The following is a 284800-nucleotide window of genomic DNA, read 5'->3' on the forward strand; positions in this document are numbered from 1 at the left end:
TTTTGGGTCAAAGAAGGACAGTGTCACACAAGTTGTAGAACTCCTTTTGCTATAACTTGACAGCCATAACTCTAGGCCAACTAAATATTCTCATGAAAACGCATTTGCAAACAAAATTAAACATAAAGAATTATATGTTTACTGCACATCACTTCAGTTTTATTAGTAATTTGAATTATTCATGCCTCCAACAACAAGCTTTGAAATGCAATTCTGCTCATTTACATGCTCAAACAGTGGATGTCTCCGTCGCCAGTATAGAAAATGGAAAAACATTGTGCGCAGCCCCTACAATGACTAATGTGCTTAACAGCTGAATATGCACCAGCATGTATAAGTTATGTGTTCGACACGTGCACGCTCCTACTTCTCATGCACATATTAAACACGATTATGAGGGGTGTCTGCTTTTAAAACAGCCGTGGCCCCTGCAAAGTGTGCCGGGAGCGGGGAGAACAACGGGGCAGATTAGCGAGTGAAAGAGACGCACTTCTCCCCTCCCCTTTCCACCCTGACCCGTGAAGGAGAGCGACAGATGGGGCTATTCTCTCTGACCAGGTCCCCATTCACAGCTGTCCAGGATATGGGGAGCTGAGGTGGCCTGTGATTCAGGCCATGGGATGGGGATGGTGGGGGAGGCAAGCAGGAGGCATCCCAGAGGTCAGACATTCCCTGGAAGAAAGAATGGTCCATGGGTTTATACAGACAGGAGGGAGACAGAGACTCTTTTACAAGTTACACATTTAAATAAGCAACTGTTCTGTTCTTATAATAAAGAGGGAAACTAAAACTGAAAACATAGACAAATTTAATTACATTTCACACGTACATGCTAAATTTAGATGACCCAGAATTTGGTGTTACATTGGTTGAATGGCATCTATCAGTCTTGGAAATAATACATTTAGCAATTTCATTTACCTTAGAACTGATAATGCTATGCTTATCAGTTCTATGGTATATGCTTGAAATTAGCCTTAAAGCATTGACACAAGGGAGAGAAGGGGGAGTCCAACAAGTTAAACTTTGTATACTTTTATTCTGTTTAGCCTACAGCAGAGCTCCTACTAGACGCATCTGAAGTTACATCCAGTCATGAACTCTACTATACCCTGTTTGTTTGTCCATCTGCTTCACCCAGCCTAACCCCTCATCATGTCGTCTCTAATCAGGCTTTTGTTTTGGTCCACATCAGCCCGGGGCCTGTCTTGCTCAAAGGCACGAAAAGAAACAGTGCCACTAGTGCTGAGCTTTCATGTGGTTTCCTTATGCATTCAGGTCATTCCAGTCAGCCGGGATCAGGAAGTGCGGGCCCTCTTCTCAATGCAGGGATTTCCCTCGTGGCCCCGCCGGACAAGTCCCGGCATGTTGGAGAGGTAACACTCGCACATGAGCACCAAAAGCCATTCCCAGGTTGGATGTCAGGAAAATTCCTTGCAAGGATGTGGAATAGAGTTACTGTGGCTCTTTTGTTTAGCCTTCCAGAGGGGGTGGAATTAGTACTTCATGACTTTATGATGAACAATAAGTATTAAGACTATGAACACAATTCTGTGGATAAACAAACTGAGAGCAGGCAAAACATATTGTCTGCAGTCAAATGAAAGTTTTAAAATAAATTGTAATGATAGATCTCCATAAATCTGTCTAATGCCCCTTGTCTGCATTTGCACACAGTTTGTACAAAGCTCTACTTAAAAGAAATATGTAGCTAATCCAAAATGATACTGCCCTGCTAAATCACTTAACTTTAGCATTTGTTGCTTTCTTTGTTCGTCTCTCTTCGTTACAATGCTGAATAATATATCAAAAAATCTCTCTTTTTTCTGGTTATTTGTGGGGACTACAGCAGCTGCTACAAGCAACATCATTTATAAAACCTGTGCAAGCTCACTACTGCAGGGACCGGTGATTCAGTGACCTGGATTCTCCAAGGTAACCCAGCATCTCAAAAATAATACAGAACACACATTTTATTTGTGAGAAGAAGTCACCTCTTCTCACAGAGGCTACACCTCCTACACTTCCTTATTTCACATTCTGAACAATCTCATGTCTTGAGTTATCTTGGACTGTTGTTAAACTTTAAAGACCATCAAGAGGGACAAGAGATTGTAGACATTAGAAACAGCAGGAAAACAGTCGGCTCAGTGAAAGAATTTGATTGTAACAGTGGAGTCTGTGAGCTAATCCTTTTAGACCTAAGTTGGCCCATGTGGTTTCACAGAATTTGGCAGTCTTAGCTATGGCTATTGTCCCATGAAATAAATGACACCAATAGATTTCTGCCAAAGTTGTAGTCACTTCCAGTAGGTCCCAAGAAGACTGTCCACCGAACGCTACATACTGTACCCTTTACTTTTACTTGAGACATTTTGGAGCTTTCCAGAGAAGCATATCTTGCTAAGGGAAAAATTGGAGCTTTGAAAGTAATGCATTTTTATATGTTTAATGTTGCCAATGGTGATAAAGTCAAGGAAGGAACATGTAGGAGCAGACCTTTTGTTCTTTATCCTTCTTGATGAGTTAAACTAGCATCAAACAGACACGCTCCTCTTATCGATTGGCCCTTGATCCTGTAAAACTCCTTGAAGCCTGGCTTCTTTCCCATCCAGAGCACCATTTGTAGTCTGTCCAATGATAACATAGATCCATGACTTGTTAAAACTCACTTGTTAATATTGAGGAGTCCCTCAATGCATCACAAAAACTATCTCTTTCCCTGGGAAAGCAGGGAAACTTCCAGTGCTCCAGAAAGTAATTTATGCATCGCAAAGTCCAGCGATGGGAATTACCTGCAACTGGGATTCTGCAACTCGGCAAAAACAAGTTATTTTAGTCAGAGAGATACTCAGCTATTGCATATGCAGGCTCTCAAAACTCGGGGAGAAGGCAGTTACACATTCTTCCAGAGAACACTAGTCCAGAAACAGGCACTTGTCTGTTTCGCTGTTTCTAGTGCAACATTTTACAATTGAAGCTTTATACTTACTATACGTACTAAGATACATAATGTTGTTCATATTGTCATTGAAACCACTACTTATTACTGTCCCTTTTTATAATATTTCTTCTGCAATTATTACAACTACTATGACCCACCGCTGCATTGTCTAAAATGAAAAAGCTTTGTTGCTGTGTGAGACAAACTATGCACATTTTTACGCTTTTTTTCCTCCACAAAAATTCTTTCGGCAAAAGTACATTGCCTTGAAAGAAATTCTTTAAAGATAGCATTCTGTCTCACTTAGCACTAATCCTGTTTTGTTCTGACTAAAACAGCTGGTTCCTGGAGCACATTCCACCGCCATCTTTCCCCTTCTATCTTGTCTCCTGGGTCAGGCATGCGTGGAGGACAGGTGTGGGTCTGCACTGCCTGGACGCAAGCACACACACAGACGGGATGGGGCTCTCTATAATGCCATTCACAATGTCTCAAAGGGAGTCAGTAGGGGCCCCTGCTCTGGCCTGCTCCCCTCCCTGATAGACAAGCAGCCGTGTCTTTGTGCAACACTCGGGGCCCCCGGATCGTTCAGAGCAGAGGAGGAGGCTGAGCGGAGGTTTATGGGGGTCTTAGCTGCGGCGATCAGTGCGGCCTGTCACCACTTAGCAAAGACGCGAGTAGCAGGAGGGGCAGGAAACGTGGTGAGGACTTGTGAGATACTACTACTGCAAAGGACAAGTTACTGTCCTATTTGTGTCAGGCCCCAGTTTGGATTTTAAAGTTTTGTGAGAAAAGGCATTCAACTTAACATGAAAGATTTAGAGACCAACTGATAGGGCTCGTTCACTCCAGGTCGATGTTATTAAACACCCCAGCAGTTGACAGGCGATAAACTGACTTGATAGGGCTGACTTGAATAATTATTTGCCAAACAATATGATGTGAATGATTATGCTTCAAAGCTAAAAGCCAATGCAGTTAAAATGTACAAATGACGACTGATGTATTGGTTTATCGCTGTTGATAATCAATATATGAATCACACAATTAGGATGGCAGATAATGTAATTTGAATAATTCCGCTGAAATTCAGAATCTCTTTTTCGGGAGTGTTTTTGAACAAAACCACATTTGGTGATAAAAATGAATACAAATAAATCACGCATACAACAATCCCATTGATAAGAGTAACTTCTGCTTTTATCCTTAATCATAAATTCTTTTTGGAAGTGTGTGCATTTGAGGGAGGTTTGTTGTGGATCCCACCTGCTAAGGATCATACAAAGCATTTCAGCGTTAGCTCGTCACAATAGCCCAAAGCTGCTGCTCCTGCTGTTGCCCTGCCTGCTGCTGCTACTGCTACTCTGAAAAGTCTTTTCAGATTCACAGCCAAATTAAATACACACTTCTCAATGAGAAACGCAGTCTGCCAGGGGTCAGATGAATATAAGCACATATGGTAACTGTGGGTGAGCAGTTTTTACCTAAAAAGGTCATTTCATTACTTTTTACACTGCTGCAATAAGCTGGCAGAGCTGAGATAGCAGTAACCCATTACCCCCCAAAAGACTAGACAAAATAAAAAAGGAGGAGTATTTTTTATAGCTTACGGAAATAAATGTCATTGTTGGTGATGTAAATATAACCAAGATTTTCACTGTACACGTTTTCCCTTACATATAAACCATCAAATATTCACATAATAATTTAATAAAGAATTTTATGTTTATTATGAAAAATCCACAAGCATGTTCTGGATGTGATTCTTTCTTTTAGCACTTAATTCTCAATTCTTTCAAATGTTAATGCCCCATAACTTTTCTCATATGTGCCCTGACACAAGTGTGGATTTTAGACATGATTTTAAATAACAAATCTCAATAGATATTCTTTCCTAAAACTGTTCAGCCCTTAAATGAACACATTTGAGGCTTTCAGATTCTGATAACCCCCTCATTCATTGCAGCCCATGCCAAGTCTCCGTTTATCCCGTCATCATGCGCACTCAGGATCACCAGTCAGCACACCAAATGCCTTTTTATAAACATAATTAAACCATCATGTTCCCAACCACGGACTTGGATGAGTCACTGCATCTGAGGAGCAGGCTAAAAGCATTGAACCACCGCTGTAGATCTCCCACTTGGAAGCTTTTGTTTTATTAAAGAGGTGAAATATTTAGATGCCTCGCTTGTGTCTAAGGCTGCTGCAGCGCCAAAAATCGGTGGATCCGGTTCGATCCATAGGAGAAGAGGCACCGGGCATGTTTGTTCTGGAGAAACCTGTTTAAAGAAGAGAGCACTTGTGACGCACATACTTTCTAAATGTTACTATTACACATTCAGGCTATGCTTTATTTCTCCGCGGTAAGGATGTAATTTGCAAAAAGCTTAGGTACTGTACTACAGATGCATCCGTCGCATCAACAGCAAAAAAAAAGCCATTGTGTAAAGGCTAAGACAGGTGTGTTGTAACCTATGTTATGTAGTCGCGTCACGTCTGAGCCGTGACATCACTGCACTGCTAAGCCCCACCCCTCCACTGCTCTCTCTCTCTCTCTCTCTCTCTCTCTCTCTCTCTCTCTCTCTCTCTCTCTCTCTCTCTCTCTCTCTCTCTGTCTCTCTCTCTCTCTCTCACTGTCTGCCCTCTTCTACTTGGTATTCTGCAGTTCACAGTGACACTGCTCTATTCCCAGAACCACTACGTGCTGGAGAGGGCATGACAGAGGAAGAAAATTTGACATAATTAGATAAAACGTCATGTAAGGTTGTTGAGAATGTTCAGAGCCCTTAGAAACAGCTTGTAGGAACTGATGCCTGTTTGTGCACTTGGACTGTCAGCTGACTTGCTTGTAAAGAAAGCTATTATACACTTATTGTATCTGTCCTGCTCTGTCGCCACGAGGCTTGGCACAGCAGAGCCAGTGTGCCAGAAGAAATGATGCACACTCCATCACTGTCCTCTTCTGTACTCTGTTTTCTGTCTTCCACGTAGCTTCTGCTTGGCGTCATATGATGGCACTGTACATTGTTCAGAAAGCTAGGCCTGAAAGCCTAACCGAGGCACAAAACTGAGTGATGAATTTTTAAATGCGTTGTCCTTGAGGATGACAGCTAAGTAAAACTGGAAGAAGTTATTTTCAAAATGGGGTGAATTTCAGTTTAACTCCTGGATGACTCTTAAAAAAACTCCTTTTTTACTGTCACGCTGTTTTCAAACAAGCAGTAATGTGTATAGTCATATTAGTTATACTTGTAGAGGTCATTGTTTTACACTCATAACTTTGGAGTGAAAGTGGCTCAGTATGGCATTTGCCATGGATCTAAATGTCAGCAGCATACTGTTGTTGTGTCCTTGAGCAAGGCACTTTACCTCTTATGTTGAGTAAACAAGTGATTGGTGGTTGAAGGTGCCAAATACAGTAATTAAGACCGATTACTACCAGAAATATTTTCATGTATATCTTGATCTTTCTTATAAATTCTACCCCTTATCTATTTTAATTACATTAAGCTTCCAATTGACTCTCTGCATAACGTCGCCCAAGAAGTGACTTCCTGTTTCGATTCAGCACACCAAAATAAAAGCACCTCTTATTCATTAGTTCAACTTTCTTTCTGCCTAACTATTAACAGACAAAACACTTAAAATGTGTGTATTTAATTATATTCTTATAATGTTGCAAGTACCTGCTGAAATGAGCTGTATGCTTTTATTTTGGCATGCTGGGTCGAAACAGGAAGTCACTTCTTGAGTCACTTCTTATGATTTGAAGTTATGCACAGAGTCAATTATGACTATAGGATTAAGACGTGCTGGTGCTTTGTTTCCAGTAAAAAACAACAACAAATGCATATCGGACGACATGAATCATCCTAACCCAATTTCTATTCTGCGCAGATCCGCTTTGACAACCCATACATGACGTACTTCACCCAGAGCTCGTATTGATTATCTGCCTGTTATTTTCTGAGCCCACTCATGCAGCAGAGAAAATATCGGTCTGGCTTGTTTTCTGTGATTTCATTTTCTAATTTTAACGCTAGCTTTTGCTGTACTTAAATTGCTTTATGTATGAGCGGGGTCAGACAATTAAAAGGCATAATACGGGCACAGTTGAAAGAATGGTTTGGTCATTGGAGCATAGTTGACAAATTGGTGGGTTATTAAACATGGTGATGTGTTAGCCTTCACAAATGGCAAAGTGTTTCAAGAGGGCTCGGGCACATTTCCTTCCCCAGTGTTGTGGGTTCGAGTCTTGGCTCCAACAGTTTGCAGACAATCTCTCCCTGCGCTACATTCCCTTTCGCGCTAAACTGTCTAGTCCACTAAAGCCTATGTGCCAAAAATATAAATTCACCATTCAAGAAACCAACCGGATCCTTTGTACATTTGCCAAAATCAATAAATTGATAGCATTAGAGTGCACTTTTTGTACTATTTGAGGTGGTCATCGGCGGGGAGAAGCATATACATACATATACTGTACATCTGTGGCCATATTAGCTTCCAATTCCTTGCTTCAGACTGGGCCTTACTTTGAAGCTGCTGCTTGTTGCTTTGCATAAGCTGAGTGCAGGGTATTGGAGCTCAAATTGATTTGATTTCAAGCACTAGGCATCTTACCGACATACAGTATACGTAAAAAGCCTTGCTCAGATATATGTGAAGTCATGTTAGCCACTCACGTCCCACTGACTAATGTGCAGCTGCTGCTATGGCAACGTTCTCGCACAGGAGGACTTTTTGTCTTTAGCACAAAGCCTTTTAAAAAGTCTGAAACAGCAGATTCATGTGCATTCTTCTCCAATGTCTGTACAATCCCATTTCAAAACATAACATTTAAACACGGAAAAATAGGTGTTGCACTAACAAGTACTACTTATACTAGAAATGTACTTTATGAATGATTGTTGATTTCATTGTTCATGAATAAATGTATTTATTTGATCAGGACATGACATTCTAATGACTTAAATGCACTTTTTTGTTTCACACTTTGTTGTAGTCTAAGGAATAATCAATTTACTCCTTGAAGACCTCAGGGATTTTGCTATTTATTTTCGCTTCTTCCAATATGGATATTGCGTCCGCATTGCGATAACAATTATTTGGTCATATGTTGTGCTGCCTTAAGGTGGAATCCTATATTTAATTTAGGATTGTAGTGTCTGGTCTCGTACTGTGAGAAACTGTTTAAGTTTCACTCAAAGTTGTAACAGACCCCACTCTTACATAATTTCTAAGAATTATTTCCCAACCCTCTTTGTGCCACAGAGGAACAAGCCAGCCTGCTAAGATCCTTGAAAACACAAGGCCCCTGTGCATAAAAAATAAATAGGATGAAAGTCATTGCAGAGAAGTGGAGAAGTGAAACAGTGCATTCATACTTCTGCATTGTAGGATACTCTATGCCAAGACTGGGATCTGTTCCAGCATATTCTGTACAAATCAAAATGATGAAATGGGTTTTGTCGCTGAGAGACATTTACTATAACAGGGGCACTCAACAAATTGCATGCTAGGTAATTTGTTCAAAGGTATCTGTTGAAACAATTAGTACAGTAGCAGCCTCTGGTGCATCCCCCAGATTTGAAGCTGAGAATTCCATTATAAAGCTGGATGTCTTTTTCAGATTGGGGTTGCAATAGTCTCCCACCAGACAAAATAGTTTTGTAAATGTAGTACTGTGGCAGTGGTGGTTGTTGTGTTGCAATTATAGATAAATACTGTATGTTGCTGCACTACTACATAACAGTAGCATTAGTTCTCATGTACTTAACGCTTCAATCTCATCCATTAGCTCCAAAGTTCATTCACTAATATCTAAAAACTCTCCCTCATTCCCGCATGTGTCTGCTGAGGTGTTGTGAAATCATTAAAAGTGTTTCCTTGCACACGTTGCTTCATGACCTTATAGTTGTCTGAGAGAGAAGCTGTCAGGAGTTCACACCATCCGCGAGAATATATCATCCAGCCTGCATGGGGCCGGTGGCGGGATGAGCTCCTGAGGTGCAAAACCCAAACACACGGATAACACAGACCCCTACAACAACAGGCCCATGTGTCGTCTCCTCAGTAATAAAACAACATGGGGTCTAGGGAGCTATTTATGCTCCAGAGGACGCATCTCAAGGGAAAACAGTCACTCGTTTCCTGCCACGAGGGCTGCGAGTGGGATTTTTGTGCCAGTTGCAAACAGACAAAGATACAGGACATGTATATTCTATGAAATGCATTATATGGCCCCCATGATTTGCGTTTGGCAGAATTGACTAGTCAATTGTTTTCGATCTCAACACATTACAGGTCCCAGGTCCCAAGCTTGTACTAACTGAGAGGGTTGTGTAAGCAATGATAATTTATAAAATTTTTGCCAAAACTAATCTGCGTGTTATACAATGGAGATGATTTGCTCTGATGACTCAACAGGGAAAGCATTAATGTTCAGAGAGAAATCTGTAAATATAGTTCATTCTGCCTTCGCTTTTATCTATGGTCTTATCGTATAAACACATTTCCACTGCTACTTTGTGAACATTGCTTGGTAAGGAGGGGGAGGAGGATGAAAAAGCATAGACCTAGTTTTCTGGAAAACACATCTGAGACACAGAGGAGGGTGGGTGCTCAGGGAGGAGGCAGCCAAGCAGCTGTGAGATGAAGAGAACAGTAGGTGGACACTTATCCACATTATCTACAAGTAACGCTGCACGTGCCTGAGTGCACCACGCAGGACATGATTCTTACTTTTTTTTTACATTTTTAAGTCCTAATCAGTTTGATATGTTGTCACTGATAATGGGAAAGGGATGTTATGGGCATATGCTGTATAGTGCAACGACTTGTTCTTTGAGGAGTACCAGCAGGTTCCCATCTAAGAACAGAGATTTTATGATATGGGTTGTAAAGCAAACACTCTGATCTCATTTTAGCTGAAAATCATAGAGCAGCCCTTACCCACGTGGGGATATGCATATGGATTGACTGTGGGTGACTCACCGACACACTCTTATGAGGAGCAAGATTAGGGGTTGTTGCGTCGCCAAGGCAACACTTCCTGTGCAACTGTAAACCTCGTTCCTGCCCCGCGTGTCTGTGTGACTGCAAGTGGGTGGAAGGTGGCAGTAATGTCACCGTGGCCCGTAATCGGGAGACGGCACGGATATTTAAAATGGGGGCAGAGTGGTGAGAGGTCTGCAAGAAATAGCAGCAAACATGATAGACATTTGGTGTGGGTTACTAATTTTGACAGATCATGCTGAACGTAATTGGAGTCAGTGTGTTCCAGCTCCTTATGGTGTTTGCTGTAAATCAACAGTTGGCTTTGGGTTGATTCATGTGATGAACAGTGAGACCATGTCACACACGACTCAGACCAACTGCTGTCTTGATCAATATATTTTGTACATTATACTGATCTTGTGGAAGGACATAGAAAACAAGAAAGGGATTATTTAATATCTGATCCTACAGCCTTGTATCTCACTGTGCTTTGTTGCAGTAAATGAGAGGATGCAGTATATGCTTGTGTCAACCAATAGTATAAACAGCAAACACTTCAACGACTAAACATGACAGATATTTGCTTGACACTACCCTCAACTTGTAGTAAATTCATCCTGAGAGGCTCAAGCTTAGTCACTTGCTGTGCTGTTCTGTCGTGAATGGACAAGTGTTATGTTTCCATGAAGTCAACTCTGAGTGTGGAAATGCCTCCACTTTGCGAATATATTCATGACACATTTCAGACGGATGTGTACAAAATATCTAGTGCAGCGTGTCTTGTTGTCAGTGTACCGACTTTAATGTAATCTGCGTTTTGCCTTAAGCCATTTCATGTGGTGCCGTATACAGTGTCTTTGTTTATCAGTCTAAGTAGCCTCAGTTTGTGTACACAGATCTACACCGATACAAGCAGGAGACATGTGATTTATCCATGTGTGATTAAACCAGCTGAGTCGACACTACGCAGGGCAGTAAATTCCACGGCAGCCACTCCTAACGATCGCTGTGGCAGGAACACATTAATTAATGACAAGGCTTTACAACCCCACACACAAACACCACACACACAAATCTTGAGATAAACTTGGTACTGAAGAAGATTTGACAGACGTTTCTGTAGCCTGTCATGGTGAGTGTAGCTTATAGAGAAAAGCGTAGGCCGGTCGTAAATGGTTGAATATCTGTATTCATAAGAAATGTCATAGTTTTTTTTATTGGATCATGTCACCACTAACACATCAGTCATACACACTCAGACACACTTACTTAAGTCTCGCTCGAACAATTATACGAATGATTACTTTTTCATTTCCACTTGAATCGGATAACTTAAAGTAGCGTTCCTCACCCACCTCGAGGAATAAAGTGCCTGAGAATATTTTGGAGCTTACCGCAGGCAGACACAGACCGAGCAAAATCCCACACACACTCACTCAGTCTCTCGTATCTCACTTTTATGGAGCGACTTATCGGAATTGTTAGAAGAGCAAATATGCTTTGTAGTTGCGCTGTAATAAACGATCATAAAGGCAGGAATGTAAACTCGAAACAGGAACAGACGCAGGAGGACATTGTGATTTCACTAAAGGGTTACCATGACTTGGTTGGTGGGTGGGCGATTATGTAATGCTTTGTGACAAGTGTTGCATTCAAAATTAGCCCTTTTTTTTGTTGTGACATATAAAATGAGTGCATGGTATCAGCAAGGAGACTAGATTTCTCCTCATCTTTGTTTGATTAAAAAAAAAAAAGAATTGTTAGTAATAGTGATATTTGTGTGGTGCTATTAGTAAACTGGATTACTTGTCATTAGCAGGTTTATCTGTTTACGCCAGTGATTCAGATCAAATGACATTCATTTTTCACAGTCACATTTTCTGACTGCCCTTTCACTTCCTGTTTGTCATTCCTCCTGATTCTAACATCGACATGTTCCCCTCTATGTTTCATAGGGAATTTCTATTTGTGTATGATTGTCATGAAATTCACAAGAGAAATCAGGTGATATGACTCACCACAAACACCCAGCTTGTGTGCTTGCTTGTGGGTCTGGGTCATCCATATATCTTAATAGTCTATTGTACTCACATGTGATAAAGCTATGTTTGCCAATGGGTTTTGTTTTTATTGCTCTCTGACCCCATTGTAAAAAGTAAACAGTACTTTACTGTTGTTCTTGTTTAACTTTTGGCAGAGCACTCATCCATTAGTAAACATTCGAGCAAAAACATTGTTAGGAGCGCTCCTTTTAGTAGAAGTGTATTGTCGTAGAAGTAGGGCATGTAGTACACGTTTAGGATTCAGTAGGAGAAGCAGTATTAGAGGATTATGAGCAGTTGATTTTGCTATACAAGTAATATTCAAAGTAACATTGGTACTTTTTGAAGAAATTGCTTATTCTCAACATAAATTGAATTGAATTTGTTACATTGTTGAACTCTCCTCTCTTCGAGTGTGTGCATACTATTTCTATTTACAGTAACTATACATTTTGTTCTTGAGATGCTTTGAATCTCGTTCTCGTTGTATTTGTTCTTTCTACTCAGACCAGATTACAGGAAGAAAGGAAAACAGTTCCATAGAGCTTTGGGTCTTTCCAGAGTGAATACTTCCAGCCACAGGCAACCCACACACACACACACACACACACATACACGCCTCCATAAAGTACTTTTACTTGAGCACACATGGCCCTGATAAAAGAGCGTTTGAGCGCTGAGGGAGAGAGAGCATAAGGGCTGGTTCACAGAAGGTGACACCTGGGACAGCCCCACATCAAAGAATGTCATCAAAAACACACAAAGGCTCTTGCACATGGAGAGGGAAGGCCCGGTTAGTTGCTGAAAAGAGCTGTTGTGGTGCTTCCCCCCACTGCTTTCTAATCTGACAACTTCCTGTCTAACTTGGATTGTATTATTCACAAACATAAAGTTGCATTCAGTGAGACTTCCATGGAAAATTGAGGCAACTGTAACTCAGTTGTGCGGTCGTCTCATAACTTAATCAAACACAATCAGAGGTTCATTACTTTCACTAATATCGTTACCACAACTATAGACCGTAGCCGGAGTGCAGTTTAGTTAGTTGCAGTTGTTATTGTGCTACAAAGACATACACTGACAGGACAGCCAATTGGAACAGACCCAATGTCCCTTACAGAGTGACTTTTTTAATGTAATTGATCCAAAAAAAAGTATTTTTTGCTTCCTATCTATGTTCTCTTGTTTTCTGTACTTTGCCCCGAGGTCAAACCACAATCTACGTATTCAAAGCCAGCAGTATAAGGTTTTTGGAAAGGTTGGTGTGTCCTAGAACAAAACGACCTTGGTGTCAATGAAGTAAGACGCAGTAGTCTGGAGACACTTTTGGCCATTGTGTGGTTTTGCCAATCCAAATGTCCCTGCTCCAAGGCCTCAGTTTACAATCCATGAAAATGTTGTGTTGCGATGGTGTGTTCCTGAGCACAATAATCCATTATCCTCTCGTCTTGCAGTCAGTGCTGTTGTGGATTTCCCCTTTTTCTAGCCTTCCATTATTCTACTTTTATCTGTTGTTATGAGCTTGGAAAGGGAGACAGACGAGTCTTAAGACCTGGCAGCTAGTAATTGTCAATAACATACCACCATGAGTTTTTATGTTTGCAGTTTTAAGATTTGAATCAGATTTCCTTACTTAAAGTCGCTGTCTCATCATGTTAGGGAATTTATTAGTATTATTATCTCATTCTGCTTATCAGTCGTTTTTTTTTTAACCAGGGGCATCTCATGGCAGGTACTTTCCATGTTGTAAATCAGTATAAGAAAATAAAAAAATCAAAGTCCATTTACCAACAAAATGTTCAGGACTTTCCTTTGAGAGGATTTCTGTAGATTTTTAGTTTTTGTTAGACTTTGTGCTTGCATGTTGAATGATCTACAATGTGGGAATCCCCCTGCCATCAGTCAGTCTGCGCTGGAATCTCTTTCAAACCTGCTGCGTTTGTTTGGGTTAGACCGCAAGAGAAGAGAAGAGAAACAAGACATCGGTCAGAACGAGAAGCGTGTGCGAATGTGTGGATGTATGGTTCTCGAATCGGTTTTGACTGCATTCAGACATACTTGACTGGGAATTGGCAGATAATAAGTTGTGCGTGGCCTTTCCCAAACAAGCTTCCCATACAGATGCACAGAGGACAAAGTGTTGCATTGAAATGTGTGCGCGCTGCTGTGTGCCCCGTCCCATAACAGGCTCTCATTCTGCTCCAGATGACAGAGTGGAGTCGGAACATACTTAGGAGAATGTGGGGGGCCTTTCAGTGTTTGCCTTGTGGACTTTGACGAGTTGTAATGAACAAAAAAAACAAATTCGTTACAGTCACATGTCAAAAATAAAATAGTGATAATAAAAAAATATTGTGATGTCACTAAACAAACTGTTCTCATAAAAATACTAACAAATTCAAGTAAGTTTAATTGCATTAGATTAAATACGTTGCCGATGCACAGAGACCAAAACATTATCAGCAATTCTCTCTCATATTTACATTCCATTCACCAAATGTGTATCTTTCCGACCTATAGGCTCCACTAACAAATGATCCTTGATGAAATCCCAAGCTTCAAAAGGCTTTCTTAATGCATAGTGCTTTTGTTGATGAAGAATACTGACCCTATACACAGCTATTTTTACACCAGCTAATTATGATCACTGTTAGCCCTCCAATCAACACTCGACTGAGATGATTAGTCACTGTGGGTCATGTGACCACTGGCCTGTTGGCTTGATGAGTGGTCGTGAGTGTATCTTCTTGTCAAAGATCTCATTGAGTGGAAAGCCATAATCTTATCACATGAGTGGATGACACAGTTTTGCTGTAATTCCTGATTGGTTATTCGGCTCAGACAACAATGTGCCAATTTCCCAACAGTCATTCAAATCTTTAATGGATGCCTAATAATTAAATCAATAAATCATTTCTAGCTGTTTTTGTTAGCAGATAAGTATTGTATATACTTAGTACATACTTACTTGTAACACTCTTTACACTGTGCGATTCTCATTGAAGACATTATGTCTATGACTATGAATGAGCGCATGGGATTACCGTATGTAGGAAACAAAAAAGAGGGAAGTAACTCAAAATATGTTTCATATTTTAAATTCCTCAAAATCACCGCCCTTTATTCGTGGCATTGGCTCTCGATGACTGTCAAAAGGTCGTCATCTTTCACCAGTCTGTGAAGTCAAAACCATTCCTGGTGACTATATCGTGAAGCCCATAAAGAAAACGTGCAAAGCAGTAAACAAAGCAAAGGAGAATGTATCTAACTTAAAACATAATTCTATACATGTGTTTATTCAGAAATAAATGCCTACAGTGAGAATGTACAACGGTCTTGAAAGAAAAGAAAAACATTAAAAAAAGCTTTTCCAAAAAAAAAAAACTATGATAAAACAAGGTTATTAATTCACACAAAGTTAGCACAACAAAACAGTTTTAATTTTTATTCTTATAGCTCTCATATTACAGCTTTAGATTTTTAATAAATAGATTTCCCCAAGATATGGACACTGTAACAGCATGCTCTCTTTGCCGAGGTTCTATGGCTAGTGCGTGATGACCGTTTAATTTGGTTGTACTGAGCCCCATTTGTTGTCATTGCCATGCAAAATATGTGTATAATAGTTAATCTGGGGCTGGAGTGCCTCGTCTGCATCACTGTCTGCAGGCCATCTGTTTCCAGGCCCAGGCTGTTTTTTTTTGTCCTGTCAGCACAGTTTCCCTTGTACTGAAGACATTAGTGGATTAACGCACAAGGTGTCTCCACATAATTCAAGGGTGTGGACAGCGGCTGCACCCAAAATGAAAACAATGCTGCATCATGGGAAATTGTGTCTCAGAGAATGGATAAGCTAGCATAAACAATGGGTGACTGTTCTTATTTCCTTATATGTAGTATTTAGTGAGTAAAAAACAGACAGATTCAAATAGAAGAATCATCTTTCTCTTGTGTTTCTTTTGTTTTTCTTCAGATTTTGATCCTCTGATGTAACTTTACAGCAACATAATACACCAATATGTCGTCAAAAGTGACAATAGGAAAATGTATGTGTTAAAAGTAGTAGTAGTAGCATTTGGCTAGTTGACTAGTGTTAATGTGAAGCCCAGTCTACACTCATTTACAGTGGTGAGAAAAAGTGAGTACTCCGTTCGGAATTTCTCACATTTCTGTCTAAATTGGTCTTCTTGATCTTCATCAAAATCACAGGAATGATTAAACAGTGTCTGATTAAACTTATACCACCCAAACATTTACATTTTTTTGGGCCATAACATGTAAACATTCACAGGAGAGAGTGGATAAAAGTAAGAGGAATGGTCCAAGATGGGGCGGCACGGTAGCGCAGCGGTTAGCGCCTCCGCTTCACAGCTAGAAGGTCCCTGGTTCGATTCCCACCAGGACGGGGCCTTTCTGTGTGGAGTTTGCATGTTCTCCCCGTGTCTGCGTAGGTTTCCTCCGGGTACTCCGGTTTCCCCTACCACTAAAAACATGTGCAATAGGTGAATCCTCCAGCCAGGTGATTCTGACCATCAGCCTGGCTCCACATCATGGAGATGGGTCCCCGGGCGCGGCACGGCCGTCGACCACTGCTCCTTACGGGTTGCCCCAGTGGCATCGAAGGATGGGTTAAATGCAGAGGACAAATTTCCCTACGGGGACAATAAAGTATACAAACAAACAAACAAAACAAACAAAACAAAACAAACAAGATTCATCGTGATCGTTGTTGCTCCAAAAGAAGAGTCAGCCAGCTATTTAATGCAAGGGTGTACTTACTTATGCCATGCATGTTGTGAATGTTTACATGTTTTGACCAATAAAAATATGATAAAATGTAAATGTTTGGGTGGTATTAGTTTAAGTAGACACTGTTTAATCATTCCTGTGATTTTGATGAAGATCAGACATCACATTTAGTGACCAATTTAGGCAGAAATGTGAGAAATTCCAAACGGTGTACTTACTTTTTCTCGCCACTGTACATGCTATGGCAACTGTATAGCAATAATATTGGCTGTAATATAGTATTTTCATTTTTGTTTTGGGCATTTCAGCAGGTCTTTTTTGACTGTTCTTTTCTGTGATTCAAGCAGACTTCTAACGCAGCCAGTTGACATTAAGCAATCAATCAAAAGGAGAACTGTATGTTATGCCACTGTATAAATTTCCATTTTACAGCATGGAAACATCTCACCGTGGAGGCGTTGTTGTGTCCTGTTTGCAGCTGTGTAGGCTCTGTAACCGGCTTCCTCAACACCTGACAAACAGGAAGTTTGTTTGTAGAGTTATTCTTTCCACGAATGTCAGCCCCCCACCCCTGCCCCCCGTGACTTTTGAGAACTATTAATAGATGTGTTTAATCGGCGCGTTTGCATATTGTTTATCTGCCCGCATTGTGAAGCAAGTGAAGGACAGTGACGGCTCCCGGTGCCAAGTTGGGTCGGACTAGGATCAGTGTTGCCGATATCACATTACACTTTTCCAGCTGATTACAATCGAATGCGTGCGTTCGTCACTACTCATGTGCACGCAAACGGTCCTTCATGCGATGGCAGTGGAGGCATCTGTGGTGCTGCTGCTTCTCTTCTTCAACAGGATGTGGTTGAAATAATATCATTCGTGGTGTAGATTGAATTAGCAAACGTCAAAAGGTGAGAAGGTCTAAAACTCACCATGATTGATGTGGTGGAAAGTTGGAGGAGAGCAGTGAAAAAAGGCTGTGTGTCTAGTCTATACACAATATTGTCGTGAATTATATATAGAGATTTTAAGCCATTATTTTTGGTTAACTTTCTAGTCAAGATGAATTTACAGATTGCTGGTGTTCTGTCTTCAGGATGAAAATTCTCTGTGTCTGATCAAAAAGAAGATACATTTTCAATCAGAGTTAGCACAATAACAGGACGTTCTGCACTCCTGCTTTCACTGACTATAGGGAGGTTCTTTTCTCATATGCAGTAGTTGTAGATTCAATTATAGCTCCTCTGTTCTGGCCTGAACCTTTTGGACTAAAATCTCCATTCAGATTCAATTTATTCAGACATTAATATCAACTGCATTCATTATCGACATCAACTACATTCACTATTGATCATAATCCCAAATTACTTAAAGGCACACTGCGTAACATTTTGGACTTTATTGTTGTCATCAGTACAAAACATGCTCCTAATGAACAGCTCGACACAGGTAATCAAGAATGGATTTGGATGAGGACCTAACCTAATCCAATCTCAAATTCTGTTGACTTTAGTCACATCTCCGAGACTAGTTGGAGACGTACCCACTCCCAGTAAAGCTACAGTCATATCTTAGGAGAGCTGAACCGTTCACAGCAAAGGCACATGCTTGTTTGTACATTTATGAGGTATTTTTCAATGAGGAAAAATATCTGTCATAATATGAATGCTTGTATGTCAATTTGATTTATTGGGTAAAATTCTACACGGTGTGGCTTTAATACAACCGTCTTCTTTGTCAATTCGCAGACTCGTCGTATCAACTAGGAAGCTGTTTGAAGACGACACCATTATAGATCAATGGCCTGGGTGTATTTTTGTGTCGTCTCCTGAGGGTCAGGGTTTAAGAGGTCAAAGGGAAACTGCAAAATGTCAAAAACGCAGGAAGTGAAATGTGCCGCCCTGAACAATGCCCTGGGATGGGCCTGCCGTGGCAACTTATCATGGGAAAGGAAAGAGCCCGGTCCGACTGTGGCAAATGAGTCAGATAACTGCTCCCTCTAAAGAAATATTGACAATAAAGTCATAAAGCGTTTCGAGTTCATTTTGAAAGATAGGAACTCACTTGGCAGCTTGGGTAAACAAAAGATGTAGTTTACAAACTCAAAGATATAAGACAGAATTATGGCTTCTTTATAAGGTTATTCAAGTCAACTTCTCTCCCATGCAGGGTTGGCGAGTTTTTACTATACAGTGGACTATCTATATGCACACGGGGGGGCTGGGGGATACTAAAAGAGCTCTTGAGAAAACAGCAGTTACTAATTAAGTGAAATCGTGTGACAGCAGTTTAAGATGTCTGCATTCCTCTCCGTCTCTCCCCTCTCTCCACCCTCGTGTGTGTCCCTCCAGATGTTCGACTTCCGGATGTGGCGCTGATGTTTGAGACGTTTTATGTTGGTATCTGTCACAGCGGGAGAGATTGTGGTTGATCATTAGCGACGATGAATAATGAGTGTGGCAGCTAACACACACACACACACCAAAGACGGCGAAGGGTGGATCAAAAGACATAAAAAAAAAAAAGAATGTAAATTAGCAGGGAATGGGCATGTTTCAGCTTGGGATAGTCTGGGAATAGGATAAGAAGTCGGTTGAGTCAGAAACCTCCCTCTGATTAAATGTTTAATGTGTATTTAGATAGTAGTTTGTGTCTAATAGTATATGTTCTATTTAGCCTCCATCGTGGCAATCCAAACACTTCTGTTTCTTAGTCATGTGGATATGAAACCGCTCCTGGTCTGTTTACTCTGCTTATGCTTACTTCTCTTGCACATATTGGTCTTATCTTTGCATACTGATTGTTTAAACATATTGTAATGTCTGGTCAGGATAGAAGGACTTAGTAAGAGCATCCTGTGAATGATTAATTATACATCCTGTCTGTCTATGATTATAGGAGGTCGAGAAACAGGGATATCAAAGTACAAATGGTACACGTTGTAACATACAGTCGTGCATATTTTTAGATTTGTTGCTTGTTTTATACATGTCACCGATGCCTCTTGGCCAGGTCTCCCTCGGAAAAGAGAATTATCTCAAGGGACTTCCTGGTTAAATAAAAGAAATAAATACATAGAATATCTGGCCGTGTAATCACTTAAAAGTAGACAGCAGATTTTGTCATAGATGGCAGAGATTGTTATGATGGCAGCAGTGATTGTTAAAGCCACACTGTGTAACGTTTCACCCAATGTAGAATAAAATACAAGCATTTATTTTATTACAAATATTGTTACAATACCTAAAAAATGAACAAACAATCCTGTGTGTTTGCTGTGAGCAGCTCAGCCCTCCTCAGACCTGACTTTAACTTGGAGCGGGTACGTCTCCAGATCGTCTCCATGGAGATGTTGACTAAAAGCAGCCAAATGTGCACTTTAAACAGGTTATGTCCTCATCCAAATCCAATCTTTGTATCCCCACTGCAAACAATAGACCTTTCTGTGTATAGCTGCTCATTTGGGGCATGTTTGTGGAATCCAAAATGTTGCACAGTGTGCCATTAAAATACTACTGACATTAGTTTTGGTGCTGCTATTCATAAATTTGGAGAAGTACTGAGGGTAGTACCAGTGGAAGCAGTAGTTTACGCAGAAGTACAGCAGTTTATATGAACTTGTACCTTTTTCATTACTTGGTTCAAAAACGTAGGTACTTTTTCCCATAATATTCTTACAAACCCTATGCATGACTTTACTCTGTTTTACCAGTTTAACCGACAACAAGCTTTTTCTTTCTTCTCCGGTTCATAGCAGCCCCTCAATCACTTAAAAGCAGATCGAAGGCCTGTGTCGGGGAATGAGAATCTCCTTTGTGCTCCTAATGGGAAGCAGAGGTCAAGCCTTAACAAGGAAGCACACACACACACACACACACACACTTCCTGTCGAATCGGAGCGGCGGCTGACGTAAGTAGCAGCGTGGATTCTCCCTCTACCCAGAACTGTGACATCAGCTTTGATTCCCACATCCAGGACAGGCCAGAGCCAAGACAAACACACAGTTAGACGCTACAGTAGCCGCAAACCGATCAGGCTGGCCGGGTTCTCCTCGCTTTCTCCAGCCTGCGTCACTTCTCCCTTCGTTGGCGATGGAGGAGTCACCACTGTGTTATTGTGTTTAGGGCTGCTATCTGACACACAAGATGCAACAACACAAGGACATTTATTTTTATGCTACGACAGTGGCTATCTTGTGATTGGAAACTGAGAAAATGGGTCTGACCAACCTTATATAAACCATACATACATCATCCACTTTCATTACCAAGTGGTTCTTCAGCAAAAAAAAGCATTCTGTATTATCTCCGTCATTACATATGGACAAAATATCATTGGAAACACTATTGTGGGAATCTGGAGAGTCCCAAATGTTTAGCGCACAGATGTGTCCTTCCACAGGAAACCGTGAGAGCGCTGGCTGAGGTTATATGACATCAGGCTGCAGTTGTGCTCATAAATTCACCCTGTTCATGCCCAATCCAATTAAAATCTTACTCCAGCAGCTATAAATCTACTCAGCGTGGCAAATTTAAACGCTGAAACAATGCACAACATGATTGTATAATTAAAAACAATATTTTTATTCAGTTGCAGGCCTACAATTAACAACAATTATTATAGCAAAATACACGCTTAGATGAAATAACAGGACATCTGGAAAATAGTCAAATCGTAGTAGTTATAGTAGTAGTGGTAGTAGTGGGGTTATGTTAAGGCCTTTTTCCATGTGACCTCATGTATGCAGTATATGGTTACAGTCTCCCTTCCGCCTGATGATCAATGAGCGTTGAACCCTACCTCGTACCTCATCATTGGGTTAACCATGCTTCTTTTGTGATGCACTAGGAGCTCATATGAATTGAAATAGCAAAGAGAGAGACTGAGAGAGTGTTAAGAAGATGATGACTGTGCTAACGGCAGCTGAAAAAGCAATCACCGCCTAACTGCTGAGTGGAGCTGGCATGTGGCCACGAGGTACACAGGCCTGGATATGATGCTGCCTCTAAAGACCGACTCATTTTCTGCGCTTCTGAAGCAATGTTGCATATTTCAATGGCGCTATCAGCAATCTCCATGTCGAGTTTGCTCTAAAAAACACCCTTGTCATATAACTCTTAATTCTTTAAGTCTTTTCACAGAAATTCCCAACAGATGCTGTAGTGTTTTTGTTACATAAACACAGGCTTTCATTAGAAGCATTTGATGAAAGTCAAAATTAAGTCTGTGTGGGCAGCCTTCATGCACCAAAATTAGGGCTTCACAATATATCGCAAAATATATTGTATTGTGATATTAGATGATGATCGGACTGAGATCGACACATTTTTGCAAACTCAGCCAAAAAATGCACTGAATTTATAAATGTGTAAAAGTTGTTGTTAAACAGTGTCAAAGTTCTAGTCCTAACTGCATTAGGATTTTTTTTTTGTTAAAAATGTCCTAATTTTGATCTTTCACCAGAAAAAAAAAAGAGTGGTGCGCACTGAATGGGTGCTGCTGCCGGATGCTCTCTCATCGAATGCAATTTCTCCATCTGTGAGATCAATAAAGTACCATCTTATCTTATCTTATCTTATTTACTGTAAGTCAATTTTGGGCGGGACGGTGGTGCAGCTGTTAGCACTCGTATATGTACAATAGGCCAGAATGAATGTACTGTAGTGAGTGGCTGGTGGTCAGAGGGGCCGATGGCACTGACTGGTAGCCTCGCTTCCATCAGTCTACCCCAAGGGGCAGCTGCGGCTACAACAGTAGCTTACCACCACCACTGAGTATGGAGTGAATGAATAATGACGATAGTGTAGCGCTTTGAGAAACTTGGTGATACAGGTGTGTAAAGCGCAATACAAGTGTAAGCCATTGTTATTATTGGTAGTAGTAGTATCATTAAATATAGGCTTGTTGTGGTGCTGGTGTAGTGCTTTTTAAGTCTTGTTGTGGCACTATTTGTGGAAAAATTTGTTTCTTACAATTTTGTTTGTGTTTATTTAGAATGGAACAATTAATTTACTGTAAAATCACACATTCAGCTTCCCACTTACACCTGGGAGGCATGACCTGTCTCTGAGATGCAGCCAAGTGAACACTGCAGTTAAACTTGAAGCCTCTGCACTTTTTGGCTTGAGTATTCCACTCTTACACCCCAGCCTGATCTGAATCAAGCAATGAGAAGAAGTTTGACGACATCTCTCCCCCTCTTGCTCTGCTCTCTGCGGGGGGGCAAACTAGGACTGCCAACTCAGCCCTGTCACTGTCAGTGTGCTTCATGTGGGGGTTAGTACATTATACAGTTTGAATGGGCTCACACATTCGCACAATGATGAGAATAGCTGCACACAGCTAATGCATGCTTCATTTGTATGCTCTGTCATTTCCTTCCTGATTCATTTTTTTCTCTGTGACTCATTTGCATGCCTGATCTTTTGTTACCAAGAGCCAGTGAAGCGCAGATGCAGTAGCGCGTACTTTCAGAGATTTTACTTTTCCAACAAAAATGGTGGCCCCGATGGGGAAAGCAGTAGCAGTGGATTTCACTCTAGTAATTGAAGTTGTTGCAGTAATGTAATGATACTTTCAATTGTCATAATAATAGTTTATGTTCCTCTCAAACCTACTCTTCAAATGTTTTGGAGTTATTTTACCACAGTGTGTGCCACATTTTTAAATCAATCTGCTGTTTCAATGCGTGTTTTCAATGGATGCGCTGCTGACCAGTTGAATAGTGATGAAATAGATACAAGTCCCTTATAGACATTGATTTGAACTTGTTAAACAGGTGTCATTGTGACATTTGTTCACAATGCCACAATGACAAGATTTGAAATGCCAAAGGAGTAGGAGTAGTCACTTGTCCATAAATGGTAATCGAGAAAGTAATGAACAGGTTAGCCTACTTTACATGTCATAAGGAGAATGGAATGACAAACAAATCTAGGTTAGTTTTTGGGTTGGACTCCAAGACCACATGGGGCCTTTTCTGTGTGTGGTTGGGATGTTCTCCTTTTCTGCATAGGTTTCCTCCTTGTGCTAGTTTCCCCCGATCTCTTAATACACATACAATAGTGTTCCCTCTGCAGCCAGTTCTCTTAAGAAAAGATTATGACTCCCCTGGTTAAAAGGTCACATAAAATAAAACCTACAGCTTGGCGTTATTGTTCCTTGAGGAGAAATTGTCCACTGCATTTGACTGGTTCAGTATTTTAGCCCATCTGTCCGTTTGTTTTTTTGTATGCCATGGTAATTTACATAAGTTACTCATGCTAATCAGGTTTCAGGGCCACCGTGTCCCGTCTTAAGATCAAAACAGCTTTAGAAAAAAAAAAAAAAAATGTTATATAATTATTTGGTTTTCAATAAACTTTATTTGATCCCATCTTCCCCGAATACATTACATACAAAAGGTGATCGGAATTGAACATTTCCTTGTGTCAAGACCGTTTTTAAACATTTGCACAATAAATTAAAAAAAACAAACATGTATAAATAAAAAAATAAATAACACGACAATATGTGCCAAAAATAAAGACTCTTCTGAAATTGGCAGATGGCTTTTTGAAAACACAATACTTGTACATAATACTTGCATTCCAGGTCACAGTTTTAAGGATACAACTCTGGGTCAAGAAAAGCAATGTAAACCAATAAGGATTACAGTACAGTACAGTACAACAGAGTACAATGTTTTCTCTTTTCCATTATAGATATTACTGGGATATACATTTAGGATACCAGTCGATCTAAAAAGCTTATACCGGGTATGAGTGTAGTGCTATGGGGGGGGAGGAAGTACTTCTTTATAGTACAAGAAGTGAGCCCCGCTTGTAAATCCCCATCTACAATGTCGTTTGTATCCAGCTTGACATTCACAGAGAGTTGTTATTGCACTATACAGACATCCCTCCGAAAGGCACTTTATATCTCGCCCCCTCCCTCCTTTGTCGTTCCCGACAGACGGCACACGTGGCACACACATTTGGAACTGCGAGTTTAGAACTGAAGCTTTTAAAAACACAATGATTATCGGGCTAAAACATAATAAAAATTTGTAGTAGAAAAAAAACAAATGTATAGCCATCTAAATGAAAAATAAAAAAAGTGCACAATTGTGTTGATCCCAATTTTTGACCGTTTGTTGTGTACCGCTAGTGAAAATTGAGTTTGACTACCATCTACTCAATGATTAAAACGTGATGGGGCTGAGCAAGACGTTTCACTACAAAGAATGGGAATGCTATTCTGCATGTGAGGCTGTAGTGTAAGAATTTAGTTGGCTTTTAAAATAAAGAACAAAAATGTGTGTGCGTCCAACCGGCTAGAATCCAACTGAGGGTAGGAGGGTCTCTTCTCTCACACCACTGCCCTTTTCCAAAGCATCTGCTCAATAAGACAACTTTTCCAGATCCGCGCTGTAATTATGTCCCTGTGAGGAAAAGCCGTCCCGCTGAAAGGATATCCCACATCTGATGCAAGCGATGGGAGAGTCTTAGTGTTTGATGCCTCAGGAAAACCATGCTTTAAATACTGGGTAAAGCTGGGAGCTACATGACGGGTTGGTTGCCTTTGACGCATCCATCCGAGAAGCAGTGGTTTTGAGTGAGAGAAGTTTCATTCAGACATCTGTCAGCGAGGGATCCACCATTTTAGGCCAGTTTAGGTATTAAGATCTCAGAGGCAAATGCTGGCCAGGCACAAACCTTTTAAGGAAACTTCCCCAAAGTTTGGTTGACCCTTCACATGTCAATGCAATAATGAGCTGCCCAAGCATCAGTCCTGGTGAAGATATTGCTCACAGTCCAAAGTCCTGCCCTGAGGTAGAGGTCCTCAGGCATCCATGTGATGCTGCAGCAGCTGCACCACATACCTCAGTCTGTGCCGGAGCTCGGAGGTGCAGCCCAGCTCACTCAGCATGCTCAACAGGTATGTGTAAGACACCCGCTCCCGGCTGATGTAGGTTAGCAGGTATGAGTCGTCTGATGACTTGCACAGGATAATTTTGGTGTGGTCTGTGTAGAAGTTCACCTGTAATTGGGAGAATAGTTGTTAAATAGTATCGATGTATAAAATATTATAACCAAAGATTATTTTCTGGCTAAATAAAAAAAGTTATAAATTGTTACCTGTAGAGTGCCATTGTTGAAGAGCATCACAAGTGCGTGGTCGGTCTTGACCCACTGGAGCAGTAGAGGAGGTGGACCAGAGACTTGGTCCTCACAGTGTAGATCGCCACCCTAAAGCATTAGCAACATCATTAGTGAACATTATCAACAAGATTTCTCTTAATTCAGAGATGCATTTCACTAAATAGAAAGCCTACCTCCATGAGGTTCTGCTCCATGTAGTTGGCCATAAGTTCTACTATTTGTTTCTGGTTGCGGAGCTGCTCCGGTAAAGAGTTGGCAGCGAAGGTGAAGTGTTTGTTGTTGGTCAAGCAGTAATGGACCGTTCTGTTTAGAGGAGGAAAGCAAATGTCAGAAATGGAGGAGGAAGCAAGGTGTGGAATACATCAGAGTATATGCAGTAGAAGACACATACTTTCGTTGGTCACAGAGGCTGAGGTGTGTTCCTTCATTGAACAGCACACCAATGTTTTGGTTGGACAGTTGGTAGCCAAAACCATATTTGTTGGAGTAGTCGACCCATTTGGTTACCCATAGGAATGACTGCGGCCTCGACAGGCAGGGTGGATTTCTAGTAGCTGTAGAAAGGACAAATAATTTGGAAAATGAGCAAAAATAAATGGCACATGTCTAAATCTAAGAATTTACACAATAGTTCATATAAAAATAATTTAAGTGGTTAGTGGTGTCTGTTTATTACCTGCTGGCATGTTGGCCAAGCAGCTGTTGAGAACTTTCATGGCTGCTTCAGAAACAGCTGCAGGAGTCAACGCATCCTCACATGCTGGAGAGACAAAGATACTTTGTTAGCATGAGTAAAGTCTACAACTGTTCAATTCAAGAAGGAATGTATCTTACGTTCAGAGCTGCTGGCCATGGTGCCTTTAAAGGAGCGGGAGATGGACTTCCGGGATTCTTCCTCCGCAGGGGTTTGTTCTAAAGGCACAGAGCTGACCAGTTGACCAGCAGGACAGGGGGCCTGGAGAGCAAGAAAAAACATTTAATCCATGCATTTTACTAAATAATTCAATCATAATGCATTAATTCCATAACAATAACCCCAATGTACGAAGAAAAGGCAAGTCAATGTTTCCCTTTTGTGACCAATTTGTATTCACATTTTCTAGTTTGGTACTCTGTGCTAAAGGATGTCTGTGATGTATCTTCGTGTATGATCAAGCTCTAATCTGAATGACAAACATTCATGATGACTTCACATAAAAGGCATCTAGGTACTTTTGATTACCACACAGTTTTTACAATCCTCTCCTTTACTTCCTTCTACAGCTTATCCTATTCTAACAACAACAAAAGCCTTTTAAGTGATGAGTCAGTTTTGAACAATTCCATTTCTAAATGCTTATTATCTTCATTTAGAACTGTACCTCATGGGGTCCCACTGTTTTGTAGCTGATCTGCCGACTGATGGAACATTTAACAATGCCCGAGACCAGCTTTGAAATGTCTTTGTCATCCTTGTCCTCACAAGGCATCTTCTCCACTGCAACACAATAAAATCATTGCAGTTTAGTCAGACCAGTTTCAATGATCCAGATACTCAAGGCAGTTTCTCTCACAAACAGGACTTTATGATAAGAACTTCCTTAAATCTTCCAAAACATGAATATGTAGCTAACCTGGTGTCATTTTTAGATTTGTGACTTCATCCTTCAATGGTCAGTGCTTACCTTTTGCCTTCTTCTTGCCAAAGAGGCTCTTGGCCATTTTTGTGAAGAATTTCTTGGCAGGGCTCGGCGGGTGGAGCTCTGGCACCATCACACAGCTGCTGGGAGGGAGCTTATCTGGAGTGAAGCCCTGGAGAGAGAGAACAAACGTAGACGTGAGGCCAAGGAAGAGTCAGGAAACATTTGAAACAACCATCAAAGTGAAGTGTACAATTTATCAATACAAAATGAGAGTTTACTCACTTTGGTGAAGAATTCGTGATTGAGAATTTGATCAAGGGTTAGTCTGTCACTTGGGTTCTTCTGTAGGACGTTGGAGATGAGCTTTTGAGCAGCAGGGGACAGTGTGGAGGGAAGGTTGTAGCGCACTTCTTTAATGCATTTGTAAGTCTCTTTGAGGTCTAGGGTCTCAAATGGAGGGTTACCACACATGAGCGTATACCTATGGGCAATATGGAAAAACAATGGTCAATTCAAGAATTCACAACTTTTCCCCAGATAGCAGGAAAAAAGAAAAGCAGCCTACATTACACATCCAAGTGACCATACGTCCGATTCTGTGCCGTGACCCTGCCTGTTGAGAACCTCAGGCGCCAGATAATTAGGAGTACCACAGATAGTTCTATAGAGAAAAGCAAACACAAGAACTTAATTTTTGCATATCCATTCTCATTACATTGCATGTACATGACTCGAACATTCCACTGACAGTAATCATTTGTCCTGCAAGTTTCAAGTTCAACTGTCACTTTAAAACCAGTTTAGTGAGGTGTTCAGCGAAGAAGACCGGTAGGACAAAGAATGTACTCAATGACGTAATTTGAGCTACAGCCTGGGACACTATTCCTAGCAATGTTCTTTTTCTGTTTAAAACCCTTACTTTTTTCTGTGCTCCACGGCTTCTAGTTTTGCGGCAAGTCCGAAGTCGCCTAACCGCAGATCCATGTTCTCGTTAACAAAGAAGTTGCCTGAAAAAAAAAAAAAAAAACATTCAGGTCAGCATTCCGCATATTGGCCGAAAGTCACTGTGGATTCCAGGGATGCTTTCATGTGTTAACGCATCACACTGCTATGCCACACGTTCCATACGCACCAAGTTTGAGATCTCTGTGCAAGATGTTTCGGCTGTGGAGGTATTTGAGGCCAGATATGATTTGTCTGAGGTAATAGCGCACTTCGGGTTCGGTCAGTGTATGTCTCGCCTTCCAGATGTGAGCCAGGGACTGCGGGAGACAGGTCAATGGGGAAACTGTCAGATCTACATCCATCAACGGGACTGTACTACGCTCTGTGCATGCCAAGTGCTTTGGTTTTAACATGCTGCCAATACAGAGCTTACTTGAATGAGATTAGGCATGGTTACATGTGTGCACAGTACAGTGCCTTGCGGTGACTCACCTTCCGACTGCATAGCTCCAGAAAAATGTAGATATTTTCTTGGTCTTCAAAATGATGGGAGAACTTGACAATATGCTTGTGTGACAGGGTTCTGTGCAGCTCAATTTCATTTGTGATCTGTTAAAATGTCAATATGTTAGTCTTGTTGCTTTTTACAGAACATTTTACACAAGATGCACCATTGACATTACGATTCTGTGTACCTTGTCTCTTTGATGTGGCTTGGACACCCTGCTCTGTGGAATCACCTTTACTGCGTACATTTTGTTGTTGGAGAGGTCTGTCATTTCGTAGCATCGTGCAAATCCACCCTTTAGAAGATACAAACTGGTTAACAATGCATGCAGCAGGTAGAAAACTACATAAATCAGCCTCCACTGAAACAGTGCCCTGTGCATTAAACCCTTCTTCTAGGAGGGGTGCACAGAAAGGTCTGGAAGCAACACATCACAAACCGTATCCCACCAAAATGGTCGAAAATATTCTAACCATCACCATTCAGGAAAAGCACACGGTGCTCAGTCACCTTGGGGAGTATCTGTACCCTCCAAATGGGCACATATGACCACCATTGCGTTTATGGTCTGCGATTACTGAATATCCTCTGCCCATCTTGTTGCTCGAGATGCCATAAACGCTTGCGGACATGGGGATAAAGCAGACTGGGCTACTGCATTCATTAACCGTGAAATTGACTGAGACGTTCCCAGCTCTGCGGCAGCAGCACAGGAAAAGCTTGGCTGAGTGCCCGATGCACTATGTCGATGTAAAAGCAACATGTTGATGTTGCCCTATTCATGGATGCAATTGGCATACCAAGCCATGTTATGTTATAGCTGGGAACCATCCTTTGTGCGCGATGGCATGTCGACAAACGCCGCCGTACATAAGCTACATAAGATGACAAAAGTCTTTCATTGATGAAAATATGAATCGTGTGGTCTCGAGGTGGTGCCAATCATGGGCACACCTTGCGTCTGATTCATTCAGCAGTGACGCGTACACAGCATGGAGAAATTGGCCAGTTCCAACACGAGGTCATTTCCCGCATTGGCTACACACCTGTGTACCGACTGATAATTTACTTTAACCCCACAAAGCTTCTCAAAAAAAATCTGACATGATAAACGCACGACACAATAAAAAGCTAACAAGCAAGATGCGTGCGTAAAAAATAAATAAATAAATAAATACAAAAGATAGACGTACCTTCCCCAAAAGCTTCCCTTTGCTGTAACATCTTCCCGATTTAGGGTCCGTGATCACTTGAGCTACCTCGGGTTTGTTCTGTTCGCCTTTATTCCTGCTCGTTTTCGCCGCGGCTGAGGACTGTGGGGGTCCGCGCTCCGGAACAGGCTTCAATAAATCCGCATTCATGTTGTGGCAAGAAAAACGCTGCGCCGCAGAAAAACAGCCGGTGTCCATGGAGCGCAGCAGTGCTCTTTGTAAGTCAGTCAACTGTTGTATTTATCCCTTTGGCGTCAATTGTCACTAGTTGGTTTGGTTCGCTCTGCTTCGACCACTTCAACCAACTGTATCCATCTGGTGCGCTGTGGAGCGGATCTCAATGGCTATATAGCTGCGACGTCACGAGGGGGGCGGGTTCAGTTTGCGCACTGGTGGAGAAAGTCCAGACGTGTTCCTCCCGCATTACCATCATCACACATAAATTGAAAGCAATGTGTCAATGGAAATACGGGGTTCTGGTTAAACAAATCAAAGCAGTTTATTTTAAGTCATTTGAACATGTACCTACTTAACTACCTTGTGGAATTGTACTGATAAATAAACTCAAAACACCAACTAAACACAAAATGGTGCATAAAATAGACAACTGTGATAAGGTCTGGTATATCAAATCCGAACATTTTAAAGAGTCCAGATTGGGTGAGACTGCGTTTCAAACTTGAAAGGCAAAAATAACAATTGCCCAATGGGTGTTCCTTGATCACTGACCTTCTGTTGTCAAAGAGCAAAAATGAAGAGCAACCTGTCTGGCCATTTCTATGTGAGCAAAATTGTTATACAATAGTCTGCCCAGTTTTATTTGAACAGGCGAAAATGTATTCCCTAAATTTGAACAAGGCTGCCCCCTGCTGCCGTTTTCACACTTGTGCGCAAATGACCGTTCGTCAGATATGAAGAGTCAGAGATTAATTACCTCCATTCATTCTTATGTTATTATACTTGATGAGACCTCATAAATAGATGGACAAGGGTACTGAAATGACCAGTTAAAACAAGGAAATAATAAATAAAGAATAAAAAACGTAGTGCAAAAAGTCAATCTGACGTTTGTTGTTTGTATAGGCAAATGTAGGCACAGGCCTGCCACCTGCTGACATCAGCCTTACTTTATACACAATAAAAGTAGAACAAAAACACTTTTGTCAATCACATTTTATTAGTCCACATTGTTTTGATGCAGCTATTTCTGTAAAAAACAAAAAACAAATATTCAATATTTCATTATTCATAACAGCATAAGTCATTATTATTATTATGATACAAGTTGCGTTCACATTCCAGAATGAGGTCCTAATCTCAGATAAAGGGCACGGGCCAATATAGCCGTCAGGGGACACCATTTTTGCTCCTACTCACTGTACATAAGATACCTCCTTTTTACTATTTAACCTTGTGCACATGTGTCTATTTTGCACACCCAGAGTGATCGTATTAAGTGCTGAATGTGACAAGTTCATTTCTCGATTGTGAGATCAATAAAGGATCAAACTCTCCATAAAATTATCCATAAAATTCTCAAATGCACCTGCCATACGAATATTTTGGTTAGGCCCTTTTTATCGACCATCACACCCACATTTTGAATATTGTCACCAATTTTGGACACTAAAAAAACTGATCAGACCATAGTTCATTAGAGAAATTAACTTTAAGCTATTCGGTTCATGTGGATGGCTTATTCCAGATATTAACCATAAAAGACTGCATTGTACAGTTATCATCGTTACCAGAACAAACTAGTCGAGAGTGCATCAGGCTTTCAAAAGGGTGCAAATAGAGATCCTTATCATTACAATCCATAGTGAGGCAACTCAAACATTTTAAATGAGGTTGTTGCAATGCACCCTTTTCCATCCCATAGACACAGGCCTGAATATAGGCTCCTTGAAATGTCATGTGAACGCAACCAATTAGAATGGGCATAACATGTTCCACTGACACTATACCTGTAAATCTTGTATCATGTTATATCCCCACGTGGCTTGGCACTTTACTACAAAATGCAGAACTTCTGTGCAGACCCAACCAACAAGCAGACAATATTTATAAGATTGGATATTTTTGGAATGATGCTTGTGTAGCGGTTTTTGCAGGAGGGCCTTGAACTATTTAAGGAATGACACAGACACTGAACAAAAATAGCATACTTGTAGTGAGTGCAGTGATGACAAATACGTTACTGTACACTCTGTTTCAAATTATTTAGCTAAGATAGGCTCTTCATTGCAACCCATATTTAGAGGTTTTCTTCATATGTAATATCTGTGTGGAAAATGCAGTATATTCTTCATATGAAATATTTACACAACGTTCAACCCTCTGTCTCACTTGGTGCAATGAAAGAGGTGGGATTCCAGCTCAAAGGTCCATCATGTCTCCTCCCTTCATCTTCTTCTCCTGGGACTCAGACCAGGCTTTGTTAATAGTTCTCTTCATCTCATCGTCTCCATCATCATATATCTTCTTCAGCATGTTCATCAGGCCATCGCTTGGTTCGGGATTGTCATCCGTTTTTGGTTTGCTGTTGAAGAGCAACAAAAATGTGAAGTTCTGCTTTGGAATGTGAAGGCCATAATAATCACACTGGTCATATTGCAAAGGACTTTCACTCACTCTTTGTCTTTAGACTGCTTTTCCGCTTTAGTTAGACACTCCCACTTTTGTGTTGACAGTTTTTTGCACATGATCAGAAGCATGTCATTTTTTATCTGTTGAGAGAAGAGCAGACCATTCTTTATCCTCTAGTCATGTCATGAACTTTTTAAAATTCATTTGGTGATACTGTGATCTAATTTGGCGATACAGTACTGTTATCTAACTATACCTTTTTATAACTGTCTTTTTCATTGATTGGTTGCAAGAAGTTTAGAATGTTCATCTGGTGGTTCTTTCCATCAAGTTCCTTTACCAGCACAGAAAATGATCTGAACAGAAACAAAAATGTAATTATTGACATAAAGTATCATGCTATCGTTTAGCAATTGGCATTTCATAACATACACAAAGCGCTTAGAATGTTACAAACAATATGAAAGCTCGTGTTGACTTCAAAATGACTAAAATTACTGTTGCAATCATTTTACCTTTCAGTAAAAGTGACTTCCACATTTTCTGATGGAATCTTGTGCACATCCTTCAGTGTAAGGTATATTTTAACAAATTTATCAGACTGGTCCCATGCTGCAATAAAGAGAAAATGATTATTGTAGTTTTTGAACTCTTGTGCTAAAATGTAAAATGTGCTATACCATAGTTTGTGATTTTGACTGTGTATGCAGCTTTAGTTGCTGCTGAAGGATCCAGCTCTCTTTTGGCAAGGTGCTCCTTCTGTTGTTTTTTGACTGAGAGTTCCTTCTCCACTTTCTTTCTCTCTTGTGTCAACACATCTTTTACTCGGTTTCTCTCAGCCTTTTCCAGAAGAGACCCAAGTTCCGCCAAGTCAGCCTCCAGCTGACTGATCTGAAGACAGAGATGTAATAGCAATATTTCAGAAGGGTTTTTTTTAACGCTGGGATATGGATTAGCTAGCTTTTATGTTTGGCAAATACAAAGTATGTTGAAACCTAATAAATAATACAATTATCTTGTTATATCTACTATGGCCTATACGCTTCTGGCAATACATACACAAGGAAAGAAAGCTCCACCTATTTTCCTACACACAGAATGCAGAGTTGTTCTTGTTGTTTGTTTGTTTGTTTTGTGTGCGCGTATTCATAACTTCTCCCTTTACTTTTATCTTTTTTTTTTCACGTGACGTAATATGAAACCTAGCGTCATCGAGCTATGATGAGTTTGCTTTGCATTGTTGCTAGAATATTCCAGCTAACCCCTGCAGAGGACATGGCGATGCCGCAGCAAAAAGTTTATTTCGAAATGTAAACGAAGAGAACAAAATGTACGTACAATATGTATACAAATATGCGTGGGCTACTGCATAACTGAATACTGCATACAAGCCCTGGAGTATTCTGAAAAACTATGAATGAATCAGTGGCTAACCGGACAGAGGACAGTAATATGTACACACACAGATCTGCAGCTTGATAGGCGGCGTATTCTAACTTCTTTGATCTAAAGTGCAGTTGAGTTGATAGAAATTCGTGTTACCTGTTCAGTTACATCCATTATAATGTATTTTAGTGAAAGAGTAGAGGCTCTTGTTTCCTGTGTCTCTGGGCAATGCACGCGCTGCACTGACGCACAATTTCTTCTTCGATTTGCTTGCAGCGGAACCAGTTACTATAATGGCTACTGCCCCCTACTGGACACACTGTGAACATAGGCCTAAAAGATAATCTATTCTTCCTCATTTAACTTTTGTTATGGGAACTTTTAAAATCATGTGATATGAAACTATTGAAATTATGGATTTGAATGATAAAGTCAAGCATTTTCTACCGTTGTTTCCCACAGTAGCTGAAGGGGAACTATGACAAAGAAAACATATCCAATGTTTTTTTTTTTATACATATTTATTTATTTATTTATATACAGTTTAATTTTGTTATGGGCAATACTCGTTAGCTATTTCATTACTGATGTTTGAATGTGCAACAACCCCTTTAGTCTTCAAGAGTCTAGCAAGAAGTCTGTGTTGAAAATGTGTCACCATCTTGCTCTGAAAATACCAGACATCTGGTTGTGATCAGCTAAGTGGCGGAAAACAATTCGACTGAGTCGCCACCTCCGCTTCACTCCTCTTGGTCTTGAGGTCATTATACACCTATTACGTATCCGCACAGGGCAGCTGTCTCTGGGTAAAGCAGCTATTTCCTTATCTGCCACCTCCTGTAAAACACAACAAAACAGTATTAGGCTATTGACTTTCAGGTAAAATCATTCCATTTTGAATTTCATTGTCGTGCTTTGTACCTGAAGTGTCTTAGGCAGGATGATGTTTTTTCTAATAGAATTGATCCGTAGCCTCTCATCGGCATAATCAAAGGCCATTTGTCTCCTCTTCACGTCTCGGAGCATCCTCCAGTCAACATAGTATCCTCTCACCTGCTCTACGGCGCCCCAGCAACTCCTCAACACCTGCAAAAAAGACAACTTATATTAAGGAAAAAAGCTCTCAATGAGAAAACAGTAGTTCGTTTGTCACACTGTTTGTACAGCACCTCCACCACCATCATCGCATTAGCTCATGATCATAGCTAAATGCTAACTTAGCTCGAGCTAGGGACAGCTAAAACGCACATTTAGTAACTGCATTAATTGTACAAAACAATTCTGTATAAAGAACAGAAATAATGTTGAAATACCTGCTTGGGAGCACATACAGATGAATAAAGGGCATTTAACCCTAAACACGCAATGCTGCGCGACGCCATGTTTTGGTCTCGCTTTACTTCTTCTGCGTTTGCCTGTCTGACCTGGGATGTGGTGGCGACCCCAACTGTTCAAGGGCATTACAACAACCAATTCTATGCCTTATGCACGACTAATAAGAACATTTTTATTATTTTTATTTATTTATTTTTAATCTATTTTTTAACATATGTTTGCCCTAGCTAAATCATCCAAATAAAAAACGTTTTTTTTAACTTATTTTTTTATGTTGGTGACATTGATTTACTGGTAATTACTTTTCAGAAGACAATAAATATAATTGGATACCTATTAGTGGAAGTGGGCTGAATCAGTTTGTAAATTGGTTTCTCTCGAGCATTGACACATTACCTGCAGTAAACTTCAAATCCCACAGAGGGCGACAGTGTACCACAAAACGAGAAGGGGCATAGCTTTACTTGACAAAATTAAGTGCTTTTAGGCACTATGACAAAAGCTCCCTTTGTCTCCTGTAACTACTCCCTTCAGCAGTAGTCGTTTAAAACCACAATACACATGATAAATGTAAACACAGACTCCATGTGTTTGCTGTATATTAGACCTCCCCTAATCAAGTCTAATCCATGACATGAATTATCTGTTTCCCCTTTGTCTTGTTTAGTCCAGGCCCAACTTGTCTGAAGTTTCTGCCTGCAAGCATTACCTTTAACAGAAGGTCTCGGGTTCCTTTCTGTGTGGAGTTTGCATGGTCTCCCCATGTCTGCGTAGGTTTGAGTGTGCGCGTGCGTGCGTGAATGAATGGTGGTGGTGGTCAGAGGGACCACTGGCGCAGATGTGTGCAGTCGTGCTTCTGTCAGTCTACCCCAGGGGAAACTGTAGCTGCATACAGTATGTAGCTTACCAGCGCTGTATGTGGAATGTATGAAGTACAAAATCTCTTAAACTGGTGAAGGGCTTTTGGTGGCTTGTGTCATGTTAAAAGCGCGCTGCAAATAAGTTTAGTCATTCCATCATGTAGAAAAACAGATCATAATGTGAATTTAGAACCAAGGAAAGGTCTTCTATGTGCATTTAAAGGAATTGTTCACTCTTTTTGCATACTGAAATATGTTCTAACTGAGCTTAGACGAGTTGGTGTGTACCTGTCTGGTCTTTATATGCAGCCTCCGTCACGCAAAAAGACCAAAGGTCAGCATTTGGCCTCTCCCAATGTATTCCTATGGCTCCAAACAGGGTGAAGTTGGAAGCTACCACGGTCCTCCACAGGCACGCACAAAGACCAGACAGGTTTGTATCAACTCGTCTAACCTCAGGTAAGAACAACTCACAGTATGGAAGAACTGTGTGCCCTCAGTCATGCAAAAAGACCAAAGATGTTGTTATAATTGGCCTCTCCAAGTATTTTCCTATAGCTCCAAACGGGGTGAAGTTAGAAGCGTTGTACTTTAAGTGATTTTCATCAGAACTTACTTGTTACATACAAACCCCATGAATCAAATTATATTAAAAGAACAGGCCACCGTTTTTCCATTCTGAGATATGTTCTTACCTGAGCTTAGACGAGTTGATACGTACCTGTCTGGTCTTTGTGTATGCCCGTGGAAGAGCTTGAATGCTTCTAACTTCACCCCGTTTGGAGCTATTGGAATATACAGGGAGAGGCCAAATGCTAACAACATCTTTGGTCTTTTTGCATGACTGAGGGCACACAGTTCATCCATACTGAGAGATGTTCTTTCCTGAGCTTAGATGAGTTGATACGTACCTGTCTGTTTTTTATGCGTGCCCGTGGAAGAGTGTGGTCGCTTCCAACTTCACACCCTATATAGCTATAGGAATATGCTGGGAGAGGCCAAATGCTAACAACATCTTGTGGTTGTTTTGCGTGACTGAGCGCACGCATAAAGACCAGGCAGGTACGTATCAACTCGTCTAAGCTCAGGTAAGAACATATCTCAGTATGTAAAAACGGTGGCCTGTTCTTTAAAAGACAATCATTTGGTGCGGTGATAGTGTGGTATAAAAGCATTTATCACTGTATCTGTTTGCAGGCCCTGGTGTGAGGGAGAAATGGATGCCTGATGCCTTCTCTTTGATGGAATGGAGACACATATGTCTTTGAAGAGTGATTCCTTACAGCCATGTGAGTACATATGAGCCAGTTCTGCCAGCAGTGTTAACAGCGGTGAAATATAAGTTCATAAAATTTAACAGTTTGGCCTTGGCACCTTGAGCTTAATGCATTTCTATGGGGACTATCGCAGTTCATATGAAGGATATAATCACACAGAAGTATTCCTTCGGCCACACAAAAATGTTCCTGCATTTTTCATGTCTTTTCCTTTCCAGCTGCCTAAACAGAATCAGTCGATATGTTGAATTAGCCATTTGAACTACATCTTGGTATTCCTAAAGATATTATATAACATGCTTTATGATGGGGTAAAGCTGATGTGAGGGTATGTCTCTGTTCTGGGGCTATCAATCATATCCAGACACATTCATGAAGATGTGAGTCACATACTGTGGCATTCACACCAGACATCTAGAGACAAGGTATACTAAACATTACAGTATTGATCTCATGAATGCATCGATTATGATATTGTGTTGAGATGCAGAGAAGTCCAGACAGTTTTGATGCAATTTGGATTTTTATTGCAATAGAAAACTGCACTGAAATGAAGCAATGTATCATGGTCCATGCTCTTCCCCAGGCAATACTATCTGGGTGCTTCTTGCTGTAGATTAATCACAGCCTAATTGAAATCACAATTTGAATGTCTTCTAGAAACACATGCTACATTTGAGCCAGAAGAAGAATAAAGGCAGTGACAAATTATTTCTTTACATTTGTGGCTCTTTACGACTGTCATTAGGTTTGAAAAGAAGAAAATGTCTCTTTTGATGAAGCAGACCCCTGCCCTTACCTACTCAATAGAGATTGAGCAAGTTTGTCTCTCCAATAGAGATCAGAATTGTGTTGCCATATGTGTGTCGACGTCTCAGTTTGTACAATAGTTACTGTTATAGACTTAAAATGTGGTTCATCACATGTTCGAGAAAACTATTCAAGGCTAAAATGTCTCAGCACTCTGTTCTGCACATACCTCTTTACTAACTCATTGTAATAAGACAGTTATCTCTGCCTAGTGCCTACATAAATGCATTGAGCAATCTTTGAGGAACATATTCTTTCTTTTTGGGGTCATAGAATGTGAAGAAAGAGAAGAAATTGCAAGATAGTGTAATATGGGAAGAAGCTATTAAAAAAAATACACAATATATATATATATATATATATATATATATATATGGAAACGCAAATGTGGAAAATAAACCACGGGCAGTTTATATACTTCTACTGCATGTTCCTCCCGGTTAGCGAGTACAATGGTAGCCTGTACTGACAGATTTTTACAAACACTACACAATATTGCAGTGAAGGTGGTAAAGTAATTATGTGTGCCTTTAAATCCCCAGCTTCTTTCCTGAAACCACACTGAAATGCATACAGGTACAACGTAACCATGAGACGTTTCCTGGACTCTGTCATGGACTAAAATAAATAGGGCTCCTGTACATGTTGTAAAGCTCACAGGCTGAAGTCACCGCGGTTCGGACATGGCATTAGCAGGAATATGAAAGATACTGCCACATGTGCTACAGTATATAAAATCTATGTCATATAGACAGAGCCAACCATTCAACCATTCACAGCCAACCACGTCACGGTTTCACTGTGGAAAATTTGAGTGTATTTCAACATCTTTGGTCAAGAGAAAAAACTGAAAAATCTTACTCAAATAAAAGTTAGAAAACATGATATCACTTTCTGAACTGAAGTGTACTCTCGCCAACTCCTTATTCAGTGTAATATACTGGTTACTGTTACCTCTGCTACAACTGCTACTGCCACCAGTACACTGAACATTGCAATACTTCCTTCACTTCTGCAATTACTCCTATTATACTGGTGAGTAATCTGACTTTCAGAGGAAAAATGTCAACGTGAAAATAAATGCATCTAATCCTCAAACCCTGACCAAACAAATAATCAAATGACCATATTGTATTGCGAGATTTATTTCGTGTGGCCTTGTCTTCATGAGATAATCAATTAAATTCCTTCATCCAAAGTAATCACCCTGATGCAGCCCGCTTAGAAAGAGATCATGAGCTGAAGAGCGTGGGTAACAGAGGAACAAGTTTAATGTCAGGAGGGGGATGGAATACAGCGTTGCTATTTGCCCTTACGTTGTGGAGACTCACCTCGAAACCTGTCATACCATATCCTTCAAAAGCATGGGTTTTACATGCAGTTTTTTGGTCAGTGCATGCAAATCAACATACATGAGAAACATTCATGCAAAGAGCGGATTGTAGATATAGCAGATTGTAGTTCATTTTTCATTCATACTCACAAATACTTCATCCACACAGGTGAAGTGTTTTGCCTAAAAACACAACTAAAGCATCCACTGACCGGTACGAGTATTGAGCCAGGAACAATTAGATTAGTGGAGGTCCAGCCGCCCTGCCCAATTTCAGATCCTGTTTTGACTATTCTTAATACTGTTTTGAAGTTCCATTTGTTCCATCTTTTGGTTAAAATATATCAGATACTGACTAATGAAGCCTCTGGTATCACGGGAAGTGCATACGCTAACGAGAGTTTTAAAATGTTGATCACCTCATCATAAGGCAGTGCACATTGAAATTTGCGATATAGGAAACACATAAGAAAAATATATTAAATATACATAGGGGATGCCGGAACAATGGTTGTGTAAACGGAAATAGATTAAAAAGGGAGAAAGATAAAGAGGGGAACAGACACATCTGGGATTACACTCAGTAAGGAGACCACCAAGGCATTAGGAAACAGTGCACACATTGAAAACAAACCCGTGTGACCCTGGAGAATCTGCCAGTGGGTAACTCCGGGTGCTGCTTTACAGAGACCAAATCATGTCCCTCTAACCACTGATTTACTACGTGTTGAGTCATACAGCCACTCCTCTTCCTAATGTTACAAACAGAAACCTTACATGTTACATGATACGCCATTAGTCTCCATCTAAACAGGCACACAACACTTCTGGGATCAGGGACTGACGGTCGCTCTAATGAGGTTTCAGTAAACTTTGTTCAAAGTGATCACTTTGCATATTTGCTTGCCTTGCAATTTCTATATAAAAATAGACACGTTTGAAAAGTTATTTCGAGAAAGATAATTGTGTGTATGAACTGAACTTCAAATCACCTATTGTTTTAATAAAGACTTTGTAGTTGTAGTTTGTCCCCAGTTGTCCCAAGTAGTTATTGCCTGAGATACTGTAACAGCAGTAGTATGTGACGTCAGACCATGAGCGAGAGGTCATGACCTCTGGTGGTGAGGTCAAATGACCCAAAGACTGGTGTCTGCATCAGAGTTCTGCTGCTCATAACACGACTACGTCTTTGAGCTTTTAACCATGTTGTTCCTTCATCATAAAACATACCTGGAATAGTATTTGGCCTCATTCTCACAGTTTTGAGTAATTGTTAATTTCTTCTTCTTCTGTCAAATGCATTGATTACATTTCCTGGATTTTGTTGTGTAATAGAACATGAAAGTGTTTTTTTAAAACCATCATCAGTCCTGTTCTGTGTTCTGTGCACTCTTACAAACCGATTTGTAAGTTTCCTATTGGGATAGTACAATCTGTCATTGATATATAAATAAACTTGACCTTGACTTTGGCCTAATCTTTTAAATATCAATCATTTCCATTGCTGACAAAAAAGAAGACCAACACAGTCCTTGCTGCTAAGCAATTTATCTTACAATCAAATGAATTAATTGATACATTTTGTTAACAAACTCACCTTTTGAAATTATTTAGGTCCTATTATATCTCACATTTACGACCACGTGGATTGTAAAACCTGGCGGTCCACCCGAGGGGCAGGAGACGGCTTCAACTTCCCACGTCACAACTTTACCCACAAGAGCACTCCTGTGTGCACAATGTGGCAAAGGCATCAAAGACACACCGGGTTCTTGAAAGCAGCATACATCATCAGACTCCACATGGCACGAGTTTATTTTCCCTTAACTGGGTTAGACTTTATCTGCAGTGTGTCCCACTAATCTGATTCAGCGTCCACCAAAGTCACACATGGGAGAAAAACAAAACAATCTCCAGACATCTTTACTATGATGCAAAATGCTGCACAGAGGCGAGCGCCGGCTAATCAGATTTGTCTATTCTTGTAAGCACTGCATCCTTAATCTTGGTGGTATTTTAACCACAGTGATGCGAGGACGACAGGTCTGCGTTAGCCATGTTAATGTAACCTAACGACCTGCAGACTGTACGTGCCTTAAACTTATTTCCTACGCTAAATGTGCGGGTGCTGTTTGGATAGTCCTGTCACTTCTCATTCTGTGCCAGACTGTGTAGCTCCTGTTCACGTCAAATCAGCTTTTAAAATCAACAGGTCCCAGATTTACAAGGAAGCGTGCAATCAGGGGAGTTTGGCCTCTCCCCTAAAGCCACTTTGTAAAGATTAAATTTACCATATGCTTCAAAGTCAACGCGCTCTTTGGGTTGAGCCCTAATTGACGTAATGTGGCTCCGGGGCATAGTGAGCGTATGTAGTCATGAATGGCTTATTTTATTTTCTAACTTTTCCACTGCTTCTTAGTAATACATAGTGATTAAAGTATTATAAGTAGAAATTATTACTTGCAGTTATTATTAGAGGTGTTAGTGGTGAAATTGTAGCTTGTCGGGGTTTCCAAACATTTCTTATTCTTTGAGGATACTCCGGGAGAGCACACCTTGGACAGTAAGCCAAGAGAATATTTTAACCACAAAGGGGGAAGGGGGGGTAAAGTCACAACAAATGTATTTTCCTCTTAACATTTTACTTTCTTTACTTAAATGTTTGCAGATTGTGTCCCACAACTGAATCGTTTTAGGCGCACAAAGAGGATTAAGCACAGCCAATAGCTTGATTCACCAAGACGCTAATCAAATTTGGTTCAGCCTATCAAACCACAAAGAACAGTCGCTCCTGAGATGCATCAAAGTGAACGCATTCTTTGGGTTTAGTTTTAATTGACGCAATGTGGCTCCGGCACATAGTGAATGTAGTCATGAATGGCTTGTTTTTTTTGTTTTTTTTTCACTTTTTTACTGCTTCTTCTTCTTAGTAATACATAGTGTGTTGGAGAACCTGTATCAGAAGTAGTAGATGTGATTCTAGAAGCAGCACAAACAAGTGATACTTATAGTTTACAGTTTTATTGTACCTTTACACATACTTTACACATATTTTGAGGAAGTACCTTTGCTCACGGCACTATTGATGGCCCTTTTTCCACATATTTTTAATTATCAGCTATGAGAAAATCCAGATCACGCAGAATTCTTCTGTAGGAGCACACTCTGCAGACATTTCGTGGTTGTTTTAACTAGAAATATACGAGCCTCGGGACGCAGAGTATTTATCTTGGCTAGGTGTAAAAACAAGATAATAAGAAAGAGTTGTAGCTCGAGTGAGAAAGACTACAATAAATTACTTTTTTTTTAACTTGAGCGTGTAGTAAAAGTGAAATGCGAAGTATACCGGAGGGGCGAATAAGAAGGAAAATGTGATGAATGAAGTGGTCACAAGAATATATTTGCTGTACGCGGGACGCATGTCGAGGCTGAGACAGTTGCACAGAATAGTCTGGTGAAGCACAATTCGAACTGAAATGTAGATAGTTCATTAGCAAAATGTAACTTTTCATATTTTGATTTATTTAGTGTTGCAAATTTCCACTTTTTGGTGTAGTTTGGTGGATCCATATAAATCTAAATCTGATACTGTATTAATCTCTGTAGAGAAATCTCTGTAGAGAAATTAGTTTTGACCCATCCTCAGTAAAGCATGGGGCGACCTGTAGGAGCAGTGAGCTGCCAGCAGTCGCCGGCGCTCAGGGACCCATCTCCATGATGTGGAGCCAGGCTGGTGGTCAGAAACACCTGGCTGGAGGATTAACCTATTGCAAATGTTTTTTATAACCTACCACTAACCTACGCAGACACGGGGAGAACATGCGAACTCCACACAGAAAGGCCCCGTTCCAGGTGAGAATCGAACCCGGGACCTTCGAGCTGTGAGGCACTAACCGCTGCGCCACCGTGTCCTATAATGTGATATACTGTATTTTCCGGACTATAAAAGTCGCACTTTTTTTCATAGTTTGGCTGGGGGTGCGACTTATACTCATGTGCGACTTATATATCAATATATATATTCACATGTTTATTGTTTTCACACTGACAGACACTAGAGGGCGCTCGAGGCTTGTGTACCAGTATCTGCTACCCAAAACCCAAAGCCCTCAAAAAGAAAAAGCATATTCTGTGGTGAAATATGCAGCCGAAAACGGCAATCAAGCAGCAGAATGAAACTTTTGAGTGAACGAGAAACTTGTGAGGGACTGGTGAAAAGTGGAGGTTGCTGCAATGAAGAAAACAAAAAAAAAGCTAAACGCGGAAAAACAGCTAGAGGAATAACTCTGCAAATGGGTGCTTGAACAACGTGCTGTCAATAGAAGCTTGTCAACGGTCCACCAGGGTGGCTGGTGCGACTTATACTCCGGAGCGACTTGTATATGTTATTTTCTTCTTCATTATGCTTTTTTTGCTGGTGCGACTTATACTCCGGAGCAACTTATAGTCCAGAAAATTGGATACAAACAATAATACAACAGAAATTCTAACTCTGTCCACCAGTTTTGCTAATCCTTTCCAGTCCTTCTTTCTCTTCTAGACGCCTCAGTCCCTCTCACATTTAGAACAACATGGACCAAATTTGCGCCACTCGAGCCATGTCTATCCAATTATTTTCCATAAAAGAGAATAATCCCGCTGGTGTCCGACCGAACTGCCATCCGCTGTGAGCTAAGCAATAGCACACACTGTGTCATTGATCATGTTCCCGTAAACTTAAGTCAAAGAAGAGTCATGAATATTATTTCTATGAAGGGAGCAAGGGAGACGTTATAAAACTCTACCTGCTGTGACTTGTCCAGGTCGCTCTGTTTCGCTTGAGGCTCAAACAAAAAAGGGAGGCACAGTCCAGTTACAGGGTTGATATATATTTTCACTGTCCCATGAAGAGCTGTAACTGTCATTGGGTCCGACTCGGCACTCCTGTCCAATACATCTGCAAAATCCAGACTTAGTACGGCTTTGTATGGAAGGTGACAAGACTCTATAAGGCATTAGGTCAGTCGTCCCCAAACTATAAGACTTGTAATTGATGCACGAGCCCTAATCAAGGAATAAAATTGGTCATAAAATTGGTTTGAGATCATATCTGTTTTTCCACTCGACAAAACGTCTGTTCAATATCATCTCCTGTTAAACCACCGCTGGTGAAGTGAGGTGATGGGGATTATTTTTACATTATTCGACTGATTTTTGCCTGACCCACTTTCAAATCACCTTGGCTTTGAACTCTCAAGAATCCAGCCGTAGAGGTTGGGCCCAGGGTTTATTAATCTGGCTGGCTGTTCAGTGGGTACGCCGTAATTGAGTGTGCCAGTTCCTGTTCTCTGTGATAATGGAAATGACTGGGCTCGAGTGACTCTGAAATCAGAAATTGGAGTTTTGCAAACGGGTCGCATTGATAACACTTTGTAGATTGTAATATGCTCTATTCGGTCTCAGTGTGATAGTTTTCCTCCATAGAGAGGTATTAAAGCACACTGTACTGTGTAGTATAAATGCAGAAAAACATTATCAGTGTATCATTGTCCTATAATGCAGGTGGGTTCTTTACATTTTGAGTCCCTGACTGTCGCACAAGAAGTGGGCAGTTACTCATGTGTTGTTGTTATTCGCGAACTGATAACCTTGTGCAAATTTGCCTCAGCTAGGGGGTATTTTATAACTAATCAAATCTCGCCTGCCCCAGTTCATACCCTCAATGTGTCCTTGGGCAAAACACATCCATCCAGTGTGCCTTTATATCCTCTTTGGATCTCCGATGGCCATACTCCAAACTCTGCACTGTGTTAATTCAGTTCAACAAAAGTAGTTTCAAAAAAACTATTTAGAGAATGTCAGTGTAAGTCATGAAGATCAAACTGGGGTTCATCTTTAGGGTCACCTCAGATTTCACCTGAACAATCCTGCCTCCTGCTGTCCTGCCGAAATGCGACACCACAGTTATATATTTAGACAGACGCAGTTGAAAACTAGCCGCTGACCTTGACACCTGCATTCTCACTGCGACCCTGGATGATGGATGCTCTGTTATCTGCGTATTTATACATGAAACCAAAGTGCTTTGCCAAAACAAAGGCAAAATATCGTGTGTTTTTACCGAGGCTTATCCGTTTGAATGAGTTACTTTTAAAAGCGGTGTTTTATGACAGGTCTTTGACAGAAGTGAGGATATTTCTGAAGAGAAGGAGAGTGCATTTTCAATCAATACTCAAGTTTTAACTGCCGCCTATTTGGACAGAATGGATTAAAACACTCACAGAACTTCCAAAAATGCTTCTAGCACTAGTAAAAGTACAAGCAAGCAGATTCCTCATCTCTTAATCACTGTTATTTGTTATTGTTACATGTTAAAGAAAGAGCAGATATGCATTTCTGAAGTTGCTTTGTTGCTTTTTAAAGGCTTTGTGTCTCTCTTGATGGAACATTTGCCCCAGACTTGACTGATTTGGTTTAATTATAAGACTTGTGTCATTATTATTGAAAAGTAGAGTCAGAGACCATCTACTGTAAAGCTTATTACTTTACTTACACATGAGTAATTATCTCCATTGAGAGAAAGTGCCTCTCATTATAGCCTCACCTCTCCTTTCAGCGCCGGAGTGCAGAGGGGCGGGGGAAGGAGACGGGGCCCTCCCAGTCGACCTGCCCATGGCCCATAGGCAGCGGGAAAGCTCCTCTCACCCAGGCACTCAGAGTGTGGCAGGGAGCAGGCGCGAGGAGGTCAACAGGTGGTCCAGTGTCCAGTCCTGCACAGCAACTCCGTTTGACCAGGCTCAAGGGTAAGAGCTTTTTTTTTTTTTAGGTTTTCTGTCAGATTTGATCTTTGGAAATTTAAATAGTGGGAGAAAAATCATTATTACAGGCCTCAAAAGTATATATATTTTTTTGTCTTAATATAGTTTAATACCGTGCCACAGTTTCAGGCTGAATATTCACAACAACAAAATCTAAAATTGAGAAGATCATTATTTTTGTCTCACAAAGGAGAATTTTGTCCGTTCACCTTTACTGCAGTCAACACATTGTCCATCAACAGGCTAATATTAGTAATAAATAACACATAGAAAAAAACAATTAATTCCACAAATAGTTATGATTTAGATCCTTTACTATTGTATTATAAAGTCTGTTGGACTTCATGAAGCGTTCACCTCTGTAGAAAGTTGGAGATAATCTTGATTGTTGCGTTAAAAGTTTTTATTTATGCATTTACTTTAAATCAGTGCTGTCTCTTGCGCTTTCCTTTGCCTATTCCTCTCCTCATCACCTTCTCCGTCTATCACCATCTGTAGTATATCACTCCTACTTGACACATGGAATTGATCAAATGTCGCGCCATTGTAGCCGGTGTAAGTTTGTATTGTATGGCAAATGAAAAACCAGCAGGAGTCCCCAGGTTCAGACTGCAGTCGATGAATATGGCAGATTTTATTATTACCATTATTCGAGAGGGTTTGATATGACGGGAGGGAAAAAAAGACGTGGAAATGGCTGTCAACTGTGAATGATGTGCTGAACAGAGGAGGCTCGATATCACATGCTGTTCTGCCGTCGCAAAACCGCACTGTTTTCTTTGTGAACTGCTAAAATATACCAGGAATCTGAGGTAGGAAGTAGACCTTTGCCCTAAAAGTGGCAAAAACAGTCTTCAAAGTCATTTCTTTTGTCAAGTAGCCGTTATATTGACTTTTTCTAAATGAATATATTTTAATTTGACACTTTTTATGTTTAATCTCAGCAGATACAATAGACAAATAGAACAGAGTCATAATTTTTTACTTGTCAACAAAGCTGCCAATAATAATTTCCCCAAAGAGACCCTAACACTGCTCATAAATATTGACGCTAAGTGTCTTGTGAGGTGACGGATATTCAGGCGGGACTCCTGATCCACTAGATTTACCTTTAATGCTACTGTGCTGGCAAGAGGGACTCCACAGAAGCCCGGGCGAAATGAGCTGCAGATGTGGGCCCGTCGCCATGCCAAATAACACATGCACAAAGGGAGAGAGAGGTGCGAGTGGGTGGCTGTGATTGCATAAAGGGACGGCTCCGGTGATGGAAATTTTACAAATCAGATATGAGCAGAGGTTAATATCAAGATTTTAGTGAATTATGTGGCGATGTCAAACTATGGGCAGTACAGATTGCAAAACACCACAAAGCACTGTAAGATAATTTGCATTTCTAGCCCTGTATCAGTTAAGATGTTCTTAGTCCAGTTGAATTGGGTAAATCCAGATTTAGTCACTTACACCTGGAGCCTCACTGATTTTTAAAAGTGGGACTAGCATATGGCTGTTTAACGCAATATTGTTGTTTACTTACCTGGAATATACATTTCTCTTCTCTATTCTTTCTCACAAAAAAGATCAAAACATTTCCAGGTGACGAGATCGGCTATGTGTTGCAAAGTGTGATTCTGTTGTAGTGACTTAAAGCAACACCGTGGAACATGCAGATTATGTTATTTTATACCATGGTCTGGGTGAATACTCAGTTGGCTCACTGGTGTGCCTTAAAACTGTAAACGTTTCACAGCTCTTCTTCCGGGGTCGCAGATGTGCGAGACACTACAAAAAATCTTTAATACCACAATCAGTATTTCTTAAACTCAATAGAGAGTTACTGAACATACCTATTTATCAGGCCCATTAGCCAAAAATGCTATACCTACTGCTATAAAAGTAATATTTACCAAAATCGGTACTTCCGGGATAGTGGAGGAAAAACGGCACAGCAGCTACGCTAAGTACCGACTTTTGTAAATAATACTTTTTTAGCAGTAGGTGCGGCATTTTTGGCTAATGAGTCTGAGAAATAAGTAGGTTCAATAACTCTCCATTGAGTTTCAGAAATATTGATGGTTGTTTTTAAGAGTTTATAAGTTTTTTTCTCACACATTAGCCTGTATGCTCGGACCAAGTGGAAGTCGTGACGTCACACTTAACAAACGTATAACGCACAGTTACATAAACAACGGAGAATGCTAACATGACACTAACACATCGCTTCTACTGAACAATCTGCTGTGAATAAACATCCATATGGACCCGATTTAGACTTGACTTCATTTGTATGTGATAAATAAGTTTATATTTCAACAGAAAATGGATAAAAAGAGTGACAAATTGTGTTTCCCAAAATATTCTGTTTTCCCCCTCAGCGAAGCCACGCCCCTTTCTATGACGCGATGCCGTCTGTATCTATATACATGTATATATACATATATATTAACCGTTTCTGCTTGTGGGATCATGGTATAAGCGTATTAAACATTATACAGTTTTAATGCACTGATGCAATGATCTCATTCATTCATGTTCCATTGTACGTTATTTTAGATATAAAACAATTTACTTTGAAGACTTTCACAAACATGCTCAGGATGTTATATCGGCTTCTAAACGAGTCTGAACGCTGCAACATGGCAAACAGCTCACGTCAGCTGGCTTTGCCGTCTTCATCAGTGTGGAAGGGTCAACCGCAATGCAAATTTACTACCGCGCATAAACTCACCGTCATACGGGCTATGTCATCTTTGTTGTCTTTACTGACTCCTTTTCCTGTCCTCTGCTTTGTTGCCGTGGTCCACCGAGATTTGCCTTGAGATGAAACTTGCCGAAAACAGCCGGCCGCTTGTTTGAAGCCTAATAGCCCTCTGGAGACAAGCTGATAGATGGACACAATCTGACAGCGTTACATTTATTCTTATATAAAGAGTTTCTTGCATCTGCCACAGCTGTCTAGTGAAAGCTGATTATAGCTTCCACTAATTGTGGCAACATTCCTTCCATAAACAAGACACAAGTTAGTGTTCCTTTAAGGCACTACACGCACATGGGTACAATGTGCCCCTGCCCCCTTAAAAAGCAGCGTACAGTAGTTACAAGACATCTACAAGTGTTTCACAGCCCCATTGACATAGCTGGGCCCAGACACACAGGAGTTATTGTTGAGAAGGAATTTTTAGCAGTATTTATGGACATACTGGATTTTACTCAAGTGCCTTAGGATGCCGAGTTGAAATGCTATCTGCATGTGGGGATCCTGAGATGATGTGTTTTCCTGCTTTATGCTTTGGTCAATTCAAAGCAGATTCCAAAATCAACTCGGCTTATCTGCCAACAGTAAAAGTGTCAAGTTTTGCAGTGGGTGTAGACGGTGAACTTTGTCGAGGTAAAGGCTGGTGTATGAGAACAAAATTGCGAAAGGACTGAAACCTACCCCCAAAATACATTGATGCTCTGAATGTCTATATCTCAACTCCACTTTCTATAGACAACCTAGTCTACAAGCCTTGTTCAATTTGCAATTGTCTTACAAATCAGTAAAAAGTGCATGTTGTGGGGAATTGTCTCTAAAACCCATTCTACTTGTAGTAAGGTGAGAACCAATTACAGCTATATATTCAAAGTAGAGTGTGCATTATACTGTGTGTGTGTTTCTACCTTTGGTATAAGCTGGCGGAGGATAATTATCCGTCTAAATTATAAAAGGTTAAAACAGGGATCTCATGTGAGAAGTTGCCCTCATTGTTGGAGACCGAGTTTAAGTCTGGATTCTGAATGTCCAAGTAAATAAAGTCCTGGTCCAAGTCGAGTCACTGTCATGTTTAACCGAGCCCAAGTCAATGTCCAAGTCAAGGCAAGACACTTCATCCACCTTGTTTCTAGCGTCTTGGAGTAGGAATGAGTGGGAATGGGTGAGTGGTTCCTTGCTGTAAAGCGCTTTGGGCCTGAGAAAAGTGCTATTTAAGTTGAGACCACTTGCCATTTTACCATTTATAAAAGCGTACATTCAGATGTCAGTAGTTCCAACGACTTGAGAGCGAAATCGTTCAAGTCGAGTTCAAGTTCGAGTCAGGCCCCAAGTCCTTAATTTGATGTTTGAGTCCAATCACAAGTCCCGGCAATGACTTGGGTAAAAGTCCGAGTCCAGAACTTGAGTGATACATCTCTGGATCTCGCCAAATGATGTCCATCAATTTGATCAACTCGGACCTTTTATCTAATTTGTCTAAATGCGTGTGCCGCTACATTCATTAGAAGTGTCATAATTGCGCATGATTGCTTAAAGATTTATTTCTCCTCAATTCACTTTGATTCTATTCCTCTTTCCATACATCCCCGTCTGCACACGTGTTATTATCCATACATTTCTCTCCCTGTTCTGCTCTCGCCGTTCCCCTCCATAGCCCGCTCCCTCTGCCCATTAATCCCGCCATCTGTCCGGCGTATCCCACGCTGGGACGGTAGCAGCGGCGTTCCTGATATGCTTGGAAGATCTTGGCCCGACCCCCTCCAAGAGAAATACGGAATTGCTTCTCCAAACAGTGAGTGTTGAATAAAACCTTGACAGGGAGCAATAAACATACTTGTTGAGCATCTCTCTGCGCCAACTATGGGCACCATTCTCCGCTGCTAATGGTACATCCAATTCATCTGTCACCCATATACACAGACTCCATCATTCTGCTGCCCAATAAGCCACATCTGTTCATTTTTATATCTGTTGCATCGTCTCTGAATCATCACTTCTGGACATTGATGAAACAGTCTCTTAAGTCGTGCTCACCACTTCAAGACAAATGATTTTGGTGACATCATAGCTCGGATTTCTTAAGTTCATCTTATTAGGGGTCTGCTGAGCTCAAAGTCTAGTCATTGCCTGCAAGGTCAGACATATTTGGGTTTGGACCACTGAAACATGGCAGGCTAATTGCGGGTTTTCAAGCAGGATCATTTGTAAAGGCAAAGATTCTTGAGTTGCAGGGACAGCAAATCATTCCTCTCCACGCTTAAAAGCGATTTATTCTCTCCCTGCTGATTTTATAGTGTTATTGTTGATAGGTTGGAAGTATTGGCAGATTTAAAAGCCACCTGTTAATGTTGTGATTACGGATCGGACTCATGTGGGATATAGGTGTTTGTTTCTCGTTTCGTTTCGGTCTCCGATCGGCATCTTTCTCGCTTGGATGCAAATTGATGAATACTGGCAGTGCTTTTGTACTAAGTCCAGCCACTAACGGTCAGAAAAGCATCAAATGAAAGGTTTATGGAAGAGTCCCAAGATAATTTACTTCAGTGTTATAAGACTGAAGTCAGAAGGAAGAGAAGAAAGGCTCCTACAGCGTCCGGAAACACAGATGCTTCATACATATGTCCCAGCTGCAACAAGACATGTGGATCCAGCCATTCGAAGATGTATTGGTAAAAGGAAGGAGAGGGGGGAGTCATCACCGGCTACAACGGCCAACTACAAGCAAGCAAGCAGCAAGATAGAAGTGCATGTCCTGTCCAGTATATGGTCAAAGATTTACCTAACTATACCGTAACAGCTGAACAGAATTGGCTGGTAGATTATTACACATGAAAAAAGATTATGCACTCAATTAGTGTAGTTGGAAAGAAAGATGATGATGAGAAATTTTATTTTTGTTTCTTTTTAGTACACCATTACAAAACAACATGAAAATACTTGAATTAGCTGATGGAATCCTTTAGTCAAGTACTGAAACGTTATTAGCATGGCTTTAAATTGAAGCCTGGACAGAAACAGCAGGTTGTAATGTACATTCACACATGTGAGTCTTTATAATGCTAATAAATTCCTATGTGCAGCCATTCTCAGCTGTCTCCTCTTACAGCTTCAGTCCACTTTTGTTACTCTTTTTGCTGCATGTGCGTTTATTGTACATATGTTTTATAGCTGGGGAGTTTTCCAGTTGTCAAACATCGCGGCAGGACGCCCCACACTCCACTCCCTCAGACGCTTTGTCTTTCCATAGACCACACAAGAGCTGCTCACTAGAGACTGCTTCTGCTTGCTTCTATTTAAACCTTTATGCTAGAATGCTCTGCGCAACAGTGTGGTTTTAGGAAGTCATTTGGTTTCCAGGGAAGTTGTGGCTTAAGTTCACATGACATCACAATCCTTGGGCTGCTGAGTTGTTTGAAGAAGTCATAATTATAATGTATGGGTTGTTATTACTCACTTCTGCTGCACCTTAGTGTCATTATGGTCTAAGTTTCCGTAGATACCACATACATGGCCCTGTATGGACAATGTAGATTGTAAGCAGCTATAATTAATCTGACTTTTTTTTTTCTGCCTGCAATGAACCCATGCGGTCCTCCGTCAAATACAAAACCAAAAAAATAGAGCTGTTTTTGAAGAACATAGCAACAACAATTTTATTTTTCGACATTTTATTTTTCCACCTCGTGTTCATTGAATTTGCTCATTTCTTGACATGTATGCTTAGTTTCTTGTTTATCTATACAGGATGTGCAACACCTCTGTTTTCTCTCTTTAGCCATGATCACCAGGTGGAGGGCCCAATGTTTGCTGGTCCTGCTCTGCACCTTCTCAGGGTGCTGTCTGGGGGATGAGGACCTAGAGGCCCCCGCTCCGGAGCAGGGAGTCACCTTCAGCCATGTCTATAAAATTGACATCCCTGCCTCGGGGTCTTCTTGTAAACTCGAGCCTCTTTCCACAGATGATAAAACAGGTCATTAAAGCGCGTGTGAAGACACACTGTGAAAAGTAGCAAACTAATATAATTTGACATTGTGCTGTACTGTATATGTAGATCTGCAAACAGGAACGACTACAACCGGAGAGAATGACATCATTTTTAGACATAACATTAAGCTGCAGACGCCCAAGTGTGACTGTGATGAGTCGGAGAGCTTCAAATCGCTCCTCTACCGGGTCAACGGGCTCGAAGAGGAGGTCAACTATCTGAAGACGCAGTGTGATAAGGGCTGCTGTGGAAAAGCTACAGGTGGGATCTCATTAACTTTCACACATTTATTTTTACAATCATAGATTTCAAAATGACCCTCAAGCAAAATTACTGCTTTTCACATAAACATAAACACCTCTTTCTGGTTCTCAAGGTGTGGACACAAGTTGCAGTGGCCACGGCACATACCAGCACGACTCCTGCAGCTGCCTGTGTGACCCGGGCTGGGAGGGACCAGACTGCTCCGTGTCAACCTGTCCTGACGACTGTAATGACAATGGCCGGTGCGTCGATGGGAAGTGCGTGTGCATGGAGGGCTACACGGGGCACGACTGCAACCAGCTGGCCTGTCCTGACAATTGCAACGACAAGGGCCAATGTGTGAACGGCAAGTGCGTGTGCTTCCCCCACTTCAGCGGAGAGGACTGTAGTGTCCAGAGGTGTCCCAACGACTGCATTGGCAACGGGAAGTGTGTGGACGGCAAGTGTGTCTGTGATGAAGGCTTCTTTGGGGACGACTGCTCTCTCGGTAAGCACGATGCACACTCGTTTTTTATGCAAAATAAAAAATTCTGCTTTAATGGAGTGAAGGGGGCAGTCTGTGTAGCGCAGATGGTAGAGCAGGTTGTCTCATGATCGGAAGGTCAGCGGTTCGATTCCCACCTCCTGAAAGTGTACACTGTCGTTGTGTCCTTGGGCAAGACACTTCACCCACATTGCCCCCAGTGTCTGCGTACATTGGTGTATGAATGAGAGTATGAATGGGTGAGTGGATCCTTGCTGTAAAGCGCTTTGAGTGCCTAATGTAGGTGGAAAAGCGCTATATAAGTTGAGACCATTTACCATTACCATCAAAAAATCACATATTGCAAAATTATGGATCAGCAATGTGGGATATTGGCCTAGACGCAGAACATGGAAAAGTTAGACTTGTACAATTTGCTGTCTCTTCCATCTCTTCGCTCTATTCAATAAAAGGGACACAAAAAATAATTATAAAAAAAAAAGCCAGAGCCGCTATTTTCCCTCATTCAGGAATGTCATACCCTGTCCATGTCTGTCCTGAACTGCACCAGTTCAAGCCACATACGATCATATGAATCATTTAATAGGTGGAAGTTCATTTGCTGGGATTCAAAGTCTATCATGAAATCTTATGTGGTTTTCCGTATTTTAGACAAAAATAGCAACACGGTGTAAACTAGTGCTCGATCTTTGAGGCAAATGCCTGAACAGATCTTGCACTACTTTACACTGATGCCTTAGGCTTCTCACGGGACCTTTTAGTGCTATGACTTGAAGCCTTTTGATACAGTCACCTCTAACAATAGTACACAGAAGATATTCACTCAACTCTCTCAAAATAGTTTTAGAACAAGCTCTGGGTCTGCATTTGTAATACTTTCTCAGGGAGAAAGTATTATTATCTTAGTTCTCGCAGGACAAACTACAAACAATTTATCCCACTGTGAGTGAAACACTGTCCATATCCAGAGAGTGAATATACTGATGGGCCCCACTCTAGGACTGAAGAGCACTGCAAACTCCATGTGTACCCCTCCACACCCACCGCTATCCACAATAGCAGCAAATATTCCAGTGTGGTCTGTAGGCGGTAAAGCTTGGGGAGGACCCACTGCTGTGCAAAACATCTCCATGGGGGTCTGTCCAGCCCACTTACTGCCCCAGGTATGAAGATTCCACATAGCGCCCCCGTCCTCACGCAAATGTCTAGTCTGCAGTCTGTGTTTAGAAACACAAGATCGGGCCCTCAAGATTGGTTGACAAAATTCAAGCTCCCTTTTCGAGATCCAATGACTTCAAGAGACATTAAAATGTCTGTAGCAAGAAAAGTCTAAGTCCATCTCGTCCACAATATCCTATGTTTTTTCTCTTCAAGTCGATGGTATTTTGATCCTACGTCTTGATAGATATAATAACCCGCCTTTTTGGTTAAATAATCTCCAAGACCTTCAATTTCCCTCTGACACATTCATCTCTCTGAAACATCTCACTCACTGCACCATATTACTCGACTTGCCTCAGGAGAAACTCAAAAATCACATTTTCCAGCAATTTGGTTCCAGACAAGCCGAAAGGTGAGAAGCAGCTCCCAGGCCCAGACACTTTATTTTGCTGAGTTCACAAAGAGATTGTGACCGTTATATATTTATATTCTTATTTTTATGTGGACCAGTCAACATCATGGTCAGAGCGAAGTTCACATTTGTCCAACATTGTGATGTGACTTTAATGATGGGATTTTTGGACAGCTCTTTGAAGGCACTGTACCAGATTTTTTGTGTTTGTTTGTTTGTTTGTTTGTTTGTTTGTTTGTTTGTTTGTTTGTTTGTTTGTTTGTTTGTTTGTTTGTTTGTTTGTTTGTTTGTTTTAAAGTTGTGCTAATAATTCTTAACTTTTGTAACACATTTCTTGTATCCTATTTCTGATTTAAGTTTATAAGCACATTAGAAAAAAAAATCAGATACAGGGACTTTAACATGAACGGTTCAAAGGGATCAGACATTTTTGGTTTTCTTTTTTTAATGTTATTTTCCACAGATGGACCCTGAACGAAAACATGAAACAGCATAACAGCAGAGTGGGCAACACAAGGGAAAGCTCTATAACTGATTTGGCACAGCAATTTTAGTCAATTAGTACATGTATTTCAAAAAGTAAAAAAACAGTCCCTCTGGAGACTTGATACATAGAGTTGGCTCCATAAATCCCATTACTAATCCACGGTTGTCAGGGAGATTTTGATCTGAAGAGGCCTACAGCACAGCTGGACTATTACAGTTGTAGGTCAGCCATGAAACCGCTCACGTCTGGTTGAGTCTGTTTGTTATGCATACTGCTCAGAGCGTAGGTGCTACTGAACACTTGCCAATGTCAACATCGGCAACGTGTGAAGGGGGAGGTAGGGAGATATGAAAATGATTTTAGTTATAATGATTATCAGCACCTGGTGGAGATGAGTAGCAAAGCAAACACCGAAGGCCGTATTTATTTCCCCGTGACCTGTCGCCGTTTCAACACCTGCATGATAGATGTCGATCCTCTCCACAGGTGACGACATGGAATAATATGAACGCGTTTGGTGTTCGCGATGCCGAACGTACTTCTCATAAGTCCCAGCATTAAAGGCAGATGGTGTGTGGGTGCAAGAAATCCCACTGAAAATACCAAAGTCAAATAAAGTAAACGCGGTCTGCATTGAAAAAGATAATCTGATCAAATGCAGGTTAGTAATTGAACGTGGTCACGGCAGCTTTGTACATGGAAAACTAACACATGACAGATGCAGTGGATTCAAAGGTCTTATTGATGCTTCACACATTCCCTTTTATGTGAGACTCCCTTGAAGTACAATACATCCATTCATAGTTGGTTAAACTTGTCAACAAAACAATATTTCACAAAATATATTTGCGAGATGCAACAATAATTTTATGTTTTAACATATAAGAGAAATGGAATTGGCAACAATGTGCACTTCTTCATCTCGAATCAAACCGAATAAGGTCATTTCAACGCCACAGTAAGTCAGCAATCCTGTTGGGCGATACTTTGTTGGGGGGGATCTATGCAAGATGCTTCTTGAGAGCCTTAAGTTTTCCAAAATTATGTGATTTCTTACATTCCAAATCCAGACCTGACTTCCATGAGCCACTACAGTGCTAGACTGCTTAAAGTGATAGAAAACAAAATATAAGTCATGAAGAATCTGATGTAATGTTAAAAGTCCTTTATTGAAAGAGGGAGGCCAATGCATTTCAGCCTGGCACGGTCTTCATCAGGGCAAAAATAATGATAATCATGAGTCATGAGTCATATTTAATGACTAGGGTGTTTTTTTGGATATTGATTCAGTCAATCAAATAAAAGGCAGCTATAATAAAAATGAGCACATTTACTGCTACTTTGTAATTATGATTCATGATCAGTACTAAGTGATGATTCTACTGCTGAGGCCCCATTTAGGCTGATGGGGTCCAATGCATTCATAGTGTTAAATCAGAAAACATTAGGCTACTGCATTTCTGATGTGGTAAATTTAGCAACATTCTTGGAATATTATTTTCCGTGTGATATATTTAATTTTTTTTTCCTTTTCCAAACAGTCATTTTGATCATTGCATGCACACCCCTCCTTCTTCGCCTTGTTATGCATTAATTTATTCTACACCGCGGCTCACAGCCACGGCTCACGAGTGGAGCTTGTTGATGCTCGTGTCTGGAGTGGCATCAGGGGGATATTAACAGTTAGCGGATGGAAAACTGCCCGCACTGCTTTGAGAGAAAAAACAGCAGACTTCCTGGACGGGCCTTGTGGATATAGCATCTAAAGCTGATGTGAATACCTTCCCTGGTCCTCCACTTTTACACACACGTTTCTCATGTTCCCCGGAGGCTTATGTTTAACCCTAAATCTAGCAGCGCCATCTCTCTCACAACGTCATGGCCACAATATGCTGTGGTTGTTTGTACGCTGCCCTGTCTCTTGGCTGATGTTGTGTTATCGTAAACCCCTGCTAGACTCCCCTTATATACTATAGCCGTGTTTTTCCATTGACTCAGTTAAAAGCCATCACTGTAGATGTCAAAAAGGTGACCGCAGAACAGCTTCTCTTTCTGTTTAGATTGCTACTGGAGTGAATATTACTGCGGATAATACACTATTTATCTTACACCAAATTGTTTTTGCTACCATTCAAGCTGCAATTTTCAGATCAAGCTTAAGCTGTACAGACAAACTTTCCTCTGGACTTGTAAATGTTCCTCCTTTACTGTAAGTGCAAGAAGATGACAAGAAATGTAGAGCTAGATATGTAACTTTATCTACTGCTTCCAAATACTAAATCCACCGCACACACCTCTATGTATTGTCAACTTTCAGATTCTATATTGTTATTGTGGAAGTTAATTTTTTGTAATGGTTTGTCTTTGACAGTGATGGGTCCACAAGGTCTGCAGGTGGTCACGGTGACTGATGTGTCTCTGCTGGTGGAGTGGGAGCACGTCCGAGGAGCAGAGTACTACATCCTGACACACCACCCCAAAGGCGACGAGGGTGCTCTGAAACGGGCATGTTTACTTCACACTTCTCTACTTTATTGTACTGCACTTTACTTTGTCAGTGATGGGCTCACAAGGTTTGCAAGCACTTGACTGTACATCACTTTACTTCCCTTTAGTTTCTTTACTTTACTCTACTCTAATTGATCCTACTCTAATAATTAATTTCCATACCTGTATCTTTTTGTAGGTCCAAATTCCCAACACCGAGAACTCCTACCTCATCACAGGCCTAACTTCTGGAGTCACCTACATTGTCCAGGTCTATGCCGCCATCAAAGAAGTGCAGAGTGAACCAGACAGGATCGAAGCCACTACCGGTTTGTATAAAGTTGAACTACATGTCTAAAGGAACTTAAGACATGTACTTTAGACATTTAAGACAAATACAGTATATGGTGGGAATATAAAGTAATGGGGACTTTGTACTGTAAGAACTGTAGGGCAATGATTGTTTGGTTACATGGAGCCTATGGGTGAAACGTACAGCACATGGCATGGTTTAACACATACAAAAAAGAAAGTTTAGCATCTTCACTATAAATACATGATGTAGGTAAGCTATAAATAACAAGCATAAGTCCGAAGAGCAGTTTATCATTAAGGCCTGCAACATTCTGATTAAATTACAAGGAAACGGCTCGAAAATGTGTTCAATTAAATTCAGTCTTGGCCATAGATGTGGTGGGAGGCAGATGTTAAGTGGCTAGATTAAAAGACAGAAAAACAGCGGGCATGAGGGACTTGCATAAACAAACAAAAACACATGAAGACCGGTCGCAGCGGTTTAGAGGGGCATTCCTTCGCAGCCGTAAGAAACTGTCATCTGGCACACACGGCGGGAGACAGTCCCCGTGCATAGTTTTGTAACCTTCAGAAGAGCTGCTTCAAAGGAGAGCCTCACTTAATGCTATTCTTTTGAGTTGTGACTAAAAGCTCAGTAAGTGAAACTGTATGCGTCCGCCTTTTGAATGTCAACATTTGGTAACATTTATTGATATTCTTTTTAGGCGTTTCTCGCTGAAGCAGTCATGGTGTAAAGTTAAAATGGTTGTATTATTGTCTTCTGCTATGTAGATGTATCGACCATCGATGACCTCCGCGTGGTTGCTCAAACTGATGTCACCATAGAAGTGGATTGGAAGAACCCGGCAGCGCAGGTGGATGCCTTCAGGCTGTCCCACACGAACCCCTCGGGACAGAGGGAGGAGCAGGACGTGCGGCGCAGCCAGGAGGCGCGCACCAAACACACCATTGTGGGTGAGTGAAAGCTGGACAATGCAAACAAAGACGGTGATGGTGTTTGGTTAAGAAGAAGAGGCTGAGGTTCTTTTCTTCTCCTCTTTCAGGTCTTTATCCAGGAACCGAGTATCAGATCTCTGTGAGTTCTGTGACAGGAGCCAACGAGGGAAAACCTTCGACTGCCACAGGAGTCACAGGTCAATCTCCCTGTAATATACAGCTACACAGAGATTTGCAATCCATAATGTTTTATGTCTTCATTGCGAGGCACTTCAAATGACTAAGTGCATCTAAGTGACATCAAAGTAATCGCCAAGTGATCTATATGTTCAGCCTCTTTACAGTAAATCTCCAGAAGTCATAGGCTAATATGGAAAACACAAACCTCAACCTGACTTTACCTTCTGCCCACACGATAACGTCATGATAAGTGCTTCAATAGCAATCCTCTGCAATTATGGTCAAAGGATTGACGATAGGAATTTCGAGCCTAATATTGCAGAGTGGGCGGCTGTGGTAAATGGGAACACGATATGTATAGTGTAATGGTCACCCGATGCTCCCTGATGACTTGAGGTCTGAGCTGGATTCTTGCTCGGTGGCGTTGGTTTTTTTGGTCTTACCCTGCAAGTTTGGAGACAAGCAGGTATTCGCTGATAGCTTGCACAGCTGCTTGACAAATAGTCCACAACGGCAGGTCGGCGTTGAGCTTCTTGCCATTGCTCCTTTTAGTTTGGCTCTCCTCTTTAGTTTGTTCAAATCATCTCTTATTCGTCGCTTATATCATCGCTTTTGACTTGGCTCTTCTGAAGTAGTTTTGAAAAAGTGCCAGCAATTCAGAGCGTGTGCTGCTGCAACGTGTGGAAGAATGAAGATACTGTAATCTCGCAGTTCACAGTTATGAAACACAAGGCCAGATATTGTGAAATTGAAAACGCTTTGCCTTCAGCCTGTATAATGTTTTCAAGCCTTTGGAGGTTAATGTATATTTCCAGCCCCACCCCTCTCTTGAAAGTCAGTCAGGTAGTCAGTCTGAAGCCCTCGTCAGTGCTAATCTCAGGGTGTGAGCGTCTGTCACTTTTCGTGCGGTAACTAATCTGGCCCAGACAGACAGCGACTTGTCTCCACTCCACTGGCCACAATCCTTCTTCGTAGGTGTTGTGTGAGGCAGCTTAGAGGTGATTGAAGAGGATACTTGTGAGCTTGGCTTGACACTGAGGCCAGCGCGGGTCTCACAATGACTGGCACCACCTATTATCTCTAAAGAACAAGCTGCTTGCCGCGGGACAGCGCTGTAATACTCAGGCAGGGATAAGGCCAATCCAAACGGGGAATTATTGCACGTTTTGGAGAATCTGCCGGCAGATGTTGTGACTTTAGGAAGTTGTTGAAGTTTGCTCTTGACTAATTTTTTTTTCTTTCTTTAAATCCCTGAATCCTTATTCCAAGATGTATCCTGCTGATCTAGTGCCTGAATAAACAGAGAGAGAGCTGCATCAAGAAGGGCAACTGCCTTTATAGCTATGCCATATTAAAATGCAAAATCACTACTCAAATAAGTTTATTATGTGCCCGCTACAAAAGTTCCCGTGTTTATTCTTTCGATGGCTTACTGACGTCTACATGCAATCGAATCACCTTTTTGTTGCATTGAGAATTAGAGGATATTAAACATCTGGCTATATTTATTTCGTCGTATGCTTTTATTTTAAAGTGTTGAAATCAAAAGAGAGAGAATATATTTGACCACACGCTCTACTATTCTCTATTCAATTCAATATCCTGACTGTGATTAAAGGACCCATAGTCCAGGTTTTTTTTCTTCCCCCTATTCGGTGCAGTCGCCCACAGGCTAAACGGGAGCAGATGTCCCACTGCAGGTCGGGGGGAATAATGTTATCAGAATATACTGTAGCACCTCATGTTGGTCCTCTGGGATTGCGCCGGGCTCTGAGGCCTGTCCATCACACTTTGCTTCATACTGTCCACGCCAGAAAAGTGACAAATGGGAACGTCAGAGTGGAGGTTTTATAATGGATCCATAATGGTCAAATTTAAACATCCGTCCTGTATCAGTGTCAGGGCCAGTGTGAGCATACGTGTCATTGGAGGGGCACGGCGATGATTTTAGTGGGAGATACGTACTAAATTACATACGCTAAATTTGATCTTTTGAACTTTTCTTTTCTGACATAGTCCTGGGTTTATCTGCTGAAATTACAATTATCAAACTGTTGCACGGGCACCACTAGTTACTGCAAGGTTCTTCTGGTTGTAATTCATGGGGGCCTCTATAGGGGGACAATTTTATTATACTGCATGCAAAGATTGTAATAATTTAATTATGGCTGCAACTGACGATTATTTTTTATGATTAATTGATTTATCGCTTGGCTGTGAAAGGAGCATTTTCATTTTTTTGAAGATTTGTTTATTGTTGGGGTAAAATGAAAGTAAATGTAGAAGGTTCTAAAAAGTCACTACAGCTGAACTTGGTTTGCTCAAAGCTGCACACGAAGACAAACACAAGTTTCTGTGAATAGGCCATTCCTCATTTTAAAGCTAAGAACCTCCAGAGTTCAAAGCTTTAATGACTGGAGACTGCACTGGCACTGACTGGGACTTTATCAGGGAGAGAACTGAGGAAGTTTATTTCCAAAGTGGTCTAAAACTATAGGATCTGGCAACAATAAGAGTGGCGCCAATTTTGCTTTCTGATTGGATAATTGTCCTGAGGCAAATCATTTAGGAGATTAATAATGTGCAAAACACTACACACCCAAAGTTTGAAATTAAAGCAGTTTTTCAGCAAAAATACTAAATCTTCACGCCATTTTTTCTGTATTTGAGTCTGCGTAAACCAGAAAATGATTGTGAGTTAACAACTATTTCAATAATCGATTAATTGTCGATTAATCGATTAATTGTTTCAGCCCTAAATTTCATGTTGGTTGGTTAGTCATGATATTTGCAATAGCCTCGTATAGCGATAAAGAAGGAATAAGCTCATTACCTCCTAGGTGAGAGGCAGAGGTGGATTTGATAGTTAAATAATATGAAACATTCATTCAAGTTGATACAATTGAGCTCAACAGTGACCACAGTCTATTGGTACATTTTTCTTGAATTACTAGAGAGGCTTTTCATCGTTGTTAATAGTATTTTAAGCCTCTGATCAAAATGAATGAGAACTTTCCTCCCAGGAATGAGGACTGATCGTTATGCCATATTGAAATCCTGCCATATGGACAATCAATCTTGTCATTAGAAAGCTGCACTTGGCATCGGTCAGTAGCAACCTTCAGAGTCAGAAGCCGTGACACCACGTGCCACAGCTGACAAATCATCCACAAAAATGCTCACATTCTGACACCTACAGTGATTTTCATTGGCTTCCTCGGCTGCACAGCGAGGCGTTCAGGCCGTGAGAGTATGAATGATGAAAGAAGGCCTGTCACACTGTACGCCTCGCGGTCAAAACCCAGGGCCGAACATGCCACCTGTAATGGATAAGCTATTTTCCAAATGGCTGTGTGCTGCTGCTGCTCCTGCTGCTGCTGCTGCTGCTGCCCTCTAGTCACCAAATCTGAAACACTGGTGAGACTTTTATAGGACAACTCAATCTTTCTGTACGTGGGATTTGGATGGACAAAAGTGTGGAGAAAATGGAATAAGGGCATGGAGGATTTGTTTTAAGGATTATAAGGATGAGCTATGAACCAAAAGTCAAATTAATAGCACGCTGTAAAGAGTATTGGAACAGGTGCAAATTCATGAGCAATATGAAATTTTGAATTTGTAGAAAGCAACACATTTCAGAACAGTTTGGCCATGGACAACTTCTAGATTAGTTTCCATTTTTGTAGATTACTTGAAGTTATTTGATAAGACATTACATTTTGGGCAAATGTCTCAGCTTTCTCTTCTGTGGATAACATCTGGCTTTGTAAAAAAAATAAAAAAATAATTGCTGTTTACTTTACTCGCATGTTGATTTACCATATGCAGTTCCTTCTTTCTTTTGGAATGTGTTTATAGACTCAAATGAACTGCTATAAATTCACAGTGTTATTTTATGTCTTGTATGAAATGTAGATACTGTAGATGGACAAACAGGAAAGAGACAGTGAAGGACAAAGACAACATTATGTTTCAAGTTTTGTCGTTGGCTGTTTCACTTTGTGAGGACGCTGTCGTGTGCACAGTGACACGAGACTGACCCGCCTCCTGGGTTTACACAAATGATGATTGCTTTTGCAGTTGGCTTCATTTCCTCTTTGCTGCTGTCGCATTATCACCAGCTACAAGGCCCATTTCTGTCATTTATGCATTTTTTTGGCAAACTGCTTTCAGACGCATGCTACTTCTTTGGTGTATAGTCATACCCACTGTTCTGCTATAGAAAAGAAGAGATCAGGACTTGACCATGTGCTGGTCACCATTTTTCAACCTCAACAATGAAGTTGGAAATTGCATGGTTTTCACATCAACCAAGTGTATACTTAACCTATTGATATACTGGTCTGAAGTGCTTATCAGGTTGGTCATGGTTTAGAGAGTTTTCCTTTATTTAGACCTTTGAACCGCGTGCACTCTCTGCCCAATGCTTATTGATACTCTTGTCCCCTTACATTTTGAATCTTTCTCTTCTTTTTTGGTTGATGAGAGAAAGAATTCTCTTTTTTTCTACATTTCTTCTTCCTCACCTTCAGACCTGGATGCTCCCATGAACCTCGTGACCACAGAGGTGACAGAGGACACGGCCACAGTCACATGGGAGCAGGTGAGGGCAGAGGTGGAAGGATACATGCTGAGCTATGAGACCAGTGAGGGAACCAGTCCGGAGTACGCTTTGGGACGGGACGACACTTCATACAAACTGATTGCTCTGAAGCCTGGAGTTCAGCACACCATCTCCCTCTGGGCCTTTAGAGGAGACAAGGTCAGCAAGAAGACGTCCACACAGGCGGAGACAGGTAAACTTTTCCAAGGACTTCTGAACCACACTGGTATTTGGACAAGTATGCTGAGCATGTGGACCGATCTGACTTATGTGGATTTTAACCAAACTTTTTGCAGGCATCCTTTTTTACCGCCTGATTTAACCTGGTAGTACAGTAGTCTGTTTGTTTGCGATATTTATCTATGATGTGAAAAAAAAAAAAGAAATTTGGCTCAGACAAATAACCCTGTTTTGTCAAATGCCCAGGGGCAAAGTAACTCCCTTTCTCAGAAATGTGTTTTTAACATAATTAGTCTGGACAACCCACTTAAGGGCTCTTAAATGTCGCTGTAGGCGCAATGTCCTTAAAACGTCCAGTTATTTTTGTAGTCAACAAAAAGTGTTTTTTCTGGTCGTCTCCTCAGTTTGGTAATGTGGTGTGAAGGTTGGCTGATGCTCCTGTCCACTTCTATCATAGTGACTAAGGTGAGGCCAGGCTGGCCCATATTCGCCTCAAAACTAAAAACATGGAGGATGCTTTAAATCACTCATGTCCATAGAAAAACATATTTACTAAAAGCAAGGGTTTCTCTGGAGAAGCTTTGATGAGAGTAACAGACACGTTCAGTGAGCCCCCTCATTCGTCAAACAGCAGGAGTGCACAATGTGGCCGTTATTATGAAAGGCTTGAGACTCTGTGGTTATGTAAGGTAAAATACTTTATTTATCCTTATTCTTACTATTTGTTAAACAGAATATTGTTGAGCGACCAAGGATTGGTCCTGAACTGCTGCAACAGCCACTATATCTAATCTTATCTACATATGTGTTGGAGGAAGGGGGAAACCAAAGAACCCAGAACAATCCTACACATTGTATCTGATATTTTTGTAGGATCATGACCACAAATACATCTGTTTTAATCATATCCATCTCTCAACACGTTTCATTGCATTGTTTACTGCTTGTTCACTTGGGTCTGACAAATAAATGATAAAAGTTAAATGAAATAAATAATACCACATCTTTGAAGACCATAATAAAAAAGCTAACAGAAAAAAACATGAAACTGTTTAAACAATAGCACGTCTCATGAACGCAAATGCAATCTAATACAATTTTAGATAAGATAAGGATAAATGTTATACTTTTGCAGTTTGCATTAACAAATTCCCTGTGCAGACCTGGATGCTCCCACCAACCTCTCCATACGCGACACCTCCGAGTCCAGTTTTGTCATGACATGGGTCCGCCCTCAGGCTGAAATAGATGGCTACATGCTAACCCACAGTTCCCCTGCGGGCACTAGTGAGGAAATCCCACTCAAGTCTGACCAAAGCTCTCACAAGCTGACTGAACTGAGGCCTGGAGTCCTGTACACGGTGCACCTATGGGCCGTGAGGGGGAGTAAAGCCAGCAGGAAGACCTCCACACAGGCTGAGACAGGTGCTCAACACTAGCTTTTAAATTATTGCTGCACAACACAAGAGACCTATCTGACTTTGCACTGCAAACATACATTGGGAACCAAATGTTCACGTACACATTAAAAAAAAAACACACATTTGCATTGACTTTGTATGACATGAAACCAGAATTAACTTCAATTAGAATTTAAAAAAAATATGTTTATTTGTAGATGTCAGAAGAATGAGAGATAGATAGTCAGAAGTTTACATACACTAAGATTACTTATTATACCTTTAAACAATTTGGGAAAGCCCAGATGCCTATGTCATGACCTTGGAAGCACAAGTCTGGATCATCCTTGGGGGCAATTTCAAGACACTTGAAGGTGCCAGGTACATTGGTTAAAACAATGATGGAAATGACCAGCCATCATACAGATCAGACAGAAGGCAGGTTCTGCGTCTCAGAGATGAACGTGCTTTGGTCTGAAATGGTCGTTCAACCCAAGAACAAATGCAAAAGACCGGCTGAAGATGCTGAAACTGGTTAGAGTTTGTCATTATCCAGCGTGAAACCAGTACTGTACCGACATGGGCTGAGAAAGTACTCTGCCAGGAAGAAGCCCTCACTCCAAAAGAAACATGAAAAAGCCAGATTGGAGTTTTCAAATAAAAAACATAGAGACATATTCTTAGGTCTGATGAAAAAAAATATATATATATTTGGCCATAATGATCATCGTCACATTTGGAGAAAAGAGGCGGAATCTTGCAAGCCTGAGAACACCATCCCAACTTTGAAATACAGGGGGGGGGGGGGGCAGCATCATGCTGTGGGGTTGTTGTGATGCAGGACAGACTGGTGCACTTCACAAAATAGATGACATCATGAAGAAAGAACATTATGTGAAAATACACACATCAGCCAGGAAGTGAAAGCTTGGGCGCAGATAAGCTTAAGGATAGCAAAGTAAATGTTTTGAAGTGGTCATCACAAAGTTCTGATCTCCAGTTGAAAATGTATAGGCGGAGCTGAAATGGCATGTGCATGCAAGGTGGCTAAGAAAATGTGGCTCAGTTAAACGAGTTATGAAGAAATGGACCAAAACTCCTGCCGCTATTGTTAGAAGCTTGTGGAAGGAAATCCAAAACGTTTGACCCAAAATATACAGTTTAAAGGCAATGTTACCAATGAAAAGTAGTATAAAACCGTGACAAATAGAAATATTTTTTTAAATTCTTATTGACTTTAAAAAAAAAAGAAAGTCAGATAGTGAGAAAAAATTGCAAATATACTTTTTATAAAGTGTATGTAAACATATGGTTCCTGCTGTAAATATCGCTTATTGTGCACAGTATCATAGACGCAACAACTTTTCACGGACAATGATGCTGTCATAGAAAGGTTTTTATTTTATTTATTCATTTATTTGACAGGGACACTGTACATTAATCAACATTTCTGTAAATGTACCGGAATTAGCCTAAAGGCTATTTTTCATCCGTAGTCCCTTGTTGTTCTCTAATTCAAAGAGAGAAAGTGGAAACATTTAAAATACTAATTTCTACTATTAAAAACAGACCAATGACAACATAACTTGGCTTTTGACTGACATTAGAGGTACTAAGAGTGAGTTCACTCTGGCTGTGTTTGAGGAGGATTGAAATGTATGAAAAGTGCTTTGTAAATAAAGTTTGATTTGATTTTATCTATGATGAATTTATTTGGTTTGAATTGCTTATGCAATACTTATGAAGAAGTAGACTTTCCAATGGTTTCCTCTTCAGTGAAATCTGATATAAATTCTGTCCAGAAGCCGATGTGAACACACTCTTAGAGACCTTAGGTGATTGCTTTGACAACGTTTTTGTGCTACAGTTGCAACTCTTTCAAAAGCATGCCACACTGCTACATTTTTCTCTTCTTTTCCAGAAAAGAAACGCATCATCTTGTAGTTTATAGCAATTAACCTGTACTAACCTCTGCATTTAGAACTGGACGCCCCGGCTAACCTTGTAGCCCGAGACACCACTGAGTCCAGCTTCACCGTGTCTTGGGATCAGGCCCGAGCAGAAATAGATGGCTACATGCTAACCCACAGCTCCTCTGAGGGCACTAGTGAGGAAATCTCTCTCAAGTCCGACCAAAGCGCTCACACGCTGACCGGTTTAAGGCCTGGAGTCCTGTACACGGTGCACCTATGGGCCGTGAAGGGGAGTAAAGCCAGCAGGAAGACCTCCACACAGGCTGAGACAGGTCAATGAGCTTTTTACACTGCAAGACTACAAGCATTTCTCTGGATAAGTATTTAAAATTGTTTGAGAAAGTTATTTTGGTGGTGAGAAAAATGGCATCAACCCTTTTGATTTATAGATTTATATTTTCTTGACATAACCTTGGTTTTTCACTACTGCAGTCCTGAGAAATTGTCAGTTGGTGTTTGCGTTTCAGACTTTAAGGCCATTTTATTGCAAAGTGTGTTTAGACTGTGGTCAAAAAGTAGCCTGTATATGTGACCCATGAAACGTCCAGGTCACGGGCGGAGGGCAGCTCACTCAGGGGTAAAAATAGCAAAGCGGCACATGGTAACTGACGTACAACTGTGGAGTCTTTGTGTGTGCTTCATCATCTGGAACATCACCTGAACAAGACTGTGTTTCTATGAGGCAGCTAATGGCCACAGCTCTGTGCGATAAACTTGTCGTAACTCATAAAGTCAGGGAGCAGCAGTGTGAGTGTGTATCACTAGTATGTGGCAGCATCAGTGCGTGTACTGTAGTGGCGCTGTAAAGTGTGTTCTATATTATATGTTTGAAAAATCTGTAACACACAAAAGGGTATGGAGATCAAAGGTACTATTATACACTTTGTAGCTGAAGAGACAAATGCACCAAATCCTTTTATATAGGCTTGGAGCCAGTGCCATTAACTGTTACGCACTGGGAATATACAGTGCCTGACCAAATAAAAAGGTGCGCTAATATTTTGTTGAATTGCCTTTATCTTTGATGACAGGGTTGGTCCAATAAGCTTCTGCAATGTCAAAAGATCCAGTGTTACATTGATGATGGTGAGAAGCCTTCACATTATGGTTAAAGTTACTTTATTTGTCATTATACACAACTGTACAACAAAGGTTGTCCCGTGCATTTGACCTGACCCCTTCGACGCTGCTGGGACAACCCGTAAGGAGCAGTGGGCGACGGCAGTACTGCGCCCGTGAACCCAGATGTGGCGTCAGGCTGGTGGTCAGAATCACCTGGCTGGAGGATTCACCTATTGCACATGTTTTTAGTGGTAGGAGAAACCAGAGTACTCGCAGGAAACCTACCCAGACACGGGGAGAGCATGCAAACGCCGCACAGAAAGGCCCCGTCCAGGTGGGAATCGAACCCGGGATCTTCTAGCTGTGAAGCACGGGCGCTAACCACAACATCCCAAAGATTCTCAATGGGGTTCAGATCGGGACTGTGTGACGGCCAATCCATGTGTGAAAATGATGTCTCGCGCTCCCTCATCAAGCTCAGATTGTGAAAGAGTGGTTCTTTCACAATCTGAGCTTGATGAATCCTGGCTTTGTCATCTTGGAATATGCCCGTGCCATCAGGGAAGAACAAATCCATTGCTGGAAAAACCTGGTCCTCCAGGATGTTCAGGTCGTCAGCTGGGCATAATGTTGCTGAATCTAGAGCTGACTAGCTGCAGAAAACCCAGATCATAAATTAGCCAAATTCTCGTGCTGACATTTTTGCTCTGGCAGTGTAAATGTGGGCTATGAAAAAGTCTGTCAACCTAATCTGAGCAGTACAACACACAAATATGCAATTCCAAGACCAGCCTGTGATGTAAAATCTTTTTATTCTTTCTCTAGATGTGCCAGTGTGGGACCAAAACTTGTATTACTGTAAAGCATCGGTACTCTTTCTCCAGACTATTTCACTCATTATTCACTCTCCATACTCAGTGGGGTTAAGCTATCACAGCTGCCCAGTGGGTGACGGACAATTTGCAAATTTGTAGCTTCAACTGCCACGAATCACTCTTTCACAAACCGCAAATGCTCTGCTACTGCCACCTCATTAGGATAATTGGTTTGCAGTAGAATATAGACATTATGTAAATTCTTCAATTGATTGATTATTGTGTATTTGAAGCTGCGCCAGGGACACGCTAATCGTTAGGTGGAACGCAATCAGGAAATGGATTGAGAAAAGGAGTTATTTGACACAAAATATTGATATCTACCAAAATAGCAGTCAAATTGCTCTTGTCCTATGTAAATCACTTCCTTCTTATTTCACAGTGGTGATATTTGTTGTTGTTACAGATATTGATGCACCCAGAGACCTAAGGGCGACAGATGTGACTACAGACACTGCTTTAGTGACCTGGGTCCCTCCTCTGGCTGACATCCAGGGTTATATCCTCACGTACAGGGACGAGGAGGGCACGATGGAGGTAGGAGCATCGCTTACATAAATATTACTCTGTGATTCACATCAATTAAACACTGGTGCATATTTTAAATTAAGCCTGCTGCTCGTCTTCTTCTCTCCTTGACACAATGACATACAATAGCTAAGCGTGCGTGCTTGCTTCATGCACTGTGGAACGCTGACCTCTTGTGGATGGTAAAAAGGAAGCGAAATTAGGCACTGGTGATAAAAAGTGAAGAATGTTTTACCTGCCCCGATACAATTTACAAAAGAGTTGCCCTTCACTGTGACTGCGTGCTCGGTACTGAAATGGTATGTTTTCTGCATTCTGCGCAGACTATTGAACGGAAGCTTGGAGCCAGACATAAAAAACTTGCGCTGTCTGGTTTGGCAATGGGCAAGAAATACATTGTGACCATCATCGCGTATAAGGGCAACAAGAGAAGCAAAGTGGTAGAGACTGACTTCAAAACAGGTCAGTCCCAAACAGTATGTCAAAACGTGCTTGCTCAATATCAAATGTAATCTCTCTTTTTTTTTTTATCATCATCTTTTTAGTTGGCATCATGTATCCGTTCCCCATGGACTGCACTCAGGTCATGAAGAACGGCAACATGAAGAGTGGCATCTACACCATTTATATCAGCAATGACCAGTCCAAAGCCATCCAAGTATACTGCGACATGGACACAGACGGGGGAGGCTGGGTGGTATGTATACGACAAGCTACAGTATAAACATTATTGATATACAGCATAAAGCAACCTACATCATAAAGCCCCTGATTCACAATTCACAGATAAGTTCCACAGTCTACTGGATAAATAGATACTGTAGGCACTGCTGAGATGACTAATGCTGATCTATGAGTGATACAGTCTATCAGTGCATTACGCCGGCTGTCAGGGAATCGTCTCTCGCTGCTTTCAGGTGCTGCAGAGGCGTAATACTGGCAAGCTGGACTTCATGAAGCGCTGGAAACAGTACATAGCCGGGTTTGGCAACATGACAGATGAGTTCTGGCTCGGTGAGCGGGCTTTTGTTGTCGGGGTATTTATTCTTGCACACACTGAATTTATGCTAATGCCGTAAGTCATACAACATCTTTTTTTCTCTCCCCCCCCCTCATCCCTCTAGGTTTGGAGAAGATATACGATCTCACCAATACTCCCACTCAATACGAGATTAGGTTCGACTTGGGCCATGGCTCGGAGAGGGCCTATGCCGTCTATGACAACTTTAAGATTGCACCAGTCAAGCAGAAGTTCAAACTCACCATCGGCAAATATAGAGGGACAGCAGGTGGGTCGTTCTCTCCTTGAATCTCTCAGTGTACAAGCGATAGGTTACTGTGAATCTGCCACGGTGCTACTCAGTGCTCTGTCTGCTACTGCAGGCTGTGAAACAATGAAAAGGGGAGAAAGTAGCAATGTAACTGACAACATGGGGATATAGGAGTTTTCAATAATAGGTTGCTGCTGAGAAAGCAAATATACAATGTCACTGACACTGAATTAGAAACCCATATTCAGTGAGTTACAGGCAGCGCCTCTATAGGGATGCTATCTAAAGAAAGGCCTTTGAAGTCAGACACATACCACAGTGTGCTGAAACAACATATACTGTGCCATGCTACTTTTAGACTTTTTTATGAAATTCCACCCATGAGGGAGAAGCAGATGGAGGTTGAGCAGAGGTTGAGCTTGCAGTGTGCTGGTTAAGACTGAGAGTGTCTGTTGCTGTGAACGGTGTCCAGGTGATGCGATGACCTACCACCAAGGCCGGCCCTGGACCACCGTGGACAATGACAACGACATCGCCCTGGGTAACTGCGCGCTGACTCACCGCGGCGCCTGGTGGTACAAGAACTGTCACCTGGCCAACCTCAATGGCAAGTGGGGCGACACCAGGCACAGCATGGTGAGTGGACATCAAGTCACTGTTCGACTGAAGGGATTTGGGGGATTTATGGTGCTCATTCACAGCCTCGACAGAAATTAGCAAAGAGAAAAGTGCCAATAAATTTGTAGCCCGAGATGAGCAGTAATAAGTCACATTAATTTAAGTACATGTGCTTAAGAAAAGTTTGAACAAAATGTACTTTTAACAGTAGTTTCTTGACATAATTTGACAACCTCTTCACATTGGGAGTAAATATATACTTGTGCCTTGTGGACTTACTTCTTACCTAATGGTTTTATTAATTTACCATTGTCGAGTGTCTGTGCTGTCTAGTGATCGGCAGAGTAACCATATAATACTTTTCCATATCAGTAAGTGGCCGCAGGTAACTAATTTCTTTGAGGCAAGAGAATTAGTGATGCATGGATGCAAGTGGACAATACGGTGTTCCTATTCAAGACACTTTGATGAGAACAACTTTATATTGTAAATATCGAGTTTCTTTTTTTTACATTTTCTCCTGGTGGTGTGCCTCGTGATTTTTTCAAGGAAAAAATGTCCCTTGGCTCAAAAAAGTTTGAAAAATACTGCTTTAGTGTTTGCAATTCCCACTGGACCTTTAATAAGTACATGTCACAACCAACATGGACATGACATGTGACGCAGTTGAAATGGCATAATCAATACCACAGTAAGTAGAATGACCTAGTGTGAGAGTTAGAGTTTACCTTTATTTACCTTATTGTTTTGTGTGTACATAAATATAACATTAATTTGTTACATATCGTCTTATCTTGCCATTTCACATTCATTTAGAGTTTCTAGCTAGACTCACCATAACTCACAAAATGTGAAATATCTTTTATTCATTTACCACAAAAAGCAAGCCTTTCATGAGAGTTCGTCCCCTGGTCTCCAGTCGCAGGCACATCTCTGTGGCACTTGAGTTTGTTTTGTGTTGAGTTGTCGGGTAAAGGAAAAATGTTCTGAATCCAATCGCAAAAATGATAAAACACATTTTTCACTGCAGCTGTTAAACATAAGTGGTTTTCTCATACATTGGCTACTAACACCAATGTATTATTGGTTCCCTGATATTGAACACGTATTTGAAGGTCTGCTTCTTTCCAGGTCCTATGCAGAAGGTTTTCTTTAAATTGGATTGTGGTATTATATTATATTATATTATATTATATTATATTATATTATATTATATTATATTATATTATATTATATTATATTATATTATATTATATTATATTATATAGAGTTGAATAGGCTGTGGTAAATTACATCATGTTGATGCCAAGCAAAAAGACAGTTTTAGGAAATGTTATGTGCAGAATAGACTGGAGAACTATATTATATTAAACAACTAAGCGTTCTTGCAAATTGGAAAGATATGTTTATCCTCTGGACTAGTTCAAGGTAAAATCATCATCCTTGTAGCAGAATCCCCAAATCATTTTTCTCTACCCAAACTGAGACTTTTGCTCACTCGACTCTTCAAACACTGTGTTTTTCGGTACCTCTGGCTATGTCTGCAGTCAATTAGAAGGCTCTTAAAAACCTTTCCCGAAAGCTTGAAAATATTTCTGTTCTTTCGAGCACTCCAGAATCCAAACAATGATCTAAAACATAAAAAACTGTACACATTATTAAAAGGATGTGACAAATGAATATGTGTAGATGAAAAACAATGCATCATGTTTCACTTGTTGTGCTCTGTGCTGCTGACAGGGAGTGAACTGGGAGCCCTGGAAAGGCCATCTAGATTCCCTGGACTTCACTGAGATAAAGATCCGACCTGCAGGAGCCATGGCCAGCAGGAAGAGGAGGTCACTGACGGCCACGAGCAGGAGCACAGCTATGGAGGTTTAGAAAGTAAACTTCAAATACCCTTCAGTCCACAGTCAGTACCCATTCATACAAGAGTTTTGTTTTGTTTTTTATTCAGATGTGACAATGAAGGAGTTCAGTTTGACTTGTTCCAGGGACACACAATGGATATAAACTGTTCTAGAAAGTGCAAAAACATTATAAATTATTAACTGTATAAAAAAAAAACAAGAGCCACTATTTTGTTTCTGCATCAGATGTTGCATGTTTTCTTGTAAATCTAGATAGGTTGCATTAAGAAATATTTACTTTTTCTACTCCACTTGTTGTTGAGGAGGAAAATACATTATTTTGTGTTGCTGTGTAGCAGAAATAAGCAATTCCCATTTAATTTGTTGTAGTTGTTACATTAAGCAAAAGAAATGTTCAAAATCAGAACTTATATCATCCTGTTAATGTTAGTGACGCTCACAAATAGTATCCAAACAAATGTGCTAAACGTCTACAGGTGGCCTTTACAGAGTTTGTGACTTGATTACATAACAAAACCACAAGGAGGAAGACGTGTTATGGAAAAGTTTTGTTGTCTCAAATCTCAGCCAAGGCACTGCAATTACACCCTGGAAAATGAACCCGGATCCAAGCCCAAAACTATTAATTTGTTCTTTACAATTTCCTAAAATGTGTTCAGCAAACAACACTTCCTTCTTGGCAGAGTTGCGTTTTCCCAATTGCACAAATATAGCCCACCATGGTAACTGTTAACACTGAGAAAACACTAAACACACAGTTGTTTTTCTGGGCCAAGCTAATTGTATTATACTGTCATTATATGATTATTGAAGTAGTTACTTTGTGTGTATAGTATGGTCATTATAACATAAATGCGAAAAGTGTAACAGCGTGTGTGTTTTTCTGTTAATTCTCTGTTCTGCTAATGAACCATCATTTCTCATAGGCAGAGGTGGTCAAAGTACTTGATTTTGTTACTTGAGTATAAGTATACCACTGGTCAAATATTACTCCAATAAAAGTAAAAGTTGTTCATTCAAATAAGTGTAAAAATATGCAGAATGACAATTGCACTTGATTTACCCTCTGTACATGGCAAGGACAAACCTTCTTCCTTGTTGACACATTACATTAAAGCACCACCTACTGTTCATAGAGTGTACACTTCAACACATGGATATCGGACAAATTTACTTATTACTTTGGAGCGTAGAATAATGTAGTAGTAAAAAGTGTTTCTCTAAAACACTACTTTTTTTAACTGACCACCTCTGTCCGTAGATTTTGGGGAACAGCAGTCCTTTCAGACTCCGATAAGAGCCGCTGTTCCTCAAATACTCACTGATCCCACACATAGATCCTGACCTTAACCAGCTGATGTTTCCCACGTATTCATCCAATAACAAATCCAACATCAAGCCCCCGAACAAGTCCTTGATTTCACACAACAGCAAGACGGAATTATAGTATGTCATGGATTAAAATAACATTATGGCTGCAGATTGTATACTTTTGTAGGATCAGGGAGGCCACTGAAATCAGGACTAAGGGGCTTACCAACTTTCTCATTCTTGGGATATAGTTCTAACAAGGCCAAATGGTGCTGGAAGACAGTGACAAAAATCAACTGATCGGACAGTCACAGCATTTATGACACCTGAAATGGAGAGCCAACAAAACATGTCAAAGAATGCCAAGGACACACGCACACACAATGTCTCGCCATGTGTGTTGAAACGTCGGCGGATCAAAGTGCCAAACAACATCAAACAGCAATATTGTGTCATCTTTCCCCAAATTTCAATCTATAAAGATGACACCGATAACAAATTTGGCCTTGGCTTCATGACTTCATTACTCTCCATTGTAAACTGTTGGGGGATGTGACATGGACAGACCTCATTCATCAACCGTCTGCTCATGTGTCACAACTCATTTGGGCTTTGCGCCTCTCTTCATCAATTCTGCATTTCCATTCGGGACCGTCTGGGCCCAGCAGCTTTTAACTAGGCCAGTCCCCCAATCCGTCTTCTTCTAAAGGTCACCAGAGACTGAGTAACAAGCTGTTTATGACCCTCCTAACTCTGGCAAATAGGACTTTGGGACGCCCATATAGCCTAATGTGCAGTTGGAACTGAATCGATTAATTGCGTGCATTTTTTTAAAGCACCCATAAAGCTCTAGCCTTTGTGTCCTGACCACTTGCATCGGGAATGTGGGGTAACTTTATGCTAGTACAAAGTTGCATGACACGTCCATTTACTGACGCCGTGTGGCTAATATTTATTGCAGGTGGACATCCCCAATATGGTTTCAGTTACAAGCCTATTGCTGAAGTTTATGACCATTGTGTTGCTAGCATGCTATCATAACAGCAAACACAATTAAATACATTAACAAATAAGAAGTATAGATAGTAATAAAAACCTGAGCAGGCTCTGATTTTGACTGGCAACAAAATCAAGAATGGACAGAGTTTGATTTCAATGTTGTGAATGTATTTTGTGCTTCTCATGATTGCTTATTACGGTCTTGAGTGTTTAAGCTGATGTTCTTCAAGGCAATAGGTGCAAAAACGTACTTTCTTCTTTTTTGCTGCACTAGATGTAGCATATAGTATGTGTGAGGTCGGCACTCCCTGTATGCCTTAGTCTTGGGTGATGTGTTCTTTCCGTGATGTAGAGGGGCTGTGGTTCACACTGTAATGAGCGCAGTTTGTTTGGAGAGGTGTTAGACTGGGAATGACACATGGAAGCAGTTGGAAGACGCTAAAGTTGCAGCATTAAAAAAGAGCCTCATCTGTGAGTGTGTGTGATTTTAAACCATTCTCCTTAGTACGATTATCATTGAAGTTATCAAACTATCAACAAGCATGAACACATGGAATTATGTAGGAAACAAAATACCGATAGGGTAAAATACCTCAAAGTATGTTATATATTTTGAATTCTGCAAAATTGCCACGTTTTATTCTTGGCATTTTCTCAATGAGATTCATAAGGTTGTCCCTGAAATGATTTTCAACATGATGTCACATTTCTGGTGTCTACACCGTGAAGAACATTGAAAAAATGTGTGCAAAGCATTTACTAATCAAAGCAATTTTGAAGAATTTGTCAACTTTTTTTAAAAACAAAATTCCATTTGTGTTCATTCATAAATTAAAGGGATTATAGGGTGTTTAAAAATGTTAAAATGTAGTATTTTTCTCTCCCCTTACATGTTCCAGCAATGTCTTAAATGTGTAGAATGAGCTCAAACCTTTTCACCACAACTGCCTGTAATATTTTGCACTGTCACTCAAAAAGGTGTTGATTCGGGTCCGAAGCTCAATATAGAACCTGCAGTTACGCATAAGACCTGAATAGTGAGTATGAAAATTACGAACTTGCATTTAGCCCCTTTAATAGCACTGTATACGCACAATATATAGTAGTGGTTATAGTGCTTGTACAGACTGGGACTATATGTATAATGTCGGCTTGTATGTACCTCATCTCACTTATGTTTGCCAAACTATATACACAGACTGGCCTATTGTTGAAAATGTTGACACATTTTAACGCACAGTACTTTCCATGCCTTTCATTACATTTCACAAATCTTAATAAACTAGGCTACATCACAAATCTCCCAAAATCTGTAATACCATTAGCCATATGGTAGCTCCATCTATAATTTATTCTGTTGTGCTTCAATTATCACTAAAGATATAAAAAGTTTGCCCTCTGAGGTCAACATAGCGCTTCAACACTTCACCAGGTGTATAATGCATAAAGTGAGCGTGATGAGAAGTGCTAAAGTATACTGTCACTTCATTAATTGCTTGTTTAATATTTCACACCCCTGCTAACCCCATTGGAGTGTCAGATATGGATACATTTCTCCTCATCAGCAGAGGAGGCTTTTCAAAGGCAGGTCCACAGCGACGCACGCATAGAAATAAAGTTGTTTACTCGGATTCAGTGGCGCTAAATGCTACGACAACAAACCTGTCAGGGAGGTTTGGACTCTTGATCCGTGAAAAGGAGTAAAATCACACATAAACACACTAATGGAGACAAATACCAGCACCTCCACTCAGAGGGATTAGAGATTTCACATTTAATAAGAGGTTTATGGATAGCCTAATCTATATTTACAGTGTATGCGTTTCCAATTACATCACACATAGTTCCGGCCGAGATTTTGAATACTGAAGTAGAATTATGCAGTACTACAACAATACAATATATACTCAGGATGAAAATGAAAGACAAATGATTGACAGTGGCATTTTTATGTACTCTTAATTATTGCTCAAGAAGAAGACATGGCCCCAGAGAGCACACGTTTATGTGGTAGGGGGAGACCGGGGTCGGTGGTAACAGCACCATTTCAACTACTTAGAGACCAGATATGTTTCACATGATCCTATCAGTCTGTAGCCCCTCTCTTTCACACACAGCAAATTTCAAGTCTGAAAGTCTTTTCTAGCAGATTTTATCTGCAAAAAAACAGTTTCTCAGACAAAGTGTGATGCATTTTCCTGTTTCTATTTTTATGCTAGCATGCTAATACAGTTAATTAAACAAAATAAACAGGGGCGGAGTCGGAGTCGGTAACACATCAGATTACATTAAGAACAATGTTGTTTTTAACCATTTCAAAACACATGCTCAATGCTTCATTTTAATCATCTATAGCATGTCCAGAGTGCAGAAAATAATGAAAAAAGAAAATAATGTTGTTTTCTTTGATATTTCTTTTTCTTTTTTTAGTTCTTGTTAAGTTAAAGTTCTTGTTCCAATGTTTTTAATGGTACATTGTATCAACTTATTTACAGCTTTTCCCCCAAAGCACTTTACATCAAAGAACCCATTCACTCACACACAGCCCTTTTTCAATCTTAAATTTGCTCTTTGTTCACATCGAAACACAAAATACACACAGACACATAATGCTATGAATTTCATAGTTTTTTGTTTGCTTGTTTTCTTTTCAATACAACCGTTTTGAGACTATTCTAATGTTTATCTCTGTTTTTCTGCCTTTAAAACATGCTGTTACAACTGAGCCTGTCTGTGTGACAACTGACCCCAGTACTAGGGTCAGTTGTAACACAGACAACAGTTTTGACTCCTTCTCATGGCATCTATGTTAATGTTTCAGGAATTATATTTGGTTCAGTCTGTAGCCGACATATGTGGGCATTTTGTGTAAAAGTTTGAGAGTCATAGCTCAAAAGATCAGTGATAACTCACTGATCTTTTGAGCTATGACTCTCAAACAGCAACAAAATGTTACAACTGACCCCGGTCTCCCCTATATCCAGCAAATGTGGCACAAACGTAGCAGCTCTGTCTGTCGAGCTACAGCAGGATTTACTAAAGATCTGTTTGTCATGTCAACAGAGTCTCAGTCTGAGTCGGTGTTTACGATCTTTCACCAAAGAAAAAAAAGAGTGGAAAAAGAGTGGTGCGCACTGAATGGGTGCTGCTGCCGGATGCTCTCTCATCGAATGCAATTTCTCCATCTGTGAGATCAATATAGTATCATCATCATCATCATAAGCTGCTCAAGACGTTAGCATGCTACCGGTTAGCAACTATCATCAATCAACTGCTAATGGCTTCTTCATGATAAACACATGTGTGGCTCACATCTATGAACACTGAGGAAATACTACAATATCAGCTCAGCTCTGACCTCTGTCACATGTAGTAACTGTGGCGAGATGTTTGGAGTCTGGTTCAGAGCTTTCTCTTGAAGAGGTCAGAGCTGAGCTGTTGAAGCTAAATGCAAACCAGTCACATGCTAACGTCTTGAGCAGGTTAAACACAGACTCCCTGGTTTCACATAAACGTGCATCTCTGGGGCCTTGTTTTTGCTTTTATCTTCTTAACTTTCTTAATGTTCTTAATATAACAACAAAGGTCACATGACTGAAAGGCATGTATTGCTTGGATTTGAGTGTTAGCAGTGTCTTTATTTCAGCAAATTAAAAACTGTTAATATAATGACAGCCGTTTTGTCATTGTGTAGAAAGTAACTGTTTTGGTCAGGCCTTTCCTCTACCAGTAACAGCATGTATGAATGAATGCGAGTGTGTTTGTTGAGGACAAAGAATGAAAATAAGCTAGAATCCAGCATGGTATGATTCATGCACCGTTCAGACAAATAAAGAACAAATAAATCATTGTGCATTGGACTATTTCCACTCTCATCTTGGGTGAATACAGAAAATCAAGTGCATTTTCAAATCAGAGTTATATGATGCACCCTGGGTATCTGCTGGAGCGGTAATGAAGTGAGAGCGGCCCCATTTTCCCATCAGCCCTTGAGAGAAGGAGCAGCTCATACCCGTGTAACCTAATGCATAAAGATGATGGACTGGTGAGCAGACATGCTTAATTGGGCTTTGGAGAACTTGGAAATCAAAACATACTCAAAGCTAGAACTTTACATAAGAGATTATCCACTTTTTACAGTCAATTAAAAATTATACGGATAAGTGGAGTTTCACTTTAGTCTCTTGCACGAGTTTAGTCAGGCATAGGAATAAAAAGCTTTATAAATGCAGGCATATGCAAATATTGTTGGTTTGAAATATGTCTTGCGTTCCAGCTCAGAGATTGGATTTTCAGATTTGCGTTGTGTAAATTTGGAAACTGAAACATCAGCAGTTGTCGGATAGATACTTTTTTTAAAGAAACTCTGAGTTAGAAAAGTTAAGGTTGGCGGTGCCCTGCGTTAGAAGAAATAGAAACACCAACAACAATATTTTTTACATTTCTCGCATAGGTTAAAAAATAAGGCCAGATCGTGTAATCTGTGTAATCCTGGCGACACACAGAATCAAATGCTTCAATAATCATTTGCAGAAAGGAAAGTTTGGACAAATCAATCTGTAATTGCAGCACCAGCGTAACATAACGTTTCAATACAGCTCATTTGTATCAAAGTGAACGTGTCCAGCTTTGTGATATTTCGCCTGAAAAAGTGAAATCCAAGTTGCTTGTTTCTTGTTTTTTGTTCTCAGCGTGAGCGGTGTGACTTGAATCCTTCTCAGTCCATCAGCAGAGATGCAGTGCACCCGTCTTACAGTCTTCTCACTTGTCCTTAAATAACAGTCCTCAAAACAAAGTGAGCTTCAAGAGCCCAGAGAACAAAGAACTCTCAAACTTTGTCCACGCAAACCCCACAGCAATGTAAATGTTGTATTGTTCTGCTCTGCTAGAAAACAGGGCGCTCATGAAGAAGAGAATCTCGTCCTCTCATTGGGCCTTCCTTAAAAAAATCAGGGCTCATAATGCATTGTCAAAATCAACTAATTAATGTTAATTAATTAACTGCCTCCTGGTTTTGTAATAGAACTTATACACTGGCTGTGTGGCTTGCCTCACCACAAGAAGGTCTCAAGTTTAATTCCCAGACCAGGTGGGGAATTTCTGCATGGAGTTCGCCCTTTGTCTGGGTGGGTTTCCTTCAGGAACTCCAGTTTCCCCCATCAAAACACGTTCAATTGGCTAGAAAACATCTTGCCCAACATCCTGGCTCAAAATCTGGAGATGTGTCCCCTGGGGCTGCACTGTGGACGCTAAAGACTCCTGACAGGGGCACTGCTTCACATAATTAGTAAATATTAGAAAAAGCTTCATGCTCTAGAGTTAATCATTTAAAAAATAGAAATACTTTTCATTTTACAGCAGTGATTCCCTTTAATAGAGGAGACTGTGAAAGCCCCCCCATTGTCACATTTTCTCCTCTAACGCCTATAGGCAAGTTGAATACAACAGCTTTATTACAAATTTGTAAAACTAAACTATTTCTAAATATGCAAATTGGAGACAAGAAGTAAAATCCTACGTCAAAATGTGTATAAAAATAAATAAATAAATATAGATATCTTTTGGAAAACTGTGGGTATCACTTATTTTACAGTACCTTGATAAATTGTACTTAACTAAATTTAGTACAATGTAATGTGCTCTGTAACAATCTGTACTAACTTGTACCTATGGGTTAGATAAACAATGGAATAACTTGTATTAGTACTTTGTAGGTACATAACGTAACATGGCACGAGACCCTTAGGGTTAGGGTTAGAGATATAGTTATGTCTTATTACATTATGTACCTACAAACTACAAGGTACAAGCTATTACAGATTGTTGCAGAGCACATTACATTGTATTAAATTTAGTTTGGTACAATGGTACTGTAAAATAAAGTGTTACCAAACTGTGACATAAATCAGTTTGAACTGAATGGAATGTTTTTTTTGTCGCACTTTTCACACGACACAAGTTTGAGCTGAACCTTAAGCTGTTGGGCTGATGTAACCTGGCATTTCCAAAGAATTAAAAAAACTGAATATGATCCCCTTTAATCGGGCAGGAGCGTCCATTTCAGCCCGTGACTGCAGCCCTGTCACAGTCACCATCACGCATTTGTCAGCCAATCTCTTCTGTACCACACGGTGAATTCACAACATTGTAAACATGGCCAGGAAACATACTACATCACGAATACAAATGAATTATTTCCACTGACAAATATGTGCCATAAACCCTTCTTATTCCAAAGTTCTCTTCCAATTATTTCAATTTTGTATTATGTAAAAGTCTGATACTGAAACCATACTCATTTCTTTTCTGTTGTTAGAAGAGATTAATCTATAATACTATCAAAACTGTAAGGTTTACATAGGCATTGCATTTCACACACTCAAGTGTGAGTGAGTGGTTGGTGGTGGTCAGAGGGTCCACTGGCACGAAGCTTTCCTCCACAGAGGATGGAGTGAATGAAAATCCCCTTCTCTTGTGTGAAGTGCTTTGGGTGGCACCCACCCACTCACACACACACTACATTCACACGTAGTGAGGGCATAGGTGAAGTGTGTTGCCCAGGGACACATCAGCAGGAGCCAGGAATTGCAAACGCTCTTTCCAACTGAACCACTTTCACCCAATGTGAATGAAGGAAAAACAAATACTTTCATAGTCACATAAGTGTTCAGATCGTTCCACGCCTCTCAATCTGTTTATAGACATGCATAGAAGGTTAGGTATGCACAAATGTTCTTTCATCATCCATGATTGAGGAAGGTCTGGATTTTTAATAAAAATAATATTTAGAGCATTTTCAGTATCAGATTTCCACATCATAACATAAGAATAAAACAGGGGTATGAATACTTCCTGAGCCAACTGTAATTCCTTCCAAAAGTCCACTATTTTTACAAAATTCCCAGCGCAACCCTATCCGCCGTCATTGCCCCGGGTTTGACCGAGATCCACAGGTCATCCGCGTTTGACGAATCTTTCTTCTTTTTTGTCTCTGACCTTGCCGTTGCCATGGAGTCCCGGCAACAGCAGCAGCAGCCGGCGGCATGACGGCGACAGCAGCAGCAGTGGCAGCACACGAGGAAGGTCGTGAGGATGACCAGGAGGGGCAGGGTCAGGAGGACCACCAGGCACACCGTGTTGAAGATACCTTGGTTGTGCTTGTCCGACACGAAACTCCACAACTGCCGGAAAAAGTCCTCAACTCTGTCCATTTTTGAGTCGTACGAGTCTGGAAAAGTTTATGCAAATCCTTCAAGGCTTAAGCGACCGCGAGTGCGAGTTTTCTGACACCAAAGTGATTAAGAAATAGCTAATTAACGCAGCCAGACATATCGGTGACTTTAGCTCGCTTTCATGTTCCTCCTTTCTGATGGCGCAGTTTGTTTATGCAAGACAGGAATTGCTGCGAGCCTTCCTTAAAATGTCTGTCAGACTGCAAGCCCAAAAGCACTTGTTTGTAACTTTGAAATCCGTTATGACAATTCTTATCTCAAGGCAGTCACGGAAAAGTTTGTCTATGCGGTTTATGCATTCCTCTCACATTTCTCACGCTTTGCCGTCTCTATGAGTTTTTTCTTCCGTTCTTGGCCTTTTGCTTTGGTTTATTCCTCTTCTCTCTTCAGATGTGTCACTGGAAAACAAAACAAAAAGCATTGAGAGGGGAATGAGAGAATTCCATTTATCAACTTATTTTGGCCCTTGCTGCTTCTGGTCCATCTGTCTGTTACTCTTTTTAATAAATAAATCATCATATATTATAACATACCTCCGGCAAGGTGTGTGACCCTTTAATGCGCCGGTAGAATAAAAAACAATTGTTCTAAGTAAAATAGGAATCTTCCAGCTTGGAGAATTTTGTCAGTTGCTTTGTTTGTTTTTTTCCTCCAAAACTCAGTGATTATACTGTACATACTACAAAGTCTCCAAGAAGCAGAAAAATAGTGTGTAAGTGTACTGCTGTTGTGCTGACCAGAAAGTAATGAGGTTTTTTAAGCAGATTTAATAGATTTCTATCAGCCTATGCTCAGAATTCAAAAACATTGATTCAAACCAGATCCAAAATACCAGCAATAAGATCAAATTATGTTAATCAAACGTTTGGTTTATTAGAGACTGTTTGTCAGGTCAAGCTGCCAAACTATATATTTTAAGTACATGATCCTCTCACATATCACATACTGTATCATGAGATGGTCCAACACACATGCCACAATCAGTACCATGAGATCATTATCTTATCTTATCATTATATAAACAAGCTCTGACTGGCTGGAGTTTGTAAACTTCAGATTGAGTGCAGCAGAGTAACTAGAGGGGCAGTGAGGGGAGACTGTGTCTTCCCCCGCAGAAAAACTGCATTTGCCCAGACCGTATTTTCTTATAACAGTGGAACACAGTGCCTGAAGCAAGAGAGTCTCCCTCATTCTAATCATTTTAAAAGAATGCCAAAAAGTGGCAAGTGGAGACACATACAGGTGTTAAACATTTATGCTTGGTACGTTTTCTGTACTTCTCCATGTATATCGTTGTGTGATTTTAATTCTTTTAAGTCTTTTTTTTTAGGCAGGCCTAAACACCTGCCAAAGGGAATACCATTGAAAATAAGCCTTTTCTGCTAACTCAGGCACATTTACATTGTATAATGTTGATTAATGTGCACTGTCCCTTTTCAAATGAATAAATAAATTAAAATTGCAAGTCCTTGTAAAAGCCCTTAGCTCGTCAATATGGCGCCGACTACTTAGCAGATGTCCTGTTGGGCTACATAGATGTCCGTATTCATTATCTCATTTGTATTTGTTATATTTTGGGTGAGGTCATAAATAAAGCTGAACTGAACTTGTTTTTGATCAGTGCTCTGTGGGGTGGAAATAATTCCAGGGGTGGCTGGTGCTACTCCAAGCCCCTCTTCAGACACGGCCCTGCATGTAAAGTGAACAAATATGAGAGCTTGTTGCAAATGCAAATTGGCTCCTTTACACTGTCCTGTCCAAATAAACTGAGAGTTTATTGGAGTTTATTGGCTGCGCCATTGCGATTGACTGCGGAATTGCGGGAAGCGAATGCAGAAATTGCATAAACTGTTCAAATTGCATAAATTGCTTAATTTGCATAATCTAATTTACATAAACTGGTAAAATGCATAAAATGTCATGTTGCATAAACTGTATAAAATGCATAAAGTGGTTAATTTGCATAAATTGTTAATATTGCATAAACTTTTTAAATTCCATAAACTGGTCAAACTGTTGAAATGGTGTCAGCCTCAGTGCTTGATTGGCAGAAGCTGCACAAATGGCTGAAAGGCCTGGAGTCTCCCCATTGGCTGGATTCGCACATGCACACCAATGCAAACATTTCAAACTCTCGTATAAAAAAACTGGAAATCTGCAGAAGGCCAATTTTTTCTCAAAACCCACAAGTTGCAGAAGCTGAACATGCACAAAGTGCAGAAATTGCATAAAATGCAGAAAAAAGTGCAGAAAAGCATGGATTTGCGGCAGCCCCATTATAAGTCAATGGGAAAAATCTCCGACATTTTGGCCGATTGCGGAAAAAATGTAAATTGCAGAAGTCCCAAAAGTAATAGCACCCTTCTCCTCAACATGCGGAACATTTTGATGCATAACTTGCATAAATTGCACAAAGCATGAAGGTGCTGAAAGCTGGAGAAAATCGGGAAAAAGATGGAAGAGGAATAATAATAAAGAACATGAAAACCAATAATTGACTGCGGAAGAATTCCGCAGTCAATCAATAACACTGTGCCTAACTCCTCTTATAACTCCGCTTATACTGCAGTAAAGTAAATCAATAACTTTCTTCTCTGACCAAAAAAATCCTGAAAAATCATATAGATCCAACTCTTTGAGCATTTAGCATAAAAGTCTGTCAATCTCCTCCCTCTCTGCCTTCTGTCCATCCATCTGCCAGAGCCTGTAACATGCTCATTCATCCTGGTTATATCAACTGCACGTTTTCAGTGTTTCCTCTCATTAATACTGCATGCTAGTCATTGATAATCCAGGGCAGATAGTGGAGGGGTCCCTCGGAGGAAGGAGGAGGAAAGGGCGAGGAAAAAAGGCAGGAGGAAGATGTCTCAGAGAGCGGTGGAAAAGGTTAGACAGTGATGGAGGTAGCGTCTTTCTAAAAGGCCTGAAGAGTGTCAGGGGGAGGAGGAGAAGGATTCATATGAATACAGAAGGATAATGGCTCCCATCGGGCACTGCCGATAAAGTCTGCAGCTCTTATGGAAGTTGAATTGCATTGCACTGGTAGACTTTTGACTATTTTTAAACTTTCAACTCTACCTTCTGCTTCTTCAGTTTTGATTTCTTTTGCACATTCATGCCTGTATAGCAGAGTTTAAAGCAATGTTGTTGCCTTGTCCCCAATCCTCATTAACGCATGTTTGAGTAATCCTGCTTGTGCAAACTGTCACCTCACTCCCACCCATCTACTGATACAGTTAAGGATGTGGCGAACCTCTGCGCTTCAACATTTCAGCACTCAAATTGTGTCTGCTACTTCTTCAAATTGTTTGGGAACTGTGCTAGTTAAGGAACATAACAGTGAATAGCTCTGTCCTGTTTTCCCTATGTACGAACGCATGATTTAACGTTTTAAGACATGAAATACCAATCCTGGTGCCCAAAATGTTCACAAACTTGAAACAAACTCTTGGTTATTTTGTCTCACGTTTATCAGTTCGGGTCTACAGATCTCACCATGAGCCGAGAGTGTATTTTGATCCTCTGTGGCTTCTTCTGCACTCAAAGGAACGTGCACCTGCACCTCGAGTGTGAAATGAGTTTACCCACAAACGATCTGCTCACACTTCTTTTTGCTCGACAGGAAACTGAGCGTCTCTAAACAAAGGCAATCAGGGACACGCCTAAAGATCCCCCGGCAAATGTGAGGTTCAGGAGGGTAAAGCTTTGCACTGACTCTGAAATGAAATGTTCACAATTTAAACTATGTTACAGTTTACATTATTCCGATTCTTCTGTTAAAACAATTTTATAAACTTACATTAATATTATGAACTAGTTTAATTTATCAAATTATTAGGCAGATCAGGTTACCAACTTGAGTCTTATGTTTTACATCAGCCCAATAGTTTTGCTTTTGCATTCTAGCTCAGTTTAACAAAGTAGATTTACTTATTGTTTAGCGTGTCTTCATATTTCACAGAAAGATTAATTTTACTGACACCTTTACTGGCCCCTCTGACTGACCACGTTTTATTTTTAAATGCCGGCCTTAAAGCTGATGCACAATAAGTGTTTATAGCAAGACGTGCATGTGGTTTGAGATGTGACCTGTACATGACTAAGGCCGAGGGAGAGACGGAAAAGTGTTTTCATAATTATAGCATTGGTCAAGAACAATGAAGTGACTGTGAGTCTGTCTCAAATAGACTCTAAATTTAAATGCTACTGTGACTAAAGCATTAGTGTATTAAACTTGAATAACTGCAGCCTCGGCCTCACCGGTGGTTACCACATTTGTAATCCGCTTGTCAATAGGCCAGTCACAGCAAAAAGATTAGAGCGAGGGAAGTTCATTACATTTTAGAATCAACTAAACCTTTTATATAGCCCCTAAACCCACACAGAAATGAACAGTAAAGATATGGGCGAAATACCCAAGATTATTAATAGCTCACTCTTCTTAAACTCACAAAAGCCAAGTGTAACTACAATCTAACTAACGTCCATACAATCTAACTAACTTGTCCATTCATCACTTGGCTCAATTACAATGCTCAGTTCCTTAGCATTATCCGTGTTGAGTAACATTCCACACTTTCTCAAGACACTGTGCTTTCCTGCAGCCCACACAGAACAGGAAGAGGTCATTGCTCTGGACGCACAAAGCCAGGAAAGGCCCGCATGAGAAATATGTTATGATTGCAACTGTCTCGGCCCCTTGATGCTTTTTAAGGAACGTATGTGACCTAAAAGGCTCAAAGTTGTGACAGAAGGCATGGCAGGAATTTTTTATGACCTGCCCCCCAAGCGTACAGTACAGAACATAGCCCGAATATCCCAGCATGCCCTGCAGGAGGATGCTTCATATGGCACGGCACATTTAAGTTATACTGCGCAGAAAGCATCTAGTTTCATTTAGACGTCCAAGAATTATTTCGAAAAATATAGTTTGTTTTTCTTGTTTCTTCACCTTCCACCCCTATCAACATGCCCAGAATTTTGATGCATACATGTCAGACAGGCTTGTAAACAACAAAAGGTTTTACAATGAGATGAGGCCTCATTGTTGCCTGCATCACAAGCCAAAATAATTAGATTCAATTTGAGTGATTTGGTAATTGCCACCATTCAAATTGTGTTTCTGATATGACTGTAATTAATCTGGCAGCTGTTCTATAAATTTATAACCATTTCTTTCTGAGATCGACACTAAATGACTCGATATGCAATATGCTTGTCAAATTGACAAAAATGATAATTGATAAAAAGACAGACGCCCTTCCTTACATAAACATTTATACCCACATTTATCCTAGCCAAAAAGTGCACTGGCCTTGTGACTCAATTTCATTTTCCATTGGTGTTAATAATGCTCTAAACTACAGATGGGGACACCAAAACGAAAAAGTGCAAGAGAAGTCAAGCCTTTTACTAAAAACTACCTGTAGTGAAGGTGCTGCCCGAATTGATCCCTGAGATGAGACTTTTTTGAGTGGTTTATCTAAAAAAAAATAAAAAAAAAAAAGAATCCCAGATGAAGGATTTGATTGGAGTGGGTCTCCAGCTCTCAAAGGCAGGAAAAGAAACTTATCTGCTTATCTTCTGCGCCTGTCAAACATCCTGTCAGACACAGCCACGGGAGCGCGGTGCCAAAACAACAACAACACAGGCAGTGTTCCTCTCGCTTCCCTTACAACTTCAACAACTTATAAATAAAACTTTCCCAGCATTTTCAGACTCCGATGTAAAGTGGCACCTTACCCTTTCGCTAGAAGGTCAGACGTCCCCCCACAGTTCAACCGCAGTCGTATAGTTTTGGGCGCCGGCTCTCCGCACCCTCCGTTCACAAAAGGCAAGATCTTGACACTAAAGTCTTCACTTTCTGTTCCTGTTTCCTTGTGTTGTCGGGCTGCCCCCACCTCCCCTCTCTGCTCTCTCTCCTCTCTGCCTTGGTCACAACGTCACCTCTCCCGGCCCACTGAGTCTAAGAATGGGCCCTCTGTGCTCCCAGCGTGGCGCGCCAGATTCTTGCGGTAGCTCACTCACACATGATGTCAGCCCCAAGGTACACAGCGAAGAGGCGAGGAAAAAGCAATGTCATGGGTTGTTTACGTAAAGCATGGCACCAAATTAAGAAGTTCGTGAGCGAGGTTGATGAATAAAATACGCACAAAAATCAGCGCAAATTGAAGATGAGAGGCTATTATCAATGGTAGACAACGGGGCCCGGGGCAAAACAGAGCGCAAAGTATTGTCAATTACAATTAGACGTCTCCATGGCAAGGACCGTTGCAACATACAGTATATATTTGCTCAATTACAAAAGAAAAAAGTTTCACTCAACTCGAATGACTGTGATGAGAGGCTACTTTCTGTTTGAGCGGGGAAAAAAGGTCAGAGTGAGGGCAGGTGAAAGCTCCAGAGATGCCCATGGCGTTGTTGTCCATCCACGCGCTTTTAGTTCACTCAACCCAAGACTTCGTTTGATTACAGTCAGAAAGAGAGCCCTGCACGTAAGCATGCTGCAGCTTCTCCTCCAGCAGCAGACAGTGTCGGCATGAAGTGAAGTGTTCGGGCTTGTTATGACTGAGGGACTCGTGTTTGGAGTGCGTAGTTAAAACATGGTGCACAGAAATGCATGGCTCTAAAACATCTGCAGGTAAGTACAGCAGTAAAAGGGAGTGCACATAACTTTTTGTTTTGCTGCGACTTACAACCAGAGGTGTGCAGGACTCATTATTTCATGTTTTATCTGCCATATTAAACGCTTATATATTCTCCATGCAATGTGGCACCACAATTTAAGTCACAGGATTATGTTGAGCTAAGATCCTGGAGCCATGACCAGAAAAGTCCATCCAACCAAGTTAATGATCTGGCCGGGTTGGATGGACTCTCCTGACCTCCTTGACTTCCAGTGAACCTGCTGCGTGTGTTTTTCTTAGCCGCGGGGCGAAGTTGCTTCAAAATTGATGAGACAAGCCTCACCACGTCGGCAGGTGTGTTGGAGGAGCTTTGGACAAATATTAAGCATCCGCCCCCTCCTCCGCCTCACACGCTCGCAGTAGGAGGCTGCTGCTAAACTGGCAGGGAGTGCGGAGCTGCAAATGTATCTATGGCTCACAGTGTCCAGTCAACTTAAGAGTGTGATTAACTACTCGGCAACGCTTTACTTTACACTCCCCTTGACACATTACGCCTGCCAAATTTAGAACAATGTAATGTGCTATGCAACTTGTACGGATGGGTTACATACATGATGGAATAATGTGTATTTGTAGTTTGGAGGTACATAATATAATAAGATGTAAGACCTCTAACCCTAACCTTAACAAACCCAAAGAACTAATGCACATTATTCCATTGTGCATGTAGGTGCAAGTTATTACATATTGCTACAAAGCAAACCCCAAACTAAAGGTAGATGATTGAACAACATGGTCACGCCATATTTATGTCTGCTGCTTTCTGATGAAAAAATAATTGGGTGTTATTTGCCACTTCCTCAGTGAGAATGGCTGTCATTGACACGGTACATAATAACTATCTATTATGTCTGCCCTCGACTCAGCCTGTTCTTTATGTCGAGCTTACACTGACCTAAGTGTACCCTATTTGCTCTAACTGCAACCTAACCCTCCATATGTACTCCGCTGGGCCATAATGAGCAGAGATTTCCATAGAGAGCTTATTGAGCCCGCCTCTGAGTGAGACAATGCAGCCCTTTCTTCAGCTCAGGCTCTGGAGTCTGGACAAATTGCAGGAAAGACCAACAGGCTCAATCTGCCTCACTGATCACACAATCACATTGGAAAAAGTGAGAGGGACATTACTTGTAGCATTAGTGGCAGAGTGTTTGTAAATTATCCGGATGTATTACAAACGCTTTTTCGCAATATTGAGCTATGGCAAATGTTAGAAAAAGTCATAAGATTTAAAAGAGACAAGTGGTTAGTTGATGATTATATCTGTGGTTCTTTTATTTGCAAACCACTGCGTTGCACAGGGCCCTTCAAAATAAGAAACAGTTCTGGGCGCAGTGTTTGAAAAGTGAGTGTGACATGAGGTGTGGCCTTGTCGAATGACTGTGTATGATCGTTTGAAATTGTCACAACCTCAGAGCCCTCACGGTTATGAGGCAATATGTGCTAATAAATGCCTATGAACAAGTGTGTCTGTGGCTTTTTGAATGGGGGCGATAATGAAAAGTGACTAAAGCTTTGCCGTACTGGAATCTGATAAGTGTCCAGAAATAGCCTGCTAATAAAACTCCAGTGGTCCCCCCCCCCCCGAGGCAGACCTTAACCGGGGTTCAGGCCTGTAAAATGCTTGGCCCTTGTAAGTACAGTTAAAACAGAGACGCATGATTAGTCCATATAAGGCAACGCTGCTCCGTTTGGCTCCGTAGACAAACCATCAATCTGCGAGAGCAATTGGCTGACATGTAAACTCAGGGCTGGTACTGCCGTGACGTAGCCGCTCAAAGCTGCTCTCAGTGATGGCAGATGTTTCTATTAGCTGAAAGCATGCCTTTAGGAGTGAGACAGGGATTGTTGGAGAAACACAAGATGGTGTACAGTAATGGACTCTGACGTCTTGTTTTATCACTAGGGACTTTTTTAAGTTCCTCTTTCCAAAGGAGCATTGCCACATACTGTACATAAGGGGAAGTCTTGATGGGGTCAACTCGTGTTCCTGCCCATTTGCTCTTTTCTTTTTAAAGTTCATTTGAATTCTAGTTTCATTCCACCCACATAGTGTTAGTTGGGATTTCGATTACTGTCCTACACGAGGCGCAACACTCAAGTTTTCATGCCATGTTTGTGCAACAAAAATTTTAAAAGTATCAGCAAATTACCCCTGGAAAACTTGTGTGTGCAGCCAAGAGTTTTGTGTATAGCTTTTCTGCCTTGCTGGGCTCAAACATAAATTCTCATCTTGACGTTACATTCCTGTTCCTTTATCTCTACGCAGACAGGCTTTGTTTGGTCTAAATAAACTTGTTCCACTAAACCACAGACAGTGATGTGACCCTCTGTGGTCATGAGATGCGCACCGCAGCACTTCCTTATTCCTCTGCCCTCTCTGTTGTTACTGAAATGACTTCATCTGCATGCAACACCCCAGCTATTTCGCTGTGAAGAATCACACTGAAGAAGAATATTAATTTCTAATTTGTAGCAACGGAGACATTTTGACACAGCAAGCAAGTTCAATTAAAATCTCCCCGCGTGTTGTGCAAAAACAACAGCCTTGTTTTAATGGAAGAATCGGGCCGAGGCTATATCGACAGGACAGTAATTGAAGTCCCGGAGTGTGTCGTGTTTTCCTTCTTTCATTATGTCACCTGTACAACAACACACAGATGCATAGGAATACATGAATAGAGAAGGAGCTCAATGGAGGTTTTTGTTTAGGGGGCAGGGGGAGCACTGGCACCATTTTCGGAGAGTTTTTCATGTCAAAAGCTATACATCTATTCAACTTTTCTTTCTTTTTTTTTTTACAATTTATGGATTGATTGTTTTTTGTATGTTGTATGTCACGCTGTACATGTTTTGTAGTACTCATGTATATGTAAAGTTTTTACCCCTGCGATGGAAATTAGAAGCTGAATCCGGCGTATTTACAGCATTGCGTGGTTATCTGTTCATTAATATGCATTGTCCTATTGAAATAAATGAATAAATGAAATGAAACAAGGTATGAGTAAAGTTTTTGACACAAGGCCCAGGGCCACATTGGATTTTTGAACTTGTCAAATTCTTGAATAAACATATGCAAAACAACAACAACAGCACAGCATAAGCGTTGAGTGCACCCATTGCAATCCCAGTGGCAGAAGGTTTGGACATGTTCTAGTAAACTGAAGTTAGTTAGTCCTGTTCATCATGCCAATTACCCCTTGTGTCTTGAGAACGTTATCGTGTTATTATTAATTTACCTTTATTCAACCAAAAAATCTGTGCAAATCTGCCAAACTCCACACAAATAGACCCCCCTCGGTCCAGAAACTGAACTCACACTGTCCAATTAATACATTAAATCGATGTGTAAATGTATCTTTTTTTCCCTCCTCAAATATTGGCAGTAACCGTCCTCTATAATGCCATCTGCTGTGGATAAATATAGGCTTTATCAACTGCAATGAAAATCTAAACTTACATACTATGCTTGAATATGCTAATAACAGCGGTCCCACTCTTATTTCGGTCAATCAAATCTACCACAAAATATGATGTCCTGAGTGACGTTATTCATCCTGTTGTTATTTCTGCGATACTGTATATTTGTGAACTTAAAAATGTGAGACTTCTCGAATAATGCTGAAGATGTCAGCGATCAGGGACCTCACACTAGACTGTTTAATGGAATGCAGTGAATGAAAAATGTAACAGATACATTAGCAACAGCTGAGATCAAGACATTTCAGTGCATGGTGTCTATATATAATCTGTCTTTTCATAAAATCATAAAAGTGTTGGTGCTGCATAACTATTGCCTGTAGGTACAACATGCCATTTTAGGAAAGTGCAAAAACATTCCAACAGGTACTTGGTTGAGCATTCAGTCTTATTTATGTCTCCTCTTGAAGTGCTCTTTCTAGTATAACTGAAGAAGCAGTGGGGCATTTAGCAGCCATGCCGCTGCAATAGCAACACTTTCAAGCAGTGAAACCGCTTTAGTGAAAAGGAAAGCTATTGAAAAGGGCACACATCGACAAAGAAATGCTGGTGATGAAATCGTCCAAAAACAGCACAGCCACTGTTTGCCTCGGCGTTGGGTTCAGTAGATCCACCCTCCCTCCAGAGCCGAGCTGTCAAAAAGACTGAGTTTCTGGGTTAGAACGCACCATCTCAGCCATGTCAACTCTCATCTGCATTTACAGGTCTGCACCGTGTTCAGGTTTTGTGTGGGTGGCAGTCTAGAGAGTTTTGGTGAACAACATGAATACCAAAATCATATTGAATAGCACAAAGAAACAAAAACAGAATGCATCTGTTTTGTAAAAATATCTAAAATCTTGGCAATAAAATCAATGAGTTCAGAATCAAGGGTCAAAAGGCTGGAGTGGGGCAAATCAAAGGTGCATTATGCAACTTTTTATGAGAAAAAAGAAAAAGTTGATATAGTATTTTTGCGCATTTGACCTTGTAGTGACCTAGCAGCTGTATGAGTTTTCTGGTGAGACGGTCCGTTAGTAGTGAAAACCTTCCAAACAATTGATCCTGGATCGTCCTAGAGACCTCTGTGATGATAAGTAAAGGTGCCATGCTGACCACTGATACGGCTGCTGGGTCACTACAAGGTCAAGTGGCACAAGCATCTACTTCTTTTTCCACATAAAAGGTGCATAATGCGTCTTTAAATATGAAGAATAAACTCCCACACACACAGCGGGAGTGCTTGTAAATAGATGATATTGCTATATTGTCTTTTACAGTAAGATGCCTGGGTATTAAAGGGATGTAATTCAGAGGATTCAACTACGTATTACAAGCGGCAGTGCATTAAAAGAGGCAATCAAAAAATATAACTGATTTAAATCACATCATGGCTCAGAAACTCAGTCCAGCCATTATATTATTCATATCTGTGATCAAAATGAGCTCAGAGTTGACCATATAATTCTATTATGACTTACTTTTATACTGAGAAGACATTCTCCTCACATAATTCTGTATGTTCTAATGTGATTAAGAGATACCATTTAGAGTTGAACGTTAAATAAAACCTTTGCTCATTGTTCTCTTGCTGAGAATGTCCAGATCAGTCTTAGTGTCAATATTAGTGCAATAAAAGTAATAGTTCACTCTAGTTTTACCCATAAAGCACAGCAGCAACAACAACGGCAAAGCAAACATTGTAGTTTTGAATGATTTCAAAAACAAAGATGTGCAAATGAACACAGTTTGCAGACCACATCCTGTGGCATAAAACCTTGTTGCTACTCCCAGAGCCCGGTTTGTCCTTTGTGCACCGCATACAGTAATTAGTGAACTTGTTTGATTGCCCAATCACTATTATTCACAAACCATCTCATTATCCAGTCCCCATGCCTGCAATTACCATTTAACAGCACCCCAAAATATGCAAAAACTCCCTGTCTTACCTTACTGTCCGCTGCCCGTGGCGACATCACGACTTCATTGAGGTTTTTGAGCCGGAGTTCAGTTGTTTTCCAGCTTTCCCCAATTAGTGCCGTGTGTTGACGAGGCAGTCCAGAGAGGGTCTAGTAGAGGAGGAGGAGGATGTGGGCTGCTCTGGCCTTTATTCCGATGCCTGCCAGGCCCTGTTAACTGAGAGCGAGCAGTCGGATGTGAAGAGAGGTGCACACTGCAGATGGAGAACGGCTGACACACCAGAGCAGGCTGGGGCTGGTATGAATGCCAAGAAGAAAACAATCAGGATTCTGGTTATGGATTAAACAGTTAAGTTGAACTTAGATGTACTTACATTGGGTAGTGCTGTAATGGCACAGGCAACTTTAGGATTAGTCCTTCACAGTCAAGTAGTTATTATACAGTATACTATGTGCCTGATTCGAACATTACTGTATGCAGAGATAGAAATGGTCTGATGTTCCTCAGCTACACTTGCTTGCATTTTATTCCTTTAGCACATCAATCCAATGTGTTTCCTTAATTAATGACACAAATCTACAGCCTAGAAAGAGTCTCACACCTTGAAAATATATTTGGACACCTTTGGGGGCAAGATTTGAGAATCCCTATGCAAACTTGGAGAATAATGAGAATGAATCCCCTGTGGCGTGGCGGCAGCTTGTATTTTGTGTATAATTTAGCAGAGTTGGGATCTCGCCAATGAACCACATCCACAAAAAGGTCACTTATTTCTACTAACTATCTCAGTCTGAGAAAAGAAATATGTAAATGTGTAAATCTGAGCTCATCATTAGAGGGTTTGAGAATTTTGGAGTCATGTTTAAATGAAATGAATTGACGTTAGAGGAGGAGCCTTAAAATATGTGATCTACGCGGTTTGTAGGTTTTATTGAAGACTCTTGAAGTGCATATGACACATTAGACATAATTTTTGCAAAAACATAGTTCACACACTTATATTTAAGATTTTGCCGTATTCAGCTTTCTTTAGTTTGGCCATTTTTGTGACTTTACAGTTTCACTTCCTCTTTGGACACTGACAGGAAGTGACAAAGAGGCAAACAATTTTAAACTGTTGCCATGCCAACCATGTTAAGCCAGTGGGAAATAAGTCAAACTGCAATGGAACTTTCCCTTTATCAATGTCCTGTCAGCAGCTTAAAAAAACCCAAAAACTTTTCTGCCCAACATTTTTTCATTAAAACAGAAATCTTATACCCCTACAGGCCATAAGCATCACTGCATGTTGCGTCTATTTTTAGAGGGATATTGTACATTGTGCCACAACTCAATTACACAATGGCGCTCAAACTTTGCCGTAAATACTGCTAAAGTGGAGCTAGCCCACAGTTAGCTTTGCCTGCACTGCAAAAAGTAATTAGATCAGTATAAACTCAATTTGAGCAAAATAATCCAGATTTTAGTTGTTTTGACTAGTTAAGAAGTTCTTGGGCATTTGTCCTAGAATATTTCACTTGTTTTGAGATGTTTCTGACTCGTTTCGATACATTTCGTCCTTATTTCAGGACATTTTCTCTGCCAATGGGGTAAGAAAATTGGTTTTATCTCATTGGCAATTTTACTTTCTTATTTCAAGCGAGATTTACCCTAGAACTGGTCTGAAATATGCTCAAACAAGCAAAGTAAACTTGGTCCGATCAGGAAAAGTGTCTAAATGAGTGAAAAACCGCTCAAAACAAGATACATTTCCTCAATTCAAGTCATTTAAGCCAATGCTTGATATTCACTTTTTGCAGTGTGTTAGCTTCTTCTTCGTGATTCTATTAGTGTGTATTGCGCCTCCGACCCGGAGACAGGAAAGTTGCAAGTGTGGTTTTCTGGGACACCGGGGGGAGATGAAAGACCTCCCAATCATCCCAAGAACACTTGTATTACCCCCAGAGGGACTACAAAAAGGATTTATAAAGGTAAACAAGTTACTTAGTACTGCTTTAGAATTGCTGCTTCACTGAAATAAAATAATTCTGCAACTGATGAACTTGAGGTTGCCCTTCTAAATAAGTAATATTTTCAAAAGCATTACAACCTGTCACACGCATTTCAAGTTTGTAGCTATTGCCTAAATAATTTCCACCTTTTATGAACCACTGAAATTGCCATAACCGATTATCTTTACGTAAAATTCTTTCCTATAACATGGCCGCTATTTGCATTCTTGTCCGACGCGCTCACAAACCTCCCATTGTTTACGTGAGCTTCATTCTGCTGACGGGACGGGTGCAGTGGATAATCGGCGCATAATTAAAACGTGCAGTAATTAGCGAACAAATGAAGGAACTGCTGAGGCAAACATCCACAACTGCACATGCGTGTTCTGAAGTCAACACAGGCAACACCAAACAGGACTATTAAATATTTTATTAATATGTAGAAAATGTATTAAAAAAGGAACTATACAGTACATGTCTGAGTCAAACTAGAGCTAAGGTTATCCAACAAGAAATCAGTAGTTTTAACATAGCTTTTCAACAGTCACCTTTTTTTTTTCACATTTACAGCATTGTGGCAAAAATGTAATCCAGTTTCAACAAATAACAAAAGTCATTTTTGTCATGAGCATTTGATTATTGTCAATAGGTGCCCATGGATTCATCAGATAAAGAGGAAAATAAACATATTAAATGGTCACAGGTAGGTAAGAAACTTTTTCTCAGTGCTTAGGACAAATCATATGCGACGAACAGAAACGATCAAAAATAGTGCAGGGAGCAATTAAATAGACAAATAAATAGTTAAGTACACAACTTAAAATACAAGTAAAGTGACATATTATGCTAATGAACAATGCAGCCTCCTACTTTGACTGCTAAGTGCTAAAATAATGTAGATCTGCAATGAATTGTGGAGAAAAAAAAAAAAAAAAAGGTGTCAACATCGCGCTCCATGAAGGTAATGAAATTTTACGAGACTCCAAAAACATGTTACAGTACGCCATAAGACACGCCTAACAAACAAGCTTCTGTTTCCCCCCCAGCGTTCCTCGAATAAAAATGCACAAACCTGGTACTTAATAATGAGAGAAAAGAACATGGAAAATTCCCTACTCTGCAATTAATCAGGACGGGAGATGGATTGCGGGAGAAGCTCGGAGACAGTCACTTTGACACCCAAACATTATTCATCCCCCGGGAAAGGTCGCCCAGCCCCAAACACATTTGCTCATTGTTTACTTTTTTTTCCTTCTTTTTTTAACTTGCATCTGTTTTGTTTTGCCTTTGTTTGCAATTTTACCCTTTTCTACATTGGCCCTGAGAACTCATTCATCAAAGTTAACGCCTCCGCTAAGTTCGCCATGTTTAACCTTAGGAGCCCATTTCAATAGCAACTCAGTCTGGCATATAAAATGTCTTATGTGACTCGTCAGAAAAGTTAACCAAGTGTGCTTCGTTGGTGGCTAATTATTCAAAAGTTTGGGGGAAGTTTCTCAAAATGATTAAGGGGCTGTTTACATATTTCTGTGTGTGAGGAAAGAAAACACCAAAAAGCTGCTGTTGGAGGGATTCTCACTTCCCCCCCAAAAAACAGTCGAGAAGGTTCTGCTGCTGCTTTGCTAACTATCAATCTCACAACTCCAGTCCAAATAAAAACCTTGCAACAAAGCTCTCTCTGGCAAACTGCTCTCAAGTTCCTATCATTAATAACCCAAATGAGCTGTTGTGTGGAGTGAACGGACCCCCCCCCCCCTCTCCAATCTCTGGGTGAAAGTATGAGAATTACCAACACAGTGTGTGTTTGAGTCTAGAGAGAAAACTGCCGATTTTGGTAAGCCAAACAAGTGGGAGGGGGAAGAAAACATTGCATGGACACATAAAACCAAATCAAAATTGATAGAGGATTTACAAGGGGAAAACAAAGACGTGGCTAAGTTCCCCATGAGCACAAAATGTGGAAATGTCTATTTATGGGTTGGACTGGACCCTTGCCTTGCTCACTGATTACTATAGATTCTTCACCTAGCAACACGTTAAGGTTCTTGTGTAAACAGCCCCTTAAGGACAACATCCAAGAGCAAAAAATGTAGCATATTATGTTAGAGAATTAGGGAAAAATAAAATAAATACAACCAGCATCACAGCCATAATACAATATTGGTTGCTGGAATCAACAAAAAGCTTCACAGTTTCAAAAGTTTGAAAAAAAGTCTTAATATTGCTTGCAGCCAAGGTGACACAAAAATGTAGGAATAATTAATTCACTTTTTTATATTATTTCAAAGCAAGAAAAAGGGTTTATTTTGATGTGTGTGCGGTTCATTGATAACAGAGGAAATTGGAAACATTTGACATTGAAATGGTGACTGGCACCAAACGCTGAAGCGAAACACTTCAAGGACACGCAGCAGATTATACCCGCCACAGTAAAAGAATACACGCTCCGCCATGTTTGCCCATTTTGTTGTTTTCCGCTAGGGAGCTTAAACAGAGGGGGAACGAGTTGGCTCTCTCCACGCATTGTTCTTGTTTCTTTGTTGAAAAGTAGGCTGACACTAGAAATAAACAGCAGGACTGTATTTGGGAGTTCTGAATACACCCACCCAGGGACATGATTAACTGGAAGTCCATAAAAAGCCAGACTTCATTAAAAGAGGAAAATGACCATATTTCAAACAGCAGGCCGAGTCTATGAAGCCGATTTTGCTTAAATGTCACCATAGCTGCACGCAACACATCATAAGTGGTCCCACACAGAGAGAGGGAGCAGGAGCAGTGGTTCATCGGTGGAGTTGAGGAAATAATCTCTTTATGAACAGTCGTAAAAGACACACAAGTGAAACAAAAATGGCTCGTAGCGTTTGAAATTTCAGTGCAAATAAGGAGACAAAGTAGCTTAATACTGACACTGGTATCTCAGTTATGTGCAGTTTTATCTGGCAGCTTTTCATTAGCCAACTTTTCCCAGATAAGTCAAAACAAAGGTACATTCATGGAGAGACAGAGCATAAATGTTTTATCCACAGCTTCAAAAGATGGAGATCCAACTTCTGAAAGCTGAATTCATTAAAACATGATGCTTTTTGCTCCCTACGTGTTTGTGTAAGCTCTCAGTCGTACAGGAGGCTTTCATCATAGCTTTCAATCTGTTGACTCTCTAATCTACATTGGGTTTTGATCAGCAAATGACAAACCACAGTATATAGTACATACAACATAACATCGTTAATTAATGCCCACGTGAACAAAGTTATTTAAATAACATAGACAGAACTAAAGTAATTCATGTGATTGTTGCTGGTGCACTGCTTGCTGGGAGATTTGGTTGTCGATTTAATTATATATTGTTTTAATAATGACATGAACTTAGACAGGTTTGAACATAGGGACTTAAATTAAATTAATTATAAATAAATTAAATAGGTGAATATTGTCACAATATCAGTTATAAAAATATAGATATCTTACAGTTAAGAGTTAAGGGCATGTACAGTATATTTTTGTTAAAAGTATTGTTCCAAAATAATGCGTCCTCAGTTTTGAGGGTATTTCAGAGCTTCCTCCTCTTTACACAGGGAAAGGCCATTCATGGACTTAGAAGGAGAGAAAAGCTCTGGGTTTGCCTTTCCTGTTTACAGCAAATTGAACCATTGTCATTGAAATTGTTCCTAAAATACATACATTGTCTTCTGGCAGAAGTACAGCAGGAGCAGCTAAAAGCTGGACTTAACGGAGGGTAACGGAGGTCGGACCTTGTCTCATGCTGCTAAAGAGGGGTTTGTTAGAAATGCTTTTCACGCGTTTTGTCATAGATGTTATTTTACAAATGTTAAAATATTAGTAGCAATCAGCTTGTTCACGTCGCGGAATGACTCGAATCCCGCGTTGAACATGGTCCGACCTCGCCGTGTGCGTCACCCGGCAGTGGGCGCGTTCACTCAGCCGACCGCCTCCTCTTGCTGCTGATGCTTCGGAAGTTGAACGGCCTCATCTTCATCTCCACAAAGGGAATAGAGAACTCGTGGCCTTTCCAGTGGTACCAGTTAATACCCTGCAAAGAACACAAGCTGCATAAACAAACAGAGGGAGCGCAAGACAGGCAGGCGTTTCAAATGAGAAGAAAATGTCAAATACTTATCAAGCAGAGAACTAAGTGGCTGTTTTATGAGTAATGCCTAGTTTATTTTTAAAGGCTATATGCTTGAAAAGCTGTAGGCAAATGTCTCAATTACAGAGACGCTCTCAGAATGCTAACGCTTTAATCCAGACTCTCTTCAGACAGACTTCTCTTTCTGTCAGATCGGAGTTTCTCCTTACAAGTCAATCCAGCGTCTCCTCTCACTTTCTGTCATCAAAAAGCCAGCGAGTGGTACAGAGTGGTGGGAGAGGCAGTGATGCTTGACAGGCTTTAAAGTTGAGCCAATCACAGCTTCACACAACACCTCTGCCTATCTGAGACCACTTCAAGAAGCGGTGCTCGGAGTTCCTCTCCAAACTGAGATACGCTGCCTGTCATTCTCAGTAGAGACCAGGTAGGCAATGTTGATTGATTTATTATAGGAGGACGATGGCTTTCCAACACAGTTTTATGTTGGAGCGCACATAGCAGTTAAGAGAAACCATGGTTGTTGTTGTAAAAGTTTTCTTAGTAGGATTCACTCGTAGTGGTTGAAGAAGGCGCTCCAAAAACAAATACGCTTGTGTCGCCCTAAGCTGCATTTCACAACTGTACAAAACATGCCTCCATAAAAACGTTGGTAATGTCAGTGGAATAAAAACTCAAAACCAAACAAACAGACTGACCTGGCTATGTCTGGACTCTCCGTATTTGCCGTTGAGGTTCGCTCGGTGGCAGTTCTTGTACCACCACGCCCCTTTGTAGGACAAGGCACAGTTCGTGACGGCGATATCGTTGTCTCGGTCTTTCGTGGAGAACGGCCGGCCCTGGTGGTAGCTCAGAGAGTCCCCTGCGGTCAAAGGCACAGTGTCACAGTGGGAGAAGTATCCCTTTTTAGGGCATTCATTGGCAGGAAAAGGCAATATTTATCTAAAACTGCTTAATAAAAGTTTAAATTTCAATGATTTCCATTGTATAAAACACAGCTCCAGGTATGATTTGATGAGGGAAACATTGTAATGTGATAAAAAGTTTTAAAAAAGTACATTTTGCATAATAGATCTCCCCTTTCAGTAAACATTTTTGAGAGGATTCAGTGAATAATAGCATGATGGGGGGATTTAAAGGGATGGGCGGGCAGGCGCGGAGACTGGGAGGCTGAGAATTAGGCCCTGAGAATTAGAATGATAAACATGAGCGGGTGACAGGTAATTCGGGCATATGGTCATGTTGACAGTGGAAATGCAGAGGAGCTTTAGGGAGAGCGAAGACGGAAAGGCTTGGCAGATGGCGCAGCGCGATGATGGGACACTATTTGCAGTGAGGGCTGAGAAATTCTGCCACATGAATACACAGCACGTTCTGACATAAAGCAACAGCAAAAAGTTTTTAAACACTGTCGGTTCGGGAAGTATTCATACTCCTCTTTAAAAAAAAAAACAGTTTTATAGTTAGAAATGTACTCATTATGCATGCTCAACAACAGCATAACTTTGACTGAGAGGTACCCGCAGTGCCGTTGTACTCTCCTATCCGCAGCTTGTAGAGGTTTCTGGCGTCTCCGATGGAGAATTTGTCGTAGTTAGCAAAGACTGATTCCTGCCCATCCTTCATGTCGATTCTCAGTTCATATCGACCCTGAGCGGCAATCTTCTGGATGTTGTCCAGACCTGCACATAAAGAGAGTGAAACAGGGCTTATAGAAAGCTTCCATAGAAACACATGAGCACACCATATCTGAACGAATTCAGAAAAAAGGACACTTTTTGGAAATATCTGAATGCGATTAGATTCCAATTTGAGTTTCAGTTCATGAAATGCATGTGAGGGAGTTTGTAGAGTTCTACACTACAAGGTTAACAGGTTTTACACACAATGAGACAGGTGGCTCAGCTGGTAAGAGCATTTGAATCTACAAATTCAAAGGTCAGTGCTTTGAATCCACCCTCTAACAAGTGTGTCCTTGGGCAAGACACTTCACCCACTGCCTTTGTGTGAATAAGTTGTGTAATGACTACTGTACAAACACTTTCAGAAGCAAAACCCTCAGACTTATAAGGTGTAATACAAATGTAAGGCATAATGAAAGACGGGATAATCTTCTGATCATATCTTATATATAATAATGCAGGATATTTTTGTGCTTTAACCTGTCATTGATTTTGCTTCTTGTAACTGGTTTTACACTAAAGCTGTGAAAATATCCACAATGGAAAAGTCCAAATGTAAAGGGGAACAAAACAGGCTGATAAATAAATCATTATTAGCCAAAACTATAAAAACCTAAGACTTAATGTGAACTTCATGTGAAATGATGTTGTGAAGAAGAAAAGCCAGGCCATTCCGTTCCATTACTCACTGCAGAATGGTCAGGGGAGTTTTAGACACAGCAGGAGAAAAGTGTGTTTCTACACTTATAAATACTCATTGATTGACTGCGGAATTCTTCCGCAGTCAATTATTGGTTTTCATGTTCTTTATTATTATTCCTCTTCCATCTTTTTCCCGATTTTCTAGAGCTTTCAGCACCTTCATGCTTTGTGCAATTTATGAAAGTTATGCATCAAAACGTTCCGCATGTTGAGGAGAAGGGTGCTATTACTTTTGGGACTTCTGCAACTTACGTTTTTTCCGCAATCGGCCAAAATGTCGGAGATTTTTCCCATTGACTTTTAATGGGGCAGCCGCAAATCCATGCTTTTCTGCACTTTTTTCTGCATTTTCTGCAATTTCTGCACTTTGTGCATGTTCAGCTTCTGCAACTTGTGGGTTTTGAGAAAAAATTGGCCTTCTGCAGTTTTCCAGTTTTTTTATACGAGAGTTTGAAATTTTTGCATTAGTGTGTATGTGGACCTGTCGCATTAGTGTGTATGGGGGAATCCAGCCAATGGGGAGACTCCAGGCCTTTCAGCCATTTGTGCAGCTTCTGCCAATCAAGCACTGAGGCCATTTCAACAGTTTGACCAGTTTATGGAATATAAAAGTTTATGCAATATTAACAATTTATGCAAATTAACCACTTTATGCATTTTAAACCGTTTATGCAACTTAAGAGTTTATGCCATTTAGGATTTATGAATTTTAAAGAGTTTATGCAATTTACATAATTTATGCAAATTGACCATTCATGCATTTTACCACTTTATGCAGTTTATACAGTTTATGCAACATGACATTTTATGCATTTTACCAGTTTATGCAAATTTGATTATGCAATTTGAAGAGTTTATGCAATTTCTGCATTCGCTTCCCGCATTTCCGCAGTCAATCGCAATGGCGCAGCCATTGCATTTCTAGTTTACTTTACTCTTGTTTTTATATTCACTGGAGCTTTAGGGCTCTGAACAAAATAGTATAATGTCCACGCTTACTTCCGACTGTTTCTTGCAGTTTTGAAAAATGCCAGTCATTCGCATTGCTGTTTTGAACAAATCCTTACAAACTATAGTCAGTTCTACCGTGTTTCTTGCAAATGTCACATACGGCGACTTCCTAAGAGATATGCACTTATACAGGTTATCTTTAAGGCAGCAGATGCAGGAATTATATGAGTACCAACAGCTGATAAGAAGCAGCTCCCTGACCGGAGCGAGTGGACCAGGACCACTGCTCGCTATCAGATTATAACAAGCACATATTTAAGGGGGAAAACTGTGTGTCTCCTTCCTGCTCAACGTTCTATAGAGATACAGCAGTACAGCAACTTTATACACCTCAGATATTTCAGAGATATCTGATAATGACGAGAGTGCACGCCACGGCAGGTGCTCTGCTGTAATTTGTCAGTGGGAATTGTGATAAAATCAAGAGAACTTATTCATGGGTTGCAGTTACATTCAAGGTAGGTATGCTGTTTTGAAGACTTTCACCATTTGGAAGTAATAGTCAGAATAGTTTATTACACTGATAATCAAATCAAAAGGTTGAAGCAGTGACGCATGCTACTGAAGTGTGCTTCAAAGAATACGTGCACTGTTTGGGAATTCTGCCAACGTGGACACATTTGTAAAGTAGTTCCACTGTGCCATTGCACCAAGCTGACATTGTGCTAGATGTGAAACAAGGCGGGGTCACTGAACAGGAAAAACACATTGCCCTGGAGCTGCAATAAAACCGGCCATTCCCTAAACTGCGACAGATAATTGTACAAGCTTAATTCCCATAGTCTTTACTGCTGCTGTCGGGTTAAGTGGCTCTACTTGTTCGTCTCCATAAGCGGAGATGATATTGATGTTTATGGTTTGTGCCGGCCGCCTGGATCGCTGTTCTGCGGGTGATTAGCTAAATGTCTAATAGTGCTCGGGGGCTATGACAGTGACCCCAGCGTAGACAGAGGAGTGAAGGTCAGAGGCAATAGATATCCACTGCCATCTGCCTGACATTCACTTGTTTTTTTCTTTTTGCTCTGTGAAGATAATTCACTGTACAGAGGCTTAAAACAGCTCCACCGCAGGCGATAAGGACATCACCACAGCAAAGTGGCTCACTGTCGATTATATGAGCCGGCTTTTCATGTCACTGATGCCTGCGTCTTACATAATGAAGAAGAGTGCATATAGAAAGTGTGATGTCACCCACTGACTATAAAAGAACCACACGTCCACACGTATTGCGTAATTTACTCAATTTTTCCACAATGAGAAGCCACAACAGCAGGGCAAAGATTCACCCTCAAACCATCTCGCTTTTGATCATCCACATATATATTTTTTTTTTACAGGCTTGGGACAGGCACCATTAGGAATGTAGCAATAAATTGCCTGGCCGCTAGATTATCGCCATTCACTGCCCCAGTAATTACAAAATTGAACTATTTCTTTGGGGACGAAAAAAGCATGTCTTAACCTTAACATTGGTAGAAAAAACAGATTAATGACAACTTTAACTTTTTGGTTTTCGGGGGGCTGTTTAAACTTTTAGGTAGTAGCTACAAAGTTGTTCTACATGTCAACGCTGCAGTATTATGTAAGAAAAAAACACCAAGCTAAAAAGGTTGCAGTTGCTTACAAGAGAGAAATTATGGGTCACTGACTTCACTTTTTGGATATCTAAAATTGTGTGTTGCTGACCTAGATAAGCAGGCTATTTGCCATTAAACTCATCCTGATCTCACAAGTAAAAATAGCAAAGCAAAATGTCTTAATGTTGAAAAAAGGAGTTTTGACAGTGACTCGCTCTGTTCATTATATTTGTTATTCAAGAACACTTCCTCCCTGCTGTGCCAGAAACAAGAGTCATGATTTAAAAAAAAAAAAAGCCACAACATGATTTGCCAAAATGTGTCTCATCCAAATGTGATTGATTAACATCGAGCTAGAGCAGTTCTTCCTGTGAATGCACGTGTGGTCGAGCAGGTCAACTGGATTTGTCGTGATATCTTCCGCCTCTTACTGTTTTCTTCTGTGCTCCCCGCTGACATGCTATCTGTAATCTGGCATCGCACAGAGAGGCTTTCACTGAAGTGCACCGGGTCTCCTTGATGCTCCACACCCTGAGGTTACATTAAGCTGCTTTTAAGCACTGAAAGGACAAAGTGCAGTGGAAAGAAGTGGAGGGAAGAAGGAGAAAAGTGCGGCCCACCAGGCAGACAGAGGTGCCCTGCTGTGGAGGGGCGCAAGTGCATCCAGGACATTTAGTCAAAAGAATATTGAGGCTAGTTGTATATTACACAGCCAAATAAAAGTCTTCAAGAAGTAGTGTAGGTCAGTTGGAGGACACACGAGCGGCTACAAGTGAAGAAAGTTTGTTTGAACTTGATGATCAATTCCGGTAATCTCCAATACATTTTGTAGTGTACTGAAAGGATGTTAGCGAGTTACAATATGTAGTAAATTTACTGCCGCACTGGAATTTGATTCAGTTCAGTTTTTTTTTGTATATTACTTTTCAAAACAAAGTTAAAAGTGCTTTCCAGTATACAGTGGGGATACAGTACATAAATATTAAACTAGGGATGCACCGATCCACCACTGGTATTGGATATCTGAGCCCATACTGGAAAAAATACGCCATCGGGTATCGGCTGCAAATATCCGATACTGAACCGGTGCCATGTCGTCGGTCCGACCGGCCATTAGTCCGACGCCTCATTTACGTCCAAAATGTTGTGGATTAGAGAGCCATATACAAACACTGGCCCTAACCTTAAGGTCAGTGGACTCTTGCCTGAACCTAATTTTGGGAATTACCATTTCAGTTTTACATATACGTTTTCGGAATAATGAGACGTCGGACGAATGGGTTGTCGGACTAATGGGCGGATCCCACTGAACCGATACTAGTTTTGGCTCTCGCCACTTTAAAAAACACAACTTCACCGACAAAATCTAAGTGAACATGCAGTATATCATTTTTAAGCTAAGAACCTGGAGAATGAAATCGCCGAGTAAGCTTTAACCTCCGCATATGTGTTTTTGATTGCCACAGGTAGCAACAGCATGCTAAAAATAGCGGAAACATGCTAATGCTAACGGCAACTAATGAAGGCTGAGGCGAAGCTATGATAGAAATATCTAAAGTGGCCAATTGTTAAAGAAAAGCTGAAACAATATTTGTTACTCCCTCAGAGTTAATCAACGCTCAAGTCATCCTCTGGTTTCCACAGACATTTATTTGGCTATCATGTCTTCACATGCCGTAATCATGCCAGTACAATGCCGTCAGAACTAAAAAGTTAAGACAATAAAACTTAAAATAATGTCACAGATAATCACACAAATCACACAGCTTCAATAAAATACCTCATTGGCCGCTTAAACTCCAAGGAAATAAAGTTCTAGTCTTAATTGGCTTCTCTCTCGGACTCTGCTTCATGTGGGTGCCGGTGGCCTCATGTTGCTCTGTGCCACGCCTATGCTGTCCCCGTAGCAACTCAAATTAAAGCGGAACCAAAAATACGTTCTCCCCATATTTTACATAATTTTTAAGAAATGAAAAACAATGAAATATTAAATATTAATTATGAACTGTATTGTCTTGTATGAATTATTTGTCCTTTTTAATAAACAATTAAATTATGAAATAAAATATTTAAATCTGCCTGGACTGCAGCTACACTCCCACCAAATCACTTGTGATTTCTACTATAATGAACTTAACATACTCTATGGGACTAGTTTGCTTCTAAAAGTGTAACAGTCTTGTGGATCGGTCTGTCCAAGTGTACTCGTTTACTGAGTCTCTTTCCATGAGCATCTAATGCTGAGTCACTGATTAGCAGCTGCACCTTACGAACACATCCGTCTTCACTTGGATACACTGCGGTGACTTTAGCGAGTTTCCAATCGTTTCTGGGTGCTGTGTCATCTTTTATGATCACTATGTCGTTGACTTGTGCATTTCTCCTTGTTTTCTGCCATTTTTGTCTTTGCTGTAGGCTCATTAAGTATTCTTTTCTCCATCTGTGCCAGAACTCATTGGCCAGGTATTGAACTCTACGCCATCTCTTGCGAAGGTACAGGTCCTCCTTTACAAAGTCTCCTGGTGGTGGTAGTATTACCGACGACTTCATGGTCAAAAGAAGATTAGGCGTAAGTGGTTGAGGTCCGGTAGGATCGTTGAGTAGGTGTGGGGTGATGGGTCTACTATTTACTATAGCCATCACTTCGTAAAGATAGGTCCTTAATGATGAACTGTCTAGTGTTCGAGAAGACTGATCCAGAATGGAGGTCAACACACTTCTGATTGTGCGGATTTGCCGCTCCCAGACTCCACCCATATGACTGGCAGAGGGAGGGTTCATGACAAACTCACAGCCTAATTGCTTCAGGCTTTCCTGGTCCATTTCTTTGACTGCTTCCAGGAACTCACGTCTTGCTCCAACAAAGTTGGTGCCCTGGTCTGACTGAAGCTGACGCACATTTCCGCGTAGGGCGATGAAAGCTCGGAGTGAGTTTAGAAAGGCGTCAGTTGACAGATCGTCGAGTAACTCGATATGTACTGCGCGTGAGCACAAGCACGTAAACAGCAGTCCATAGCGTTTCAACTCTTTCCTTCCTTCTTTAACATAAAACGGGCCGAAACAATCCATCCCACAATACGTGAAGGGAGGAGTTGTCTTCATTCTCTCGCTGGGCAGGTCTGCCATTTTCTGCTCTTCTGTTCCTCGTCTGAATTTCCTGCATTTGACACAGTTGTAGATATAGGATGCTACTGCTTGACTACATCCGAGTATCCAAATGCCGTTTGCTCTTAGTTCGTTTATCGTCATGCCACGCCCTTGATGTTGCACTTGCTGATGATAGTGACCAATCAGTAACCTTGTTATGTGGCAGGTCTTTGGTAAGATAGCTGGGTGCTTGACATGCGGATGCAATGTAGCTTGCTCTAATCTACCTCCCACTCTGAGGATACCCTTGTGGTCCAGGAAGGGATTGAGTCGATACAGCCTACTTGCCTTGTCTTTCGTCAAGTCTTGTCTGGATTGAAGTTCCTTGATTTCTTTGGAGAAGACTGATCTTTGTACAATGGCTAGGATTGTAAATTCAGCTTCTTGTCTTTCTTCTAGACTTGTGGCTTCATTGGTTCTCTTTTGTATGTTCTTAAACTCTTTCACAAATCTGGTGAGCCTTGCGATAGCTTTGACTAGTCTTGACCAGCTGGAGAATTTCAGAAAACGTTCTGCCAGAGAATCCATCTTTGTTAGTGTGTGGTGCACAACAGCTTTGCGTACTTCTGGGTCCTCTGCGTCAAGTTCTCCCACCTTGATCTCTCCGCTGGGAAGGTCTTCTTGCCAGAGAAAACTTGGTCCACTGAACCAGCTGGAAGCAATGAGGTCTTTGGCTTTCAGTCCACGAGACGCATGGTCAGCGGGATTGTCCTCTGATGCAACATACTTCCACTGTGTCCGTTGAGTACTCTCTTTGATACGTTGGATGCGGTTCGCTACGAAAACATGAAAGCGTCTTGCTTCATTCTTGATATATCCCAAGACTACTTGCGAATCCGTCCAAAAGAATTCTTCTGTGTTTTCCAACTCTAATTCTGCTTTAAGCATGTCACTTACACGTACTGCGACGACTGCTGCAGACAGCTCCAACCTTGGTACTGTAGTTACCTTGCTGGGTGCTACTCTGGACTTGGCGAATACAAGTGAGCAATGGACTTGTCCTGATTCACTGATGGCTCTTAAGTAGGTACAAACTCCATATCCTGAAACACTTGCGTCTGAGAAATGGTGGAGTTCATATTTCTGAACTGCTTGGAAATCCTTTGGAAGGTAACAACGGTCAATCTTGACTTCTGCAAGGTTCTTGAGATCCGACAACCAGGACTCCCACCGTGGCTTGAGTTCACTTGAGAGTGGTTCGTCCCAGTCTGCCTTGTCACGACACATTTGCTGTAGTATTTGCTTGCCAAGTAGAACGAAAGGCGCCAAAAAGCCGAGTGGGTCGTAGATGGAAGCTACAGTCGACAACACTCCTCTTCTGGAGAGTGGACGCTCATTCACAACTACTCGAAACTGGAAATGGTCTGAGGCGATACACCACTTCACGCCTAGAGCTCTTTCAATCTGTTGCTCGCCAAATGCAAGGTCTTGGTTTCTTACCGTCTCTACACAATCTTCTTTGGGAAGAGAGTCGAGTACTTGTTGGCTATTGGAAATGAACTTATGGAGTCGCAATTTCCCAGTGTAGCAGAGTTGCTTCGCTTCATTTACGAGACGGATTGCCTCTTCTTCAGAGTGGCAGCTGATCAGGCCATCGTCCACGTAAAAGTTTCTCTCAATGAACCTTATCGTCACTTCACTGAACTGTCCTTGACCTTGTGCCGCGATATACTTGAGACCAAAGTTTGCGCAGGCCGGTGATGAGGCGGCTCCAAACAGGTGGACACGCATGCGGTAGACAGACGGAGTAGAGTGGAAATCTCCATTGTCCCACCACAAGAAGCGAAAATAGTCTTGATCTTCAGCTCTGACTCTAAACTGATGAAACATGCGTTCTATGTCACATGTCACTGCCACTGGACCTTTCCGAAATCTGCACAGGACTCCTACCAGTCTGTTGGTTAACTCTGGTCCTGTCAACAGATGATTGTTCAACGAGACTCCTTCATACTTTGCCGAACAATCGAACACCACTCTTATTTTTCCGGGTTTCTGGGGATGATACACCCCATGGTGCGGTATGTACCATGCCGGGCTTTTGCACAGTTCTTCAGGAGGAACTCTTTCTGCATCTCCACGCTCTATTGTTTCATTCATGAACTTTGTGTAGTCGTTGTGATATTGTTTGTCTCTTTCAAACCTTTTCTTGAGGCATTTGAGTCGATGTTCTGCACAGCTCTTGTTGTTCGGTAGACTTGGTCTGTCTTCCTTGAACGGCAAAGGTAGCTCACAATGTCCATCTTCTTGTACTTTCACTCCTTCCTCCATGATTGAAATGAAGCGCAAATCTTCTTGGGAGAAATGAGAGTCTTCCACTTTCTTCTCATTGAAATCGGACTCTAGCACCTTGATGACATCTGATGGTGTGACTACTTCCTTGACTTGTGTGCGACAAATGTAGTGCACTTCCTTCGACAACTGCTCAGATGTTGGGCTGGGTGTCACTTCCTTGACAATAATCCTGTGGCTGCATCCAATAGCATCTCCATAGTCAACACATGGATCAACACCTCCAACTATTGTCCAGCCAAGATCTGTTCTTTGGGCGAAGGGCTCATTGTCTTGTCCTGACACAACTTCTCTCGGTACCAGTGCTTGTGAACAGTTGTAACCTATGAGCAGACCAACATCGCATTCAATCAGAGGGGCAATCTCTTCTGCGAGGTGCTCTAAGTGAGGCCATGCTCTTGCTGTCTTGGGTGTGGGAATATGACTTAGATTGGCAGGGATGAACTCTCTTGTGTAGGTCATGGGAAGAGGGATTCTCTTTGTCGAATAGAAGCCTCTAACTTGTAGCCCTAATAGCTTTTGACTTGGAACGACTGAATCTTTGGACGACAGTGTGGAGAGCTTTAACTGCACATCTTTCTTTTCTGTGTCCAGAACGTCTGCCTTTTCTTGCAGAACAAATGTCGTGTCACTTTGACTATCCAGAAGGGCGTATACCAGTGTTTCATGTTCCGGGTTGCTTGTTGTGGATAACCAAACTGGAACGATTGTGGACGTGAGGTCACTCTTATCACTTTGGATCACACGATTTGAGATAGCCTCGCTTGTTGTTTCTTTACTTTGTTCTTTAGTTTGTTTGGTGTCCTTCGATTCTTTCATCCCTTTAGTATCCCTTTGTTCTTTCTCACTGTCCTTAGTCTTTCTGGACTCTCTGTCTCTTTCTTCATGTAAACATGTTGGATGTCTTCCCTTGCATGTATTACAGATACTTCTCTTTTCACATTTCTTGGAAAGGTGTCCAAAGCTGAGACATCCAAAACACAGTCCTTTGGATTGTACGAACTTCACTCTTTCAGTTATCGCCGTTTCCATGAACTTTCGACATGTCTGAATGTTGTGATTGGATTTCTCACAGAAAACACACTTCTTTGTTTCCGTTTTCTCTTCTGCGCTGCTTACAAATGTCTTTGCTCCAACACTTCGAATCTTTGGAGTCTTCATCTTCTCGGAATCATTTGCTTTGAGTGCATGCAACGAGGTCACTGGATTGCATGCTATCTTGGCCTCTCTTGTGACAAAGTCAACAAAGTTGCTGAATGTTGGAAATGAACCACACTCTTCTTCAATCTGAATGACTTTCCTATTCCATCTTGCTGTAAGCCAATCAGGAAGCTTGCTGAGCATTCTCTGATTCTCACTGCAGTCGTTTAGGACTTCGAGACTCTTGATTTGGAACATTGCTGCTTCACAACCTCTGAGAAAGTCTGAGAACTCTCTTAGTTCAGCACTGTCCTTTGTTCCAATCTTCGGCCACAAGGAAATCTTATCTCTGAAGGCTTTGGCGATTACAAATGGACTTCCATATCTTTCCTCCAGAGTGTCCCAAGCTCCATGGTATGCCGTGTCTGTTCCCAACAGGAAGTAACTCTCAACAGCCTTTCTTGCCGGACCACCAACATACTTGCGTAGGTAGTAGATCTTTTCAATGACTGGGATGTTCTTTCTTTCAATAAGCATTTGAAACGACATTTTCCAATCCTTGTACTTGATAGGATCGCCATTGAAAACTGCGGGTTCTGGAACTGGTAAACGGCTTATGTTGATGGACTCTGCTAATGCTTTAGCCAGTGCTGTTGTTCCATCTTCCTGTGTGGCATCGCCTATAGGTCGCCCTCTCGTGGTGTCTTGTGGCATAGTAAATGGCTTAGCAATTGGATTGAGTACTGAAAGTGCAAACTTGGGTTCAGCATGACTCACTGATCTTGATGTGGTCTTTCTTAATTTGCTCTTGTCATGCAGAAGGTCAGATATTTCTTCATCCGAGTTGCCTTCTTGCTCATACACTTTCAGCCGTGCCTTAGCAGCGTTCATCTGTTTAACTGTCTCTAAGCGTTCAAGCTCTCTTTTCTTTTGCTCAAAAGCTCTTTGGTTTTCAGCGTTCTCTGCTTCTTGCCTTGCAAGCCTTTGTTTATTCTCCAATTCAAGATCTTCAAGTTTCTGTCTTTCACGTTCCATTTCTTCCATCACCTTGAGAGTAGCTTCTGTTGCAGCCACTTCTGCTGCTGCTTCTTGCCTTTTGACAGACAACTTGCTTGAGTGCTTGGATCTTTGGGAGGTTGCTGAAATGAACACTGAGCCAGCTTCACTCCACTGAGCGGATCTTTCTATATCCTTTCCACCTTCTTCTGCTGCAAGATTCTCTTGTGCTTGTCGTATGATCTTCTGAGAAACTGCATCACATGTGTCCACTCTGCGGCGGGTGTCTCCATCCGGAGTTTCATAACTGCGTAGGTCTTCATAGGCATCTTTCACCTCTCCACAGGTATATCGGACTTGAACGATGTGAGTTTGCAAACTTGCGCTAACAGGTGCATCAAGTGCTCTTTTGGCTTCTTTAGCAGCAGTTTTCCACTTGTCATAACTGTGAGTGAAGCGAGCTTGAAGCTTTTTCTGCTTTTCTTCACGCAGCGCTTGGCCTTTCTCAGTGAGTTTTCTCAGTCTCAAACTTTTCCTCAAGACCTCTTCTGCAGAAGCTTTACCAGTGCTTAACTTTGTTTGGCCTGTTGAGCTTGTGTCTGTAGTTTCTTCTTCAGGACTTACTTCTTGCAGCAACTCCACAGCTTCAGGGTCATAGTCCTTTTGGTCGGCCATGTCACTATTCTTCTTGTGTATGAACTTTGGGCTTAATTACTTGACTTTAACTTAAAATGTCTTTACTTTAGTTGTGAGTAGCTTTAACTCAACTTAAATACCATTCAAAGGGTGGTTACAAATAATCAACTTAAAAGATCTCTCTTTAAACGATGAACTTAAATGTGTATTACAACACTTACATCAAAATAATAAATCTTCTTCACTTGTTACAAAACAGAAAATAACTTCAAGTCAAAGAAAATGATATGACTTGCCCTTTAAGTACCTTGATGTACCCTTTAAAATGTTCAAAACACTTGTAATTCAACTTAAATATGCTTATTAACAGTCTCTTTGCTACAAAAGCAATTTCTTGAACTTAAACTTGTACTTAAGACTGCAGCAGGTTACCCCTTTAATGCACTTGTAGAGTCCCTTTAAAGTTAGCTAGGTTAATCCACTTCTTCACATTTAACTTGTTTTAAACGTGTTACTTGAGGGTAGGTTAACCACGCTGCACTCCTGGACCCTGGTTGCCTCTGGTTTGGGTTGTCCGTGCACGCAGTCCGCGCATGCAGTCGGCCTTTCCTTTGATGCTTAGAGCGCGACGTCACTCCTTAACGAGCTGCTCGTTGTCGGCTCCGCGGCTGCGTCTGGCCCCGGTCTCTCCTCTCTCTTCTCCAGCACGATGTAGGCTGAGTTCTGACTGTTACTCCCTCAGAGTTAATCAACGCTCAAGTCATCCTCTGGTTTCCACAGACATTTATTTGGCTATCATGTCTTCACATGCCGTAATCATGCCAGTACAATGCCGTCAGAACTAAAAAGTTAAGACAATAAAACTTAAAATAATGTCACAGATAATCACACAAATCACACAGCTTCAATAAAATACCTCATTGGCCGCTTAAACTCCAAGGAAATAAAGTTCTAGTCTTAATTGGCTTCTCTCTCGGACTCTGCTTCATGTGGGTGCCGGTGGCCTCATGTTGCTCTGTGCCACGCCTATGCTGTCCCCGTAGCAACTCAAATTAAAGCGGAACCAAAAATACGTTCTCCCCATATTTTACATAATTTTTAAGAAATGAAAAACAATGAAATATTAAATATTAATTATGAACTGTATTGTCTTGTATGAATTATTTGTCCTTTTTAATAAACAATTAAATTATGAAATAAAATATTTAAATCTGCCTGGACTGCAGCTACAATATTTGTAATGCACAAGTTGTAATGATCAGATGACTTTATACGAGCTGTTAATGTAAAATAGCCTGTCCGAAGGATAGTGTCAAAAATCCAGTGATCCTTGTTAAATGTTTTTCCATTTGTTTATTATCAGATAGAATTGATGATCTGTAATATAATGACAAGAAAATACTTTATTGATCTCACAATGAAAATAAGACGACCATTCACTTATTCACTCAGAGAAAGCCACTTTTAAGAAAGTCTCTTGGTGTCAGTTAATTTTGGCTGATACTCAAAGCCCAGTATCGGTATCGGAAGCAAAAAGCTGGATCGGTGCATCTCTATACAAAACATGATAAAAAAATCAGGTTAATTTACTCATACATCTGACTTTGTGCCTCAGAACCAGATCATATTTCTTTTTAACAGATTCAGATTTTTTGGTGTATGCAATGGATCATGATAGTACAAACTGTTTCGACAACAGTGTAAACAACTATAAACAACAAAGCAAGGTTACAGCCAGTCAAATTCAGTAGAAATGTTCCTTCTGCTCAAGCAACACTGCTATCACATGTTTCTGCAGTGTAATTTAATTTCTCTAAATCACTAAGTTCAAAACGGCCTTTTTTGCATTCTCATTTGTTTCTATGAAATATTCATGTAATATTTCCCTTTAATCATCTGCACCAAACAATAATAAACTGGCACATGAAAAAAACATGAGCCATTTGCACATTTTCTAATGAATACAATTATTGTTTCATAATGAGATTTGGGGAAGAAAGACTTTGCAGCAGTCCATCAAACGAAGTGTGATGTGTTTTGTTTTAGAATTGGAACGACACTAAAAACAATTACAGCTGAGGCGAGCTTTCACACAATCCAGTCATGAATCAGGGCAGCTTTGTGAAGTCAAGAAGAGGAGAGCCAAAAGAGCAACTGGAGGAGAAGGTTTGAAAAGCACGGCTCTCCATCTTAATCAAGAACTACTGATGTGGAATACGCTGAAAAAATACTGGTACGTTTCCCTTCTCCATAAAATAAATATATCAATTTAAACCATGTGAATGCTCTGACCTTCTGCTGACTGCACACAGTAAATCCACCTGAGTCATAGCAATGGATTTTGGATAGAAAAGAAAAAAAGGATACAGCCTTCAGGAAAGTGTCACATAGATAGAACAAAATGGGAGACAAACTGCATAGTCTTTCGTACAAGGCTGCATGTGAGGAGAGAGATGTGTCCTTAGCATTAAAATGTCCCCATGAAAGGACGGGTCAAATGGAGAGGTCAGATTTCCCAATGGGGACAGCAAAGTGTACAAATACAAAAACAATGAAATTAAAAACTACACTTTTTTGGAAAACGTGTCTATTGTAAACTAAAATATAGGAAAAACACATGATATGTTGAAAAGTTGAAACTTGACTTCGCACTTCGAATGTAAAGGTCTAAAAAGCAAATATTACCAAGCCAAAACTCATCCTCCAGATTTCCAAAGCCAGCGCGGTAATCGTTCCACTTTCTGGAGAAGTCGGTCAGCCCGTTCTGTCGGCGCTGGAACACCTTGAGACAAAATGAAGAAACAATTACATATTTGAGGACCATAACTCATAACACATTTCTTGTTTACTATTATGCTCCCATTAAAAGACAACCGTAGTATTAAATATAGCAGCGTTATATAAGTAAAAGTCTTACAATCCAACCCCCGTCGTCCGTGGTCATGTCGCAGTACACCTGCACGCCTTGGCTGGGGTCTCTGTTGATGTAGATGGTGTAGACTCCGCTCAGTGTCTCTCCGTTGAGCAGGTGCTGGGCGCAGTTCTGAGGTGTAGCAAACAAGCGGCTCCCTGGAGATGACAAGATGAGAAAAAGTTGACAGGACGTGCTTTGTGAAGCTTTTCCCTTGTACTCACCTGGGCCAAGTGGAGAACTGTGTCTGCGTAATAGAAACACATTCAGGATTCAGATGGCCGCTTGTTATTCCCACAGCGTATCTAGTGATCACCTTCAAAGGCAGTCTTAATGTTGTCATAACTACTTTTAAGTGGTGCTCGGAGCTGTGTGAGGAATTAACTCTCTCTTAAGTGCAAAGTTGTTTGAGGAGGATCTTAAGGATTTTTATGGCCAGAAACAATCTCCAGTCAAGTTCTCCTTAATGAATGGCTCCAGGCTGATGACATGTCTACTGTCATAATGAAGAGAAGATGGACTTGGGAACGGACAAATTATCCTGCTCTATCACCAAAACAGCCCTTTTCTGGCCTCCTGAAGGCAAACAGAAGAGAGGACGCCCCAAGACCACCTGGAGGCAGACAGTGGAGGCTGAGATTAAGGATTATGACCTCACCTTGAGCCTTCTTCAGAACGAGGCAAATAACTGGAGAAGAGACTTTTTTACTGTCCTACACACCCAAGGTTACTGTCCTATACACCCGAGGCCACAACCTATTCCCCCCCCTGTTGCATGAACAGGTGAAACAATCGCAAATACTTCCAGGTGGCCATATTGTTCACTAATGTATGTGTGAACACGCTCTTTAGCAATCAAACCTAAATTAATATAACTCAGCGCTCAACACTAAGGCCAACAAAACATTTCCACACTATTCCAGCCTCTATCTGCTATTAAGGTAAATTAATGGATACTGGTGTCAAAATGTGGCATGTTTATGTTGCTACCTGGTGATTAGCGACTTTGTTATGGTGCCTCTAACTCTTGTTTGACAAAATACAAACAGAAGACATTAAAGATTCAAGCCCATTGTTTAGTAAGTGCCACCCTGCAGCTGCGGCTTAATGGAAGTCTCTCTCAGTTGTCCGCAGGGAGGGGATGTACAAATCGTGCCTGGCTTTAGAGATATGTCATTATGCACCTTCCAGGGAAAAATGCTAAGTACAGTGTTTGGGTCCATTTATCATTGCGAGTGTATAAAAGTATGTGTTTTTTGCACCTGTAGTGAAGGTAGTGGACACAACAGCGCTTGTGTCTAGTCCCCTGGCAGCCTGAAGCTTTACGGTGTATTCTGTAGTCTCAGCCAGTCCCTCCAGGCGGATCCACGTGTCCTCGGAGTCCAGGATCAGCTCCTTTGGGGACAAGACAAACACACACAGGTGAAATCCTCTAACAGGTAATTATTTAAAGCTTGTTCAGCACAACCTCCAGCTACAACTGAATAATATTATAGCGATAGTATACAGTGAATAATGGGGTAATTTCATAAGAGACAAGACCAGAGGTGCCCAAAGAGCTGCCCGGGGACCAAATGTGGCCCTCAGACAAAAAATTTTTGGCAATTAAGCTTCTTGTGGAGATGGCACATACAGTATAGCCAGAGATGGCAAATATCTAAGGTGATTGCTACTGTGCTTCTCACTGTCTTTCACTGAACCCCAACTGTAACAAATGTTAATAATGTACACTGCATTATGTCCATAGATTTTTCTGATAAATGATCATGGATGTGTAACTGTTTGCTCTGTCTAGAAATGGCATCCTTTTAGCCCATTTCAAAGACAGAATCCGCACCGACCGTGCCTTTGTTAAGCCATAAAGAAGAAGGAGCAGACATTTTGGACAGCTATCAAAAGATAAAAGACTCCTGTGCGGCAGCTGGGCTAAAGAGCTGCTAAACACCCGCAAAAATCATCTTTCTATTTTTGGTGGTGTCACGGTGGTCTTTTGTTTCTCACAAATTCCTCTCGCTTCCTAAACCTGAAAAGTTTATCAACAGGATCAGAAGGAAGCTCGACTTTGTCTGCTCCTGTGTTTGTGAATGAGAGCACATGAGCATAAATATATTTAAATAATTATATTTGGCCTCAATACACATCAAATATGAACAAGTGCAATTAAATATTCATAAAGCTTGGAAAATAGCCACCAATTCCATGCAACGTGCCTGTGTGAATTATGCACAGGAGCAGCTGGTTAACGGTGTCTCTGCGTCTCAAAGGACCTGACCGTTTGAAATAATGTTGACATTTTTACCATTAGATAAACAAGTGGAAAGTGTGAGGCACACTGTCGCTGCAGACCCATACACTGGCTGTTCAGTAAGGCGTAGAGTTTTTGTCCTTTGAATTGAATAGAAGGCACTATCAGTCCAGGCACGGACACAGCTAGCCTTTACAAACTATTAGCGCTCTGTTAATCAGATAAGAAATATATCCCTCGGCCTAAGTGTTTTCGTATGAATGATAAAAGGCCATTATCTCATTGAGAAGAGGGGGTTGGCTACAGACCAATAAGTAGAAGGGACACACTTAACAGCACATTTATAACAGGACCAGATCTGCCATTAAAAAACAGAAAAAAATTGAGGTTTTCCGAGGAGCACTTCAATTTCTTCCGGCAGCCGACAATTTGCCACGAGCACAAGTGGTTTCAGTCATTTGTTGTTGAACTATTCAAATTGAAGGGGTGCAGGAGTTGCTGAGGTGACTATGAGGGCAAGCAATCCTCAAAAATACAAGGATATGTTGAAAAGCACTTTTTGACAGCTTTCCATGAATATAGAAACTTGTAAAACTGTGTTTATAGTTGCTGCTACAAAACACAACGGCCTAGTTTGAACCAACATCAACAAGCTACATTGTCCAATAGTAAGGATACGCCTCAGTCTCATGCAATCAACTTAATATATAGTTGTAGGGTGAGGCAGTTAGGACCCCTTTTTTGTAAATTGTGGCTATTTTATAGGCACAGTTTAGTCAGTCACTCCTGAGCTGTCTTGCACGGTGCAACCGGAACAACAATGTGACAGGGTAAAACATTTGGCAGACTGTAATGCAAATAAATGCCTCTCTGAGTATTGATCTGCCTCTAAAGGTCAAAACATCACTTGTTGTGGCTTCCCGAGCATCGCACGAGAAGCAGCGCATAGTCTCCAGGATGCAACATTTTGTGATGTGTATGAATTATTTTGCCATAATGATTTGCGTTTAGAGCCTGCTGAAATACAATTATTATTTATGCAGTGTTCTGTAAGTGTGAGTGACACTTAATGTAAACCTAATGTAACCTAATGTGAAAAAAAATATATCAAACCAAGTAAGCATTTAATATTAAAGTGTATCTATATCTAATTACTTTTTACTCCCACGAAGCTCTAAATTGATGACATTTTTTAGTCACAACCCACTTGCAGGACATACTGTCAATTAAATGACTCCTATTTTGCAGGGCCATAATCATAAATCCCATAATCCAGAACAATTGTCAGTGTGAACAAGCAGTCGCTCAAGGGCTTTGGTTTGAAAACAGGACATGTTATTCTTTAGTGTTACTTTAAACATGTACGCGCCGTCTGTACTTGCGTTGGTGCGACTGTGTGCCTTCGCAAAATGCCGGCGCTGGTGCCTCTGATAGCGCCTCTCACTTGATCTCGCACTGAGCCACTCTAAGCTCACACCAGCCTCCACTACAAAGGCCAGCGCGGTGGGCAGCGTGTGTGAAAGCCTAATGGCCGATTACAGTCTCCCGCAAAGCCTCATGGGAAGCATTTGCAGTCACTTCATTATGGCACGTAATATGTGCTCTGCTAATCAAACAGTTGTGCGTCAGTCTTCATTTTCCAGACCCTCAAAGTCGCTTATTATTCCTTCACTTTCCAAACGAGATCATGTGTCGCCACAGCTGCCCTGGGGTGGACTGGTGGAAACGTGGCACCCAGTTTGTGCCAATGCTCCTTCAAAATGCATTATTATTATTACTATGTTCCACTACTAAGCTTGATTCAAATAAACAACATCTCTACAGAGGCAATTTAATATAATATGTGTGTTATTGGCTATATTAAGGGACTTTGTGATTGAAAGATAAAATTAGAGCTCTGAAGGGCTTGCCATAAAGTTTTCATTAGGCGTTACATGTCTGGAGTGTTGTTCAGTTGGGTCTTTTTTAATTAGGTAATTTGATTGAGGACATTCTCTTCTTCACAAAATTGAAGGATAAGAACTTTCAGTACAAGAAGTTCTCAAAATAATTACACAATCCTTAACTATTTCATGTGGTAAGGTGATCTGTATCTTCCTGAAACAAGCTGTTCTAGTGTGAATGTTGTAATCATGTGTTATAAGAAAAAGAAAACTGTAGATAAGGGGCATCACGATGTATGAAGCAGGGACAACAGAAATGGCGTGAGCGCGTACTTTGCGGCTGCCGTCAGCAGACTTGTATGTCAGCATGTAGTTGTCGATTTCCGCGATGGGAGGTTGCCAGGAGATCAGGGCGCTGCGGTGGTTGACTTCACTGGCCGTCAGGTTCAGTGGGGCGTCCATCGCTACAAAAGGCAATGCAGACAGGCAGTTAACCATTAGAAATACCATTGTGAATGAGTGACAGAGTAACTGAAATGAAATACGTTAATAACCCATGATGTGACAGCTGACTACAGGGGTCTCCTAATAAATAACTTTTTGTTGCATAAAAGTATAAAACAGAGACAATATTGCATTAATGTTGTTGTTCTATTTTCAGACAACATAACAATAGTAATAATACATTTTATTTCTTTGGTTCATTTCTAAGCACTCAAGGTCACCTTACCTATCAAGGAAACATATTAAAAGTACAATATAAAACTGTAAGTTTGCAAAGTGAGGAGATAAAGTGAAAGTAAACAAAAATCCCTCCCCTCTTAAAACAGAAACCCCTTCTCAGTTTGCAAAATGAGGAGAGCAGGAACAGAATTTTCAAAAGTAAACAGTAAAAAGCTCGTCTCATTGGTCAATGTTGGAGGACACTAAACTCTGACTTGTTGCTGAGATTCGGGAAGGAGGGGCTTTACCAAAAATAATGTATTTGTATTGTTACTTCCTTTGCATCAAAATGCAAGAGCAGGAGGACAATTTTGCACATTTTATAAAATTTGTAAAACATTCAAAACAGACTTCCAGACTATCACTTTAAAGAACAATAAACAAGACCATATAAAGTTCAGGCAAATAAAGCATCCGGGTAAACATAATGTCCAAATAAACATCAGCAGCAGGTGGGGACAAGCCGCAAGGGTGTCCCGGCTCCAGAACATACAGACTGAGGCTACATTCGAGTTTCAAAAGGGTGCAAATAGAGTTTCTCACCATTATAATACATTGGTATGCCATTAAAACTGAGGGGGCAAACATTTCAAAATGAGGTTGCAATGCGCCCTTTTGCACCCCCGTAGATCTGGGCCTGGTGTCCCTGTCCCTGTCCTTAGACTCTCCGACATGGGAAGTTTTGACATTTGACCCAGAAGCCTCTGGCAAAAGATCATGAAAAGGCAAGAGTCTGGTGTGTTGTAACTTGTGTTCACTCTGTAAAGCTAAACGGCCGTCAGATACAACTCATGTCTCTAACATGTGGAGGCAGGTCTGAGCTGCTCAGTGAAGCCTTGTGACAGTTTACTGTACAAGTCCATATGATGAAGCTTAACAACATGCTCAAAATAGATAGGGCAGCAAGCCCGCACTCATTATTTCTGGGCAAGAAAGCAATTACTAATATTCAGTTTCTTTCTTTTCAGATTCACCAGTGCAAATAATCGGTGTGACTGTTTTTATACAAAGCTTTTAACACAAAGGCATTTTTAATACTTGTATTGCTGCTATTCCATGTCTGAATTCATAGTTTTGACAAATTAGGCAAGCACAAAGTCATTTGAGCTACAGCAATGGGCAAGGTTCACTTTTGAGGAATAATCTGCCAAAATTGAGGGTTATCAGTAACACTCAACAGACTGTGTGTTTGCTCGCTCATCCTGCATGTACAGTATGCACACTGATTGTAATGGGACTGCAGATTTCCCTCTGGCAAGTCTACTACTTCTGCTACTTGCCAGCCTTTTAACAAACCAAGATACTGCAAAAGTGAACACAGAAAGCATGACAGTATCTTTGGTAAAGTCGCCCAGAAAATATAAATAATACAAAATAAGGGAAACATGTCGTTTTTATGTTTTTTTATTGTTGCTTGAATCAGTGTGTGCATGCTTGCCTTAAACTGCCCAAAAGATATATAAGGCATAAACATTCCCATACATCGACTTTCAAGCATAAATTCATACTACAGTGATTTTCACAAAAGCTTAGCATAGTACAGCATATTATGTCAGATGTCCTTCCAAATTACACTTGTTTCTCAGTTGCTTTGGTATTTTTGCATTTGTATTCAGAAAATGGAAACACAACTTCATGAAAATGAAGAATGGAACGAGGATGTGATGAACACATCTATCCCCATTCACCAAACAAATCCCTCCAATTAAAGTGGACACCATGTGTCGCATCTGTAATAGCTTCAGGAAATGACAGCTTGCTCAGCCACAATTAGCCTATTAGATGCACTCGTTTGTTTGCATATGGTGAGATACCATCACAAGTGGTCATTTGGGAGCCTTCCGGTGCTGCATTCAAAGTGTGAAATGATACACTTGAGAGCCCACAGTGGCAGTAAGAGATGCAATCCTAAACCACTTGACATTTGGGTGAATTTAGTTTGAGAACAAAATAAAATATAAACTGAATACAAATTAGAACCCGAGATTAGGGCTGGACAATCCCTGAGACAATCTGCTTTTTTTGGAGATATTGTCAAATCATTATTCAGTGGTTTTAAAGTTTACTGCAGTGCTATGCTTAAATACAGCCACTTCTCCCACTCACTGATCATACTGGTCGGTCTCGTCAAGCTCTGAGTGAGTGACAAGGGCGATACAGATACTAAGAGCACATGAATCCTGATAGAATCCAAATCGTGATCGCCCAGCCCTACCCAAGATATTATTATTGACTTGTGTCATTCAGTAATTTTCTAATCGATTTGGTTTAGGTTTTATATCAGACACGGAATTTCTTTTCTTCATTTTTGAAGTGTGTAGTCTTGTATTTAATCAAGCGTTTGCAATATTACAGACCAAGATTAGAAACCCACCCAGATATTTCATCTTATACACTCTATGGATTTACAACACATTACATCATATTCTCGGGGAGTCGGTCCCCGCACAGGCCCTTTTGTTGACACTTAAAACCACTTCAGTCACTTTAGTTTCCTCACCTTACATCAGCTCTTTCCCCCCCTCTGATCTGCCTGCTGCTACCACAACTATTGACAAGTGCTAACCTTATTTAAGTGCATAATACAAAATGAATGACCTTCAGCTGTGGATCAGTTTCTTGCTGTTACATCACTGGCCCGTCACCGATCACAGCCCTAAGTGAGCTGTCTCCTCACTTCTGACACTCCGCCATACAAGTCTAACGGCGGGGCTTTGGCAGTGGCTATTTTTGCATGTCCGCCCGCCTAATGCTAATCTGACACAAGCCACACATCACTTTTTTACCCCTTTGTCAAAATGTGTGTGCGCACATGGAAATCCCTGTGACAGCACGGTAATTAACACCATGCTTCTGTCTCGAGAACGTTGTGCTGGATGTGTGGCTCACAGTGACAGGCAGCTCATGCTTGGCGCAATTGGGTTTGAAGAAAGAGAAGAGCAGAAAAAAATAAATGTGGGTGGTAATAACACTCTGCAAAGGAAATTCAATTGCCATTCAAACATTGCTTTAGCCAGAACAATGTTTTCACTCTTGCTAACTCTTTCAGCAAAATTGTGACGAATGTCTCTCACACAAAAATTCTAAATAAGTCTGCACCCATGAAAAAAATGCAATTGACAAGTATTGAATAATTTCCATTCATTCAGACATTTTCTGCCGCTTATTCAAATTGTGTGAAGCCTGGTCTTCAACTACAGGAGCTCTAAGTTAAAAGTTAAACAAAGGCAGTAAGTATTTGCTGTAAAAATACGTCAGTATTCAAAGTTGGAAGTACAAATTAGTTGAAGTGCTGTGAATAGTACGTTTCAGGCTTCAAAAACATGACAACTGCACCTGCATGGCAACACAATGGCCGTCAATTCTAAGTATGCAGTCTCTGTATTTGTGAACTCCGGGGAACAGACTTGCGGGTGCAGACTCGGGAGCATGGACTTGTTTTTCAGAGTTTGGAACGAGTAAACTTGATGTCATCACAGGAAGTAGCTTTTATAACATTAAATCACCTCACTTTTTTATTTATTTTTTTATTTTTTACTATTTAACTGTGTACGCATTTCCTGTCTATTTGGCACACCCTGAGTGATCTTATTGAATGCCGAATGTAACAAGTGAATTTCTCCATTGTGAGATCAATAAAGGATTATCTTACTTTATATTAAATTAAAAGGATGATACATGTGCTCAAAGCGAAATGGATTGTGGGAAATATATAAAACGGACGGAGCAAGTTCTCACCCAGGGAGCGGACTTGTAAAGAAGCGGACTTTGAATTGGAACAGGACTTGGGCCACGCGTGATGACGTTTCTCGAGTCCACGAGCACAAAGTCCGCACAAGTACACAGATTGACAAAGGCTGTATTGGTGAATATGCTGCTAAATAAATGGATGGGAAAAGTTATAGTAACTTGGTAAACTATTCCACAAACAGTACATGAGCTGACAGCTTGTTTATGTGCAAAGATTGGGAAATATATAATCAGTTTTCACTTTTAAATTCTGGATGACCAATTGAACTAATCACTTGCCTGTGTGCACAGTTAATGTTCAGTTTTGCGTTCTATATTTTGTCTCTTTTGTCTACCTTACCTCCAATCTGACAGGCTGCCAGTCTGTTTAGTTTCTCTTTTGCTTTTGCCATCACAAAATTTGGATTGTATTCCTCTCAAGCGGTGAGGAAATGAGGAGTGGATCTCATTTTACGGAAAGAAGGTCCGCAAATCGTTTCCCCCTTGATTCTGCAATTACATCTCTCTCTCTCTGTGTTTTCTCTTTCGTGTCTTTCTTGCTCGTCCCCACCAATTAAAGCTTGTGTGTGGAGCGTGCCCAAGCAGGTGGGCAGGAGTCATCCAAGATCCTGGCAGCTCCGAAGAGAGGAACAATACAATTGAGATGAATAGGTTTGGCTTTGTTTAATGTCTCATTAACAAAGGGTGTAAACAATGCCACACACAGAGTGAAGCAGATGGAACGGAGACAACAGGCAGCAGCCATTTGTAGCAGGAACGGCTCTTCATGATGTGGGCCTAATAATTCTACACTGCATGGGAAAAGTGATCAGTCTGTATTTGCATCAAGCTGGGATGGTAACTGTATGTAAGATTATAGAGTCTTATGTATGTGCTCTAAGAATGACCTCTGCTTTTTGTGTTCTGTATGTAGAAGTAATATCCAACACTTTCCGATGCCACATTCTTTTCAGGTACAAAGACTACCTTCCAAAACCAACCAGTTTCACAGAAGAAGATCGCAGCCAACAATAAAGTGAACAAAGGACAGTGGGAGTCTGTACTACTACACTGAACTGTCAAAATTCCACAATAGCTGTCCAAATCAAATTAAAACGGATGTTCTTATAATAGTGCCATACTCAGCACAGGGGGAAGAGCGAACAGCCATCATCCCAGAGCACAGCGGAGGATCTCTACTGCAGCTTCAAAAAAAAAACTTGCCAAGCACTATTCAGCAAATGCACTTCGACACATGTGAGCGAGGCAGACCTGGTGCTGCTGCCTGGAGGCTTAGAGAGACACTCGTAGAGAAAAAGCCCACGTTTTCCCGGTCTAAAATCTTAAATACCAGCCGTAGGGGATGTGCTGCTTTTGAGCTCTGGGGCTCAGGAAGGAGAACACAAAACAACTCTCGACTAGGGCTGGATACGGTTATAATGTATCAAGTTATGGTACCCCCGGTAAACAAAAATGTGTATTTGTTTTGAACATGTTTTGATATCTAGTGGGTCCTGTTACAGCCAGGACAGAAATGTACTTGGGACAAATGAAGCCTTTTCTCAGCTGCCGCGGCCTTGGAAAAGCCATTCATGCGTTCATCAGCTCACGATTGGACGACTGTAATGTTGTGTGCATCAGGCCTCCAGACACAGATTACAAATATGACCATATTGCAGCTGTTTGGCACAACCTGCACTGGCTCCCGGTCTCTTTCAGAATTCAGAATTCTGATCCATCCACAGCTTTGCACCTGTGCATGTATGTGAGACTCTGACCCCTCACCAGCGCAGCAGAGCCTTGCGTTCTGCCCAGCAACACCTGCTGGAGGTGCCCAGGTCAAAACACAAACGCTGTTTTGTGTAAAGCACTTTGGTCAACTTTGGTTGTTGTACAGCGCTTAAGAAATAAAAGTTGATGTATTTATTGAAATAAAGGGTAAAAACTGTTTTTGATCACACATATGGTGCTAGTATCTCCAAATTAATAATTTACTATATAAAACTTTCAGAAGGAAGCACTTTGTTTAGGCATATTATTGCATAATATTGCTTTGGTTGCACAATTCAAACTTGAATTATACAACCACCACATCCATCTTTCTGCTTTTAAAAATATTTAAAAATGGTTGAAAGAGTTGCATCGCGAAGACTTTCAGAAAACTATCAAACAAGTCGTCTGTGCTGAGAAAAGCAGAAGAACAAAGGACTCAACACTTTTCCGGAATCAAAAGAAAGTGGTTTTCCTCACTCAGAGTGAAGAGCTCTTGTTAATCACAATATGGCAATGCTTTCATCACGGACATGTTTTTGAGTTCTCCTTGTGATTCCACGTTGCACACTTTTGTTCTCTTCAAAAGATTTAAAGCGCCCAGGCACTTGATAAAAGTAGAGCATATGTTTTCCAAGTTTGAATTATCTAAAACTGCAGACAACACGCATTCATTTGTAGCAGACTTGAAGCTATGTTCCACTGCTAAGTACTTGGATTTGGGCAGACCCACTTTTGCTTTTGAAGTCTTTTGTATAAGTTCACAGCAGTTTGTCTATGCAGCAGAAGAATACAGGTAACTCCCACACTCCCCGGGGAATATAACGCATCTCTGCTGACTGTTTTTTTTTTTTTTTTTAACCCAGAAAGAACAAAGTTTACCCAGAGCGGCGCATCAGCTTTAGTGGAGCAGCCCCACTTTACCCTGGCTGCAGCAGCTGATGAATAGACCTCATAACAATTGGTAGAATGGTTTTAATGGCAATGTTATATTTTTTTACCTAAACACCTGCAGTGGCACATATGGCCTCTAGGGCATGGGAAACAAAATTACCATAAAATATCTTTCATCAAAATACCGTAAAACTTCCGGACTGGCACATATATAGCAGCACCAGCCACAAACAGCGATTAAGTTGAAGTGTTGAAGTGTGCTTATATTTAAGAGAAATTTTGTTTATTTTTGTGTGTTTTTGTGTGTTTATTCAATTATTCTCAACAAGACAATATAATTCTTTACATAGACATAATGGTGATTGCACAATCCACCATAAAAAGACGGTGATAATGAGATATATATAACATAAGGTCCATTGCAACATCAAACCTATATTTCCTACCCTGAGGACTCAGCGCCAACACTAGCTTTCACTTTTTATCCTTCACTACTTATTATTCCAAGAAGAGGGTACAAAGGAATATAAAGCTGTCAGGATGGGACCTGGAGAGGCAGATGAGGCCATTTGAATTCCACACAGAGAGTCAGGAGGCAGGCGACCCTGTTACCACTGCCTCCTACTGCGGCCCGGGCAGCTCACCCATGTCAGTACATACGTGTTTGGAGGTTAGTCATGACTGTCCCGCTGGTCAGGGGTCCCTTCGTGGCGTACAGGGCCACCGAGTAGGTGGTGCTGGGCTTCAGATTGGACAGCTGATGCTCCTGCTTGTTGCCTTCCACCAGGAACGTATCGGCGGTTACTGAAAGATAGAAGATGGATAGATATAAATATTGTATGTGTACAACTTTCACCCCCTCCCACACACTTAACACTGTTTTTCAAACCTCTCTTTGAAAAGAACATAAAAATCTCAACAGTACTATCTGTTGTAACTGTATCCACCTTTGGGCTAGTTTTCAGTTCAAACGACTCCTACACTAATTATGCTTCTGGTGAAATTTGCTCCAAGGCAGAAAAAAAAAGAAACCATCACATAATTAAATACAAGTATAAATGTTCACGACACACTTAAGAAGTAACCTCCACCAATAATTCCCACCAAAATCTGAAAAAACATTTGTTCAGAGTAGCCTGCCGCAGTCGAAGAACATGAATTTGTCCATAAGGGATTTGCGAGGAAAGTGATTGTGTCTATGGCTTAATGTCTTTGTCTTGTTGTGTTTTATTTCATTTGGATGGTAATGAGAGCGGCTGCAGATTGCTTTTGCGAATTGGCTGTGAGTGATTGCAGGATTTTGTGACCTGCCATCTGTCCTTTCCGAGCGCGTCTACTTCACAGCCACAGCGGCGCTTGTTAAATTCTGAGCACTACACTGGAGACACGGGCGAAACCATATTTTCGCCTCATAGGCCATTAATCTGTTTTATCTGACGCCTGATTGACTGATAATAACATCGTTTCGATTTTTACGCGGATGTTTCTTGATGCCCATCATGTCATTTGCGCAGCGGTCTGATATTTGCTGTAATGATGCTTACTGACCTTGGCTTACTCCAGTGGCATCTCAAGCTTTTATTCATGCTCCTATTGTTCTTTTCTTTTTACATATTTGCATTAGGAGATCAACGTTTCCGATCCCAGTGTCGCAGGTTTAAAGAAGAACTAAGTAACTTGTTTACCATAATAAATCCTTTCCGTAGTCCCTCTGGGGGTAATACAACTGTTGATGGGATGATTGTTTTTTTTTTTTTTCATCTCCCCTGGTGTCTCTGTCCAGAAAACCACCCTTGCGGTTCAATACACACTTGCGGAATCATGAAAAAGCTGACTTTAGCAGTATTAACAGCCATGTTTGAGTGAAAAAAATATCTCCATTGTGTAATTGGGTTGTGACACAATGTACAATATCCCTCTCTCTCCTTATCTTTTTTGTCAGCGTAGTATTTACTCTCACAGACAAATAATGAATAAAAAAAACATAAACGCAACATGCTACGACACCTGCAGTGGCGCTTATGGCCTCTAGGGGCAAGAGTTACTTAGTTCTGCTTTAAGCCTGGCCAAAGTGCTAAACATGTTGGATATTACTTTAAAAAAAAAACTTTGGGACGAGTTTGCATTTATAGAACGTCTTTTACAGTACAGCCGTTGTACATGTTAAGTGAAAAGAGATAGGTGCAGCTTCAATTGAATGAATTTACCAGATAACAGATTAAACCAATCAGAGATATGTGTAACTCTTCACTTTCTGCCTCGCGAGTGGACACAGCAGTAGATTATTTGGAGGTACTTTGGAGGTAGTCTGTTGCTTTGTTAAAAAACAGAAGTTGCAACAAATCGATCAGCCACCATTTGGGGTGTTGGTTTTGCTCCAGTGCCTTTTGTCCGAACAAGTGGAATCAAACCTCTTTGAAACAGTGCGAGTCTTTCTCATTACTCTGTATACAACACATGGAGTAGTTCAGGCAGCTCAGATCTAAACTATTGCCTTCTAGATCAGTGGTTCCATATGAGGTGGATTCAGGAACATAATAATAATAATAATAATAATAATAATAATGCATCAGTTTTATATAGCGCTTTTTTGGACACTCAAAGACGCTTTACATTGCACTATTCTTTCACTCCATACTTGGTGGTGATAAGCAACCAGTCTGCGCCATTGGCCCCTCGGACCACCACCAACCACTCACTCACACACTACATTCGCAAGGCTTCCAGGTGTTCCCAAACGGTCTCCCATCCAAGAACCGGCCAGGCCCTTACCTGCTTAGCTTCCAAGGTCTGACGGGATCGGGCATAGCAAAGGCGGTGTAATATTAACATGACGTGTAATAGTTGCTTGCGCTAAAAGATGATACATGAAATGATGCACTTATCTATAGAGTCGTCACTGAAAGAAAGTTTACCTTGGTTATGTGTGAGGGTCAGGACGTAGTTATCCACACTGGAGACCGGAGGATTCCACCTTAACACAGCGCCTTGAGGAGTGATGTTTATCGCAGTCAATTCCGAGGGCATGTCCATGGCTGAAGAAACAGAATTATTATTATTATTATTATTATTATTGTATGCACAAACACATAAAGGTTGTTGAGATGATGAGATTGAATAATTATGTTTTTCTGTAATGCATGGAGTGGCACAAAAAAAAAGACTGATTCAGGAGCAGAAGTCCTTGGACAATGTGCTTCACAATGTTTTTTGTTTCAGAGCACTTCATGTCAGGCTTCTTGTACAGGGTTAATGCTGTGTGAATACTATCAATGCTGTGTGAATACTATCAATGCCATCTTTAACGTGCATATGTTGTTAAAAATTAATTTCATATATGCAGTCTCACATCAGAAGACAAAGAAACATGGACAGTGTGCCCTTGATAAAATAAGTCTATCATAACAGAATTAACTCAATGATTCTCATTTGTGAAGGATTTATACAGAAACTTTTTGTAAGTTCCACTTTCAGAAGTTTGGGAAGAATTGAAGGTCGGATTCAAGAAGCGTTCACTCAGAAACGAAATGCCTTCTCAAAAGTGAAGCCCAAAATTTACCATCGTGCAACAAAGAACATCACCCCCGTCATTTTCATGGCATTTACATGATATTGACGATATAAATACAAAAGACACGCCCTCTTAAAGGAACAGGCCACCGTTTTTACATACTGAGATATATTCTTACCAAACCTTAGACGAGTTAATATATCCCCGTCTGGTCTTTGTCCGTGCGCTCTGTCATGCAAACGGAGCACATACGCAGCCTCTCCCACATGTCATATAGCTCCAAAAAAGCTCACGATAGAAGCTACCAAGCTCTTCCACGTGTTCCCTATTTAAATAAAGTTACGTGAAGTGTTTTCAAGCGAAGTATATTTACACAGAAATGTAACATGTCGATTTTATAAGCAGATAAAAAGGGGTACTATATTGTGAGGCGTAATGATACGAAGAGCACAACGTCCGCGCAGTAACTCCTAAAGGTTGTTGACGGAAGTGAGCGGGGGGAAGTCTTTAGGAGACAGGTATATATTAACTCGTCTAAGGTTAGGTAAGAACATATCTCAGTATGTAAAAACGGTGGCCTATTCCTTTAAAGAAATACAAAAAGTACGGATGGCACATCATAGGCCATTTCAGCAACTACTTGTTCAAATGACTGCTTCTGAAAGTGCAATTTTAAAGATGTGTGCGTTTAATGGGAGGTAGATCATGAATTCCAAGTCCGTACTTTATACCAGTGGAAGGGACAGAATAGTGGCGAGCTGGTTTAACACTCTCTGCACGGAAACTCGTCTTACAGTGATCAATCGGACAGCCACAGTAAACAGGCAAAAATATGCAGTGCCCAGACAAGGACATGCATATTTAACAACTCCCAAGTCCACAAATGTTGCTGCGGATGTACTTTTGACAAGTTTGGATCTGCTATGTACTTTGGCGGAATATATTTCAGGTATTTTAACAATATTTGTGTCCGAGAAATGCCAGTTAAAATACACAATATCACATTTGTTTGTTTATGGTTTGCACATTTCCAATAATTTATTTATAATTACGACAAGAGTGTTCCATTAAACATGTGGAGGGTATTGAAAAGAAGTCCTCCCTCGCTCAGTTTGGGTGGGTCTATAAATATACAGTATTTATAATTCATAAAGTTCAGGAGCCCCTTTCCAGCTCTACAGAAAGCGGCGGTGATTGTTTTAATGACGCACTATTGCCTATTCAAAACCAATCAAAGAATTCACCACCATCCAATTAGGAGAATCGGTTACACATTCAAGCCGATTAATTATGTCTGCAATATGATCAGTTTCCCTAATTCTGCCTCACGTCAAAGGACAATTACGCAGTCAAATACGCCAGAATACCTCTCTAGAGTCACTTTTTCTCCTCCCTCGTCCTTCTACCGTTTCCCCGCTGCTGGACATAGCAAAATTGAGTTTGAATATAATTATACCTTTAACCTCGGCGCTTCAACCTCAATTTCTCCTCTGGCGGGTGTGTTTTTGGCAGCCGGCAGGAGCGCACGGAATAAGCCATGTGTTTCCAAAGATGAGGTAATTAATACTGCCCCAGCCTCTCCACAACAAAGAAAGAATGGCACTCATTAGTAAACGGGAGCGGGGTCTGATCTCGAGGATAGATGAGGGAACCTGATTAAAATCATTACGGTAATTGCAAGAGGGTTTGGGTGAGTTTGTTCGCCAAGTCAATTAGAATTGCACTGAATATGCTAAAGAGGGGACACAAAGTTGAAAAACAAACAATTCTTTGTCTGCAAGTGATTTATCAAATTTCCTCCTGAGGAAACATTAAGCCATGTCACTGCATAGCTTTTGTGAAATTGCAATGTGAGAAGAATTCTATTGTTATTTGGGAAGAACATTTCTAGTGCTGGAGCTCCCAGTATCCAGCTCTGTCCAAGTCGCTCCCCAAAGTTCTTTCCCCATGTCTACATAAAATGTTTGGTAACAATGGCCTAATTTACATTCATCCTGGGCCCAGCGGGAACCCTGATGTACATGTTTTCAATGGGTTCACGAGTCAAACTTGATCATTGTCTTGGCGAAACTATATATAAGTACAAGTCCATTTTCCCACTTTCTCGTGCACCAAATAATAGAGTTAAAAACACTTTGAACACAATCAGCAAACATTAGTAATTATAGAAGCATTAACTGTAAACAGAATTCACCTTCTTTGTTCATGTTTCTTTTTTCTTTGTTTCTTGATTTTGGGTGATTTTTCAGGGTGTACTTTGCTAGCCTGGCACGAGCCAGACTGATCCTCGATGTTAAGAGATATTTGAATTTTGCTGACTCTGGCTAAACCAAAACGAGCCAATCACCACACAGGAGGTGGGAGTTAATGGTGAGTCATCTTCCGCGCTAGGATTTCCCATCAAACACCCGTGCTCCTTCGGGCCGTAACCAAAACAGTGAAGATGGAGCCGCGACGCAACGATCTTTTACCAATGCCCTTTCTTCTGATTTAAAGGAATAGGCCACCGTTTTTACATACTAAGATATGTTCTTACCTCACTTTAGACGTGTTAATATATCCCCGTCTGATCTTTGTCCGTGCGCTCTGCCAGGCAAACGGAGCACATACGCAGCCTCTCCCACATGTCACATAGCTCCGAAAAAGCTAACGATAGAAGCTACCAAGCTCTTCCACGTGTTCCCTATTTAAATAAAGTTACGTGAAGTGTTTTCATGCGAAGTATATTTACACAGAAATGTAACGTGTCGATTTTATAAGCAAATAAAAAGGGGGACTATATTGTGAGGCGTAATGATACGAGGAGTAAAACGTCCGCGCAGTAACTCCTAAAGACTTCCCCCGCTCACTTCCGTCAATATCCTTTAGGAGTTACTGCGCGGACGTTTTACTCCTCGTATCATTACGCCTCACAATATAGTTCCCCTCTTTATTTGCTTATAAAATCGACATGTTACATTTCTGTGTAAATATACTTCGCATGAAAACACTTCACGTAACTTTATTTAAATAGGGAACACGTGGAAGAGCTTGGTAGCTTCTATCGTGAGCTTTTTCGGAGCTATGTGACATGTGGGAGAGGCTGCGTATGTGCTCCGTTTGCGTGACAGAGCGCATGGACAAAGACCAGACGGGGATATATTAACTCGACTAAAGTGAGGTAAGAACATATTTTAGTATGTAAAAACGGTGGCCTATTCCTTTAAATGAGCTGGACTTGCCCTTAAAGTCACAGCAAGAAGCTGCTCTGAGGGCTTTCACCAGAACATTTACTCGACTGCACGTGTGGACTACAAACAATCATGGCGGAGGACGTAGACGCAAAGCATAGGTCGCTTTGTGTTTGATTGGTTCACTCTCGTTCTAACTGCAATCGTTAGCCCCGCCTAGAGTCTCGATTTGGAAATCACATCCTATTACCACAATTCCAAACTGTCTTTATGTATTTATAAATACATAAATAAAGTCAGTCTGGCTTTACAGTATGCCAGGCTAGCTCTTTGCATAAGATTCATTGTAACTCAAGAACAGCGAGACGGTCCCGGGTTCGATTCCTACTTAGACGGGGCCTCTCTGTGTGGAGTTCGCACGTTCTTCCCGTGTCTGCGTAGGTTTCCTCCAGGTTCTCCAGTTTCCCCTACCACTAAAAACATGTACAATAGGCCAGGATGAATGAGAGTGTGTTTTAGAGCGCGAGTAGAGGACGACGGATTGGAAATTAGCCCAAGGCTACAATCAGGTGTGGCTTGTTTATTAACATGCACTGTCCCTACCAAATAAACACAAAAACAAAAACAAGTACAAGTATGATCAAAGAATAAGTATGTCTATGCAGTTTTGTGAAAGCAGTTCAAGAATAAAAATGGACTGGAGCCCCCTGCTCTACTGCATCAATCTGTGAACAAAAGGTCCAAACAATGAAAACATAACAATGCCCTTGCCATTACCAGAGAACCGCAGTGGCATGAGGTAATGTGTTCTTTCCCTGCTGTTTCAACAGTGTTTAACATTTACAAGTTACACAAAACACAGGTTAATTTGGCAAACCATGTGCAAGGGCTCAATTAGCACTGTGCGCGCTCATCCTGCACAAGTGTTTAAAAGCTGATTTGAAAAAACAGTTTGAAAGGTAATGCGTGACCTATCATCAGGTGCAATCAAGGTTAATTATTGCTCTGTGGCTGTGCGCCGTTTAGTACTGACACTAAATGGTTGATTTGGAAAAAGCGCTGATTATGCACAGACAGGATCTCCTCATTAACATAGCACTATCATAGTATTACACTGTGCGATCTTCTGTGAAAGGTTCAAAGTATGACAATGACAAACTCAAACTAAACCGCTTGAATGCAGGTACAGGCTTACTGCATCCATGTGCACAGAAAAGTACTAGAAATGCAATTCTCAAAATAAATAATACACAATTTGGATATAAAAAAGCTTCGTACAAGTTTTCATCTTGCTTTTATATTTGAAACACTGACTGATTCAATATTTCAGCAGCACTTTCTTTTAGCTGCTTTTTGAAAAGGCCAATTTGTTTGTGAAATTATGTTGTTGCAAGTTGTAACAAACTGTTTTGAAATTGGCATATGTGAGATAGGTTTGTGATCCTAAAACATTTCTCGCCCTTGAAACAACTTTCTGCTAGATTCGGCATTCATTTGTAGCGATCTTTCTGAGAACAGCCCTGCAGCCTTCTGAACTGTGTTAAAAGGAGATTGTGCATTCAAACCTCCAGTTTTGTTCGGTGGCAGTTGCAATAAAGGCTTTGCTGGAAGTAGATTGAACAAGAGCTGCACAGTGCTCATTGGGCTGTTCTAAAGTTCTGCCACAACCTCTGATTTGGCCCGCATTACGCCCGCGAATGCTGAAGTTACAGATTCTCTGGGCTGAGTAGCTTAGCGTGTGGCACCGAGCCACTGTGACAAGTGTTTGTTCTGACTTCCAAAGATCTCTCAACCGATGGCACTGTGGTTTCCAACAGCGATGGGAATTTAGATTTTCACATTACCGTTAACATTATAATGAAAGCCACGTCTTTTTTTTATTTTTTATGTCAGCTCATCAAAAGGCCAGACCCTCGGCTGTGGCGCAGCAAAGCCCCATTCCCCTTCTCTCGCTCCACTTGTACACAGAGCAAAGGTCTAATCAATAGAAAACAAGGCGGTCCAAGCTGCTGCAGACGACCTGGTTCTCTACACCGCAGGATAGAAATGGCTTGACACAGATAAGCTGGCTTTTTGGATTGACTGGTTCACACATTGTTAGCCATAAAGACCCTCGAAAATTGAAGTCTGGCATGAAGCTAAAGAAAGAACAGAAGGCTAAATCCTTACCCTAATGAACCAAAAGTATACAGAGTAAACACTGTACACAAACACATCTTAGGATTGAGAGTGTTCAATACATCGACCCATACTCACAAAAATAATCAGAAAACATGTGATTTAGTTGGAACGTTGACCTGAAGATTAGTGTCTAGGGGGGAATTCACATCCAAGAGCCTCGAGCTACTACTGCAAGTGAGCAGTTAAGTAATAGTGCTTTTCTAAATAATTGATCGTAAAACTAATATTGTTGTCTCTGTTTTTTTAAGCCACTACATCCTTTGCCAGCAATTGGATTACTTTTCTAAATCCCCTATTTGTGTAATGTTCAAAATGTTATTTAAATGTCCCTAGCTCTGCTGTGTGTATTATGATGAAAAGGCTATTTACCATTTCTAACAAGGCTGATATTGGGGTAATGTTCTTTTCAGGCTATGATAGTCCCAGTGGCACTGCTCTTAGTAAGTACATTGGGGTTGTTAGAGGAGCAGAAGACATTTTCAGAGGAAGAGCAACGTAAAAGTGAGAGAAAGGGACTTTTACTGTATCTTATTCCCTGAGCTGGATTGTTGAACCTCGCCGCTCCTCATTGGCATGCAAACGCTTTCTTTCTCCTACTCCCTCCTGTTCTGTCCTCTCCAAAGCTCTGCCGCTCTCTCCTCCAATAGACTATCTCCAACACGCTGGAGATTATGCATACAGTGCCAGGAGAGTGTGTTAATCTCAGGTAGTGCAGTGCTTCTGCAAAGGCAACAGCTATCAGAAATTGATATGCGCGTGTGAGAGTGAGGGCAGTTTTAGAACTTTTTATTACAAGGCTAACTTAAAAGTTCAGAAACCAATAACAGCGAGCGCTAATGATGTGCAGTGGAGTCTAAACAAGGACAAAGGGTTTCAGAAGAGGACAGCATACAGAATATATGAGGGGCTATAGGTAATCAATTACCTGCTTATACTATACTTTTCAGTCAGCTTCAAAGTTTATCTGACTTTTTTTTAACCAGGAAAGTCCCGCTGAGATTAAGAATCTCCTTTTCATCCTGCGACCTGCATCATGATCGGCCCAGGCGCACTTAGCCCCTGGGATGAGCAGCTCACCTGTGAACACAGAGGTGCTGACCACTTTGTTCTCCTGGTTGTCCCTGACAGCGGTCAGACTGATCTCGTACTCAGTGGCCGGGAACAGACTGGACAAGGTGTAGTTGTTCACATCACTGTCAATCACCATACTGTCCTCGCGACCTGTGCCACGCAACAACACACAGGAGGATACGCTTAGAGAGGGATAGTATTCTCAGTATCCAGTGGGTTTTCCCATGTTATCATAGTCTGATCATTAAAATTCTGAAAACATTTCTATTTTACCAATTCATTTTGAACATATTATCATAGGGTTATAATCAGAGCAGATTTTTTACCAGTAGAAAATACTAACTGAAAACTTTCTACAGTGTGTGGGCTTAGGTTGAATAAACATGTAAGAAACTACGTAATTGAAGAATGAGTGTACCTCGAGCCGACTGATAGGACAGTTTGTAGTGTTTAAATGGAGCCAGTGGTTTCATCCAGGAAAGGTTCACGGAGTCCTCTGTCACGTCAGACACCAGCAGCTCCTTCGGCGGGTCTGTACCTGGAAGAGGACGACAGATGAAGTCCAGACTGTTGCATATGAAGTATACTAAGCTTGATAGGTAAGTGTATAAACCTAATATGACAATACACTGCTATATAATCGGTGTGCTGGTAATGTGAATGGAAATATGGTCCCATGTTTTATCTCCAGACAAACCACTTTTTCTCATCCGCAGACATTATGCTCTTGAAGGCTGAGGCAACTTTATCCTAACTATATACTATTTTATGCGCCTCTAATCCTCCTTTCATCCCATTTACATAAACAAACCTCAACGCTTCGTGTAAGCAAGAGCGTGCAAATGTATTTCAGGAAGTAGCACATTTTGTGAAGGAAAATCCTGCTCATCCAGCCGTAAGAACACAATGAGAGGCATTAGCTCTGTGACGGAGCCAGGTCTGCTCTGAGTATTCCCCCGCTGCTCCCATTTTGTCTTATGTGGCTCGAGGGACAGCAGAGCGGCGACAGAGAGGTTACGGCCAAAACAATGTGGGCAAATGCTGTAATTAAAAGATATCAGGTGCTACGTGCTCAATTGAAAATGAAAGATAGGAGAAAAGCGGGATGTCTACTTCCTTGCTCCAGTTATTCAAAAGCAAAAATGATTATTCTTCATGAGCAGATGTCCTATTTATAATTCAAAGCTTTGATCTAATTCAATGTTTCTTGAAAGTTCAGCAGAAGTTACATAACACTGAATTTTCCATGGTTTTCTTTCATACACCAGGCTTATATTAACTTTATGCTCACTAGGCACTGTTTCTAGTCATTTTCAAAAGGAACTAGCCTCTTAGGGCTTTTACTATAGTTACAATGTAGTTGTACAATAAAATAAATAAAGTTATAGAAGAAATGTTGACTTTTATAGGAATTGCATCAAAATATGGTTGATTTTTACTTAGTTGCGTGTGAAATATATACCAAACACTCACGCAGAAAATCTGAAATTTGTGACGACCTTCAAAATAAAAGAGCCACTTGCCAAAAATAAAGTTCTAACAGTGTTTTGCTTGTTGGCCCTGGCAATACACTGCAATAATGCACATCTGGCTGTGGAAGTGTACACTGCATATATGATAATTCAGTCAGATAGTATTGACTATTACATTTACATTACATTACAGAACATGACCCTGGGGTTGGAATACATTCATGCGAAAATGCAAATGCTCCGATAAGCACATCTATCTTCCACAGGTCTTTTAAGCCAGAGGCCGTGTTGGTAAATTATAGTCACTGACTTTGTAATGAAGAGTAGGCTGAAAGACACTCAAATATTTATCGCAAGCAACTATTACTACTACTACAACTAAAGTGAGAAATAAAAGCTGTGCCTCGCCGTTTAACCGTGAGTGGCAACACTAGCGTACACTAAAATGGCAGAAATTGGAATGGAAACAGAAAAAAAAAATGTTTAAGCTACAGTTTATTATTATTAGTAGTAGTAGTTTAATCTTCGGTCATTACTAATATTACTAACATGCCACATATTTTCAGTGATCTAGTACAATAACTACAATAAGACATACATGTATTTTAAAAATAATAGTGCATTAGTCTGATATAGCGGTTTTCCAGACGCTCAAAGTCGCTTATAATTTTCCTGCATTGTAACCACAGCAACTAGTCTGTACCAACGGCCCCTCCGACCACCACTAACCACTCACACACTACATTCACACAGGCTTCCTGGTGTTACCAAACAGTCCCCATCCAAGTACTGGCAAGCCCTTCCCTGATTAGCTTCTGAGATCTGACGGGATCGGGGAGAGCAAAGGCAGTATGGCAATTTTACGTGCGAGCAGAAGTGTTTAGGTCCACTCAAACTCCCTGGGAGTCTAAGTAACGGGCCTATAGATATGCTTACAGTGCTTCAAGAACTCCTATTAGGTCTGCCACTACTATTGCTACCACAGTACCGGACCAAATAAAAAAAGCCACCATCCAAAACATACATTTGTTAATGCAACACTATGTTGAGTGTCCTTAACCCAGTGTTGCTACTTTCTGCAATTTCCTTGGATGTTTTCTCTGTTCAATGTCTCTTTTCATGACTATGGGATATGTCTTTTGACAGGGTTGTTTAGGAAAGAAAATGATGATGTCCATTGCATCCGTTGGGGTTAAATGACTTGCTGCCAACGAGATAATCACCCATGCAGTAACTATCCAAAAAGATGCTGTTACCAATACAGCGCTATACCTTACCTGAACAACCTGTTCATAAAGAAAGAGGTCGTGAGGTAACCATGAAAATCTTGCTGTCAACTGATATCTCAAAATTTCTAAAAATATGATTTAATAGATACATGGCACATTGTAGAGACAGGTGCAGCGCTGGGGCTGAAATCCCCTCTCCAATCCAAACTAGTCCACCTGCTTATCACAATGTGTGGGAGAATGAGAGGAGACAGCAGTGTGGCTGAAGGCTGCCAGTCCTCTTATATAGAAAGAGCAGAGTAATCAGATATCAGGTGCACAGGTGTCTCTGGCTCAGGCACCGCTAATATATCCATCGATGGTGACGTCTTTGTCTCCAGAGCTTTACTTTCCATTAGCCAAAATCCTGAGTCATTCAGTCATTCAGAGGAGATATGAAAAGAAAACTCGGAGTCTAAAGGGAGATATCGTGAGCCCGCGTCCACCATAAAGCCCATTAAGATGTGACATAACTGGGCCATTGTCTGTTTACAATGAAGGTGTAATGCATTGGGCAGATAATGTTTGCATCAAAGGAAACAGGGAAGATGAAACAAGTCAAAAACGCACTTTACTTGCACAACCTATTGAGGCAAGAAAGCACCTAAATATGAATAATAAGACTATTCTTTAGGCGGGACTACATAACAAATCTCAGCAAGAACAGCACAAATAATCAAATAATTATTTGTTATCACTCTTTTTCTTTTTGTATGAATGCCGTTGCATGAAATGACAGATTTGTGCTTGCCAGAGTAATTAGATTTTCAAACAAAACATTATTAAGTCACTTTGGCTAACAACCAGAAAAGATAAGCTTTTAAATTGCAGTCCCTAAATTGTGTTTTTATAATAATATAAATGGGACAGAGAGAGATGGAGGACAATCTGAAACTACACAAAATGAAATAATAACAATCCTTGGCAATGTTATTTTTCTTAGCTTTGTAAAAAGAATGACATGATTTAACTCACAGTAAGATGCCGCAGTAAAATTTCAAAAGCCTCATTTCGTTAATTGTCGGATGCTATGAAACGATCCGGCCCATTTTGGTCAAACTGAATTGTACAGTAACTGATTTGTTTTAGATATCCAAAGATTTTAACCAAATATTACCATAAATAGATATGCTTTGTGGGTAGATATGCAAAGAATATCATCAAAACATTTCCCTGAAGTAACTTTGCTGTGATCTATGACTAAAGTAATTCTAAACAAGTGCTATCCCCAACGAGAAGTTAAATTGGGTCATGAACATGTGATTATTCCACGCCTGCTTGCGCTCACCTGTTGTGAGTGAGGCGGTAATGGGCTCTGAGGTGGAGTCTCCCTGTATTGTGATCAAACGGAGCGTGTACTGTGTGGCCGGCAGCAGGCCCTGCACCAGCGACCTGGTCTTGGATCCCTCCAGGGTGACCTTGGAGGTGTCCGTCCCGTCGGCCGAGCTGTAGCTGAGTATGAAGAGGTCAGCGGGCGGCGCCGGCGAGCTCCACGCCACGGCCACCGAGTCCGAAGTCACCTCGGACAGGTAGAGGTCGGTTACGGGGCGGATTCCTGGAGGAGGGGGCGGAGGTTTCAATGTCAGCGCGACCAAAAGGGCTGAGCAAGAGCGGCAGATGAAAAAGAAATATGCTGCAGTTATGGAGATGACAGAGCGGGAAGTCAGTGATGGATGGAGGCGGTCCGGACGGCAATGATGGGTCGTTTATTACACAGTTGAGACAATCGGCCGCGGGTGAAATCTTGATGAGGTAGGTGAGAGTCGAAACACAACGGAGCGCCAGTAATCATTTAATTGGTTATAAAAGACGAAAATGATGAGGTTATGTGGCATTAAAAGAAGAAAATCTTTGAATTATGGAAGTGATGAAAAAAAAGCAAAAGCAGAGTCGTATTTGAGACTGAGAGGGAGAGCAATGAATATTAATGATGATGGTTGTAAGAAATATGAACACATTTGGAAAGATTGACGACAAGCCATAATTTCAATTTCAATCATGTTTGTAGTTAAATAGTTTTACTAAACTTTTATAATGTATTGAACTGCCAGTGACGAAACATGACCAGTTTTTCCTCAGGGATAACCTTAATAATAATGACAATGATAATGATAATGATAATAATGATAATGACAATGATAATAATAATAGCAAAAATAATAACAGTAATAATAATTCAAATAATAATAATACTAATTATTATTATTATTATATTTTTTTTAATTAAAATAGGTCTGGGAGAATTTATGGAGTTGCAATTAAAATCTTTAATGTTTGTCCGTGTTACAACTTAATTTCAACTCATTTAAAAAACAAAATTATTCACAGATTCCTTTTTACTTCACTGCATGCTAAAATCCCAGTCTGAAGAGCTGCTGGTGAAGATGGTTCTTGTGCAGATGAAGGTCAGACCTGTTTTAATGAATTGCGCTGCTCAAGTTGTTCAAAACACTTTGGGTGAGGAGACATTTAAAGTATGTTAATAACCGAGAAGGAGGCAAGAGCATTTCAATTAGCTGACTTAGCTTCAGATGTTCGTTTTTAGCACTCTGTCCCTTAAGTGGTTTAGTAATTTACACATTTGAGGCGCAGACAGAAGAGCCTTCAAGTCGGTCTGAGACAGACTATTTGATCTTAAAGGAAGAGTTCATGTGGCTGACAGATGTTGCCAATTTGGCCAAGTGGCAAGTTGACGTTGAGCTTGACAGGCAATTACTTTTCCTTTCTTCTTATTCTTCAAAAATCTGTCACTTTATAATTCTTTCTGCTCAGACCACTCCAGATGGTTAAAGAGGTAGAGACTCCATAGGCGTTATGAGACAGATGAGGAGATGAGGATGATTTCAGTGATGGTCAAAGACAAGAGGAGTTACGATGTCGTCCACAGACATGACAGATCTGATGGCAGGTTAGCACATGTCCATCCTCATGTACAAAGCAGAATTACATCACGCCAACAGGCCCGCAGTATGGATTAGCGCTACTTAAGCACAGAAATGAATTGTCAGTGGTGGCGGATTTCTTGTTGGAAAAAGAATTACAGCCAAACACAAATACCTTCAGATGCGGAACAGAGGCGCAATTAGAAAACACTTGTTTAGGCCTCATTAGCTGACTTGAATAATTTACCGTGGATAATTACTTCTTCAAAGTCCTTTAAGGTCTTGATTTTCCTTTGGTATGACTCGCCTTACTTCCGCACACCACCTCATTACACAGTCCAATCAAGTTTATTACAGGAGAAATTAGGAGAAATACACTTTTTTGAACAAATAAATCAGCCTTATTTACTCTAGAGAAACGCACAAGAATTCAAATGTGCTTGTACTGTTTTGTACCTGTGCAAAAAAGTCTATTCTATGTCAAAAAAGCTTTTAAACAGTGTTAAATGTGATAAAAATGAAATAGTTCCTTTGTAGTTATGTTTTCAAAAATGTTTGCAATTTTCTTTGTCCTCCTTACCTGTAAAAGCATCTATTGTAGCAGCGGTGCTCTGTTGTCTGCCTCGCCTTGCTGCCACAGTGATTGTGTACTCAGTTCCGGGCTCAAGGTCTACTAGTGTTACCGTGGTGACATCTTTGGGCACAGTGAGCTAGGAGGAAACAAAAATGTTCATTTCCTTTTAACCTGAGTAATATCCTTGGAGTTTTTGGTAACCTTTACATATACAACCCATAATGTATATCTATATTTTTACCTCAGTAGTGACCCCAGAGGATGATATGTAGGTAACCTTGTAGTGGTCAATGGGGCCCTGGACAACCCCCCACACAAGAGTGATCGTGTTATCAGTGGACGCTGTGACAGTGAGATCCAACGGCACATCCAGACCTATAATGGAAAACAGCAAGTGCAGGGTTGGTAACAAGAATAATAGACACAAAGGGGAAGAAATAAATAAACAAAACAATAAAAACGGGGAAGGTATTCAGAATAACAACAACTGTGCTTCAGTAGCATAATTAAAGCATATATGCAACTTTCCAGGAAGTACTTTTCATGAATTAAAATATGCTAACATTAATGTGAAGTGAATGGTCAGAGAGTTTGGCAGTGTAGAACAAATCATTCTGAATTGTACTCACAAGTCGATGTTTGGAGTGATACGATTGTTATACAGTGCAATACAGTGGTCAGCAATTATCCTAGTCACTATCACATAAATGAATTAAATTAAACTAAATATTCAGCAATATTCCAAACGTATAGTATGGGAAAGACACAAGAAGGTACTGTGACTTCTGCACTGTGAGCTCCAAATATATAGTATGTAGATAAACCACACTCTTAGCATAGCAAGAACACCTCAAAAATGATTCAAACTGATTGATATCACTATGATGTATTGATAAACATAATCAGCCCTACAGAACAGTGACAGATGTTTTGCACATGTGTTGGCCCTGTTCTAGGATGCAGTGTTTATGGCATGCTGGCATTATACACCTCTGCATGAACAAGTAGTTCATATTTAGTCTGTATGTTGATGGATGAATGCTGCCATGAGCAAAGTATTGTTGGCTTGTCCATCATTAGCCTACCTAAATTGCACACACCAAAATGCAGCATTTCAGAAGGCCAGACACACCACTAAAGTTTGCATTAAAAGAACCTTAAGTGAACTCTGCCTGGCTGCTGAAATTGATGCTTTGCAACCTAAGCCCTGCTGTGCGTTGCGCCTGGAAGAACCAAGTGTTTTCAAATTATTTAGGTTGTTTGAGAAAAATACATGTTCCATATAGTGCACATTGAAAGTTCAGAGAGCGAAAAGAAACCGGGCTGAAAAGAGCAGTCGAATTGAGGCAATTTCAAAACACCTTTAGCCATTTAAATGAGCACGACTCGCAATCGTTTTTTTCAGTAATGATACGCCTCACAGTCAGTGCAAGAAGTTTGGAGCTTGAATTTAATGAGTATTACTAAAGAAATACTTACTATTACAAAAGGAACACTGAAGCATATGTAAAGACTAAAACAACAACATCGCTACACCTAGACATTTGATATTAAACAAAACATAATCAGTCAAACTGCCTTTGGCCTTTAAACACAAATAATGCGGGCTGCAGCGAAACAAAGAGTTGGGTGACATACCAGTCCTGGCATTCATCGTTGAAGGTGCACTCTGGTTGCTCCCTCTCATTGCCGAAATGCCAATCCCATACTCCGTACCCGGGAGAAGGTCTGTGATAGAATATAAAAAACATGTGATAGTTAGAAAGTATTACAAAGCCTGTCCTTATGCAAAAGTGTGGTCTGACAACCCACTTAGCGGCACTTTGGTGACCCAGCAAAAATTAGCATCATTCAAATTCTGATGATGCGGGCATTTTTACTAACAGCATGACTGATTAAATGGGAATCAATTTCACAGAATTTTCCCACGCTCCCGAGATAATATATGAGACCAACGAGAAAAGTGAAAATGACAGATATACGCAGATAGGCTGAAGACACAAAGCAAGTGAGGGTGTTGGAGAGGGGATGAAGGTGGAACGCTTTGATCGCACTGGACCGACTGAATAACACAGGGACCTTTTGCTTCTATTCTTATGCCAACTGTGCCCTTTCAGCACTACAGCCTTTTTCAGAAAACTCCCAGCTGACCCCTCCTTCCTGACAGGCTTTCAATATGGCCGCAGGACAACAAGCATTTGTGCAGACACAATCAGGAGCCTGTCAGCCGAGTTTTAGCTGAGGAGATTATCCTAGCTGGCAAAGCATGCAGGCAGATTCTAGCCTCTCCTAATGTGCCCTTTGCTGATACTAAATGCAACGGGCAAAGTCAACCATAGACTGTAAATAAAAAAGGGAATATGAAAAACTTTAGACTCACTGGTCAAAACTGTAACTAAGTCAGAGTTGATGATAGGACTTACCTGTCAGTGTGGTCTTAGAGGTGGATCCCTCGTTGCGGGGAACAATGACTTTATCATAAAGGTCACCTGCCAGAGTGCTGTACACCACCTGGTATCCATCCACCTGCACATATAGATGAAAAATGACATGATGTACACAGCCATCGTCAGAAACATTTCACATGGGTGTTAACATGTCAACTGCCACCTTGGGGTTAACATTAAGACAGTAAGACTTAAGGTGCCAGACCTTGCACCTGGCGCAAGGACAACAATGCTCCAAACGCGACGTTGAACACGCGTCATCTTGGATGTGGCACAGCATTTGCGCTATGTGCCAGCGCCACTGGGGAGAGGGCGTTGCTTATAAAAAATAAGGATGTCGACTGAGGTGTGGTTTATTACAAGCAGCACTATGCACTGCTCTTCTATTCCCATTCTTTCTTCGTTTACATCGCACTGCCTTGTACTCATCCTAAAGCATTACGGGCTTTTATAAACTCCATCAGCTAAAACTGAAACCGTTATTTATCCCTCTGTGTATGTTCGTGTCCCCAGCTGTAGTGTTGGTCAATGTCTATAGTTTGCCCTCAGCAGAAACGTGGAAACAAACAAAAGCACGTTCACCCCTACCCCCCACCACCTCTCGCCGGTCGCTTGAGTCTGGTTGGAGGAAAAAGGGTTGTTCTACATAACTTCGCCATTGGCCATGGGTTGACTGTCTTGCCCACTAATGTCTGGGGTGCAGCAAGATCTCGCATTGCACCCCTCCTAGGCGGAAAAAGGTTACACGATAGTCTGCATTTAGAAGCACAAGCTAAGGCTAGAGCGTTTACAGCCCATATGCCAGTGTGATACCTCGTTTTGAAGCCAACACCAACTAGCTTCTAAAAATACTGCACTTGTAAGATTTGTGCGAGTGAAACATAACTTACATCTCATTTGCCGTCCCTAACCATATTCCCTAATCTTCTGTGGATTAACTTGTTACCTGGTGTCAGGAAATAAATTAACTATTGTGAAACATAAAAATCACGTTCCAAGACAAGCACAGTAATATAGTCTTAAATCTCCTGTTGGAAAACTTCTGTGATTTTGATGTATTGCAACCAATTCTACCTGTATAACACAATTCAAGAGCAGTGTTACAGTTGAACCTTTAGTAAAAATATTCCAAATGTATTAAGTAACATCAAAATAAAAAACAACAAAAAGATTGAAACTCATAGTAACTGCTTATGTGGTGTTACCTCAGCCTCACTGTTGTCCCACTCCAGCTCCAGGCTGGTTGAGCTCTTGGACACGAGGCGCAGGTTCTTGGGGGCATCGATCTCTGAGAAAAACGATAAAGCTGACAATGTTGGGGACACTGAGACCAGTTCTCAGGGAGGGTGAAAAAGCAAACATCAGCAGTTTACACACACACACAACTTGTGCTGAAGTCAAATCGAAGTAAGTTGATGGCGAAAAAGGCTAAACATGTCTACTTATCTTACGATACCACATAGTCAGGATAGTGTCTATATCCTGTTTCTGAAACTATTACAGTCTTTTTTATTTCAGCGGAGCCAAATAAACAAAATATGTCTGGCAGAGTAAGGTAGCATACTTATATTAAATTCAAATGAATAATTGAAACATTACATTGCGTACAAAATATCTTATTAATTGTGCTATAACAAGCTTTATGTATATTGTTTAACTCATGTTGCTGTATACTGTCACTACCACCAGAAAACTCATCATTACTACATCTGCTGCTGTCGGTTCTCACCAGTGGAAAACTCAGTGGAAATAGCTCCACTCTCATTTCCTTTCCTCACACCGCTCACGGACACATTGTAACGTGATCCGGGCCGCAGAACCTGCACAAGGCAAAAACAGAGAGAGGCACTTTATCTCAGCACACAGACAGCGGCAATGCATCAGATCATTTAACCAAGAAAAGCACACATGCACACGATACGTGGTTCAGCCGCGCCCTGCATCGTCACTGTTAACGGTCAGGTGCGCCTTGACAAGATAAATAGCACTGACATACACACAGATATTGGGCTGACCTGGAGGGAATACTGGCTGAGAGTGGGCTGTAGGCGGAAGGTGGTGCGTGGACCCTCTCCTCCCACCAGGCCGTAGCGGAGCACAATCTGATCAATTTTAGCTTTGGGTGGGGTCCACTCCACAAACGCCACCGTGTCTGACACATCCCGAACGATCAGCTGAGTGGGGCCATCTATCACTGCGCAGGAGGCAAAATAAAGACGTTATTTATAATGGGCTTTTGCCACAAGCACCTTTTGACTCACACTATTGATTTTACAGATACATAATGTGTCTGATTTATGTTATGTTACAAAGACACATATGCTACTTTAGGGGCCACGGTTGCTCAGATGGCAGAGTGTCATTGTGTCTTTGGGTTATACACTTCACCCACCACGTCTGTGTGAATGCAGTGAGTGAGTGGATGGTGGTGGTCAAAGGGGCTGACAGCGGAGATTAACAGTCTTGTTTCCATCAGTCGACCCCAGGACAGCTGTGGCAATGATAGATGCTTACCACCACTTTGAGAGTCCAAAGTGTTAAAATAATATAATAAAACTATATAAAAGTACTATAAATTATTTAGATTATCACTATCTTGTATCATAAAAGATGTTACCAAAAAACATGATTATGATTAGTTGTCTGAAACGTTGAAGATCTATAACATTTTTTATTTTGACTACAGTATTATTTTGCATTTATAGTATCTGCAAGCTAAAATACAATGTTGTTTTTCCTGCATCTACCAAAAACTTAATGGCCAAGTGTAAATCTCAGTGACAGCCAATCTGTACTATGTTTACAAACTATAATAAAAGTTGATATAAAATGTTCCACGCTGTTGACATTTTTACAGCCATCAAAAAGTTTTATAGCTGAAGGTATATTTTTGACTGCTGTGGCTGAAAGCCTTATCTATTAGAAAAACTCATGGGACTTTTTTTTTTATGTCAGTGTCCGTTGCTGGAAGCTCTCGCAGCGGTAGATTTTGTTATCTGGAAATGCGTTTCTCCGACAGCCAGGCATGTACAAGCTATCGGGCCTGACACAGCAGATACCAGCGGCTCTATCTGAGAGGTGTAAAACACAGCTCACGATTAGAGTCTTTCACTGTGATCGCTGGAAGACAACTCTTATTAGAGCAGGAGAATAGAAAACACATCAGGGTTACTGAAGCAAACACACACAGTGCTTGACACACAATGAGCTCTGCGGCTTTGCGCTGAGGAAACAGTGCTAATACAAAAGGTTTACAGCTAATGAGGTGTTAAGGAACACGATAATTAAAACCTTTGTCATTAATCAGTTGATTTGCTAAACCTTTAGTTTCGTTATATGTTGTGATTCAAGGGGATTTCTAGTAAATAAAACTGTGTTTAAAAAAAAGAGAACAAATAATCCAGTCAGATGAGTGTTAAGAGAAGGTACAGGCAACAACTTCACAATGTTGCACACATGAACCTGATAAATACAGTACCTTTTATGATATATTGCATTGAAATGGGCTCTATGTAAAAATAATTCCACATGTATTTCACATCTGTCTTATCTAAAAGGGCCCAGAAAGCGTACAGTTTTTTCGTAGAGTGAGGATGTACTACACACACTGACCAAGACCTACACACAGCAGTGAACAAGTCTTTCCTGAAACACTGCGTCCTTGAGTCAGACCTGACATACTACAGGTTTGTCTCAATCCGTGCTGCATTAGAAATCAGTCTCCAGGGTCTTGTCCTGGAAAGCTCCTGAGTAAAATGGTTGCACCCACATCGGCTGTCCGCTCCCACTAGCCTCCTCATCAGTCTGCTTTCTTTCTCTACAATAGATTAAATCTTACATCTAAATAATTGAGTAACTTCAAATTTGTCTTCTGCCTCTTTTCTTTATCCAATAAGGGTCCTGCAATGGGCTTCAACGGGAAAAATTAATGTAAAAAATGCCATGAATTATTAATCTCTACTTAATTACGAGGAAGGAGAGAACAAAGGCTTGACAGGAAATGGATGATGTTTTGACTGCGGACACCACAGTCTGAATTTGTTATGGACACAATATGAATGGAATATATTACAGCTGTCCCACTGGTGTCATATGGGTGAGGAGTGGGGCTATACTTCTCTGAGGGACCTTAGCGCCATTTCATATGTATGATTTCATCAATTAATAAAGTTGTACAAAGACGAAAGACATTGTACATGTCTAGTATGACTAACATGGACTCAAAGGGAACAAATTACAAAGAAGCATATTCTATTATGACATAAATATGACATTAAAGACAAGCAAGCATTTTAAATCTTGAAACATAGCACTAGACTCGGGACGTACGGGTTGTGACAGTGCCACTGATGGGCTGGCTCCTCCCCTGCTCCCTCAGGGCCACCAGGTTTACGGTGTACTCCTCTCCCGGCCTCAAACCATTTTGCACAAAGGATGTGATGGTGCTGGGAAGCTGTGCCGTCATCCCTCCATCGTTGTCCTGGTGAAAAGAAACATAGACCCACCGGTTGAGAAGCACTGTTCAACACTGTACACCTCTCTGCACATTCTCTGAGACCTGCCAGTCACCCATACGGAGCTGCTGCTATTCCCAGCTGTTGTCAGGCAGCCAGCACTTCCTGTAGATAGACAGATGTTTCTCTAATGCTGCTACACAGACCCCACTCAGGGAAGATTTGCACAAACACGAAGGAGCTTGATATTCCCAACAACTCAAAGACGTTGTAATCCGTGAAATAGCATCTACTGAAGTATCGGGCAGGGTATTATGCTGCAGCACCACTCGTATTACCAGTGGCGTTCAATTTCAATGTAATGAAATTGTGCTTAGTTATACAAAATGAATCACCTCAACAATTTGCTACTGCACCCTGGTGTCCTTTGCACCTGTAATTAGCCACAAATCACTTTGAGCGCAAGGTTAAATATGCACAAAGAATGATCTTGAACAGGCTAAAATAATTCCCATTTTAAAACTAGATTGGGTTGAGGAAAGGGGTAAAAAGAATGTGGGAAATTGTATGGTCATTATAAAAATAAACCTTGTATTTCAGTGGTAGCAGTTCTACTCACTTTCCCAACCCTTACATCAAAAATCATAAATATTAAGTAAGTAAGTAAATAAATAAAGATAACAACAAACAACTTGTGTGCGTGCATATCATAAATATGTGATGTAAACCACAGCTGCCCCCGAATGTGCCTACAGTTAACACATCACTAAACATAATGAATCCCTCATTGGTTTCTCGAACACTCATGTCTGAGCGGTCAATGTACCATAATGATTGCGCCTGTTACATTTCCATGACTGTCTAATACTGAGCAATTGACAGTCATCATTCTAGTGGCTGAGTGGTGCAGAAATGATTAGCATCGAGCCCTCTGAATAGAGTTGTAGCTTCAGGCGTCGTTTAACATCATTTCAAGTTCAAGCAGACATTATACAGCCAAAATTCACGGTGAAATGGACAGATTTGCATTTCCTTGTGCTCCAACCGCTGAGCTCTGACCTCCTGCGTGTCTGCTCCTTGTGAATTTTAATGCCGTGGTGAGGCACTTCAGGGACGCTGGAGGAGCAGGCAGGAATTCTCATTGTCAAATTTTGTATGAACTTCACAGCCTATGGCTCAATGGCTCAAAGTGTCTGTGTGGGGTTTCCCTGATTTCCACCACAATCACAAAAAGACCATAACACTAGAATTAATGCAACCTCTGCCTGTCTTAGCTTGGAAACACTGACTGGGCGACAGATTCTTCACTCATTATTGACTCCATAATGTAAGCATGCCATGGATTCTCTCAATCTTTTATCAGCCATATTAATGCCGATGTTAATTTAGTGTAGAAAGGCCCAACCAGGGACTGGAGTTGAAAATTAGCACGAGCTATAAACTCTTTTTGCATCGCATCAGTAACAGGCTTGTTTTGTACTATGTTGACTTGCAATGTCCCTGTCAAATAAATAAAAAAATAAAAACAAAAACATAGAGTTTTTCTAATAACACATCTGGCTTCTTCTTTACAGGGCAGCAAGTGCTTTGTTAGAACACTCAGGCCAATCTATTCATGCCTTCTTCCATTAAGAGATTGTCAAAACTCACAATCCTCATTGCTGGGGCGGGACAGGCAACTCTTAATAAGATTTCCTTTATGGAGGACGAGAGTAGAGAAAGGAAGGATGGAGCGAGTGAAGAATGCATCTCTGGAGAGAAGGGGAGAGAGATGACGTGCATAAAGATGGGGGAGGACACCTTAATGTAAAAGCAGTGGTTTGAAGGCAAGAGGTCGATAGTACGAAGAAAGGAATGAGAGAAGATTGGATATGGGGAATAAGCCAATAAAAGCAAATTAGACTGACCAGACTTTCTTTCTTAAAAGGCTTTGCAATAAATGGAAAAGGCATCTAAAACATCCTACCCATGGCTTGTGTTCTGGCCAGACCAAAGGATGTCTCCCTCTGAGAATACCTTAAAGCAGAAAGCCAATTACAGTGAGGGGCTCTGAGATTAAAGTGCCGGGCACCTGAGTTTACAGTGGGAATTAGAGGCAGAATGCTTTTTACTTTCAGTCTTTGAACCTGGCGACGCTTCTCCTCACAAAGGGTTTAATGGCTCATCCATCTAATAGCCAATAAGCTTAAGAAAATCTGCACTAATTAGGGTGTGAGGTTTAGGTTGAGCAAATATTTTGAGCTTTGGCGTTTGACTCCTGTTTGTACGACACATGTTCGATATTTGTAGTATCGTGCAAAAGTGTGGCTTGTAAACATGATTTTGAGCCACTCTATTTGACCTTTAATGACTTCAAATAATGTATATGCATGGAAAAGAAACATTTTGGGATTAGATCAATGGAGCGGTAACACAATTTGAGTGTAGAGGAGCGGCTCAGAATGAGACTTGCTGTCTGTTACAAAACAAGCCAGATGAATTCACAACAGAGCAATTTCTGCAGCATGAATGAAGAAAAATACTACTCCATATATATTTCCAATACAAGAAATGTTCACTAGTCTGCTTCACAAGCTTAAACTAGAGTAGTTGTATTCAGTGTACGGTAGACTGCAATATGCCCTGACATATAGATCAACAGTGTCAGAAAAACACTACCTTAGGGATGAAGCTGATCTCCCATCCATCGAAGGAGAAGTAGTACGGCTGCCACTGGACCTCCACGGACGTCTCGGTGATGGATCTGAAGCCTAAGCTATCTGGACTAGAGATATCTGCGAAGGTAGGCAAAGACATATTGTTGTTCTTCAGTGACACATACAGACCATCAATCACACACCGGCTTGGGCAAAAAATTCAATTTATTTTGTAAAACAGAAACTGAGAACTATCTCTAAATGGAGTTGAGATTGTAAAACATGCCAAAATGTACCTATAAATACATTATCAAGGATTTACATTCATTCTATTGTGTATTGTATTGTCAACTGCCAATTATGTTTGTAAAATACAAAACAAAAGATGAACTTTTATTACACTGTGTGTGTATCTTCCATTGTATTCAAAATGAACTTTCATGTTTTGAGACTCTGGTTTTGTCTGACTTGAAGAGAGATTGACTCTGAGCAGGTGTTGAAGGAGATTCACAGCTCATTTGCACAAAGCCCAGGTGGTGTTTTCACTTTATTGACACCGTGAACCGCCGGGAGAAATACAGTGTTGCACCAGTTCCAAATAGTGAGAGACTTGATGTGCATCTGCTTGAATTAATACGCTCCCTTTACTCTGTGAGTGTAAACAAGAATATTATGTGGACCCTCATGAGCGCACTCACAGGTGGAGACGGTGATGCTGGCGGGAACGCTGATGCTGTTGTTGATGACAGAGAACACGTTGATGTCGTACTCGAGTCCAGCCTCCAGGCCTGAGATGGAGCAGGTGGTGATGTTACCGGGAAGCCGTAACTCCAGCTGTACCCCTGCAAATGACAGGACGCAAAATAATCAAATGCTGCAAAACACAAAACATACAAAACAAAATTATGCAATTGCTTTTTGAATACAGTAAACATGATGTCATAGACTCAAAATAAACTTTACCTGTGCAGAAAACCTGAATTGTATATTAATATATATATGCAAATTCATACAATAAATATTAACAATAATTGTAGTTAAGGAACATACCTCCAGGGGTATTGGGTGTGTAAGTGACCAAGAAGTCTGTCAGCTTGACTGAGCCCTCCCACTCCAGGTCGATGGAACGATCAGTCACCCCTCGTACCCTCAGGTTCATTGCAGGTGCCACTGAAAAAACATTTGAAACTTATTAAGCCACGGACTCATTTATGTGCGCCCCTAAAATTCAGAAAGCCTGCGGCAAGTTTATAATCAATTGATGCACAAAGTCACTCTTTAGCAATGGGCATTTTAAATTCTCTATTGTAATGAGAGAGCCGGCTCTAGGTGGCTGGTTAAATACAGCATGTTACCCTTTGTTGCATTAGAGCTAGTGTGTCTTGCCTTGAGACACTGGTGTGAAACCGTCCCTGTTACTTTAGCTGATGATGAGTACGCTCACTCACAAAAATTAAGATTTTTGATAGAGTTGCTGATATACTGTAAGTCATAGCAAAGACAAACCTAGTTTCAATGATTTTTCTCGACAACATTAAAATCTTCCTTTGCAAAACAGAACAATACACCTTCATAAAAACAGAATATTTGTTTTGTTCTCGATGCGTTACTGACCTTTCCTTGAAACGAAAAAAAGAAAAGAAAAGGAAATTCAGCTTTTATTACAGCCATGCGCAGTACTCTATGTAGAGTGCCAATAGAAGGTTGACATTGCTGGTGCCCCCCTGTTGCAAATGACCAAACTATAACCGTAAAAGCAGATTGATTGGCCGCAGTGTGGATCCTTGTTGGTAAAAGGACGTGGGCAACAACAGACGAGAGTTAGCACAAGTGGCAAAAAAATCTCTACTCATTCAGGGTGAAGTGGATTTTGTTGAGCCATAAACCGGAGAGGTGGTGTTGAATGTGAATGACAAGGCATAAACAAGAGAGTTTATGGCAGTTTCTGTGAGAGAAAATGAGGAGTGAGAGGACGAGGGCAGCGAAGGACAAGTACAATGTGTAAAGATGAGGTACAGGAGCGTAACAGTAAATCATCTCAATGAACAAAGTTGGACAACACTTCGTAAGATGTGAAATAAACATGAGGCTACAGATCCACGGGGAGGCCTATAGAGGCAATAACAAACAACTCATCAACTTCTTCTTAACGACTATAACCTGGCGTTCTGGACTTTATGCGCCACACACAGTCCTGTGGGACTTACTAGGCACGTTTTAGTAGCAATTTCAGCTCCTTCCGTGCGCACTCGACAGCTGGACATACTTAAACAGCTGAGACTTTGTCGAGAATGCATGGAGATAAATCAAAAGTAGGTGTGCTAATCAATGAGATAGCTGGGGAGTGACTGAATGAGGTCACAGAGGACGACGGAGCGACAGACGGTGTGACCATTATCGTGAAGGACAGATTCTTCTGCACTTGATGTAAGAGACTCTTCAGTATGTTTCCGAAGAATTTTAATGTCCACGTCTACCCGACCTCAGTTGCTTTTCTTCATGAACAAATTACATTGTTGAACAACAGCAACAGAAGCAACCAATGTATCAATATCAAGAGATGTTAAAGCAGGAATGTTGAGAGAGCAAACAAACATTGCTATAGGTTTGGAATGGTCAAACATTCTCAATACGGCATCTATAACAGCAAAAATTGTTTGACATTTTACAGCGGGGGTATGCAAGTTTTGCTTGATCGCAAGGCAATTTTTCTGTTTACATGCAGCTGAGCCTCCCAAAATTATATGCAAATAGTAGCATCGCCCATAATATAAGTAGGAGGTTTCTAACTCCAGTAAAATTAAAACTTATGTATCATCTTGGGAGCCACAGGAGTTGGCACCTGGCTCTTTATTTAGCTCTAAAGTTGGTATAATTCTTTGTCCTGTCAAAAAACACATGACATCATCCATGGGGTGGCAAGACCTTGTGCCACCCCTCTAGATCCGCCCCTGCTCCAAACTACATATTTCCAAATACAGTAAACACTCCAAAATACATTATTCCATTGCGTATGTAGCACATAGGTACAAGTTATTACACTATGTTTCATAGAACATTGCATTGTACTAAATGTGGCAGGTACAATGTATCAAGGGTAGTGTAAAATAAAGTGTTACCAAATGGGAATTTTAATATAATAATAATTATAATAATTTTTGTCCTCGGATGTCAGACATTGAATATTCATTACACATTATTCAAAGTTTTTTTAAATTCAAAATAAAAAATGAATCTTCATATCTTCAATATTCACTGTACTGATTTTGAATATTTCAAATTCAAGTCTAAATTCAAAAATGAAAATGAAAAAAATTCACCCTTAAAACATGAATTAACAAAAATCAAGCCCTTATTCAACAGTAGAAATTCAGAGAGTAAAATTCACAGTGAAAAAATCATGCAGAACATCCTGGACATCAAGGCATGAGCAAACAGAGTCAAGCCAAAGTCTGGTTGAGCAGCAAACACGGCATGGGACCAATCAAAATCTTAGATTTGACTTGTCAATTCCTGTTGACTCCATCTGTAAGTCCCGCCCACAAAAGACACAAACCAATAGGAAACATCCTGTGTCTTGGCTCTCAGTCATCCAGGATCGATTGTTCATGCCTTGACCAGGATTGTGATTTTTTCACTTCTGAATTTAGACTGATGAATTGGATGTGTTGAAAAATAATACAGTGAACATCTAATCTAATTTTAATTTTAATTTGTGTAATGAAAATGTGTAATGAATATTCAGTAACTGAAATTCAGGGACCAAAAAAAAAATCAAAAGTGTTATTTCAATGTTACAAAGATTCAAATTCACATTACACACGCACGCACGTACGCACGCACACGCACACGCACACGCACACGCACACGCACACACACACACACACACACACACACACACACACACACACACACACTTCCATACAAATATGACACAATAAAACCAAAATGTAGATTTCTACTACTTTTATTATGCCTGGATGCGGTCAGCAAAATGACATTGCCTGACACACATTTAGAGGTGCTTTGTCATGGAGCAAAATGGAGAATCAATTTCTATTCAGAAAGGAGGAACAGCTCTGAATATTGAATGACGCTGGTCACAAATTCCAACATGAGCACCACAGTGACAGTATTGGTCCTGGAGCCGCTGAGGCAGAGCCCGGAATGGGCCACATGGATCGAGCTGTCGTTCTCTGCTCGCCTGTCAGAACGCATTATATTCAAATACTATTCAATAGCAACCACAGACGAACTAGCAAACGGCTGCCAAAACATAGTCAGCATGTTTTTCAACAATGTTTCATACTGTTGGGTTAAAAAATAAATATACACTTTTAATAATGCTGATGGCTGAAACCTCAAAAAAGAGAATAAGGTCCTCTGTACCCTGTTCATGATCTTCCTTATTAGTTTTGTTAAACAATAGTAAGATTGGCTACAGTAAAATACAGTTAAGTAAAGAATAGTATAACCTGGATGGCCAACCAACCTGGCAATAATATATACCTTTTAATATTGTGAAATAAACAAGCAACTCTTAAGTGTTCTGTACCAGTATATACCGGTAATTCAATAATGCAACATTAGCTCATTCCAGTAATGATCAGGCCCAGGGGTCTCCAACTTTTCCTACCCAGGCAGCTACTTTTACACAACAAAAACGACAGCGGGCTACTTATGCTTCAAAGACAAAATGCGACTTTGGTGGAGTTCACCGAGGAGAATTACTAGACAAGATAATATTTGTTTTAAATGATGAGTTTTGGCTTTATATTTTACTTTATTGTCCAAAATATTTGCAGATTGTGTTCATAATGTTCAGAACAAAAAGACAATTAATCTAAAATGTGAATCATCAGGCACTTGTAAAAGTGTAGAAAGAAAAGTGTAGAAATAGCCTTTTTCTGTTAATCTGAAAATGTAAAAGTTGAAAATAAAATATGATTTTGTTTTCAATGTAATGGGGATGTCTCTGTAACTACCTGTCAAAAAGACTTTGCTGTTATTTAAACAATCATTGTGCAATGATTGTTTAAATAAGATGATATGCCACTTCTCTGCTCACTTCTTTGTAAAGATAGGAATTCTATCTAATTATAAATTCCTACAAACTGAACCAAAATACATCCAGTTTCTTTTAGCTTCTGACAACGTGAAACACCGACATGTGTCGAGGTCCCAGGTAACTGAACTGCTCGTTTTGAATTCAGTATTCAAAAGCCAGTTAATTAGGCCTATAATAGTAGAGGGCAAAGCAATACAGGAAGGAACTCAGATATAATTTTCCAATACAAGCATCAATCACTCATGTCAATGTCATTCTCTGTGTCAGTTTTCACAACTGGTTCAATGGGAAAGAATCATCTGAGATGTGAGCGTGTAACAAACAACAGGGGCAGAAAATGTCATAGTCGGAGTTGTGTGACAGCCCCCTCCTGAGATAAACGCTGTTGTTGTCATGTAGGGGTCCTCCGGATACTCCGGTTCCCCCTACCACTAAAAACATGTACATTAGGGTGTATATGTGTACGTGACAGTGAGTGGTTGATGATGGGCTGATGGTGCAGATTGGCAGCCTCGCTTTCTGTCAGTCTACCCCAGGACAGCGGTGGCGACTAAGGTAGCTTACCACCACTGAGTATGGAGTGAATGTAAAATTGCGCTTTGAGACCATGTCTGTAAAGGGCGCTATGCAAATAAAGTCCTTTCCACCACCAATGCCAGCGGAGATGGGTTTGTTTGTTCATAACCTAGACTAAGGTAACTGTAATCTAACATTTACTTGTGCTGATTGTGTTAAAGCTCATTAAAGCAGAACTAAGTGCTTGAAGTGAAGAACTTGCGCACCCTAGAGGCCATAGGCGCCACTGCAGGTGTCGAAGCATGGTAAGTTTTTCTACTCATTAATTGTCCGTGACAGTAAATACTGCGCTGACAGAAAAGACAAAGGGAGAGAGGGATATTGTACATCCAATTACACAAAGGATTTTTTTTTTTCACTCAAACTTGGCGGTAAATACTGTTTAAGTGACGCTAGCCCGCAGTTAGCTTTGCCCGTTAGCCTGCTAGCGTCTTCTTCGTGATTCTATGAGTGTGTATTGCTGCTCCGACCCGCAGGCAGTCAAGTTGCAATTGTGGTTTTCTGGCCAGAGACAGCAGGGGGAGATGAAAGACCCCCCAATCATCCCATTCACACTTGTACTACCCCCCAGAGGGACTACGGAAAGGATTTATTAAGGTAAACAAGTTACTTAGTACTGCTTTAAAAGAAAGTACTGTACAAACCACAGGAATATCTAATTACTTCAAAAACCTATAATTGTATTCCTCAGATTTTTTATTTATTTGAGAATTAAAGTCATTTTAAGTCTAATTTAATGTGTCAAATAGTTTGTTAGTCAAGACGGAGACATATAATTAAGTTGCTAAGTTGCTACTTCTCATCGTTTTGTGTTGTTGCATTAAACTGCTTTGGTTTTATTCGGGGCAACCACAGCAAACCAAAGTGCAAGCTGAAACTTAATACCTGAGTTGCAGTCATCTCCAGCAAAGCCGTCCTGGCACACGCAGAAGCCCTCTTTGCACACGCCCTTCTTGCTGCAGTTGTTGGCGCAGTAGACCAGAGAGCAGTCTTCTCCCACGTATCCCGGACGACAGTGGCACGTCCCGTTGACGCACTGGCCCTGGTCGGAGCAATCGTTGAGGCATCGTCCCACCATGCAGTCAGCTCCTGTGTAGGACTCTTCACACACACACTCCCCATCGATACACAGGCCGCGTCCCGAGCAGTCTGCGGGACACCGGGGCTCTGAGCAGTTGTCCCCTCCGAAGTCGCGGTCACACACGCACTCCCCCTCCACGCAGATGCCCTGTCCCGAGCAGTCGTCTGGACAACGGGGCTCGGAGCAGTTCTTGCCTGTCCAGCCTTCTTCACAGATGCAGCTACAGATTTCAAAACTGAAGGTGCCGTGGCCGCTGCAGCCGGAGACAGAATCCAAACGACCTGTTGAAGAGGTCAAAAGTAGGATCATAATGTTGACACAATAATGGAATTCACAAAAAAAGGGAATAGATAGGGAGAGGAAAAGTTGTCATCTCTTGAAAAACAAAAACATAGAAATAACAAAATAGACCATTCTAATAGCAGTTTAAATGTCCAGTCTCCTCGATTAGAAAAGGCAGTGCAGCACTAGTAAAGATATCAAAGACACTGTAATCCGGTCTCATTTTAGTACATTTCTATTCCACTGCAATCGTCCTGAGCTCGGCTTTCATCCTCATTCTGATTCTGATCAGGACTGCTGCAGATAATCATATTCCCTCTGAAGAGACGAGACATTTTCTGGAACTATTTGAATGGCTTGATGGTGGCAATGGAGAAAATCCTTTGACAATAATATATCGTTTGACTTTATCCTGTTAAGTTTCAAAAATTCCGTGGATGCATCGGCTGTATTCTTCATGCTGATTTGAGAAACTATGATAACTGGTACATGGGTAAATAAAAAAACATGTTAGATGATATCGGTAGCATTTTTCTTTACAGTAATAGCATGGTACCTATAATTGTAATAACTCAGTAATTATGGTTATTACATTAAAACAGAACACCAAAGTTATTATATGGAAAACAGAGTTACACAATGTATTATCCCTCATTGTCCTTAGTTACCATGGTATTTCCATCCTGTTACCATGTTTATTACTGTGCTGTGAAGTAAAGTGCAAATGACCTGGACCTGGACAATGGAGCTTACCCATAACAGAGATGTCCCCACAGCACCCAGAGCCACACTGTGATCTGAGCATGGACACCTCTCTCTCCAACATCTCCACTCGAGTGACCAGCTGCTGGATGGTGACGGACGAGGGACACCCACACGCTGCTTTTGGGATGTTGATACGATGAGTAAATGTTACCTAAAACAAGGGGATTTGATTTTCAACAATGAGCTAATGTTCACTGCAGCGTTGAATAATTTGAGTGATCTGAGTCTATTTTCACCGAAAAAGCTTAAAGGAATAGGCCACCGTTTTTACTTACCGAGATATGTTCTTACCTTAGCTTAGACGAGTTGATGCGTAACATGTCGATTTTCCAAGTGGATAAAAAGGGGTACTATATTGTAAGCTGTAATAACATGAGCACGCAGTAAAGTGAGATATTACTGCGCGGACGTCGAAGTGCTCCTAAGGTATATATATATATCGTACCAATTTTTATCCGCTTAGAAAATCGAAGGTAGCATCTAACTTTACCCCAGTTTGGCACTATACCTATGCTGGGAGAGGCTAAATGCTAACAACATTTACGTGTCTATGCTCAGGTAAGAACATATCTCAGTATGGAAAAACAGTGGCCTGTTCCTTTAAGCAAAACAAGCTTACCTGACTTTCACTGTCCAGTGTCTGCTCAGTGTATTCTGTTGGCCCCATTGAATCAAGTGGACCCTCCACAGGGGGCCTGGATCCCAGTTCTGCTCGAGCCCCTTCAAAAAAATGTTTCAAATATTCCTTGTGATTTTATATACTCTTTAAAACTAGTAAATATTGGTTAGTTTAGGCTAGACACTTGCAATATGTGACTAATAAGTGAAAGAAAGCAGCACATAATCTGAAGACAAACATCAGCAATAGGAATAAGCTTAGATTAAATGCTAGGCTTAACACTTGAGTTATTGGTCACTAAAATACATTACAAGGTTTTTATGTTGATAATGTTTAACACTGCTGTATTAACCCTCACCATTACTGGGAGCTGCTGCAGAGGCGTCCAGATCCACGGAGCACAGAGACTCCATTGGGACATTGATGTTGTAGACATGGCTGAAGACCACAGGCTGGTCCTTCAGCGTCTGGTTCACTGTGGAGGAGGAGAGGTCTGCACCCGGGGCCTGCCTCCTTACCCTGGTGGTGCGAACCAGCGTATTGTCTTGTGACTGCGCAGCATAACTAGCACCCTGGGCAAAGAACGATAATTATGAAAGCGTTAAGAGAAATGTTGTTGATGTAAACAGATTATTTTCTAATGAGCAGAAATGCATAATATTTAGACTACGGCTGCAAGATTAATCACGATGTCGCATATTGAAGTAAGTAAAGAAGTAGTTTATGACCTCTGAAAAACTCTGTTCTGACATGCATTTGATTCTGGTGCAAAAGGTGCGAGGTGAAGTCTACTTAGTCTACTTCTTTTTTTTTTTTTTACATAAGTTGCAAATCTGATAGAAATAACAATGCTTACTTGAAAAATTGCATCAATCCATTTATATCCTTTTCCAAAATAGGGCAGGCCTGATTAAACTACAAACTGACTCTGTTGTGTGTAAACATAGCCTACACTCCAGTGATTACCTTCACTCCCTAAAATAGTGGATCAGGAAATTAATTTTACAGCAGCCTGTACAGTTCTCCCCTGTGTCTCATAACTAGATGTGTGTAATTGATGAGTTTTACCTGTAAAAGGAGCAGCAGTGCCAGGGCGAGGATCCAGCCTGTTGTGGCCGCCCTGGCCTTGTGAAGGTGCTCTGCCAAAAGCATTCTGGGAAACAGCTTCAACGCTCCTGGCAGCCACACCTGTGATGATAGAGAAAGGTTATGACGTATTGTAATATATTTTAGTCCAGCATCAGATATGAAATTAAATACAAACTTTCCAAACGATTAAAAGGCAAGCAGATAACCTCAGAATACATAACACAGTCTGTGACTTTAATTGATCTATATCAGGAAACACAAACAACCTCAAAGGGAAAATCATTCCAAGAGAGTGTGCATTGCAGACTTGTGTGTAAGCTCTGTAAACCACAATAATGCCTATCGAGAACAGTGCAGATGTTTCATCATGATAGTTACGAGTCTGCCAAACAATTACAGGGGTATTTTCACATATCCGTGGCAATATTTCCCCAACGCGTATTTGTTTTCTCACATTCACGCCAATGTTTGTGTCAGACTGAAGCTGTTGAAGAGGGCTCTAAAAATCCCAGCGATGTGCCAGTGCATTTGGTGTTCAACAGCCTCTTCCATCACAACAATGCATCTCGTGTGGATGAGGCAGAGATTGCACTCATCCGGCCTCTTTTGTGGGAGTGAGATGCGATCCCACCACACTTCTGTTTTCTGATTGTTTGGAGGAAATGTTGAACGCTGTTGTATTTGCACATAGATGAGACTGAAAATGAAAATTTGTATGTGAGTAACCCCTTGCCAGTGCTTTCTCACCTACAGAGAAGAGGTTCGTGATTGCAGATTTATTACTTAAATATATATCCTACTGTGTGAAAAGCGTGAATTACAGTGAGTAGAAAATGACTGTGTCACACATAATTATTACTTTTATCTGAATTGAAGTTCCAGTGATGCTATTGACTTCGACCATGATTAGACAAATGCTTTTCCTGATACACTTTGGTTTGTTACCAAAGCAAACTGACTTAGAATAGTCAGTTTTTATTGTAGATTTGGGATTATTAATGTTGAAACGATTAGCACATTACAAGTTGAAAAGGTAAGATCAAAGCACCACTATAACTTAAGGATTAGTCCCTCACACTTTTGTCTCATTTATCACAATAGCTATGATTATACATCAGTGGTCTAGACAGAGATTAGGTTTCCTAAAATGTATTTCAGTGAAAGAATGAGACCTTTAAAGAGGCCTCAACGAGTCAGTCTGCAGCAATAGAACGGATAAGAATGTGGTACGAACACAATCAGTCATACAAAACATATTGGCACCCACAATCTATCACGGTAGACCCATGGGGGGAAGATAGTCAGCCATACGTTACAATCTACAGCACGGCTGACTTCAGAGCATGCCGCTAATCCCTTTAAAAATGACTTTGGCCTCGGTGCGCTGCTGAAGAGAGAGAAAATGCTTTACTTTTAAAGAGCCTTCCCTGAAGCATGGAGGCGCTGTCTAACATGACATGAACCGTTTAGCCGGCGCATTCACAACAAAATGAAAAGCGCGCTGACGATGACGGAGTGAGATGGACAAACCCAACCAGAACGGCGTGTTTGGACCTATTAGCCTAAGCACCGAGCCCGTGGCAGCATGCAGTAGGCGTGTCCTGAGCGGACAGTGATCATGATGAATGGGGCCATGCTGATCTTTACTGGCCTACTGTAACAAGCAAGACTGATTTATATTCAAGCTCATTGAAGTGTACTGTAGGAGGTTAATGTTGAGGAGAATCTAAAGAGCCATCATGCAAATGTTTTAATTGCCTGGCTATGGGTAATATGGAGAGTCAATCCTGTCAAAGATGGTGTAATCACAATTAGTGCATGCTTGTGCGAAAAAAATAAAGGTAATGGACTATTGTGGAAATATAATTATGAATATAATGTGGACAATGCTATTTTCAATTAGGGTTAGGAACGGCAAATGCGATGCAAGTTGTGTTTCACTCACACAGATCTTACACATAGTTCTAGAAATTAGAAGGTCTTGGCTTTCAAATGAAGCATCACACTGACATATCGACTGCAAGTACTACAGTCAATACGCTTTGGGATTTGGATATGCATATTTGCTAACCCTAACTCTAACTGGGTGATAACGGGTTAGCACCTAACAAGGCCCATATAACCAGAAGCTTATTAACACTATAATTAATGTCCAATGACGGGCTCATTTCTGGATGAAAAACAGTAAATAACAATTCATAAATGGGAAAGTGTTGGTTAGTAGTAAGATGTTGAATAAGGCCATGCAAAACAAGGTACAAGTGCTTTATAAATACCAGTTGAGAGCTAATTAACTGTCAATTAGCAATAATTAGCTTTTAATAAGTGAGTGCTAAAATGAAGTGTTACCAAATTAAAATACAATAGCTGCGTAATTATCAGTTTCTTTTTTCCTTCTGTGACTATAAATGACATCATGTTGAAGACTGTGACTGTGAAAGTTTTTTCATTCAGATACATTTCTCCATTGTTGTACTGAACTCATTTTTCAAATCAGACAATCATCTCCGACTTTGCAAGATGTTGAATGAGGTTTGTTTCCAAAGGTATTTTTCATCTGAGGACAGTAATTGACAAGTTAACTTTTTTTCTTAGTTTATCTGTCACAAAACATAACATGGCGACCAAATAAGCTCTTAAACTCACTCCAATAAATCTGTGGAGTAAATAGCGGGAAGTCGCTGAGACCTTGAGATTTTATGTTAATATCATTGTAATGTCATTTATAACTTGGAATTTTCTCACTAGTATATTCCTTACAGACTAATTACGTCCATCTGTTTCAAGGAAAGTTTAAACTAATTAATCCTAATTCTCAAGAGTCGTTATTTAATCTTATCCATCTGGATCTGTATCCATCTATGCTGCATAGGTAAAAATAAACTGCGTTGGAGGAAAGGTGTCAAGGATTCCCCCTCCCCCAGTACTAAAGAAAATTGAGATAAAGGTTTTAAGCTTGCGTTCAAAGTGTCTCGCTCTGAGGCAGATATACCCTTTCAAACAGCACCCAAATATAGAAGCGTGCATTAATGCGATCCCATATGTAGTTTTGCTCTGGTACTGTTCAAAGTTTTAAAGAGGTTCAAAGTCAGAAGATTTGGCTTTAGTTGTGAGGTCATGGTGCAGGCGGATTCCCACAGGTTTGACTTATTATGCATGACGAGGGCGAGTTTTTCATGGAAGCTCAATTATAGCTAGACTCGAGCCCTCTATAGTTAAGGAAAGGAGGCATATAATGGCTGAGTTTGCTCCCCCATTTCGCACACACAAAAAAGACAGTTATAAAGGTGAATCACTTGCAATATATAATGTGCTTCGACTTGTCAATTCAATCTATATGCACATGAGCTAATGTTGAAGAACCACTACTCATACGTCACTGATGTGGCATTTCCAATCCAAGGCAACCTTCATGCCTTTATGGTAATTACACATGTCAGCATAGAGTTTCTTGATTTAGAAAACGTGAGTTTAATCCATATAGTTTAAAGGAGCTGGCCAGCAGAAGACCAAAGCTGTTGTTAGCATTTAGCCTCTCCTCCTCTCCTCAATGGGGCCAAACGGGGTGAAGTTATAAACGACGTTTCCTTCCCCTATTTAAAAACACGTGAGTAGTTACACGATCAAAGTCTAGCAACACAAAATTAAACATGGCGATTTTCGAAGCGGATAAAAAGGGGTACTATATTGTAAAGCGTATGAACACCTTAGGAGCACTTCGACGTCCGTGCAGAGAATTCTATAAGGAGTGAAGATATTACTGCTCGGACGCTGAAGTGATCTTAAGGCGGGGTTTCCAAGTAAATTTCGTCGGGGGCCAAAATATATCGGGAGTGTATTGCCGGGGTCCATAAACAAAAGCTCCAGTAAAAATGTTTTGATTGGTATTGAGAAAACTGTTTTCAATAAATGAATAATAATGAGCCTGACAGGACACAAGCATAGGCCATGAAAAATAATAGACAGCGCCTCCTCACTCCCCGTTTACCATAATAACTACGTTCGAGGGGAAATCATGGTGGATTTACAGACTACTCCTAACCTGCTGTGACGGAGCATGTTCCTAAAAAGGGCATAAGGGTGGGATCTTCATTGTAGGGGCACGTAGTTCGGTCGTAGCCACGGCCGCAGCATTAGCTCTAATGCTAACAGCCTGTCAATCAAAGTCCAGCCCTCATTAGTAAGAGATTTCTGAAATGTACTTCAAGAAAACCAGCCTGGTTTCTTTAATTGTTACTAACTCAGTGTCATCACAGGAGGAATATCTAGCTAGCGGATTGAATCATCTCGCTTGCCCAATTTGGCCCGCGGGCCGCCTGTTGGAGACCCCTGTCCGAAGGTGTTATTACGCCTTACAATATAGTATTCCTTTTTTATCCACATAGAAAATCGACATATTTAATTTTGTGTAGCTATACTTGGCCTGTGTAGCTACTCACGTAATCGTAATTTCACCCCTGTTTGGTCCCATAGAGGAGTGGAGGAGAGGCTAAATGCTAACAACATCTTTGGTCTTTTTGCGTGACTGAGCGCACACACAAAGACCAGACAGGTACGCATCAACTCGTCTAAGCTCAGGTAAGAACATAACTCGGTATGGAAAAACGGTGGCCACTTAATATCAAATAGCAAACCATCATGTGTTCAACCATCAAAGACTACAATATCCCAGACTATTTAATTAAAGAGAAAATGGTGAGCGTCTCTTGGATCCTTATTGGTGTGGCTCACAGATGAAACAAATCTGTCAGGTCCTCACTGGAGAATAGGTGGGTGAATTGTTTCTGAAAAAACTCCAGGGCACACCGAAGATTGTAAAAATTAAAAAGCCTTTATTATCGCATGGCTTGTTAGAATAAAATGCACCTATGCGTTTCAGGTCATAAGCCTCCGTCAGGGTACAAGGGTTCAGCTATTTTATCTTAATCAAGACGTTTTCATTCACTATTGTTTGGCATTTATTAGTACCTTTAGGCAAGAGTTCCAAAAATCCTGCAACCACTACGTCAGTACATCGAATTAGGCAAGAGATTGGTAAAATATTCCTGTTTCAATTGCTCAGTTCTTCAAAATTTCTTGTATGTCAGCTGCTCTGTTCACCCTCTGCTATTAGGTATCTACTTTGCACTTAAAATGTACAGGCGTATTCCTTGTTAGGGAAACAATACAACTACTTCCAATTGCTAAACCTCTTTTTATCGGGGCACCAAGGACATATTTTTCATCTTACACAAAGGAGGTCACTCTGTAAATGAGCGCACCTGTATAATGAAACCTGAACAACCGCAGGTACTAAAAGTCGGGTGCAAAAAAACATCACTTCTATCTTGTCTTTCTTCGTTTTTCATCTCAGATTACACTGCTCCTCCCGTCTTTTTTTTGGTATCAGATATATTTCTTTTCATCCTCAGTGCGGTTTAAAGGCACGCAAGTCGATATGAGAATTGAATTTTTAACTGCACAACGCAATTACACCCACGTGAAGTTAATCCAATCTTTGTCGGGGGGGCTGCTTCAAAAAAAGAGTGCTTTATCACATGCACACTGCGGAGGTGGGAGGTAGATATGGGAAAAAGCGAGCAATAAATGACAAAGCAGATAACAAAATGAAAGTAAAGCTCCTTCTCGCGCTGCAACGCTTTCCCTCACCGTCTGGTTTTAGTATTCTGGTAATATAGCTGCGGTATGGAGGTTGTCGTTCGCAGTCAGACGGCTGAATGCTAATTTCTCCACAGGGATTACTGGGATTTGTGGCTATAGACACTGGGTCAAAGCTCATGCTGCAATGTAATGCACGCTCCGTCCCCTCCAGCACGCAGAGCCTTTCTGGACACAAACTCAAAAGCCTATTAACTTGTATGGTTGATTATATGTTGGCCTTCGTGACCTTGCTTTTTGTATGCAGTCAGTAGTTTATTAGGCGGCATATACAAAAGGTGAGTTGACAGAAACGCAAAGTTGTTCAGTAACATCGGAATTTCCACATGTTGCACACTATGTTTTTGGATATGTAGCAACAATAAAGGAGACAGCTGCTTCAAATTTCAGTTCAACTTGAGAGGAAAGATGCAAACAATATTAACCTCCCGCCTCAACCGAGCACATTTTCTCCAGTTCGGCTTTACACAAATGTAAAAAATTCTCGACTGGAGAGTAACAGAGGAATGTCTCATTTGAAAGCCTTAAAGTTGAAAGACTTGCAAGTGTTCATTACTTTTTTGTCACATTTATGAAGAGTGTTCGTCTCTTTTTTGTTGCTTTTTCATTGCTTTTTTTTGTTGCTTTCTTGTTGAGTTTGTGTCACAATTTTGTGGCTTTTTTGTCACGTCTTTGTCACTTTTTGTAGCGTTTTCGTCCTTGTTTTCATTGCTATATTGATGTTTGTTTTGTGTTTTTGCTTTTTTTTTTTAAGCTTTTAGATTTGAACAAAGCCAAACTGGAGAAAATGCGGCCGGTTCAGGCCAGTGAGAGGAGAAGAAAAAAAGCTAAAGCGCAAAACGTAGTCTATGCCTCTCAACATCTTACTTAATCAGTTCTTCTGTGGGCTTCCTCTGCCAATCGGAAAAAAGGTTTATGTGATTGTGTTTTGTTTTGGCCGTGAGAGTGAAAAGCACAACATGAAAACACTGAGCTCCATTCAAGTTTGCCATTTGAGGTGTGACAGTCCTATGCTTTTCAGGTTCTTGATGCGCGCCGACAAAAGGACGACAGGCTGTTATTACCTGAACATTTTTAACAGCTACTGTAAGTGCTACGGACTCTCCTTTTAGCATTGACTATGAGTGAAAGAAGCGCAGGTGGGAGTGCAGAGTCCAAAAGAGATGAGTGAATGCCTAAAAGGACACAATATCTGAGAGTGCATTAATGGGTATGGGCTTTTTATTTTATTATAGTTTCTGTTTCATAATGCCAACCATACACCATTACGATCAAGTATGAACTCTAACCTTTAAAGGAGCATTACTGAAAAACAACAGAAAAACACCATACTCAAAGCCTATATCATTAATTCTCTCTTAAAGGAACTGGCCACCGTTTTTCCATACTGTGATATGTTCTTACCTGAGCTTAGATGAATTGATACATACCAGTCTCTCCCAATGTATTCCTATAGCTCCAAACGGGAGTGAAGTTGGAAGCGACCACGCTCTTCCACGGGTGTGCACAAAGACCAGACAGGTACGTATCAACTCGTCTAAGCTCAGGTAAGAACATACCTCAATATGGAAAAACGGTGGCCTGTTCCTTTAAATGGATCATCAGAGGCAATGGGGAAGTTGATCAAAAGATAAACACTAAAAGAGACGTGGATGTGGTTAAGAGCAGGTCTCCACTGTCCAGCCCAAGATGCTACTACCACAACTTCATATTAAAGAAAATTGCGGAATAAGACCCAGTTCAAATCCTTTTCTCAGCGGCATCATAACACAAGCTGCAGTTAAATACTTCTCCTCCCACACACTGCTTGATTACACTTTGAGGTAGGTGGGCATTTTAGCATATTTCAGCAGCAATAATGGGCCTATAGGAGATTAACATCCCAGTTGGATCAAGGGCTGCAGCAGGCTTCATTACCCCACACTATGAGCACAGTGTTCCGCGTCTTAATGTGGCCACAGGGTTTTTCGACTCACTGCCCTCTAGTCTTAAGTGCTCGCTGTCTGCCCCATGGACATACGTCTCTATCTGTGTGAACGTCTCTTTTCTGGGTGGTCTTTGAGGGCCAGGGAGACCAGATAAGTCAGTCTTTGGAGCAGTTCACCATCCAATTCAGGAGGACAGAGAGATGGGTTGTAACGTAATCGTGGGTGCAGTTCAGCTGCGGTTCTAATCTCTGGTGCAATAGCGGCTGCTGAAACTCGCCGCGGGGACCGAGAGAGAGGCGGCGACGAGCAGTCAGTGTGAAGACGGGACATGAGTGCTGCTTCCAGCTGCTAAATGCTGCAGGAGGACGAGGCCCGGAGGAGCGGTAAACTCTTATCACCACTGTATGTCGCCGTGTCTTGGATGACCATACATCTGGGGCAATGTGGGTATGTTAGACTTGCAGACTAGCCAATCACATCGAAGTGTGAACATTTTTCTGGGACCCCACATAAAGTTAGAATTTATGATTAGACTACATAAATCACATCATCATATAGAATGAATGTAAAATAAATAAATAAAAATCCCCCATGCTCCAAAGATAATGAAGTTATTTGGGATTTGTGGGGCAGCGCCAAATTCTGCTTGACAAGCCTCGCTCTCTCTCTCTGCAATTTCTCCTGCTCTGAGTTTTATGAGTATAATGATTTGATGATGCAAGGGCTTTTTGTTAACCCCGAACCCCCCCCTCGTGTTGTTGCTTTGCTAAACTGCTGTGTCCTAATAAGCGGTTTAATGAAGGCAGACTGATTAAATGGGCCGTCCTGTGGATTTTATTCACCTCTGCTGTAGCACCTTCGCTCCCCACAGCCGTCTCCACCATTTTTCATTATCTCTCCTCGTCATATGCAGCCATTGCTTTATCGCTGTTTCTATTCTACCACACTTTCTATTCCAACAATGTACTATATCTTCACACTCTGCAAAATGATTTTGTTTCTTCACAGATATGTTTTATTATACCATATGGGAGTGAAAAAAGGAGGCGATACTTAGTGGCACGCTGTTATAATCTGTTACAATGGTCGCCTTTAGCTCTGGCAGCGGTCCTGTTATCCTCTCCTGCCTGGCCCCATGGAAGTAAACCCCTAGCATCCATTTGCACAGGTTAATGTGCAGCCACCCTGACATGAACACAAAACCAATAGCAGGCTCTGCTGTGTGGCTGATTGCTCACTCTTTCTTTTCCTGCCTTAGCCCACACACTTCCCTGCACCGCTCTCCTTCTCTGGAAACATTACAATGCTTTTCTCATTATTCCCTTAACTCGGGCCAAATTGCCTTGTGTTTCTGGACGATTGGGCTTTGCTCATTGACTGCTCCCACAACCTCCAGCCAGCACCGTCCTTCGTCCATATCTGATATGGTGCGATCATCCTCGTGCAAAAGTTCTGTTCTTCTTCGAGGTAGCACATTGTGCACCTGAGCACTCATGTGGCTTTTCTCATTGTGCTCTCCTCGCAGCCAGTCTTTTTCATCTGGCATTTTCCCATAAAAGTTTGATTTCCTCTGGGGAGCTTTTAAAGATTGTATTTGACAGATTGAAAGCCATTTTCGAGCTACACACAATATGACAGTAGGACAACCATTTCAAAGGAACGCCACTCTGTAAGTGATAGCAACACAATTGTGATGTGAAGCGGACGACACAAAAACATATAGTCCTGTAGCATACTAAGTGACAACTAAAGCTAAAACAGCGAGATAAAGAGTAATCAGCAATCCTTTAACAACATAGACATGCAGCATTAGTAGTAATTACACTTTAGAAATTAGCAGCATTTGGCTTGTTGTAAACAAACGTAAAAAAAAAAAAAATCAAACAGCAGCTTGTCAGAATTTGTTTTCTTCTCTTTAGTTTTGCCCCTCTCCCTCAACATGCTGTCCTTTTTTATATTGAAGCATGACCTAAAACTTCAAAAACTCTGTCACTTCACAGAGCGTTTATTCTTCCGGCTCGGGCTCTCACTCTCTTTCTGGCAAAACCATTCTAGTCCTTTTATCTTCAGTTTTCAAAGGCTGCTGTTTCTTGTGGGACACACCTGACAACTCACTCTCTTGTTCATTTATACGCGGTAAATAGTTCTCCCACCTGCGCTGTCAGTGGCTCCCTCGCCTCTGTGATGTATATGGGCAAGTGGAAATTACATAAATCGCAACCCCCATTGAGAACCATAAGCTGTGTGAAGATAATAATGCGCCTGAAGGATCAAAACGATTGGCATGTTCTTCTATTTCCTGTTCGGTGCCACAAGGACGAGGCAGGAAAAGCCAGAGCGTTTAGCCGCAATTGCATTTCATTAGGTAAACAACTCAATAGCACTGATCCTCAATAAGTGGTCATTTTAAAACACGGGTGGTATTATGTCCTTTTATCAAGTGCCAGCCTGAGTAAAGATGAAATTTGCAGGTGCATTTTGTCAGATTGCTCCTAAATATAGCAATCCCTGTAAATAAACATAGATTCCCAAAGCAATTTGAAAAATTGGCTTGTTCTTTTGGTGTTTTTTATTCCAGCGGTTCCCAAACTTTTCAGGCAACGACTCCCTAATCTACCATGCATTGAAATCAGGGTAAAAAATGCATATTTATATACAGTAGTGCTTTGTTATTTGACCCCAATTCATGACATATGCTGTTTTAAATCAATAATTACATTAAATACAGTGACATTTTTAAAAATCATCTTGGAACTCCCAGGTCAGTACCCATCGCCTCCAGAGGGGCCCCAATTTGGGCCCTACTGTTTTATTCCATGTTGAAACCCAGAGGAATGTGTTTATGTGTTATGCATTAATGGTGGATAAAACTACAACTGCAGCTGTCGAGTTTGTAAGAAATACAGGCATTTCTTCAACACATTTGCAAATAGCTTTTTTTTCTTCTTTTCACAGTTCTGCAGAGCTGTGAAAACTGGGAATGGCATGGGAGAATTTTAATTTCTTGATTGTGACAAGTGAAGATATGTTTTTTTTTTTTTAACTGAACACAAACCCACAGCACTTCATTCACTTATCACTTGATGAGTGATGCTAATACAATTCCATTGTTACCTTTAAAGCAGAACTAAGTAACTTGTTTACCTTAATAAATCCTTTCCATATTCCCTCTGGGGGTTATACACGTGTTAATGGCGTGATTGGGGGGTCTTTCAACTTGCCTGGTGTCTCTAGCCAAAAAAACATAATTACAATTTCGCTGCCACCGGGTCGGAGGCCGGAATACACACTAATAGAATCACGAAGAAGAAACTAACAGGCTAAAGGTGCAAAGCTAACTGCGGGCTTGCACCACTTAACCCAGATGCACAACCTACCAATACCTACACTCTTCCACAAGTGGGGTAAAAAATTACCCCAATTAAAGTCAAGCATTTTTGCAATAAACTGGGTTGTTATTCTTCAAAATCTTTAAAACGTAGAGTTGTAATATGTTCCTATTCCAGGTATTCCTCCTGTTATTCCTAAAGTCAACAAAAAGACTCATGGCGAGGCGTCTTTCCAATATTACAGCCCTCGCCTCTGGAACAACCTGCCGGAGGAGCTCAGGGCTGCAGAGAACGTTCATGTTTTTAGAGCAGGCTCAAGACCCACCTTTTTAGCTTAGCTTTTAACTGACATCTATTTATTTAGTCCTAATATAAAATATATATGGGAGGATGTGCCAGGCTTTTGTTTTAAATGTTGTAATCTGTAAAGCACTTTGTGATACCTTTCAGTATGAAAAGCGCTTTATAAATAAAGTTTGATTGATTGATTGATTGAAAACACGTTTGTGACATGAGTCTGCACAAAAATTAGAATATTTTGAAAATGGACTGTAAGCCATAATCATCACAATTATAACAAAGGCTTGACATATGTCACTTTGCATGTAATGAGTCTATAACATATATTAGTTTCACATTTTAAGTTGAAATACAGAAATAAATGCACTTTTTCACAAACATGTTTTATGGGTAATACCTGATATATGAGAATAATAACCCATGGGGTAATTTTTGACCCAACGGGTTGCATCCAAGGGTTAAACAGTATCTACAACTTTGTCTTTTCTGTCAGTGTAGTATTTACTCTGACAGACAATTAATGAGTAAAAAACCATAACATGCTATGACACCTGCAGTGGTGCTTATGGTCTCTAGGGGCATGAGTTACTTAATACTGCTTTAACGATGGTAACAAAATGTTGAATCTGACACTGAAATGTATCATAACCATTTCATAAAATCTAAAACTTGAGTTCAGAATCTCTTGATAAAGTTTGGGAAACTCTGCGCTGATAAACCTTTTGAAGAGATTTAGACTTTGCACTTCTCAGCTTAAAAATGTTGCCATTTTCTAAACCTCACCGAGTAACTTTCTTAAATCAACATTTTTTTTAGCTTTAAGGAGCAGTTCTATCTGCAGAGTTTTTAGCCCATTGAGAATCCTCATGGCACTTGACGATCTAGAGTCAGGAGGAAAGATTACCAAGCGTTATTCATCAGGACTCGGCCAAGCTCTTTGAGCAAGCTGCCATTTGAAAACTGACTTCAGAGCTGGTGCTTCCAAAACGGCAGTCAGAAAGCATCTCGTTGCTCAGTGTAGAAGTTACAGATAAGTAAACACAGACTGGCAAAAGTAGTTTCGTGGGAGTGCTGGTCCTTCCATGTTAAGGGCACTCAGACTGACGGAAAGAACACAGGGTCAAATTGGAAAAGTCTTCTGTGGAAGAGAAGTAAAGGTCATATTGAATAGATTATCTCAGCCACGTCCGTGTAGTGCCGCACCAGGTTGTGATAGTATCGGCTTCAGGAATAGGCTATTGAGATGCGGATACAAAGGTCCAGTTCATTAGCAACTCATGTCACACTGACGTACCGCAACCGCTTCCCTGCTCTGTAGCCCTAAGCACGCCCAGGTGGAAGTATAAGATAACGTCTAACTAGAAAATGGACGAATTAAAAGCAAATGCTATTATTGCAGAACAGATTCTTAACTTGCTTATAAGCATGGTATATCAAATTATCATACAAGTGTTAAAAGTTTAAAAATAAAGATATTATATTTCAATATTATATTTTAACACAAAAGACAAATTATAATATAGGTCAGTCCTCATAGCAACAAGGTCCCGAGGCTTTGTCCTTTGTGTGCAGAGATAGCATGCTCTTCCCGTGTTTGGGTAGTTTTCCTCCCTAACCTTCAGTTTCCTTAATCAACTCTAACTATGTTAAAGGAACAGGCCACCGTTTTTCCATACTGAGATATGTTCTTACCTGAGCTTAGACGAGTTGATGCGTACCTGTCTGGTCTTTGGGGATGCGCTCAGTCACGCAAAAATACCAAATATAGAAATAGGGGAAACAGCTTGGTCGCTTCTAACTTCACCCCCGTTTGGCCGCATAGGGGAGAGGAGGAGAGGCTTAAAGCTAACAACAAATAATAATAATAATAATAATAAATTTTATTTATATTGCACTTTACATTTCAGCGAAACCTCAAAGTGCTACAACAGAATAATAAAATCTGATAAAAACAAAAAGAACATTCACATAGTAAAAACAACACAGCAAACAAACAAATTAGTCTGAAAAGGCCTTTAAAAATAAATGTGTTTTTAGGCCTTTTCTAAAGGCCTCAACACTCTGGGGAGCCCTCAGGGACTCTGGCAGGGCATTCCAGAGTCTCGGGGCAACTGCACAACATTCGGTCTTTTTACGTGACTAAGCGCACGGGTAAAGACCAGACAGATACGCATCAACTCGTCTAAGCTCAGGTAAGAACATAAATATCCCAGTATGGAAAAATGGTGGCCTGTTCCTTTAATCTTTCAACTAGCAGTGTTTCCCATAAGGAAATATTAGATTATGGTGGCCCCAATGGTCTAATTTTCACCCCCGTAGCTAAAAAAACAAAAAAACAATTTGCTTTTTACATGACCTTTTAAATGCAAGTTTTTAAATATTTTTCAAGATTTATATAGCAGCAGTAAGTGACATTTTTTCTACAAAGATTTTAATATTAAAATTAGGGTTGCAAGAGCCCCCACGGTCTCAGCAGACACACTGTGAACCAATGAACAAGGTGTTTGTGACCATAAACCTATAGGCAAGTCAGATAAGTGGAGGATGTGTCAAATGTAAAAGTCTTATTATTGATACATACTCCACAGAAATTATGTACTGCAGTATATACTGTGTACGAGCACACAATCATCTACTATAACAAGAACATGCCATGTTTTGTATCCCTCGAATCCAAACACTGTCTTCTGCAGACGTCATTTTTGACATCTTCACTCCCCAGATGTGCTACCCATCTGCTGTCAGCCAGTTGAGTCTCTTTTTGAAAGATTTCTTACGTCTTCCCCCGAGGGTCCGTGTGTCCTTCCAGTGCAGTTTGTTTTCATGTGTAACATTTTTTTCCGATTTCCTTTTGAATTTTGGCATCACAATGTTCCTCCTTCAAGCATAAGGTCTTTCTGCTGGCACCGTCAGTCGGCAGCAGCAGCTCTGGCGAGTGTGTGCCACAGCTCCAGCCCCCTCACACACTCTCAGGGTGTGAGGAGCATGTGCACACAGAGCTTTCATTTGCACTTCTCTCTGCCTCATATCAAGTGCTGTCCGGGAAGCCCGATGCCTGCTTAGATGCTCAGAAAGACCCAGAGTGGAATTAAAATGGTTGTTTGTGAGTAGTGCGCCGGTGTCTCTCTCGGCGTGTCAGCGGCCATAATCAGGACTGACACCGGCACACAGACCGTAATCCCCATTGATTAGGAAGCGGAGATCAAAGACTTCCACCGCCGTCACTCTCACCTCCTGGTCCCACTCTGCTGCACTTCCTCTCACTCATCGTCTGACATCACTTTGTGTGCATGTGCTCCCAGGCATTTCAAAGTGACACGAAGGTAGTTTTAATGAAGAGAATTTCACGTATCAAAGCCTGGTGGTAGGATTTTAGTTACATCCAGCGCTAAACTTAAATTTAACTCTGTAACTTGCCTGCATTTTAGGGTTATGTGTAAACTAGAACTTATTTCACAGCATTACTGATCCAGCAATTTGCCGGGCCAAAACCCAGTAATAACTGCGAATTTGCTGGCATGGTTTTAGCGAGAACGAATGCAGGCTTATTGCTAAGACTGGCGCTTGGTTTCCTAGGTTACACGATGTCACATGTTAAGCTTCCCGCTGCTTTGCAAGACTACTTGCTTACTTAAGACTACTTTGCACAGCGAGGAATAATTACTATATTTTTCAAAACTTTGTTCAGAGCCTCCCCATCAGAAGCAAGTACATCAAGCCATGATCGACAGAGAACAAAGTTTTAAGCTTGAAAAGGAGTCTACAAAAGATGAGACTATAGTGAGCGTCCTAAACCTTCCTTTTACACATATGTTTTACCTCTGATCAAATTGTGGTCACTTGTCTGCCTCTTCATCTATGTGAGAGCACTGCGAGCCTGAGGCGATGTTAAGTGAGGACAGAGCCGACAACATACATTTATAATAGAAGTTAAAATAGTTGGATGAGAGAAATTATATGCATGCATACTGTACATGTTGCGTTCATTTGGAATTATGGTCCTTGTTCAAACATAGTTCAAAATGAATGACTGAATACTTTACTGTAAATGAGATTCTTGTGATTCTAAATGCATTTAAAAATAAACATCAACATTTTCTCTCAGTGCACTAGGAACTCTGCTAATTAAAAACAATTCAGAGAATGGCATGCATAAACACAAATATGCACAAGGCTATCTTGTAATCCCAAAGCAATGTTAGAATTGCTAATTAAATTATGTGGCTACTGTTCCACAGTGTTTCATTTAGCATTATATAGTAACGAGCAGTGACGCGGCCTCCGCTAGTCTCTGTATTTGATGTTCTGAGCTTATGATTTATTACAATAAAATAAACCAGTGTCCACCCTAGTCCCTAACCCGTCACTCACTGTTGACCCGCACATATACAGTAGATCAGTGGTTCCCAACCTTTTTCATTGAAGCCTCCCTGCACATGCTGTAGTCGGGCCACCCAGTCCAACACTATGGCCACTACAAATGTATCAAAACAAAACAATAATTGCTAAAAAATACTTATTTCAAACAAATAAAATGAAATTGGAGTCTTTAATGCACCTGTAGTCCTTTCTAGGTCCCATTTGATGATATAGGATAATTTGTAAAAAAAAAAAAACACTTTTGACCTGACCCAAACAAAGCTCTAGGCCGTCAGCAATCCCAGGTGTGGAACCACTGTAGTAGACAATATAGTCAAGTGCAATGCTGCCTACTTTGTCCTCGCTGCGTGTCGTCACGCGTGCTGCAGCGTGCAGAAAAGAGTGAGCCCAGTGTCCGGGAATAATGTATTTCTACGATAAAGACCGACCAAATTCGAGAGACAGTGAAATATTTAGGGATAAATATCAGTTAGATAAGTTTTATTTCACATGGATTTTACATGAATGGATAACTGCCTTTTTGCCTGACAGAGGAAGTTATCGATCATTTAACAGCACAGGCTAAAGGTCAGCAGCTAACTTTTCACCAAGTGGTTTATTCATGAAAAATATGCAGTTCCCAGTGGCTCAGACATAAAATGGCTACGACCTATAGAGCTCTTTTTTGCATGGAAAACATGGATATGTCTTCCAAATGGCGATGACATGCCATGACAACTACCCTATCCGACGTAATCAGGAAAACGTTACATTCCACCGGCACCGCCCAACCCAGAAACAGCAGGGCAATAGTGCTTCTGTATATTACAAGCATTAAAATCTTGATATTCAAAGAAAGCAAAAAATGTATACACATGAGCCATTACCTTTAGTTTCAGAGCTTTAATTGAAGCGAGAAAACGGAAGGTACTGCAACAACAGCACAAGTCCATGGCCATGAGCTGATTACACAGTCTGTGAGTGTAAACATCTCCAGGTCAGCTACTGAAGAGATGTAATTGTCCTGTTTTGTTACGCAGCCATGCTCTATTTGTCCTGCCCACAGACAGACTCACAATCACAGACATGCAGTGTGGACGTGTCCGGAGTGAAATACTGAACCCACCATTTGTGTGCTTATTAGAGAGCCAGCGGTGGCGATGAATACATAGAGGGAAATTAGTCCAAGGCGAGGGCTAATTGTCTGATTAGATGTGCTTCAGGTTGATAGATGCACAATAAGACCATGCACATAAAGCAGTCATTAAGGAACATTAGACCATTAAATTGAACATTACAGAATATAGCCAGAGGGAAAGATATGGCACTTCATTAATGTTTCTTTGCACGTAGCCGGGCAGCCATGTTTGTGTGGACGTGCACACTACCTGTTCTGTCAGGATCTTCTCTTCTTGTCTTGTTGTCAGCCGAAGCTCTGACACGGCACCTGACCAGGGAGGAGACATGGGTTAAATTAGCATTACAACGAAAGCACACATGCCCAAGTCTTCCCTCTTTCCGGGATAACATTTGAAAAGCAAATTGTGGTGGGGATGGTTTGAGCCTGGTGCGTCTGTTGCTGTGCAAACTTGTGACAAATAGTAACTCAAGTCGGAAGTCAGCTAGTTTTCTTTTGTGAACCAAATATATCTACTGCACCTAATAAAGGCTTCAAAGCTCGACAAAAAAAAAAAATTCACAGACAAATAGATCACCAAAAGCCTTGGTATGGCTGCGCAATTTATCTCCAAATTATTGTCATTGCAATATCAGTGGGCACTATCATCATAATGCTACTGAGGTCTACAGAGGATTTTAACAATAACATCTCACAACTCCAGACAAAATCAGATATCTCTTTTCCCCTGATATCGTGCAGCCACGGTATATATGTTTCTCAATTCTCATTTTTAAGAATCACACGTAAAAATTGACCAGTCACTGCAGTCTTGTAGCTTATAACAAACACCTAATAAAGGCGGCTCTGATTGTCCCGTATAGCGCGCCAATGTAAATCCATGCTAATGTACAGATTTGTTTTTATTAATCAAGAGAGTTCTTTCTTCCTGGAACCAGAAAATGCCACTCCCAGACTCTCTTTAATAAGCAGAGGAACAACCGGGCCGTGCAGGGAAACCATAGGCACAACGCAGACCAAAGCATTTACAGGAACTTACAAGCAAAGACATACAATTTAGAACTCACCCTCTTGAGAAAAACATGGGCATGCAAGGACTCTGCTATCACCAAGGAAAAAAAGGCACTCCAAAATACACACAAGCCCGCTCCTACACTAAAAACAAACGGAGTGTTTGCTCTTGAGTGTATCACACTCATCCTACAGGGCCGAAATTACAAGCCTTGTCAGACGATTTCTTTTCAACTCAGACAAATCACAAATTCTCCCAAAACGGTGGCACTTGGGTTTTCTCAATTGAAGGTCCATTTAATGGAAGAAAACACAACACACCTAGTCTTTGGAAAAAATGCATTGACAAATAATAAGATAAAGGAAAATGGTACCTATTTACAAAGATGACGGTTATTTACGAATGCCATTTATGTGGTTTGAAAAGAGTTCCATTTGCACAGATGTCTCTTCAGAGATTTACAGCTTGGCAAGTGAGCTTTACATTTCTTTAAGTTTAGATGGGTCTGGAAATCCTTTGAGCAGGGCCTGCTTTTTGAAAACAATGAGGGCCTCATGATATGCTTTGTTAGAAGCTCATTAGTTTGGATTTATTGTTTTTATGTGTACAAAGCACATGTGCTGTACCGTCCTTGCCCATCAAGGCTAAACACCATGGAATAAGATTTACAAGAGGAATAAAAAAACAACCTCTTCATGAGAGTCTATGGAATACTGCATTCTGACACTTTAATATAACTCATTAGTTTATTGTCTCGTTGTGTGTTTTATCAACCATGAAAACCGAAGCACTTATTGGATTGTTTTCAAATGTAACATCCTTAATAATAATAATAATAAGAAGAAGAAGAAGAAGAAGAAGAAGAAGAAGAAGAACAATAATAATACAAACAGTACATATACATTACACAGTATACTTTCTACTCTGGCTAATCTCATGCTTGCACTTTTTGGAGAACTGTACACCAGCCGTCCATTTATTGGTAGAAAGTGAAAAATATAATGACAGTTGTGCATTGTGTCTAAACAAGCACTCCGACTTTGTACATGGGAAAAAGTAAAGTAAATCTATTATAAAAGATGAAGTGAAGCATATGGTGGAGGCAGACAATACTGTGTGGATGAAAAATGCATAGAACAAAGCCCCCATTGGAAGACATGACATTTAGACTTGGGAGACTAAGGCATAGGTAGTCATTTATATTTACATTTATATAGCACAGGAAAATGTAGCGCTGCTGTATATCCTGCATGACAACTGAATCCAAACACTACAGAATACAAATGATAGTTGGCCCATGCTGTTTTATATTGGCCACACAGTCGTCCTAAAATGCTGAGTTGCAAAAAAAAAAAAAGGCAACAAAGTGTGACGAGAATGGAATACATGTAAAAAAAAAAAAAAAAAAAAAAAAAAAAAGTGCATTCCAAGCAAAAACTTTGACAATGAAACTGAGGGGAGGCTGATTTGCAGATGGAGACTGGGAGAGCAAACCATAGTTTTTGGCATTCAGATCTCCTGACGTCTTTGAATATCACATCCACACAGCATGGTGTGGAGGAGTAAGCTGAGGGGATTGTGTGTCCTCAGCTCCCATCTGCTCGTGTTGCTCACCCATTCTGCAAAAACTGGGGCTTTAACACAATTACATGAAGAAAAAAAATATCGCAACCAAAGCAAGCCAGAGTGACATATGGAGCCGCTGTGGCGCGATGTGTTCAATTCAATTAATTGTCTTGTAGTTTTTGATCTCACCTTCCCAGGAAAAAACAGGTTGGTGGATTGAACAAAGAAGAAGCCTCGCTCTCCCTTTCCAACATAAGCGCAGCGTTCTCTGACTTCTCGACTTCAGTAACTGTTAAATAAATATTGAATAAAGACATGCAGGAGAAATATATATTTTATTGAGTCATTTAGGATCACATGTCATTGCAGAAAAATACAGATACAGGAAGTACTCATGTTTTATTTGCAGTAGTGATTGATGGGAGGGTTGTTCATGGTGAGTACACACAGCGGTGAAAATAAAGGAAATGTCAGAAAAAGAACTTGAATAAAAGGTTTATTAGAGCGTGGAAGAAAAAACAAAGCAAAAACTTATTTCAGTTGCTTTCAAAACAAAAGTGTGTGCCATTTCCATTTCTTATCTTTTAATTAGCATTGAAATGTGAGTGCGCTATAGAAAGCAGAGTGCTATGCTTAAAACGGCGGCTTAATTCCACCCCACAGCCGCCTGATGCACTACATAAATCATATTGGCTTATTGAATTGAGAAAGTATGAAATATCTGCGATGATAGATAGTTGGTATTTAGTGAGAATGGCACAGAGCCACTTGCTTCCATACAGTCTGTGCCGGCTGTGAGAGTGCGGGGAAAAGAGAGATTATAGCTGCTTCCTTTTTTCACTTACTCTATTGTATGGGCTCGAGAGAACCAGCCTTGTCTTTCACTGTGCCACTTTTTTCTCGTTTTTTTTTCTTTTTTATCAGTGGACGATCCTATTTCCGTTGTGTAGATGCCGCAGATGGATTCCCTCCCGCTAGCCATTCATCACCTGCCACACCAAAAAACCTGCCTTTGCCCCCTTTTCGCCAATGAAAAATGGCTTTTCCTGGACAAAATAAAAGTCATTTACTGTGCCATCAGAGCGCCAGCGCAAGAGCCGTGAACTGCAATTCGGGAACTTTTATTGTGTGCAACAGGACATGCGCTAAAACAGGACAGCGCCATGTGAGAGGTGGTTTACAGCAGCCGAAGGTGCTCCGAGGATGTTCAGAGAATCAAAGAGTGTAAATGTGGTTGAGATTCACCGTTCAATGTGGATAACACCTGTCGTATGTAGTTTATGAATGAGCTTTTCTTCTCTCTCACTGTTGACCATCTTTTACAAAACAAATAAATATAGCTTTTACTGTTATAATTCATGAGCATAGACAAGAAAGACCTTTAAAAGATCAGCTCCCACAAAAAATGAGTATTTCCTCTCCAGTATAATAATACATTGTACACGTCTAAAGTCCCAAACTGGTGCTGTTGCTGCCACAGAATTGGCAGTACTGTAGTTTAGACGGTAAAAAGCCCAAAGACGATAACTGATTTTTTTTTTTTAAAAGGGACATTTTCATTGGAATATATTTTGATTAATTGCAAAGCCCTGGTGCAAACACTCAAATGCAAAAGAATGATCTGATTTACTTGTTTGATGCTTATACACACACAGTTACAGACAAGAACATAGGTCAAGTATTAAGAGTAGGTCAAGAGTTAATCCAGAGTAGCAGAAATATCTGAACACATGAAAGAGACCTTCACAGGGACAACATGGAAACTCAACACAGACCCGAGTCAGTCTGCAAAACCAAACCCCAGACCTGGCTGTGAGCGAGACCTAGTCCTAAACCACCTGAATCTTGCAATGATCCAAATAGGAGACGAAGTATAAATGTTTCTTCTTTAACATGTGTAATCTGTTCTAGAAACAATACTACAACACAAATGAACTATATTCATAAATGATTCCAAAATGAACTGAACAAGAGGCATCATTTGATTCAAACAAAATACATAAAACACAGAGATGATAGAAAAAAGTAATTTTGTTTGTCGAAGGTACTATATTGTAAATGTCAAGATTTAATTAAAGAATCACTTCCTGCGTCGGTCAAATTAATGAAGCCAATGCTGTCACACACAGGGTAAATGTAACTCCATCACCAACACGATAAGGGCAAGACTTCCAGAGCCGAGCCTTTAGCAAATTAGAAGTCAAAAGTAAAAAATTGATGGATGGCTGAATATGACTAGGTCTGTTTGTTGTGTTCTGCCTGTCACTGTAAAAGCGATATGTACAAACTTGTTTTGCACTTTATCTTCCGTTTTTCATTTAGTTTGGGCTTCACTTCTTGACACTTTCTCATACTGAAAAGCAGTCATCTTTACAATAATAATACCAATAGTAAAAATGTCTCTGCCTATTGTGGTACAAGTTGAGGACAACTAAATTTAATTTGTGTAATATATTCTTCCAGCCTTGAGGCAAGGAATACAATAAACCAAGTGTCAGGGATACAATTGGGGAGCTTTAATTGGTGTGTGTTCAGTAGCGCTACAACACAGTACTGGAAGAAGCCATGAGGTACTGGAAATTCAAACTCATTTTTACAGCATATGTTGAAATAAAGCTAATCTGATTGTATGCAAATGATGCCCCCAGGAAGTAACTTACAGAGATGCATTTTAATAACTTGGTATATTATCATACTAAATGTGAGGGCAGAGAAGCTAACACTAAATACATTCGTATACAGCGCACGGAGCCACATGTGGTAAACTCCTGCTGCACAGTGGAGCTCTGTGTGCGCTGACGTTAAGCTATTAATTATGACAAGAATCAATCCCACAGGCAAAGAGATGACAGTGAAGGACACAGCAGGTGGGAGCCCAAGAGTACAGTTAAATAAGAGCGTAGTACAAGAACAAAAGAATGGGATATGGAAGCAGATCTACAGTGACTCAGTCCATAATATAAATAAACCTTTTCATAGATTTATTAGGAAATGAAAGGGAAGGCCTTTTTTTGTATAGCACCTTTCACAGACATGGCCACGAAGTGCTTCACATAAGACAATTTAAATTCACTCCACACTCGATGGTGGTAAGCTGCCTTAGTAGCCACAGCTGCCCAGGGGTAGACTGACGGAAGCAAGGCTGCCAATCTGCACCATCGGTCCCTCTGACTGCCTCGAACCACTGACTCTCAGATACAAACTAACACCCTAACGTACATGCTTTTAGTGGTAGGGACAGTACATGTTAATGAACACCCCATGGCCTAATCTGTTGCATCCGTTGTCCCACACTTATGTATTCATGTACATATTGTACATGTTTTAGTGGTAGGGGAAACCGGAGTACCCGGACGAAACCCACGCAGACACAGGGAGAACATTCAAACTCCAAACAGAAAGGCCCCATCCAGGTGGGAATCGAACCTGGGACCCTCTTGTTGTGAGGCACAAGTGGTTTCTACAAAACAAAATAACGACCCACATACTCACAATGATACATTTCCAGAGTGCTTCTCTAGGAACGAACACCTTATGGTTGGAGTCGACGTCCTGTTAACAAATCTATCTTCACATCTTCGAACACAGTCTGTTTTTCCACTGAATTGTTTGCCACATCTATGTAACCATCATAACCCACTTGGAACATGTATGTTTGAGCTTGTCCACCGTGCACACACTGAGTCATGGACATTGGCTGGGCAGTTCTTGATTGTCCAGTGCAGAGGTGACAGCTAAGGGTCAGCCTGTGCGGATTCTTGGGAGTGGAGCGTGAGAGGGAAGTGAGACGACCACTCAATCAATTCTTATTGAGCCTCCCTCTGGAGGAAACATGATAACAACTTCAGCTCATGCCGCGAGGACACAACTGTGCGCTGAGGCAGTACCGAACCACTTACTGTAGCTGTAACAGAGCCATATTATAATCTATAGGCTACACTTTACCAACCTCTGAAGGACAACTTTAAAAAATCCCTTTCTGTTGCTTCTCTAATAATTCAAAAGACAAACATTCTTTATTTAAATCCAAGAATCATCATAAACTTACACATTTCTGTGCTAACCAGTGTAATTTTAGTTTTTGATCAGATCTCTGATCTGATCAGAGATTTGATCTGAGCTCTGATCTGACAAATGTTTAACTCTGACAAGTTTGCTTCCGGGACTGCAAAATAAGCAGCTTATATGGCATTGTTGCAGAGCATCATGTTACAGTAACTTTGTAAAACAGTTTGCATTCATTACAGTATTTTCATGATTTGAAGGGTTCATAATGACGGAAAATAAAGTCTGCGAGCGTTCATATCATGCAAAAAGCATAGTTTTATCTGTTATTTTGCAACGAACAGAAGCAGAACTCTTGTGTTTGGGATTCATACTTTGTACTTCTTGCTGCCTTTGTGCTGGAGCACTGCTGTAACAAAGCTTGAGGATGTTACGAAGTCAAACTCCTAACAGCGCTGCTATGTTTGTCTGAATATGGCAGATGAACTACAGCTTATGACAGGCTCTGCAATAATCTCCCGAGACTCTGCTGTGTGCCAATAAACCACACCGTTTTAGACGGAGAAAAGGTGGCTTTGATAAAAGTTTTTCTATTTTCTCAGTTATTCAAGCAAAACAACTAAATCAACTATTGCACGGTTCATTCATTCAGTCTAAGGAAGGTTCTTGTAAGTGTATTAGTAATCTGCTTTAGTGCATATTAGTGCATATTTAGTGCATAGAACATGTTCACGTAAATATATAATATATATATTCAAGTAGACAAACAAATTAGTTTATAGATTTGGACCACGGCCAGGATTCCAGTTTTAGTACAATCTCTGTTTTTAGGTACTGTATAAGATATTTGCTGTTGACCTGAATCCTAACATTTCAAGTATATCTCTGTACAGATTCAGACATTGTGGAGGCTACTCTATATTTATGGTTGTTGTTGTTACAATGTCAAGGAAGAGTTGAGCAGTCTGGGTGCTATAGTTTCATCCATAATACAATGAATACAGACACTGTGTCAAATTATAAATATATACAGAATTTATATCTTCAGCCCTAAATTCTACTGTTTGTTGCTTTAATTTTCACTTAAAGGGACTAGAGGTAATTTAAAAATGTTAAAATTATGTATTTTCCACCCCCTACATGCTCCCGCTATGTCCTAATGTGTAGAATGAGCCCAGACCTACAGTATTCACCACAACTGCAGCTAAAAGCCTGCACTGTCACTCAAAAAGTTGGTATTTTGGACTAAAATACCAACTTTCTCCATCGTCATGCATGAGCGTAGTTCCGCGTAAGACCTGAGGTGGCAGTGACGAGTAAAGAATATGACAACTTCTATCTAGTCCCTTTAAAGGAATAGGCCACCGTTTTGCTCCTCATATCATTACGCCTCACAATATAGTCCCCCTTTTTATCTGCTTATAAAATCGACATGCTACATTTCTGTGTAAATATACTTCGCATGAAAACACTTCACGTAACTTTATTTAAATAGGGAACACGTGGAAGAGCTTGGTAGCTTCTATCGTGAGCTTTTTTGGAGCTATGTGACATGTGGGAGAGGCTGCGTATGTGCTCCGTTTGCGTGACAGAGCGCACGGACAAAGACCAGACGGGGATATATTAACTCGGCTAAAGTGAGGTAAGAGCATATCTCAGTATGTAAAAACGGTGGCCTATTCCTTTAACTTTGCTAGTGCCCTCCTAATATCCACATTCTCTGCATGGTGAGTTCTTAACTCACCATGCAAACCATGCTTACCTTCACACAGCAACAACTAGTCTGTGAACCACATTTCAGAGCTATTCCCACATTCCACACAAAAATAGTTATATATGGCGCTGAAATGTGGTTCGCAGACTAGTTGTTGCCATATATACATCATCATATCATATATATATATATGTAATCTAAATATATATGTGATATACTGTATATAGTATGATACTATATACAGTATATCCCACATGTAAGTAGATTTTAGATTAAAAAGCAATGTTGGGTAATATTAGGGCCTAATATTACTATTATTACAATATATATATTACTATTAATCTACCTAATAATTAAGCGAAAATAGGCATTTTTATATTAAACAAAAAAAAAAGTTTTATAATTGCAGCATTTTAAGTCCCTTCACAAATTGACAGCAAAGCAGCAGATAAAAATGTTTCAGCTCTATTTACTACTAAATGCCTTTCCAGGTCTATTGTTATGTTGAGGAACTCTGAAAGGCATAAACACAAGGAGCACATGGCTAATTATTCTGCATAAACACAGGTCATCTCTGCTGTAGGAGTCGATTCTGCCTGAGTTCTGACTCCTCTGTAAAGGCTAAATGACAGAACTGCAAAGGTAACAAGGATCATTCATCTGCCATTATTATGTTTTTAGCAGTTAGGTGAGTGTGAGGGTTCAAGCCGTTAGCAGTCATTAAATCCCATCTGAAAATCGGCTAACAATAACGATACTGATCCATGTACATTATCACAGGCTGTAGCACTAGTAATGACATTAGCAGAGGAATATTCTGATTATCTTCAAAAAAAAAACATTGCAAAGCCGACCAACTGTGCTTCTCATTGCTCCCGCCTGTACTTCATCTGCGCACATCTGCCTGTGCTGTCATCTCTGCTCTGATGATATTTGTAACACACAGCGCTCGGTTCTACTGCGCTTTGGAATTGATTTCACTTTGTTATGACACATAACTGCGCTCTGGTGCTTTCAGCCAAATGAACAAACTACACATGCACTTCTCCAATACCATGACAGATCGGTGTGTGCATAAGACTTAAAGCAAGATTATTAGTTAGACTGAGGGTGTTGATTTGTGTGCATTGTAAAATAAAATAGCTGTTTTTTTTTTACATGCATTATAAAATACATTTGTTTTCATTCATTGCGTTCCAATAGCGTGATGGATGTTTACAAAAGCTGCTGACTACAGTGAGAAAATGCATGTATAAACCACATTTGACAAGAATGCTACAATAAAATGTCTTTGTTTAATATATGGAGGCACAGAGCTTCACCAAATCTCATCCATCATCTGAACATCCACAAAGAGATGAATACATTACTCTATTTTTAGCCACGCAACTCTACATGTTGAGGTTACACTATGCGCCTGTATTATCTTACAGGGAAAGACAATGCACTTGATGTGTGGGGAGTTGAATTTTCCTATCAACGGGGAGCATCATTTACAGGGGGTCACGAGTAATGGAAAGTCATTTACACCGGAGGCTGTTTTCCATGTGGGACGGCGCCACTGCTGCCAGCTCAATAGGACAAATGGCTGCATCAGGCCAAAATTACTACAGTAACCCGGACAAAGTAGCTAAGTAGTCCCACTAGAGGAGTTTGGATGGTACAATTGCTTCCCCTGGCGAGGTTTAAACATTATGAGCATTTGTATCTGGTAAAGGAAGTGTAGCAAAGGTAAGCAAGAAACTGATTCTTGATGCGTGTGAAAAAAAGAAATGGAACTATAGTTTCAATGTCAGCTTGGACGACTTGCTGAGGCACTCATCAGATGAGACCACACTGCATTCCCCTCCTCCACCTTCAGTGTACTGTCTTCGAACGCTGATAGATTTATCAAAATTAGAAATGGAGGGGATGCAATCAGTAAATTGGAAAGACAGCAATGAATCAGGCAAATAACATATACTGATTACCATCACTGTGTCTTCTTTAGTATATTATATGCGAACCCGGTAGTTTATAGATATCTCTAGGCCTCTCTAAAATGTGAGTCACAATCGAAGCAAATAAATATTTTCCTAACGCATTTAGCACTCATCTGTGATAGTGTTATTTGTGTGTTACCTGCCCAAACCTTTACGCAACGAGGGAAGTGTCGATTGGATGAGATGACATGAAAGTTGTTATTTAATTTAAGCAGGTAAACTGCGTCGCACACAGGTCACGACAAACGAAAAACAAGAGTCAGGTAACGCTGCTTTTATATAACAGAGGGTTAAAAACAGCAAATCTTAAATGTAGCACAAAGGTGGCAATGGTAAAGTGAAATCATGTCCTGTCCGCATTGACGTTACAAGGAATGAACCAGACTGGTGTTAAATAATGAGGTGGTCTTTCGCACGGCGTTGTCAGGAGCAGTGGAATACAGAGGAGTCTGCCGGGCTAATGAGCTGCATGTACAGGGAGCAGGAGGCTGAGGATGACCTGACATACACAGGGAAAAGGTGATGTCTTTCTAACACTGACGGAGCACAAAGTGAGGCACACGAAGCAGCAACTATGGAAATGTGGCAACGATGAAGGAGGAAACCACAGAGCAAACATGGACTCAGACACTACATGCCAAAAAATTTGCAAGACTTTATTTGTTTGGAGTTTAAAGAGTTAAATTCTTTTTTGCAAATGCCATAAGCGTTTACTGGACAAAAACATAACCATGCGTGTAAAGTCTTATAGTGCATCATGTTAAAGTGCAGCTGCAACTACAAACAGAATGACAACAGCATTGTACTTTCAAAATGTCAAAAAGCTAAGCCACTATTTGAGGTTTTGTTTTGTCTTTTTCTAAAGGAAATAACCCTACACAGCGGGACATGCCACTATGAATGCTTCCTTTGAATAAAAATGGGAAATGTTTTTAATAGATAATGAGTGCCTCTTAACAGTTAGGCAGTAAAGCAAGTAATTGCTTTTCCATGGACTCAGTTTAGGAATTTATATCATGCGGTGCCAAATCCAATCACACGGATAGCAATTAAACTCTTGAGTGATTTTCTCACACAGGCTGCTTTCAAAAAAAAAAATCACATCACTGGCTGTGATCCATAGCTAATTTCCTATTAGGATGTCAGTAATATTTTCTGTATGGATCATTTATGTAAACTTTAGAGTCTGACACTGTTATCCACATCTCCACAGGTTTACCACCAGCGAAGTACCAGGGTCAAAGTCTGTGCACAAGCCTACACTGCGTTCCAAATTATTATGCAAATGACATTTTTCTAAGATTTCCTAAATTGTCAACTCAAATGAGAGTCAGCATAATTTTTAAGTCTTTAACTGGTAGAGGATCATTTAAATGTGGTGGAAAAAATTTCCTAGTGATAACAGTATTTTTTTCAAAAATAAATATAGTAAAAACCTCAAAATCCACTGTTCCAAATTATTATGCAACTCATCGTTTCAATACATTTTAAAGCTTGTAATTAACTGAAAATGGTCATTTGTTGAATTTGTAGCATTAGGAGGTCATATTTACTGAAATCAAAAGCTATTTCAATCAAAAAAATATTAACAGGTCAAGTTATATTTTAACATGGGAGCCCTTGTGTGATAGCAGCTTCAAAATTCTTAAATCCATTAAAATTGTAAGTTTTTGGACAGTTTCTGCTTGGATTTCTTTGCAGGATGTTAGAATAACCTCCCAGAGCTGCCGTTTGGATGAAAACTGCCTCCTACCCTCATAGAAGTTTTTTTTGTTGAGGCTCCAAAGGTTCTCAATAGGGTTGAAGTCAGGGGAGGAGGGGGTCCACATCATAAGTTTCTCTCCTTTTATGCCCATAGCAGCCAGTGATGCAGAGGTATTCTTTGCAGTATGACATGGTGCGTTGTCATGCATGAAGATGATTTTGTTCGGGAAAGCATGGCTCTTCATTTTGTAGCATAGAAGACAGTGGTCAGTCAGAAACTCCACATATTTTTCAAAGGTCATTTTCACACCTTCAGGGATCCTAAAAGGGCCTAAAGGGGCCGACCAGCTCTCTCACCATGATTCTGGCCCAAAACATGACTCCGCCACCTCTTTACTGACATCACAGCCTTGTTGGGACATTGTGGTCATTCACCAACCATTCACTACTCCATTGATCTGACCATCCAGGGCTACACGGCCTCATCAGTGAACAAGACTGTTTGAAAATGAGTCCTCATGTATTTCTGAGCCACTGCAGCCGTTTCTGTTCATCAGCTTCAAATAACAGTTTAGGGGAGGCCCGGATAGAAGGTTTATGCACAACTGCAGCCTCTGGAGGGTCCTACACCTTGATGTTTGGGGGACTCCAGAGGCACCAGCAGCTTCAAATACCTGTATGCTGCTTTGTAGCATCTGTTCTAATAATCTGATGTGTTTGTCTGGCAGAAACCGTCCATATTGTGCCTTTATCGGCACAAAACGGAGTGTGCTCTGAATCATCCACAAATCTCTTATCAGTATGATGATTAAGCTTAATCTTTCATGAAATATCGAAGGTTTTCATACCTAGACCAAGGCATTCAACTATTTCACGCTTTTCATCAGCAGAAAGTCCCTTTTTCTTTACCTTATTGCTTGAAAATGATGATCTGCATAATAAAGTGGAACACCCTTTTTCAGTAGTTTTTCCCTTAACTGGGCTTAACCTGACAACTAATAATCCCAGGTCTCTGAGATTTATGTCAGTGATTCATAAAGCCCCAAGACACGATACCATCCATGAGTTTCATTATTATTGCTTTTTTTTTAACCTTTTTCACACAAAAATCCAATTTGCATAATAATTTGGAACGCAGTGTAAATATCAATACTGAGCAATGCTCTACTATTGCTTTTGAGCAATACTTGTATAGTGAGTTCTTGTGACGGGGCGCCAGTAGTTGCCTCGTCACTCTCGGTCCCCGCGCGCCTCTTCCTCTCCCCTCGCCTGGGAGAGTGCTGGCGCTGGGAGCGCTCGGGCGCGCTCTCGCTCCAAGACTGATTCCCCGCAGGCCGCGCACGCATCCCGCGGTCATGCGTCATACAAACTGTCCCTCCGTAAAACACTGGTTTTCCCGGCTGTAGCGCACGAGGGTGCACACTCGTGCCTACATGCCACATCATTTTCTCACCTGCTCCTGCTGTCCCGTCAGTCCGGTCGCCGCGGGTAGTGTGGCCAAACAGAGGCACTTCCTGGGCCGCGTCATGTAGCCCGTGGTGGCGCGCTGGGGCCAACCACGTGACCCGGGCTGGTCCATTTTGGTTGTTTGTAATGGTTTTGTGATTTCTTGTGTTTGTATGTGAGTTTCTGTTGGCCTTTGTAAAGAACGTTATTTTCATTAGAGTGGTGTGAATATTTTGTGTTATTTTCTTTGTTTTTGTGTCTCCCTGTGTAATTGTTTAATAACCCCCTCCAATTAGTGTTGGTCTGCCCGGAGGAGGGGCTGGGGGTATTAAAGGGGAGCATTTGGGCTCTGTTCTTAGTTGGAGTCTGGAGCTGGCTGTGGTCTGAGGCCTTGAGTTTGTAAGATTTTGGTTTCTTTTTGTAAATATTTTCTTTTCCTTGCTGCACTAAAAATAAAAGGGTGGATCTAAAGTTTCGGCCTTGCCATCATTTTTCCTGTGGGAGTACGAACCCGTGACAGTTCTTCAGATCTAGGATTACATTTTAGAAGTTAAAGGGATGGATATTTGACATAGGGCCTCATTTCCTAGTTATCCAGAGTGTTGTTGATTTCTGGATATATATTTTTTTTTTTAAATTCATGCAGTTCTTACATTTGAAGAGTTTAGTGGTGCTTAGCTAGTGCTAGGCTAGCGCTTGTCAATGGTAGCTAGTAGCCAGCATTAAAAACCTCTTCAAAATCATGGGGTTGTCCTCCAAACGTTGCCATATCTGATTTGTAGAAAGTTCCTTTGTGAATTCCACGTGTAGTAATGCCGGCCACAGGTAAACAAACTACTGTAGCAGATCACTCCGCCGCTGCGCAGCTTACAACCAGAAAGTGGGTGTTGCTCAAATATAAGTTCTTTAAAATGCAAAATGGTTATATTTCGAAAATTATTCAGTCAACACAGACATTTATACAGGCAGTCTGGCGTTATAAGTGACTTGCCTCAGGTGCACTGTGGGGTTAGACTGTTTTTAATGCAGGCTACTAGTTACCATGGACATGCGCTAGCCTAGCACTAGCCTAACACTAGCCTAGCACCACTAACTCTTCAAATACATGGACTGCGTGAATACATTTTTTTTTAAGTAATGAGGCCCGATGTCAAAAATCCTGAAATATCCCTTTAACTTTGCAATTTTAACTAGTCAACAAATTGAGCCTTTAATTACAAAAATAAAATATGCCTGGATTAGGAAATAAACAGTAATTTCAATCACAATGTATTTGCTTTTTATTTATACTGGCTTGTCTTTGTGATACGACATCAAGAGATTCTGGATCTGTGCATAAACCAGAGCATGAGCAATGATTAGAAAACTACTATTTATTAAAGACAAATAATCTGATTAGTATAGCTGGTACCAATTTATTAATCCTATAATATAGTAGTAGGGAAAGTGGCACGTTTCAAATTCTGAGCAAGTCATTTCCAGTCAGAGACATCAAAGCTGAAGAAAATAGTCAACAAATCCAACCCATGCTTTTGATTTCCCACTGTTTCCATTTGTGAGTCGCTGTGCGCCGGGTTCATGCGGTGCCGCGTCCAAACCGCTCCGGCAGATTGCATTACTGCACTGGTCACAGCCAATGGTTACTGCTAACAAGTCTCGGCCCCCCTCTGACCCCCAGTGCTTCGTTGCCGCATTGTCTATGTGAAAGTCTGACGGTGTGAGCGTGACCACAAAAGACTTCTGCCCAATAAGCAAATCCGTGGTGCGTTCCGGTCCTCAGCCCTCCATTTCTGCTCATTACTCCACCTGAGCTTTCTTGAGCCACTGGGCGAGCTCCCCAAGCCCCAGCCAACCCTCAGACAAGCATCGGCAGCATCTATCTTGTGGACAGAAGTGCTGAGTGGCTATTACTTCTCAGCAGACCACAAAAAACCACAGCAATTAAACGGTATCGGCTCATTCGACTTTGTCTTCTTCGTAGAGGGCTAAAAAAATGTGAGTGAGCTGGAGTGACATTGGATTGAAATACAAATTAACCTGGAGTTGGGGTTCCCTTAATTTATGTGTAGATTTCTGTAATCCCACAAAGATTGCAGTATTTTAAGCTTCTTCACTTCCTCTTAATTAAAAATTACTTTTGATAAGACATTAAATATGGTAATGTATGCAGACATTGGAGGCAAGGTGGGTAAAGTCGTGTCTTGCCCAAGAACACAACAGCATCTGTACCACTGTCGCCCACCAATATCAATGTTAGGGTGTCCAAAAGAGTTTTTAAAAGATGTAATGTGGTTCTGCATAGTTTAGTTGTCTTTATAAGTCCCAGTGGAGCTTGAGTCGCAACAGACAGTGGCTTGAAACCACGACGACTATCAAAACTGATACATGGTTTCACATAACAACAGAAAACGTGCCTTCAAAATCTAAAACATTGTGGATCTGTAAATCGTTTTGGAGATAAACCTCATAGCCAGGAGCAAACAGACGACATTCGTACATTGAATTAATGTCGCTGCGGATTACAAGTGATATTGACCAGTTTAAGCTGCTCTTTTCGGGAATTTGAAGTCAAAAATACGAAAGGTCACAACACTAACTGTATAATATTGAACTTTCAGGTATTGATTTACAAACCATTTGAAAGAGAAAAATCAATATTTCACCTTCTGATCTATTTCTGCCACTGACCCCAGCATGAGCTTCCTATGACCTTTGGAGTGGGATATGAACAGTCACGTTATTCCGTGACCTCCCCAAATCGGGGATTAAAATCACAAGAAGCAAGTTGATTGCGAACTTACCTTATCCTATCACTATTCACTATGGCTATTATTATGTGTAAAACCCACTAACTATTTCTAAAACTGTTTTGAATGCTGTCAGTCTTTCCTCAAATGTTAATGTTCCACAGCGCTAGCAATATGTACTACAATCTGAATCCTGATTAAAGAGCTACAATAAAAAGTAACAATCAACCTCAACAACTTCCTCATCTGCGTCTAAACTTATACTTGTTCTAAACTTTATGTAAACAAAGCTGTGTGATTTAGTGAAAGCATCATTGCAGATAAAACAGTCTACCCCAATGCTGTTGTTGCTGCCACAGTAGAAGACCATTCTCATTCATCAAAGGCGGCCTGCAAATGTAGCCCGAATCTTAGAAAGTATACATCTCCACTTCAGGACAGGATGTAGGGGCACAGCACACAAAATGCATAACGAGCAGCAATATAAAATGTGAAAAGTACAGATTATAATACCAATAACAAACCCAAGATAAAGTATATGCTACACTTCTGTCAAACAAACATATTTTTGTCTATCCTTTTGAAATGTTTTTTTCTCTTCCTGACTGTATTATATGTGGTTCTTCTTTGTGTGCCAATTTCTCATTGTTGGCAAGACACACAATGTGCATTATTCAGACGAGTTGGGAAGCAGGGATGAGAGCCATGAACAGTAAACTGCCAAAAGGACGGCAGTTGCTGAGACAACAAAATAATTTAGCATTGAAGCAAATGATGCAACAGACAACAAAAAGATATCAGATAAACAAACTAGTATATATGACCTTAAGTAAGCCTTGTGTATAAACAAACTAGTATATATGATCCTAAGTAAGCCTCATGTATAAACAAACTAGTATATATGACCTTAAGTAAGCCTCATGTATAAACAAACTATTATATGATCCTAAGTAAGCCTCATGTATAAACAAACTAGTATATATGATCCTAAGTAAGCCTCATGTATAAACAAACTAGTATATATGATCCGAAGTGAGTCTCATGTATAAACAAACTAGTATATATGATCCTAAGTAAGCCTCATGTATAAACAAACTAGTATATGACCCTAAGTAAGCCTCATGTATTAACAAACTAGTATATGACCCTAAGTAAGCCTCATGTATTAACAAACTAGTATATACTGTATGATCCAGAGTAAGCCTCATGTATAAACAAACTAGTATATATGATCCTAAGTAAGCCTCATGTATAAACAAACTAGTATATGACCCTAAGAAATCCTCGTGCCGACCATGGGGTTTGAAATAGTAAATAGTGACCCCAGTAACTTTTCCAACAGCACATCATGCAGGTCAAATGTCTGACACCGGGCCATATGAATCTGAGAGGAAATACCTGTCACATCATCAATTTCATGTGGAAAATCAATTGACTGGGGCCGATGTCCCGGATGTGGTTGTGGTGTTTTTGCCTTTGCTTTAAGAGCTGGATGGTCAGAGCACATGAAAATATGTCACTTAGATCACAGCTGCTAAACACCAAAATCATACGTATAATAAAGCAAATCCTTACCCATTTACACCATTACTGTTATTACTATTATGAAATTTGTTTTCAGAAGATTTTTCAGTAAAGGATGACAGATGGTAATTGCAGAAAAAAATAAAAGAAAGAAAGAAGTAATTTGGTAGCTAAAACACTGAAGAGGGCAATGGCTGATTAATTGTGGTACCGCTTGTGACCCTTTGACATAGTGATCTGTTTAGACCACAGGGAGGAAAGTCTTGTGATTTTATCTGAAGTGAACAAACAGAATGCCAATAGCCTTTGGCTATCTGGATGTGCAAGTAAGCACACAGTTTCCCCCAGTCCGATCAATGCCTCTCGATTAGACCACCAAGCTCAAAAGAATGCACTGGGCTCCCTATCCATAAACATCAGCGACCTTTTCCTGAATGACGTATGCCCTATAAATATGGATGTTGGATGATCTGGTCTTATAGCTGTCGTTTTTAAACAGCACAGATGTCACAAACAACACCAGACACCAAAACATCATCTGTCCCGTGGCATTCAGCACAAATGTGGGTAGAGCCTTGCTAAAAAATCAATAGGCATTTGCAACAATCAATGGCTGGGTTCCTATGAGAAGTAATTAGAAAGGCAAACAGCAGCAGTCTTCCTCTTTTGGTAGAGCACACACTTCAGTCAGAAAGCAATTATAGTCAACCATGGTCCAAGTGAGGAGAGACTAAAGACCGTCGGACTGAAACACTGTCTTTGCACTGTAAATGACCTTAAAGTACACAGGAAAGCTTTGTTGTTTTTTTCAGACAAAATTCATTGTCATAGCAACCCTCTTTTACAATGCTCCAATTTGCTGAAACTCTGAAAACAAACTATTATTACAGCTGTTTGGAGAGGGCCGGATCAAACATGACATAACCACACACAAACAGGAAAGAAGTACAAAAGGTCTTTTGTATCTCACTGCTATTTGTAATTGGAAAAACCCTTTAAACCCCTCCAAAGCGACAGCGGCGTGTAAAGCATCTAATAAACAGTGGAACATATATGGCAAATAGTCCGTGCTTATCAGAAAATGCCCAGTGGCCAGGCTTCACGCAGAAGGCCCGCACTGATAAAAGGGTTTCAAATATTAAAGACAGGTATCACACTGTGCTGCTTTCCATTACTTTGCGCAAATACACTCCTCCGCGCCCACATACACTCATGCATAAAGATAAGAAGAGTAGAGTGCATATTGCAACTTGCTGCTGTTCAAAGGGGTACAGTGGAATCCTTATTGCCTGGGTTCTTACCTCGAGTGCACAGATTGCGGTTGATCTTCTTACTGCTGGGCTTCAGAGGGGGAGCTGGGGGCACAAACAGAACAGTTTAAGGTTAGGATAGATATTAATTGTCAGCTGAAATAATTCAAGAGCTATGTTCTCTGAGCAACAAAATGACCTCGAACTATGTACAAGCCCAATTAAAAAGCATGCAATATTTTGTTTTAGTGTAACGTTCATGCTCCCGGATGTGTTTCAGAAAAGCAAGGTTTTTTTTTTATATACATACAGCAAGTAACTTAATTTGACCAGGAAAGTCCCACTGAGTTGAGGAATCTCTTTATCAGGGGACTCCTGCTAACCTATTGTACACTGTGGACTGACGCTTAATTTCAAAGTCTAAATTAGAAATCCAATCACCATGCTTCTAAGAAAATGTTGTGTAAAAACAAGGCAGCCACCTAGCACACAGATTTCTTGTACAGGATTCACTCCTAGACCACGAGCATATGGCAAAACAAAGGAACATGAGACACAAGACAAATGAAAGGCAAGTTTGTTGGGTTGAGTTTCACTAAATGAATCTGAGAAAGACACCTGCTCCCATCCACGACCATTATGAAGCTTACTGTGGTTCTTCTGTGCACCGAGTCTGGCACTGAGAGCAGACAACAGCTGCTACTCACTTCGCACACTGTGTGGTTTGATAGCTGCAAAAATCACTGCAATGCACGGCTTACTGCAGCCCACACACACGTATGAAGGCGCATACTCTCTTAGTTACTATAATCACTGAGGAAGGAAACAGGAAGCTAATCATTGTGTGTGAATGCATATGAGCACGGGCGCCTTTGTGACAGTTTAATCATGAAGCATCTGTATTAATTATTTATAGAAGTACCAAAGGCTCTTCAAGACTTACAAAGCACATTTTTCAAAACTTTCAGCTTCATCTTTTCTAAATCAAATCAAACTTTATTTATAAAGCGCTTTTCATTCATGAGTGCATCACAAAGTGCTTTACAATTAAAGGCACACAGCGGAACATTTTGGACTATGCTGTTGCCATCAATACAAGACCTGCTCCTAATGACCAGCAACACAGAAAGTGCTATTACTGCAGTGGGTCGTCAAAGAATGGATATGGATGAGGACCTAACCTACCCACTCAAAGTAAAATTAGTGTCATGTCTTAGTAGAGGTGAGCCGCTCATAGCAAAAGCTCATGTTTGTTTGTCCATTTATGAGGTATTTTTCAATCATGGAAATATCTGTCATAAATAAACGAAATACTCAAGGGAGTGAAGGAATATAATAAGTGTCATAATACATTACTGTTAGAAAAGACCTAAGCATATTCTGTGACGGCTAGTGAAATGAGTGAAATGTAATTATACAGTACTTATCATGTAGTCTATTGAGGATGACCTACAGTGTGTATCAAACACTTGTTTAATGGGTTTGCTTGATATAAAAATGACGACAGACTGAAACAGAAGTCAGATGTATGCGTCCTTGTGCTTGTAGTATGAGCTAATTTGTAGCACTAGATGAAGCATAAATATAAAACATAAGAGTAAACTAAACATGAGTACAGAGCTGCGGCTGCACATCCATGATTTTGCACCTTTTTTGAAGATGCTAAATCCTGTCAAAGATTAAACATTTCGGCAGGGAACAAGTTCCACAGATTGGCACCTCAGTGAAAATGCAGATTGGGCAAAATATGTTTTCCCTTTGTTAAAAGTAATGACATTTGTAAACAATATGAAAGTAATGACATTTGTAACGATATGATATGATGATGAACTGCATTGTGATAAATTACACTGATTAAACCTTTTTGTAGAAACCTGATTGTAGAAACTTTCTAGTGTTGCCTAGTTTGAGACCAGACTTTGAAAAGAAACGCGAAGATCCTAGAATTTAAAAACATTAGCACACACTCCAGAGTTAAGCATTTCCTTATTATCTTGAAGCAGTTCATGTTTGATCTAACAAACTTAAGACGTGCGGTTTAGGAGTAGACAGGACAATCCTATTCTTCTTTATTCTACTTTGTTGAACAAACAGCCTGCCCTGCACATATTACTAAAATTAGATCTTTCTCTTTTAAAAACACATAATCAGAGGCTACTCTTGAGCTCTGAAATGAGGACTTCTGGTAAGTATTTGTCAAAGTCAAACACTATCGTCTCACATTCATAGTGTTGCCCTGGCTGCAGAGCTGGGATGAGGTTAGATTTGAAGCAGCAGATAACAGGTCCAAAATAACATGAAATATAGCGTTGTACTTTTTTTTTCCTTTTTCATCTTCCTCGCTGTCTCATATCCTCTCCCACCTTCTCTTCACGAGGGAGACATAGTGCAGCTGAAATGTCACCAGAGTTCACAGTGTTACATTATGCATATATTCCCGTGGCCAGCCGCAGACCTCCTGCCAGACGACAAACTTCAGGGATATTTGTCCTCATTACAGAACAGCTTCCCAGTGCCCACCTTGTCCCCCGCCCATTGCCTCTGGGGGCCTTTCCACCCCAGGCTGGCATGACTCATTTTTATGGTCGCCTCTTTGGCCCAAGTCGGCTCGGGCCAGTCATGGTTTAAACCCCGACAGGACGAGTAAATCTGCCAGCTTTAATTAAAACGGCTTCTTTTGTCACGCACTTTCGTCCCACATCCCTGGTCTCCTCTGACACAATGGTCATGGGAACTTCTGTGGCGCTGGCTCTAAAGTCCTGACCTGAAAAAAAAAAAATGAACGGCGCTGTTTCACGAGTCAGCAATAACAGGGCATATCTTCTTATCTCCTCTCTCAGTTTGACCGGGTTTGTGGAGTGAAAACGTGATTATTAAGGTCATAAGTACAAGACGATGAAGAAAAAAAAAACTCTATTAAAAAATCTAGTGAATTGCAGTTTCCTTTTGTGCGTCACATCCAGAGGGCATTTTCTGTCTAGTAGAAGTTTCCCGCAGCGCAAAGACACGAAGAATGCCGACTTGTCTTTCAAGGTCGGCCATTCTTAGTGAAAATAATGTTTTGTTAAGCCGAATCAATGACACTCATTCAAGCCATTTTCCGACAATATTGTCCAGGGACTTACTTGGGGGGCATTGATTCGCTGATTTATGGCAGGCATCTGCTCTGAGCTACAGTGACTCTCAGCTGTTCATTACAGAGGCGCTTCACTAAAAAGCCAACGAAACAAAAAGATGCAATCACGTTATTAACAACATTTAACTGATCGAACCAATGAACGAGAATAATTGGTTCGATCGTCAATTGATTTCACAGCTTTTGTGTGGTCCGAGAGCAGTTAGTCAAGACATGGCAACAATGCTCTCACGCTGAGAATGTAAATGTGGAGCAATGAGGGACTGTGATGGAAACAGAACTGCAGGTATAGTCTAGATTAGGTATTAGTCTAACTCATAGGACTGTATATTGTTGCTGTAGTGATGTGAATTGCATTAATGTGGTATATAGTAAAATATAGTAATAGTAAATTGATTTGTATACAATCTGATCAGAGGCTATTTCTATCCTCAAGCATCCGTTTCTTTTCATTATGTGTTTTTCCTCTCTCATTTTCTGTTCTCTCCATTCGTCTGCTCGCACAAAGCCCTGTTACAGTATTACACCGCCCCCCCTTTTTCCTTTCTGTTCCCTTTGCTTCCTTATCTGCTCCCCTGAAGGGCTTGTCTGTCTCCAAACCAGCTAAAGCAGGACTTCCGCCGGGCTGCGCCTGGCCCCTATTATCGAAGCATGACAAGGAGCTGCAGTGTCGGCTTGTCAGACTAATAAACATCCTTTATGGCCAGTGCCTGGGTGTGTTTTGAGGGGAGGCAGCCAGCCACCGAGCAGTGGACCATTGATTTCATGGATGGGCCACAGTACTTACACTTCCATTCGTCCATTATGTTCTGGACAGGCTGTTATTGTCTGACCAAGCCCATGCTCATGACACTTGTAGTCAGGGGAGGGTACACAAGCCAAAGACAGGAGAAAATAGTCATTAGTGTTACTATTATTATTATTTTTACATAATAATAACCCTATTTGTCAAGGTTGTAATTGCAGGGTGCATGAGTCAGACTAGTGACCCGAGGCACTGGGTCAGATACAGAGGACAATAGAATATAAAATCTGAATAAAATAAAGAAATAAACTACTCTTGAAATAGTGTGAATAATTGAAAATGGTTGGACTGCTTAGATTTCATATTTTGTAGGGCTTGGAGACAAAAGGAATTAAAAAGGTCATCACAACAGGTCAAGTATGAACGCCAGCTGAGCAAGCAGCAGGTTACATCACAAGCTGCTTTCTGACCTTAACTGAAGAGGGTTTTCTCGCATTTTCTTTCATGGGGCGAGGTCAATTGACCGTCTTTTTTTATTCTTCTCAATAGCATTACTTTTTTCTTTGTCTTGGTTGTAAAAGGTGAAAGGCCAAAGCACTGCTCAACAAGACATTCAGTCCCATACAATACAGTTCATCACAGTTCTGCTCTGATGGGGCCTTTCAGTGTCTGCTGACCGGGGACCGACAGTTAGCTCCAGACAAAGGAAAGAGAAAACTGTGTTGAAGAGGAGACAAAGCAGCGCGAGTGATGGGGACCGTTAGTTCAGCACCACGGACAGCGAAACTCCTCACAACCAATCGCAGAGCCGGCTTCGCCCCAAATCAAACCGTGTCTTTTTGACCTTTGCCCACTATGAATATTTATAGCAGGTGGGCTGGCAGATATGACAACTTAGCAGGCGAGTGGCGTCGGCTCGCGCTGCAAGTTCATTAATATCAAACACAGGTGGAAATTATGAAATATTAATGGCACACAGGGAGGACAGGTTCTGTTTTGTTTTTAAGCATCAGTCAATGTCAACAGCTTATGATGGATCAACTGTTTGCTTTAAGTATATGCAAACATCAATGAATCATTATGTCCTTTTCTGTATCTATGTTCAGTACATTGAATATAGAGTTGTATTCATTATAAAAAAGTTTTACCGGACAAGAAAAAGTATTTCTAAAGTATTTTACTCTTTTATATATTGTAAAACAACAACTACATACCCATCTATGTGACTGAACTCTTGCCAATGAACCAAAGCAGCTGCAAAATGCTCCTTCTGCTCTTTTTACTAATCTTATTTATTGGGTTGTTTGCAGTACGTGATGCTGTTCTAAGATGGGAATACAAAGAAAAGCTGTAACAGTGCAGAAATCTCATATGATACTGAAGGCGAACCATGAGGAGCTTAAAGTGTGGGGTCATTTTTGGTTCCCGTTGCCTGTTATTGTATTTGCCATATTACCAAAATGGCCATCCGAGAGAAAACAAGGCCATAGGCCCTGTTAGCAAAACTGCATCCCAGTGCGCTGCAGAGCGCTGGCCTGTAATGCTGGGTCTTCATGAGGCCCACAAAGACGTAAAACTGTCAGCGTGACCTTCACTTAACCTCAGTATTGATAGTCCAATCATTCCGCGAATATGAATTAGTGCCTCTGGGAGTTTCTTCACATGGAAGATCATTCTTATGTATGTCTAAAGAAATAGGGATGAATCCTATTTTGACTTTATGCCATGGCCCACAGAGCTCAGATGATGAATTTAAAAACATGCTTTCCTCTCTTCTCTAGACTACAAAACATAGTGTGGTCAGAATAATGATAAGAGCATCAAGTCTCCTATCATTATTCTGCCCAAAGGCCACAAGAGCATATATTTTTATCTTCTGGTGGACAATAAAGACGACTGCATCCAACATCTTGATTTTCAAAGGATTTTTTTATATGGAGGAAAAAGCTCAAACTGATCTTCGGGTCAGTATCAGGTCAAGTGGTGCATCTACATTTCTAAGAAGCAGAGATTTCTCCCACTTTAAGAAGTTGAAGTATTCATGAACTCAGCTCACTTTTAGCAAAAATACTATTTAGATGCTATACCTATCAGAATGAAATGCAATGAAGCGCTAAAAGAATTAATTAAATGCTGTTACAATGTAGCATATTTATATATTGCTGCTGTGCTATCTGCAAAGTAGATGGCTGCCATTTAAGTTGGAAGTTCTTTGAAAAAAGGGATCCAGAATTGGCTACAGTTTGTTGAATCATGTGGTCAGATTGAAAGCCCAGTAGAATCATGCCAGTGGCTCTGCTCTCTTCTTCATTGTTCAGCCTCCTATTCAGTTAGTTTTTTACTATAAATAGACAGTGCAGTGTCCATTACTGATAGTGGATTTCTAAAAGGCCACGTTGTGCATTCCAAGCTGCCTGTGCCCAGCAGGACGTCTCTTTTTAGAAGAAACTTGTGAGTATATTACATAGCTCTCATGTTTGTGCAAGCTGCAGACATGTTTACTAATGTTTGGCATTCAAACAATTGAAAAATCTCCACTAAAACATTGAGCTTTCCTATATACATGCCTTGTTGTAAAAGTCAGTCTGTGTCTGCAGCTGCACCATTCATTGTTGAAACTTGCGATTTGAAGGTTGCCATCGTGTGCAGCAAACAACAAAATATCCTGTGTCCTCTAGGCCTTATTTACTTTAGAAACTGCTAACCCTGTATTGAAGATCCTTGTCAACGTGTTTTGAAACGCAAATACTTGGGTCAGTCAGAGAGTTTGCAGCATGCAGGCATCTGCAAACCAGTCATTTATGAACGGTCAACTTGTCAAAAGTCAGTGGCAAAAGATGACATCCATCTTATCTTATCATCATGATGATGGGTACACTGACAGAACAGAACTGGTGGCAATGGCTTACAGCCTGCAACATGGATTATGATGATTATGTTCATACAAGACGCATGTAGCAACAAAATAAAACAATTGTGCACAGTAGATGCAAATATAAGCCTGGTATTGATTCTAGTTCAGCGTGACACACAGCTACATTAACAGGGCAGGATATTGGATTCTAGTGAAACACACAGTATCAGGCATCATGTCAGGTCCACTGTTGTATGGATTTGTATGCATGCACTCTCTCCCAGGTATGGCTACTGTCCCGCTGAGTGTGCCGCAGGTGCAGAGGTGCTTGCTCGCTCATCAACTCCAGGCTCAAACACAGAACTGCCGTCAGGACCATATTATATACCAGAGCACACCACTGGAATACGGGACACGTTTCTGCCACTGGACAAACCATACAGGGCTACCAGACAACACACCAGCCTTTGTTCTGCCACTTGTACTCAGAGATTCACAAAGAAGCTGTGTTTTGGCCGGAGGCTGTAGCGGGTCTTCTGTCGGATGCTGCCCTGGCCTTGGATCCTGATCGTGATCAAGGCGTTTCGTGGTTAGTTGCCTTCATGGGTCAAAGGGCAACCGTTTCTTCTTTACTTTCTCCTTTTCTCTTGTTTTGCACCATCAAACAGCGACCTCTTGACCTCTGGAAATACTACGCAGTGCAACATACAAAAATGTTACCAATAAAAGTTTTTCTGCTCTTCATGTTGGCGCAATAACTGTGGCTGACTCCTGACCAGCCACTAATCGCCTCTTCCTTCAAATGTCGAATTCACCAAATCATGGTTGTTGGATTTAATGAACCACCTGAAGGACAAGCACTCTTTTTACACAGTAACAGTCATTCAGCGGTCCCAAGGACACCCATTTACCTTTGCCAGGATAAACACGAGTTAAAATGGCAAAAAATATGGATCCAATATGACCGTATGTGGAATACATGAGCTCAAACTAAAGTAAATCACCTCCAGCCGGCATAACTGTAATGAAGGTGTAATATTTCACTTTGGAGCCCATTCATATCCTGTGGACTAAAGACGTTTACTGACAGTGATTAAGCAGCCAGGTTTATTGGCACAGATGGCAGGTGGAAATGATGAGAAATGAGGACATATTTTTGGCTAATGCTTTCGTTTATCAGACCTGTGCATGAGCTGCTTCCCTATTTACGGCTCCTTGCCCTCGGGGAGTTTGTGCTTGTAAAAAGTGATCTAGCTTGACTGTAATATGCTCCGAAAAGCTCAGCAGAGGCAACCAGCACCAACGTGAAACATGCGGCAAAGCGGTGGATTTGGTGAGAGTCACAGCGGGGGGATCGATACGCGGTGTCCTAGAGCCATAGGAGTCTGATCTCGATCTCATTAGACCCCCATGATGACAGACAGGCGACCCGATGATTCATGACCGAATGGAGACACAGGAGAATCATTGCTGTGACCTTTAGTGGTGCACCTAAATGATCCGCTTTGACATCCTCCTCACTTTCTTTGTCCCAGTGTCGCTTGATGAATCGCGGCGTATTGGGTCAAAAACATAAAAAGCGGATATTATATCTGGGCTTATGATTCTGTATTCACAACGTCCATAAAAGTGTTAAATCTACTTTTAATGGAATTGTAGCCGGACAGTTCTCTCTCAATTGGATTTTATGGACGTATCCTTTGTGAATAAAAGTCAAAGTCAATAATGGCAGACAGTGTCATCTCAAAATGATGGGCTTTTAATGACAGGCAGTCGGTCCAGTCACCTTTCCAGAGTCCGTAGAGATGAAGGACCACCGGCGGCGCACAGGGAACGCTCCGAGAATTCATTTACTGCGAGTCTAAGAAGTGTGTGCGCACCGAGAGGGCAAGAGAAACAGAGCAGTGGGAGAACCAGTCGGTCACTTTTGGAATTTAAATGGGAAAAGTTTTACAAAGTTACTCCAAAGAAAAACACCGCCTTCTACAAATACGGCTATTGCAATCTTCTATATACACAACAAGAACTATGACAACTACACTGCAGGCTTTTTAAACGACTCTGGACATGTCCGTCTAGGTATTCCTTGTAATATGTATTAAAAAATAGTGTACTCAAACATGCGAATCAAACAAAGGTTTATTGTGAGGGAAAATTAATGAAGGACATTTAAGGCTCTCACTGTGACTCATTTGAGCAAGGATGCGTACCAGACAGGCATGTGAAATGAAGGGTGAAATGGCCAGGGCTGCAGACACAGATGGGCAGGTCTGAAGGCCACAAGACCAGGGAAGGTGAAGATGAGAGAGAGTTAGAGAGAGTATGAGAGTAGGAGGGGTAGTGTGATCAGCAGCGTTACAAGTCTTCGCGATTAATTGGTCAGAACGAACACAGATGAGAGCTGTACGGCCTGGTCTCACACTTGCCTCCCTGTGGTCTGATCGCTTAGAATAAATACAAAAATCTGTTCAGTAATATTACATTCTTTCAGAGCAAACCAAATTTCTCCTGACAAATAACAAAAAACTTGAATATGCCAACAAAAAAAAGCAATTTCTTCATTCTTTTAACATTTGAGACGCAAAAGAAATTGATTTCATTCATTATGCACAACTAAAGCAGCACTAAGTAACGCCACTGCAGGTGTCGTAGCATGTTGCAGTTTTTTTACTCATTAATTGTCCGTGAGAGAAAAGACAAAGGGAGAGAGGGATATTGTACAACCAATTACACAATAAAGATTCTTTTTTCACTGAAACTTGACTATAAATACTGTTTAAGTGACCCACGGTTAGCTTTGCCCGTTATCCTGTTAGCTTCTTCTTCATGATTCAATTAGTGTGTAGTGGTGACTCCGACTCTGGACAGAGACACCAGTGGGAGAAGAAAGACCCCCCAATCATCCCAATAACACTTGTATTACCCCCAGAGGGACTACGAAAAAGGATTTATTAAAGTTACTTATTACTGCTTTAAAACACAGTTTCAACTAATGCCTTAGGTCAACAGATATCGACAGCACTAACCTCTAAAATCGACTGATTTGATAAGAATGAGAAGAATATGAATAATCCAATTCAGCATATTGCGAATAAAGCCTTTGTAATTTGCAACATCGTTCTCCCACGTCCTTTCAAACGACACCGCATAAAATATATGCTATTAACTTTAATTAACATAATAAGCATTTTTAATTTACACACACATGCTTATTTAGCTCAGTACTGAACAATTACAACCATTAAGTGTTCCTTATTGTTCTTGGCTAACTTTGTCTGCTACATGTACCTAAAGAACTGTGATTATTTCAGAGCATTTAGCTGCACAAGTCATCACAAGCATTTTGAACCAATAACCTTAATATGTCACTTAAGCCACTATAACCATTGGCCATTATAACCGCCTTCAGCTATAACACATAAGTGAAGTGTGTCTTTGAAAAGCTAAACAATGTCCTTTCTCCTTGAGCTGGAAGGATTTATTGACAAGCAATACCGGAGTGAAGAGCCTTGCCCTCTAATACAAGGTGGCGCCTGGGGTCTGGTTTGTGTGCCGTCGTCGGACAATATTTCTGGAGTGCTGAAATTGAATGGATGTCCCGGCTGGGTCATATCCACATCTATGTCTCTCCATCCATTTCATCCCTCTCCCATTCACTGACTTGTTAAACCTAGATGTCACTAAAGCAGCCGAAAAGCAATACAGCAATGCAAGGCTCGGTGTCCTCTGCTCTAAAACAGTCAAGCCTTTCATTTTCAAAATATTCTTTTACTCTGGACCAAGTGTTACTGCAGATAGGCCACCAGTCCTTTGAAAAGAGAATAAGCCCAAGCACATTCAGCTGCAGTGGGTTGCTCCCTGTAGTGTCTCATCAAAGCATCACCATATGTCAATATCGCTTCAAGTATGTTCCTTTCATCATCTGTTTACATGTATTACGGTCCCAACCAACAACGCTCCACCGGTGAAGATTAAAGGAGATGCTGGTCTTTTGCTGACATCAGAAAATACAGTGACATAAGGTGAGCAGTACAAAAGGATTCCTCCCACTCAAAATCCGATAACTTTGAAAAAGCTCACAAAAGGCCTACAGATGATGCATCACTTGTGTAATCAAAGCCAGAATTGATACACCAGAAAAGGTCTATTATAGGAAAAGTGCAACTCTGGATTCAGACCCACAGACTGACTCAGGCCCTTTTAGTTCAGGGGTAAATTAAACCAATATTATTTTATTATATAAGAGTCTTTAATGACCCTTGTTGCATAATGATGGATTGAAGGATGGATTATGCAACACTGACTTTTCCTGTTGTTCCTTTATCAAAAATGACACCTGGCATTGTGTTTTGAGTCATTCATGCATGCACAGTTTAACTCCCACTTTTTTTTACATTTAGACGTAAAATTTATTTGATATTGGTCTCATTGGGAACCATGTGAAACATTTAACAACCCGTTTTAGAAATACAACATCTTCAAACCAAATAAAATGTACGGGATTGATCTGGGAAAATACATGAAATATATAACAATCGCTCAGCTTCAGTAAAGAGTATTTAAATCACATAAAACGTAACTTCTCTGGTGCTCACACTAACTGTTATACATAATAATTGCCTTCATCAATAAACGCTGTTCCTTGTAACAGTCATTGCAACGTTCTTACTTTGACTATCATTGACTTTTCTAATTGAACTGAATGATTACACACTGATCTTTCGCGATACTTGCTTTGGCATGTGTCAGACGGGGAGCGCGCATGTGGTCGATGAGGTTTGATAAATGGTTCATCTCGTTCCTATGTAAGGTCGCTGCTCTTGTTATTTACAACCTGGGGTCTTTGTCACGGCTCACTGACACTGACCTTGCATCACTTCACGCCGCTCTGTCTGTCTGTCTGTCTTTACCACCGCACGCTCGCCCCTTCATCTTCTCTGTGTGAACGACCAAACTGTGCTCCTCGCTGTACACGCACCGCACACTTAAAGCACAGATATTATTCTCCGGCCACGGGATTGACCTTGGTCTAGATGAACAATGTGGGCTCTACTTGATTTGCAAATCCACAGAGACGACTGGTGTACGTTATTCACGCTGTGCTCACTCTGTGCTTGGTTTTGGTATTGCTTTTCTCTTCGCTTATTTACAAGGATATTAGCGCTCGTGCGTCACAGAAAAAAGGTTCCAGGTTTGATTCCCACCTGGACAGGGTCTTTCTGTGTGGAGTTTGCATGTTCTCCCCGTACTCCGGTTTCCCCTACCACTAAAAACACGTACAACAGGTTCCCAGGACTCCCCTGAAAAAGAGAATCTCAGTGGGACTCAAATTTCAAATAAAGCAAATAATTCCCTGTACAATGAACTCATTGATCAAATTATTCTTAAGCCTAGAGAGAGATATTAGCATGGTGATGGAAGGAGGAGAAGGGAGGAGAAGAAGAAGGACGGAGGAGAAGAAGAAGGGAGAAGAAGAAGAAGGACGGAGGAGAAGAAGGAGGGAGGAGAAGAAGGAGAAGAAGGTAGAAGAAAGAGCAAGAAGAAGGCAGAACAAAGAAGAAGAAGAAGAAGAAGAAGAAGAAGGTAGAAGAAATAAGAAAAAGAAGAAGAAGAAGAAGAAGGTAGAAGAAGGTAGAAGAATTTCATTTATATAGTGCCTTTCAGACATGGTCACAAAGCACTTTACATGAGGCAATTTTTACATTCACTCCACATGGTAAGCTGTAAAGTTTCCCCTGGGGGAGACTGACAGAGGCGCTGTCACGACTGCACACATCTGCGCCAACAGTCCTGGATACGCCTTAAATAAAGGCAAGCAAGAAACAGGGTCAGCAAACACGAGAAACACTGGCATACGCATGAGTGCACTGTGCATTTGAAAACTCCAAAATATAAGTTATCTTCGGCCTATCTAAGGTACAAGTATGGTCTCATTGGGTGGAGGTTTTATTGTACACTGCTCATAAATGAAGGTGCTGCTTGTGCACACACAGCACAGCAGATGGTAAGTAGGTAAGTGTAATCCAGAGAGGACTCGGGACGGTTTTCAGGGCCATGGCTGCTTGGCTTTAATGGCCCTCTCACATAACACTCTCCTGATTACCTCTGATTCAGCTCCAATAACAGCAGTAATAGAGCGCCTTGGCTAAATGGCATGGGCTTGTTTATGAACACAAAATATCAATCATTCTCAGCCGCTTTTTAATCTAACGCTGCTGACCGCGGATGATGGCTCACGCTGATGATAATTTGGGAATTTGTCTAACGATATTGCTGAGACAAGCAATTCTGTCGGGAAAATGCTGCACCGTGTCATTATGCGCAAGGCCACCATAGTTCAACTGGGCCGGATCCTCAATGTCAAAACCCTCGGCGCTGTTTTGATTCTGCACAAAACACGTCCTTGATGAGTTATGCCCCGCGGAGGCACGCACTCTGAATTTATGAGACCTCGTCCGACTGCTGGCAACACTTAAAAATGGCACATCAGCATATAAATGACGCCGTTATAGAGAGCGCTAAGAAAAACATCAAGCCATGAGTCCATTATATTAATTGGAATCGCCCCCCGTCACACCCCCCCCACCCCCACACCCCCCGTTCGTGGCCGGATGAGGGTCGTGTGGTGATAAATGAATGGCCAGAGTATGAAAAGTGCCCTGGACAATAATACGGAGAAACATGTGAACAACTGCTCCCTTTTGTTTAGACTGACCTTGTAATTAATCAGAGTCATGCTGCGAAAGGAGGAAAATGTACAGCACTTTTGGGGGTTGGGTGGGTGGAAGGAAGGTGGGAAGGAAGGAAGGAAGGAAGGAAGGAAGGAAGGAAGGAAGGAAGGAAGGAAGGAAGGAAGGAAGGAAGGAAGGAAGGAAGGAAGGAAGGAAGGAAGGAAGGAAGGAAGGAAGGAAGGAAGGAAGGAAGGAAGGAAGGAGATGAGGAAGAGGCTGGAAAATCAAACTCAGTGAAAATAAATAGCACAACCAAACCTTTACCAAAGTTGTGTTCAGTGGCAAAAAATATGGGCTCTTTTAAGGGAAGAAAGAAAACTCAAAACCCAAAAAGCAAAAAGCAAAAAAAAAGTCATTTAGTTTGGAAATAATCTAACATTGTGCAATCATTTTTGAGACGCATCTAATTGTGATTTCCCTGACAAGTGTTGTGATTGTGAATAGATTTGTAACTAAGATTAATCCATAATAGATCAATCGAGTACTTTGTGATTCATTTAATAAACTATCAAACACATCCAGGAGGATTAACGTTTGAGGGAAAACTGAAATATGAACAGCGTAACTTAATAAGAATAATCATGTGCATGTTTGAAGAGGTCTGAACCATAGGCGTAGCAAGTTTTAGACCCCATTGTAACTAGATAATGTGATGTTTGGAGATGCCATTATGTTAACAAATAACTGGAGCTTAAATAGCAATTTTGAATCAACATTATCATCACTAGTAGAAAAACATAACTTGTGTAACAACTTGAGCATATAAAAATAACATCCCAAAGTCGCCATATAGGAAACCAATTACTTTCAATTAGTTTTCAGCAAAGCAAACACTATTGTGCCACATGACACACACGATGCTTTCACCAGCCAAAATAATAGTAAATGGTATTTTCACATTCTGATGAAGATGCTCGTCCGAACCAGCAATGTAATGCAATTCTGACATCACCAAGTGAAATGTTGCCCAGCTTGTTATTCTAAGCCACCAGCGCAAAACAAATCATTAAAGGCTGATTCCTGCCCACCGAGGAATAGATGGGCAGTCCTAACATGTAGCACGAAAAAAAAAAATGCTGTGTAGGTTCTGTTTAGGCCACTCCAAATCCCACAATGGATTTAGCAGAAAAAGGGAGTAATCCATTATAATTGTGTTGTTACAGTAGGTGCTGGTTCATTTTCCCCGAGTGACTAAAAAACATCTCTTTTCTATTGCAATTTCCTTCCGTTTGTACTCACCAGAACTCTGCTCCTGCGGCGGAAGTTGTAAAAGGGGGACCGGGGGGGGTTGCTTTTCTGTTTTAAACCTGCTCCATCATCCCATGTCTCAATAAAGAGAATGGAGGACGTGATAGCGAAGGCACCGGGGACTTCTTGCATTTGAAGAACAGGAGGAATTTGTCTTTGAGAAACCACGTAACAATATAAACGTACTTTTGTCAAAATGTCAGGAATCAGGACAAGAACTAGTATTTTTTTCTTTTTTGTTCTTTATTCAAATGCCAAATCAATCAGCCTTTACACTTTGGCCTTAAATACTATACAGTAATGCAGCTAATTTAGCAAATGCACATATTTATCTGTAGTCCACAAATACATACGATACATACTCCAACTGCCCCCACGACCCGGCAACGGACAAGTGGAAGAAAATGGATGGATGGATGGATGGATGGATGGATGGATGGATGGATGGATTATTTCATCCGGAGAAAATACGCTCAAATGTGATGCATTACAGGAATTGGTAATCAGGCCTTTAATAAATGGGCAGCTCTCCGGGAGCCTCAGTACAGTGCGGTGCAGAGAGATTTGATAAACAGCGTAATGTTTATGAATGTGGGCGATCACAGCAGGCAGTTAAGCAAGTGTCAGCGCTTTATTAACCACGCAAAGTGCAGGTGATAGGACTCAAATTCTTGTGTCTATCAAGCGGTTTCTTACAATATCCTAACATGACAAATGCTGCCACTTTTTTACAAGGCAATTTCAGTCAGCTAATTTGACATTTACTGTAACTTGAATCGGCTATGTAATATCATGACTTTTCCATGGCAAACTTAGAAACCTGCACTTCAATCTTAAGCAGGTGCTTTCTAAATCGACTACAGAAAGAAAGGCTCAGTTCATTATAGGACGGTAAACGTTTTTGGAAAACAAAGCACAATAAACCAAGCTGCGTCCTCAGAACTTTGAAGTCTAAAACGGGGATCTGTTTACAATAAAAGCGTGACACATCGACCAACTGTCATGGCCTCTCGCTGCGATCGGCCAATTTATTATTTGCTGGTTCTCTGAGCTCGGTGCTGGGGGGAGAGCACACTTAACATCTGACCTCATTAAGAGAAGGACGTTTTATTCAGCGCAGAAGAAAGGCTATTTGACTTGGCAGATCAATTATTTGAAATTTGGATTTGTAATGTGTGAATGGTTCCTGGATACGAAAGTGCTATCAGTGGACGAAAATAGTGAAAAATGTTTTACCTCGATAACAGAAATGGCAATTAGCAAATCGCAGGTCGTACCGAGGCTGCAAACAATGGATAAAACATGTGTACAGTACATGCTCCGAAATGCATGTGATTTCTTTGTATTCCTTTAGCAGTTTACATATTAGTCTTTCTTTTCATCGCAATACTTGACGTCCTATTTATCGCATCCACTCCTATAGGAGCGACCACTGTGTTAGAGCTGGGTGTGCAGCGTCCAGTCAGCCAGAGTAATGGAGCAGCCCCATCTGGACCGAGCGCACTGTCCGCATTGGCCAACCTGTCGGGGCATGAAGAGAGTGTGTGCGTTTGAACTACAGAGGCTGCGAGTGGTCAGCCAAGAGAGGAGGCTCCAGCGCTGCACCTGTTACTGCTCCCAGAGAGTCCGCTGATCCGAGTAAACAGGACAATCAACGCTTAAAGGCGACCGAAATGGAATCAAGATAAAGGAGAAGAAAGTGAAAACTGAGTTGATTTCACTCTATTTTGTCGATCTCAACAACATGATCAAGGCCTAACTTTATTACCCCTGCAGCTTTTGGCCGCTGTTGAAAAGACTGATCAATTTGGCTTATCTGTGCCCATGACTCTACAAAAAAAAATTCAGCTGCTTGGCAGGGGTTGACAAGAGGATGGCAGGCAGCGAAAGAAACCAATTGTGGCTCAGCAAAAAACATAAACTGTTGCCCAATGAATGAGCTCATTTTCAGTCCAGTGCATGGCCTCATCTCCAAAGTGCAGAGCTTTAATTTACGCACCACCATTAAGTCATGAGCAGGCTCTGTGTTTCTAAAATCATAACGGTGGGTCCATAAAACAAAAGTCCACTGAAAAGTTATGACTTTTTTTATTTTTTTTTATTACTGTTTCAAGTCGTCACAAATTCTTCAAAGCACAGCAAATATGGGCACACCTCCTCCAGCTTATCAAAAAATATTACCCTGTCATAAAGCACTATAATTCCTGGAAAGAACTCCACCTTTTCTTTTTACCTTTCATCCGGTGAAAATGTTTACATACTGTATTTCATAATTAGTGCTTTCAATAAAAGAAGGAATATGGATGGTAATGCATTTTCCAGACGCTCAAGGTCGCTTTATAATTTCCTATATCATGCATTATTCATTCGCTCCACAGTCTCCCTACTTACTTTTGCAGCCACAGCTCCTCTGGGGTCGACTGACAGAAGAGAGGCTGCCAATCTGTGCCATCAGCTCCTGTCACTCCCTCACACCAATTCATAGCAAGGTGCTGTGAGGCGAGAGCACCGTACCACCAGGCTTTAAAGCAGTAGCAATAAATCCTTTTCGTAGTCCCTCTGGGGGTAATACAAGTGTTAATGGGATGATTGGAGGGTCTTTCATCTCCCCCTGGTGTCTCTGGCCAGAAAACCACAATTGCAACTTCGCTGCCACCGGGTCGGAGCCACCAATACACACTAATGGAATCACGAAGAAGAAGCTAACAGGCTAATGGGCAAGGCTAACTGCGGGCTAGCGCCACTTAAACAGTATTTACAGCCAAGTTTGAGTGAAAATATGATCTCCATTGTGTAATTGGATGTACAATATCCCTCTCTCCCTTTGTCTTTCCTGTCAGAGTAGTATTTACTCTCACGGACAATTAATGAGTAAAAAAAAACGCAACTTGCTACGACACCTACAGTGGCGGTTATGGCCTCTAGGGGCACGAGTTACTTAGTACTGCTTTAAACGGCTGAGATTTGAATCTCTTTGCTCTGAGCACTGCACCACTATCCCCTCATGATGAAAGCGCTCGCACTAAGAGTCAGTGGGTATGTAACCAATTCTTAGTCATGACCTAAACTCAGGTTGTATAACTGGCTTGCCTTCATAGTCTTTAAATAGATGTTGAAAAACCTGGGAGCACTTGCAAAGTCAAACCCACCTACACACCTGGGTCAGCAAAGTCACGGCGGAAGATCCTCCCTCTCAAAGTCTTTTCAGTCACGGCTGAACAGGGAGACGGTAATTTACTCACAAACCATTACAAGTATATTCACTTTTCTCCTTGGTCACATTGAGCACTCCCCCGGGGCCCGGCTGACAAAACAAAGCTGCTTGTGTGGAGTGATTTACCTGTTGCTCCGTTTGGGAGGAAGGGGAGGAGGGAGTTTGGAGAGGCGCCATTTCTCACAGCAACTGACACCATCTCCCGAAAAGTCATAAAGAGACGAGGGGGGGCCATTCACCGAGCAGCAAGCATAGCTCATCCCAGCGCGACTGCACCCCACAAACTTTACGATGTTTTTTTCAAATTCAGGAGAAATAAAATGCTTGTCATAAATGCATGTGTAATCCTGGCTGAACACGGCCATAAAGTTGCAAGACAGCCAATATAAAGATGCGCGCCATAATACATGGTTATGCCTAAGTTATGCCAACAAATACAAGATTTATGTATATTTTTTTTAGATTTTGCAAATATTTGATGCATTATTGGGGACTCTTCTAAACACACATGCCAGTGCTGCAGCTTTAATCATAACAAATTGTATAAAGCACGTCTACCTTGACGTTAAATCTACAAAAATGCTACTACACACAAAAGTCTACTCTTTGAATTATGTACAGACATATACAAACTCTCTCTAGAGGAAATCAGCTAACAACCTTACTTTACATATGTAAGGTTTAATGTTAAACCCTGCATTTGACTACATTTGACCCATCTTTAGCCCTTTTATACAGTGTTGAGTGTCGGGCTGGGCGATAAATCAAATGAATTCGATTAATTCATGCGCTTCAAAATAGACGATGTGGAAAATGGCTAAATTATAAAATCTCTTTTTGGTGATTCCTGCTACTTCACACAGGCCACGTGGTGTGTTTTTGTAGTGCGCGCTGGAGTTTTCTTTTGCTTAAACAGACTTTGGTTCCCCCAGTCTGATTGTCTGCTGTTCTCCTCTTGAGCCGAGTCTACGGCAGCGCGCTTAACTCCGCCCCCCTTTCCCTTTGTGAGTGTCTCCATAGACAGGGGATGTCAATCACAGCAGACCTGTAATGAATATAAATACTCTGGACTCTGAGAAGTTCCCTTCATATGAAAGATCAGCAGACCCTTTTAACTTTAAAATCGTTTAAAATTGATTTTATTTTTTGGCCAAAACGCCCAGCCCTAGTTCAGTGACTAATTCCTAATAATAATCTGAAAAGAGTTTGCAATACCATAAAAAGTGAGCATATCTGAGCCACTGACCGGTTTTAAGCCTCCTCCACTTCTCCTCTTGTAGTGCGCATCCTCACCACTGGGCAGCCTAATGTGTCTGTCCTGTGACCCTGCAGTAAGAGCAGCGGGAGGGGGGGGATCTCTCACAGCTCTGGTCCCGAACTCAGAAAAGTGGGACCACAAAGGCAGATCTGGGCTCGCTGTGGGTTACGGGGCTTTTACCAAGAGGCCAGTTGGACTTGCAGCGATTATTTGGCAGCATTTGATTTGTTACATGATTTGGCCACCAAGGCTGCAACTGAACCTCATTGAAATTCATGCACTTTGTGAATTTGATTCCACTCCCCTGGTCTAGTTGTTAGGGGCTGTTTTTCTGATTTATCTGCATGAAGATTTTGCATCTTAAGTGTGGCATTTCCATAAAAGAGACCTACTAGTTGCACAGACTTCCTGTGGGGCCACACGGTACAATAAAAAAGATGCATTATGTGCTTGGTGTTAGATATTTCATCTAAAACTATGTGTTTGTATTTGGATATGCTTCACAACATTATAAATGCCATCAATAGTCAAAACTTTGTACAGTATTTATACTTTCTCGCATTTACTGCTTGGAATGGCGATACATTTGCATGGAATAGCAATACAGTTCGTTTACATCAGTAGTTTTGTCTCATCTGCATACAACTTTTTGACGCCAATGCCAACAAATGCTCACGTACACAAAGTCATAGTTTCCACCTCCAGCACCTCATCTGGGCTCTGACACCGGTTCCCATGGCAACTGTATCAATAGGGCACAAACCAGGGTCAGAAAGTCTCTCTGTCTGAGCGCGGCGCCCCCTCTTTCGCAGGTCCTGACATTTGAAGCACTGTCTGGCTGTACCTGCTCATCCCTGAAACATTTCCACAGCCAAACACGCATCTCAGCCCACTCAATTCAGTCTATAACTATTGTTTTATAATTATAGCTTTCAAAATGCACAGTAGTGCTACTACGGCACATTGGCCGGCTGAGAGACAATAATCACATAAGTACAGTGGCAATATTTTAGCTTAACCAACTCTCTAAAAGCATGACTAACATCCAGTAAATGGCACTTTATGTCAATGAATTAAATAAATCCATGGACTTTCTTCTTATCTAGATTTAAGTCTGGATGAATAAATCCAAGAAGTCAATGAATTCGCTGATGGATGTCATTATGTAGTAAGTGAACAGGGTTATGATTTTGGACACAACTTCCTGTTCAAAAACAGTCATCCACTTAAAACCAAAACAGTTAAAACCAGAAATGTATGTATTTATTTCTAAAGAGAGAAATGTATTTTCTATTAAATGTAAAAGTAGAGATCACTATTCCAATAGTTGTTTTTTTGGCAAGAAGAGTGAAGTTTTAGAGCGAATGCAGATGGCATGAGTGGACCGAGGGCAGTCTGCTGCTGTAACAGCAGAGCAAATCAATTTTCATCCCGCTGTGGAAACCAGGACAGCAGCCAGCTCCACCTGACAATATGCAAAGTGTGTATGCAATTAATCTAGCAACAGTTAAGACATGTCAATAATATTGTCACTTTTCCTCAGCAAAGAAGGCTTTGTGGCCCAGCTAACCTGTTTTTTAATCCTCCCTCAGAGGTACACTGCAAAGTCAAAGTGAGCAATGCACTTGAGAGAGAATGCCAATGCCACCTGCCTATGTGTCTGTACAAAAGGAGCTGCCAGCACTAACCCTCACAATTAGATTTACCAAACGCATTTTGTTCTCCATCAGACATTGAAGCACTAAAACACACAATTACAAGTCCAATGAATTGAAGAAGCTACATGTTTGGAAGCAAAACTTTTATAATTCAGGTGGTTCGATTTATTGAATTTATAGAATAAATTCTCTCTCTCACTTTTAAACTCACAAAGCATTTTTTTTTTCTCAGTAAAGCCGAGTAAGTGGTCATACCACCTTTGCTCTGCCCGATCCCGTCAGACCTTGGAAGCTAAGCAGGGAAGGGCCAGGTCGATACTTGGATGGGAGACCGTTTGGGACCTCCAGAAAGCCTGGCGAATGTAGAGAGTGAGTGAGTAGTTGGTGGTGAAGGCTGAAGGCGCAGACTGGTTGCCCCACTTCAGTCAGTCTACCCCAGGGCAGCTGTGGCTCCAATAGTAGCTTACCACAACCAGGTATGGAGTGAATGAATAATGCAATGTTAAGCGTCTTTGAGTGTCCAGAAAATATGATTAAATATTATTTGTAGTATTATTAAGTTCAATTAAAGGTAAAGTTTGGAGTCTCTACAACTACACCTGAACAACTGGGCTACTTTCACACAAGCACACATTCCAGTCCATGTGAATATGCCATTGTTTATTTGAAAGGGACAGGGCCTGGGACGGTGGAGGTGAGAGAGTCCCTTTGTTTAGTTCCAAACCAGTTTTAGTCATAGGACCTGGGTCTCACTCTGTTGTCTGAATGGATAATCATCTTGGCAACCGAAACGAAACTAACCAACAAAACCATTCTTAAAACGGTGGTCACATTATATGACATGAGCGAGTCCCATTTTCAAACCTCTTGAGGAACACAAAATTAAGAACTGCGATCTCAGGGCTCGCTTTGAACAACACAATTTTAACTATTTCCTTATAAAGACGTGACAACCCCTTGAAGCGGCTGACAGAGTACACCTAAGCGGAGCGTGTGAATATAAATAAAGCTCTTGATAAAGGAGATGCGCTAATTAAAGCTGCGTCGCGTCTTGAAGGCTCTCTCTGAGGAACGGTGCAGACACCTGACAAGCCACTTCAGAGGAGCGCCGTGTCGTGTCATGCTTCCTAACGGCCGCGGCAGCACATTCTGATTATCTATCAGCGTGAAGAGTGTTGTTTCAATGACATATCTGCTCCACTCCCTAAATGAAAACCGCACAGTGCCGTCCCCGGGGGAGTTTAATGATCCGCAAACACGCGCTCGCACTGTCTATCTGCGCGGCGCTCGTAGGCCCGCACACAGCACCGTATTGATCAGTGTCAGTCTGTCTATAGACTCGGAACAAGCCTGTAAGCATCACAGAAATTAGGACAATGACGATTTGTTATTGGGCACAAGCACCAATGATACCAGAGCCCTCTATATTTGCTCAGTTAACGACTCACAACGCACAAAGTCAGCGGCGCACAAAAGCAGACAGTAATTGAGAGAGCTAGAAGTACGAACAAAGGCTTCTTGTTTCTGTTTTCTTTTTTTTTTTTCTCAATACTGTCTGGCTTTGGATAAATTGGGGATGAGTTTGTTGGCAGGCAGTGTCCAGGCACGGCAACAAGAAACAGTCCCGCAGAGGCGAGGGAACTGCGTGATCTTTGCTGTATTGTACCGCCGTCACATCTCCCTAAACAAGGCTTTAAAATGTAAACACAAACGGCATAATAAGTGACCTGCCGCTGGAAAAGTAGATGCAACACAAGCGCAACAGTCTAGATGAGACGCCTCCAGCCTCGGTGCCTGAACCGGCATGTCTGGACACTGAGCTGAGCAGTGTGAAAGGAGGTGCCGCAAAAGTAGAAAGATGTATTGGGTTTAGGAAGTATTTATATCGCCTTATATTCATCCCTATGTTTTTATGTTGTTATTATGTTTCCATCATTTGCCACATTTTCATCGACTTTTTTGTTGCTCTTTTGTGGCTTTTTCGTCTTTTTTTTGCGCTTTGGGCCTGATGAAGGTAGAAAAGTGCTATATAAGTTGTGTCCATTTACCTTTTTCACTTTTTCATCATTTTTTTCCCTTTTCGTCACATTTTCATCTTTTTTCATCACTTTTCTGTTGCTTTTTTTGTCTTCTATTGCGTTTTTCTTCACACATTTTTGTCACTTTCTCATCGCTTTTCTGTTCAGTGCTTTTGTCGCTCATTCGTTGCATTTCCATCCTTCTTTTCGTCTCACTTTTGCTGCTATTTTGACACTTCAAGAAGCTTTTCGATTTGGGTAAAGCCAAACTGAAGAAAATGTGCTCGGTTCAAGTGTATGTGTACGGTTCAGTGTGCAATCTTCACCAATTAAAAGTAAACTCATACTTTGGGGTCAAGCTGCTATAGAAATTATTAAAGTGGTCCGAAAACCTCCTGAACCTACTGTAAAATAAAAAGGGTGTGAGAGCACGGATGAGAACCGATGCTGCCTATGTGACTAACGCGATAGTAGTAAAGAGCCAAGTGCAGAACAATCAAATTAGTTCCACAGGTGCCAAAATGAACAGGTTGTTTCAGGTTGGAGCGGAATGTGTGATTAAAACAAGAAGTGAAGCAATTATCAAAATTAGTCCAACAGGGCCAGGCCGCAAATTGTTCTAATTTTCTTTAAAAATGCCGGCTGCGATTTCATTAATTTTTGTCCCATTGAGCTCTTTTGTAATCTTTTCAGTGTTTTGGTTTCCGTCTTGTGCCGCCATGTTCTGCTGCGCTTGGTTTCCACCGACCGTCTTTTTTAAACGTCCTAAACTTGGCACAGCAGTGAAACTGTGTATTATTGATAACATTTTTGAGATGACATCCTGCTTAGGTTTGTGTTTTTTTGCACAAATCCCACACGGCAGTGAGTAAATGTAGGCGAGTTGAAATTCAGGTGAGCGCGGATTGAAAGATCTCAAAATAAAACATATGGCCCCCAGCGATGAATGATATGTTTGAGCACAGAACACAGAGGGAGAGCGCAAAAACTGGGATCGAGGAAAATATTACAGTAGCAATGACTAGTCACTGTCTGTATGGCTGCTTGGGGATAGACTCATTATTTTTCATTCAGTCCAAACAAGCTTTTTACAGATGCTAAGATAAGGCAGATTTAACAAAGCACAGTGGTATAAAAGATGTGATATCAATAAACAAGTGACGGTGCTACTGGTACAGTTTGGTACTAAGAGCGGTTCAACAGGTATCATGAAGAAACTTTTTTTTTCACAGTTTTGAAGCCTGGTAAAATGGTTAGCACATTTTCTCCAGTTTGACTTCACCCAAATTTAAAAGGATAAAAGAAAGCATCAAAAAAGCGACGAAATCGAGAATGAAAATGAGATAAAAAGTGACAAAAATGTGCCGAAAACGGGTCAAACAAGCAATGAAAAAAGCAATAAAAAAAAACACAAAACGAGAAAAAAAACAACAACATTAAAAGCACTGAAAATGCAACAAAAAAGTGACACAGTCGTGGCGAAAACATGACAAAAAAGCCACCAAAAAGAGACAAAAACACGACAAAAACGTTTAAAGCAGTACTAGAGGCCATAAGCGCCACTGCAGGTGTCGTAGCATGTGTTTTTTTACTCATTAATTGTCCGTGAGAGTAAATACTACGCTGACAGAAAAGACAAAGGGAGAGAGGGATATTGTACATCCAATAACAAAATGGACAGATTTTTTTTTCACTCAAACTTGGCTGTAAATACTGTTTAAGTGGCGCTAACTTAGCACTGATTTAAAAAAAACATGACAAAAAACACGGTGACAAACGGATCGGTTTTGTAGGTCTTAGCTTTCAACTGAGGCATTATACTGTTGCTCTCTAGTCGAGAAGCTTTTAGGTTTGGGATTTTAAGAGGTTATAAAAATACTGGTCTTTCCCAAAATAATTGTCTTCTATGTAATATTATCTAGTGATATGCTCCTAATGAACATTGCTACTAAAAAGGTACTGTGTAGGTACTATATTGTTCCCCCCCCCCAAAAAAAAAAATATATATATATATAAATAGGTCAGTTGTTTCTATTCCATTTCAAAGTAAATTTAGCGCCCAGTGTGTCTCCCTAATGCAGCCTTTTAGATATACATTACATAGATAGATAAATGCAATGACCTTTGCATTACCTTCGTGCACAGTGAGGGAGAGAACATACTATCCCTTTCATGACACTTTGAAATACGTTTTACTGTACATATGCGCCAAGGCGGCAGAAGACAATAGGCAAAAAAAAGAAAAAGTAACCAAAGGTGAATGCAGAATCTTCTTTGTTGCCGTAATGTGTGATTTCACCCAATTTCAAGCATGACTGACCCAATAAGACGCCTGCATCCCATTTAAACCTTCCCCCAGAAATAACATTTATCCAATTTGCTTCATGGCTTCCCGCTCCCATGCGCCCGCCTCGCACATGCCTGTGGCGGCTAAACGGATGGCTCAGGTTGTGGAGGAAAAAGGGAGTCTTCTGGTTCACCTTTTACTATATCTCTGGGCTAATCCACCAGAACAGGTCAAGGTAATTTAAGGAAGTGATATTTATAGAGGGGATTACCTCAACAAGAATATGCACTTCAATATCACTGTGTTGTGTAGAGCTTCCTGAGCAGGATCAATACACCTAGTCGGCAATAATGCGAAAAATGTGAAATGCAGAATGCTGGAAATAACTTTAGGGGGTAGAGCTTGCCCCATTTTCAGGCAAAAGCTCTTAACTGTACAATGGGATAGGGCTGAGTACTATACTAAAATATATGTCATATCGAACCATAAAATAGATTAATAATGTTGATTTATTCCCTTTCCTTCCATTTCATTTATTTTGCATTTGTATCATTTGTTTGAGGTGAAACAATGTTTTTTTTCCTCAAATTTTCCATATTTTTTCCCCAAACTTAATTTGTTTCATTATTTTTATATATATATTTTTTTAATTTACCCCAATCTTTCCACTTGTATTCCCTTCTTTTTCCTCATGTTTTTTCCCTTTTTTTTGTCAATTTCAACCAAAATGTTTCTATTTTTCCCCCCAAATTTTTATTTTTTCCCCAAAAATGTTTCCCAAATTTACCCACATTTTTTCACTTCTTTTTCCCAATTTTGTTCTCAATTTTCCCCCGTTTAACTTTCTTTTTTCATCTTCTATTTCACTTTATTATTTCTTTTAAATTTTGATTTAAGCATCCAAACTTGAAAATAAAGATTTTATATTTCCTTTCGGTACCTGCTTTCAATACTTTTATTTTTTCGTCTAAACCTATTTTTTCTGGATGCCAAACTGGTATTGTTTAACGGTACCCAGCCCCATGGCGCTGACAATCTTCCAGAAGCTTCTCCTCGCTCTTCACCCTCTTGCGCACAGTCTTGTCCAGTAAAAACCAAGGAGCCAAAAAATCCCCCCAAAAATTGCGAATGCTTTCACCCAGTTAGGCGATCGGTTTGCCTCGAGCGCGTTTCATCTCTACCGCTCTTCATACTGTGCCAAACACTGTACTTTCAGTGCTTCCCTGGCTGCTTTTCCATGGGTGACCCTGGATGTTGCTGCTGGATGCTCCGTTTTCCAGGCACGGGGCCTATCACAGCAGCAGCATGCGGCGCAGTGTTAAATCCATCCAGCTCACCACCACAGCCCTTCCCTATTCCGCCACATTTCCTGCACCGCTCACATTGCTAATTAGAAATGAACTGGGTAATTAACTACCTTGTCTCATTGTCAGAGATGGATTTTTTTTCATTTTTTTTCCTCCCACTGTGCGAGGCTTTTGTTGTCACGCTCACAATGACAGCATTTTTGCGGCATCTCTCGGTCCAAATCCAATACGAATTACGAGGGGCTCAAAAGAGACTTAATATAAAATGGTCTTCAGCGAAGGGAGGATGGAGATGAGGCAGAAAGAAGAAGAAATGGTAGTGTCTGTTCTACGGCCTTATCGGCGAACACAGCTCCCTCTCCTCTGACATAACCACTTATCTCTGGTCACCGGTTTTCATTTGCCGCAAAGGAAAACAAACTGGAAATTCAGGACAATGCGGCATGTCACACACAAATCTATCTTCTATGATGGAATAAACTAAAGAGCTTGTGTGATGCACATGTTTAAATTTGAAAACCAGTATAATGCAAGAATGTAGTTAAACAGTGGAAAATAGAAAAGGCTTTTCTTACACAAAGTCATGATCACTACGTTTAAGGTTACTGATAAGGGCTGACGAGATAAAAGGAATCCTTTAATGAGGAACTTATCTGAACCTCCGTGTTACTTTCCTGGTTCCAAGTTTGATCTCCAGTTAGGAAGATAAATGTAGCTATAAGTAATAGATTTGCTGTTCGAATTTCAGCAAAAATTCTGTTCGGTTAAGGGCTGACTAGATGAAATAAATCCTTTAATGAGAAGCTTATCTGGACCTCCATATTACTTTTCTGGTTCCAAGTTTGATCTCAAGTTAGGAAGATAAATGTAGCAATAAGTAATACATTTGCTGTTCGAATTTCACCATGATGAAGGAATTTTGTGACTGAGGAACTCTCTTCCAGCCACGAGACAGTAAGAGACTGTATGAAGCCGATCAGCCAGACGCACCGAGAAATGAGGAAAGAGGCGCTTATTGTGTGGACCTTCTGTGAAGCCAGTCTTGTGTAATGAGAAAAAAATATTCTTCCACCACAAAGAGCGCCCCTAAAATCCATCAAACCAATCAATGGCCTTTCTGAACGTCTACTGGGCAACGGTGTTCACTAGCAATCGACTTCATTCTGTTCAGGTTACAATGAATCATAAGCTAGTTTGGTTTGACAGTGCAGAGTTGTGGAGTTTTATAGCAGAAAGTGGATTACATGTACACCAGAGCTTTTGTAATTAGGAAAGCACTAGACCAGTCAATATCAAATTATGGCTGCACATTAGGAATAAAAACTGTACTGGACTTTTCTTCTAAGCACGTAGTATCTTAGAATGCCTGAGACGAGGGGAATAGTGTATTTATAGAAGAAGAAGACACAGTATAAACACCCCACTCTACTAAGTTCAGCATTTATAAATACCTGCTGTGGCTGTAGTTATTCTGTAAATGACAGGCCTGTTCTCCGTGATTGTTTTGCTTTACACTGTAAAGCAAAACATTTTACTTGTGTTCACAGTGATAATGTAGGACGCACGTCCTCATTCTCTTCGATTGCTCTGTCAATTATTCAGAGGAAGTCACAGGGAAAATGAAGGCAGTCAACAATGCTGCGTCGATGGGTCCAACCGCCACTGTGTGTTAAAGTAGAATTGACTTCTGCTCATTTCCCAAATGGCACATATTTGACTGGCCCAGCGCTGCAGGGGCTACAGGAAGCCCAGTGACACACAGCCTCTCACACACTCTAAATTTCTCCATTCCTCTGCAGGGAATCAATGATGTCTGCTTAATTATTGGGTGAATTTAATCAGCTGCACAGCAGTACTTACTGCCTTGTGACCCACTGGCTGTCAGGAAGTCACTCGCTTCACAACAGTTAGTGCTCTAATAACACTGCAATAATTAATGGTGCAAGTGTTTCATTGTTACTAAGCAGTATAGGTAACAGGAAACTCAGTGGTGCACCTACAGCTATTAAACAAAATCTTCATAATGTTTAGAGGAAATAGCCTTTTAACGACACAATCCCCTTAATAGTTCAAGGTAAGACGAAGGTCCAATTAAAAACACTGAAGACTGGGATTAGGCAAGTGACAGGCCAGGGTAACATATGTTTAAACTCTAACAATTACACTAACCTAAAATAAGATGTCTGTGGCATGTTCACATACTTCATGTTGTTCAAAGATCCCCAAAGATATTGATGATCATATAATATAAGCACATTATTGCTGATGTAGCATATAAAACACAACACTTCTTCAGTGCCTTTTTCAAATGATGAGGATAATAGTAACGTAATGATGCAGTACTTTTCAAATGAATAATGAAAGATAGAAGAGTCAATGGGTGTAACAAGGCAAAGGGAAGGACAAGAATTGCTCAGTTTAGGCCTGGAATAAATAAAGCTCAATAATCAGCACTTTGTTTGTTAAAAGCAAATTTGAGAAATCAGTGACAGACAGGAAAACAAAGCAATCAAAGTTTGTAATTAGGTGCAGTAACTGTGGGGGACCTGTGGCTCATGACAGCGGTGTCCTAATGTTTAAGTGTTTTTAACTGAAATTAGGCTCAGTCCTGAGGTAAGGAGCAGAAATATCCCCCTGTGTTTGAGGCAGTGAAATGTGGGGTGCACAACCGCAGTGCAGTTGTGTCACAAGAGGTGGAAATGGGTCGACTTGCACAGGGACATGATAAACACGACTGAATCAGCATTTAGACCTTTACCAGACACACCTGAACTCGCCGGAGTGAAATGGCTCTGAGGCTGTGAATGTCCACACGGGAAAAATCATGTATTTTCTAATGCATTACATTTTTATGTGTTTGTTTTTTGGATTTGTTTGTTTTGTTTTATTGCGACTCAAAAATCCCTTTAGTATTCAGCAATGATTGTTAAATAGGACACTAATGAATAAAAGATTTTTGGTTTATTTTTGTAAATCAATGTAAAATGCCACAAATTGTAGCACTTGCTCTTACCTGAATAAAGCACCCATGAGACTCCCAGCCTCTTTAGCAATGAAAGAGATTTATTGTGAAACTAAAATGCCAAGCTGATATCTCCACAACCCGGGCCAACACGTCCCACTCCACAGAATCTGCCGCAGAATTGTATGCCATTAACCTCTTACTCGAGACATAAGGCTGAGCAATTAACTGCTCTCCAAAAAATGCTAATCAGGCATATTTTAAAACCACATGTAGTTGAGGATAATTCATGTATCCAGGGCACTTTTGGCTGGACAATTTCTTCCTCTGCCTCCAGTTCCACTCCACTTCCTACAAACAGGTTTCCCATAAGGGCTGAACACAGATAGTATCAGAATAAAGCAGCATCCTGAGTTAATCCTGAGTGGAGCAGGCAGTGAACAGCGCCCGCCTCTCGCTGCCAAACAGTCGCTGTATAAACAGACCCGGAGCATATTTACCCCTCAGCCAAAGGTGTCTCCAGAGCCGACATGTTTGTGTATCTGAACGCTCTACACAGGCAGCCTGGAGGGGGCCCACGCCACAACTTTGGACTTTCTACTTCATCGCTTCATAGCAGGGGAGAAAGGGCGTCTAGCATCCCAGGTCACCTGCAAGCACTTCCGCCTTATGCAGATGTATGCAAACACAAAAACATGCCAGAAGCCCTCAAAGGACTTGCAGAGTCGGAAAATATGTCGAAAAATGATGCTGACAAAAATGGAAGACCTTTATGCAGTTTTTCTCAGAGCAGGGTCTCAGGTGGGTGTGGAGCACAGAGCGGGATCAAAAAAAGATAAAAAGGAAAAAGGAGGTATATAACTATGCCAGAGTGCGGACACCCACACCAGCTTTAAGTATCAGAGGAGGTGGATTTATTCCAGTCTGGCTAATGAGGATCATTAACACGGCCCGTCTAAAGCAGAGGATAAAAGTAACACCTCAAGAGCATATTCCTAAAACGGGCCTGTGGCAGTGGAATGTACCCCTTAATGCAAAACAAATGAATGCACCTGAAACCAAGTGTATTCTGCCGGAACTCCATGTGAACATGTCTCTATAATTTGGTGAGATGAGGGAGTTGATGAGTTGGACGCACTTTACTTTGTGATAACAAAGAAAGGCTTTTTTTTTTTTTCAGGTGTGGAGTATCTGAAACTACCATAAAGCTCTTCAGTCTTTTGTCCTATTATTTCTCATGGGCGGTCCACATTTCTCCCAGACTTTTATGATGCTATCAGTTCTGTCAGCTCTCCTCTTCACTCGCTGTTTAACACACAGTGAAACAAAGCACCCGGGTGGTTGAAAAAGCAATCCAACTTCTGTCCAGCTTCTTTAAATCACTGCTGATATATAGGCCACATCTGTTTTAAGCATTTCCGAACCCCCTTACAGCCCAATCAATGAAACGGTTGAATTAGACGACATCAACCCCTCTTTCGTCATTGGTGCCCAAATACAGCAGTGCGCTGCTGTTTAAAGTATATCCTCCATTGATTCTTGTTTTTCCCGCTCTCAGCACTGTCACTCTACACCGCCGGAGGGCTGCGTATGTGAAATTTACAGCATCTCGCCAGCTCAGGCATCCCATCCAGTAAATATTGCCAACTTGCTCTTCCATTAATACATTTTTATTAGAGAGTACCAAGCCACACATTATGCCATTTGAGGCCAAAAGCAGTGAGATGACAAATGTCCTGATAAAATAAACATGATTGGCACATCCAGCGCCTTATTCAGTTAATAAAGTGCTTTGCGGAGGTGAACGAGAACTTCCACAGCGGGAAATGATTTATTAAAAGAGTCTAGGTCATATAACACATGCAGTATAATGTACTCCACTGCCGGTAGCAAAAACGATATGAATCTAATGAACCTCTGAAAACATTTTGTATAACAAAACAGTTGTTAAAGGTGCACTTGTGTAACAGCTGGCACGAATCACATAAAGAGACACGGAATAAAACTTTTATCGGGTGGAAAAAACATACCTGAAAAAACCTAGAGAAAAACTACTACAAATGACCCTTCCATGTTTAAGAAGAGCAGTATGTTGCGGCAGTAATGAGAGCCAGGACATTGTCCCGCAGTCTTCCTAACGATAAGTAATGACAGCGGCTTAGCTAACACAATTAGCACAGACACAGATACAATTCCTCTACAATGAACATTATGTAAATTATTAATTAACGTGCAGACGATTGCAATCTTGTTCCGCTGCCCACTGGCACTCAAAATGTGAACGATTTGCGAACAGAGAAAGTGAAGATTATCCTGACTCAGAGGGATTGTGGGGGAAATTGCACAAATACCACCTGCTCCTTTAGCAATTTATAGAAACAATTTGCATTTGCAATTAACACAACTAAACGCAGGCTCACGGCCAAGCTTCAGACACATTTCACTGGCTACGAAACAAATCGTCAGAAGTAAGTATGAAAAATAAGCTGACATAATAAACAGTCTGGCGATCCTCAACTCAATGGCACGTCACCACCACTGCATCAGTAGAAAATACCAATTTAACAGCGGACAGCAAGATTCATATCCTGCACTTGCACAGCTATATGAGGCGACTGAAGCAATATCCTGTATTTAATTTCAATTTAAATCACAATCCCCCCACCCCTCATTATACCTTCACTGACTTATGCATTTTTTACACAATGAAATGCAAACCCAATATCATTTGGTTGCAATTAGCAAACAACAAAGCGCACAGTGAGCATAGTGTAAACTTTATAACACTAATCCAACTGCACGAAAAAAAATCGCATTTAGATATTTTCCCCAGAAACCGTGCAGCACGAGCCCTGAGCGTGTGAGGCAGAGAGCGAGTGAAAAGATGAGCACTAAAGATCAAATGGGGGGAGAGACAAAAGCGCAGGGAGAGTCCAGCTAAGTGTCGGGGAAGAGACAGTGCGCCGGGGAGAGCAAACGATCGCTCAGATTCAGTGTCTCTGTTTAATGACACCGGAGCCACACGGGAGGGAAAGACGAGCTCGCTTTAATACGGGATGGATCCTAAAGCTGATAACTCTGTGCCTCCCTGCGCGGCGTCCACACATGTGCAGTCAGGAAAATATCATATTGGAAGGCTGCATTCGCGAAAGTCTAGGATTTCAGCAATAAGAAAATCCACAAATGGTGAACCTTTCATGTTTTAAAGAGGAACAAGTCCATGTTAAATATATCCTGTAGCTGTAAGTCCTTTGTACCTTTGTTACAACTTTTTAATAAGGCAGTGAAAAAACAAACTAAGAATAATATGTGGAACTTTATGCTATAGTTTTTGTTTCATCTGGAGACCGGAGAAACACAGCCACGATAAACACATACAAACCAAAAACGTCTGCTTCTTGTCATGTCACGTGATTGCAACCTCTCAGCTGGTAAACTTTTTACTTCCGCTCGTGTCTTTTTTGTCCTCTCCTGTCAACTCTCCTCCTCTGTACCAAGGCTTCCAATACTTCGTCACTAGCCTTGCTTGTGGTGACACATTTTAAATTCAGCCGACATTTATAGCCTTCAATATGACAAAGAGCAGAGAAGTGACGCGAAGACGATAAACGGGAACAACAAGATGTATCCAAATAAGACGTGCATGATGAGCATAGGTGCAGATAGAAAACCAGATAAAACATGTCATCTAATTCTGCATATATTCAAAAGTTCACAAGTTGTTATATGTGTATTTGACCTTACCTCAAATCTAAAGATCAAAGCTAATGATGATGGTATTTGTGACAGGCAACATAATCGTAAGACACCTGTGTAAATGTCACCATGTTTCATTCACATAGTCATTGTTTACCAGAGCACTTTTCATGTTTATTTTTCGGATGTGGGAAAAAATACACAAACATGACACCTAAGCATCAAAATTAGAAGATATCCTGATTTTGATGTTCACTACTGTTTTACGTTTTAATGAACTCCATTGATTGCTGTGTGAATTTATGCTACACTGCTCTGCAAGACACTCACTAAATCCAAATGTCAGAATTTGTTCACATGAAACTGCAGCCGTGGCCACAGACCAACATCTATCACAACACAGCGGTTTTGACAAAGTGCTTTGCCATTAAACTGCCTCAATTAATTTCCCCCTGCAACTTTTTAATGGCTTCATTAGATAGCTCAAGTGAAAGCCGTTTATGGACTCTGCACTTGTTCAAACTATGCTCACAGTTCGCCTCGGAAACGCACTTGTACAGCACACAGCATCACCCACCCGCAGCATGTGGGTGTCATTAAGCAGCTATTGTTGAGTTCCTCTCTGCCCAGCATGATAACGCCGTGATTGATGCTGAGGTTTCCGAGCTATTCACCTGGTGTAATTGTTGCCACAAACAATGCACTCGCTAAAAAAAAAAAAGCAGAGAAAACAAGACAAAAAAAAAAAAACTTTGCTGAATTCCACTTGCTCCCATCATGAGCAGGCACACCAAACTCTTAAGTTCACTCACCTGCTCGGAGTGGCCAGGGGGAGCTCCAGTCTGGCTGCTGTCCTCTCCGGAGCCGGATCCTGTGTCGGGGTGGAGAGCTGCTGGTCCTCTGTTGCGCCGCGGTGGGGCGGGCTGTATTTGCATCGACGTGTCCGTGCTCCTGCTGCGTCCGCGGGGCTCCGGCCGCTCACTCGCCTCACACAGCTGCAGTGAGAAATGAGAGGAGAGGCAGAGTGTGTGAGTGCTGCTCCGCTCTCCCCTCTCTCCCGTGCTGAGCTCTGCTTCTCTCTCTCTCTCTCTCTCTCTCTCTCCCACCTCACTCCCACTGGCTCTGCCACTCTTATCACCAAAATGTGCTACTATCACACCATCTTTTCAGTGTTTCTCTATTGATCCATCTGTCGGTCTGTCTGTCTCTCTCTCTCTCTCTCTCTCTCTCTCTCTCTCTCTCTCTCTCTCTCTCTCTCTCTCTCTCTCTCTCTCTCTCTCTCTCACTCATTATTGGTCAAGAAATTGTGGCTTCCCTCGTGCAGCCTACAGTGGCTGTGGAACCACCATCAAATAATACTGATGGCACAAAGGCATGCATTCATATCATTAGGCTTAGCTAATGAATAAGGAGCAGGATTTGGAGAGTTGCCAAAAACACACAGCACAAGCATGAAAATTATGTATGCAAATCTAATTGCATCTATGTTTCATTTTATTTTATTTATAACATTATATTTTAGTGCACTGCAAAGGTTTGGCTCGCGACAATGTGTGAAATGATTTGCTTGAGCTTCAAACTATGATGTATATGGTTGTGAAAAATCTCAGTAGGCTATGGCAGCCTACCAGTAAATATGCGGTGCAAACAGAGACCAGTTTGCATGTTCAGTGACAAATCTTATCTGCGATGTGGGTCAATCAATCACCTTATTAAATTGCTATGGGTTGCTACCATAGATATAATAATTAGTAGTTACGGAGAAAAAGGTAACTATTATGGTAACAATACGGTAATTGTGCACAAACAATATTTATTAAAAAAAAAAAAAAAAACACTGACCAGAAGCTGCTTCTCAAAAGTTGCATCGTCGATTCGAAAGGAATTATCAGCAAAAAATGATTGATAAAGCTGCCCCTGAACCACTGAACGCGCTTTCAACACGTGGCCCGTGGTTAAAAGTATGTCGAGGGGGTGCAAGCGGCCTACTGCCCCCTAGAGATACGATTTGGTACTGCACGTCATTGTTCACTAAACGCAAACAAATGTATTGTTATGGAGATCAAAAATGGATAATTATTTAAGAGACATAAATAAAACATTGCCTCGTTAGTATAGGCTGCTACAGATACAATACAAAATTCAAATAGTGTTTGGCTTGGTGTTTGACAGCCCGTTTTGAAAAAAAGAAAGAAAAAAAAAGAGCCAATGTGTGTAGTTTGGATTTATAGTTGTACCTCACATAGTCACAGATATGCACCTTGCTGTAAATATTAGTTCACATGAGATTAAATCATGTTCACACCTTAGGAGAGACTGTTTTCTGGTGGATGGTGACTGTGTGTGTACGGGCTGGAAAGACCTATGTTTGAGCCGGATGAGGCACTGGCCTAGATAGAGATCCATAGGGCCCAATTAGTCAGGTATGGAAGGAGATCGGGATACTTGCTGTCACATTTGATGAACACATCTCCTGCTGGCTTATGGGGAATCACCATAAAGCTTATAAGAGGTGCGGCAAAGGGGAACACACAAGAGGGGGTATGTTTATCCTTGACATGAATGGATTTGCGGCATTAACATTATTTATATTATGCAGTTATCTATAATTTGCCTTCAAAGCAGCAGCTTGCTGAGCCCAGGAAATGGAAAAACAGACAGTTACTAAAATGACAGCGAAAATACTTGAGGTTTATAGACATATACTTTATCAATACAAAATAAACAGTAAACCCAAAGGCAATTGTATTGTTAAACGTTATCCTTTTAAGAGAGTTTTTTTTTGGCCTGTAGACTTTATTTGATAGGACAGCAGGGTGAAAGGGGGAGGGGAAGATTATAGGAGTCGGGATACAAACCCACAACACTTCACATCATAAGATTAAGGTACAGGCAGACGTTGATTTGTATTGTGCCAATGTCCGGATCTTGAGCCAGGTTCTTGGTCAGGAGCACCAAGCTGGAATTTTAACCTGGAGGAAACATCTGTTCATTTAAGACACTCTTCCTAGAGCATTATGAAGGTAAGATTGCTACGTAATGTCATATTTTATTCATTGCTAAAATACTCATTATTCCTGAACAGCCAAAACAATATAGATTTTTTTTTAAACAGCTATTTCTATGCAGACACAAAAAACACACTGTACAGGACTGAGGGTTCAGGGCTGCTCCAGCGACTCAGACATTTATTTACCGCCATCGAGAACTGAATTGCTGTGAGTGCAACGTGCGTGAGGCAGTTGAAATAATGTACAGCTGTTCATCACATTGTTGTCATTCATGAGTCTGAAAGGCGTTTCATGAAAAATTGATGGGAGGAAATGACTTCAGTCACATATAGTCAAGCGGGCAGAAGCAGAAAAGAAGGTGATGTTTCTTGCACTTGCTTCATATTGCAAAACGATTCACAGCTACAAACATTGTGTTAAATACAACAAACACAATTGGAAGCAGTTCGTATTTCATGTGTTGTGAGTGCCGATCTTCCTTGTGCATAGCAATCTGATGCATCAGCAGCAACAACAGATTGTGCAGAATCAGTAAATATAGACGTTTTTCTACAATATATGGCTCGCTCAGACAGCAAGTAATGTATTTTTAAATGTCACCTATAATACACAGTCTTTATACAAAAATAAACTATGTTAAGAAACTACAATTACTTTGAGCCATTTTTCCTGAGAGCTGCAGCAGAAGTCCTTGGTTTATCATTAAACAGAGACAAGGGCACCACACACACACGCGCTGAGAGGTCCTGCAGAGGAGCAGAGGTGCTGACTGGCCACAAGCACTCCCACACAGCAGTCAATAAAGCATGATTTAACTTTGGTATTTGAATGTGCCAATAATCTAATCATTGCATCTTGGGTTTATATAGGAGGTACAAGCAAATATCCCTGAGAGGAGAGCACAGAGCAGGACAATAATGGCTTGACAATGAAATTAATTAAAAAAACAAAAGAAGGATCTAATCTCCTTTGGTCGGAAGGAAACTTTAATTTGCTGCTCAAACAATAAACCTCATGAAGAGTTTCTAGAAATACAGATCCACTGCTGCCAAGAACAGTAATCTTGCCGTTGGGCACATCACGCACCGTTTCCGATCAGAAAGCAGAAAGTCCTCACCCAGAATTAAAAAAACAACTTCTTAAATGTATGTGGACTTGGCAGAACGCCGCAAACAGAGAGCATGCAGGCGGCTTTATTTGAAAGTAGAAAAAGATAAATACTGGTCAATAGCTCTGAATGACATTGGAATGAGATGCATAATTGTTTTAAGCATTAGCCTTGTCTGATTCATTTTTATTTTCCAAAATGTTCCCTCGACTTCACGAGCTCTGGACCAACCCAGCTTTTCCTGGGGCAAGGTTTATAAAAGATCAAAATAAACGCAAACCAAAAAAAAAAATTCCACAATGTGAAATGAATGTGATGTAGTAGGAGCGACCTGAACATATCTCCATTACTCATTCAGTTACTAATTTTGCCCTGGTGGGTCACTTCACTCTCTCCAAAACTTTGGGTTTGATTGACACGGGGTTGACTCTGAGGTACAGATAAATCCTCTCATATTTTTGAAATATTTAGAAGTAGCAGTTCACATGTCTATAGCTGCTGTTGTCATGTTCATAGTGGGAGAGGGAATCTGTGATTGCATCCCTGAGAATAGGCAGAGTGAGCTATGTTCAAAGAGACAGCACTAATAGGTCAATTTTGTACATCACAAAATGATCAAAAGACTTCTATTTTGGATTAGTAACCTCTTGAGAAGCCGGTACGTGAGGCAGTGTTTCAATAGACATGACTGAAGACGAGAGGCACCCAGGGAGTCGGCAAATCAACCTCAGCATTACATGTTTTTTTTTCCCTTCATATTTACAGAGGCTTTTGTAAAATGAGTTGTTTGAACTTGTTTCAATTGAACGACTACATCTCCCCAAGTGCTTGCATGTTCTTTCATTACGAGCATTGTTATTTATTGTTTTCATTTCTGTCTCGGTAAAAGGCAGCATGGAAATTGCAAGCTGAATAAAAATGACAAATCCGCACGACTGTTGAGAAGAGGAGAGGGAGTTATATCAAATGTGTGTGGAGGAACGTCTCGACTCCAGGCAGGCATCAGTTGCAGTACTTCTACACAGACTGTGAACAGTGAGGGAAAAGTGAGGAAAGTCTTTGAAATCGCACTTAATATGCAAATCGGATAACTTGTTTTTTTGAGCTCACCTGCTGCGCTTCGCTTCGAAAACTCAAGCAAGTTATCTCTAGGGGGCTTCTCTTGTGTGTTATCTAATGGCAGAAATGGATAATGGAATTAGCTGCAAAAACACGGATTTTTCAAGTGGTTATATAACAGAAATGATGCAGAATCAAGTACAGCAGCATTCAACCTTGTAGAGCTCACTACAGCATTCATCCAAGCATCACCTCATCGACATCACTGCACCTCCGCTTCAGCATTGCAGCCACTCCAACGTCGCTGATCCTTCTCCAAACTCCCATTCCACTACCAGTGTCCAAGCTCAGGGGGAAGACATCCCCAACGCTCATCTAACCTGCTAATGCATACTAACATCAATTTCATAACACTTATGTCTTCTGCCGGAGTCTGGGCGCCCAAAACAGACTTCAGACTTCATTCATTTGAAGAAGAGATCATTTAATGTATACACTAGTAATACATTTAAAGGAATAGGCCACCGTTTTTACATACTAAGATATGTTCTTACCTTAGCTTAGACTGTATGGTCTTTGTGTATATATGTGTGCCAAACTGGGGTGAAGTTAAGCTACCAAGCAGTTCCACGTTTTCCCTGTTTAAATACAGTGAAAAGTTACACGATCCAAGTCTATCTACACAGAATTAAACATGTCGATTTTCTAAGCAGGTACAACTATATCGTATGGTGTAATAATACCTTAGGAGCACAATGCGCAGACTGTCCGTTTACCACGTGGCGATGATATGTTGTTTATATCCTGATCTCTTATTATATCAGTTCCCTCTACTGGACACAAGTGAAAATCTTTCCTTTTTTTTAATTTAAGATGCCCCCTAGTGGCTGGAATGAGCATTCTGGTTAATCTTAATTCATTTCTCCGCACAAGAATGGGCAAGAGACTTACCTTTGTTTTTTGACATACTCTACAGGGCAGGGGCCGGATTAAATCATCTCGTGGGCCAGCTCTAGCCCGTGGCCCGCATGTTTGACACCCCTGATCTAGACCCTTTGAAATCTCTTTAGTCTTGATCCTGGTGGTGCTCGGTGTGAAAAAAGCAGAGCTTCTTGTTTGATGTAAGTTATGCAAATTTAAAACAGCTCATAACAGCAGCTTTCACAAATGTTCAGCCACTTGATGCATGCGTTAGACACACAAATATGCAAACTAAATTGCTCAGGATTATATGTAGGGTTACGCATAACAAATTTTGTCTGTTAATTAGATGCACCACAGCACATGTTCAGGAAGTTGGTTGTGGATATTAAAACCCTACAAAACACTAAATTGCTCAACATTGCAATGTCCTAAACCCTTCCCCTCTTCACTATGACCGTTATCTAAATGGAAGAATACACGGAGTAAAACGCTTTTGTTACTGGCCCCATCCATTGTGAACCAAAGTCATTATCGCATTTGTACAACCTGCTTTCCGACAGTTATCCCCAAATCCTATTCCCCTATGTTTTTGTCAGACTACTTTTTATAGCTGTGTTCAAGCAAGACATATGAGATTAGCCCATTATGGAAACCGAAAGTAGGACAGCGGTATTACCTCACCTCTGTCAGTATAGCAGCAAGGACAACAGACAGTAAGTGTGGCATGTCCTCATTTCTGCACAATTCAAATGTTCAAATGCTTTGCTCTTGAAATTCTTTAGCCTGGTATTTTTTTTAAGTTACAGTGCAGGCACGGTAATTAAGATTTGTCAGAGATAGGAAAGTTGTTCCTTTCCTTCCAAATGGTCCTATATTTTGATTATCTTTCACCCAAAGAAAAGCAGATGTATGAAATGAAAGAAATCTTGTACCACCTGTTATATGTACAGAAAAGACCAGACTACACGCATCCAACAAACTCCATTTTGGCTGCTACAAGGACAACTTTGTATAAACCACAGTGAAAAAAGAACCAGGGCAGTGCAAATGAATGAAACAAGCTAAGATTAGAGACAAAGATGTGAGGAGCATAGAGATGGAACAAGTCCAAGGAGAGAAACGAGATGGAGAAAAATGGGAGTAAGTGTGTGAAAGGTTTGTGGAGAGAAGCAGAAACAAATCAAAGAAACACCAGCGAATATGGCAATTATTCATCAACAGAGAGCGGCCCCTTATTCACAAATGTGTTACTTCCAAACTACAAAATAATACAAATTGAAATAATTATTCATTTTTTATTTTGTGCCCATAAAACTCAATTCCGTTATTCCAATTACTCAGTCAGGATAACTTAGGTGTAGCAGACTGGACATGTTTTGGGTTGACTGGGGACAGCCCAAAAGAACCATCCAGGAACTGAAAGCAGGGCCGTAAGTAAGAGTGCCAAACACACAGTCACTGCTGTTGTCGAGTGTTCCTCTAATGCCCTTCAGAGGCTGGAGTTAGTGTTTCTCACAATGCTTCTAAAAAGTCCTGAATGCAGATGATGTCTCTACATCCACGTCAATAATAAGCTTGACTTCTCAATCTCAACGGTTCAATAGGATCTTTCTCCTCATCTTGGCCAGCTCCTGCTATTCCCCGCTGATCTGGCTTTGGAGGTGCCTGGCAGGACATTGATATTAACCAGCGACTCAAGAGCAATTTGAATGCCTTGTGCACAGCTTAGCGGAGCAAGAGAAGCGAGCTTATGGAAAGTAATTGGATTTGTAAAGGCTGGATATGCTGTCTTGTCAGAGCACAGGTACTGTATAGTTTGTACTGTATTCAAAGGTGGAAACTCCCATAAGCCCAGATCAAAAAGTAAGAGAGAAAACTGGTAGTACTTGACGCTCCTTCCTGATGCATCTCCGTCAGCTGTTATTTCTTCACTTGCACCTGTTGTTTACTTTGGAGTGGTGATGCGGAAGATTAGCATGCATTCTGTTTATTTTTTTTCTCAAGCTCACGCCGGCGCCCGGTAATGATGCGGATAATGATACCGAGGGTAGTCGCTGAGACAATGACGGAGAATCCAGCTCAGCTCCTGTTTGAAAAGATTCCCGTTATAGTTTCTTGCCAAAGTTGAAGCGAGGTCAGAGATCCAAAGAGGCAGCGGACATTTTGTCACGTCACAGTCTGAAAAGCACAGGTGGGATTGGCGAAGTTAATGAAGGATGAATTCCATTTAGCGCTAGTATCGCTGCACCGGTTTCACATTGGAGCGGCCCATTGGAGCGCTTAAATAGGACAGGGCCATTCTTACTGTAATTAGTGCAAGCAGCATTTCCGCTTATATCTGTCTGCACGTAGCTTCAGCTGGAGAAGAAAACTGGCTCATAACCTCATACTTAGGAAGATGACAGTATCCCCGGCTACTATTGCGTCTTGGGTCAGTGCTCTGACTGATGAAATCCTAATCTGGGTTTTACAGCAAAACAATTCTAGATGAGATTGTGAAGTCGACCTTATAAGCAAGTTGGATAAATAGCTGTTTGTTAAAGATACTTTGTTTTGCTTTGGGCCCCGTCAATATTTGACCCAATGGAGGTCTCCATCCTGTGAGTGTATTTAAAAGAATCAATCATTTGTAACAGAGACAACTTTGAATGATTTGACGTAAGGTGAAAGGTTTCTGTGTACGGCAGGGGCAGTAATTTCCATAAACTTGAGAAGCATATTGCTCCATGTCAAAGAGAAATTGATAAAAGGAATATTTCAGGATTTTTGACATAGGGCCTCATTTCCTAGTTATCCAGAGAGTTATTCATGCAGTCCGTATATTTGAAGAGTTTAGTGGTGGTGCTAGGCTAGTGCATGTCTATGGTAACTAGTAGCCTGCATTAAAACCTCTTCAAAATCATCGGGTCGTCCTCCAAACGTTGCCATATCTGATTTGTAGAAAGCTCCTTTGTGAATTCCACCTGCAGTAATGTCGGCTAAAGGTTTAACAAACTACTGTAAATCCGCTAACTTAGCAGATCACCCTGCCACTGCGTAGCTTACAACCAGGAAGCAGATGCTGCTCAAAGATAAGTTTTTTTAAATGCAAAATGGTCAACACAGACATTTACATGGGCAGTCAGGTGCTATAAGTGAATTGCCTCAGGTGCTCTGTGCTTGGGTCAGACTGTTTTTAATGCAGGCTACTAGTTACCATAGACATGCACTAGCCTAGCAACATAAGCTCTTCAAATACAAGGACTGCATGAATGAAAAAAATAAAAAATAACAACAGTCTGGATAAAGGATATGAGGCCCTATGTCAAACATCCTGAAATATCCCTTTAATATCCCTTCTAAATTGTGCGTACTTCATGGATAATTCAAGACCCATCCGCTGTTAGGTGTTAAGTAGTGTTGCGCTAACAAATGTTTATTGGCCAAGTAAATAAATCCCTTTGATGAGACACAAACTTACTTCAAACAGACCGTTTTCCAGTGAGTGGGTGAAGAAAATAGCTACTTAAAGCAACTGGGCATAAGCCTTCATCTAGGGAATCATTTGTACACTCTATTAATCCATGAATAATTAAAGGCTTGGTAACCCCAGAGGAGATTAGCGCATGTTGTCGTTCAATACACTAACTTGTTTAGCGGAGTCCAAGTGCGGCACAGTGCTATTGTTAAGAGAGGGGGAAAGGGAAACACCTGCACTAAATCTTAGCAAGAAAATAGGTCACAAAAGAGCCTTGTACTTAGTTGACATTGTTTGGTTGAAGAAAGATGCTACTTTTCCTTTCAATGTTCAATACAATGATTCATATTGCCTATCCTCATTATCCTGACATTTGGAACCCGCATCGGACTGTGCAATGGGAAAACTGTCCAAACAACATCTGTTAATGGCAGCGTTGCTTGCTTTGAGATTTCTACTGCTCACCGGCTGTGTGGTTGGCAGTAAACATGTGCAGACGAGAAAAAGAGAAATAGTTTTCTATCACATCAAAGACAAGAGGCGTGTAGCTGGAAGCAGAGAGGTGGATGCTATGCCGGACCACACACACAAACATGAAAAAAAAAAAGATGTTAGACCTAGTATCTATGCGCCACCCTATTCCAGTTCCTTGGAATCTCACGCTTGCTGTAAAGGCAGTAGTGCTAAACGCTATACAGTGTAGAGTCATTTTTTTCATTACAGTAGTTTCTAATTAATGTCTATGTGTGTGTGTGGATAGTCCAAAACTGCAGGAAAAGGCAGCAGGAAACTGAAATAGGTTGCTGCTTCGTTATAATTTCCTCAAGTCTCATTGCCAAGCAGACTGCTGAAGTCAAGATTTAGATATCAGCAAAAATGGTGTAATTGATTCCTAAATCTGCAGGGAAAGACTGAGTGGAAGAAATGGAGATGGGGATTTTTTATTTTTTTTACAAGTTCTCTAAACGCTCAGCAGCCTATTTTGTTTTACATAGAGTCTGAGGTGAAATTGACTTGAACAGGTCAAAATTGTACAAAGGGAATTAAAGTGGCATTTGGGAAAATGTTCAATGAAGTTAACTATGAGTACAAACAAGAGGCATTTGCTATCAGGTGAATAAACAGTAATGTATTAGATTGCGTATAGTTTCTACTCAGCAATGACTAATTTGGTCTTGTGCAGTCAAGGCAATAAAATCTCACATTCTTCCTACAAGTACTGCACACTCATCTAATTATTTCAGTCACCAAATTAAATACTCCCAGAAGATATTCATATCAAAAATATGCAGGAAGGGAGTTAGCAATGAGGAGCATGATTAATTTTTTTCTCGGTGTTATCTGCCAATTAATTCAGTGGATTTTTCACGAAATGGAAACAGGGCATATGTTTGCATTTCAACTGACTTCCACAGTGAGCTGAAAGACATTTTGGAAACTTCCCATGTGCATAATGTTCAAACTCTAATCTCCCAATTTTCCTATAACACTTAATGTAAACAAAGCAGTAAGTATTAATGCTTTAAAGTGGAGCTGTTTGCATCTACTGTAAAACATGACAGGGCTCATGTGGTTAAGTTACTGTCAAAAAGCGTTTTAAATGAATGGATGGTAGCTGTATTAAAAAGTCCACAGCTGAAAAATCCCTACTGAACATGGATGAGTAGGGAAGGATACTCTGGAGCCCAAGGTTAGACAGCACCCAACTATGAATAAATCAAAGGCCAATGGCACAGCGAGCAGACAAGCACTGTCTGAATAGCCAAGTTTATTTTACAGTTTTTCTACACAGAAGGTAACTATGAAGTTTATAAACTATAGATAGTTGGAGCCTGGAGGTGATCAAAGACGCTGAGGCCAGCATACAGTGCCCAGTATTAGTGCTGCAGCCTCATCCTCTAGGGCAAAGCTGGTGCCACTCATCACTGGAATAGAACAAGATTTATCCATTATTCAGTTTAAACTATCTATGATTCAGTTTAAACTACGTTACCTTTGTAATGCATTTCTTGAAGCAAAATGGGCTCCCATCAACTGGCACAGCCTGTTCATCCATGGGAATGAATCTTTCCATCAATGTGGTTCTTTTCTAGGTTTCTGTTTTCTTCAACAGTTTTTTTGTTTGTTTTTAGTTTTTCATGCACAAAAGGAGGGTCTAAAGGCAGGGGACAGTCGAGGACAATTACCAGCAGACATTACATTTGTTTGAGCACACATTTGAGCACTGACATGATCAGAACAATTTGAGTGAAACATATGGACCATTTGGACAAAGAGGAGCATCATGGATTGCGTCTTACTGACACGTACTTGAGGAGGCTTTTAGCTGGGTGTGAAATATATAAAGGCTGAAACAGACTTACGCCACACAATGCAGGAAATGTATCCACTTGACTGTAGAAGAAGAAGAAGAAGATCTTTATTTATATAGCGCCTTTCACAGACATATAGTCACAAAGCGCTTTACATGAGACAATTGTACATTCACTCCACACTGTAGAATAGCCTATATGACTTGATTAGCATTTTTGCTGAAGAGCAGAATGAAAATTCATCTCTGGAGATGACTGCAATTTGACGGCATGTGTAATTATTTGCCAAGATCCTCACAAGGATGTGTAGGAGGGAAGATGCACTTATGGCATTGTATAACAGCAAACACATAAGTGAGCTCGAAATGTGGAAGGTGCCTTTTAAAGACCAGATGGCAAAACTAAACAATATGCTAAAAGTATAGAGGCATATTTTGATATACTGGTTTAGTAAAAGGCTATATATAGTGTTTCCGCATTGTTCCAGGAAATGGCAAAACAACATGGTATTTGAGGTTTGTGAGATTTGAGTGTTGCCTCTCGAGGAGAACAGAGGGATTCCTGCTGCCGTGCTGTAATGCCACAGGCTCTTCCTCTCCAAGGCTGAATGAGGAGGTGTGATGTGTTTTGGCCTCCAAACCTACTCAAAGGAACTGTGCACGCAGGTCTAAAGCTGTTGATTTGACAGGAGAGATTATCTCTGTCTTTCTGACTGACTTAAAGCTTTGTTTTGTGGTTTGATTCGATCTATGAATATTTTGAACTGAAATTATGACAATAGGTCCGAATAAAATTCATTCTTTTGTATAGTGAATCTGTTATGATGTTTTCTAATTTGATCAAATTTGTATGAATAGGTTCAGTGAAGAAGAAAAAGGGGAAATAGAGAAGAAATTATCTCTGTAATCTAATTGTAAAAGAATGCAAAAGTGTTTAAGAAGTTATAATTGTCTATTATCTTTGGGGTGAGTTTACTTTTAGATCATTATGGTCAATTAGCTCTGAATGAACCATTTGTTTGCTTGCTTCCCTGACAAGAAGCAATGTTTGTAAATCATCTATTATATCATAAACATATCAAAGTTTTATGATTACAATAAATTGTATTTATATTTATAAAATAAGAAAATGTATTAAGTTCAATCGATAACATATACCGAATAATCACACAATTTAAGTTTATCAACACTACTTCTTTGCATGAAAACTTGCAGATGATGGCGGGTCGCAGGTTTAGTGCATTCATGAAGTTACAGCGCCATTTTTAAGAGCAGGGGAGAGCGGGTGATTAAAGTGCTCATGGGGCACTTTAATCACCTCACTGGGGCACCAGCACCAGAGAGGAGGGGTGGAGTCAAAGTCAAGACCTGTGCCAAAAACTCTGCTCTCATGTGGGACGCTGTAATTAATTTGGACCCTGGCTGCTGGATGGCATCAACCATAAAGCGAGAGTGTGAGAGTGTGCGAGACGTGTGCACTAGCCTCTTTATCAGCGATGACAAACCCGCGCCCTCCTACTGTATTCTGCCCTTGAGGTGACTGTTTGCATTACTGTCAGTATAGGGCAAATAAGGCAGCTGGTGCAAAAGTCAGATCAAATATTTTGCAATTGGGAATAAACTTTCTGATAGTTTTCCCAATGTGTTAGCAAGTTGTCCAAACCAAACTCAGTGGAAACCATTCTGTACCTTAGAAGACCTGTCATTTGAATTTAAAACGCAATGATTAAGGACACAGGCTTTCAGTTTCAAGGGAATATGTCCACGACTGCGGAGGGAACAGAGAAAAACATGTTGTTTAGGGCTCAAATAAAATAACACTGAAATGGCGTTCAGCTGATTTGTCATTGTTCTCTATACCCACAGAGCCACCAAGCATTCACATAGCTAGCTCAAACTAACAATTAGTCTCATCTCAAACTGGCTTAAAATCTGGACTTAGAAATGTTACAAATCCACAAATAACTAAAACTTCTTGCTCTGATTTTTTTTAGTCTAAACAAATGAATAACGAAACTGAAAACCTATTCAAATTAGAGGCGGTATCATGTTCCAAGCAAAGTCAACACATTTATCAGCACAAACATTCTGTGTTCATTCAATAAACTAAAGATAGAGCGCAGGAGTTGCTATTGAAATGCACAAAAGCAACGCAAAGTGGAGTGCCTGCCTGGTTAACCAAAGCAACACATCTCCAGCATAATGATCCGCTGGCTGGCTTTAAAAGCATGTCTTCGAGGCTGGCAAAGGACAGGTTGATTGGTCCCAAAATCTTGTTTTAAAAGAGCCACAAACCACTTACTTGATATTTCAGCGGCATACAGTCAGTGCAAGTCAATGAGCCAGCCTTACTTGTCTGCAACTGTTTCTCCCTCACTCCACTACATTTAACAGGCTTTTCAGCAACGCACTCATTGCCCCCAACATGCCCCTTCAGAAAGCTTTTTGCCTACAGCTCTGCAACTTCAATTAGAAACTTCAAACTGTTTTACATTTGATAGCTTCTTCCATTATCTTTTTTTTAATTTAGGACTGGGTTGTCTAAAAGAGAAAAAGGAGTTGCATGCACCTTCTGAGCATAAAGGCACATGGTTATCGGATTTTACTCCTGGTACTGACGGTGTATGATACCCTCAAGCAGCTATTAGGCAGCACGAACCCCAAACATACACACACGCGCCCCCATGCACCAGCACCCAAATCCACTCTCTTGAATTCTGATGCAGAGAGACAGGTGAAAGCTTGTGCATAAACATGTTACTTGGAAGCTTTCGTTGTTGCATACACACACATCTTCACCAAACTTGTTGATTGTGGTATTTTCTGCTCCCATGTCAAAGCCGGGTAAATGAATGATATTGATCGTTTTTGGTTGCCTTAAGTAATATATTCAACTAGAAATGCAATGGCTGCGCCATTGCGATTGACTGCGGAAATGCGGGAAGCGAATGCAGAAATTGCATAAACTCTTCAAATTGCATAATCAAATTTGCATAAACTGGTAAAATGCATAAAATGTCATGTTGCATAAGCTGTATAAACTGCATAAAGTGGTAAAATGCATGAATGGGATAATTTGCATAAATTATGTAAAATGCATAAACTCTGTAAAATTCATAAATCCTAAATGGCATAAACTCTTAAGTTGCATAAACGCTTTAAAATGCATAAACTGGTTAAATCCCATAAAGTGGTTACTTTGCATAAATTGTTAATATTGCATAAACTTTTATATTCCATAAACTGGTCAAACTGTTGAAAGTGCTTGATTGGCAGAAGCTGCACAAATGGCTGAAAGGCCTGGAGTCTCCCCATTGGCTGGATTCACCCCATACACACCAATGCAAAAATTTCAAACTCTCGTATAAAAAAACTGGAAAACTGCAGAAGGCCAATTTTTTCTCAAAACCCACAAGTTGCAGAAGCTGAACATGCACAAAGTGCAGAAATTGCAGAAAATGCAGAAAAAAGTGAAGAAAAGCATGGATTTGCGGCAGCCCCATTATAAGTCAATGGGAAAAATCTCCGACATTTGGGCCGATTGCGGAAAAACCATAAGTTGCAGAAGTCCCAAAAGTAATAGCACCCTTCTCCTCAACATGCGGAACGTTTTGATGCATAACTTGCATAAATTGCACAAAGCATGAAGGTGCTGAAAGCTCTAGAAAATCGGGAAAAAGATGGAAGAGGAATAATAATAAAGAACATGAAAACCAATAATTGACTGCGGAAGAATTCCGCAGTCAATCAATAATAATTCAGGATTTTTGACATAGAGCCTCATTTCATAGTTATCCAGAGTGTTGTTGATTTCTGGAGATTAATATTGTTTTTTAAATAATTGTAGTCCTTATATTTGAGGAGTTTAGTGGTGCTAGGCTAGTGCATGTCTATGGTAACTAGTAGCCTGCATTAATAACAGTTTGACCCAAGCACAGTGCACCTGAGGCAAATCACTTACAACACCAGACTACCCATATAAATGTTTGTGTTGACTGAATATTTTTTGAAATATAATCATTTTGCATTGAAAATAACTTATATTTGAGCAGCATCAGCTTCCTGGTTGTAAGCTACGCAGTGGCGGAGTGATCTGCTTGGAAACCGGATCAACAGTAGTTTGTTTACTTGCGGCCGGCCTTACTACAGGTGGAATTCACAAAGGGGCTTTCTACAAATCAGACATGGCAACGTTTGGAGGACTACCCCATGATTTTGAAGAGGTTTTTAATGCAGGCTACTAGTTACCATAGACATGTGCTGGTATAGTGGCTGGTATAGTGGAACATCTGTGCAGAGTATGGGCTGGAAACCCCAAGGTCAAAGTGGGAAACACCTCCAAAGGTGGTAGAGAATGACCGAGCCAAGATCCTGTGGGACTTCCAGATACAGACGGACAAAATGGTAATGGCGAACCAACCGGACATTGTGGTGGTGGACAATGAGCAGAGGAAAGCCGTTGTGGTCGACATAGCAATACCAAGCGACTTCAACATCAGGAAAAAGGAACACGAGAAACTAGAGAAATACCAGGGGCTCAGAGAAGAACTGGAGAAAACCTGGAGGATGAAGGCATCAGTGGTGCCCGTGGTCATTGGGGCACTCGGGGCAGTGACCCCCAAACTGGAGGAGTGGCTCCAGCAGATCCCAGGAAATACATCAGACATCTCGGTCCAGAAAAGTGCAGTTCTAGGAACAGCAAAGATACTGCACAGAACCCTCAAGCTCCCAGGCCTCTTGTAGAGGACCCGAGCTTGGAGGAAAAAGAGACTGCCCGCGGAGGGTGAGGAAGAGTTTTATATATATATATATATATATATATATATATATATATATATATATATATATATATATTTATATATTTATATATATATATATATATATATATATATATATATTTATATATTTAGATATTTAGATATGTATATCTCCAGAAATCAACAACACTCTGGATAACTAAATCAAAAATCCTAATATACAGTATATCCCTTTAATGTGATCAGAATAGGTCCTGTCTCACAATCGTGCAAATCGCCCAAGTATTTACCTCCCACTCCCATCTTTCCGATTGCATAAGGCATATAAAATAAACTAAATTTAGGTTTTTATTCCAGCACCGCAAAATGAAAGGCTACCTAAAGGTTACCAAACCCATTAGCGAGAAACTCTTTCAATACTTCCCCTCTCTCCTCATTAGAGATGCGTACACACCCGTGGAAACGCTCCTGACCTATGACTAAATAAATGTATTTCCTCAGTGGCTGGACACACTTTTAACCCATTTAAACTAATAACACTTTGTCACAACCCTGATCATCTATATTAAGATTTCCCAGGGCAAAGTCACTATTGCACTTACTGTGGTGTGGTTGAGGATTAAATGTTTTAATATATAAAAGTAAGTACGAGTATTAATAAAGAGTGACACTTTGACTGAAAAGGTGCGTGAGAGCCTGTGCCCCATTCGTTAACCTTGGAAAGTTCAATAAAGGGCAAACTATTGACAAAGGCTGGGGGCAGTACAAACCAGGCCACAGTCACACCCGCTGACCGCTGTTATAACAAAGGCTTTAATTAAACACACGCAAAGCTCTGATCACGAAATTCCCCTGCCCCCTTATATCACTCATCTGTCCACCTCTGTCCCTTTTCCATCCATCCCACGTCATAATCAAATGAATAATCAAAGCAATAAAAGAGCGGGTGTATCAGCCTCACCAACATGCACTCGTCATGCTCAGACAACACAGAAGTGATTCCAGACAGTTATTGATCCAGTGCTCAGCCGGTAGCACAGCAAAGAACTTTCTGTAGAACAAATGACGTCCACAACTTTTCAGACTGATTATAAATAGATCAGACTCTCTCTTTCAAAAGTTACTGTTTGTGTCAAACACACCAAAGACATATCGGACATATAGTTAACATTGACCTTGTAGAGCTGCACCATTAATCACCATCAAATACCCAAATTGGTCTTAACGTGTATAAAATCTTCTAGCCGAGCCCAGTACTGTAGACCTCTGTAAACATTCGATCATTTTTCAGTCTTCTTTCCAAAGTTAATGATTATATACTGGGGTGGCCAAAGTGGGGTGACCCTCAGGCTTCTTGTTGAATTGGCACACATTGTAAGAGATGGTATTTTTTACGTTTAATTCTACACAACTATACCTCGAAAACAAACCTTTAACTGTGGGGAAAACATCCGTCCATCCATATTTGTTGCTGGGTCATTGTAGCGGCCCAAATCACATTGCACCAGCCCCCATGGCTCCTCCTGCATCCGGGCCTATTGTACATGTTTTTAGTGGTAGGGGAAACCAGAGTACCAGGAGGAAACCTACGCAGACACGCGGAGAACATGCAAAATCCACACAGAAAGGTCCCGTCCAGGTGGGAATCAAACCCGGAGGATGCCCAAGGACGGCCTCACAGTTCTAACCAGGCCTCTTGGTCTCTCATAAGGGGCTTTTGAGCCACTCTTTGTCTGACCTGTCAAGTAAGACCTCAGCCATGGGAGACCATATCATTTGGGTGCTCAAACCCCTCCACCACATAAAGGTGGCGGTTCGAGGCGGGGTGGTTTTAACGTTCCAAGCCTAAATAAAGTTGTGGGGCATGGGTTTAAACTCAGTTAAATGGCTCAATTGAACTTTTCACTGCATTGACCACTGATCTGTGCCCCTCCACACCGGAAACACTCCAATTTGAATTCCCCTGCTATATAAGGGATGTTGAAAATGTGCATAATAACACAATTGCAATACTTGTTTGCAAAAACTGTTGTGTTCTTTGGCAAAACACTCACTTTACCTATAGTTTGTTTGAATTTAGTGTGTGAGGCTGTGAGTGAACAGTAGCTTACCATCACAGAGTGCACAGTGAGTGAATAATGACAACAGTAACTCTTTGAGAAGTTTGTCAAACCAGTAATTTGAAGCTTGTGAGCCAATGAGACCGTCTTGGAATAAAATAGCATAACCATAAAATTGTATCTTGTGAATAAAATTAAATCTTCTGGAGCTGACCCACCTTGTCTGGGTATAGAGGCCCGAATAAAGTGTATGTGAATAAGTGAATAAATTAAAATGTTATAAATATTAATCATCAAGCGCAGTGAAAGTAATCTGGTACAATGCCCAATTATTAAATGAAGCATGGCCCTGGAATAGTGAAGTTTCCAGCAGACATGCCATTCTACAAATTGGCTACAGTGAAATAAGTAGGGAGCAATTAAGTTAAGCCAACCAGAAGAAATTCATTCTGCGGCAACTGTCTTTTCATTACGAGGCTGACAGAATGGGCCTCAGATCCATAGCGCTGCAATAGACTACAACGTTAAGAGGGCCGAGCCTGCTTTTTATTGTCCATTTAGTTTCATGAACAGCCCGTCAGCCACTTACCTAGGTGACCCCACGGTACAATAGGGTGCCGTAATGCCACCGAATGATTGTAAAAGGCGCGTGCTAAGGACTGACCTTGCCTATTTGGAGTGACTTTTCATCGTCTTGCGGCCTGTTTTTCCTCCTGGCACCAAGCTGAATAATCATTAAGGTAATGGAGTGGTATAGTGCACCACACGGGAGCAGAGGGGTATGTATGCCCCGAACGCCCCCTGGCACGCATCTCGCCCTGAATTTAAAAAGTGTCCCATCAATCTCTCATCCAGTGGCCAGTCCGGAGCAATACTATATGTGACTGTGTCCTGGAGAGACCTTCAGCTAAAGGCTAATGGAAGCTAATGCATATGCAGTATTGTCTATGTGTCAAACGTAAGACTATCTTTAGTTATGCTTTTTATTAAGGTGTGCTCATTAGCTATTAATAAGGTACTAATAAGTATTAATAATATGCTTGTAGTATTAACATGTATATATGCATGTAATATGCTTGTATTATTAAGTATTAACACACTGCTTATACTTTTATCTGTTAACATGCTAATAGGCCATTAATAATATGCTTATTCAACCCTTACTCTAAAATGATTAGTAATGATTATTAATATGTAATGAGCACACCTTAATCTAAAGCAAGAGCAATACTATTTTGTGTGTATAGAGAATTTCTATTGCTTTACTGCTAGGTTGATGTTAACTTTGGAAATATGTATCTATTTTACGGTGTAACACTGAAAACTCTTGTTCATATGTGTGCTACAGAACAGAAGTGAATTTATCAAGCTGGAAGTGTCGCCTTACATTCAGGTCGTTGTACTCAAATTCTAAAGTAGTAGTCACGTATTAAACATATTAACAATTCACTCAATAAAGTAGCATGAAGAAAAAAAGGTCTTAAATGTAGAACATAATTGGAGTAGCTAACTACTCTCCACCTCTGATCCCCCTCCTCCCTCAGAGTTTAAATTGACTGACAGCCAGACAGCGCGCTGCTAAAGCTCTGGCTAAGGGCACAGGCTGTGCATAAATCTGAGTTGCCCTTGTGGGACCCACTGCAGCTAAACACGAGGCTGCAGGAGGATACAGGTTCCTCCTGCAGCCTCGAACTTCTTTAATGTAATAATTTTGCTTGTTTGCTCTCTCTGCCTTAACCACTAATAAGCTCTTAATCCACTTAGGAGGTTTTGTCACTCTAAAACAACCCGCCAGTGGTTTGCCAGGCATCACTGACTGCACCCTCCGCCAGACACACTTTATGTAAAACATGGTTCTTATCAAGTGAAGAGAGAGAGAGCAGTCACAAACACAACTGTAACATTACACATATAGACTACAAATAGAATACAAATAGACTGACTCATTTTTGTTAACATAAATGAGGGTTACACTGTTCAACGCAAACAGAGAGGTCTAGTGAGGATAGTTTAACAATTTCCTAAGCATCCCATGATTTAAAAAAAAAGACCGTACATACAAAGCTAGAACTGTACATCTGTAGAGTTCATTTGCAAAAGCAGATATACTCTACAGACACTTGTGAAGAATAAGTTTGATTAAGAACAAGTGACTTTATATTTTCATGGCACTGAAACAGACCAGGTGTATGAACATGTATGCTGCCTCCCCTCCTGAATTAACCCAACATAAAACGCCGTCATCCCTTTCAAAGTGCCTTAACTTGTTGGCGAAAAGAAGAGATAAATTATCATTTCAAACATGAACTTCTATCCCACTTCCTCTGTGCTCTCATCCCCTCACACCTTCCTGGCCCTTGGTGCAGCTCGCTCTTCTACGCCCGAGTTGAAGGATGAGATCTGAGGTGGTCAGACCTGATACAACACTCGAGCGGAGCCGCCTGCTGAGCCAAGCGTCTATTTACACCAATATTTAATGCTTATGAAACAGTACAGAACACATGTAAAATGCTAGTACTGTGTTACGCTTGGATTTTTGCATACCATTATAGATTTATACAGAAAAAAAAACGAGGCTATTGCTGCTGTGTGTAATATTAAAATTTTCCAGCCTGTAGTTTTCAAGCATCTCTGTAAGGTACTATGTACAATGTTAAGTACTTGTCGTTCACTATTATGGACAAAATGCCCGTTTCATATGACGTACGATTGTCCCTTAAGGAAGATGTCCGCCATGCCCTTGGTTCAATAGTGGTGTTGGGATGATAGAGTTGCTGTTATATGATAATGTCCCACTCCATCTCCACACCTCTTCAGGGCAGCCAGGTCAAAGCTGCGTTAGTCTGGGAGGGAGTCACCATGGACAACAGCTATTCTAACAGAACTGTACTCTCAATCTATGTACCTGAATAGAAAATGTGTTATTCTTCCCGCTGTGAGTAAATCTTTAAGAGACAAAAGCTTCTTGTTAACATAACGAGTATGTGAAGCTTGTGTTTCATTTACTAGATTCTTCATGTTTTCTTTTTATCTATTTGTGTTCCCATTTTGGGGGGAAAAATTTCTTATTTGTTTTTTCTCGCAATAACTGTATGACTGTAGAAATTAAAATAGTGACATGGTGCGCAGTGTAGCATTTTTCGGCATGACTTTAGAGTAATATTTTGGGTCACAGCCTTTAACTTCTATCTACTCAGATCACTTAAAAGTAACATTACCTTAACCTCTTAACCCCCCCAGCCTTAACTGAGTGCGTTTTCTCCAGTTCAGCTTTACCCAAATCCATAAGGTCTATGAGGCCTATGGCCAGTGTAACGCCTCATTTGAAAGCTAAGACCTACAAAACTCATCTATATGGATCTTTTTCCTCACGCTGTCTCCTTTGCTTTTTTTGTTCAGTTTTCATCACATATTTTTGTCACATCTTTGTCACTTTTTTGTCACGTTTTCATCACATTTCTGTTATTTTTTTGTAGCTTTTTTGTCATGTTTTTGTCGCTTTTTTGTTGCATTTTCATCTTCTTCTTTTTTCAAGAAGCTTTCAGATTTTGGGTAAAGCCAAACTGGAGAAAATGGTTGAGGTGAGGGTTAAAAGATTAACTTAAATATAATATAAGGTACAGTGTATTTTGAAATCAAGGTCACCTTGGATGGTAGAGCAGGTCGTCTCGTGATCGGAAGGTCAAGGATTCGATCCCAGCTCCCGCACGCAAGGACCGCACGTTGTGTCCTTGGGCAAGACACTTCACCCTACTTGCCTCCAGTGTCTGCGTACATTGGTGTATGAATGAGAGAGTGAATGGGTGACTGGGTCCTTACTGTAAAGCGCTTTGGGCCTAAAGGTAGAAAAGCGCTATTTAAGTTGAATCCATTTACCATTTACCATTATTATCATTATTATCATTATCGTACAGCTCACCATGTTGTGTTACGCCTGGGATCTGATGTCACACACCTTGACATGTTGTACAAAACAAAACTGTCAACTGCTCATATTCCTCTAAATAATTCAAGATGACAAACACACTGAAATGCCAGCTAAGATTTGCAAGAAAAGTTGCTGAGCTAGTGCGACAGCGTGTGTAAACATTCATTTCCTGGTGGAGTACAACAGCTCTCTGCTCAGACGCACCGCCTGGAAATATAGTACATCGCAGCGCTGATATGAAGCAGTGCATACCCCCTGTACAGATCACTTTCTCCGTGTCAAAGTCGCAGAGTAGCTCTTCCGTCACCTTATATTGACTTCACATTGTCATGCTGCTCACATGCTCTCGGAATATACTGAGTGATTAACATTTAAGAGCCTGATTATGGTGTTTTTTTTCTTGTGATTGTAATGGGAGAGGAATAGGAAGCAAATCATGTCGTCCCACGTCCCCCCGCAGTGACGGCTCAGAGAGGGAGGGGGACGCACTCAAATCACAGTCTAATTTATGTGCATATTAAACATAAACCATACATCTGCGCTTACACTGCAAGTATAGGAATCACATTGGGATCTGAAAGAATAGAGGTTTAAAATTCCAATACCGACCCCTAGAGAAATGATTAACAAGTCTATATCAAAATGGATACGGGCAAATGTTTAGAATTTTTGTACATATTGAAACACTAGCACTATAATACTAATATACACAATATAGTTTTGGCACTTTTGTAAAAGTTATTCGAAGCTGAAGCAGGCTTTTCAGACTGTTCTACCATTGCTGTGTGTTTATCACTGTCAAGGTCCCTTGCAGACGTCACAAAGAAAACTTTTTGACATTCCTCAATCCTGCATTGTGGATTGACAAAGCAGGGCTGAGACAGAGCGTGCAAACTAATAGCTGCCAGTCAAATGGGCTCAATGGTAAGAGACAAGTGATTGTGGCGTATAGAGGCAATTCCGCACTGACGGGGGCACAGGACGGCCGTGGCATAAAGAACACAATACAAGTATAGGCCATGATTGAGAAATAGACTATGACAGCTCTGCATCGCAACTCAAAGTCAAGGGCGCTTTTCAAAGTGACAAAAGTGATGGCTACAACTTGTGAATAGGGCCTACAGTTTATCAAAACACAGCAGTATTGGTGTTTAAGTCTTGCATGTCCCTAAATTGAGTAAAAAGTGAGTAACTTGAGGGCCTCAGCCACACAGACAGTGACTGACAGATTGTGTGCTCTCTGCTGGCCACAGCAGCACACTCTATCAAGGGTGTCTAAGCACCTGCATATTACCTTCATGGTCATTGCTGGTGACTTTGTCAGAGCTTTTCGTCACCTATAGAGGCATGGCAGGTGGTGCGAGGAAGTGGTAGCATGCCTAGCTGCCATTTGACCCACCGGACCTGCCCGAAAAGGATCAAAAAGAAGAAGCAAATTAAAAGAGTTAAAAAGCCAGCCAGTTAAAGGAGCCAGCTGAGGTGGCTCGGGCATCTGTTCCGGATGCCTCCTGGTCGCCTCCCGCGGGAGGTGTTCCGGGCATGTCCTAGTGGGACAAGGCCTCGTGGAAGACCCAGGACACGCTGGTGGGACTATGTCTCCGAGCTGGCCTGGTGTCGCCTCGGGGTCCCCCCAGAACAGCTGGAGGAGGTGTGTGTGGATCGGGAAGTTTGGGCATCTCTGCTGAGACTGCTGCCCCCGCGACCCGGCCCCGGATAAAGCGGAAGAAAATGGATGGATGGCTCAAGTTTTACCTGAGGAAAAAGAAGAGGCAATGGTAGTTATATAATTTAGAAAGCAAGCATTTAATAAGAATCTACATATGGGCTTCAGACAAAAAAACAAAAACATAAGACAATACTAAATGATAGTAAACATAATCCAATAACAATAATTATAGTTTGAATCTATTCAGACAGACTCTTTGCTTTTCCCCTTTCCCTCCTTCAACTCTGGATGGAACGCTTTTCCTTTTTTCTTCGAGGTATATAATCAGGATTTACCGTTTGACCCTTGGGGACCTGCTTCAAAGGGATCAAAGAGAAGAAGCAAAAGAGTAAAGAGTGAGGCTCAAATGATATTATCAAGCATGAGAAGAAGGAAAGACGAGCAGGAGGCTACTCAGGAGCACTAGCATCTGTGATAGTGCAATGGGGACATCTAGCTGTGAACAAGGGAGGCATTTTGAAGCAAGAGCATCCAACCAGAATGGATTTCACCAAGCAGACCTAAATTATGAGGTTTACTCCATTATAGTTTATGATTGGGATGATGCAAAGTGCAGAACTAAATTTGCTGAAGCCCAGGCTATGAACTGTGGCTGAATCATGGTGATGCTCAGCTGCATCAGGGGAGAAGATAAAGACTAAATCAGGGTGAAGAATATCTAGGATTGAACTGAAAAGCCTCCAACTCTGGAAAGAAGCTGTCATGGTGGAGCTCCAAATTTTACTTCTTTCCTAACCAATTTGAGTGTTTTCAATAGAGGATATGCACATTTTAGATCTAAATAGATATGGAACTTTCAACATTGCAAATTGAGTGACAGGTCAAAGAATAACATTGCAAACTATCCACTCAATTTGCTGCTGTTGATGGAATGCTGACTGCCATGCTGCTGCTACGTTATGACCTACGTTATAACCTCTATAATATACATGAAAATTCACTCGTATTTTATTCTTAGAAACATATCATCCCAATACATGTTGTGTGTCATTTGTAACTACCGCACTCACTGTTGCATGATGCCCAGTTTTTAATGCAAGTCATGAAATAATTATCAGTGAATTGACTTACTTGAAAATGTGCTCAAACCAAGGGTAAGAGCTTGGTACTCGTCAACAGAGTTGGCCATTATTTCTTTGTTTTCTTTCTTCCAGGCATATAATCAGGATCAGCAGAATTCTTCAGCCAGAGCTGCTCCTTGATACTGTCTTGCTAGTTTTGTCCTACCACCACATTAAAATCAAACAAGCAGTAACTTTTTCTCAGTCATTCATTCTCTGCGAATACCTTGAACTATGGAGACTTATGTTTCATGAAAATTCAGCTTAATCATCGTACTGTGAAGAGATTTGTTACTGATTCAGACACACACGGGTTTGTGCAGATAAAGGCACAATGAGAACGGTTTCTGCCAGACAAATACATCAGATTAAGAGAGCAGGTATTTGAAGCTGCTGGTGCCTCTGGAGTCTCCCGGACCTCATGGTGTTGGACCCTCCAGAGGCTGCAGTTGTGGCTCAGAAATACATGAAGACTCATTTTCAGTTTTGTTCACTGATGAGGCCGTGTAACCTTGGATGGTCAAATCAATGGAGTAGTGGATAGTTGGTGAATGGCCACAATGCCCCAACAAGGCTGTAACGTCAGCAAGGAGGTGGCAGAGTAATATTTTGGGATCAGAATCATGGGGAGGAGAGCTGGCCGGCCCCTTTAGGATCCCTGAAGGTGTGAAAATGACCTCTGAAAAATATGTGGAGTTTCTGACTGACCAATTTCTTCGATGGTACAAAAATAAGAGCCATGCTTTCCCTAAAAAGATCATCTTCATGCATGACAACGCACCATGTCCTGCTGTGAAGAATACCTCTGCATTACTGGCTGCTATGGGCATAAAAGGAGAGAAACTCATGATGTGGACCTCATCCTACCCTGACCTCAACCCTATTGAGAACCTTTGGAGCATCAACAAACAAAACATCTATGAGGGTGGGAGGCAGTTTTCATCCAAACAGCAGCTCTGGGAGGCTATTCTGACATCCTGCAAAGAAATCCAAGTTTAATGGATTTAAGAATGTTGAAGCTGCTATAAAAAGAAGGGAAAAGAACTATAACTTGACCTGATTTTTTTTATTCAAATAGCTTTTGATTTCAGTAAATATGACCTCTGATTTTTCAGTTAATTACAAGCTTTAAAATGTATTGAAACGATGAGATGCATAATAATTTGGTACAGTAGATTGAGTTTTTTTTTTACTATATGTGTTTTTTTTTCAACCACATTCATATGATCCTCTAATAGTTAGACTTGAACATTTTGCTGACTCTCATTTGAGAGAAAATCAGAGAAAAATGTCATAATAATTTGGAACGCGGTGTGGACTACTTTTGCACTTAATGATCGTTATTCATCCAGAAGGCAAAACTCATTTCGTGGCATCGAGTGAAAATAAGTACGTTTGTAAATCATTTAGGTGAAAAGAATGGGACATATTTACAGAAGGTTATTGCGCATGAACTGTTTGTGTCGAGAACATCAAGAGGTGAAATAATATACCACATTATTTAACATTGTTTTGTTTAAAAATAGAACACTTTTTTATAAATTCAGATTTTCTTTATTGAAAAAAAAAGAAAAAAAGAAGAGGTGTTACAAAGCATTAAGACAAAATGAGAATTCCTTACAATGCTGATAAACTTTAATGACTTTAAACAAGCTGTTAACGTTGAAAAATCAGAACAAAATATAATTATTAGTTGATTTTTTCATAAACACCATCTATACTTTCCTTGGTCGACCCTTTTTTCCTGGAGTAAATGTTTCTTCATTTGGATCGTAGTCAGAATCGCTGCTTTTACTTCTATATTTACGTTTGACAAGTCTCTCAGCTTTCTCTATCTCTTCTTGGTGAAAGTCAATCAAATCATCATAAAAATGTGTCAAACCTTGACTTTCATCATTACTGTCATAGCTGCTGTTTACATTTTCCTCAGAGGATTTTGACCTGGGATATTCTTTCTTTGACACATTTCTTTTTGGTCTACCTAGACGTTTACCTGTACGATATTTTGTTTCTTTCTGCTTCTGTGCTGGCTCTGTGTCCTGTTTTTGCACACTGTCACCACTGTCCCCTGCATTTCGATCATGCATTTCAGCTAAACCCTCATAGATCTCGTCCAACAGATCTGACGCCAGTGGGTGATAGCGCTGGACGTGGCTCTTCAGGCTAACGTTGTGGTTAAAAGCTTTGTCACAGTATTGACATTTATAAGGTCTCTCACCGGTGTGCAGGCGCATGTGGGACTTCAAATTGCTTGCTTGATTAAAAGTCCGCTCACATATTGAGCACTTATAGGGCTTCGCTCCTGTGTGGATCATCATATGTCTTGGTTTGTGCTTTTTCCCAATTGTCAATCCGCAAATGTCACACTTAAATTCATCTGGGCCTTTGTGTGATTTCGCGTGCTTTCTGCGAGCTTTAAGTGAGGCAAATGTCATGCCACAGTCTGGACATTTGTAAGGTTTACTTTGATTCTGGTGAGTCTGTTCATGATTAAGTTTGTCCAGTTTGGTCTTAAAGGTACCATAGCAATACTTGCAATAATGTTCATAGGTTTCACTGTGTATATTGCTGTGTAATTTTAGAGATAACTCAGTGACACATCTTTTTCCACACACATTGCAAACGTGAGGTTTAGTTTTGTGCTCGCAAATATGATTTTGAGAATAATGAAAAGATCCACATTCTGTGCAGAGCTGCCTAATTTTCTGTGAAGTCGTTTCAGCGTCAGAAGTGTCCTCTTCATCACTGTCTTCCTCTGAGGAGGTCTTCTTAATGTCTTCATCCCCTTCTTCAGTAAAAGTCTGAGGGACCCAGTCCTCATCTGAGCTTGCAGCACATTTGCCGCCACCACCCTCCTCTTCCTCCTCTCCCTCCTCCTCTTCCACAGAGAAATCACCTTCTTCATCGCTTTGACAAGCGGCTTCAGGCTCCCTCACGTTTTTTGTTGGCTCAGGCTTGGAGGAAAGAAGGACAATTTACTACTGACTGTTTTTCTGTAAGAGTGCAACAGTTCTTCTTACCTCAAGAGTTACCTCTATGCTTCCAGGGTATAACTTTTGAGCCTGAAATATACAGCATGAGCTGAAAACAGAGGCATTCACTGCTCTTTAATAGATCAGTGGGGAAAGCACTCACCCAGGAAGTCCTATCTGTTCCTGTCACGTCCTGCAGAAGCCTCTGCTGTCTTTGTGGTTCCTCATCCTCTTCAAACTCAGGCTCAGACTCTGGGTCCAAGATATTCGGCTCAATTTCACTTAGTGCCATTGTGTTTACAGCAATGACTGGAAATGATTGAGCGATGCCAACAAGAACAGCCTAAATCGAAAAGCACATATAATAATAAAAATCATGATGAAAAATCATAAGCTCAAAATTGCTTTACAAGTTTTTGCATTATTCATTCACTGCCTTAGTGGTAAGCAGCATAGTTAGTAGCCACCAATGCTCTAGGACAGTGTCTTCCAACCAGGGGTACGGGGACCCCTGGGGGTACTCCAGGACCTAGTAGGGGGTACTTGGAACTATTTCAAATTTCAAAAAGTGGGGGAAAAAAACATAATTTTCATTGGAAAAGCTATATTTTGCAGTAAAATGTGCTGCAAGGGGGTACACGGACGACCTCTGAAAAGCCCAAGGGGTACGCAAGACAATAAAGGTTGGGAGCCACTGCTCTAGGGTTTACTGATGGAAGCGAGGCTGCCTATCAGCGCCATCGGGCCCTCCGACCACCACAAACCACTGACTCACACCATTCACCCAGTCAGGTACCAACTAATCAGGCCCAACTTTGCTTAGCTTCCGAGATCTGACGGCATAATGGCCCTGTATTTCATTATTCATTCATTCACTACATGCTACTACTGTAGCCACAGCTGCCCTGGGCAGACTCACGGAAAATAGCCTATCCCCTTGAGTAAAAAAACAAAAAAAACAATTGAACCGTGCAACCAACCCGCCCGTATACGAATAATTTACCTAATTTGACTTGGCTTGACTCTGCAGTATCAGTAAAATCTGAGCTCGACTTTTTTTGCATGCAGCTGACAACAACAACAGGCCTACCCGAAACTTACAACTGGAGCTCTGGGAGCAACGAACTGCGAAATCCGAAACCGATCGATCTGTTCGGCCCAAGTTGTCCCAAGTTCCTACGCAAAGGTCTCGCCACCAGCAACCACCCGCCTTCGGTTCACTGCCGGTCGATCTTTTTTACTATTATTTGGGATTCATTCGTCAGATTGTTCCCCTAGGTTAGTTCTTTTTCACGTTTGGTGCTGAAATCACGTTATTTCTCGCGACATCTAACCGTTGCCTGGTTTTGGGATTTACTTTGCAGTCTATGGATTAACTTTCCCAAATGTAACCCGGTTTGACCACTGACTCTAATGCAACGACGTCTAATCAAAACAATGACTGACAGAATGCTTTTTTTGGACTAAACAACATACGGTACCACAGTCATTAGGCATCATTAGGTTTATCCGGCAGACGGCGCTCTAACTTCAGAGACCAACAAGAGCACATGGCCACACAGACAACCTAATGTTGCAAATGAGGTCACCAAAGTGTTGATGTCGCGACTTGAAACCTTCAAATATGCCACACTGACGCTACATTTATTATTAAAAGGAGTGAACTGCAGACCATCATTAATATTAAGAAAATATCTGGCGCCTCAGTGCCATGTGTTTATAGGCTAGGGCTGCACAAATTGGGGGAGACAATATTTACATTTGACAAGATTGCAGCAATTGTGTTTTTTATGTTAAGGTTGTAATTTAGGAGTACACGGGCCCTAACATTAGTGAGAAGACCGAACTGTTAAACCAATAATAACATGCATTTCAGAACATGCTAGTCGAGGCCTGGCTGCAAGATTAGGTTTTACACATTAGAAACCCCCCATCGAGAGAGGATATTTTGTTGTCAAGATATTGTACCACTGTCGCAATAACTGCAGTGTTTGCCAACGGGTCAGTGATTTAAAAGTGATTTAAAAAATCCACAGTAAAACGTGTACTCTATCACAGGCTGAAAGTTTGTTCTGTGAGGAAGAAATCATGATGATGAATAAACCAAAAAATAGTTTATCAATTCAGTAAAAAAAAAAAAAAGCCTACATTTGTTGTAGGCCTCTAAGTATACATCTCCAACAGCACTAAATCAATACTTTGGTTTCTCTTTTGTCAGGTTCTCCTTGTTTGTAAGTGAAGTTAGAATCATACCTCATGAGCTAAAAAAAACTGACAGAACTGGCATTAACTCATTGGCTGCCAGCCAATTCAGAACAGCCAGGCGTTTTAGATGATTTTCACTGATTTTTTCACTGATAGAACAGTTTGTTTCTAGCTTGTTTCATTCTTCCGTAATCACCAGTTCAATATAGGCAAGTTTCACTGAAAACCCCAGTTTCTGACCAAGAAGCTGAAAAAACTAGCTTATTGTAAAAAGAAACACATCAAGCAGAACAGTGACTTTGACTGCAATATTTTTTGCTTTAGTGACACCGCAAACATCTGAACAGTGGTTTCTTCCTATAAAATAGCAAAAACAACACTGAGAAAGGGCTATTGATGGCAAAATATATTTTTTATCTCGATCAAAACATTTCTAAACATACTGCAAGTAGAGACCATGGGAAACTATGCCAGAAAGAATGACCAGGATTCGTCCATAGCTGGCACTATACTAAAAATGCATTTGACAATGGCAAAGTAAAGTCACAGAATAGCAGAATTACAAGGACAAACAAATTATAAATTACAATAAACCAAAGTGAACAAACTATATACATTAAGTGTAATTTTGCTTAGTGTGGTAAGCAGTGAAGCACTCTCCTGCGTGTAAGGGGACACAACAGGACTTGCACCACATCTTGGTCTCCCTGCGCTTCCCCCTTCGAATGCAGACCCTACACCTCCTTGATGGTCTGGACTTACTACCGGAGGGCATCAGGCATTCCAACTTGTGCCTAGCAAGCTTTCCATCGAGCCTGCTGTCTGGGTCGGTGTTGTATGGAGCCCTTGGGGTAGGTCGGCCTTCTTCCAAGTCTCCATCCCCCTCACATTTAACTTCCTCCTCCTCCAGCACATGTGGCTTTGCGGTCCAGGACTTCACGACCTGCCGCATGAATTCCAACAGTGTTTTACACTCCCTGTTCCTGGCTCTGTAGAGGATGTAGGCGTTGAACATGGAGACTTGGAATAGATAGGCAACAAACTTTTTTGACCAGTTCAGCGACTTCCAGATGAAGGGGTAATATGCAACGTTCTGGTCCAATTTATTGACCCCATTCATTGGCGAGTTGTACGCAACAGCACACTCTGAGGCTCCCCCCTTATTCTTTCCCAAAGTTCCACATACATTTGTTTGTGCTTCCTGTAACCGCTCACACAGTGCCACGGAGTTGTAAAAGTTGTCCATATACAGTGTATAGCCATTACCTGGGAGACGGTCAAGGAGCGAGAACACAATCTCAGGCAGAGTACGTGCTTCATCAACATAAGGCTGCATGTTGAAGCAGTACCCCGTGGCCGAGTCGCACAGTACATAAGATTTAATCCCATACTTGACTGGCTTCTGTGGGTTGTACACTTTGAAAGACAAGCGCCCCCGCCACTGCATCATACCCTCATCAATGCAGATGTTTTGCCCTGGTTGGTACATCTCCTTGAACTTTTTTACAAGATAATTTAACACAGGGCGAACTTTACACATTTTATCAGTCACATCCAGTGATGTATTGTCATTATAATGGAGGAACCTCCATATGATCTGAAACCTGTTCCTGGACATGGTCTGGCTGAAATACGGTGTAGCATCTATCTCATCCACACTCCAGTACATTTCAAGGCTTGGTTTTCTGATGTAACCAGTAAGAAACGTAAGTCCAAAAAATGTTTTCAGCTCTGGGACTGACACCGGTTTCCAAGCATGACCTCTGCTATGTGGCAGACTGTCTTGGTGTGACTGAGAATACTGCCCGGCATAAAGGTTTGTCTGTTGAGCAATATGTTGGAGCAGCTCATCGGTGAGGAAGAGCTCCAGGAAGTCTGCTGGCAGGCCAGAATCCAGCTCTGCAGCAGAATTACGGGGTCCAGGGGTTGCAGTGAAGGGGAACACGTTCGGTGATGCACTGTCTGTAGAAATATACATTTTATTATTGTTGCAGTTTTATGTCGAGAAAAAAAAACCCAATTTAGTTATTGCTACAATGTTTTGGTGTGTGTGTGTGTGTGTGTGTGCGTGCGTGTGTGCGTACCTGCTCTGCTGGCTCTGCTGCTTGACCCGCGACCATGTGTGACTTCAGATGGCAACCATTCATCAGACGAATCCGGGTCTGGTTCATTGAACTCATCTGACTCCGAACTGCTTCTCTCTCTTGTGCACTGTGATGAAAGACAATTACCAATATGTCCGGACACAGGCTCGGGGTTAGCATCCTTAGCATGCTTGCTGACGGCTTTTTTAGGTCGAACACCTGTCGGCTTCCGTGATCCTCCTCCACCACCATGATCACCATCATCTCCTCCAACACTCTTACTACGAGAACCGCCGGTAACTAAAACCTGTTCAAGTGTAAGTTGAGATCACTGTCAGATCAAAAGAAGTAGCCGAGGTTTCTATTTCTGCTACTTGTGATCGGGCATCCAAAGAGCATTGTTGCGAGGACCTGCTGACTCAATAAAATAATGTCTACAACTAAGATCTTTACTTTGAAGTTGCACAAGGCTTTACTGCACCCATTCCCACTGAAAAACAGTCAATGAATTAAGTAATTGAAATAGTATAACACAAACATCCCTTAATCCTACTCAATAATCCCTTCTATGCTTCCAGGCTGGTGTATATCATTTGAAATAATTCTGTCCTGTATCTCTTCCTTGACAGAAGCTTCTTTTGACACAGGCAAAGTGCTTAATTTGATCCCCCGTTTGACGGAACGCATTCCCCCAATTTTCAGTTTTTCAGGGTAAAGGATCCGGAAAATATGTAGGAAGATCTGGCAAAGAGTTGATCTGATATAATGGTGTTTAATGAGAGTGATCCGGTAAATGTTTTCCTGAAACTAGTAGTTCCTGAAGCTACTAGTTTACAAATTAAGCACTGCACAGGCACCAACCTCAACGAGAAGCTACGGTCCATTACTTCCTTAATCGATACTTTGTCTTAGGTACAGACACCAACGCTAGAATGTGGGACGGCAATAAGATGACCCAGGCACCTGACTCATCTTAAATCTTAATGGGTACTTACACCAACCTCTCTAGTCTCCTTCTTGACGAATTCTTCATCTTCACTTGGTGAGCTCTCTAGTGGACCAAAACTGAAAACAGAGTCATATATCAGAGCCAAATGTTCATAAAAGTTTTTAAAAAAAAAAAAAAGAAAAGAAAAAACTGTTTGACCATCACCTACCAACCTATTGGGTTATTTGCTTAACTAAACATGAAAGATAAAATAAAAGGTTTCTGAAAAAACTGAAGACTTGTAAAAATACCTCACAGGGAGCTCCTCCTCTTCATCTTTCCAGACCCTATTTTAAAAAAAAGAGAACATGATCTTATTTAGCTTTCTGTCTTTTAGACAACGCTTTATATTACACTTTTGGGAATCCAATGATGAGCCGAAGACATGGTGGTCTAAAAGGTTCTCAAATTGCATTAGTAATAAACAAAATACGTATAAGCCCATATGTTTCAAATCAAAAGTTAGAGAATTCAATAAGACTTACGTTTCGACCAAAATATTGACAGACGACTCCAAGTCTGGTTCTTGTTTCGGTGAACGAGGAAAGTCCATAAGTGTATTAGACCCCTGGTCTTCCATCGCAGTCACAGCAAGTAGCATTTGTTATGTTATCGTGCCATAATATCCTGCACACAGGGTCTATTTACTCAAAAGATTAAACTCATTTAACCCATGTCTCATCACAACAAATCTTCTTCTTCTTCTTCTTCTTCTTCTTCGGGATTATTCCGGCGGTTTGCCACCAGATGTTAGGGCATTACCGCCACCTATCACAACATGCTCAAACTGCTACTTCTTCTTCTTGCTTAGTTGCGGATGCATAGCCGACGGAACCAGAGCACTACCGCCCCCCTCAGGACAACCCATCTGAATTTAGAAGAATGACGCTCATTCTGTGAATAAAACAAATGTCTTGCAGCTATATGACTTATTCCCCTCAGTATTAGCAGGACCAGTTTAAAAGTTTTCCTTATAGGCATGTATACAAATTGCAATTTTACTTTGTTTTACTCCAATAAGGTGGGATAAAAACGACCAGATAAAGTATAAGCCGATACTAAGGAATAATCTGACACTCTTAACACTTAGCCTATATTTTCCTTCATTATTCATTTTAAGCACGAGTGCAGTCCAAACATGTCTGCTGCCCTCCACTTAGTCAGAGGAACGTAGGCAAGACTTTACTGTGTTGTCAGTCGGAATTCCAGATAAGGACTCGCACTTCATAATCACGATTGATGGCACCACATACCATCATTTCCTGCTCAGTGTTTTCCCATACTTATCGCATCAGCTCATTTCCTGTCTTTTCAGGCCAAGACATGCCTTACCGTTCATCCTTCAAAACTATGCGACTGCTGGTATTACCTAGTACCAAAACTGACATTATTGGATTGGATAAGGATTATTTAAAGACATATTGCACCAATAATGAAGCGCTTGCTCTTGTGTTAACCTGTCGCTTTCGGTGTGCCCTTGTGCAAGGCAACAGAATAGAGGCCAGTTGCGACATCTACTGTTTCAAACTGGTACAGGGAGTAATTAAAAATGAAATTGTAAAAGCCTGCATTGGTCATTTTGGCTTTGATGGTTGTTGTTGTTGTTGGTGTTGTTGTTGTCATGACAGCTGAAAAAATAAGCATACAAAATGTGGCACAAGATTAGAAAAGGTGTGCAGCAGCAAGCAGGAATTTCAAATGGCATTAGCGGCTAATCCAGGAGAAACTTGTCTTTGTCACGTATAAGGTTACATGTCCCAGAGAGAATGTGATCTATGTCAAGCATGCTCCTCATGGCAAGAGGAGAACAAGAGAGCGGGCCACTCGAGAAAGTTGAACCCAAAAGAATGCAGCTCTGGTATTCATTAATCAAGAGCACTTGCATTAGCAGTGGAAAAAGAGGACAGGAATACAGAGATATTGTGACCAGTCAACCCAGAAAGAAAGCTTTATCGTAACAACACACCACAAAATGGGTATATTTAACATTTTATTGCTTGATGAAATGTTGCATTAAATGGTAAAAAAAAAAAAAACCTTCATATTGTTTGAAGTTCACAGAAATGTCACATGAAGTTTAACACTTGTGTGCAGCTAGACATGACCGTGATTGTCTGAACATTACTTTTGACAGTACATAAAACTCTTTGGCATTATGCCCAATGCAGTATCTAAAATAATAATACAAATGTCTGTAAAAAATATCTATGTAACATTAATATTATTAATATTAACCTGTTAGTTTAGAAGCTCACAGTAAACACAAAGAGTAGTTTTCATCTCTCGGTGGCACTCTTACCAGCAGAGCTCCCACATTTCTCTCAAACTCTTATCAGACTTGCAAACATACCATTTTGGCCCAAAAAAAAAAGTTCAATGTATTAGGCACCTCCTAGTCATAGAGCCATAAACCTCTGCAGATCCAGCTACAGAGGCTCAAGGATGATAACGAGCAGCAGGAGCAAATGAAATAAGTGTAATACCTGTCAGGATGAATAGATTCCAGATCTGAGTTTGGGGGATGGGGTTGCTTTGTTAACTTTGTTGTCAAGGAGGGGAATGCAAGTCTGAACTCCACATAAATTACGTATTTTGTAGAAAATGTAGAAACCACAATAAATATCTAGCTTTTCATTCAGTTGGGAAATAATATTTAAGGAAGGGGGAGCAGCAATAGTTCACATATATGTATACTGTAGCGCATATAAATATTTGGCATTCACTCTGAGAAAACATGTTGCCCTATTACAATCCACAATACTGTCTAAGTACCTCAGACCTGTAGCATCTTTACGTGCACAAGCTGCCAGCAGCTGTACAGCTCGGTGAGAGGTTAGGTGTGAATCAGAGCACAGCTCTGGACCCAAAATGTAATGTCCATTTCACACTTTGTCAAACTTTCACTTGTCTTTTCTTCACAGACACTTGTCCCACGTCCACTTCCCAAGTCTTTAAATAAAGATTTCCACTGCCTCTGACTCCAGCTCATCCAGGCCTTTAAATGGGTTTAGTAGCAACTTTTTAGGCACAGTCTTCTCTGAAAAATAAATAAAAAGGTTGAATCAATGCGTGTGTATTATCTACAGTATATAATATAAATGACAAATGCATGAAGTGAACTTTGTTTATCAAACATGCACATCCTTCAAGCTATGATCTGGCACACACACTAAGAGGACATTTGAACACAAACTCACCAGTGTTAAGCTTAGTTTGGCTGGAAGTCAGTTTGGCTTTAGTTCTGTTCACTGGTCGCTCCAGAGTCCCAGGTTCAGATTGCGCAGAGAATTGTCGATTTGGCAAAGTCTGATCATCTGAAAGACTCTTCGCTGAAAGACAATTATTGAAAAGGTCAAATAAAATGACATTAAAAAGTAATGACCCTACTGGTGATTTATGTGTTTTTACTACAGTACGTAATGTATGAATGTTCAATTGTTTCAGTTTATATACAATATATGCTCAGTGAGTGGATATCTCAAAACCTTAAGCACTTTGTAATATAAAACACAGAGTGGGGCCAGGGCAATCATAAATGATTCAAACAAGGCAACGTTATATTGCTCACCTCTGCTCTTCACGCTGCTGCTGCTAATGTTGCCAGTGCTGATCACAGGAGTGGAGGAGGCAGGTCGCAGAGGTGCCCCCACATCACTGTACAGGTTTCTAGAGGGACATTCCTCCCTTTTCCCTTGGTCCTGGTGCAAACGCTGGTTGAGGATTTTGATGACTGCATCCTTTTCCAGAATTTGAGCATAAAGTGTACGAATTCTGAGGGAGGTTAAAGATGTAAATATTGATTAACATTGATAAAACTCTTGTGAACAAAAAAGGGCTGAATGCAGACATGTACTGTATGTAGGCCTACCTGTTTTCCATCTCTTGATTCCTGTAGTCAGCAGGCGGTAGGTCCTCATTGAAACTGTTATTCGAGGAGTGACAAGGCGAGTGGTTAATGATGGTGGTGTCTCTGCAATCAGAGATGAATGCATGCCTCTTTAGATGAATTCGAAATATGTGTTTAATGATGTCCTGAGTTAGTTCTTTTGGTTACCTCTGAGCAGCAGCAGTAGCAGCCACCTCCATAGCAAACTGCCGCATGGTGCTCTCCTCTAAGTACTTCTGCTCCCAGCGGACCATGTCCGCCTCCAGAGCCAGGATCCGCTCCTCCTTTTCCTGAAGATGTTCTTGAAGAGAGCTCATTGTTGTTCCTGGGGGCTGGTTCTGCCTCTATGGGTAAATAAGAACAAATCATTGACAATTAATTATAAATGTTTGTCACAGCAGGGAGTATGCGGACACAGGGTTGATTTTTTAATTTAAACACATATTGTATAGTTGTATATATTTACTATAATTTAAGAGACATAAGGTAGGCTATAATTAGTCATTTTACTGCCCAAAATGAACTGAATATTGATTTACAAACATAATCTGTATATATGTTATGCACAATTCTCCTTTTCCCCAATATTGTGCAGCCCTCCTGTAACTTATATTTTTTGTATTACCTGTTGTGCCCTCAAGGTCCGCAGCTCCTGCTCTAGTCGCGTCCTGAGTCTCATCTCCAGGCTTTCCCGTTTCTCACAGGTGGACTGCAGCTGTGCCAGGGCGCTCTGAAGCCTCTCTACCTTCTCCACATACGCCCGTTTTCTCCTCAGCTCCTCTTCCAGCTGGCGCCCCCGTCCCAGTGCAGATTCTAGGGCATCCTCCAGACGCTTAGCTTTGAGGTTCTGCTCCTCTGCCGTCCCCCGCAGTCGCTGCAGCTCCCGTTCCATACGCTCACGTTCACTGTTCTGCTCCTCATCTAAGACAACAGCAACAAGTTGATTATAGTGGGTTCACAAGATACTGATCGTAAATTATACACTGCATGTCCGATGTTATTATGTTAGAAGAAGACACTGCATAATAACAACCAAGTTTGAAAACAATTTCCACCCAAGGTAAAAATATGAAGGGGCTAATAAGTATAAGAGCTCCCAACATGGAGGCCAGTGTTCTTCATTTAGTGAAGCACTCACGGTATGTTGAGAGGAAGACGGAAGAGGGGGTGAAAGCTGCCCTATCCCTTTGACCCACATAGCAGCAAGCATTTCTCGTCAAGGCTACAAAAACACAGCTTTCACGCAGAACTTCATTTTTGCCACTGCTTTGTAGTTGTTAGATCCTTATAGCTCTCGTATTATCGTTTCAGAGTGCTATGCGGATTGAATTCCTTATTATTAAGCCTTCTGACCACACAAGGTGAGGTTATGCAAGTGGAATTTGTAAAAGCATGAGCCCTTACATACAAATGAGCCTGCTTTGCTCTGCTACAATCCAATCATGCATGTTAGGTTGCAAAGAGTGCAGGGAACACGCAATACTTACTTTGTTCGAGGAGTTTAGCCACGATGTGCTGGTTATGGTCAGCAGCCTGTGCTTCTTTTGCCACATGCGATCTGGTATTTTCCAAGTTTTCTGCAAAGCCAAATGTACACATTGGTTAAGGCAAACGCATTTTTACCCTCATCGCGACTGTATATTTGCGGCTCATACCTCTTAAATCTCTGTTAAAATCTTGAAGTCTTCTGACCTCCGCCACCAGTCGCCTCCTCAATGTCTGCTCCAGGGTTTCTCGCTTTGTGCTGCCCTTCATTAGTGTTTCATAGGCCTCAGAAATGCGCTGGATTTCCTGCTCCAACTGGGAAGGAAGGGGGAAGGAACAAGGAATACAGAAATAGCAAAGTGGAGAGAGAAGAGTTTTGGTTAACTACTTTAGTTGAACACACAGGAATGTTGGTTCATGTTGTTACAGTACAAAACTATGTGTTTATGTATAGGGGATTGTATGGTACACTCAGCCAGTATGTACAAAATGTGTGTGGTACAGTTCTGAGAAGGAATTTTTGCTTGTACCACTCCCTGTGTGACTGATTTATATCTACATTCCTGAGGGCTGATAGCTCATGTTCCAGGTGTGAGCTCAAAAAGCTGGTACACACACAACACCGCGCAACTTCACACAGTGACACACAGCGACACGCACAGTATGTGAAAGAAGTCTGGGAAGACTGCCAGCATTCGGAAGGTGTACATGCCTGTGCCTGGACTGTGGAGACGGCATAGAGACACCCACCATTACAGCAGTCACACAGGCATGTTTACTCAGGGCTGTGGCCTGACGGGGAAAACTTTCCAACCCCAGCAATTACCATTCTTTAAGACTGAGACCAGGCAGAAGCCACGTGACATAACACCAGCACACTGAAGTACGATTTACAACGGCTGGCTGAGGTGTCATTTGTCTTGGAGGATGTTGTAAATGGACACAAGACATCATGTTTTAGGCCTGTTAAGTTAAAAGTAAAAGCCACCAAAAGCAGGGGAGAACTATTGAGTGCTGACTGAGATGAAAATGTGTGGCCCGACAGAAACTGAAGCACACATACTTTGGCTGCCTTTCGATCCGACACACAATAAGGGCAATGTGTAAAAAAACAGTTGCCACTGGCATGAACGGTGGCAGCTGCTGGTCTCTCTTCCAGATGAACCAGTGTGCCCACAGCGAGCTGACAACTGTGCCCTGGGCTTGTGTTTTTGTTTTTGTTAACACTGAAGCCTCTTCGGACACCTTTGTTTTGAGGTGAATCTTGTACTTTGTGTCAATTATTACGTGTAGATGAATTGAATCACTGTGTTAAGCTTGATGGAAAGTGTACTTTTCTATTACCTTTTGAATACGGCCTCCTTTCTCTCTGTGGACTTCGAGCTCCTGCCTCAACCTCTCATTCTCCATTAGCAAAAGCTCCACTTGGTTAGGCTCTTCCAAACCAGCAGGGGGCAGGCTGTGTAACGAGTTGTAACAGGGAACTTCAACTGCCTGCTCAAACCTGTTAAAAAACAAATAAAGAGTGAGGATGAAGAATTGCACTTTAAATAATTGTTTTGTCAAATTCAGTATCAAAAATAAACCCTAAGCCAAGCATAAATAGACATGGTTTAGGCCTCAAGTCAATAAGCAAGACATGTGAAGCTCTCTAGTTGTTAGTCTAAGGAGGAAAGGAATTGGTTCTCATAGTGGAATGTGGCATGACTCATTTTAAAGGTATTCAAGTGTGTGAAACTACGCTGATTGCATTCATGTTGCTCTCATAATGTGTAGGCTTACACGGTGAAAATCGAACAAGTCCCATTGTACCTTTGCACTGGTTCTTGGAGCTGGTGAGGGATAAATCCTTGGTCCAGAATAGGGACTGAGTACTCTGGTGGAGGACAGCGATTGTCCAGGCCAGCAGTATTGTAGTAAGGTAGCTCCGGATAGCTGTGAGAAGTGCTTTTGAGTGCTTCTGCTTTGGCAGTATTAATCCTCTCAAGAGACATCTGCATTCGCTGCTCACTCAGTGATCGGGCATGGCTGCACTTCAGATCTGTATGGTCTGCCTCTGCATGGAAGGCCCCCTCGTAGAGCTGCGTGACAGGGCCCGTGGGAGCCCAGTGAGAGGCCAGATACTGAGAATACACCTTCGCCTGGTCATATGTTGGAAGCTCTTCGCCATGGAGTTGTAGGAGCTGGAAGGGGCTCTCCGAGTGCTGGTAGTCCCCGTGATGCTCCTGGCCCTGGGGCTCCTGTCGGGCTGAGAGCTGAGGGGATGAGGGCTCCTCCTGGGTCAGACTCTCTAGAGAGGAGCGGGGGCTTCGGCTCATGTCGCCTCCACTGCTGGGTGCGCTCCCACTGCCTCCACGCAGGGCCTGCTGCTGGATGGCCAGTAAGGTGCGTGTGTCTGTGGGGTTTCCATATCGAAGCTGCTCTCGGATGAGTCTGTGCAAAACTGTGCCAGAAGGCTCCTCAGTAGATGACATAGTGCTTTATTCTTTCAATGGGACAGTTCCAAAGTCCTAAATAGATCAGCCGCAAACCTGTGAGAATAAGAAAGTCAATTAGTATTACTATGATATGACATTGATAAACACAGGCACATTACCCCACTTGCCATTATTAGAATAAACCCCGTAGCCATAGTAACCACACATGTTTTAATAAAGGTTTAGTTGGACATTGGATTTAGGCTTTTAGCAAATGTGGAATTGACTACATTTTCTCAACAGCGACAATACAGAAATGTGGAGACATTTTCCATCGCAGTTAAAAAAAAAAAAAAAAGACATGCGCCAAAAATTCCAATCTCACGGGGGAGCAAAAGCGCACAAAAACTGTTCTAAAACAAAACATTTATAGCCAATATTATAAACAAAAACTAGTTTATAAGCTTTAAACTTGATCATAGCGTTAAATTAACCGAGGGAAAATGCGATCTAGTTAAAGCTTATACATTTTAATCCAGTTTTTCAGCTTGTTCTGTTGTTTCTATATTGTGTAGGGAAGAGATTGCCCTTACCAGCTCACGCGCTCATCATAATATCCTTATTTGTGCGTAAAACTTTAATCCAGAGTTGTCCAAACTTAAACGTGTCTCATATTTGTCTCATGAGACGCGGTGCTTCGGTCCTGCCTCGATGTGAAATGACTGTGGAGGGAAAGAGCGGCGATAATAAGTAACCGAGGCGAGGAGGGACTGAGGTCGGTATGCCAGGAATGTCAAACGCGAGCTCCCTCGGGGATCAAAAGCGTGAAACCACACAGAAGGGAGGGAGAGAGAGAGAGGCCGAGAGGCCGGGGGAGGGGCACCCACAGGGCTGCTGCACTGAGGCTTCTGCTATTGGGCAGCATGCACTAACAATTAGCGACCTTACCTAGGATGTAAGATCTACTCGCTCCAGGAATGTGCAGTCTCAAACAAAAGTAGGGCAAAAATATTCACATTTCAGGCCAGCATCAGATTATTTTGATTAAATCGACAAGGTGCATGGCATTAGCAACATGTGCACTGTAACTATGCAGTTAAAGGTGACGAGGTTGTAGCATATGTTGATGAGATGCTTTTTCTTTAAATAGAATTTTAATCATAGCTTTGCAACACACTTTCTTTCACATTTGGATTTTAACTGATGCACTCAATAAAGCACATGAAGGTCTGCATTGAAACAGCAGGCTAACTTAAATATAATGAATCAATCTCTTGTCTAATTTTGATTTTCAGATGAAATTGTCATCTCTCTGATTACAGGTCACAGAGGGTAAGTCAAAGCCAGGATGTGAAGCCCTGCATGCCTGGTGCATGTGTACTGTGTGGTGTGCAGCAGCTGTCCTCTGGAATCTCAGCTCCGTAAGGTCCAATGCTACCAACACACTCAGGCTTTTGTATCCAGTGACACTCAGACTGCAAAGCTGAGTCTTTGGGATGCCACTGGATGGAATGGCACTTGACTTATATTTACTCGCGCAAATCCTTGTTGCAGAAGCAGTATTGAAATACTTGTGCCAAATTATGCCACTTAAAGTCATTCAGTGCGTTTTTTCCCGTTACATCTGTTTATTGAGTGCTATTTCTTTCCCAGGTACATTCCCTTCTTCAGTTGGAGGACAATTTCTGCTTTCAGTTTCAATTGGTGGGCCAAAGCTCAAGAATAAACCAGCCCTGGGTGAGTTACCAAATAATGACCAACTAACTTAAACCAGCTAGTTGTTGTTTTCCTCTCGGGCGTTGAGGACATCAAATGACTGAAATAGCAGACATTATTACTCGTAAATGTAGTGTGTTTTAACGTAAACACTCATTAATATCGTTAACGCATACAGTGTTTCAAACGAAAGCTGAGACCACATACAAACTCTAGAAATTAGAGCAACCAAATAGGTCACAGTAATTGATTGAATCGCTAATGTGATCAATGAGCTGGGGTTGATTGTCTCATTTCACCCCACAAAAATCTATAGAGACCAGTGATTGACCAGCATAGTATGTCCCATGTCATCTTCCGCTGCCTGATTTACTTCATGTTTCCGATGTGTCCCAAAACAGAAGCTGGTAAAAACATGCAGACAGTGTGTCTCCATGGGCGGCTCTCACAGGCAGGCGACTGGTCAGCAAAATGCAATTCACTGTCACATTGGCACTGTTATGCACTGTCCCTCCTTTTAAAAAGTCTGGTTTGTCACTTAACACCCTCTCCTTCACTCTCTCTCTCTCTCTCAAGTGGCTCCTCTCCGGACAGCGCCCCTGGCCATCCATTGTAGCTCGCTTCCTCTTTAACCTCCACAGGAATGCAGGGCTGACCCCTTTGAAATTGCAGACACTTTCAGAGACTCATTACGAGAGATGAAGTTCTAAAATAGTGTCCCACAAGAATTCTTGGGTGTCTATAAAAACCCTGGCCCAGACACAGGATTTTATATAAATAAAATTCCCTCGTTTGTATGAAAAAAAGAGAGCGTGTGCAGCGAAGAATAGTTGAGGGCACCCTTTAAAATACGACATTACGGTTCTGTTGCTACTTTTGAGGTTTTGGTGGAAACATGACACAAGCGAGACTGAGTTGATTCAAACTACCAGTTACAAAATTGGAAACAGTTTGAGTCTAAATTTAAATAGGACTTCATAATATACTTAAAAGCCGTGGTTCAATCTCAACTGATATGGTGTCGGGACCTACCATCATGCTAAGATCGCACGCCACAACAGAAAACAGAATGAAATTTGTTATACTATATCTTATTGTAACAGAATTGTAAGAGAGTAAAATACTGCGTTGCTGTGCCAACTCTCTAATGCCTTCAGTGTATCCATTTGTATGTGTATAAAGATGTCAAATTACCTTTGCAATCCTAGAACCACTGTTATAAAGAAATATCATGGTGGGTTATCTTGGAAAATCAACTCAAATAATAACGGTCAGACTAAATGACACAGCGTTTACAAGGGACTAATGTTTTTGTGTATATATTATAATATGGACGAGGCTTTTATCTGTGAGCTAGTAGATTTGAGACCAGGTCATTGCGTCTTCAACATTTCAGGATAGGGCACTGACGTGTGAGCGCCTTGGCTGATGACATATTTATGTTGATACATGAATACCGGATTGCGCTGATTATATCTCGTCATATTTTTGATAAATGATGAAGTACAAGACCAAACAAGATCTATCTATCTCTGCCGTACACCGCCCTGTCTCGTATCTCTTGTCCTGTTATGCACATTAAAGTCTGATTTGGAAATGGTGTTTAATTGGGCCTGCTCAGGTTTATGTAGTAGAGAGAGGGTCTATGACGGAGATAGACAGTGTGGGAACAAGTGAGACAAAATAGAGGACAAGGTCATGTGATAGGGCAGCATTGGTGAAGAATGTAAGCGATAGTGTTGGACTTCTCTCACATCCACAGACAGCTTCCTCCATCTCACAATACACAATAGGCCAGGACAAGGTGCAGTGCACTCCGGCAGTATCCTGTTCTCAGGGAACCTCCGACCACCAGCTTCCCATGTCTTTGTGTTTCCCAAAAGCTCAGTGAGAAATCAAAAGCTCCAGGATTCAAGTTAATCCTTTATATACCACGCCGTCGTCTCACTTTCAAACATATATACGTAACTCCTGACCTTTCTTCTTACAGTGATTCTCAAGCCACTGGTGATTTTGTGGACAGTTTCCACTGTTGGATGTCCTTGTTGAGGCGTTATCTAAATCAGGGGCTCGGCCTTCTTGTTCAATCGGTACACATCATCAGAGATAGTCCTTTTTATTTGAAGTGTAATAATTCTACACAATTCTAACCTAACAACTAACATTTTATTGTGAGACAGAGCTGGCATGAAGGTTTTAAGCATAAATAAAGGTGTGGGGCAGAATTTAAACCTCTGCTAGTCGAAGGTTTCGCGGCACTAACCACCAATCTATGGCCCTTCACCCTGTGTATGCTTCAATATAGGCCCCCCCATGAAAAAAGTTTTGACACCCCTGATCTAAATAGGTAATGGCTTAACCTTTTTTATAAGTTAACCCTGGCTGAAACAAGTGGGAATAACTAAATGACTTAAGCTGTTATCCCTGATCTAGAAAGTACAAAATGGTAATCATTTTTAACACAGACTGGGTTTGAGTTTTCCTCATTCAACTTTGTGATTGTGGCATTACTACCACACTAATAGCCATTTCCCCTTTCCCTGGGAAGAGTAAAGTGGAGAAATCTTGGCCTGTTGGAGCCTGTCGAGCCCTATTCCGATTCAAGGGAATTTCCAGACGATGAACTGACTTCAGACATGAGTCAGAACTGGTCGGACTGTTGGATGTGCAGAGATGACAAACAGATGTATGTGGGCATACCTTAGACAGGTTTTTGTTTTATTATCTCCTGTAGAGGGGAAAATGTACTGTAAATCATGTTCAAAGCATAAGCCAAAGAGGCCTGGAGTCAAAAATAGATTTTGAGAAAGGCACAGACATGCTACAGCTTGAAATAGAGAACCAACATAGTGCTGTAATTTTCCCATAATTTGTATGCAACCTGACAAAAAATAAAAGTATAAAATGACAAATACTTGGAATGAAACTGGTTTGCTCCAAGAAAAGTCAGTTCCAACTATTATTAACTAGACCTGTAGTTATAAGCATGTACCCATAGAACACTATTATTATTCAAAATAATAAACATGGGGTGATGACCATGACTTTATTTTGCTGTAAAAGTAAAGTTTGCTAGGGCTAAAACTGCCACCTTCCATTAGAACAGATCACTGCACATTTTCCATCACATACGACTGAGAATATTTGTCTTTATATGCTGTGCTTTAATAGTGTTCAAAGTGAAAGAATGATGATAACCATGTTGGTTTTCCTGCACTTTTGTTGACCTTAGATGGACAGCCTCTCTGTATATCGTATTTTACCTTTAAATTTTAGTTGACTTGAGAAGGCAAAAGTGATGAATGAGTTCAAATGAATCTCCCAAGACTTATCAAGAGTGTGGGTTGTTGCATCACTAGCATAATTATCCGTGTTGACAGTACTATAGCAACATAACTGCCTCCTGTAGTCTCAAAACAGCCAAAATACTTGGCCGCTACTCATACAGACACATTACTCATGCAACGCTGAGGGCAAATAGTTTAGCGTCATTTTAATCACGTTGCCTTTTCACTTGTTTTCTTTTGTCCATCAATCTCTTTATACACAAGTGTACTTTTCAAACACTTTAAATACATAACAAATTACAAGGACTGTATTACCTAAGAAGGTAAACATTACGAACCATTCAGTTATCCAAAGACGAGTATCAGCACAGAAAGGTTTGACCTCTGTGTTGTGTTAGATCATGTGTGGTCACAAAAGACGATACATAAGCAGAAGTAACTGGGAGAATACAAAAAAATACATTGCATTTTAAAGTAAAACATCTCTGGATACAGTTCCTGCTGAGTTGAATCTAAAATAAATATCTGTCTTTTGATTAAAAATAAATAAATAAACATCATAACAGACTCTTTGATCCCACATGTTTTCCTTGTTTCATGGCAAAGACAACATTACTAAAAGACTAAGGACAGCAGGCTGTCCTAAAACAGCCTGCCCCTGGAGGTCCAGTGCCATCCGGGAGGTCACCCGAATGCCACTCATTCAAGTGGGCCCCAGCCTGTTCTGTGTGCTGCTGAGGCTGCACATAGCATTTGATTTGATGGCTCTGGCCAGCAGCATGCAGAGAAAGAGAGAGGGGAGAGAGGGGTCCATGAGCTCAGCTCTGAAAATGTAGTAGGGACTTTCCATAGTCCCCCAGCAATGAGGGGAATGTAGGCTGCTATGTCTGGGGAGCAATATGACCAGTGCTGGTCTCACAGACATTGATGAGATGGACTGTTGATTTGTGGCAACCATTTTTATTACTTACTTTGACCTTTTAAAAAAAAAACAGTGTATAATAAAGCCAAATATTATGACCCTACTACTGAATAGTTCCCAGATCATTGAGTTATGATGACTCACGGTTTGGGATTGCATACTGCATTAAACAACATAAGAGACATGAGCTTGTTAATATTCCACAAGTCATTCAAATCTTCAAATACAATAGATATTAATTGTTGTCACGGTTCCTCTGGTCTGTTTTGAAAGTTACGTATTAAAAGTAAGAATATGAGTGTATATGTGCAGCAGTCTTATCCTTCAGGCTTTTGTGCAGCCTGTTAGCACTTAATCATTTTAAAAGTTGTAACAAACACCCCCCCAAAGCCCCACCTCCTACATATACTATTAAAACACTGTTACAGACTTATTTGACTGTGTGGAGGAAACTGTGTGTAATAAATTAGTCACAATGCTGACAATGGAATATTTTAAGCACTATATGTGTAAGACAGTTCAGAAGTTTGAACAATAGCTTCTATGCTTATTTAACACCTGTAGTGACTAGGCGACCAATTCTTACACAAACCTAGAACCAGTTTCTTTGCTTGGCTCACTGCCCACCTATTGATAAACATATAAATCAATCTATTTACAAACCAGTAATACAATACAGAAAAAAATGATTATTTGTGAGATGACTCCCTGTTTCTACCAGTAAGTGGGAATGATTCAGCTGTGAGATATGTTAATGGTTGATACCCCAGGCCTGCGCGCGTCTGCTGACACATAAAGATTGTATTGTGTGTTGTAATAGAGGACTATTGTCTTACTTCTTCTAGACAGATCATTTTTACATCAGCTTGTGAAAAATGTGTCTATTCTGAGATTCAATCAAATGAACAGCCATGAAAGAGTGAAATGTGTGCTTCATATCCATGTTGAATAGTTTGATTGTGCCTTGACCTACTTTGATAAAGCTGTCAATTTCTATCTAACCCTTTGGGTTTTTTATTTTTCTGTCAGTGCCATTACATCATTGTGCATTTAGCATATAATTAAGGAGACCAGTCCTTCAATGCTGCTGTTTCAATCTGTCAGGACCAAACAGAAAGAACAGAACCTCTTCTGAAAATGAAAGAGAAATGTTCCTGATCCGATCAATCATGAAAGGAAGCATAGAAACAAAAACTTAAATTAAAATAGTGCAATGAAGTGTTATGTTGAACTAGCGTGTCCCGGCACGACCATATTTACAGTAGAAGGGGACGCTTCACATCTGCTTGCTTTCTTTCCCCCCTGCCTATAATTCTCACTCGGGACAGGGCAGTGATCACAGGCAGTGCTGTTTGCAATGCTGTCCCCAAAGAAGAATGCAAACAGCAGTGCCGCTCTTCCAAGAATTCCCAGTTGAGGATCTTTCTGGAATGCAGTAATGAGCTTTGTCCGCTGTGTTTACAGTTCCAGACCCACAGTAACCCTACAATCTTCTTCCATACCAGTGTGTCATTATCTAAACTCCTCGGAGGACGCAAGCAGTGAGAGTCCAACCCGATTTTCTCATAGTCCGAAGTGTTTGCTCACAACACCAAGTTCAAACAAGTCAGGACAGTGTATAATGTAAATAAAAAGCTGTCTGGCACAAAAAAACAAGAGACCTGAAGCGATTTTTGCAAAATGGTTTATCAGCATGAAGGTCTTTGGTGGAATGCACTGAGCGACGGTTTAGACTAAAGCAAGTTCAGATTAGACAAACAGGATGACTGGCATTGACATTCTTCTAAAAGTGGAAACTACGTGTCAGTAACTAAGGGGTCAAAAAACTGGAGGAAGCATGAGAGACAGCTGTGTTAACTGTGCTGTGGGTGAGTCTGAACTTAACATGTTCACATCAGACTGTATCTCTTTGGAGCTCTTATGCAACTCAGGAATGTGGGAAAAGGACTAATGCGCTAAATCAAAAAGGATGAAAAACAAACTCACTTTAAAGTGATCATCTTTTAAGGATTAGGGCGATCATGTCTGGTGTATTTTGGTATCACAGGGGAGAAATAGATACCAATGTCGCTGAAATTCTGTTTGACACATGTGTGAGGTTTTGCGGCAATAATACATTTGATTTCAAAAATTGCCTATAAAACAATGGTTTACTGAGGGCTAGTTTTTAGAATCACACAGTATATGTTAGGGCTGACTCAGCGACTGTGTGGAAACACTTTATTTTACCCTCGATACATAGTACAATGTAACGTGAAATGTAACAATGTGTCATAACTTGTACCTATGTGTTACATACACAACAGAATCATTTGTATTTGTAGTTTGGTGGTACATAATGTAATAAGACATAATGTAATTTAGTTTGGTACAATGTATCAAGGTAGTGTGAAATAAAATGTGACCGACTTTGTTAATGCATTAAAGTTTTTGCAATTTTGTTTTGAATTTTTTTAAACTTTTGCCCACAACTCGAAATATTCTTTGCAAGGAATCCACTATTTTTCTAAAACACTGTCTAACACGTTCTACACTCCTGACTATTTCCTGATGACAACAATAGCACTGGGAGAGAGAGCCGAGGGTGACCACTGGGCGTCCTCACCAGCCCCTCATGTTTAGCAAGGAATGGACTGTATAGCAGGTAGTAGTAGTAGTAGTTCTAGTAGGCTCGTAGTAGTAGTTCATTGGCATTTTTTGAAGCACTGTAGGTATATCCCTAGGCTCACTGCAAAGAGCCCCATTGAGTTTATTTTGTTTGCAGGTGAGGCCTTCATAACACCCTTTGGCCAAGTCCTGCAGTACCCGGTTATTGTGCCTCAATCGGGTCGCTCCCCTCATTCCGGGCGACCCCCTTGGAAGCTCACACCTGTGGCCACCATCTGAACAGGCCCAGGTCAGTGAGATGGGATCCTCTGGCAAACAACATCCTGTAGGAGTTGCCACGAGGCAAAGCTTTCTATCTCTCTCTCTCTGGGATACTCTGGGCTAGGATCTTAAAAACATAACAAAAAAATTACAAAAAATGGAAATATACTCTTGATTACTGAAGGACAATAAAGGTAAGAATGCCAAAAATATGGGCAATACTCTATTGATTACTGTGTCCAGCCAGTATCACTGACTTGAAGAATATTTTTCAGCCATTTCAACTCAAAAATCCTCATGTCAGTTTTGCTAAACTGAATGTTGCCACTACATTAGTTAAAAGCAACAGTGTATAGTACTTTTCTCACTTAGTCGCTCCAGTGACATCTAGTGATGACCAAATTACATGCACTCTGTCTATGCAAGCACCCATCTTGACAAACTGCCAGTTTTGAAGCAAAAATTAAAATGTGGTTTCTAATTAATTCACATTCCTGTTGCCAAATGGAGAAATGTTTTTTGTTTCATATTTCCAGCGTGATTTATGGCAGTCAAGCAGTTCTGGGTATGCCCTCTGCTTTGGGAACAATTGGGGAGCTGCGAAACATTCTTGTAGAAATACTGAACATTTGTTTGTCATCCATTGTTTTTGCTGCCATGGAAACCATGAGACCTAATGTGATCTGTGCTCCTCAGCAGTCACGCTAAAACTCTCGAATCCCATGACAAAAACAACATTCCACATCCAAGTGATACGGAGGCATTTCTCAGTGAGAGTGCGTCACTGAATTAAAACCATCTGGAGGGTCGTGTGAATTCTTCTTCCACACATTGTCTGAGGCAAGATCAAACTTTACAAGAACTCTTTCAGAAAATGCTTTATAATTTTGTTTTAGAAAGTCATATCATACATCAGATCAAGGGCTGCGCAGTGTGTTGCTAAATTATTGTTATCGCAATATTAGCTGATTAGCTAATATTCATATTGCAAGAAAATGAAAAACATTGCAAGATCACAACTCAGATAGATGGAGGTCTTCCATCTATCTGAGATCTACACATGACTTTCCTTACAGAGCCTCGAACATAAATGCAGGGAAACAGAAAAAAGTCCAGTTTATTCCAATCTTCAAATTTTACACAGTTTCATAAAGAAACAAATCAAGATGCTGTGTTTAAATTTGATGGTACATACTGTTTCATAATAGACTCATGA

The 284800-nt window shown here is 40.9% G+C and overlaps 6 protein-coding genes and 2 long non-coding RNA genes across 10 annotated transcripts; 1 reads left to right on the plus strand and 7 right to left on the minus strand.

Moving 5' to 3' along the window:
• Nucleotides 1–24105: 24105 nt before the first annotated feature.
• Nucleotides 24106–30493, minus strand: plk3 (polo-like kinase 3). Its single transcript, XM_079569385.1, has 15 exons — nucleotides 30144–30493; nucleotides 29138–29245; nucleotides 28935–29051; nucleotides 28630–28759; nucleotides 28417–28504; nucleotides 28063–28158; nucleotides 27780–27978; nucleotides 27540–27666; nucleotides 27237–27352; nucleotides 26710–26830; nucleotides 26552–26635; nucleotides 26267–26429; nucleotides 26049–26178; nucleotides 25852–25962; nucleotides 24106–25753 (listed from the first exon to the last, which is right to left on the minus strand). The coding sequence occupies exons 1-15, from the start codon at nucleotides 30357–30359 to the stop codon at nucleotides 25556–25558; spliced, it is 2004 nt and encodes a 667-aa protein (XP_079425511.1). The 5' UTR covers nucleotides 30360–30493; the 3' UTR covers nucleotides 24106–25555.
• Nucleotides 30494–32356: 1863 nt separating this feature from the next.
• cacybp (calcyclin binding protein) lies at nucleotides 32357–34411 on the minus strand. The gene is made up of 6 exons (XM_079570277.1): nucleotides 34293–34411; nucleotides 33431–33641; nucleotides 33266–33362; nucleotides 33007–33106; nucleotides 32796–32890; nucleotides 32357–32703 (listed from the first exon to the last, which is right to left on the minus strand). Exons 1-6 carry the CDS (start codon nucleotides 34308–34310, stop codon nucleotides 32541–32543), a joined length of 684 nt encoding a protein of 227 aa, XP_079426403.1. The 5' UTR covers nucleotides 34311–34411; the 3' UTR covers nucleotides 32357–32540.
• Nucleotides 34412–34744: 333 nt separating this feature from the next.
• On the minus strand, nucleotides 34745–35550 carry mrps14 (mitochondrial ribosomal protein S14). Its single transcript, XM_079568979.1, has 3 exons — nucleotides 35450–35550; nucleotides 35058–35222; nucleotides 34745–34973 (listed from the first exon to the last, which is right to left on the minus strand). The coding sequence occupies exons 1-3, from the start codon at nucleotides 35516–35518 to the stop codon at nucleotides 34791–34793; spliced, it is 417 nt and encodes a 138-aa protein (XP_079425105.1). The 5' UTR covers nucleotides 35519–35550; the 3' UTR covers nucleotides 34745–34790.
• Nucleotides 35551–53074: 17524 nt separating this feature from the next.
• tnn (tenascin N) lies at nucleotides 53075–74602 on the plus strand (the record flags this gene model as incomplete). Its single annotated transcript, XM_079570278.1, has 17 exons — nucleotides 53075–53267; nucleotides 53349–53543; nucleotides 53659–54033; nucleotides 58462–58595; nucleotides 58777–58906; nucleotides 59664–59846; nucleotides 59936–60025; nucleotides 64541–64804; nucleotides 65953–66216; nucleotides 68173–68436; nucleotides 70508–70638; nucleotides 70953–71091; nucleotides 71175–71326; nucleotides 71547–71643; nucleotides 71754–71918; nucleotides 72373–72536; nucleotides 74259–74602. 17 exons carry the CDS (start codon nucleotides 53075–53077, stop codon nucleotides 74397–74399), a joined length of 3081 nt encoding a protein of 1026 aa, XP_079426404.1. The 3' UTR covers nucleotides 74400–74602.
• A 26663-nt stretch (nucleotides 74603–101265) lies between these two features.
• tnr (tenascin R (restrictin, janusin)) lies at nucleotides 101266–234410 on the minus strand. Of its 2 annotated transcripts, none has more exons than XM_079570262.1 (31): nucleotides 234165–234410; nucleotides 200290–200343; nucleotides 181539–181597; nucleotides 164556–164675; nucleotides 163846–164059; nucleotides 163488–163588; nucleotides 162857–163019; nucleotides 161626–162102; nucleotides 156147–156266; nucleotides 155795–155938; nucleotides 155119–155234; nucleotides 152336–152486; nucleotides 150022–150200; nucleotides 149736–149826; nucleotides 149212–149312; nucleotides 147983–148085; nucleotides 147198–147287; nucleotides 145801–145934; nucleotides 145566–145695; nucleotides 143392–143658; nucleotides 139782–139901; nucleotides 139370–139513; nucleotides 132346–132465; nucleotides 130091–130234; nucleotides 122648–122778; nucleotides 119449–119581; nucleotides 118193–118344; nucleotides 117961–118057; nucleotides 103616–103777; nucleotides 102794–102957; nucleotides 101266–102041 (listed from the first exon to the last, which is right to left on the minus strand). In XM_079570262.1, the coding sequence occupies exons 4-31, from the start codon at nucleotides 164637–164639 to the stop codon at nucleotides 101925–101927; spliced, it is 4149 nt and encodes a 1382-aa protein (XP_079426388.1). In that variant the 5' UTR covers nucleotides 164640–164675; nucleotides 181539–181597; nucleotides 200290–200343; nucleotides 234165–234410; the 3' UTR covers nucleotides 101266–101924. The 2 variants fall into 2 exon arrangements, with proteins under 2 accessions (XP_079426388.1, XP_079426389.1); XM_079570263.1 differs by having other exon boundaries at nucleotides 149212–149294; nucleotides 234165–234409.
• Nucleotides 234411–260913: 26503 nt separating this feature from the next.
• On the minus strand, nucleotides 260914–263030 carry LOC306973306. The gene is made up of 3 exons (XR_013793561.1): nucleotides 262831–263030; nucleotides 261775–262069; nucleotides 260914–261708 (listed from the first exon to the last, which is right to left on the minus strand). It is a non-coding gene; the product is annotated as an uncharacterized lncRNA (long non-coding RNA).
• A 3836-nt stretch (nucleotides 263031–266866) lies between these two features.
• LOC306972701 lies at nucleotides 266867–267689 on the minus strand. Its single transcript, XR_013793531.1, has 4 exons — nucleotides 267489–267689; nucleotides 267255–267290; nucleotides 267017–267080; nucleotides 266867–266942 (listed from the first exon to the last, which is right to left on the minus strand). It is a non-coding gene; the product is annotated as an uncharacterized lncRNA (long non-coding RNA).
• Nucleotides 267690–269010: 1321 nt separating this feature from the next.
• amotl2b (angiomotin like 2b) lies at nucleotides 269011–275573 on the minus strand. Of its 2 annotated transcripts, none has more exons than XM_079569422.1 (11): nucleotides 275385–275573; nucleotides 274187–274905; nucleotides 273719–273878; nucleotides 272545–272689; nucleotides 272377–272466; nucleotides 271515–271810; nucleotides 271058–271233; nucleotides 270872–270925; nucleotides 270572–270774; nucleotides 270201–270332; nucleotides 269011–270040 (listed from the first exon to the last, which is right to left on the minus strand). In XM_079569422.1, the coding sequence occupies exons 2-11, from the start codon at nucleotides 274846–274848 to the stop codon at nucleotides 269955–269957; spliced, it is 2004 nt and encodes a 667-aa protein (XP_079425548.1). In that variant the 5' UTR covers nucleotides 274849–274905; nucleotides 275385–275573; the 3' UTR covers nucleotides 269011–269954. The 2 variants fall into 2 exon arrangements, with proteins under 2 accessions (XP_079425548.1, XP_079425547.1); XM_079569421.1 differs by having other exon boundaries at nucleotides 269012–270040; nucleotides 270872–270973; nucleotides 275385–275572.
• Nucleotides 275574–284800: the final 9227 nt, after the last annotated feature.

The sequence above is a fragment of the Gobius niger genome, assembly GCF_951799975.1.
Source record: "Gobius niger genome assembly, chromosome: 13".
NCBI lineage: Eukaryota > Metazoa > Chordata > Actinopteri > Gobiiformes > Gobiidae > Gobius > Gobius niger.

Bases quoted from the DNA above. Each gene is read 5' to 3' on its own strand.
- amotl2b (XM_079569421.1), bottom strand. From the start codon at position 274,848: ATGTCATCTACTGAGGAGCCTTCTGGCACAGTTTTGCACAGACTCATC. The intron at 273,879-274,186 runs GTACAATGGGAC...GTTTTTTAACAG, and splicing joins CTCCAAGAACCAGTGCAAAG to GTTTGAGCAGGCAGTTGAAG. The intron at 271,234-271,514 runs GTAATACAAAAA...ATTTACCCATAG, and splicing joins GGACCTTGAGGGCACAACAG to AGGCAGAACCAGCCCCCAGG.
- tnr (XM_079570262.1), bottom strand. From the start codon at position 164,639: ATGCTTTTGGCAGAGCACCTTCACAAGGCCAGGGCGGCCACAACAGGC. The intron at 164,060-164,555 runs GTAAAACTCATC...TTCTTTGCCCAG, and splicing joins CACTGCTGCTCCTTTTACAG to GGTGCTAGTTATGCTGCGCA. The intron at 149,827-150,021 runs GTCAGCCCAATA...TGCCTTGTGCAG, and splicing joins TCAGCCAGTATTCCCTCCAG to GTTCTGCGGCCCGGATCACG.
- plk3 (XM_079569385.1), bottom strand. From the start codon at position 30,359: ATGGACACCGGCTGTTTTTCTGCGGCGCAGCGTTTTTCTTGCCACAAC. The intron at 29,246-30,143 runs GTACGTCTATCT...TATCTTCTAAAG, and splicing joins AAGGGAAGCTTTTGGGGAAG to GGTGGATTTGCACGATGCTA. The intron at 29,052-29,137 runs GTACACAGAATC...ACATTTTAACAG, and splicing joins AGCCACATCAAAGAGACAAG to ATCACAAATGAAATTGAGCT.
- cacybp (XM_079570277.1), bottom strand. The intron at 33,107-33,265 runs GTAAAATGATTG...GTTTCTGTTCAG, and splicing joins GAAGTCACTTTTACTGAAAG to ATCATTTTCTGTGCTGGTAA. The intron at 32,891-33,006 runs GTATAGTTAGAT...TTCTCTCAACAG, and splicing joins AAAAAGACAGTTATAAAAAG to ATAAAAAATGACATGCTTCT.
- mrps14 (XM_079568979.1), bottom strand. From the start codon at position 35,518: ATGGCGTCGCGCAGCATTGCGTGTTTAGGGTTAAATGCCCTTTATTCA. The intron at 35,223-35,449 runs GTATTTCAACAT...TCTTTTTTGCAG, and splicing joins CTGTATGTGCTCCCAAGCAG to GTGTTGAGGAGTTGCTGGGG. The intron at 34,974-35,057 runs GTACAAAGCACG...TGTGTTTTACAG, and splicing joins TCCTGCCTAAGACACTTCAG to GAGGTGGCAGATAAGGAAAT.